This window comes from Delphinus delphis, chromosome 13, assembly GCF_949987515.2.
Source record: "Delphinus delphis chromosome 13, mDelDel1.2, whole genome shotgun sequence".
Lineage (NCBI taxonomy): Eukaryota > Metazoa > Chordata > Mammalia > Artiodactyla > Delphinidae > Delphinus > Delphinus delphis.
In genome coordinates this window covers 32,667,680-32,936,165 of record NC_082695.1, presented here as the reverse complement: position 1 = coordinate 32,936,165, position 268,486 = coordinate 32,667,680, and the positions used below count along the sequence as shown (strand labels likewise).

The following is a 268,486-nucleotide window of genomic DNA, read 5'->3' as shown; positions in this document are numbered from 1 at the left end:
AGTTCAGAACCATTGAAAATGGTAATATTGTAATACATTTTCTCAGTACACATTCAAAAAGTCATCTGAGAATGTTTCTTTTGGTATGACTAAATTTCATGACTATGTACTAAAAATGCTTATTTACCTTCTAAAGTATATTCCATGAACTGCATTGAAATACATGTCACAGCAGAGCTTTTAAAGCATTTTTCATATTTATGATCTTTTGTTAAATCTTTGTAAAATTTTGTAAGGCTTGGAAAAGTCATCGTTTAACTGCATTCTGGACCGTAAGCTCCATGAGGTTGAGAATGGTGTCAATCGCATTCACTGTCGCATCCCCAGCCATCCAGTCCAATGCCTGGCACACACAAGACATGCAGTAAGCATTTGTTGACTGATATACTTTAATCTTACGCCATAGAAAGTACTTTCATGTAAGATGGATGGAAATATCCTCCAAAAGAGAGCAAAGTGATTCAGTAAACTGGTATTCTGGAACTAAAGGAAGATCAGAATTCTTGTGCAGTAGATCCGGCCCCTTTGGGGAGAAGACAACAGATCATCTTGGAATTCATACAAACCAGAAAGGGAAAGGTCAGGTGTAGACTCAAATACACTCAATTTCTGAAAAGCAAATGTAAACATATCTCCCCAAATGCACGATTTCAGAGATGAAACTCAAAAGCCAGCTCTCAAAATTGCAATTCTGACTCTGCCATCACACATATTCCCAAAAGAACAGCAGGGAGCCACCCAGAACCCGGCGTTTACACTTGACTACACTCCCACGACCTACTTAAAGGATGGGGGATTACAGAACCAAAGACAACTCTAAGAGGAATACAGGAGTTTGTGAGGACAAAGCTGTGAACTGGTTGAAGATGACAGAAATGCTAAGATAAGCACAGCTTCTGTAGATATCACAGAATGAGGTCTAGGTCTACAGCTTGGAGCCAAAGATGGACAGATGTCAACGTCAAGAGAAATTCAATCTTGCTTCTGCTTCTGTATTGAGAATGCCCTTTAAGAAGCAGGGAACGTTTACAGTGCACCTCAAGAGTAGTAGGTGTGTACTGGTTACCACGCATCTTCACAGCAGGCCATGAAGTAGACATCCCCCTCACTATTTTAGAAATAATGAAATGAAGGGTCGGGGCAGCTAAGAATTTGCCTAAATTTATACGTTAATTGGAAAGCAGAACCAGGATCCAATTCAAGTTTGACTTCAAAATTCTTTCCACTAATCCACCCTCTCTCCTTGCTATCTTGAAAAGATTTATGTGAAGAAGGGTAATTGGGAGCATCTCTGGAAGATATCATGGAATCACACAACTGCTGAAATCTGTCGCAATCCAGAGAAATCACATCCAGGGCCCTTGAGAGACGATCAGTATGGCGACCTTTAAGGAATCAGGAGCAAACGCCACCTTCAGCCCAGGGCCTCACACACAACGCTTGAGACGTACTGAATTAAGGACACACTGTCTTCACGTATCTGAAGCTTTGTCAAGCAGGACTAAACATATTTTGAACAGTTCCAAGGGGGAGAAAGTTCCCAGTTACAAGGGGGTAGGCAAAAAACAGAGACAGAATGCAAGGCACAAGGAGCAGTTAGACGTTTCAGGATGGCAGTGGGCATTCATTACATAGGCAGGGAATCCCCATCCCTCACGTGCTTACAGCTTTCAGAGAAGTATTAGAAGGAAGCAGGATACATTTAGGCCCTGGTCTCTCACTGTGATGATTTTCAACGGTTACCTTGCCTCCAGCTGGACGTCTTATTAGTCTCCCATACATTTGGTAGGGGTGGTGTGCTGGGTGAAGGAGAAAGGCAGGCAGATGTTCAAGGTAAAGGGAAGACAGGAATGTGAGAGTTGTTCCCTCCCTTTCTCTTTAACTCCTAACTCGGAACTCCAGACTAGAACCCTCATCAGACTAGTTCAATTCCACTTACACAAAGGGCTTTCACATCTGCCCTGGAACTAATCACCACTAACAGCATTACTCCGGAAAATGAATTCCAGGCTCCCAATGACTCAAGTTACAGATAACCTTACAGGACACAATCCATTCAATTGGAAACTGCATCAACTTGCCTCACTCTCTCATCACAATTTTTTTCCCCAACACAATAGGAGGAATTTGTTAGTATGAGTCTCACTTGATGGTGACCTCTGTAATGTCTAAAAATTCTGTATTTGTGATCAAGTTAATTAGCAGGCAGATAACCTACATTTTAGACTTCCTAAAATTCCCATCCTCAATCACTGCCAATGCTGTGCTAGTTGGCATAAAAAGCTAAATCAAGTTTGTAGACATTCTCTTTGGACAAATAGAAAAAAGGTAGGTGGTTTTTGTATGATGAAAAAGTGGTGACGTCGACATTGGAATTTCCTTCCCTCTCACAAGGCAGATTCAGTGTAAGCATGTTTCAGAATTACCTCGCTGTGATGGGAGGTACCCTTGAACTGCTGGACATGAGGGCTTCATCATCCAGGGGACACGAAAGCCAGCTGGGTGGGGAGAGGCAGGCTTAATGACCAGGAGACAGGACAGCTGCCACGTCATGACTTTGCTGCTGCCCAGAACACAAGGAACACATGCACAGATGAACCCAGCACCGGTGCCAGAAATTAAAACACAAATATATTTCTCATGCAAAATAGGACAAATGACACATATTTACATGATGCAAATAAAGTGCTGAATATTAAGCTTTCTTTTTGGGGTACCACCATGCTTAGGTGGTTTCAATAAGGGTTAATGCCACATGGTGAACTTACAATTCTATAAAACCAGGACGAAGACAGTATAGAAAATGCACTTTAGTAGAAACCTGGGTATGTGACAGGTTGCTAAGAAAAAATGAAAACAGGAATGACAGAAGTATATTTTCTTTTATATACAAAAACGAAGGCCCCAAAAATGATTTGCTGAAGTAGGTATCCACAAGATGTTAAATTATTTTTCCTTTGCTTTGGTTAAAACAGTCTAGGAACAGCAATTGGTTCCCTTTCTACTAATAGTATATAAACACAGTGACAGGACCACTTTTAGGAGAAAATAATCAACTTTTAAGAAAAACAATTAAATTAGTTTTAAACTAAATTAAACATTTACCAATAAATAAGTTTCTTAAAAAGGTAGCATCTTCATCCTACAATCTTGGGCATAACATATACACCAATTTAAAAAATAAAATTTATCTCACAATTATAATTACAGGTGTTAATGCAACAAGCTAGGAAATGAAATTACTTTAATATATCTTTAAAAAAAAAACCCTAGCAACCAAAAATAAATTTTAAAAATTGATATTTTTCGAAAATGGTACATTCTAAAATAATTAATACTTTATTACAGAACATAATTCAAACTATTGATGGTATTTCAATATATTCCTAAAGAATGTTTAAAAAGAAGTTTCATACACCAGAATTGGAACAGCACTTATAATTCCATTTACAGCTATGAAAAGGCAGTCAACTTCCACTTAAAAGTGTAACCAGTGATGAAATATACTTCAAAAACAAAAACATTTGGTCTGACAATCTTTAATACTGGTTAAAAACAGACAGATGTTTGTTGCTGATGGAAGTAACTTTAATCCAATGTGCAAAAAAAGTGCAGCTGTCTACTTGTACTTGAGATACATAAGACCAACGCTTCTGTACTATTTACACACTTAAAAAATTTTAAACGTATTGATTTAAGGAAGGATACTGCAACTCCTTAATGGATAAATCACGTGCTACGGAGAGCCCAAAAGCTTGATGACACTCTTTTAAGTTACACGAATGTATCCGAAGAGGCATACCTGTTCTTGTCTTAATTTTGATCCTAAACAAAAATCCAATTTCAAAATCAATTAGGAATTTCTTTGATCTAGAAAAACTTGGAATTGTTGCAAATGTGCAAGCCTTGTCTCTGAGAGCCAGATTCCTATATTCCTTTTTCTAACCCTCTCATCACTGGTCCATCCCACAAACCCCGTCGGCTGCAGAGTGGCAATGCCCGAAGTAAGAGGAATGAAAAAACTCAGCCCTCAGACCACCAACATGCCTTCGGGACGTGTGATGAAACCTTTGCGGGGCAGGTATGGGCAGTCAAAAGGGATGAAGAAACACTTCAGCAAAGCAACCATTATTTGTCCACAAAAATCATGAAAAACAGTGATAGAAAATTAACAAACCAAGTATATAAATCTGAGACCATTTTGCATTCCCAGAACTTGTTTTCACATCTGCGCACGCAGGGTTCTTGGTCAACCACCCATCCGTATTTTCTGCGTCGACACAAGGTACTTTTACCAAAGTTCTTAAAAATGCTGTTGTAACCCTAAGTCACACAGAACGGTGATGATCAGGAAATCGATTCACTCATTTATCACTCTGTGCAGTGCACTCCCCGGTGCAGCAAGCAGAGAGAGGAATTTAAAAAAGGGACAGAAGTCTCTCACTTCTGAACTGGACACAAGAGTTCTCAAAATTAAAATCAGAAATCATAAAAAAGTGGGGCGGGGGGTGCGGGTGCTTACTGGCAACATTAATACTAGACACCAGACGGGACAGTGAAACTGTTTGGTCAGAACCAAGGAACAGTATTTCCTTGAAAAGTTTTCAAAACACCCAACCAAGCACTGCCTTAAGTCCAGCGCGTACAATGCTCCGTAAGTTTCCACCGAAATGCAGCGGCTGGCGTTCATGGGTCAGGATGCAGGATGCTGGCGGAGCATCCCTGCCCCGAGCATCCTGGTCCCCCTCCTCTAGCTGCAGGCGATGGTCTCCAGCTGCTGCTCGGCCTCCGCGGCCATGGCCGCCGCCTGCAGCTGCTCCGTCTCGCTCTGCATGGCGCTGGGCGTGACCTGCTTCCGCTCGCTGTGCATATTGTTCTCGTGCCGTTTCAGATCCGACGCCTTGGCGAAGGCCTTGGTGCAGGAGCCGCACACGAAGGGCTTCTCGCCCCGATGCCTGCGCTCGTGGTCCTTGAGGTGGGACTTGTGTTTGAAGGCCTTGTCGCACATGTGGCAGGCGAAGGGCCGCTCGTTGCTGTGGACCCGCTCGTGCTTCTTCAAGTCCGGGGCGCGGATGAACGACTTGCCGCACACCTCGCAGCTGTAGGGCTTGTAGCCCGTGTGGATCTTCAGGTGCTCCTTCAGGTGGGCCTGGGTGGTGAAGCCCTTGGTGCACATCTCGCAGACGAAGGGCCGGTCGGCCGTGTGCAGCTTCTCGTGCTTTCTCAGCCTGCCCTCGTCCGAAAACGTCTTCCCGCAGGCCTGGCAGGCGATCTGCTCCCGGTGGTGGCCGTACAGCAGGTACTCAAACTTCATGTCGCTGGCAGCTGTGGTCCAGCCTGGCGTCTGTTCGTCCTTCACTTCACTCATCCCATCGTTAAATGTTAAGGCTTGAGGGGTCTGGGATCCCAGATCCTTGGACTCGGGGGTCTCCATGGATTCGACTTCCTGGCCATAGCAATTGACCTTCCGCACCTCCTCACTCCCCAGCTCTTTCAGGATCGCTTCCTGGACCCTGAGCGTCGTCGTGGGCGACTTGCCGTCCTCCTGACTTGGGGGGGTGCCTTCTACCGTGTCATCCGAGGGACTGTCATCTTGGTCTCCGATTTCCTCCACGTCATCATCCTGAGTGTCAGCAGCATCTCCAATGGGGCGATTGATCTTGAGGCAGTACTTGCTTTTGGATTGGCCATTATTTTCGTCGGGACTGGACACGTCCCGCTTCTGAGAACAGAGTTTATCCAAAAATCGGATACCGAGAATCTGACCCGATGACATCATTAAGTTAACATCTTCTTTTTTCACAGAAATCTTTGCCGTGTACATGTAATTCAGGACCTCTTCAAATATATCAGAACGGAGAAAATCTATTTCTATTACTGAAGAGCTATCGACCTCAAGCTTCTTGAAAAGCTTTTTAAAGTAGGTGCTGCAGGCGGCAAGGACACACCTGTGCGCCCTGAACTTGACATCCTCCACCACAATCGCGATATCGCAAAATTCTCCTTCCAGGCGCTGCTCGTTTAGGGTTTTCAGAAACAGAGTTTTATGATCATCGTCATTGTATTTAATGGTTTCAGACATACTGATGAAAAACTCCTATAAAAAATGTTTAAAGAAATACTTTGGTAATTATGCACAATACTTTTCCATACAGAAAATACAGGGAGATTCTCATTTTCTGATCAATTTCCGGTCCCTAACAATTTCAGAAAGTCAATGCCAGGAGTGGTTCAAGAATATGAGGAGAAAAGACGGATCCCAACTTAGGGATTTCCATACTGTTCCTTCTACTTATCTTCACTGTACTCCGCATTGGCCTACTCATAATAACAGCAACTTCTACCGAGCACGTAATACCTGCCTGGCATTGCGCTACGTGCTTTTCTTTCCACGTCTTCACAAATGCAATGATCAGATGGCCTGGAGAGATAGGTATTACTACCCCCACTTTATAGATGAATTGAGGAACCTGCCCAATATTCTACCTATTTAGTGGAGTATCGGGGCTCAAATCCAGGCACTCTAGCCCCCAAAGGCATGCTTCCTGACAACTACGGGTAATAATGACAAATAACTCAGCTTCAAGGTTTAAGAAACAGGTCTCCGGCAAGCATCCACCAGTGCCATCTGCTGCGTCTACTCTAATTTCACGCAGAGGAAGATTCAGTAAAATTTCACACAGAGGAAGATTCAGTAAAATAACTAGCAGCTCTCAGTGTTCTGCTTCCTTGACGGAAGAGACAAATCGCTGCTGCAGAACCAGAGAGGGATATCATTGCCAGAACATTCCATTCAGTGTTGTCTTCTAGTTTTTCCACACCAGTTTCGGGCCACTTGTGAACAAGTGTCAAGGTTTAACAAGACCCTCAGAGAATCAGATGACATTTGGGAAGACAGTGACGAGAGGCTTCAGCCCCTCTGGATGCCGACCTATCTGCCATCCAAGCTGGATGCACTTGACAAGTGCTGCGAGTGTTTTACAAGCAAAAGAAACCTAGAGCTGGCATGGAAGACATCTGCCGTGTATCTTTTTAAAATGTGTCCTGTTGCGTTTCTTTTCAAAAACATTGTTTCTTTCTTTTATTCAACGAAGTATAAATATGAGGAAAATACATATGTCCCCTAAAGAATGCTAACACATAACCGAGAGAGAGACATCTTAAAGCTAACACCAAACAATATTTTCAGGACATAATATCCAAAGTCATAGTTACCATGAACAACTCAGGCTATTATCTTAATGCTTTAAACACCAAATTCTTCGGATCAGAATAACTCTGATCAGGGGCACGCCAGTCCTACAAGAGAAAAGGACATACAAGAGTAAGGTAGGCTCTTCCCCCATCCCAAATTCTAAACAAGAGTGTTTTCAAGAATTGATTTTTAAAAAGAAACTTTCCTTTTTTGTCTTGCCATTGGCACCTGTACCTATTTTCAGGTTGGGAACAGAGAGGAGGGTGGCTGGCAGCATCAGGTCCAGCTCTGAACAGAAACGAAGGAGAAAAGGTAAGGGCTGGAGCACTTGCAGCCTGGAGGGGGTGTGTGCCGGGAATGGGAAGGATGGGTTGGAGAACCACTGAGGGATTTCCCCTCACAAAGCCTGTGTCCGCATTTGTAAGGATGTTGATTGCGGCACAGATAGAATAAAAGCCAGTAAATGCCCTCTACCCCTACCGTTTCCTGCTGGATACACAGCCTTCACATTTTTCTCTAGGCTCATATAAACATAAGAGTATATACGCTTTTAATAAATATAGACAAAGTTAGAGAGGTACGTACACCCAACATTTAACGTCGGAGCAGAGGGAACAATAGCTGCTTTCTTCCATCCACACTTGTGTGTGATGTAACATACATTACTCAAGCTACTCTGGTCTTGAAGCTTGCATTTGAGAAATCCAGGTGTTTTTGCCTCTATCCCTACAGGGAAGCTCAAAGGATTCTAGATTTTTGCGAGTTTTAACGTTTACCAGAGGGACTCCATGCGGCAGCCTAACATCCTGAAAAACATAAAGTCTCCTCTACTGAATGGTGACCACACAAACTTGAGTGTGGTAGGACCAGAGTCCCGAAAATCCTCCAAAGTTCCCTCTACGGAAAAGTGAAAACACCGTTAAGCTGCCTGAAGTGGCAGGCTGTTTTCTTATCTGCCAAGTGTGAGGGTTGAGCAGAATTATTTCTAAGGATGCTTCCTACCCTGCCTGTTCCCTGGATGCACCCCAGCCTGTAGTCACCCCCAACGGAACGCAGTCGGCGAAACCTTCCTACCGGGTCACTTCCTACAGTTGCCAGTCGCTCTCCCTAGGGCTTGTGGGATAAAAGCTCAAGGACCAGGCCTAGGAGTGGTGTACAGTACCCATGGCAACATAGGAGTGTGTTGGATTTTTTTTTTTTCCTTTTCTCGTCAGTGTGTTATTTGGCCCCCACTCTCTCTCCAGATCTCTAAGGACCATTTTTTACTGTTGAGATGCTAAGTTCAGGTGAGTCAAACTGGAAGATACCCGTGGCCAGTATCCCTGTAGGTGGGGGGAAAGATGAAGGCCAACCACACCTCCAGAACGAAGCTGCCCCTTTATTACGCTTCTCCAAACCGCCGCGCAGGGCCGGAGCGAACTCCTGTAAAGCCAAACTTACATAAGCGGCGGCGGCGGCCGCCTCCCCGACCCCGGGGCCGCCGCGACAATGGCGGCGGCACCACTTCCCGGTCGAAAGCTGGCCACTTCGGGATGCGGAGGAAGCAGGGAACGGAGCGGAGGACCCAGGGAGCCTCCAGAGCCTCTCCAAGCCTCGCTCCCATCTCTTTCTGCCCAGGAGGTGGGGGACGGAATCAAGCCGTGTGCATTGCTTCCCGAACAAAAGCTCCCGCCCGGGTAGCCGGGAGGTGCCAGGGCCGCTTTCCCTTTTAGCATCCGGCTTTTCGGCGCGGGCTGGGGCCGCGGCTCCGAGCGCGGGAAGGAGGACCCACGGCGGCCCCGGCGGCGGGGAGCGGGAGCGGGCGTGCGGCCCGGCTCCGCAGCCCCGCGCCGCGCCGCGCCCCGCTCCGCCCGCGAGCCCGGAGCTCGCGCCCCGCGCACTCCCCGGCCGGCTCGCGCCGGGCCCTCCCCCGCCCTCCCGCGGCCGGGGGCGGGGGCGGCGCGCGGCCGGCTTCCCGAGCTCCGCGGGCGCTCCCGGGAGTGCGAGCGCCAGGGTCCCGGCCCCCTCCTCCGAGGGCGGCTGGGGGCGGCGCGGCGAAGCCCGCGGAGCGGAGGGGCGGCGCCCGGCGGGCCGCGCTCGGCGCCGGGTTCCGGGCCGTCCCCACCCCCACCGCGGTGCACTGCGGCGGTGCGAGCGGGGGCGGCCATGAACTCCGCCGCCGAGGCTCGGCGAGCGCGCGCGCGGGGCCGCCACTGCCGCCGCCCGGCCGCTGCCCGAGCCCGCTCGCCGGCCTGCGCGGCCCCCGGAGCGCCCAGGCCCCTCGCCCGGCCCCGCTCGCGCCGCGCCGCCGGGGCCGCCCGCACATCCTGGAGCTGACTGGTGCCCCAGAGCGCGGCGAGAACGCGCTTCTTCCGGGCAGCCCCGCCGCACCAGCCTCCGGCCTCCCCCGCGCCCCCGCGCCCGCCTCGCGGCCGGCCCGGGCCCCTTCCGCACCCCCGGCCCGCGCTTACCTGCAGCCTGGCACAGCCACAGACACTTGCCGTGGGTTCCCCGCGCTCACTGCACGCAGGCCGGGGACGGGATGGACGCGGGGCGCGGGGGCACGGTGGGTGGCAGTGTGTTTTGGTTTTTTTTTTTTTTTTTTTAGTTTGGGGAGGGGGCGGGGTGGGGAGTTGTGCACGTCCCTGATGGTAGGAGCCCTCCTCCTGCACGAGCACAGAATGTCTAGCCGGCCGTGAACACCCCCACCGGCACCCCCCCTTCCCGTGCATGCGCGGTGCGGGCGAGGGGGAAGGCGCGCCGCCGGCTTGCGCAGGCACGGAACCCGACTGGGCCTCTAAATGGGTGAGCAGGGAAAGGGTTAATCCGGGACCTTGCGACGCTTTCGTTGGAGTCTACGGGGCCGCCCCTGGAGGGCCCTGGCCTGCGCACGCGCGCGCACGCGCGCGACTTGGGGCGCGCGGAGCCCGCGCGCGGGAGAAGCGGGGGGCGGGGCGGGGGCGGGGCTTCGGGAGCGGTGGAGCGAATGCACGAGCGCCGCTCGCGGGCACCCGCCCCGCCTGCAGCTCCCGCCTCCCGCTCGGACTCTCGAGCTCCCGCCCGCGCCCGGCGCCGGCACAGCCCCGAGGACGCGGGAGCCCGGCGCTCCCGTGCGTGTGCATGTGCGTGGGCAGTGCCGCCTTCGGGCGCGCGCAGGCCGGGCGCTGCGTCTGCGGGGCTCTCCCGCGACTCCAGGGCGGGCGACCTGGGCACCCTCCCCTCCTTGCACACCGGAGACAGCGAGACGCGCGCTTGCGGGCGTTGAGTCTTAGCTGGTACTGCTGCCACATTTTTGTATATGGGGAAGTGGTAGGCGCTCAATAAACATTTGCAGAACAAATGCAAAAAATGACACGTTTCATCCCCCAGTCCCGCATGAGAAAGGGATCACCCCTAAAGCTCTGGATCGAGCCAGGGGCGCGCCCACGCTCCCGCACATCCCCGGAAACTCGCAAGGAAAAGTCAGGGGGGCTGGAAGCTGTAGCTTAACCCTGGCAGTGGAGCACCTGGGCTCGGTTTCATTTGCAGCTCCTCCCGAGAACTCGGATGACTCAGGACTGTTTCCTACATCCCTGTTCAGCAAAGTAAGATTCCACTACTGTGGAAGCATCGTCGCGTCCCCTCTAGCGCGGTGACGGACCTGGGAGGTCCCTCCTGCGCCCGCGTTTTCTGCTCACCTGAACACAAGAAGCTGGACGGCCCCCCAAGGCTCCGTAGAGTTGCTTGGGGGGCTTTATCACACTTGCTTTAACAGCGTTTCGCCAGAACATTCGTAATTTAATCTAAAAATTAGTGCAGGACCGTCCACGGGGGCTTGTATGATGATTACAGAAGATAATGCTTGTAACAGGTACATAAGGTACGTAAACGTTAAAGAAATTATATTGTGATTGTGTTAAATTCCAGAGAAATTCTGTACGGTCCGAGGTGATTTTGTAGTACTAATTGACGTTGGTTTCAATATTTCGAAAGGTGCTTTTTATACACATCCTTTTTGATGTTCACAAAAGCATGGGGGTTAGTGGGTCTATTGAATGAAGCAGGGTAGAATAGACCAGTTCTAGAGTCAGACATATCCAGCTCAAATACAGGGTACATTATTTAACTTCTCTAAACCTCACTCTTGTTCTCTGATAAGAGCAGGGAATTGTGAGGATTAAATGGAATAATGCTCAGTGAAGTGCTTAGCTCTAATACTAGCCTGATGGTGTTAAATGACCTGCCAGCTCTCTGTGGATAGCGGGTTTAAGTGGCAGGGGCAGAACCGGAACCACCAGAGTTCAGGGTCACACTTGACACCTAGGTGGCCATGTTCCCTCTGATACCATGCTGGGCCTGGTTATTCTTATATAGCTTTTAAGGTTACACGTCAATCCTGTCTGTGTTTTTAATAGGGGGATAGTAATAGTACTATATCATAGGATTATGTTCTCAAGCACTAAAGCTGTCACTTCATTTAGCAGTGTGTCTGAAGCATCCCCCTTCTCCCATACCACTTAATTGCGTAGGTTTATACACTCATTCTGCATATATTTATCTGTCTACTATGTAAAGACTGTCTTTTTGCATATGGCTAGGTAAAGTCTTCTCAGGATTTGACTACTTCGATCCAATTAAAATAGTTTCGAAGAGTTCTCAAGCACTAGAATGCATTTCTCAAGTGACAGGTTCCATGACATCTTGGTTTTGCATCAATTAATCCTCCTTTTCGTTTGCTTTATGTGCTAGTCACTTGGTCTCTGCCTGGCTGTCCCTTACTTCATGGGAATCATGGGATGAGTCTAAATGAAAGGGGACACTCTGTGGGATGGAAAACTACAAAGGAAGGGCCTTACCCAGACCTGGCACCTCACCTTAACCCAGCAGCCTTACCCGGGCACCGCCCAGCATTCATTAGGCCCTCAATAAATACGGGTGTACAGATAAGTGACAGCCCAGAACTCAATACCATGGGGAGTTATAAGGACACACTGTGGGATTGATGGGGGGGGGCGGATCAGGACCTTTCTGAAATACACAGACCTGAGGCTGTTGAAGGACGTCTTCTTGCCTCTCCTGCCAGGAATGCTGTCACTGTACGTGGGGCTCTCAGGCCGACAACTCTGCTGGGAACACCTGTTCCTCACCTGGGACGCCCACAGCCTCCTCTTGAGTGGAGCCTGCTTGTTAGGATTGTGAGGCCCGGAATGTGGGGCCTGTGGCAGGAGTCTGGGGTGCCAGGGTCTACAGTGGCTGTGAAGCAGCCCCCAAAGGACATTGGTAATGTTAGATCATTTGGGTGGAGCTGATTTCTCCATCACACTGATCTTGGGCCCTCTGACCAGTGGAAGATGGGCAGACAAGAGGGTGCATGAGTTCTGAACAAAGGCTTTGAGAAGCAGTCTGTGTTCCACTCTCCCACCAGGGCTTGTGCAGTCCACCGTGAGGGGACCGGGCCCTGGTTGCCACCGCCTCTTCTGTCTGGGCCCTCAAATGACAAGCAGGTCTCAGAGAATGAAGCTGACCTGAAACCCAAGCCCAGCCAAGCCCAGGCAGGCAACAGCTCATCCACAAACCCATGAATGAGAAGGAAATGCTTGCTTTGTTAGGCACTGGAAGACTGTGTTTTAGGCTTTGTTATTGCAGACAAACCTAAAACACCTGCACAAGGAAAAATATCCCACCAAATGCCAAGAGCACCCTCCCCTTGCTGCTCTGGAAACACTGGACACAGTAAATGAACAAGAAATAGATCAAATCCCTGATGACACAGAGGTATGGATACACACATTCAAATATAATCACATAAATAATTATACAGCTGCACAGTGTGATAATGCTACTAATGAAAAGTTACACATCCCAGAGCGTTATGGTAAAGAGGAACTCATACTGATTGAGAGCTCAGTGAAAGCTTCTCCAGAGATGTATATTTGAGACCAGAAGGATGAGGGAGGACAGGCATCTTTGGGGTTGCGGGTAGCATTCAGGCAGAGAGAGAACAGCATGAACGAAAGGGTGGGAGGGGCTTGGTAGCTTGAGGCTCTGTGGGAGGACAGAGTGACCGGAGCCCAGTGGGCATGAGATAGGTCAGTGGAACGGTGGAGCTCAGCACATCTGGGGCTCTGGTCCATAGTGAGGGCTGTGGATTTTATGCTATGCATAGTGAGACCCATCAGAGGGCTTTTCTTTTAAACTAACATTTACTTAGGTAAGCATGTTAGTCTCATAACTAGGGTAAATGCAGCCCTTGGAATGCAGATATGGTCTTTGAATTTCAAATACCTCCAATGGCACGACTGCGCATATAAAACTTTTCCCATAGTTCAGGTTATGGGGAATATTTTCGACACCATCAACTGAAATACTATCTTTCACTATCTAGAAATAAAAGTTAACAATTTACTCACGAAATTTACTTTTGAATAAAATACAGTTATCACACTATCCTACGAAGTATTATAATATGATTCTGGTCAGACTTCCACATGAGCAACTGTATGACAACTTAGCAGCTTTGAAATGAAATGAGGGAAAATGGTAAATTAGCAGAGAGACAAAATATTGCTCTGTTTCTGGGTCAAGAGAAGAAACTTGTTAAATGGTAACCATAAAAATACTATACACTATCCAGAAATGAAATTAAAAAAGCAAATTACTAATGAGATTCACATTTATGGAATATACATTTATGGAACATTACCCTAAGAATTATGATCCCATGAAGTTTTCACTGGAGTTACTGTATAATCACTTAAATAATAGCAATGAAACCAAAAGAGAAAAAGCTCAAACTTATTTTAGAAGAAAGATAAAAAACCATTATTGCTTTGTTTCTGAATGATTTTAGGGGTCTTGCTAAGAACAAAAATATTGTAATTATACTACCTACAAATAGAATAAAATGGAAGCAAATAACTGATGATTCACATTTAAATAATCTACAGTTATAAAACGTTATTCTAAGAGTTGCAATTATACCAAGCTTACATTTGAGCCATTGTATAATCTCTTAATTAATAGCAATAAAACTAAGAGACAAAAAAATCAAAGTTTCTTTAGTAGAAAAGGGGAAAAAGCACCTTGCTATAGTCCTGTATCTTCAGAAATAGGCTTATTGGAAGGTGGGTCTGCTCACCAGGTAATTCACTTCTGTTTTCTGGCTTTGTAGATACAAGATTGAATCGAGCCCTTGCTATGGATATTTCTTGTTGACCATTTTGGTTGTGCTGGGCCAGGGAAGTCCCTTGGTGGAGCAAATTTCTGAGGAGGAAGAGAAGAACACGGTGTCCTCAGGAACTGCCCCCCGGGACTTCTCTGTCACATCTGATCTCTGAAGAGAGAACCTGGGCTAGCAGCTCCCTTTCAGGAGGGAGGGTTGAATCAAAAAAGTTCTGAACATCTTCCAAGATAAGGAGCACCAGGACAAGCTTTGCCTTGCACTTGGGGAAGAACTGCTGCATAAGGATAGAGTTGGCTGAATGAAGGGATCCTTCCCCTGTGGGTTTGAACTTGGTGGGGCATCTGGTCTACCCTGGGCATCAGACCCTGGATCCGCATGCCAAGATAGCCTTTGCTCCTCCTCCTCTGGAAGCTGGTCATCCTGAGGATCCTCTCATGGTTCTCTTCGGTTAACAGTAGAGGGAGCTGGGTGAAGGGTTTAGAGGAAAACTGTTTCTTTTTTTTTTTTTGGCGGTCCGCGGGCCTCTCACTGTTGTGGCCTCTCCTGTTGCGGAGCACAGGCTCCGGATGCGCAGGCTCAGCGGCCATGGCTCACGGGCCCAGCCGCTCCGCAGCATGTGGGATCTTCCCGGACCGGGGCACGAACCCATGTCCCCTGCATCAGCAGGCGGACTCTCAACCACTGCGCCACCAGGGAAGCCCCAAACTGTATATTTTTGATAACTCTTCTGTATATGTATTATTTCAAAACAAAAAGGTTTACTGTATAGGTAATTATTTTTCTCTGGTTACTTTCAAGATTTTTTTCCTTGTTTTTAGTTTTCAGCATTTTAGTTATATTTCTGGGAATGCATTTTATTAAGATTATCCTATTTGGGATTTACTGAGCTTCTTGACTCTGTAGGTTTATATATTTCTCTAATTTGGGGAAATTTTCAGCCATTATTTCTTCACATTCTTTTTCAGCATCACATTCTTTCTCCTCTTCTTCTGAGACTCCAATGACATAGACAATGGATTTTTTAAAAATTTCTCTTAGGATTATAATATTTTTCATTTTAAAAATATTTGTTTCCCTCTTGTTCAGATTGAATAATTTCTGTTATCTATCATCAAGTTAACTGATTTGTCCTTTTGTCATCTCCAATCCGCTATTCAGCCCATTCAGTGAGATTTTTCATTTCAGTTGTCTATTTCAGTTCTAAAATTTCCATTTTCTTTTTCTTTTAGTTTTCTCTTTCTTTTCTGAGACTTTCTATTTTTTGATTTGTTTTAAGAATGTTCATAATTGCTTGTTGGAGAATTTTAATAAAAGCTGCCTCTAAGTTTTGTTATTTAATTCCAACATCTTTGTCATCTCACTGTTACTTTCTGTTGATTGTCTTTTCAAAAGTCAGTTGAGATTTCCTGGGTGTTTTCATATGGAGTAATTCTGGATTGAGTATGAGGTATTTTAAATATTACATTACAAGACTCTGGGCCATGTGAAATCCTATGGAAAAATATTGATTTCTTTTTCTTTAAATTTTAGCAGACAATCAGCTAGGTTAAGTTCTGGTCACAGGTTTTAACATACATTCTGTGGGCTCTTGCTTGGTATATTTGGATGCTATTTGGATGTGTCTCAAGTATTTTCAGGCACTGGCCAGTGTAGAACCTGGGCAGCAATCTGCTGGTTCAGTTCTCAAAGTCTTTAATGTGCTGATTAGGATCAGATCCACACATGTGCAGCTCAAACGTGAACCTAGGATTTGTAAACAGCTTTATGGCTGTTGCTTTCCTGGGCTTCTTCCTCTTTGTGACTCCCTGGCACCTTCTGCCTTACTGGGGCTCCCTTTTTCTTTCTTTCTTTTTTTTTTTTTTTTTGGTACGCGGGCCTCTCACTGCTGTGGCCTCTCCCGTTGCGGAGCACAGGCTCCGGACGCACAGGCTCAGCGGCCATGGCTCACGATACCAGCCGCTCCGCGGCATGTGGGATTTTCCCAGACCGGGGCACGAACCTGCGTCTGGGGCTCCCTTTTTCTATCCTCAACCAGAAGGTAGGGGAGCTTGCATGACTGCCCCTGCATCTAGAGCCAAGTGGTTGGAGAACCAGAAGGAAAAAAACTGGTAAACTTGTTGCTGGTTTGGTGATAAGCTTGCTTGTTTTCTGATACATTTATTTTAAAGAGCTATGCATTTCTTCCTCGGGACTGCTTTCCCCTTCCCCATGTATTCTTCCATGTAGTTTTATTTATATTCAGTTCTATGTATTTCTTAGGTTTCTTTATGCCTTTTTTTTTTTTTTTTTTTTTTTGCGGTACGCGGGCCTCTCAGTGTTGTGGCCTCTCCCGTTGCGGAGCACAGGCTCCGGACACGCAGGCTCAGCGGCCATGGCTCACGGGCCCAGCCGCTCCGCGGCATGTGGGATCTTCCTGGACCGGGGCACGAACCCGTGTCCCCTGCATCGGCAGGCGGACTCTCAACCACTGCGCCACCAGGGAAGCCCATGACTTCCTTTTTTAACCCATGTTATTTAATAATCCAAGTGTCATAAATGTTATTTTGTTTCTAATTATATGGGAATTTTTTGACCTATCTTTTTTTATTTTATAACTTCTTATTTTGAAAGAATATAGTAAGAATTCCTATATTCAGTTTACCTTTATCCAGATTTACCATTTGTTAACATTTTACCCCCATTTGTTTAATCATTTGCTCACTGGCTCCCTCTCTTACTCTTTCCCCTCTCTTTCCCCCTCTCAGTCTCTATGTACACACACACACACACACACACACACACACCCCACACTTTTTTTTCTGAACCATTTTTTAAGAGTAAGTTACAGATATTATGCCCCCTTTCCCTAAATCTGTCAGTGTGTGTTCTTAAAAATGAGGACAATCTCTTCCATAACCACAGTACTATGATGAAAATCAAGCATTTAACATTGATACACTATTATCTAATCCACAGCCCGTATCCAAGATTTCACCAATAAGGTCCATTACAGCCTATACCTTTTTTTTTTTTTTCCTGGTTCGGGATCCAGGGTTACCCATGGCATTTTTGAATTTAGCTCTTATGAAGCTGTACTTTCATCATTTATTTCCTAACCTTTTTTATATGCTTCAATACCAATACTGGTCCTTCTTCCAATTCTGTGATTTGTGTTATGCTAAAACATCTCTCTGAGGATGTTTTGTATCTTTTAAATTTTAGAATATCAGAGGCAAGACTCCTTCTCTTCCCTGCTGTCATCTTCCCCATTGTCAGAGAATGCTCTTATCTTCTTATAGGCCGGCATTCCTAAAGCCTCAGAAAAATTTTGGTTGCCATTTTTTCTTCTTCTCTTTACCTTGTGTCAGTTGCAAAGCTCAGCTACTTGATTTACAACAGAGTAGAGCATTGATCTACACTTGAGAGTTTTCTTCATTTCCGGAGAACAAACATTAAGATTTGACTTTTGTCCTTGAGCAAAGAATATTTCATCTCTTAAAGTGAAACACATATTCTTATATTACCATTAAAAATATTTTATTCTCCTTGAGCTAGCATGTTACTGAAGCTGAAATTGGTCTCCTCTGTGTTTTTTTTTTTTAAAAAAGGTGAACACTTTTGATGTGTGGTACAGCTCTTCATCCAACATATGGGCTGATGCTTGTCAATTACCCTTCTCCAGCTCGGTGACAGTGTCTGGACACGTGACACTCCAGGCTGTCTGAACTATTGCACTCCGAAAGAATGACACTTTTCTAATTTGGAACTGCAATTCACACAAAATCTCCTATTAATGATACTAGAAAGAAATATCTACCAAATTCTATTTATATCTAATTCCTTTCTCTGTGACCCAAACTGTTTATGATTATTTTCCCACTACTTTTTGAAACTGGTCTTCTACCATGTTGACATTATAAGCCTAAAATACGTAAACTATGTGTTATATTATTTTTGATGTTTAGTGAGCTGTCTAGTTTATGGATCACATATAGAATCATCATCAGTTTGCTTTAGAATTTAATGTTTTAATTTATCAAAATTATCATCATGATGCCAAATATTATTAAAACATTTCAAAAAAACTGCAAAGTATTTAACCTTAGTTCTGGTGAGCTAAAGTTATAGTTTCCTTTTAGGTACAAAAAGTATATTGGTAAATTGTTTTCTCAGTCATAAGGACTTCACATTCACCTTAGTAACTCAGTGAAAAACTGAAATAAAAATTTCTCCAACTGGAAGAGGGAGCCTCCTACACTGTTGGTGGGAGTGTACATTGGTGCAGCCACTATGGAGAACAGTATGGAGGTTCCTCAAGAAACTAAAATTCAAATTGCCATATTATCCAGCAATCCCATTCTTGGAAATATATCTGGACAAAACTATAATTCAAAAGATACATGCACCCCTATGTTCATAGTAGCACTATTCACAATAGCCAAGACATGGAAACAACCTAAATGTCCATCCACAGAGGAATGGATAAAGAAGATGTGATACACACACACACACACACACACACACACACACACAATGTAATACTACTCAGCCATAAAAAGGAATGAAATAATGTCATTTGCAGCAACACAGATGGAACTAGAGATTATCATACTAAGTGAAGTAAGTCAGAAAGAGAAAGACAAATACCATATGATATCACTTATATGTGGAATCTAAAATATGATACAAATGAACTTATTTACAAAACAGAGACAGACTCTCAAACAGAGAGAAAAACTTATGGTTACCAAAGGAGAAGGGAGGGGGGAGGGATAAATTAGGAGCTTGGGACTAGCAGATACAAACGACTACATATAAAATAGATAAACAACAAGGTCCTACTGTATAGCACAGGGAACTATATTCAATATCCTGTGATAAACCATAATGGAAAAGAATATGAAAAATAATTATATTTATTTTTTACTGGATCACTTTGCTGTACACCAGAAACTAACACAACATTGTAAATCAGCTATACTTCAATTAAAAAAAAAAAGAAAAGAGGCTCCTGCTTCAATTCATTCACTTCACAAGTGCACATGGAGCACCTTCTATGCATAAGGGGTGGAGGACATAGCCATGAGCAAGACAGACATAATCCTGCTCTCAAGGAAATTATAATTTAGTCACGGAGGGGGAGGAGAGTGGAGAATTTGGCGTGGTAGAGGTAAAACAGTCTCACGATACCAGAACAAAGGGGTCAGTTGCTGAAAAAAAAAAAGATGTAGCAAATTGTAGCTGCAAATAAAGTCACCCCCAGTAGTGACTGGGGGTGAACCCAGTCACTACTGGGGTAGTGAACCCCAATAAGTTCACAATTAAATACTAGGTAGGGTCCTGGTAATGTTTTAGAAGAGACAGTCATCATGACTGTGACAGTAGTAAGTACCGTACTAATGGCTAAGACACAATGTAAGTTTCACTTCGTTTCTAATATTCCTTAAAAAAAATCTTTTTGCCAAAGTTTGTTTCTCATATTTCAAAGGGAAAGGCCTTTATCACATCTGTATTTTAGGGGATGCAAACTGCAAAATGTTTGAAATCCATGAGGAGACACATTTGTTTCTGGCCCCAAACAATTCTCTATTCCCCAAAGACAAAAATTTCCAAATGTACCTTACAACGTCCTGGCAATCTCTGGAAGCTGAAAATATTCTAGTACCTGAGATTTCAGCTAAAAATAATTCTTTGATGTTTCTCTGCTGACAAGAGGGAGATTATGATATCTTCTTTAATAGATAAAGGTCCACGGAATGGGCGATATCTGATAACTTATCTTAAAAAATCTTCATGTGGAATTCTGGCTTTATTTTGAACTTCCAATCCAGCTCATGGGCATGCATGCATACTGTTCAGATTTCATTATTTATGATTCTGACCTAACTTTAAGAATAGGCAGTTAGACAGGAAATAGAAGCAATTATTTAGCCTCCTAGTCAGCATTTTTATTTATTGATGCTGACTCATAAATCCCTTGATATGGTCACGTCTAGCCAACTCTTCCTTAATTTGCACGCAGTCACAAGAAGGAATTACGAGCCTGAAATCACAGCCGGATATCTCTCTTTCAGCTTTCGTGACACAACAGGGCATCCATTGATAACTGGCTTGTCATGTGCTCATTTTTACCTTTGCTATTATTTTATCCCCACACAAATCGCTTGCCAAATGTTTCTGGAAGCAGCACAGTTGTTTTCACTTGAAACAACACCCTGCTGGATGCTTATATTTCTTCTGCTATCAAATTCAGTAACTTGGTCCGAATTGCTATAGCTCTAGTCACAAGTAAATCAGCGCTTCATGTGAAAGTTCTCATTTTTATTGTCGAGGTATTAAACGCAATCAAGACTCATAAAATGACTTATTCCCCTGTGGAGTAGAAAGGACAGTAATCAAGTATATCCAAAATCTTTATAGTCACCACAGCAGCCAGATTGAACTAGAATCCAAATGATCTCTAGACTCCGTCATGCATCCTAAGTCCTTTTTTCTCTTATATTTGCTGGTCTTAGAAAAACAAATATTCATCTCAGTAGCCTCTAGTTGAGGTGGTCATTATGATTTTTGTACAGTGCTATGAAATTAACACTCACATGTATATTTCATGTGGGTCCCCTGCATGTAAAAATGCTTTGGGGAGAGCACTGGATTGGGAGAGTCAATATTTCTTTTTTCTTTATTAATTTATTTATTTTTGGTTGCGTTGGGTCTTCATTGCTGCACGGGCTTTCTCTAGTTGTAGCAAGCACCACTCTTCGTTGCGGTACACAGGCTTCCCATTGTGGTGGCTTCTCTTGTTGCAGAGCACGGGCTCTAGGCGTGCGGGCTTCAGCAGCTGTGGCGCATAGACTTAGTTGCTCCGTGGCACGTGGGGTCTTCCAGGACCAGGACTTGAACCCATATCTCCTGCATTGGCAGGTGGATTCTTAACCACCGCGCCACCAGGGAAGCCCAAGTTAGTATTTTAGAAATGGAGAAAACAAGACTCGGAAGCTAAATGACTAGTCCAGGATGATACAGGTACCAAGTGGCCCTGCGGATGCTGGAATCCTCTGACTCCCTGACAAGGCTACCCTCTCTGTACTCCCCTCAACAAACCAAATGAAGTTAGAAAGTAGAGGTGATGTGTCTGGCAATTGACAAAAGGATCTCCTTGCTGGGATGGACAAGCAAATGTGACCTTTTGTTTGGTTCTGTTAAAAAACCATGATCCTCTGTCTTCCATTTGATGTCTGTAGTTCCTGGGGTTTCTTCCACGCCTTTAACCAATTCCATTTGATAGAGATGCCCTTTTGTCTAACGTTGCTTTTACTTTCAGACAGTGAAAATAGTATGGGGTTAGAAATTTTATCAATCTAGGTCTGAGGGTCAATTCTGCTACCATTTGTGTGACCTAAAGGCATGGAAAAAAATCTCTCCCAAGCAAAACAGTAGCTAAATGAAAATTTACCTCGTCATTGAATTGCTGTGACTTTTTAATGATAATTCCGTGTATGCATAGTGCCTGGCACAGCTAAGGTAATCCACAAATGCCTTTCCTTGGATATGATCACATTCTGCCTTCTGTGTGCATTTAGGTTATATACTTGCTTCATAGTTACAGTGCACTGCAACGATGGCCAAGAGAATAAGGGAATAACGAGGCTCAGATGGAGTCAATACACATCCTCTAAATATAATAGTTATCTGGGCTAACATCTGTATCAGCATGATGAATTTCAATTAAAGCGTCCAGAATCTCCTACTGGAGCAAAAAGCTCTTAGTAATCTGTAAGGCCAACTGGCCCGAGGCAGGGGAGCGCAATCAGACTCACAATCAGACCAAAACTTTCCGGACCACCCAGTTCCAGGAACTGACCTGGGGGCTTTCCACCCGGGCCAGCCTTCCCGCCTTTCGAGGGGCGGGACTAACGGTCCCAAGACTGTTGCGACTGGCACCAGATATTGCCACGATACCCGAAAAGACCACCAAATAAGGAATACCCTGCGCCCTACCGGATTCACCACACCCCTTTCCCTTCTTCCCCTATAAATTCTGCCCAAACCCTCGCCGAGAGCGCGACTTCTCTGGCCCCTTTCTCTCGGACCAGTGAACGTCTCCCGGGAGCGTTCCCAAATAAAGCTTGTTTAAGCTCTCCCCCGTTTCTTGGTGCCGTTCCTTACATAATCTATACGTGCAAATTATTTAAACCTTATATTTAGAATATGGTGAACAATACAGAGATTCTTTTAACCCAGTGCCATAGACTCAACGTGAAAGGATGCGTGAACCTAAGTGTACCTGGTTAGCTACCATTCCCTCATTTATTAAATAAACATTGATTGAGTTCCTTCCTGGAGCCTGTTAGTTTCCAGGTAGAGAAGCAACCAAAAGTTACCACGGCATTCTTGAATCCTAATGTGTCTCTAATGTGGGGAAAGATGGGTTTCAAGTAAACTTGGAATCCATATAGTTTCAAAATTCACCTGACACTAAGGATTCCCTGCAACGATCAAGCTATTTCGTGATGGCAGGTAACCGGAAGAGGGAGCTAGCCCCTTCTGTTCAGTGTCACCAGTGTTCTTTCTACCACACTAAAGGGGTTACCTATTGTGAAGTGCTGCCTTCCAGCCAGCTGTCTCCAGACTCCTGGACACACCTGGGAAAATGGGAACATGACATAAGAACGTTCCTTTCGATTTGGACTCTGATTTTAATCATGAATGTCAAAGGTAAAAGAAGCCTTAGATCATCTTATCCATGCCTCTATTTTACAGATGAGGAAACTGAGGCCCAGAGAGGCAGAGCCTTGACATATGTAAGTGTGCATATTTATACTAAATATTCGTTGTTTATCTGAAATTCAAATTTAACTGAGCACCCTGTATTGTTATTTGCTGAATGTGCAACGATGTCCAACAAAATAAAATGTTAATCCAATGTAAGCCTTTAAACAGTGTTATCAGCCCTGTTTCTATAGTCATTTTCTTATTTTTAAAGGTCTGTATAGTATTCCTAATTCATATTATTTGGGGATCTGTAACTTCAAGGATGCCTTTCATTTGTTGGAGTGGAAATGATTTTAGTAGTGATCTGAGATCATTTATATAATTGTAATTAAGCTTAAGTAAAGTACTTGAAATATGTATGCCCCGTATTTAAGAGTAATTCTAATTGGTAGTGGGTTCTTTTCTTTTTCAGATTTAGCCTGATAACCACTGAGAAAGGGAGAGACTGAGCCTACACTCAATTCATTACAAAAGCCATAATCCCAGTAACGACGATTTCTTCTTGTAACAAAGAAGACAGTAAAATCAAAGGGGAAATATTTAAAGTGGAATGAAAGGAATTGGCACTAGAAAAGACGATGTGGTGACTGGAGAAAAACAGGAAAAGATTTTAGGAGTTCTCCATTGTGGGGGCACTCTACAATCACTGGCTTTGTCTCTTATCCAGTTTCCTTCCCTATTGTACTGACCCTGTGCTTCCTGGATGTCTGCTCCAAACCAGCAGAAAGAGGAAAGGTTTCCACATGCTAATATGTAAATCCAAGCAGCCCGTGTCTGCGCGGAGCAACCAGTGACTCAGTAATGCTCAAAAGCAAGGTCAGAGGCAAAGCAAGCCTGCCTTCCCCCAGATGCTTGGTGACTGTGTCCTAATTATCCACCCTGAAAGTCAGTGCCCGAGGGCAAGTATGCAGCAGAGAACAGCCGGCACAGAAATACCTCAGTTCCTGCAGCGGAAAAGACAGAGGGTCAGAAGTTCTAAATCTTGGACACCACTCTACCAGCAACGAGCTCTCATTTTGGACAAGTTCTTCATCCTCTCCCTTTATAGAATGAAGACATTGGACAAGGCTAAGCTCCTTATCCAGTGAAGCTCCAAAGCACCTTAACTGAATTACCTTTTCCCCCAAACCCTCACTTCCCTTGCCCATCTTTCCCCCCAAATCTACCTAGCACAGCTCTAACCCTCAATCAGCCCAACTCTTCTAATCTTTGAGTCGCTGCCCCCAAGCAGCTGAGAAGCACGGGAGAAAGTGTCGCAACTGGGAAGGTGGGTGCCACCCCAGATCCAGAGCGAGCAGCCTCCCCCTTCATGCAGCAAAGGTCCTCCCTCAGTTTAGAGAGAATAGAGAACCGCTCGGGTCCCTGCCTTCTGCCTGCTCTGCAGACTCACTGCCGCCACAAGGGATCTCCTCTTCCCATCTCAGTAGAAGAGGGATCTTTCCCTGGACGACGCTCCACTGATTAGCATTTCTATGAGATATAACTTTCTTCCATTTTACTGAGGATTTCTTCAGCATAAAATGCTTATACAATCTATTATTTTTTAAAAGCCCTCCCTTGTGTGTTCTGAGGGCCGTTTGCTTTCTTGAGTTAAGCTCAAGAAAGGGTGGTCTGTGACAATCATGCCCACTTTCTTTCTTTCTTCCCCCCCCCCCTTTCTTTCTTCCCCCCCCCCGGTACGCGGGCCTCTCACTGTTGTGGCCTCTCCCGTTGTGGAGCACAGGCTCCGGACACTCAGGCTCAGCGGCCATGGCTCACGGGCCCAGCCGCTCCGCGGCATGTGGGATCTTCCCGGACCGGGGCACGAACCCGTGTCCCCTGCATCGGCAGGCGGACTCTCAACCACTGCGCCACCAGGGAAGCCCATGCCCACTTTATCTCAACTCCCTCCTTCATTCACTTTTACCCGGCTTCTGCCCCGGCCACCCCAAGTGAACACCCCTCTCCAAATTATCACCTGCCTTATTGCTAAAGCCAGAGGACAGGTTCTAGTCCTCATGCCTAATAGCACTTGCACTGAAACGTCCTTTCCCTTGGCTTTTATAATCCCCCCCTCTCTCTGTCTCTCTCGCTCTCTCCGACTTAAATGTCGATCTCCCCCATCGACAGTGTCTCAGGCTCTTCTTCCCTGATTGGATGGATTTACCAACTTTCTAGATTTCGTTTTTCCAAAACCGAACCAGTCATCGTGCTCTCTAAACCTTCTGTGTCCTTCTCAACTTGAGGTACCAGAAGTCACTTTATCACCAATATCAAAAACCTTAACCCCATTCTTGAATTCACCATTTCTTTCACCTTCATTATAGTTGGTCATTGAATCACATCAGTTCCACCTCTGTAATGTCACACTCGTTATCAGGCAGATCTGATCTTGTCGTCACCACCAACCACCTCTGAGACACCACACTGAAAATTTTTAGAGGTTCCAGAGCACTGACAAGATACAGTGCAGTTCTTTGCCATGGACCTCAAAGCCTTCTGAAAGCCGTCCCGTACGTACTGCACTGATCTCACGTCCAGCCACTCTGTGCTGTTGCACTCTGTATTTCTGTCAAAACAAGTGCCTGTGGTCTCCAGAATATCTCATGCCGGTACTCACCCAGGGGCTTTGCACATACTTCTCCTTCTGCTAATTTCTCTTCCTACTCCTCTGCTCCCCATGTCCGCTGACTCGAGTCTACCTACACATGCTTCAGACTCAGCTCCAGTGTCTTCTCCACAAAAAGTCTTTCTTGGTGGCCCAGTCTTTGTTGGTCTGGTCCACTATCTGGAATATAGCAAAACGTTTCAATGATCTGCTTCAATGATTTTCTCTTTTATTTTATTTTTAAAAATTTTATTTATTATTATTATTTGGGGGGCTGCATTGGGTCTTCGTTGCTGCACGTGGGCTCTTCTCTAGATGCAGCAAGCAGGGGCTTTAGGAGCGTGGGCTTCAGTAGTTGTGGCGCATGGGCTTAGTTGCTCCGTGGCATGTGGGATCTTCCCGGACCAGGGCTTGAACTCGTGTCCCCTGCATTGGCAGGTGGATTCTTAACCACTACTCCACCAGGGAAGTCCCGTGATTTTCTCTTTTAAACAATTCAATTTACCCTCGTTTCATACGCCTGATCTCTAAAGTACCTCAACTTTATTTGTGCTTCACTTACTCTTCTTTGGGTCTTTATCCCATTTTCAGTGTTATCACTTTTAATTCTGTCTTAAACAGTTCTTACAAAATATTTTCCGAATAAAAATGTTAAAGAGAAGCAGATGAAGGCATGGGATTAATAGAAAACTGTAAAATGAAAACGAGATGGGGTTGGGACCTAGTTTACCATGGAATATCTGGCCCTCCCGCTATTTCCCCCATGCGATATTTCCAGAGCTGCTTCAGTTACAATTCCTTAAATTTTAAATATTGTATAAAGCTTCTAGCTGCCTTGAGTGTAGGAGTTTTCAAAGAGGGCGTAAGTACTATCAGGGTGTGTTTAAATGTGAATATGAGTGTTAGTAAAGATACAGGCTAAGCTTCTGTGATGAAGAAACTCAAAAAAAAAACCAACCCCTGGCTCCAACAAGGTAGAAATTTATCTCTCATATAATAGCTGTAGCCAGACAGTCCAGGGAGGCTGGGCAGGTCTACACAAGAGACTCAACTTCCTTCTGCCCTCTCGTTCTGCCACGCTCTAGAACTGCTCTGTCCAATATGGCATCCACTACCCATGAGTTCCTGTTGAGCTCTTGGAGTGTGGCTGGTTCAAACTAGGACACGCTGCAATACATGTACAAACACAAACCAGTTTTCAAAGACTCCGTAAGAAAAAAGAATTCAAATATTTCATTAATAACTTTATATTGATTGCATGTTGAAATAATATTTTGGATGAATTGGGTTAAGTAACATGTTATTAAATCTCATTTTATCCATTTTTTTTGTTTGTTTAGAAAATCTTTAACCACACTTGTGGCTCACATTATATTTTGCTTGGACAGTGCTGTTCTAGAATGTAGTGTATTATCTTCATCTATATGGTAAAAGCTGGCTCACAGTACCACATATGTGGTCAGAAAAAAGCAGGAAAGAAAAATAGCAGAAGACAAATCTCTAAGGAGATGATGTGCGATCAGTTCACTCAGATTCCATTGGTGAGGGCTTAGTCACGTGACCCCATCAAGCTGCCCAGAATATAAGGAAACGTAGTGTGTGGCTGGGCAGCCATGTGCTGTACTGGAGAAAAAGGAGGGAGAATGGATTCCAGGGTAATGTATACTAACTACGTGGTCTCTGTCACGGGTATGTTTCTAGAAAGTGTTATCAGAGTTGACTTTGAGTAGAAGGGCATTGAAGACGTTCCCTTGGTTGAGGGGATGGGGAAAAGAGTAGAAGGACATTCAGACATCCAATGAAAAATAATCAAAGTAAGATATTTCAACACCTGGTTTGAGAAAGTAAAAGAAGGAAGAAGAGGTAAACAACGGCTCCAGGAAAATAGGGGGTTGGCCAAGTGGGAAGATGTCCTTATGTTCAAGGCAGTGCTTAATAGAAGAAGGTAGGAGGGTGAAGGTAGTCAGCTTTCTGCTTCTGTAAGTGGGGCGGAGGAAGGTGGGATATGACTTTGCTCCTACATGTTGGAGAATTAATATGGGAAATCAATAGTCAACTGAGATCCTAAGAGGCTCAAGAACTCAAGACAGAGGATGATGAAGACAGCATGTAATGGGCACAAATGCACATGGATGAATCTCCCAGACACAGTGTTGAACGACAGAATCAAGACACCAAAGAATATATACAGTATTGTTCAATTTATATAATGTTCCCAAAGTGGCAGATCTAATCTATGGTTATAGACAGCAAATGCTGATTGCCTTGGGGAAGGGTAATGCATGAGACAGGCTTCTGAGTTGCTGGTAATGCTCTGTATCTTGATCTGGGTGATGTTTATATGGATGTGTTGCTTGGTAGTAAGTCATTATTCATGTGTCAGTGCTTGTCTGTATTAATATTATATTCAATAAAAACTGTATAGAAACAAACAAGCAAACAAGGGGATGGGTGACTATGAGTGATAGAGTGCCTACGTTATAGACCAACCATGATTCATTCCTTGGGACTGGGGAGTGGCTGGCATTACCTGAGCACACTGCTGCTCACTTAATACCTGAATGAAATCAAGGTTCTGTTTACAGGGAAGCAGGGGAGAATGGCTGTTAAGTAGGCAGCAAATAGTGGCTGATAACATGCAGTTATTTTTCAGATGACTTCACTTCATAGCCATTGACCTGGGTGAATATCCACCATGAATTTTGAAATAAGAAAGATAAGATGCTAAGTAATATTCTCATTCTACTAAAATTATCCTTCCCATATTTGGAGAGAGACACACCAGGCTATCAAAACTGGGTCCCTGAGGACAGGTGGATGGGAAAAATGAGGGGCAGAGCTTGGAAGGGTTTTCTTGGTTTTGCATTGTTTCACTGACTATAGGAAGCATGTGCACTTTTATATTTTTTTGAAGCAGAATTTACTAGGAAGTTTAAAATGAAAAAAGGTTCAATAATCTGGTCAATTAGAAACGAAGGTACTAGTGTAACAGAAAAGAACAAACCTGACTCCATATTAGATCTATTTCCTTTAGCTTTAACTTTGTGCTCTATTGCCTGTGCTTAGTCTCGCTGGCTCTCCACCTTTTGTAAAACAATGTTGCCTATAGCCTGAAATATACGTGGTAGCCCATTCTCAAGGCCCTCTGACCCATAAACGTGTAACACTTTTCCATTCATATAGAGATAAAAAGTTGCAGAACAGAGAATACAATTGTCTTGTTGGAGGTTTATAGGCACATTGTGACCAGACCTATATGGACAGCTGTAAGAACGAATTGGAAGATAGTTCTTGGGACACTAGTCCGCCATCTTCTCGGTCTGCTGGCTTTCCAAATAAAGTCACTATTCCTGTCCCAACACCTTGTCCCTCCACTTACTGGCCTGTCGTGTGGTGAGCAGTACAAGCTTGGACTCAGTAATACTAGGAATGGGTGAATTTCATAAAGCAGAGTAAGGATAAGACTAGACTAGACTCGAAGGCCAGGTAGCAACCCTTTATCTTTTACTCTTATTATGTCATTAAAAGAAGCACTGTTTTAGCTGATTGCCCCCTTAAATAAGCCCCAGAACCAGATGGTACGGTGCTTTCTAAGTGCTTTTGTTCCTTAGAACGAGTTCTTGAGTAACGTTTGAAAACTATTAACATAGAACAGAATTCTCAGCAGGATTCAATTTCTTTCTGTGTCTTAAAATCTGTGGAGAAGGGGGAAGTGGGAAAAAGTCAATTTTGTCTGGCAACACCCACCTGTCAGAGGCATTTGTTTGCCGGGAGGAGAAAAGCTACCACCATTCTGAACAAAATCAGTTTTTCAGCAAATCTGATTCACAGATCTGAGGATTCAGGACATTCACACAAAGCTTTTTCATTAGTTATTTGGGCATCATTACCACTTCATCTAATAAATGCTAATTAATACTGACACTACAGTGTCAGATTCACCTTCAGGACTTTTCCTCATTTGTGGAGGTTGCCTTAACTTTTTCTCAGGTGTGAAGCAAACAGCAGTAAAAACGTTAAATTCTTCTGTCATTTGTTTAGTACTGAAATTACTCATTTTTGCCTTCCTTCTTGACTCAATTTCATATTCAGCTATGCGTAAAACATCTATGCAAATACAATTAAAAATTCACTGTCAAACTGGTATGCATAGACTTTTTTTTTTAAAAGAAACATTTCTAGAAATATTGGCTTTGGAGTCTTCAAATTAGAGTCAAGTCCTTTTAAACAATGTGACAATTTAAAAAATTATACATATATCATTTTGCACATACTGTGTGACTGTATCTATAGAATTACCAGAAGTGAACGTTTTTACCTTTTTCTTTTTTTTTGGTTTTATAGGATTTTTTTCTTGATTGTCAAAGTACATCCTTACTATCAAAATATCTATATCTATATATATGTAAGGTGAAAAGGAGCAGAAAATAGTCCATCACACAGATGGAACCACTGTTAATATTTTAGTCTATTATTTCCAATCATGTATCTTTGGAGTCAAATACTCCAAACTTTTGCTCTACTGATGATTAGCTGTGTGACCTTAAGCAAACTATTCATTAACTCTGAACCTTAGTTTCCTTATCTGTAAAATAGGGAGTATCTATCAATACTTATAATTGTTATGTGAGTGGACTGGAATATGGTATGGTAAAGTCACTGTCTCTTTTAAAAACTCAGGTTTACTAAGGATAATTTACATAGTATAAAATTTACATTTTGTAGTATTAATTTTTTTAAGTTTTGACAAACATATACAGTCATGGAATCACTACCATGATGAAGATATAGGGAGTTTCTGGCATGAGCAGTAACTAATCTAATTTCTGTCTCTATAGATTTGTCTATTCTTGACTTTCCATAGAAATAGAATCATACAATATATGGTCTTTCATGACTGATTTCTTTCACTTTGCATAATATTTTAAAGGTTCACCCATGTTGTAACATGTACCAGTAATTCATTCCTGTTTATCGCCAAATAATAGACTTCATTGTATAGATATACCATATTTTATTTACCCATCAGCTGATGGACATTTGGATTGTTTCCACCTTTTGGCTATTATGAATAGTGCTGCCGTGAGCATTTGTGTAGAAGGCTTTTTTGTGTGTATGGGGAACATATGATTTCAATGCTTTTGAGTGTATAGCTAGGGGTGAAATTCTGGGTCATTTGATAATTCTATATTTAGCGTTTTAAGGGACTGCCAAACTGTCTTTTAAGGCTGCTGAACCATTTACGTTCCTACAAGCAATGTGCGAGGGCTTCTCCCACAACGTAGTCCATATTTCCTTTGTCCTCAACAAGCACCTCGGTTGGTTGTGGCTTTTTGCCTGGTTGGGTAAAACAAACATTGTTTCCTGAAGGGTCTGGGCCGTTAGTATTCCTGCGTGTGTTGGGTTGCTGTAGTTTTCCATTGACTTTAATTCCAGGGCACAGTAGTAATAAGGGCTCACCAATACTCTAGGCGTACTCTTTCTTACTCCCTTGTGGAATAGCAGTCCACTTCCCCCTTGGGAGGTAGGCTCCATTGCCCCAGACAGCACAGTATCTCTTTACTGTGTCTATTGATTTAGAGGCAAGACTGGCTGGGTGGCAATCTTATCTTCCAGTTCAATGGAATCATTGTTGCATCTTCTGGTGGAAGCATTCCTCCCTTTAGAGTAAGACCTGCAGGCCAGCAGAGCATGAAGTCAATGGGAATAGGAAGCAAAAATGTTGCTACTATATCATTAGGGGTAATAGTAAGTGGTTCTACTCCCATTTCCACCCCTTGATGCCTGGACCTGTGAATCCTGGCTAGGACAGAAAGAACATCATCTATCGAACGCTGACTCAGGACAAGGTCAGCCTCCTGGAGAACCCTGCCCCAACCCTGCAAGGTATTGCCACCTAGCCAACATGATAACTGAGTCTTCAAAAGGCCATCCCGCTGTTCTATGGAGACAGCTGCTTCAGGCTGGTGAGAAACATCTTAAGACCAATGAATTCCCTGAGCATGGGCACACTGCTGCACTTCATTTGTGCTAGAGTTCCTTGGTCAGAGGCAATGACAGTGGGTAAGGCACTGTGGAAGCCCATAGAAGGGAGTTTTGGCAGAAGCACTGCGTGCAGGGAAAGCAAACCTGTATACCAAATAAGCATCTATTCCAGTAAGAACAAAACACTGCGCTTTCCATGATGGAAGTGGACCAATGTAATCAACCTGCCACCAGGCTGATCACCCCTGGGAATGGTACCATCCTGGGGGCTCAGTCTTGGTCTCTCTGCTGCTGGCGGACTCGGCACTCAGCATTGGCTGTAGCCAAGTTGGCCTTGGTGAGTATAAGTCCATTCTGCTGGCTGCTTATACAACCCCCGTCCCTGCCACCAGGGCCACTTTGTTGATGAGCCAATTGGTGGATGGCAGAAATGTCTGGGGGAAGAAACTTGACTGGTATCCACAGAAGGGGTCATCCTGTCCACTTGATTATTAAAATCCTCCTCTACTGAGGTCATCCTTTGATAAATGTTCACATAGGACATAAATATCTTCATGCTTTTCACTCATTCAGAGAGGTCTCCCCACATTCCTTTAAACCTCCTTGTCACCGATTTTCCAATCATGTTCCTTACAAGTCCCTGACCACCCAGTCAAACCACTGGCCACAGCCCATGAATACATAATATTCAGCTCAGAATGTACAATTGCACATCTAGCCGTTTCTCCTTCCAAGAAAAATGAACAACCAGGTGCACTGCTTAAAGTTCTGTCCGCCGGGCAGATTTCCCTTCAAAATTGTCCCTTAGGGATGTCCTAGAGAGGGCTTCCAGAGTGCAGCTGTCCACTTTTGGGTGGTTTCTGGGTATTGAGCAGAACCATCTATAAACCGGATCCAAGTTCTCTTTTGCTCTGTCAGCTGATTGTAGGGAACTCCTCACTCCTCATAGGCACAGGCTGGGAGAGCAGGAGTGGAGACCACGGGCATTTGGGCCACTGCTTCACGTAACTTACTTGTGCCGTCAGGGCCCACTTGAGCCAAATCTTGTATATTCCACCTCCACTTGATGGTGGGGTGCTTCTGTGAACCCCCGACTTTATGGCTTGGTGGGTCAGACAACACCCGCAGTACATGATGGGTAGCACAGGGTCACACAATAACTTGATGGCCCATGGTTAATTGTTCAGCCTTTACGAAGGCCCAGTAGCAAACCAAAAGCTATTTCTCAAAAGGAGAGTCATTGTCTGCAGAGGATGCCAGGGCTTTGCTCCAAAATCCTAAGGGTTTGGGGACTTCCTTGGTGGTCCAGGGGTTAAGACTTCACCTTCCAGGGCTTCCCTGGTGGTGCAGTGGTTAAGAATCCATCTGCCAATGCAGGGGACACGGGTTCGAGCCCTGGTCCAGGAAGATCCCACATGCCGCGGAGCAACTAAGCCCGTGCACCACAACTACTGAGCCTGTGCTCTAGAGCCCGTGAGCCACAGCTCCTGAAGCCTGCGCGCCTAGAACCCGTGCTCCACAACAAGAGAAGCCACCACAATGAGAAGCCCACACAACGCAACGAAGAGTAACCCCTGCTCACTGCAACTGGAGAAAACCCGCACACAGCAACGAAGACCCAATGCAGCCAAAAGTAAAATAAATAAATAAAATTTAAAAAAATTAGCCCTTCTGATGTATATGTGTGTAATGTACAGTGTATTGTTGTTGTAATTTGCATTTTCCTCTTTACTGATGGTGTTCAACACTTTCATGTGTCTTTTGGCCATTTGGGTAGCCTCTCTTATGGAGGGCCTATTCAAGTGCCCATCTCCGTTTTTCTTCTGGGCTGTTTTTTCTTTTTTTTGTAGAAGTTTAAAAAATATATTTTCTAAATTAAAGTCCATTGTTAGACATATGTTCCTACTTTCTGCTTTGTTTTTAAACTCACAGTGGTGAATTTGGTGAATAAAATTTCTTACTTTAAATGCAATTCCACTTATTCAACTTTTCCTTTATAAGTATTATGGTCCCTGTTGATGAAACCTTTCCTTATGTCATGCTATAAATTTGTATTATATTTTCCTTTCACATTTATATCTAAAATTCATCTAGAATTAATTTATGTGTATATTGTGATGTAGGGGTCAGGATTTATTTTGTATGTTTCGATGTTCAGTTGTCCCAAAACCTTTTATTGAACGGGTCATTTTCCCACCCTGCTCAGCTGTGTAACCTTTTCATAAATCAATCATCCATGTAAGTGTAGCACTGATTGTAGACTCCTTTCCTGATTGTAGATTCTGTCCTCTGGTGTATTTGGCTATCTTTGCAGAAAAACAATACTCCCTTAATTACTGTAGCTTTATAATAAATCTTTTTATCTGCTAGAGTAAGTCCTCCTGTTTTTTCCCTTCAACATTTTTTTCAATATTCTTGGCCCTTGGCGTTTTCAAATAAAATTAGAACTATTCTGTAAGTTTTTATACAAAAGAAACCTGCTAGCATTTTTAATGGGATTTTATTAAATCTATAACTCTATTTGGGGAGAACTGACTTCCTTAACTTTAACCCATTAATATGAGTTCCAAGTCTCAAATCAATTAATCCAAGTCTTTAACTCATTAATATGTTATGTCCCTTCCATTTATTTAGGTCTCAATAACTTTTTTTAGTTTTTGGTGCAATGGTTTTTACACAGTTTTCATTTGATTTATTCTTTAAAATTTCATATATTTGATGCTATTTTGAATTAAATCATTTAAAATTATATTTTCTAATTGTTTACTGCAGGTATGAAGGAATACACTTGGGTACCTGATGATATTGCTAAATTCTAACAGTTTTTGTCTTATTTTGGATTTGACGTGCATAATTATGTCATCTGCAAAGAACACTTAATTTTTTATTCCAATCATTATACCTCTTCTTTATTTCATTTATTTGTTTCTTTGCTTGTTTACTGCCTTACTGTGCTGGCTAGGACACATTACAGTGTTAAGTTTAAGTGGTAAGAGTGGTAAGACTGAGAACCTTGTCTGGTTCCCAACTCAGAGGGAAAGCTTTTGCTTTACCATGAAGTACAATGCTTACTATAGGGTTTTTCGTACTCTTTATTTAGATTAAGGAAATTCCCGTCTATTAATAGTTTGCAAAATGTATTGACCTTGGATGGTGAGTTTTATTGAATGCATTACTGTCTATCTTTTTTATGACCATATATGATTTTTTCTTAATTAAAATAAAGAAACGAATTGTAGTCATCACTTCTCGAATGTTAAAACAACCTGTGTCCTTAGAATAAACCCAACTTGTTAGTGATGAATTATTTTTATATAACTTGGACTTGATTTACTTCTTTTTTTGTTTAGGATTTTACATCTATGTTTATAAGAGGTATTGTCTGTATGCATTCTTTGATTTTATTTCAACTTCCCCATAATGACAACAACTTCTTCCCAACAAGATGTTCTTGGTACAAATGAAAATGTTCTCATTGGCTATGAACTGAATTGTGTCCCCCTCAAAATTCACGTAAGAACACTAACCCCCAGTGTGACTGTACTTGGAGACAGGGTCTTTAGGAGGTAATTAAAGTTAAGTGAGGTCCTAAGAGTGGGGCCCTAATCCAATAGGACTGGCAGCCTTAAAACAAGAGGAAGATCTCCCTCTATGCCCTGGTGCATGCACTGGGGAAAGGCCATGTGAGGACATAGTGAAAGGCAGCCACCTACAAACCAGGAGAGCACTCACCAGAAACCGAGTTTTCCTGCACCTTGAAAATGGGCTTCTAGCCTTCAGAGCTGTGAGAAAGTAACTATTTGTTGCTTAAACCACCCAGTCTGTGGTCTTTTGTTATGGCAACCTGAGCAGACTAAGACATCACCTGTATCCAAGAAAGAAAGGTATAAAATTCCACCAGTTACATATCTATCCACCTCTGGGTGTTTTTTTGTTTGCTTGTTTTTTTTGGCCACACAGCACATCATGCAGGATCTTAGTTCCCCGAACAGGATTGAACCTGTGCCCCTGCGGTGGAAGCTCCGAGTCTTAACCATCAGACCCCCAGGGAAGTCCCTCTGTGTGTTGTTAACTAACTGCTTTCCTAGCTCATTTACAAGCCCACCTGAGTATGCTATAATGCAAAGACTAAACTGCAAAGTCAACAACCATGAAATTTCTTTATACCAAGTAATATAGAAAAGGAGGATGATGGCAGAAATATTCAAAACATGCCAAGTCATAAAAACAAGCAAGAGAAATAGGCCTCACGGCCACAGTCTTCATTTCTATTGCTGACTGCAAGGCTGTAGTTGATAATAATAATTTCATTTTATTCTACTAACAATTCCATGGTTCCTGGGCCCTCAACCAGCACCTAAGCTAGTTGGGAATTTTTACTTGGTGAAGTAATCTGAAGTTTCATTTCTGAAGGGCTTGAGTTCTTAATGGTTCTGTCTTTGCTGGGTTGCAGTGGTTTTCTGTTAACTTTTATAAATGGACAGGGAAGTAGTAAGAAGTGCCCCCAGGGAAAGTCTTCTCAGGTCCACATTTTATCCGCTGATGCCATTTCATAATAGGAATCGACATGGCACTGACCTGGTTATCAGAATCAATTTCCCCAACTAGTTAGTTCAGGGACATAGGACCTGAAATGGCCAGATGGCAGACTCTACTTCCAATCCAACACATCCTTTTATTGTGTCTCCTGGTGGAAGCATTCCTCCCTTGGGAAGCAAACCTTGAAACCAGCAGAAGCCAGATGTGTAGGAATTAGAAGCAAAAATTCTGGGAGTGGGTTTTAGGTTTGATAGTGAGAGGAGCCACTCCCACATTCACCTCTTAATTTCCAGACCAATATATGCCAGGAGTTAGAGAAATGGCATCATATACTGGGTGCTGCCTCAAAGCATATTCTGTATGATAATGTCCAACATAAAATATGGGGGGGGGGTGGAGTAAAAGGATAGAGTTTTTATATGTGATCAAAGTTAAGTTGTAATCAGCATAAAACAGACTGTAAAGTCTATAGAATGCTTTATGTAAGCCTCATGGTAATGACAAAGAAGAAAACCTACAGAGACTTCCCTGGTGACACAGCGGCTAAGATTCCATACTCCCAATGCAGGGGGCCTGGGTTCCAACCCTGGTGGGGAAACTAGATCACACATGCATGCCACAACGAAGGAGCCCACGAGCCGCAACTAAGGAGCATGCCTGCTACAACTAAGACCTGGTGCAACCAAATAAATAAATAAATAAAATATTAAAAGAAAAAAACGTACAGTAGATAAACAAAAGACAAAAAGAAGAGAATCAAAGTATACCACTATGGAAAATCATCAATTCACAAAGGAAAATAGCAAGAGAGGAAGAAAGGAACAAGACAACTACAAAACATCCAGAAAACAATTACTAAGATGGGATTAGTAAGTCCTTACATATTAATAATTACTCTAAAGGCAAATATATTAAACTCTCCAATCAAAAGGCATAGAGTGGCTAAGTGGATTTTAAAAAAGGACTCAACTATATGTTGCCTACAACAGATTCACTTCAGTTTTAAGGATATACATAGGCTAAAATTGAGGGTTTGGAAAAGGATATTCCATGTAAATGGAAAACAAAGAGATTAGTGGTAGCTATAGTTATATCAGGCAAATAGACTTTAACTCAAAAACTGTAACAAAAGACAAAGAAGGTCATTATACAATAATAAAGGGGTCAATTCATCAAGAGGATATAATAATTGTAAATATATGTGAATCCACCATTGGAGCATCTAAATATATAAAGCAAATACTAAAAGATCTGAAGGAAGAAATAGAAAACAATGCAATAGTAGGGGACTAGAATACCTTACTTTCAACAACGGATAGATCACTCAGACAGAAAATCAACATGGAAATGCTGGATCTGAATTATACTTTATAGCAAATGAAGCTAACACACATACGCAGAGTATTCCACCAACAGCAGCAAAACACATTCTTCTCAAGTGCACACAGAACATTCTCAAGGATAGATCACAAAACAAGTCTTAAGAAATTTTTAAAAATTGAGATCATACCAAGTATTTTTTCTTACAATAATGGTATGAAACTAGAAATCAATAACAGGAGGAAAACTGGAAAATTCACAAATGTGGGGAAATTAAACAACACACTTCTTATCAATCAATGGATCAAAGAAGCAATCAAAAAAGAAATTTAAAAAATCTCAAAACAAATGAAAATGGAAACACAACACACCAAAACTTATGGGATTCAGCAAAAGCAGTTCTAGGAGGGAAGTCTATTGTGGTAAATGCCTACATTAAAGGAAAAAAGATCTCAAGTGAACAACCTAACTTTACATCTCAAGGAAGTAGGAAAAGAAGAATTAACTAAGTTTGTTAAAGTTAGCAGAAGGAAGCATATAACAAAATCAGAGCAGAAATAATGATATAGAGACCAGAAAGATAATAGAAAGATCAGTGAAACGAAGAGCTGGTTGTTTAAAAAGATAAACAAAATTGAGAAACCTTTAAGCTAGACTAAGAAAAAAGAGAGGACTTAAATAAATAACATCAGAAATGAAAGAGGAGACATTACATAGATACCACAGAAATACAAAGGATTGTAATAGATTACTATGAACACCAACAAATTGGAGAGCCTTGAAGGAATGGATAAATTCCGAAAAACATACAACCTACTAAGACTGAGTCATAAAGAAAGAGTAAACCTGGACAGACTAATAATGAGTAAGGAGATTGAATCCATAATCAAAAACTTCCCCAAAAAGAAAATCTAGGACTGGATGGTTTCACTGGTGAATTCTACCAAATATTTAAAGAATTAATACCAATCCTCCTAAAACTCTTCCAAAAAGTAGAAGAGGAGGGGACACTCCCAAACTCATTTTGCAAGGCCAGCATTACCCTGATAACAAAGCCAAAGACACTGCAAGAAAATAAAACTACAGGTCAATAAACTAATGAATATAAATACAAAAATTTTCAACAAAATATTAACAAAGAGAATCCAATGAACATTAAAAGGATCATACACAATGGTCAAGTGAGATTTATCCCTGGGATGCAAGGATGATTCCACATACACAAATCATTCAATGTGATACACCACATTAATAGAATGAAAGATAAAAACATATGATCACCTCAACAGATACAGAAAAAACATTTGACAAAATTCAACATTCCTTCATAAAAAAGTTCTTAACTAATTGGGTATAGAAGGAACATACCTCAACATAATAAAGGTCACATATGATAAGCCCACAGTGAACATCATACTCAGTGGTGAAAGGTTAAAAAAATTTCCTCTGAGATCAGGAATAAGACAACTATGCTCACTCTTACTACTCCTATTCAACATAGTACTAAAAGTCCTAACCCAAACAATTAGGTAAGAAAAGGAAATAAAAGGCAACCAAATTGGAAAGGAAGAAGTAAAATTGTCCCTGTTTGCAGATGCTATAATCTTATATGTAGAAAATCCTAAAAACTCCACCAAAAACTAGAAGAACTAATAAACCAATTCAGTAAATTTGCAGGATACAAAATCAACATACAAATATCAGTTGTGTTTCTATATACTAACAACAAATTAGCTCAAAAAGAAATAAAGAAAATCTCATTTACAATGTCATCAAAACCAATAAAAATACTTAGGGATAAATTTAATGAAGTAGGTGAATTATCTGTACACTGAAAACTGTAAGACTTTGATGAAAGAAATAAAAGAAGACACAAATAAATGGACAGATATTTCATGCTCATGGATCAGAAGAATGAATGTTGTTTAAATGTCCATACTACACAAAGCCAAGTATAGATTCAAGGCAATTCCTATTAAAATTTCAAGGATACTTTTCACAGAGATAGAAGAAAAAAATCCTAAAATTTGTATGGAACCACAAAAGATCCCGAATAGCCAAAGCAGTCTTGAACAAGAACAGTGGTGGTGACCTTACACTGTCTGACTTCAAACTACATTACAAAGCTCTAATAATTGAAACGGTATGGTACTAGCATTAAACAGACACATAGACTAATGGAACAGAATCAAAAACCCAGAAATAAACCCTTGCATATGCGGTCAAATAATATTTGACAAGAGAGCCAAGAATAATCAATGGGGAAAGGACAGTCTCTTCAATAAACGGTGCTCAGAAAATTAGATAATCACATGAAAAACAAAGAAACTGGATATCTATTTTACACCACTCATGTAAATTAACTTAAAATGGATAAAAAACTTAAACATTAGACATGATGTTGTAAAACTCCTGGAAGAAAACATACAGAAAAAGCTCTTTGACATGGATCTTGGCAATGATTTATTGGATATGACACCAAAAGCAAAGTGACAAAAGCAACAATTAGTGAGGGGGACTACATCAAACTAAAAACTTCTGCACCACAAAAGAAACAATCAAGAAAATGAAAAAGCAAACTATGGAATGGAAAATATCTGCAAACCATCTATCTGGTAAGGGGTTAGTATCCCAAATATATAGAGAACTCATACAATTCAATAGCAAAACTCCAAACAATCTGATTTAAAAAATGGGCAGAGGAACTGAGTAGACATTTTTCCAAAGAAGACATCCAAATGGCCAGAAGGCACATGAAAAGATGCTCAATATCACTAATCACTGGGAAATGCCAATCAAACCTACAATGAGATACCATCTCATGCCTGTTAGAATGGATATTTTATATATATATAAAAAGACAAGATGGTGGTGAGGATATGGAGAAAAGGATGCCCTTGTGCACTCTTGGTGGGAATGTAAATTGGTACAGTCACTATGGAAAACAGGATGGAGGTTTCTCAAAAAAATTAAAAATTGAACTATCATAAGATACAGCAATCTTGCTTCTGGATATACATCCGAAGGAAACAAAAATAGGATGTCACAGAGATAACTGCTCTCCCATGTTCACCGCAGCACTATTCACAATAGCCAAGAATGGAAACAACCCAAGTGTCCATTGACAGATGAATGGATAAAGAAAACGTGGCATGTATATATACAATGGAATATTATTCAGACAAAAAAGGAGGAAACCCTGCTACTTGTGACAACATGGATGAACCCTGAGAACATTATGCTAAATGAATTAAGTCAGACAGAGAAAGACAAATATCCTACAATTTCACTTATATGTGGAATCTAAAGAGTCGAACTCACAAAAACAGAGAGTAGAGTGGTGGTTACCAGGGACTGGAGGTGGAGGAAACGGGGAGGTGTTGGTCAAAGTGTACAAACTTCCAGTTATGAGTGAATTCTGGGGATGTAATATACAGCATGGTGCCCGTAGTTAACAATACTGTATTGTATTAAGAGAGTAGATCTTAAATGTTCTCCACACACACCCAAAAATGGTAACTATGTGAGGTGATAGAGGTACTAACTAACCTTGTTGTGGTCATCATTTCACAATGTGTATATATGTGTATCAAATCATCACACTGTACACTTTAAACTTACATATATGTCAATTATATCTCAACCAAATGTAAAATAGCTAGCTAGTGGGAAGCAGCCGCATAGCACAGGGAGATCAGCTCAGCGCTTTGTGACCACCTAGAGGGGTGGGATAGGGAGGGCGGGAGGGAGGCTCAAGAGGGAGGGGATATGGGGACATGTGTATGCATATGGCTGATTCACTTTGGTGTACAAGAGAAACTAACACAGTACTGTGAAGCAATTATACTCCAGTAAAGATCTATTAAAAAAAAATAAACAGAAGAAGAGAAGAAAGAGGCCTAGGATAAACCCTAGGGAGAGAAAAGGAAGCTTACAAAGAATTAGAAAAAGCAGCCAGAGAAACAGGGGAGAAACAAGAAGAGTAGGCGTTGTGGTAGCTAAGGAAACAAAATATCTCAAAGAGGGAGATTGCAGTGGTGTCAAATGGTGCAGAAAATGAGGAATGATTGGGGAGGTCTTTGATGACCTTGGCAAAAGCAGTTTGGGGGAATGGTGAGGGTGGAGACAAAAAGGGGAGCGGTGGGGGGGCTGAAGTCGGAGAGGAGGCGAGGTGGTGGGGCAGCTGTGGTCAGAGTGGGGCGTGTGAAAGCCAAGTCAGTTTCCTGAGTTGCCTTTGCAGTTCCTTCTCTGCCCACTGGCTCCCACCCCCGCCTCACGCCCACACACGTGCGTTCCTCTACAAATACTGCTGGTGGCAGGAGCCCCGTACATCCTGAAATTGGGTGGCAGTCTTCCTAGATGTCTTTCATCCTTCATCCCTCAGGTCCACCCCCTGCAACCGCAGGCGCAAATGGGTCATTATCCGTAGCTTCTCAGCTGGCTTCCCCAAAGCTAGTTTTGTTTGTTTCCAATTTCACACGCCACACTGCCATCAACTTTTGAAATGCAGATATGATTATCTTTTCCCTCTGATTAAATTAAATTACACTCCAGTGCGTGTAAGTTATGTGCAAATTGCTCATCATAACCTCATAGGCTTTCCAAATTCTGGTTCCTGCCCCTCCCTCTCCTCTTGGCCAATGAAGCTTACACTCTTGCAACTACAGCTCCTCAGACTTTTTTCAAACTAGCCCTGCTCTTGTGTCTTTTCCTTTTTCCAGGTGTTTGGAAGAGTTTCTACTCATCTTTCAAGATCAGCTTCAAGCACTTCTTCCATGGTAATCCCCTCCCTGTCCACCCCATGATCACTCCTGTCCTTCATTCTTTATTTCTGTTATTGTTTGCTACCTTTTATCCCATCCATCCTTTATTGTGTTGTATGTTTACCTTCCCCAGCAGACTATCACTTCCTGGATCACAAAAACTATGGTATTCATCTTTGTATTTCTAGGATTTATGACAGTGCCTGGCATGGTGAGTGAATCTTAAATTGCTGTATCAACTACAACTAGGGGAGCAGTACTGATATTTCTGATATCTCTGTTCCTGCTTTACCAATAACAGAGGTCTGTCTGCAGAGCAATGAAGGATGTGCGCCTCATAATCACATTAAGTCCCCAGGTGTCCCTGGGCTCCAATGAGCAAGCATCCTCTCCTCAGCAGACCTGGGTCTTTTGTTCAAGTCCACCTGAGATATCAAAGACCTTTCTTCCCATTGTCAGGACCCTGGAGCTCTTTTCTTGGCTTTTCAGTCCAATCGGCTTCCTAAGGATTCTGCCCCAGAGACCCAGAGGGAGCCCCATGGCTGGGTACGAATGGGATGCCAGATGGCTACTCCTTCTTGTGCCCTGACTGTGGACTCAGGGCTAAAGGCGATATCTGCTTCTGGGAAATATCAAAAGATGGAAATAACAAAAGCTACTGTGGTACCAATGAGGCCAGTCTAGGTAACACTGAAAAACAAGAAGTACTCCAAAGGCACCTATCTTTTACTCTTTCTTCCATCTGATTATACTTTTTCTGCTTTTATCCTGTTCATATCTGCTTTAGACCAGTTGACAGTGTGTACAAACAATTTTCTTCTTGGTCACTTCTTTAAGTAGATCACATTTTCACTTGGTCTGGGTTGCTTTAAAAGTTCCCCCATTACGCGCTATTACAGTTTAATTCTTGAATTCTGATAGCATAAAAAGAAAACGGCTCCACGCTTGTGTCCTGCTTGTGATCATTTAGGCGCGACTGAATTCCCATCCACTAAACTGATACCAATAGGAGTCATGGAAGATCGTTCTTAACAGGCCAGTCTGTAGTAACTGTTCCTGCTGTAAAGGGATTTCCACTTCATTTATATAGTACTTCATTTTTTAATGTGTTCTAAGGAATAATCCGACAGGGTCTAATTCAACCATTTCTATAGATCAGTTATTTCAAAGGTAATAACCTGCCTTATAAAGTGACTGAAATTATTGTCACCTCCACGTGGGTTTCCCAGAATGGTACTTTTTGAACGAAACAGGAACATCATTATGTACTTGGGTCACGTACTCCATGTTTCTGTGTCTTTCCTCCTTGGGCAGATAAGACTGTAAAGGTGGTAGGAAAACACAGGCAACCAGTAACGAGGGCCTGGGGCCATCATGTAAGGCCAGACTCTTTCTCCCCTAATAGCCCAAATGGGGTACACTTCGCTGCCCCACTGTGTCTAGCACGTGGGGTTCTCCCTCTCTCTGTGTGTGAGGATTATAGACTAGGGTAGGGTCATACTCCAATGATGTCATGAGGGTGGCAATCTGCTTGTTTACCTGGCCAATTTCACCCTTGTGTGGTGCAGGGCTCAGGGTGAATTGCTATTTACCTGTCTACAGGTCTACTTTGTTATTCTCTTGTTTCCTACATCCCAGGCTGATTTGGGCAAAGTTATGCTTCAAAGTAAAAGTTGTCATTTACTGAATTACTCAGTAGCTCCCAAATTACTTTAAGGAAAGAATTAGTCATACTCCTTCCTGAGGGGTAACAATGAATCTTGACATAAAAGATGTGACTTCCTAAAGCCAGTGCTGCTCAGGACTGCCCCTAAGAGTCCCTTCACCAGGGCCACAGGACCCAGGAGGCCTTCAGGACTGTGACACCCAGCAAAGACACTGGCCATCTGCAGAGGTGGCCAAATTGTCTCTCGGAAAAATATTGCTCTAGGGCCTCGGAGCTTTCAAGTTTACTTTCGAGAATTCTCATTTCAGACAAACTCAGACCTATTGACTTGTGAGATGTGAGGAAAACAAAGATAATGTAGCGGAGATTTGCAGAGGTACCTAAAGCAAGTTCAGCAAGTGTCTTATTACTTTAGAAAAAGAAATGCCACGTTCTTGGGAAATCTAATTTGTTCAATAACAAATCATCCCAGAAAAATGACAACTCATGCTTAAAATGTCACAAGACTTGTACAATATTCCGGTGCTGAATCATTTATTCAGTAATATTGACTGTCACCTAGAGGTTATAGCCCAAAGGAGAATATCAAATTATGCGAGATTTTATCTGTAGTGCATATGTCAAGCTCAAAAGGAAATCATATTAAAGTAAAACCAAAAGCCTTTGAATGTCTTTCTGGACACTTGGAAATGGCAAACTGCTTCTTATATTCAGATTATCATTCCCAGGTGATGTCTTTTAGGTTGATTTCCAGGTTAATGTCAGAGATGATACCACAATCCCTCCATTCAAAGACTTGCCTAGTCTTGGATTGGAAGAAGGATTTATAGTTTCCAATGCCAGGTGTGAATGAAAAATGTTATGTCATGTTAAAGTCTCTAGTCAAGTAGAAACTACAATTAAGTTTGACCCCTGCCGTGCACCAAAGGAATAAGAACTCTACTGATAGATAAAGAATCTGGCACAGGGAGTGAAAATAATTTAGTGGAGCCCAAACCCATATCAGAAATACTATTAAATAGTCATTTGTATGTAGCCCAAGGGTGAGATTAGACAGGCCCAGAGGTGCATTTTTATACCTCTGTCCTCATTTCTTCCAATGGCATAAAAGTCAAACATGAAATGAAGTGATAAGAGTTAACATTAACATTAATGTAATTAACATTAAATGTTAACATTTTCATGTTAAGAGTTTTTTCAATCATATACTCTCTTTAGGACATAGCAGGGCAGGAGGCATGGAGGTGGGAGTGGGGTGGAAGGGTGAACTAACCTATTGAATAAAATTCCTAAAAAAATTACAGGCAAATTGGCTTCATCTCTACACACTGACAACTAACAATGTGACCACCTAGAGGGGTGGGATAGGGAGGGTGGGAGGGAGGGAGACGCAAGAGGGAAGAGATATGGGAACATATGTATATGTATAACTGATTCACTTTGTTATAAAGCAGAAAGTAACACACCATTGTAAAGCAATTATACTCCAATAAAGATGTTAAAAAAAACAGTTCTATTTACAATAGCATTAAAAAAATACTTAGGAATGAACTTAACCAAGAAGTCAGAAGACTTGTACACTGAAAAATATAAAACATTGGCAAAAGAAATTAAAGAAGACACAAATAAATGGAAAGACATCCTGCATTCATGGATTGGAAAACTTAATATTTTTAAGATGTTAATACTACCCAAAGTGATCTACAGATTCAATGCAATCCCTATCAAAATCTCCCAATGATGTTTTTTTGCAGAAATGGAAAAATTCATCCTAAAATTTATATGAAACCTCAGGGGACTCTGAACAGGCCAATCTTGAACAAAGTTGGAATTCTCATACTTCCTAATTTCAAAACTTACTACAAAGCTACCATAATCAAAATAGTGTGGTCCTGGCATAAAGACAGACATATAGACCACTGAAATAGATTAGAGAGCCAAGAACTAAATCCCCACATATATGGTCAAATGATGTTCAACACAGGTGTCAAGAACATTCAATGGGGAAAAGAATCTTTTCAACAAATGTTGACAAAACTGGATATCCATATGTAAAGGAACAAAGTTGGACTCTTACCTTATACCACATGCAAAAATTAACTCAAAATGGATTAAAGACCTAAAAGTAAGAGCTGAAACTATAACACTCTTAGAATAAGACATAGGGGAAAGACACATGTCATTGGATTTGGCAATTAATTCTTGGATATGACATCAAAAGCACTGGCAGCAAAAAGAAAACTAGATAAATGGGATTTCATCAAAATTAAAAACTTTTGTGCATCAAAGGATACTATCAACAGAGGGAAAAAGCAACCCACAGAATGGGAGAAAATGTTTGCAAATCACATTTCTGATGAGGGGTTAATATCCACAATCTGTAAAGAACTCCAACTCGACAACAAAAAAAACAAACGACTTGATAACAGGGTAAGGACTTGAAAAGAAATTTCTCTAAAGGCATGCAAATAGCCAATAAGCACATGAGAAGATGTTTAATATCATTTATATTTAGGGAAATGCAAATCAAAACTACAAGATACCACTTCACACCTATTAGGATGACTGTTACTAAAACAACAACCACCCCTGAGCCAGAAAATAACAAGTATGGGTGAGGAATTGGTGAAACTGGAACCCTTGTGCACTGTTGGTGGGAATGTAAAATGGTATAGCCACTATGGAAAACAGCATCTGATCTAGCAATTCTACTTCTGGGTGTATACTCAAAAGAACTGAAAGCAGGCTCTCAAAGATATATTTGGATAACCATGTTCATAACAGCATTATTCACAACAGCCAAAAGGTGGAAATAACCCAAGTTTACAACAGATGAATGGATAAACAAAATGTGGTGTAATGGAATATTATTCAGTCTTTAAAAAGAAGCAGATTTTAACATCTGCTACAACATGGACAAACTTTAAAGTCATTATGCTAAGTGAAATAAACCAGTCACAAAAGGACAAATACTGTATGATTCCAGTTATATGAAGTACCTAGAATAGTCAAATTCATAGAGACAGAAAGTAGAATGGTGGTTGCCAGGGGCTGGGGGGAGGGAGGCTGGGGAATTATTGTTTCATGGGTACAGAGTTTCTGTTTGGGATGATAAAAAAGTTCCAGAGATGGATGGTGATGATGGTTGCATACTATGTGAATGTATTTAATGCCACTGAATTTCACACTTAAAAATGCTTAAAATGGTAAATTTTATGTTACATATATTTACCACACATACAAAAAAAACTGCAGGCAACCCTATAAGGAGGGTTTAGGGTATAATCAGTTAAAGATGATAACTTGTGCATTCTCTCTGATAAAGTAACACAAAAAGTCCTCTGTAAGTAAGTCATGTATCATATTTTCCTTGGAGGTAAAGGTATTATATTATCTAAATATGTTCTGATTTCTAAATTTTAACCAAAGGAATAATAGAAGGAAGTTAAAAATTATTGACTTATTGTTGATTCCCATACTTACGTTGCGAAAGCATTAGAAGCATGAATGCAAAACGTCAAGAATTAAACATATTTCCAGAACAATCGGTAGCTAAAAGAAAACGTAGCAACAGGAAGAAGTAGATTTGTTTCTGGAGAGAAGACTCAGATTTCCTAGCCTCAGGTTGTATTGAAATATCTCTGGGAATGTTGCCTTTAAATATTTATTCAGAGATGCTTCTGGGCCATTGAGGAAATGTGTTCAGGGACAGGAAAGACAGAAAAATAATTGATCAATAAAACTTTTAATTTTTTAATGTAACACAGAGTTCCTTCATAGCAATATTTACAATTTTTATGTTTTGTTTAGTCTCTCCTGTACCAGAATACAAGCTCCATGAAGATAGAGTTCTTATCTGCCTAAATCACAGGCGCCACTCTGTATACAACAAAATCTAGCATGTAGAGAACATTTATTATATACTTGCTGTGTGAAGGAATAAATGACTCTCTATTTCTAACACTACCTAACACAGTGCCTTATGCGTGAAAGATAATAGATAATAAATAGTCGTTGACCTGGTCATATATGCAAAAAGAAGACTGATGTGAGTTGAGTTACAAGTTGACGACGGCACACTAGGGCTTTTGCTAGGATCTCAAGGAATAGGTATTGTATTTTACTTAAGGCTCCATTGATTGAAAGATGAACGATTATTTTAGGAAAGTTTAAGAAAGAAAAAAATTTGCTGATTAAGCCATGACCAAACATCAATGGTAATTGTAAAATCTCTCCCATCTTGACTGCAGAGATTTTAAGAATACAAAGAATGCGCATCTTAGGATCTAAGAGATATAGTATATAACACAGAATTTCCCCTAAGACCTACTGTAATATGTCTCTCTTTTCATGGAAACCTTGGACTGAAAAGAACCCCGAAAAGGTCATTAGTCTAAATTTTCGTACAGTGCTAAGGCAAACATTTGTTCATAGAACGATGGGAAGGAAATGTAGGTCCATATAAGCTCAGTTATGTTTAAGCAGCATTTGAGATGTGGAAAAAGATGGAACTGAAATGCTTTTCCTCTTCAATCCTTACTCCTTTATCAGATTATTATTATTATTCACATTCTTATGAGAAGAAAGAAGGAAGCAGCAGCAGAAACAGGTATGAAGGGAGTCTGGCGGGAACCTTCTAAAGACCACCTTGTACCAATGACAGGTGAGAACCCAAAGAAGATGCAGGGAGACCAGCTAGGAGGCTCCCCAGTAAGTGATGCTGGTAGCTTGCACTAGGATGGTGGAAGTGGGGATGCAGATTCAGGAGACAGTGTAGAGGCAACATGGACAAGATTTGGTGATGCATTACATTGTTTTTCCTTCCCCACCCCAATCATGTTTTTTAATTGTTTGGCAAGGACTTGTAGTGATAAATGCCTTTGATTCTAAGTTTAATTTTATTTATTTATTTATTTTTGGCTGTGTTGGGTCTTCGTTTCTGTGCGAGGGCTTTCTCTAGTTGTGGCAAGCGGGGGCCACTCTTCATCGCGGTGCGCGGGCCTCTCACTATCGCGGTCTCTCTTGTTGCGGAGCACAGGCTCCAGACGCGCAGGCTCAGTAGTTGTGACTCACGGGCCTAGGTGCTCCGCGGCACGTGGGATCTTCCCAGACCAGGGCTCGAACCCTTGTCCCCTGCATTAGCAGGCAGATTCTCAATCACTGCGCCACCAGGGAAGCCCCCTGATTCTAAGTTTAAACAGCAGCACACACTAGGAAACATTCCATTATTTTAAAAAATGTATATTTGACTTAAAGTTTCTTTCAGTAGCAGAAATAACAAGATTCCCATATTTCTGAGGATATTTTTCATTTAATTAGTTTATTTTTATTTATTTATACTTTTAAATAAAATTTTTAAATTAATTATTTTTGGCTGCATTGGGTCTTTGTTGCTGTGCATGGGCTTTCTTTAGCTGCAGCAATCAGGGGCTACTCTTTGCTGTGGTGTGCAGGCTTCTCATTGTGGTGGCTTCTCTTGTTGAGGAGCACAGGCTCTAGGCATGTGGGCTTCAGTAGTTGTGGCATGCTGGCTTAGTAGTTGTGGCTCGCGGGCTCTAGAGCGCAGGCTCAGTAGTTGTGGTGCACAGGCTTAGTTGCTCCGCGGCATGTGGGATCTTCCCAGACCAGGGCTCGAACCCGTGTCCCCTGCATTGGCAGGTGGACTCTCAACTACTGTGCCACCAGGGAAGCTCCCAGTTTATTTTTAAATACTAAAATTTTAAAGACAGAAAGAGTTCCCAGGGTCCGACTGGCATAGAATGATAAAGGTGTGCTGTTTCTTAAAGGGCCTGGCTTCAGGGGGTATTTAGAAATTAGGGGCTTGTACCCCTAAAAACTGTTGTTGTGCTCACCGCACTGCTGTGGTCACGACCAAGTTGAAGTACCTTCTGTATGGACCCATGCAGTAAATTCTCATTGTACTCACTGTGAATTATCTATCCACCTACTGATAATCTCTAAAGTGCTAACAAAGAAGAAATAACATAAAATTCCAAGTCTAGGGGTTCTTTGCACAATTACTATAAAAGGTAGAGGTAACTGTAAGGTTGGGACCTCCATCGCCACCTGTGTCCACCTTTTTTCCTTTCCACACTCTATTGTATTCTGACCTAGATTATGAACAGACTGAAAGATCAACTGTAAGCTACAGTAAACAAAATTACATTTGTGTGTGTGTGAGATTTAAGAGTAAGATTTTCAAGAAGGAGAAGATTGAGTAGCATAGCTCCTACTGAATTAAAATGATATAGCAAGTTAAAAACAAGGGCAAATTTATATTTTTTAATAATTCTGTGTATACAATACAGCACTTACATAGGAAGTAGAAAATGCTGCAAGCCATTCATTCCACTCTATTTCCACGGCCTCTAACTTCAGTGACACCTGACAGGGTGGGGTGGACTTTTAAAGACACAGTAGAACCAAGATCTGTAACTGGACAGAGAAAAAGCTAGCATTGAATCCTCAGCTCTAGCTAGAGGCTTATGTATGAAAAGGCTTTATAGAGATCCATATCATTGGGACCATCAACAATTGGATTTTTTACTTTCTCCCTAATTATACTCTAGCTTTAAGATTTAGGATTCTGGCTTCTACCTCATTCCACCTTATTTTCCCTCCCTTAATGTTTAATCTTGACTTAAAAAGAAAGACTTTAAATATATGCAAACACTGAATTCTACTTGGGCTACAGCAGGTGTGTTATTTTGAAGAAGATGAAGCTCTTTGCTCTATAAACATCTGTTATGGAGTGAATTGTGTCCTAGGACGCTGAAGTCCTAACCACCAGTACCTGGGTAGGGGAAGTAAGGTCCTGCCAACACCTTAATTTCAGGCTTCTATTCTCCATAACTGTGAGATAATATTGATACATTTTTGTTGTTTGAAGTAACCCAGTTTGTGGTCCTTGTTAAGGCAGCCCTGGGAAACAGATAAACCCCTCATCTATCCATCTATTTATCCTTACGCCCATCTCCTCATTCATTCATCCATTCATTCAAATAATATTTATTTAGCACTTGCTGTGTACCAGGCAAAGTGCTAAATATTTCCAAGGAGGCAAAGAAGAGAAAGAAATGATCTCTGGCCCTAAGACCTTTTGATCTCAGGAGACAAGAGACTTTGGGACACAAGGAGGAGGGACTGACTCTTCCTGGCATGTGGAGACGGGGATGGGTGTTGATCGTGGAATATGTAACAGAAAAGAAACTTAAAGAGTGGCCTTAAGACGGTGATGGTGGAGAAAACTTGCATTTCAGATATAAGAATTTAAGATACAGTGAAGGGAATTTACAGTTTAATTTTTTTAGCTCTAAATAAAGGAGACAGATGCCCTTACAGCCTGTGACTGGCCCAGCATCACACAGCTAGTGGTGGAGCCAGGAGGAAAATTACTGAGAAGAAAAGCTTCTATGTGCTACCCACAGTGCAGGGGCTGTACCTGCACCATCTTCCTTAGCCCTCACCTCAGTCCTCCTTTTCAAAGAAGGAATCTTAAGGTCCAGAGAGGTGATGTGATTTGTCCAAGTAAACTGAATTGTCTATTAAATGGCAGAGTCCAGGTCAGAGCTGCCTTCGAACTCTTAGGGCCCTGCATTATACAACATACCCCAGGTTTTAGAAATTCCAGATCTACTTTTCTTTCCACTCTCCCACATCTCCTTACAACAATTTATAAAAGATCACATTAAAATGAGACAGTTCCTTGTAAAGTCAATTAAAACTCCTGGAAAGAAACTAGAATTAAACATGTAATTGTGCCTTTAGGCCTCACATTCTTTTAGCCTCAACGGAATGTACTATTCATAAATCATGTAAGTAATACAAGCATATTCATGTATTCATATAAATATTGAAATTAAATTACCATTCCTATTGTCATTGCAATCGTCACAGACAATAGATAAGATTTATTTCTCTTTCAAATTTCAGAGGGAGAAAAATATAATGAAAACTATTGTTCTACATTGATGTCCAGAGTGGTTCTGATACTAAGATGATTTAGTCCCAAGAATATTTCCAAACTGATTACAGATGCATACTGATGGTCTTAGAGTTCGTACATATGTACAATTTATATGGATAGAGAATAACTGAATTATTCAACAAATATTGTCATACTAGGGTAAGGGGGTATCCCTTGAAACTTGAAGAAGCAAACTGAGGACTAATAAAAGTAATTCAAACTTTACAGAGCAATAATCAATTTACAGATGCATTGTCCTAGGAGGTAAAGACAGTATAAACAAATTATAATGGTGTCATCATGTCCTGGGACTTTTCATGTTCTGGTCCATGGGGTCCAGGGGTAGGGCTGCCATGTTTACCAAAGGCTTGGGAAAATACATGGGAAGGAGCTACAGAGAACTTTTGATCCTTAAGTATCTGTCTCAGTGAATCTCTGTAAATCTTCCTCCTGCATCTTCAGGCGGTGGCTTAGTACTCAGACCCTCTCAGTTCTGTTAAATGAGGCCATCTTAGCATCTACCAAACATGGGTCACTTCAAGGACACCTACATTATTGGAATCTGTAGCCAAAGGAAGGAAACCTCAAAAAAAGAAAACGAGTTCCTTTTCTGACCTCCTTGAAGCCTCCCATTCGGAAGCCCCCAACCGCGGAGGTTTTGCTCCACCCAGAGCTCTCCACTGGGTTGACCGGGACTCTGTCACGTCTGCAGGGCGGCTGAGGCTCTTCCTGACTCTTTCCTTTCACAGGTGTCAGGCCTCTTCAGGGCCTGAAGGCTTCCTCCCTTTCATAGGCATTCGTTCCCCTTCCCCTTCCCCCTCCCCAAATTAACCTCTTGTGCTCCTAACTCTATCTCAGTGTCTGCTTTCCAAGGACTCACACTTACACCCAAGGTAAATTCCCCTCCCCTCGCCTCACCCTCTCCTTCTTCCCTTGGCTAGCCTTGGTCTTTTATTCTTCCATATACATATGATCAGTGTACTACAGAATTATTTCCATCAAAGTTTGGGGGCCTTCCCTGGTGGTGCAGTGGTTGAGAGTCCGCCTGCCGATGCAGGGGACACGGGTTTGCACCCCGGTCTGGGAGGATCCCACATGCCGCGGAGCTGCTGGGCCCATGAGCCATGGCGGCTGAGCCTGCACGTCCGAAGCCTGTGCTCCACGACGGAGAGGCCACAACGGTGAGAGGCCCGCGTACCGCAAAAAAAAAAAAAAAAAAAAAAAAAAAAGTTTGGGATTATAAATTGAATCACATTGAATTTAGGTGTTAATTTTGGGGAAACGGACACAATTTGTAATTATATATTTAACTGTGTATTTGCTTTATGTTTACATCTCCCACTAAACTGTAAACTCCATGAGAACAGGTATTTTGTTTATTTTGTTCACCGCTCTGTGCCTAACGCATATCCCAGTGCTGGTTCGTAACAGATACATGACAGATATTTGCTGAATAACTGAAATAACCAACATCCAAGGCTTATTACTTTAAAAGGTGAATAAAGACACTTAAAGCAGGGACTTCCCTGATGGTCCAGTGGTTAAGACTCTGTGCTCCCAACACGGGGGGGCTGGGTTCCGTCCCTGGGCAGGGAACTAGATCCCGCACGCCACAACTAAGACCCAGCACAGCCACATAAATGAATAAATATCTTTTAAAAAGACATTTAAGGCAGGCAATATATGGTGAGGAGAGTAGTTGTTACTAATAACATTCTTTGGTAATTGAGCAATATATGATGCTGTTTCTTTTCTCCATAACCAATTGCCCAATACGAATGGATTTTTTTTATTTAAAAAATTTCATTTTAGATATATTAGCCAAACTTGGAATACATTTACCTACGGAAACAAAATTTATAAGTAGAAGTTAGATTATTATCCTATTCCACAGTGTACGCAACTCAAAACTATATTTTGGCTTAAACAGGCTTCTGTGGCACTAATTGCTATTTGGAAAAGTACTATAATAAGAATAAAAGCATTAACCAGTTCAACTGGGAAGACAGGAGATATCAGTCTGCTCTCTCCTACCATCCCCACCACTTACAACAGGAAAGGAAGCATAGCACAGGGAAACAGCAGGTTCAAATTACATCCGCCTCACTCAGTGGCCAAATGACCTTGCAAAATTGACCGTTCAGTTTCTAAGCCTTATTTCTGTAGTATCTGTAGTGACGATGATGTTGTCTTTCAGCTCTTGTTCTTCATTAGGCGAGCACGCATCCAACTCACCTGGAGAGATCTTTTGAACCAACACACAAGGGCCCAGATCCCAAGCTGGGATGGGGCCCAGGTATGTGGATTTAAAAGTCTGCTCACGTGACTCTGATGGGAACTTGCTCTTATCAGCCGGGAAGGTCTAAGTTATGCTGTAGTAATAAGAAATACTGAATTTCCTGTGGCTTAACACAAAAATTTATTTCCTACGCATGTTACATGTCCCATGTGGGTTTTGGGGGGTGGACTGCTTCACGGTTATTCGGGGCTCAGAATCACAGAGGCTCTGCTGTCTGGCACATTCCCAGACAGGACAAAAGAGGAGTGTCATGCACAAGCAATTAAATGTCCTGAAAGTGACCTACGTCACCTGCTCACAGCATTTTGGCCAGAAGTGGTCACGTGACCCCGCCTCCCCACAAGAGGGCTGGGAAGTGCCTTCCTCTGGGTGCCCAGGAAATAAAGAAGAACCTGTCTGGTGAGCAGGAGTAATGTCTACACACAGACGTTGCTAAGAATGAGCGCATGCAATTTGCTAATTAAATGAGATACTAAAAGTATGGAATTACTTATCTATCCAATATGGTAATCACTGCACATACATGGCTGTTTAAGTTTGAACTAAAACTGAATACAATTTAAATGCAGTTCTTCAATCACAGTAGCCATGTTTCAAGTCCAAAATAGCCAGATGTGGTTTATGGCTCCTCCACGGGACAGCTGAGATGTGAAAGACTCCCACCACTGCAGAAAGTTCTGTTGGACAAGGCTGGTGTAGTCCACAGTCGGTCTCCTTCCCTGTGTGCCATCCTTTTATTCTACACCCGCACACGGCCACTAGTAGAAACTCTGACAACATGTTGCAACTGCTCAGGAGCTCTCCACATGAAGGGCATTTGCAAACTAGATGATCATAAGGTAGAGAATGTAGGCAGGGGCCGGGGGAGGGTGTGGGATACATTTTCAGGTTAGCAAAGCTAATGATAAAGGGCTAAAGAAGGATAGATATACGTAAAAAAGGGGTCAGGTGGAAGACGTGTGGGTCAAAAAGGGGATAAAAATGGTTGTCAAAGCAAATCTGTAAGGATTACGATTAAGCACATCGAGAAGGCAGGGAGAATTGATTTTCCACGTTTTTACAAATAGGAATCGTATGCAGAGTAAGTGGAATAACCAACCTTCATCTCTACTGAAAACAGAATCAAAGGTGATGGGATTAAATTTGATTTATGTATAGGGTAGGATGTATTGGGTGAAAAATAGCTGATTGCAAATACTTATCTATAGTATTGTAAAATGGAAGCCGTATTATATTTTTATAGTTTGGAGAAGACTGTACCCTTTGAAAATGCGGCACAATACGGTGTAAAATTTTGCTGAATGACCTCTCGATGCCTCTTCTAAAGCTGTGATTCTATTTGGGGGTCCCTCACATAGCCAGTGACCTATGATTCTGTAATTGTTTAGGACAGTGTCTCAAGTGTGGCCTGCAAGCTCCAGGAGGTCCCCAAGAACTTTCAGCTCAAACTGTTTTCCTAATAACACTGTTTTCCATTTTCAGTGTTGACACTTGCATTGAAGGTGCAAAAGCATTAGTGGGTAAAACTGCTGGCCCTTTAGTACAAATCCAGCCAGTGGGACAAATCTGTTCTAGCAGCCATTGTGTTCAACACAATGCACTTGCAGTAAAAAAATAAAAATTTTAAAATGCTAGTTTCACTGGGATGACCTTGAGGAAGCAGTAAAAACTACTAAGTTTATTTGATCTTGACCCTTAACATAGCTCTGAATGTTTTGGTGGTGAAATTGGAAGTATGTGAAAAGCACTTCGGCTGCTACAGGTGCACGATGGTTGCCTGGTGGCCATTTGAGTTTATCTTAGGGACTTCCCTGGTGGTCCGGTGGTTAAGACTCCGCACTTCTACTGCAGGGGACACGGGTTCAATCCCTGGTGGGGGAACTAAGATCCTGCATGTGATCCCACACGTGGTGAGGCCAAAAAAAAAAAAAAGTCAATGAGCTGCGAACCCAACTAATGGTTTATTTTATGCGACATGACTGACTGAGAGACAAACCATAGCTAGTCAGACTTAGGGATTTGGCAGGTATTTTCTCAAAAACAAAAAGAGGGGATGAGGGGAAGATGGCGGAAGAGTAAGACGCAGAGATCACCTTCCTGCCCACAGATACACCAGAAATACATCTACACGTGGAACAACTCCTACAGAACACCTACTGAACGCTGGCAGAAGACCTCAGACCTCCCAAAAGGCAAGAAACTCCCCACGTACCTGGGTAGGGCAAAAGAAAAAAAGAAAAAACAGAGACAAAAGGATAGGGACGGGACCTGCACCAGTGGAAGGGAGCTGTGAAGGAGGAAAAGTTTGCACACACTAGGAAGCCCCTTCGCGGGCAGAGACTGTGGGTGGCGGAGGTCGGGGGAGCTTCGGAGCCGCGGAGGAGAGCGCAGCAACAGGGGTGCGGAGGGCAAAGCGGAGACATTCCCGCACAGAGGATCGGTTCCGACCGGCACTCACCAGCACGAGAAGCTTGTCTGCTCACCCGCCTGGGTGGGCGGGGCTGGGAGTTGAGGCTCGGGCTTCGGTCTGAGCGCCGGGAGAGGACTGGGGTTGGCGGCGTGAACACAGCCTGAAGGGGTTAGTGCGCCACGGGTAGCCGGGAGGGAGTCCGGGGAAAAGTCTGAACCTGCCGAAGAGGCAAGAGACTTTTTCTTCCCCCTTTGTTTCCTGATGCACGAGGAGAGGGGATTAAGAACGCTGCTTAAAGGCGCTCCAGAGACGGGCACGAGCCGCGGCTAAAAGCGCGGACCCCAGAGACGGGCATGAGATGCTAAGGCTGCTGCTGCCGCCACCAAGAAGCCTGTGTGCGAGCACAGGTCACTATCCACATCCCGCTTCCGGGGAGCCTGTGCAGCCCATCACTGTCAGGGTACCGGGATCCAGGGTCAACTCCTCAGGGAGAATGCACGGCGCGCCTCAGGCTGGTGCAACGTCACGCCGTCCTCTGCCGCCGCAGGCCCGCCCCGCACTGGGTGGCCCACCGCCCCCCACCCCCCCGCCCCCGCCGCCCTGAGTGAGCCACAGCCCCCGAAGCAGCTGCTCCTTTACTCCCGTCCTGTCTGAGCGAAGAACAGACGCCCTCCAGCGACCTACACGCAGAGGCAGGGCCAAATCCAAAGCTGAGCCCCGGGAGCTGTGAGAACAAAGAAGAGAAAGAGAAAGGTCTCCCAGCAGCCTCAGAAGCAGCGGATTAAAGCTCCACAATCAACTTGATGTACCCGCTTCTGTGGAATAATGAATAGACAACGAATCATCCCAAATTGAGGAGGTGGACTTCGAGAGCAAGATTTAGGATTTTTTCCCCCTTTTCCTCTTTTTGTGAGTGTGTGTGTGTATGTGTATGCTTCTGTGTGAGATTTTGTCTGTATATCTTTGCTTCCACCATTTGTCCTAGGGTTCTATCTGTCCGTTCTTTTTGTTCTTGTTTCTTTTCTTCTTTAAAAAAATTTTTTTTCTTAATAATTATTTTTTATTTTAATAACTTTATTTTATTTTATCTTACTTTATTTTATCTTCTTTCTTTCTTTCCTCCCTCCCTCCTTTCTTCCTTCCTTCCTTTCTTTCTTTCCACTTTTTCTCCATTTTGTTCTGAGCCGTGTGGATGAAAGGCTCTTGGTGCTGCAGCCAGGAGTCAGTGCTGTGCCTCTGAGGTGGAAGAGCCAACTTCAGGTCCACAAGAGGCCTCCCAGATCCACGTAATAGCAAACGGCGAAAATCTCCCAGAGATCTCCATCTCAACACCAACACCCAGCTTCACTCAACGACCAGCAAGCTACAGTGCTGGACACCCTATGCCAAACAACTAGCAAGACAAGAACACAACCCCACCCATTAGCAGAGAGGCTGCCTAAAATCATAATAAGTCCACAGACACCCCCAAACACACCACCAGATGTTGACCTGCCCACCGGAAAGACAAAATCCAGCCTCATCCACCAGAACACAGGCACTAGTGCCCTCCACCAGGAAGCCTACACAACCCACTGAACCAACCTTAGCCACTGGGGACAGACACCGAAAACAACGGGAACTACGGACCTGCAGCCTGCAAAAAGGAGACCCCAAACACAGTAAGATAAGCAAAATGAGAAGACAGAAAAACACACAGCAGATGAAGGAGCAAGATAAAAACCCACCAGACCTAACAAATGAAGAGGAAATGGCAGTCTACCTGGAAAATAATTCAGAATAATAATAGTAAAGATGATCCAAAATCCTGGAAATAGAATAGACAAAGTGAAAGAAAGATTTAACAAGGACCTAGAAGAACTAAAGATGAAACAAACAACGATGAACAACACAATAAATGAAATTAAAAATAGTCTAGATAGGGGCTTCCCATGTGGCGCAGTGGTTGAGAGTCTGCCTGCCGATGCAGGGGACACGGGTTCGTGCCCTGGTCTGGGAAGATCCCACATGCCACGGAGCGGCTAGGCTCGTGAGCCATCCAGAGCCTGTGCTCCGCAACGGGAGAGGCCACAGCAGTGAGAAGCCCGCGTACTGCAAACAAACAAACAAACTCTAGATGGGATCAATAGCAGAATAACAGGCAGAAGAACGGATAAATGACCTGGAAGATAAAATAGTGGAAATACCTACTGCAGAGCAGAATAAAGTAAAAAGAATGAAAAGAACTGAGGACAGTCTCAGAGACCTCTGGGACAACATTAAATGCACCAACATTTGAATTATAGGGGTTCCAGAAGAAGAAGAGAAAAAGAAAGGGACTGAGAAAACATTTGAAGAGATTATAGTTGAAAAATTCCCTAATATGGGAAAAGAAATAGTTAATAAAGTCCAGGAAGCACAGAGAGTCCCATACAGGATAAATTCAATGAGAAATACGCCAAGACACATACTAATCAAACTGTCAAAAATTAAATACAAAGAAAGCATATTAAAAGCAGCAAGGGAAAAACAACAAATAACACACAAGGGAATCCCCATAAGGTTAACAGCTGATCTTTCAGCAGAAACTCTGCAAGCCAGAAGGGACTGGCAGGACATATTTAAAGTGAAGAAGGAGAAAAACCTGCAACCAAGATTACTCTACCCAGCAAGGATCTCATTCAGATTAGATGGAGAAATTAAAATCTTTACAGACAAGCAAAAGCTGAAAGAGTTCAGCATCACCAAACCAGCTTTACAACAAATGTTAAAGGAACTTCTCTAGGCAAGAAACACAAGAGAAGGAAAAGACCTACAATAACGAACCCAAAACAATTAAGAAAATGGGAATAGGAACATACATATCGATAATTACCTTAAATATAAATGGACTAAATGCTCCCACCAAAAGACACAGATTGGCTGAATGGATACAAAAACAAGACCCATATATATGCTGTCTACAAGAGACCCACTTCAGACCTAGAGACACATACAGACTGAAAGTGAGGGGATAGAAAAAGATATTCCATGCAAATGGAAACCAAAAGAAAGCTGGAGTAGCAATTCTCATATCAGACAAAATAGACTTTAAAATAAAGACTATTAGAAGAGACAAAGAAGGACACTACATAATGATCAAGGGATCGATCCAAGAAGAAGATATAACAATTGTAAATATTTATGCACCCAACATATAAGCACCTCAATACATAAGGCAAATACTAACAGCCATAAAAGGGGAAATCGACAGTAACACATTCATAGTAGGGGCCTTTAACACCCCACTTTCATCAATGGACATATCATCCAAAATGAAAATAAATAAGGAAACACAAGCTTTAAATGATACATTAAAAAAGATGGGCTTAATTGATATTTATAGGACATTCCGTCCAAAAACAACAGAATACACATTTTTCTCAAGTGCTCATGGAACATTCTCCAGGATAGATCATACCTTGGGTCACAAATCAAGCCTTGGTAAATTTACAAGATTGAAATTGTATCACGTATCTTTTCCAACCACAATGCTATGAGACTAGATATCAATTACAGGAAAAGATCTGTAAAAAATACAAACACATGGAGGCTAAACAATACACTACTTAATAACGAAGTGATCACTGAAGAAATCAAAGAGGAAATAAAAAAGTACCTAGAAACATATGACAATGGAGACACGAAGACCCAAAACCCATGGGAAGCAGCAAAAGCAGTTCTAAGAGGGACGTTTATAGCAATACAATCCTACCTTAAGAAACAGGAAACATCTTGAATAAACAACCTAAACTTGCACCTAAAGCAATTAGAGAAAGAAGAACAAAAACCCCCCAAAGTTAGCAGAAGGAAAGAAATCATAAAAATCAGATAAGAAATAAATGAAAAAGAAATGAAGGAAACGATAGCAAAGATCAATAAAACTAAAAGCTGGTTCTTTGAGTAGATAAACAAAATTGATAAACTATTAGACAGACTCATCAAGAAAAAAAGGAAGAAGACTCAAATCAATAGAATTAGAAATGAAAAAGGGGAAGTAACAACTGACACTGCAGAAATACAAAAGATCATGAGAGATTACTACAAGCAACTCTTTGCCAATGAAATGGACAACCTGGAAGAAATGGACAAATTCTTAGAAATGCACAACCTGCCAAGAGTAAATCAGGAAGAAATAGAAAATATGAACAGACCAATCACAAGCACTGAAATTGAAACTGTGATTAAAAATCTTCCAACAAACAAAAGCCCAGGACTAGATGGCTTCACAGGCGAATTCTATCAAACATTTAGAGAAGAGCTAACACCTATCCTTCTCAAACTCTTCCAAAATATAGCAGAGGGAGGAACACTCCCAAACTCATTCTACAAGGCCACCATCACCTTGATACCAAAACCAGACAAGGATGTCACAAAGAAAGAAAACTACAGGCCAATATCACTGATGAACATAGATGCAAAAATCCTCAACAAAATACTAGCAAACAGAATCCAACAGCACATTTAAAGGATCATACACCATGATCAAGTGGGGTTTATTCCAGGAATGCAAGGATTCTTCAATATATGCAAATCTATCAACATGATACACCATATTAACAAATTGAAGGAGAAAAACCATATGATCATCTCAATAGATGCAGAGAAAGCTTTTGACAAAATTCAACACCCATTTATGATAAAAATCCTGCAGAAAGTAGGCATAGAGGACACTTTCCTCAACATAATAAAGGCCATATATGACAAACCCACAGCCAACGTCGTCCTCAATGGTGAAAAACTGAAAGCATTTCCACTAAGCTCAGGAACAAGGCAAGTTTGCCCATTCTCACCACTCTTATTCAACATAGTTCTGGACGTTTTAGCCACCGCAATCAGAGAAGAAAAGGAAATAAAAGGAATCCAAATCGGAAAAGAAGAAGTAAAGCTGTCACTGTTTGCAGATGACATGATACTATACATAGAGAATCCTAAAGATGCTACCAGAAAACTACTAGAGCTAATCAATGAATTTGGCAAAGTAGCAGGATACAAAATTAATGCATAGAAATCTCTGGCATTCCTATACACTAATGATGAAAAATCTGAAAGTGAAATCAAGAAAACATTCCCATTTACCATTGCAACAAAAAGAATGAAATATCTCGGAATAAATCTACCTAAGGAGACAAAAGACCTGTATGCAGAAAATTATAAGACACTGATGAAAGAAATTAAAGATGATACAAATAGATGGAGAAATATACCATGTTCTTGGATTGGAAGAATCAACATTGTGAAAATGACTCTGTACCCAAGGCAATCTACAGATTCAACGCAATCCCTATCAAACTACCACTAGTATTTTCCACAGAACTAGAACAAGAAATATTACAATTTGTATGGAAACACAAAAGACCCCGAATAGCCAAGCAATCTTGAGAATGAAAAATGGAGCTGGAGGAATCAGGCTCCCTGACTTCAGGCTATACTACAAAGCTACAGTAACCAAGACAGTATGGTACTGGCAGAAAAACAGAAAGATAGATCAATGGAACAGGACAGAAAGCCCAGAGTTAAAGCCACGCACATATGGTCACCTTATCTTTGATAAAGGAGGCAGGAATGTACAGTGGAGAAAGGACAGCCTCTTCAATAAGTGGTGCTGGGAAAACTGGACAGGTACATATAAAAGTATGAAATTAGATAACTCCCTAACACCATACACAAAAATAAGCTCAAAATGGATTAAAGACCTAAATGTAAGGCCAGAAGCTATCAAACTGTTAGAGGAAAACATAGGCAGCACACTCTATGACATAAATCATAGCAAGATCCTTTTTGACCCACCTCCTAGAGAAATGGAAATAAAAACAAAAATAAACAAATGGGACCTAATGAAACTTCAAAGCTTTTGCACAGAAAAGAAAACCATAAACAAGACCAAAAGACAACCCTCAGAATGGGAGAAAATATTTGCAAATGAAGCAACTGACAAAGGATTAATCTCCAATATTTATAAGCAGCTCATGCAGCTCAATAACAAGAAAAAAACAATCCAATCCAAAAATGGGCAGAAGACCTAAATAGACATTTCTCCAAAGAAGATATACAGACTGCCAACAAACACATGAAAGAATGCTCAACATCATTAATCATTAGAGAAATGCAAATGAAAACTACAATGAGATATCATCTCACACCAGTCAGAATGGCCATCATCAAAAAATATAGAAACAGTAAGTGCTGGAGAGGGTGTGGAGCAAAGGGAACACTCTTGCACTGCTGGTGGGAATGTGAATTGGTACAGCCACTATGGAGAACAGTATGGAGGTTCCTTAAAAAACTACAAATAGGGGCTTCCCTGGTGGCGCAGTGGTTGAGAGTCCGCCTGCCGATGCAGGGGACGTGGGTTCGTGCCCCGGTCCGGGAAGATCCCACATGCCGCGGAGCGGCTGGGCTCGTGAGCCATGGCCACTGAGCCTGTGCGTCCGGAGCCTGTGCTCTGCAACGGGAGAGGCCACAACAGTGAGAGGCCCGCGTACTGCAAAAAAAACAAAAAAACAAATAAAAACTACAAATAGAACTACCATATGACCCAGCAATCCCACTACTGGGCATATACCCTGAGAAAACCATAATTCAAAAAGAGTCATGTACCAGAGTGTTCATTGCAGTTCTATTTACAATAGCCGGGAGATGGAAACAACCTAACTGTCCATCATCAGATGAATGGATAAAGAAGATGTGGCAATATATACAATGGAATATTATTTAGCCATAAAAAGAAATGAAATTGAGCTATTTGTAATGAGGTGGATGGACCTAGAGTCTGTCATACAGAGTGAAGTAAGTCAGAAAGAGAAAGACAAATACCGTATGCTAACGCATATATATGGAATTTAAGAAAAAAAAATATCATGAAGAACCTAGGGGTAAGACAGGAATAAAGACACAGACCTACTAGAGAATGGACTTGAGGATATGTGGAGGGGGAAGAGTAAGCTGTGACAAAGCAAGAGAGTGGCATGGACATATATACACTACCAAACGTAAAATAGATAGCTAGTTGGAAGCAGCCGCATAGCACAGGGAAATCAGCTTGGTGCTTTGTGACCACCTAGAGGGGTGGGAGGGAGGGAGACGCAAGAGGGAAGAGATATGGGAACATATGTATATGTATAACTGATTCACTTGGTTATAAAGCAGAAACTAACACACCATTGTAAAGCAATTATACTCCGATAAAGATGTTAAAAAAAAAAAAAAAGAGGTTCCCACTTCAAGGAAAAATACTTCAACTGAAATTATTTTTGCTAATAATGCAAGTCAAGATTTCAAGTGAAAATGAGAATGGAAAACTTGTCTTTGCCACTGTAGGCTCTTCAGCTCTCTAACCCTTGAAGATTTTAAATATTGTGACATTAGTGGTTATACAAATGAAGGAGATTTTTTGGTATTGTATAATGAAATATGTCAGTGCTTAAAAGATCTGCGTAACCCAGTGAACGGTATTTTCCGAATGACCAATGCATAATATTACAATCATCACTTAAATCATAAGTGCAAGATACAAGTCAATGTAAAATAATGTGATAGAGTGTGAGAAGTATGTTGATACGGGTTCAGAGTCCCCACATATCACATGTGCAGTTTTGGTGTCATATTAAAGAATGAAAAAAATTTTGTGAAAAATATTCTTTCCTTTTCCAAGTATTTCTGTATGAGACTTGATTTTCTTCATATACTTCAACCAAAATAATGTATTGTAACAGATTGAATGCAGAAGCAGATATTAAAACTCATCTACCTTTCTATTATTCCAGACATTAAAGAGATTTTTGAAAATGTAAAACAATGCCAGTGTTTTCATCTTTCGGTTTTGGAAAATAGACCTATTTTTAATAAAAATATGCTGTGTATGCTAACGTAAATTGGATTTATTATTTAAAAATAGATGCATATTTTTAACATTTCTCCCTTTAAATTTCTAACAACATAAATATTAGTAGATATACCTGACATAAAACACCTCTCTTTGGGTCCTCAATTATTTTTAAGAGTGTGAAGAGGTCCTGAAACCAAAACATTTGAGAAACACTGGCTTGGGACTTACTCTGCACTTTATAAAACAGAACACCATGGACAGCTCCTACAGCTGCTTCCACAGCACAGGAAATACCTAAGGTCTAGCACATAATAAAAAATGATAGAATTCCACGTGTTCACTCTATCAATCTTAAACATTGCAGGCCAGGACAAACTTTTCAGGGAGTTTTAGAAAAATATTTCAGAACTGAACTTAGGGAATATTTATTGCTACTGATCTTTCCTTAAGTGGACATTAAATTCATTTTTATTTAAAATATCTCACTAAATGATCTAAAACTGCCAGAATGACACGTTAGGTGATAGCATGCTATATTGTTCATAAATATGAATAAAACGTAAATCGTGTTTAAAAGGCATAGTCATCTGGAAGAATAGTTTTATTTTAAAAAATGTACTGGAATTATAGGAACAGATGCACTAACTGCTCTTTAGTTGCTATGCAAATGTTTTTAGGGTAAATTTTATTGTTATATAAACCTATCTACTACTTGTAGCAGGTGCTTATTTTTTTAAAATTTAAAGCCCGCATCACTGTGTAAGAATGTGGAATGAAACAACATGCACCGTGATTGGATAGGACAGTTGTTAGTTGTAAAGTCAGGCACACTAATAAAAGCATCTAAAAATAACTACCCCAGAGCGCTTCCTTCCAAACTCTTCAAGCTGCTAAGAGTTTGCTGTTATCTCTAGATTAGAAATGGCTGTGATCATTTTGGTTTTTTAAAATGGCAACAATATCCCATTTCAGTAAATTCACTATTAATATTTTATTTTAAGCATTTCCCCCATATCATTAGATAAGACATATATGAGAAATTTCCAAATGTTGTTAGATAATTACCTCCAAAAAATTGCATCTAGTTCACTTTTTTGAATTACTAAGCTGATCTTCTGTGACCAAAACAAGTGAGATAAAAAAAAGAAAATATGGATAATATTAAGCAATTTTATTATACATGACCTTTCCAAATGTTGATCTCTTTGTTGACTTCTGGGGGTTGTAATAACCATCAAATTATATTTACATGTGAGTGAATAGAATGATATTGACATGGAGTGTATAAATATCTAAATATTGGCTTTTATGACAGTTCTAACATTGAAGCTTCAAAGATACACAGGCTTTGGAAGAGAGGAACCAAATATACTGAGGTCATTTCCTTTTGGAATTACTCTGTTATCGCTGTGGGTTTCCCTTTAGTCACTGGAAAGACATTCATGTAATACTGAATAAAGATTTTCATAATGAGATCTCATGTTTTTAAACCATATTTCATCCAAAGAATCAAATCTAAATGTTCAAAATCGCTCCCTGAAGCAGAGAAACTTAACTCTTCTTACTTAATAGAAAGAAAACTAGAGATCATGAGACAACTGACAAGTACTTGCATTACGGTGTGTGCTCATTGCCATGCTAGGTAGGTATTGCTAGGTTAACCCCTATATTGAATATATTCAATATTCATATATTGAATACATGATCCCAACCTGCATGAAACTTACATCTAGTTGAGCAGTAGATGAAAAACATAGAATAGAGACAACTTCCATCCTAAATCTGATTAAGAACACAGACAAGGAGGCAATCAATTTGGATTACTTTACACAGCTGAATAAGCTTTACAGACAGGGAATCCGAGTTCTGCAAGCATGTATTAAGTGGGGCAGGACATGGGAATTTAGAAGTAGACGGGATATCCACTCTGACCACTGAAGCCTTAGAGTCTGGTGGGAAAGACAAAGCAATGCCTTCAATAGAATATTCTACAACTAACAGCAGACGAATGCAAAGGGGCCAGTTTGGGGTGTTGCCCATGATGCCTGGGTCGAGCCCTGAAGAATGAGTAAAAGTTAACCCATTAGAGAAAATGGGACAGAGGCTCCAGGCAGAGGGAGCAGCGTGGATAAAGTTGCAGAGGCGTGAGATGGGACTTAGTATGTAGAGAACAAGAAGTTATTTACTTTAGAATAAACGCAGGCAAAGGCTGATGCCACATCTACATCTGGCTGTGCAGGTAGTGGGCAGCGGGTCAATGAGGAATGGGGGTCAAGCTGGAGATGAATTTGGGTCAGGGCTGGGGGGACCAAGCCTTTGGAGGGTGACAGGGGACTCCTGGTGTCCTGAGCTCTCTTTGACCCAGTCACACCCTGCACTCACATCTACATAATATTCTAATTATTTCAGGATCTCGGTTGAGAAAACCTGAGACTAAATGTTCTTGCTGGTAGGAATGGGGGGACCACACAGAGGAGGACCCAGGAGCCACTTTTCCGGGTGGGACAAGTGCAAAGGCGGGGGGGCAGAGGTGGCTGCCTCAGTCTGAGCTTCCCTAGGGATGAGGATACAGCCTGATGCTGTCCCTTGTACGTGAGAATAAGCAGAGCGAGCTTATTCGTGAGATGCTGGGATGCAAGAAAAATCATCTCATTTCAATAATGTCGAAGCTCAAGAATCCTGGTGTGAGGGTTCAAACTTGGTGCTTTGATTCGCGGTCTCTGGACTCCCGGGAAATTAAAACCTGAAACAGTTAAGGTCCCTCTGGGCCTGCTTCGGCCTAGTCTCTGGGTGCTTCAGAGCAGAACTTCCTGACGGGTACATGGGAGCAGGTGTGGTGTGAAATGTTGATTCTCCAATAGTCTCTCGTCTTCGGCCTGGATTATTGTGAAGGCCTCCTAAGGCCTCTTTCTGCTGCAATCCATGCCCCTTTGTAATCTGTGATGGTTCATTTTCTGTCAGCTTCACGGGCCGAAGGGAGGCCCAGGTAGCTGGTAAAACATTTCTGGGTGAGGATGTTTCTGGAAGAGATTAGCATTTGATTCAGTGGGCTGGGTAAAGACATGTGCCCTCACCAGTGTGGTGGGCATCACCTAAGCCACGTGGGGCCTAAAGAGAAATCAAGGTGAAGGGAGAGCGAATTTTCTCTCTCTGGAGCTGGAACGTCCATCTTCTTTTGCCCTCGGACACCAGAGCTCCTGCTTCTAAGGCCTTTGGTTTCTGGGGCTTAATACCAGCAGCCCTCTGGTTCTCAGGTCTTTGACCTCAGACTGGGAGTTACACCACCAGCTCTGCTGGTTCTCTGGCCTTGGAACTTAGAGAATGACACGCTGGCTCTCCTGGTTCTCCAGTTTGCAGACGGCAGGATGTGGGGCTTCCTGGCCTCCGTAACTGCCTGAGCCGGTTCCTGTAGTAATAAATGTCCTCTTCCACATACCCCTGTATGTCCGTCGCTTCTGTTTTTCTGGAGAACCTTGAGTAATACATGCTCTATCTTCAACGAGCAGAGAAAGTCATCCTTTAAATATATATATGTTTTATCCCCCCTCCGCTAACGCCCCGCATCAGCTTCTCACCCAGTTTAGAGGAAGTCCTCACAGGGGCCTACAGAGCTCTCTGTGGTCCGACCTCCGTTATGTCTCAGGTTTCATGTCATACTACTGCCTGCCATGGTTATTCGGCTCAATCTATGACTGTCATCAGCGTGTTTCTGGACCAAGCTGGACACACTCTTGTCTCACACTTTGCATATGTTCCTTATGTCGGCCTGGAACGCTCCTCCCACACAGCCTCATCTTTCCTGGGTCTTTGTCCAAATATCACCTTCTTGGTGAGGTCTTCCTTGACCATCCTATTCAAAACTGGCCAGCACCACCATTGCTAAATATCCCCCATTTTTTTTTTCTCTGTATCATTTACTACCATATAAACATACTAAATATTTATTTTGTTTATTGTTTGTCTCCCCTGACTAGGATGTAAACTCCATGAGGGCAGGAATTTTTCATTATTGTTTTTGTTCAGCACTGACTCACTGGTATCTAGAACCTGACAAAGAATAAAAGATCAATAACTTTTTTTATATGAATAAGTAAATCTGACCTAATTGATATAAAAAGTTCAACTGGATTTTAAAATCCATTAACCTTATCACAAGAACTTAAAAATTACACTTGTCGGGCTTCCCTGGTGGCACAGTGGTTTAGAGTCTGCCTGACGATGCAGGGGACACGGGTTCGTGCCCCAGTCTGGGAGGATCCCACATGCTGTGGAGCGGCTGGGCCCGTGAGCCATGGCCGCTGAGCCTGCGCGTCCGGAGCCTGTGCTCCGCAACGGGAGAGGCCACAACAGCGAGAGGCCCGCGTACCGCAAGAAAAAAAAAAAAAATTTACACTTGTCAATAGGAGAGCTGTTGCAATATTTAAATATAATATCCTTATAATATAAATTACATAAATTTAAATATAATAGCCTTATAAATTAAAAAACAAATTTCACAGTGGCTTTATTTATTTTCAAAATTTATTTATTTTTTTGGGCCACATGGCTTGTGGGATCTCAGTTCCCCAACCAGGGATTGAAACCGCACCCTCGGCAGTCAAAGCACTGAGTCCCAACCACTGGACTGCCAGGGAATTCCCGCCTTATAAATTTTGAATGATTGTAAAACCAATGACTGATACATTTTTCTTACCTATTGATTTAAAAAAAGGTTCTCATCAAGGGAGACTATTAGAATTTGAAGAAATCATCAATAAAATTTCTTGTTCAGGAATAACACGGAAACATTTCAAGCATACAGATATTAAAAAATACATTCATAGAAATATGAAACCATGTAGTTTATCACTAACACTGAAAATATTTAAAAATATTATTTAAAAATCAGAATTATTTCCCCTAATATACTGTCTTTACATTTTATCATGATTCTGTAAATAAAAAATATTTTTTTCACAAAGCTCTACAGACATCCTCAAATCCTTCCATCTTACCCCATTTGCCATGCAAAATTATATGTGATGTGTGCTATTAAGTAAATAAGGTAGGGATGCACTAACATAAAGGGCTCACCATCAATGTCCTGATGTGTGAATACAGGCTTGAGAGATGGGGACCCAATGTGTCTACACTCTAGGTCATGGGGTGGGCTGGGAAGCCTGTGGTGTTGAAGCTGAGAAGGTGGGTAGGCTCTGACTGTGCGTGGCCTTGAAGGCCACGATGAACAGTTCGGACTTTATTTTATGGGGGTAGAGCAAGTGGTGGCAAATGATGTTCAGAAAATATTAGACCATGTCTACAGCATTCCAAAGGCCAAATGATCTATCGACATCCTCACAGTGGTCATTATTTGCATAGAACGTGATTTTCATTTCATTGAGACCATTTCATAGGTCTCACCCTTTCGGATTCAAGCTCAAATCCACTCCCTGCCCCTAGTCTATACCGTACCACCTCCTGCACGAAAATCAACCCGATAGAGACAGCTGTCTTCTACGTTTGTCAATTAGCCTTGACCACAGCCTGTTTAAACTTGGAGGGCCATGTACCCAGAAAGCCAAAGCTGCTTGTTCTTCTTGATAAAAGTATGAGAAGGTTCTCTTTGGGGAGGAAGGGGCTCCCATAAATTCTGCTGTGATTATCCAAGTATGGGAGATTTTGCTTCAGGAAAGAAGTGGCCCTTTCAAGTGGAGTCCAGGCCTCCACGATCAGGACATTCGCAGCTATTCCAAGAAAGGAGGCTAAAAGAGGGAGCTGCCAACCTCAGAAGCCCGGACGGCATCCTGCAGTTCCCTACACTGTAGCCGACCTGAGTTACCACCCCTGAAGGCAAGGAGTCTGTAAGCGTGGCCCTGTCAGGAATTAGAGGAAAGCGTTAGATTTCAGGTACTATAGAGGATGGCTAGGAATGCTGTCCCTTCCAAAAGACTGGAAAAGTTTCTAGGAAAAAGTAAGAGCTGGTGATGTCCAGGCTGAGCAGTCCTGATGAAAGACAAGGCACCTGGTGGAGGAGACGGGCCATCACGGGATTGAGCTGATTGATGACAAGCTGGCCAGCTGCAACCCTGAATCATCTAGGGTGGTCTCAGCGCATACATGAAATCAGAGTCAAAACCTCAATTAGACAAATAGCAAAGTGATGATCTCGACATTGGGCCTCAAGATTCAGGGGCTGGATCATGTTGAAAGACTTGGGAGAACGGTGACGGCCCCATGGGTCCCCCCCAGGTGTAAAGCTGCTTGGATTCTCTCCAGAATGCCTCCGTGCCCTTGATTCAACTCAGGTGGGCCGTCCTTCCTGTCCGGGAATCAGGATCAGATCTCATCAACTTCAGTGATCACTTCAATGGTTCAATAGACATACGTATGTCAGGCATTGCCTTTGCTGCTGTGAATGCAAAGCATAATGTCGTGTGTGTCCTCTCAACAATGGACCGCCTGGTGGGATTTTAGACTGCTGACCGAAGACCAGTGACCGACCCTGCTAGGGACACTGGAGCGGGAGGGGGGTGGTGAGCCCCGGGAGGGAATTGGCTCCATGTTCACTTTGAAGAGAGGTATTTTGAGCAGGGTCTTGGCCACCTCCACGTGGGTGAGCTTGCCAACTTGTCGGTTTGAGGCTTTCCTACGCCTGGGCAGCCGTGGTGACTGTACATAGTCCAGACTTAGGGTCTAAAGGTGAACCCTGGTGATTAGAAGCTTGAGGTTTGCTGATAAATAGCTCCTTTCCATTTATGCTTGGCAAAAAACCCTCAGAGTTGAGCCACACTTCTTGAGTAGCAGTTCAGAGCTAACTGTTAACACCTTATCAACCAGAGATGTACCCAAACGTTGGCCAGAGACATTTCAATATTCACTTACATAACACATCGTCAGCCGCAGGCGTTAGTTTCTGCAAAAATCCCCCAGTCGATGGTTAAGAATTTGCCTTCCAATGCAGGGGACGCAGGTTCGATCCCTGGTTGGGGAACTGAGATCCCACATGCCACAGAGCAACTAAGCCCACATGCTGCAAACTACAGAGCCCATGCACTCTGGAGCCCGCGCGCTGCAACTAGAGAGACGCCCTCGCGCCGCAACGAAGAGGCTGAGCATCGCAACTAAGACCTGATGCGGCCAAAAAAGTAAAAATAAAAATACAGCCCAATACCTGAGGCTAATGAAAAAAACACCCTGAAGTCATCACGCGTTACTAAGTCTGAGCTTTATGAAAGGCCAGACTCAGGGTAGCAGTTAGGCAGGATCCCCACGTTGAGTCAGGAGGCAGCCAGCTAAGGGTCCTTCTGGTCCCAAAATACCTTGTTATCATTTGGCTGCTCAATACTGGAGGACAGCTTTTCTGAAACCAAACTAGGTAGCATTCCCCAAATAAATTCAAGCCTCCTGACAAAACTGTTGAAAGCAGAGCAAAACGATCCCTGAAATATAGCAATGTCTTGCAACATTGCTGCAAATACCCTGGAAAGTGAAACGTTATATGAATCTGACAACATTTAAATTTAGAATGCATGTGACATGTGCGTGGGCTAAACCTCCATCAGGCCTAGGGAGACACTAAAATCTGGTACTGGTATTTTCTCTTCTTTGAGTTAGGAAAAGGAATTACACCACTGTTTGAATTACCTTGCATATGCAAAATTATATACTCTTAAAATACATGAGTACGCTAAGTTTGCATTTAAGATATCATTTGGAAATGCACACAAACTTTCTCTGTGTAAAAAGGAATCAAATATATAAATATACAATGACCTAACTGAATGCAAAATGAAAACGTTGATGGGGGGACGAATTTTCATAGGCAAAAAAGAAAAAAAAGGTAATTGGGTGAGTTGATTTATCAGGCCCTATCTCATTCCCAGAACCAGCTGGATAAGTCCATGAGTTATGTTTGTTGAATTCAGTCTGAATTATGTTTGCTGTTAACCTCTTCCTTCCACTCACCCTATACCCATAGTATAGGTGGGGTGGGTGGGTTTTCCATCTCTTAGCAACAGTGCAGAAAAAGTGTTTCCACTTTAAACTAATTAATATGCTCCATCAATCCTGGGCTTCTCTTGTTAGGAGTTCATCCCTAATGTATCAATATTTTGCTGATGTGAGAAGGAAGCCATTGATCCTTCCAATAGCGGGACCCCTGAAGGATGCCCAGCCTGCAGAGTGTACGTGGCTGGAAACTGTTTCTTTGACAACAGACTTAACAAAAGTAAGGGAAGGTTTGGCCTCATTAGTACCATTCTTTTGTTTTTTTTTAAAGGCAAATAAAAAAGGCACCATCTCCTTTGCCTCCTTTGTCCTTCAGCATATTATTTCAGAAGTTCAAAAGGGTATGGAGGTGTTTTACCTTTAACTTGTCTTAATTCTTCAAAGTTACAGGTCTGCTTCAGTTCTTTAATATTTCATTTTCATAAACATGTTCTCAATTTAATTCAAAGGTGAAGGGAACTAGAACCTGGCTGGGACCTAGTATTGAGGGGCAGCATTCAGAAAGTTTATGACAAACCTAGACAGTAAAGAGGGGCCTCAGAGAGGTTCTGATGGTATTTAGAAGTGACAGCTTACGTAGGAAGCACAGAGTTGGAAGAACTAAGCTGCAAAGAACTAGGACAGTCGGTGGAGGTACAGGTACACATGCATGATTTAACTTATCTGGAGTATTCCTATCCATGGAAAATTACCCCCCAACACACCCCTGGACAACTTAAGCTACGCGCTAGTTTTGTGTGGGTCACATTCAGTTCATCAGATAGCTCAACATCCCCACCCCTTAAGCCCTGCAGGTTACATTTAATTTGTAAGAAGTATGAAATACAGAACACAAGTTCCAAAAAACCAAAATGACGCAAAGGTTCTTGAACTTATAGGCCAGCGCACAGAACCCCACTTACGGGGGTAACTGCAGCGGAGTCAAGCATTAATGTTACTAAACCAGGTTCGTTTTGCCCAACGCCCAGCGAGCCAAACGCTGAGATGCTGAGCTTCGCAGCAGTGAGAGAGGGTTTATACACAAGTCAGCTGAGCACAGAGACGAGAAAAGAAAGCCTCATACCTGCCTCCCGGAAGTAAGGGCCTGGGGTGTTTACGGGATGAGCTGGCGTCTCGAGCGTGGGGGGCGTGGGGGGCGTGGGGAGAGCGGGGGGTGTGGGGGGCGTGGGGAGCGTGGGGAGCGTGGGGGGCGTGGGGGGCGTGGGGAGAGCGGGGAAAGGTGATGGGAAACAGGTGCGTCATCCTCGTTCTGCGCAGGCGCAGCTCAGCCACCGCCTCTGCTTGTTCAAATACCGAGGCGCTTGGCTCCATCTGAGGGTGGTTTTGAGCCCTCTGACGTCAAAAGGTCATCGAGCGGACATTCGCGCATGCCCAGATGGAGGGTCAGGGGTCCTCTTCAGTTTTAACCAACTCAGCTTCAACTAGACACAGCTGATCCAAGTCCCTGGAAGACAACTTGGGCAAACGTCTCGTTGTTTAAACTCCGTGCAGCTCGAGGACAAGCAGGTCTTTTCCAGCAACCATTAAAAGGACCTTGATTAGTGAAGGCAGGTTACAGATAAAATGGATTGAACTGGTGATTACCCACGATTTCATCACCGTGATGTAACCGTCAGGCAGAACATTTCTATGAAAACATTCTGTTGCGAGATGCCAGGAGCACACTGCCCGCCACAATGGGAGTGGGGGGGGGGGCCCTTGCACTAGACCAGCGGGTGGTGGGCATGGAAATCCCTGGAGGGCCAGGCCAGAAGAACAGGGCCATGGGGTTGAAAAGCAGTGCCTCTTCCCTTCCTAGGGTTTGAATTTGCCTCTGGGCTCGGTTGGAAAGCCCTGCAGTACCTGAGCGGTGTCTGCCTGGGATGGGGCAGGAGGCAGCATCACAGACGCGCTGCCGTTGGGCAGAGACATCATTGATAGCACCCGAGCATCATAACTAGAAAGGCGCTGCTTACAGCTTGCCGGGAACTATTTGAATCGTTTTACACTGAAGTCATTCTCACAGCATATGACACTGCCATTTCTGTAGGTCAGAGCGGGTCACACATTGTCATTTGACATTGTTCAGACGAGCACTTTACCGACTCCGCCTGAAGATGTGAAGGGAAGATCTTAAATAACTGCCCAGCATCACAGAGCTACTAGGTGGCTGCACAGATCAAGTGTTCTTGCAGGGACAAATGGCGCCCTCAGAAGAGCATGACGGAGACATTAAGGAAAGACTGCTTACAGATGGGGTTAAGTGAACTCAACACGAATGGGGAAGCTTCTGGAAAAGCCATCCTAGAGGGGTGTGGTGGGCACCAGCAGATGGCCGGAGCTGTAAGCAAAGGGCTGAGGGGTGTGTGTGTGTGTGTGTGTGTACGTGTGTACATACAGGAGGGGCGACTTATAAGTCACCTCTCATTGTGCATGGCCTTATAAATAGTGCTAACATTTTTCTTGTTTCATGTCAAAAAGGGCTGAAGTCAGGTGTTTATTCTTTATAACATATAGCACCTGTCAAAAAATTCTGTAGGAGCCACTCTGGGCACAGCAGGGCCATCTCATGGACCACGGCAAGGGAATGACAGCTAGATATTAGTCATGGGTTCTTAAATAACACCCACTTATCATCAACCCTTTATTAATGGGTACCCAACTGCCTGGCACACTCAGCTAGACTTCTGCCTCCCCTTGGTCTCCTGCTCCTGCCAGATCACGTGTAGGAGGAAGGGGGATGAAAAGCAAACACGCCAACACCAGAATTTTCAAAAGCCGTCTGCACGCAGAGCAGCCAGTCCTTGGTAAGTTTTTGGACTCTGCCCATAAAGCCCGACTTCCCTCTCAACCTTCCTACTTTACACCGTCTCTTGCCAACCCTCCTGCCGCTCTGACTTGCTGTGTTTGTGTGCTCTTACCTGTGACTTTCACCTGGCCCCGGGCTCGCAGCATCCTCTGATTCCTGCCAGGTAACTCCAAGCGCAGACCCAGGCTGTGCTGGCTGGTCCCTCTCGTCCCGGTACCCACCTTCCAACATGCTCCCTTCCTCCACCGACTCCTACCCACTAACCCTGATGGATGGAAAAAGTTCACTTTCTCAGAAATGACTAGAAGAAACCTGAGAAATGATTCCTCCACAAGGAAGCCAAGCTGCCCCACCCTGAATGTTTGAGGATGTCATCAATCCTAAGGGTAATTTCACCTGCTTTAGAATCTAACCGAACATCCCAGCCAATACCAATGAGACCCAAAGCTGGCTAGATTTCCCCAGATGCTCCTGGTAATAGAGTTCTCTCCAAACAGTAGGGGGAACGTCATGCTTCAAATGGATCACCCCTGTATCTTTTTGTAGGAAACTCCCCTTCACCTTAAATTCAAGTTTTTAAAAATTCAAAGTACCTAATGTTTGCACTTTTCAGAAAGTCACGTAACAAACAGGCTGTTACAAGGAATTTATTCCAAAAAGTAACTTTCAGACTCTGAGGTCAGTGACGGCCATCTCCTTCACCTCCTGTCTCCACGACACTGTGTAGTGAGCAGAAGTAATATATGAAGGCTCTGATACATGGAAAAATCCTTAAAGAGTGCTTTGAATTCTCAAAAGAGAAATTATTCACAGTATTATTGGCATTAAGTATGTTACACGGTATTGTCAGCCTTTAAACATTAAGTCACATATCAAAGATATGGCAAAAACTAAGCAGACTGTCTGTCCCACCTATTTCTGGTAATTGAGAGGTTTTATACAAAAACATTCCATTGAATTCTTAGTTCTCTCTTTTCAAAGAGTTCCGATACTTCTCCTTGTACTTGAAGAACATGCTCTTCTGTTTTTAAACTTTCCTTACATGGAAAGTTACCACTTCTATAGATCTAGAATTATAAAGCTGGAAGAACTACTGGATAAGAGATCCAATCCAGCTCCAAGCTTCTTGCAGGATATCCTAAGCCAGTCCCCAGAGCTGACATCTTCTGTATGTTTTGCTTTTCCTCACCATCTCTAGAGAGGAGATTCCCCACGACCTCCATCAACTGCTCTAGTTATAAAAACCCTTTCTTCGCCCCCACCTTTCTCTTTACAGCCCTGACTTTGGACTTCAGCTGTGGCTCCTTCTGGGGGTGGGCATTGCAATCAGTAGCCCTTTGGTGACTCTCGGTCACTTGTACTGGCATTGTCACTCCGGGGGCATTTCCCTTAGACCTCTGATGGTATCCCTTGTCATTTAGGTTAACGTTTCCGCAGTTACCAGAGCAGAGGACAGAACTGGTAACAGACGGCTATTTGGAATCATGAAATGCCAGCCCGAGGAACCATTCCTGCATGAGACGCTTCTAGCATTTCCTGTGTCCGGGTCCTCACCTTCCCACCACCTCCTTCGTCTGGTGTCCGGTGGACGCTCCACATCCTTTAAGGGTCGATCCCAATGTTGCATCTCCTATCCCACCCTGGAGAGGCTCCTTCTCCTTTGGGCTAATTGTCACTCACCACTGTTACCCCTCCCATCACATCTATTGCATACTGATTTTTCTGTCTGCTTGCTCACCTCTTTACGAGCATCCTTCTGAGTGGCCACGATTGGTTCTTCTCTAGTGTAGTTTATTTCAAGGCTTTCTGAGCCTACAGACCTGTCTTGGGTGATTATAACAATCTCATGCTGAAACACTTTGAGGTGGGGGGGCATCACTGCAATATTTTAAAAATCATTTTTGGTGCCTCTTTTGGAAACTTCCTACTTTTCTGTCACTTTGGTTATTCTTATCAATGTTTACAAGGCAATTCCTGATGCCCCTTAAACTTACAATTTCTTCGGCCGGACTCGTTATTTCCAGCCTAACTACAGGTGGTACTAGCGATGCCTTCATGACGTTACCATCGTGCTTCTCTTAGGGTTCCTGGGGGCCACCCCCTCTGTATCTCTCAAGCTCCCAATACGTGGGGGAGATAATAGTATTGCCTTAGGCTTATTCAGCACTAGAAACATTCCTTATGTGACTCTGAAAACACTGTCTCAATAAATCTTCACAGTAATTTGTATGTGGATAAGTTAATTTCCTTTTCTAGAAGATGAATCACAATAGGTCAAGAAACTTGCCACCCAGCTGTTCTCCTAAATCAGTGCTCTTTCTACCAGGCCAGTAGTTGTCAAAGTGCCATCTCCAGATCCCTGGCATCACCAGCACCTGAGAACTTTCTAGAAACGCTCATTCTCAGGACTTGCCCCAGACCTACTGAATCACTGAGGGGCGTCCGTGTATTCCGACGTATGCTTGGGTCTCAGGGCCCCTTCACGAGGCCAGTGAGTCCCCATGCTGGCCGTCCGTGGCATTTGTCTGCAATCTCTCACAAAGTAGTAATGCTGGGTCCCACCTCCAGACCAATGAACTCAGACTCTCCGGAAGCTCAGACTTCAGTATCTTAAAAAAAAATCCCCAAGTGATTCTAATGGGCATTTAGGCTTAAGACCCACTGCTCTGGAGGACGCAGAGCCTGTGCTGCCCGTGAATTCCTTCTTAGTCCTTGGGAAGCCTCCCCAGGAAAGGTGTCGGACGTGACCCAACTCAAGCACACAAATGTTCTGTTATCACTTATCAACTCTCTCTCTATTCATACAAAAAGGGCCCATGCAAATATACAATCCCTCTACAGAAAATTAATATAGTTAACCCACTAATATGTGCACGCCCTTACACACACACACCTTACCTGACAAGCCACGCAAGAATCTTACGAACGTGCACGTGTAGGTTTTGGATTCATGCTGAACGTTGCGAGGCATTGTGCTGGCTGCCTCGTGGGCATGGTTTCATTGACAATATCAGCTGAATTCTCACCATAGGAAAGCATGAGGTCATCATAAACACACGTTTCTTTGTTGCCCCTCTGAACAAAGTGAACATTGCCCTGGATACAGGGAAGGATCCTAGCTAGGGTCACTCCCATTGCTTGAATCCTAACAAGAAAAAGATTTTTGCAGCTTCTGAATTCTCCCCAAGCAGAGGGCTATTTTTTTCTCAGGCAGAGGCAATTTGCTTTTCCTGAGATAAACTAGTTTGGATTCTCACATACAGAATAAGGGATGCACAGCGTGGAGGGGAGAGGGGGACAAATCAAGTCATTACATCAAACTGCCGTCTTCTATTTTACAAAGAACTTGCTCGTGCGTTCCCATTTGGTAAGGTACTTAGTCAAAGAATCGGAGGGTTTTCACCATAACAACCCTGGTAGTTGGCTACTGTTCTCTTTTTGAGTCAACCGAGGCTCAAATGCTTAAGGCACTGCCTTAAGGTGACAACACTCATTACGTGGCAGCGACTGCTGAGTCCAGAGTTTATGGGTTTTGTTTTAGTTTTTGTTTTAGGCCATGCTTGCTTAAAGAAGACAGCGCTGGTGAGAGGTTTACGGAGAGAGAAGTAAAAGTTAAGCAAACCCAGAGAAGCGCTACCTTTCAATGATACTGTGGTAACACTTAAAGATTACTTGCATGGTATACTAAATTACTACCCTTAAAAAGCAAACGCACTGCTGAAACCAGTAATGTGCAAATCCAAGGCAAAGCTTATTCATTTGGAAAGATCTCACACAGAGTGTTACTATAAATAACTTTAATATCTGTAATAGAAACTCATCTATCACCATTCTAATTAGAATGTGACTAAAGAAATCAGTATTGAACAAAGCCGTTTGTAACATTTGGTGCGGGTAATAATGGCTTTGAAGTTCCAGGAAAAAGTCAGTTTTCCAAATTTCTCCTCATTTACATCTCACTCGGTTCCCAAATAAACTGCTTTTAAAAATATGTATAATGTGACAGACACTTGAAGAAACTGGAAAAGTAGAATCGCACAAAGAAGAAAACAAAAATCATGACATATTTTCCCCTCAGAGAGAGAAAATCACTGCTACCGTTTTGGTAGATGTCTCTGCATTTTCTGCGTCCAGATAAGCAATTTTGCCTACTTAGCACCATAATGTATAAACTGCTTTTCCCACTTTTACACTTATTAGGATTATTTCCTCTATCACGTCGGTATTCTACAATTTTGGGGGCTTGCACAGTATACCATCTTATGTAAATACCATTATTTATAAATTTTCCACTGCTCTGAATATTTAAACACTTTTCTATGAGCAACACTGCGTTCAACAGCCTTATACGTTAATTTCTGTAAAGCTCTGTGCCTTATTTAGGAAAAATTCCCAGAAGCGGATTTGCTAGGTCAAAAGGTTTGTGAAATATTTAAGAATATATGTCTTAACTGATTCTACCACAGACAAATTACCAACCTACAATCCTACCACAAGTGGCTTTTGCTTTACATCCTCCCAAAGCTTAGAATTACAATGATGTTTTGGCCAACTGATGGTTGGAAAATCATACTGCATTAAACTCTGCATTTCTTTATCACTGCTTGTCTTCGGGGATCATTTAGATTTCTTTTTTTTTTTTTTAACATCTTTATTAGAGTATAATTGCTTTACATTGTTGTCTTAGTTGCGGCTGTATAACAAAGTGAATCAGCTATAAGTATACATATATCCCCATATCCCCTACCTCTTGAGCCTCCCTCCCAGCCTCCCTATCCCACCCCTCTAGGTGGTCACAAAGCACCGAGCTGATCTCCCTGTGCTATGCGGCTGCTTCCCACTAGCTATCTATTTTACATTTGGTAGTGTATATATGTCCATGCTACTCTCTCACTTCATCCCAGCTTACCCTTCCCCCTCCCTGCGTCCTCAAGTCCATTCTCTACGTCTGCATCTTTATTCCTGTCCTGCCCCTATGTTCTTCAGAACCATTTTTTTTTTAAGGTTCCGTATATATGTGTTAGCATACGGTATTTGTTTTTCTCTTTCTGACTTACTTCACTCTGTATGACAGTCTCTAGGTCCATCCACCTCACTACAAATAACTCAATTTCATTTCTTTTTATGTCTGAGTAATATTCCATTGTATATATGTGCCACATCTTCTTTATCCATTCATCTGTTTACAGACACTTAGGTTGCTTCCATGTCCTGGCTATTGTAAATAGAGCTGCAGTGAACATTGTGGTACATGACTCTTTTTGAATTATGGCTTTCTCAGGGTATATGCCCAGTAGTGGGATTGCTGGGTCATACGGTAGTTCTATTTGTAGTTTTCTAAGGAACCTCCATACTGTTCTCTGTAGTGGCTGTATCAATTTACATTCCCACCAACAGTGCAAGAGGGTTCCCTTTTCTTCACACCCTCTCCAGAGTTTACTGTTTGTAGACTTTTTTGATGATGGCCATTCTGACTGGTGTGAGGCGATACCTCACTGTAGTTTTGATTTGCATTTTCTAATGATTAGTGATGTTCAGCATCCTTTCATGTGTTAGTTGGCAATCTGTACGTCTTCTTTGGAGAAATGTCTACTTAGGTCTTCTGCCCATTTTTGGATTGGGTTGTTTGCTTTTTTGATATTGAGCTGCCTGAGCTGCTTGTATATTTTGGAGATTAATCCTTTGTCAGCAAATATTTTCTCCCATTCTGAGGGTTGTTTTTTCCTCTTGTTTATGGCTTCCTTTACTGTGCAAAAGCTTTTACGTTTCATTAGGTACCATTTGTTAATTTTTGCTTTTATTTCCATTTCCCTAGGAGGTGGGTCAAAAAGGATCTTGCTGTGATTTATGTCACAGAGTATTCTGCCTATGTTTTCTTCTAAGAGTTTTATAGTGTCTGGCCTACATTTAGGTCTTTAATCCATTTTGAGTTTATTTTTGTGTATGGTGTTAGGGAGTGTTCTAATTTCATTTTTTTACATGTAGCTGTCCAGTTTTCCCAGTACCACTTACAGAAAAGGCTGTCTTTTCTCCATTGTATATTCTGGTCTCCTTTATCAAAGATAAGGTGACCATATGTGCGTGGGTTTACCTCTGGGCTTTCTGTCCTGTTCCATTGATCTATATTTCTGTTTTTGTGCCAGTACCATACTGTCCTGATTACCGTAGCTTTGTAGTATACTCTGAAGTCAGGGAGCTTGATTCCTTCTGCTCTGTTTTTCTCTCTCAAGCTTGCTTTGGCTATTGGGGGTCTTTTGTGTTTCCATACAAATTGTGAGCATTTTTGTTCTAGTTCTGTGAAAAATGCCATGGTAGTTTGATAGGGATTGCATTGTATCTGTAGATTGCTATGGGTAGTATAGTCATTTTCACAATGTTGATTCTTCCAATCCAAGAACATGGTATATCTCTCTATCTGTTTGTATCCTCTTTAATTTCTTTCATCAGTGTCTTACAGTTTTCTGCATACAGGTCTTTTGTTTCCTTAGGTAGGTTTATTCCTAGGTATTTTATTCTTTTTGTTGCCATGGTAATTGGGAGTGTTTCCTTCTCTTTCAGATTTTTCATCATTACTGTATAGGAATGCCAGAGATTTCTGTGCATCAATTTTGTACCCTGCTACTTTACCAAATTCACTGATTAGCTCTAGTAGTTTTTTCTGGTAGCATCTTTAGGATGGTCTATGTATAGTATCATGTCATCCGCAAACAATGACAGTTTTACTTCTTTTCCGATTTGGATTCCTTTTATTTTTCTTCTCCTACTGCTGTGGGTAAAACTTCCAAAACTATGTTGAATAATAGTGGCGAGAGTGGGCAAGACTGTCTTGTTGCTGATTTTAGTGGAAATGGTTTCAGTTTTTCACCATTGAGAATGATGTTGGCTGTGGGTTTGTCATATATGGCCTTTATTATGTTGACATACATTCTCTCTATGCCTACTTTCTGGAGAGTTTTTAATCATAAATGGGTGTTGAATTTTGTCAAAAGCTTTTTCTGCATCTATTGAGATTATCATATGGTTTCTATCCTTCAATTTGTTAATATGGTGTATCACATTGATTGATTCGTGTATATTGAAGAATCCTTGCATTCCTGAGATAAACCCCACTTGTTCATGGTGTATGATCCTTTAAATGTGCTGTTGGATTCTGTTTGCTAGTATTTTGTTGAGGATTTTTGCATCTATGTTCATCAGTGATATTGGCCTGTAGTTTTCTTTTTTTGTGACATCCTTGTCTGGTTTTGGTATCAGGGTGATGGTGGTCTCGTAGAATGAGTTTGGGAGTGTTCCTCCCTCTGCTATATTTTGGAAGAGTTTGAGAAGGATAGGTGTTAGCTCTTCTCTAAATGTTTGATAGAATTTGCCTGTGAAGCCATTTGGTACTGGACTTTTGTTTGTTGGAAGATTTTTCATCACAGTTTCAATTTCAGTGCTTGTGATTGGTCTGTTCATATTTTCTCTTTCTTCCTGGTTCAGTCTCAGAAGGTTGTGCATTTCTAAGAATTTGTCCATTTCTTCCAGGTTGTCCATTTCATTGGCATATAGTTGCTTGTAGTAATCTCTTGGGATCCTTTGTATTTCTGCAGTGTCAGTTGTTACTTCTCCTTTTTCATTTCTAATTCTGTTGATTTGTGTCTTCTTCTTTTTCTTGATGAGTCTTATCAATTTTGTTTATCTTCTCAAAGAACCAACGTTTAGTTTTATTGATCTTTGCTATCGTTTCCTTCATTTCTTTTCCATTTATTTCTGATCTGATCTTTATGATTTCTTTCCTTCTGCTAACTTTGGGTTTTTTTTTTTGTTGTTGTTGTTCTTTCTCTAATTGCTTTAGGTGTAAGGTTAGGTTGTTTGAGATTTTTCTTGTTTCTTGAGGTAGGATTGTATTGCTATAAACTTCCCTCTTAGAACTGCTTTTGTTGCACCCCATAGAATTTGGGTCATCGTGTTTTCATTGTCATTTGTTTCTAGGTGTTTTCTGATTTCCTCTTTGACTTCTTCAGTGACCTCTTGGTTATTTAGTAGTGTACTGTATATCCTCCAAGTGTTTCTATTGTTTACCATTTTTTTCCTATAATTGATATCTAGTCTCATAGTGTTGTGGTTGGAAAAGATACCTGATATGATTTCAATTTTCTTAAATTTACCAAGGCTTGATTTGTGACCCAAGATATGATCTATCAGGCTTCCCTGGTGGCGCAGTGGTTGAAAGTCCGCCTGCCGATGCAGGGGACACAGGTTCGTGCCCCAGTCTGGGAAGATCCCACATGCCACGGAGTGGCTGGGCCCGTGAGCCATGGCCGCTGAGCCTGCGCGTCTGGAGCCTGTGCTCCGCAACAGGAGAGGCCACAACAGTGAGAGGCCCGCATACAGAAAAAAAAAAAAAAGATATGATCTATCATGGAGAATGTTCTATGAGCACTTGAGAAGAAAGTGTATTCTGTTGTTTTTGGATGGAATGTCCTATAAATATCAATTAAATCCATCTTGTTTAATGTGTCATTTAAAGGTTGTGTTTCCTTATTTATTTTGACTTTGGATGATCTGTTCATTGGTGAAAGTGGGGTGTTAAAGTCCCCTACTATTATTCTGTTACTGACGATTTCCCCTTTTATGGCTGTTAGCATTTGCTTTATGTATTGGGGTGTACCTATGTTGGGTGCATAAATATTTACAATTGTTATACCTTCTTCTTGGATTGATCCCTTGATCATTATATAGTGTCCGTCTTTGTCTCTTGTAATACTCTTTATTTTAAAGTCTATTTTGTCTGACATGAGAATTGCTACTCCAGTTTGCTTTTGATTTCCATTTGCATGGAATATCTTTTTCCATCCCCTCACTTTCAGTCTTTACATGTCCCTATGTCTGAAGTGGGTCTCTTGTAGGCAGCATATATATGGGTCTTGTTTTTGTATCCATTCAGCCAGTGTACGTCTTTTGGTTGGAGCATTTAATCCATTTACATTTAAGGCAGTTATCGATATGTATGTTCGATACATATGTTTGGCATTGTAGGTCTTTTCCTTCTCTTGTGTTTCTTTTAGCATTTGTTGTAGAGCTTGTTTGGTGGTGCTGAATTCTCTTAGCTTTTGCTTATCTGTAAATGTTTTAATTTCTCCATCGCATCTGAATGAGATCTTTGCTGGATAGAGTAATCTGTGTTGTAGGTTTTTCCCTTTCATCACTTTAAATATGTCCTGCCACTCCCTTCTGGCTTGCAGAGTTTCTGCTGAAAGATCAGCTGTTAACCTTATGGGGTTCCCTTGTATGTTATTTTTTGCTTTTCCCTTGCTGCTTTTAATATTTTTTCTTTGTATTTAATTTTTGATAGTTTGATTAATATGTGTCTTGGCATTTCTCCTTGGATTTATCCTGTATGGGACTCTGCTCCTCCTGGAGTTGATTGACTATTTCCTTTCCCATATTAGAGAAGTTTTCAACTATAATCTCTTCAAATATCTTCTCAGTCCCTTTCTTTTTCTCTTCTTCTTCTGGGACCCCTATAATTCGAATGTTGTTGCATTTAATGTTGTCCCAGAGGTCTCTGAGACTGTCCTCAATTCTTTTCATTCATTTTTCTTTATTCTGCTCTGTGGTAATTATTTCCACCATTTTATCTTCCAGGTCTCTTATCCGTTTTTGCCTCAGTTATTCTGCTATTGATTCCTCCTAGAGAATTTTTAATTTCATTTATTGTGTTCATCATTGTTTGCTCTTTAGTTCTTCTAGGTTCTTGTTAAACGTTTCTTGTATTTTCTCCATTCTAGTTCCAGGATTTTGGATCATCTTTACTATCATTACCCTGAATCTTTTTCAGGTAGACTGCCTGTTTCCTCCTCATTTGTTTGGTCTGGTGGGTTTTTATATTGCTCCTTCAACTGCTGCGTATTTTTCTGTCTTCTCATTTTGCTTAACTTACTGTGTTTGGGGTCTCCTTTTCGCAGGCTGCAGGTTCATAGTTCGGTTGTTTTTGGCGTCTGCCCCCAGTGGGTAAGGTTGCTTCAGTGGGTTGTGTAGGCTTCCTGGTGGAGGGGACTGGTGCCTGTGTTCTGGTGGAGGAGGCTGGATCTTCTCTTTCTGGTGGGCAGGACCACATCTGGTGGTGTGTTTTGGGGTGTCTGTGAACTTATTATGATTTTAGGTAGCCTCTTTGCTAATGGGTGGGGTTGTGCTCCTGTCTTGCTAGCTGTTTGGTATGGGGTGTCCGGCACTGTAGCTTGCTCGTCTTTGAGTGGATCTGGGTCTTAGCATTGAGACGGAGACCTCTGGGAGAGCTCTCGCCAATTGATATATTTCGTGGGGCTTGGCAGTCTCTCATGATCCAACGTCCTGAACTCGGCTCTCCCACCTCAGAGGCTCAGGCCTGATACCCGGCCAGAGTACCAAGACCCTGTCCAAACGGCCAAACGGCTTTGGAGACTGGTATCATGAACACTTACTGCTTCATCCTTGTGTTCAATAGTCAAACAAGAGGTGACTTGACTTAGCAAATGTCTTCTCAACTTCATGTTTTCAGTGTTGCTTGAGACATGACATTCATAATTATCTATCTCCCAAGCCTCCAGTAAAGAGTCATAAGATGTATGGTAAATCCTTTTAATTAGTCAGTTTTCCTACCACATGCATGTCACGGTGAGGTGACTGAGATTTCAGTATTATTCAAAGAGAGTGTGTAAGCCGGAAATTCAGCCCCCAAATACTGTGGTTCCTCCCTGTTGCATGGGGTGCTGTGAAAATCCCCATGTTATCTTGGCTGATAAGCTCGCAATACAAGAACCTGTCCAATCCCTTAAAAGATTACATTTATCTCAAAGAAACGTGAGAGGCTGTTGTGAGTGTGCACGCGTGTGTGTAACCACACTCGTGGGGAAGCATTAACTCCGACACTCTTCCTCAGAGTTAATCAGCTCTGATAAGAAGTGATTTGTCAAAATGAAATGTCATTTCTGAGAATACAATTTTACATGCACCAATGGCCTGCCACAAAAATGTATTTATAAAAAAACGGAATAACCCAGTTTTACTTAATGAGTAAATGCTCATTCAAACATGAGGCCACCTCTGTGGCAAGTCACAGCAGACACTTCTGACACAGGTTAATTTACTGGAGTGAGAAAGATAAAAGAGCATTTGTGGAGGTACAGCTAACCCTCATTGGTAAGTTAGAGCAATTTTAGATCCCTGTTCTAGACTCCATGTTGATTTTTAAAAAATAGCTAGGATTGATCCTGACTTAGAAAATAACATAATAGATGTGCTAGAAGGAATGAAGGAAATGGATTAGAGTAATTGTTAAAAAGAAAATGGACTGAACAATTCTATAAGGTGCATGATCTAACGCACTGTGTCCAGCAGGAGGGACATGGTGGTTCTGGGAAATCTGAAAGGAACAGGGAAGAGAGAATGGGAAAATTCTTCTGGGAGAGTGAAACTGCATGAAATCTCCACATTACTAGCGCTGCCCTCATGTCTCTCGCCGGGGCAGTGATGTCTCAGCATCAGTGTAGCGCCATCCATTAATCGCAATACTGAGGAAGGAGCAGAAGTGTCCACACAGGCTGGGGCCTCACTACTGGGTTGAGCTCCATGCTGGCCGCAGTGGACAGAAAGCATGCAAGGAGGGCTATTCCCTCGACTTGATAATTCACTCTATGACTCCAGAGAAAACATCATGAAGATTTTGAGGGCCTGGCAACTCCACAACGAATGTTTCTGCAGATCCCTGTGTGATTATCATGGAACTGCAGGTTACCAGTAGGCTGGACCACAAAGCCTTTAGGTTTGTGCTTGTTTTTCTGCTCATTTGAGAGACCCACAAATTCCTGTTTTCTTATGACTCTAGACCTGAATCTTAGAGCAAACTAAGAAGCAAACATTTCTTTTCTGGGAGGCAAAGAGCTAACTGTAGTAGAAATCTTCAGTTTCTGCAAGTGTAGTAACTAGGGTATTTTATTCACCTCACACAATGCAACAGTTTTCTGTATTAGTAGTAATGGCTAAAAACAAATGTTCTGAGATTACCTAAGAGTTTAGCAATAAGCACAAGCCAGTTTTATACATTAGTGGGATCTAGCTTTAAAACTGTTGGATTAGGGAATGTGAGATAGTGACTGATTAATCTCCAAATCTGAATTTTAAATTTGTTGGTGCTGTGAGCAGAACCGGTGCCTTGCTTGTGATCAACGGACTATGGCAAAGGTAATGGGAAGCCCCTCCCTTGATTACGTTATATTGTATAATACTCTGTGTTTTGCTAGCAGACTCACTCTAGGGTGTCCTCCTCCATTTCTGGCTTCAAAGAAGCAAGTGTCCAAGGGTCCTACACAACCACAAGAAGATGAATTCTGCAAACAACCAAAGAGAACTTAGAAGTGGATTCTCTGGGGCTTCCCTGGTGGCACAGTGGTTGGGAGTCCGCCTGCCGATGCAGGGGACGCGGGTTCATGCCCCAGTCCGGGAGGATCCCACATGCCACGGAGCGGCTGGGCCGGTGGGCCGTGGCCGCTGGGCCTGCGCGTCCGGGGCCTGTGCTCTGCAGCGGGAGAGGCCACAACAGTGAGAGGCCCACATACTGCAAAAAAAAAAAAAAAAAAAGAAGTGGATTCTTGGGACTTCCCTGGTGGTGTGGTGGTTAAGAATCTGCCTGCCAATGCAGAGGACATGGGTTTGATCCCTGGTCCGGAAAGATCCCACATGCCGCAGAGCAACTAAGCCTGTGTGCCACAACTACTGAGCCTGCACTCTAGAGCCCGTGAGCCACAACTACTGAAGCCTGTGCGCCTAGAGCCTGTGCTCTGCAACAAGAGAACCCACCACAATGAGAAGCCTGTGCATCGCAATGAAGAGTAGCCCCCGTTCTCTGCAACTAAAGCCCACGCACAGCAACGAACACCCAACGCAGCCAAAATTAAATTAAAAAAAAAAAAAAAAAAAAGAAGTGGATTCTTCCCCAGTCAAGCCTCCAGATGATACCCCAGGCCCAGCTGACACCTTGAATGGTAGCCTTACAGTGAGGACCCAGTACAACCATGCCTGGACTCCTGACCCACAGAAACTGTGAGATAATATATGCATGCTGTTTTGTGCTGTTAATTTGTTACTAAAGCAGTGAAAAGAAGATACAGATTTTGGTTCTAGAAATAGGGCACTGCTGTCACAAACACCCAAGTATGTGGGAGTGGTTTGGAAAAATTCTGAGGAGCATAATAGAAGGAAAAGAAAGCTGAAAATGTGTAACTCCCTTGATAATGTAGAATTTTATAAAAATGAATGGGACTTCCCTGGTGGCACAGTGGTTAAGAATCCACCTGCCAATGCAAGGGACACGGGTTTCAGCCCTGGTCCAGGAAGATCTCACATGCCACGGAGCAACTAAGCCCGTGCGCCACAACTACTGAGTCTGCGCTCTAGAGCCTGTGAGCCACAAATACTGAGCCCACATGCCACAACTACTTAAGCTCACATGCCTAGAGCCCATGCTCTGCAACAAGAGAAGCCACCCCAATGAGAAGCCTGCGCACCACAACGAAGAGTAGCCCCTGCTCGCCACAACTAGAGAAAGCCCACGCGTGGCAACGAAGAGCCAATGCAGCCAAAAATAAATAAATTTTTAAAAAAATTGTAAAAAAAAAAAAAAAAAACCCAAGAAAGAATGAGCCCTCACTGCTGAGGACAGAGAAACCTGAAAACACTAGGTTTGGTAAACACGGCAAACATGGACAGCATGGTGACTATAATTAATAATAGAAATAAATATATAGTATTATATATTTAAAACTTGCTGAGAGTAAACCTTAGAAGTTCTCATCACAAGAAAAAAAACTGTGACTATGTATGGTGACCGTGGTACCCAGCTTTATTGTGGTGATCATTTCAGAATATATACACAATAGCAAATCATTATGTTGTACCGAGAAAATAATATATGTCAATTATACCTCAATAAAAATTTTAGAAAAATAAAAGAGTGAACTCTTTGGACACAAAGTAAGCATATCAGATGCAGGCATATCAATAAAGGGTTAATTTTCATATCAAAAAAGTGTTAATTTTTCTCAACACGTTTCTTTGGATTGGCTTTAAACACAGTGAAAATGATGCTTCAGTGCCTAAAATGAATGCTTAGTACTGACAGCAAGTACGAACTGAGAACTCCTTCAGAGATAAATGATAAGACTGACTCCCCTCAGTAAAACTAAGCTCTGTGGTCAAATCTAGTAATTTTCTGAGGAAGAATAAAACATTTTTTTTTAGAGATTTTGAGAAGTCCAGAAGTGAGGTAAGAAATGCCAGCGACTGCATTTAGGCGTTAGGTGGGCGGTTGGTAACAGAGAGGCTGATTCTCAGTCCCAGGCATGCGAGCAGCTGGATGTCAATGAGCTGCAGGAACACTCACCGCCCTGCAGACCCAGCTGCTAACCTGCTCGTCTCTGGAGAGGATGTGAGGCAGAGGTGTCCCTCTGGTAATTAAAAACCCCCAGAAACACTGGGATTAGAGCACAGCCTCTCTTCTAACAGAAAAACGAAAACTTTGAAAATGAGATTCTGTGATACTAGTTGTACTTTTCAAGGCCTGCACAGGCAACCAACCATTTATCTACACGTATTTTGTTCCCCATCTGTCTACACTTTTTATCCTGGAAAAAGACAGGCTTTCTCTACCCTGAAGATGAATGAGGCCTTTGATGTCATGCAAATGTTAGCTCTGGGCCAGACACGTACAATCCTGAAAGTAGTACACTTAGAGAATAAGAGGTTTAAATGCATTTACCATTTTTATTTTGCTATGCGGAAACATACATTCACCATGGCTGTGCGATGCGGTTGACAGTGAAATGGAGAATATAACTTTTTGAAGGCTATTTATAACTAAACACTAAATAGTTTTATTACAGTGGAAATTCTGTACAGTTTAAGGCTTGGCTCTGAACTAGACTGCAAATATGGACCAGATTTGGAAATAAAACACTTTTTTTCAAGTAAAAGAAGAAAAATCCATTAAAAAAAGATAAAAGGACGAAGAAATGAAGAAAGAAAACAAAGCAACAGGAGCCCAACGGGTTTTCCCGGAGTGAAATTTCATCATACGGTGAACTAACAAAAATACAGGTCTTCTTTCCAAAATAATGACAATTTACATATTTAGGACTTGTTAGGGAACTCTGGGAGGCTTTCCAGACTGAACGCAGACCAAAGCGGACGACGGGGAAGAGATCACACTGATACGCTAAAGTCAGTACTACTTTCTAACGGTTAAATCAGATGACACAAAGCAGGATTGTGAGCGCTAAATATTTCCAGAGGATCGGAGAGTCGTTACTGCTGACAGGTGAGAGTAATAAACCAGAGGAAACAAGTACAAGATTCAAGTTATTTAATGAATAAACTCGGTTATTGGCACATCTAATCTGGGAAAAACCTGACACACGGGACTAGACAGCTTCTAGCAGTTTAGGGTAATCTTTGTTGATCTGTAAACAAAAGATCTGTCACCTAAGAAACTGCAATTTTGTTTAGACTTTAATAATAATCAGCTATGAAAGGCATGGATTGCTCTATGTGTTACATGAGATCACGGTTTCTATTGTTGGTTATGAACGTGCAGGTGTAGCTGAGAACTCAGACACTGTGTGAAACGTAAAAATGCTGCTTGTTTTGTAATTGTATCGTTGCTTCATGCAATGTCAGTTTAGTGAGCCTGCCTCAGATTGCTTTATTATGGGAAGGTCTCTGCCAGCGTCTTTATTAAATGGTCAAGGTCAGTTCTTCTGGATTGAAATTGTCCATGGGCAGATGCAAATCAGTGGGTTAGAAGAGGAAACTCCACATAGACTCTGGGTTTTCTAATGGTTTGCGTGACTGGCTTCAGGTGCAGCCTAGGTTATTCCTGCAGAAGAGAGATTTGATCAGTTACTCGTCTGAAAACACCTGAGAGTTTCCCTCAGATCGAGGTCATGGGAGAAGTATCTTGTACGGTTATGAAATGCTCTTTTTGACAAGATACTGTAAAATACCAGTGTACGCCACTGACAGGCTTTCTCTGAAATAACCACATCGTCACCCAAGTGGCTCAACTCGCTGAAGAGAACCTTCTTTTGGTTTTTTTTTTTTGCTTTCTATCTTCCAAATTACCTTCTTAATTTGAATATAATGAGTGATGTTTATATTTTTTCCCTTTGAGAGAAGCCACTCATCAGTCAACATTAACCAACGTTAGAGAACGTACTTATTTCATTTATACATGTAAAGCATTTAAGAGACTTTTATCACATAACCAAGTGTGCAAGGAGCTGCATTCAGCATTCAAAGCCTTCCAGGGATGCTCAGGGCCCCTCGAGTTCTCGAGGGGCGGGTTAGTATGCATGACAAGTCTGTGCACACACAGAAGATGCTGTCTGCTCATGATGTCGGCCAAACAGTGGCTGGAAAGGCACGCGCTTTCTGGAGGAAAGCAGGACCACAAGACTGCATTTTTGCTTCCTCCTGAGACACGGTACTACACTCGGGAAAAAAATCATCCCAAAGAATACAGGAAATAGATGACATCCACAATGAGAGTGAGTGCTCTGGTCTCAAATTGTAAAACAAAGCAAAAACAAAAACATAAACAGGCTAGCACCAAACACGGTGGAAGAGAAAGCTTACAACGGGATAACGCAGCCAACAGAAGGAGAACAGGCTATATTTTATTTCCCTAGTATTTGGAACACGCGAATTGCACCTGTCAGAACAAAACCATCTTAGCTCTGATTAGGCTACATGGCAAGTGAAACCAGATCCGACCTTTCAAATGTGGATAATGGGAGGAGCACAGAGCATGCATTAAGAGGGAACATGCGCAGGACCAGGCAAGCGGACTCTGCTTCCTCCTTATCCTCTAACTGGCAGGGGAGGTAAAAAGTCCACAGTATGGAGCCTCCAAATATGAAAGAAAGCAGCAGCCGCAAACCAATTTTCCATCCTCTTGATACCCAGAGCCCTGCAAATGCCAGTGAGAGAAAAAGGAGAGGGAAGAGGCAGGGGGAGGGAGAGAGGGAAGCCCTGGGCCACATGCCAGCCGAGGCCAAGCCTAGAGAACCAGCGCCACCTCTTACCTGGGCTCAATCCTCTCCATCTTCAGGGGTGATCTCTGTCTCTTTATGGACCACTACTTTGGTCACTGACATGTCAGGGTGCTGCTCTTTGGCCTCTTTAATTGCCTGAGCCAGTGCCTATCCCCAGGAAATCACAGAAGGGCAAAGACAAAAAGGAGGCGGGACGTGCAAGATCAGAGCCGGGTGGAGACTCGTGAGCAAGACCTATATACACAAGTTACAAATGGGATACAATGACTGCAAAGGGGGTCATACGCTGCATACTGCAAAGTTAATTCAGAAAACTGTTTAGACTACAGGCTGGACTAGAAGGACAGCTCTGGGAAGAGTACGACCAGCTAGTGTTTCTCTGTCTCCCTGCCGGGGTATCTACCCTCTCTCACACGCTACCTGGTCATGGTCAATGTCCGCGTCTCCCGTGATGACGATTCGCTTCTCGATTCTCGTCTCTGAAATGCCTCCTTTCACAGTCTGAAAGCAACACATAAGCATTATGAATTTACCGTCGCTGTTGACCGGGGGCAACGGCGGAAAATGCCGACACAGCTTTAAGCTGCATCATTCATTCTTTAAGAACTGAAACAGAATCCTATGGCAGTTATTCACAATGGTTCACTTCAGAAGTGAAGCCAGAATAGAGTCCTTCGGGTTTTGGCTGGCTGGTGTTTCCGGAACATCTACCATATGCTATGCACTGGAGTTAAGGGTTATGCAAAGGGCATCAGAATGCATATTCTTAAACGGAACCTGGCATGTGAGGACAGAGGCACCACAAATACAGCAGCCGTGAGAGCTCCAGTGCAGCTGCCTGGCATCCTGGTATTCACCTATCCGCTGGTGCGGCCCAACCCAGAAGCTCTGAACGGATACCTTCCTGTATCCGTTCCCACTCCACTTACTTTGGTGATGTGGGTGGTGGTCGTGGTGCCAGTGGTTTCAGATGTGATCGTCTGTGCGCTCATGAGCACACCTGGCTCCAAATCGGCACCAAGATCAACCTAAGCAAGCAAAGGGGAGACGCCACTTGAATATCGATGTCACCTCTCCAGACGGCTGCTGTCTTGGGTCAGGGCACGGCGATGAGTTAATTCTCTGCACAATCACTGTGCTGCTCCATCAGCATCCGGGAGCTGCCACAGACTAGGGACCGAATCAAACTTGGCCACTGTTAACCCTCATTAAAAAGCTGGGACTTCAGAAATGTGAGCAGGGGCTGGCTGAGCTAGTGTTCTTCCTTATCTATGGCAGGGAGATAGATTTCTGAGCCTCTTTCTACATGTCAAGTTATGTGAAGACCTGCTTAAGTCACCTGCTCTTCCTTGATCGGTAATAAAATTACAATTACTGCACCGTTCTTGACAGAGAGAGTTGGGTCCTCTGAGTCTCACAAATTAAATATCATGTAGTGACACTTAAATGCATGAAGCCATTCAAGGGGTAAAACAGGTGCCAGGGCTCTGGCCTTCACAGACTGTCTTACCTGTGATGATTCATATGTTATGGTTTTTGTTTCTGTGTGAACTACAGGCACTTCCTTGGTGGAAATTTCTAGCTTTACTCCTCCTGGTGAAACACTGCCAAAGCTGACGGTTTCTGTCTTCACAGTAGATGACTATACCAATGGGAAGCAGGCAGAGTGGCTATTAAATTTTGCAAACACATACCTTTGTTTTTTTCCCTCCCCTCTTGGTGGATATATATAAGCACAGGTTGGTATGAAATAAATGTTTACATTTTACGTGGGGGGCAGTTGGGGAATGAGGCACACAACAGATACATGTCAGTCTCCCAGAATTCATACGGAATGTTTCAGGTACAAGAAAATATTTCGAAGGAAATGGAAAAAACCCACTTTTTTACATTCCCTCTCCTCTATCTCATAAACTAATTTTAATAGATTAAAAAATCATAAATTAGCCTTTTATTGAAAAACTTCTTAGACAGAAGGAACAAGTAATAAGACATTGAACCACCACCCCTCACCCCGCCCCCATGTACTTCAGGAATTTCAATAAAAGAGAATAAAGAATAAATTCTAGCACTTGGTGCCTGGGCAAGCCTGGTTTTGGTCCTTCTGGATAAGTACACTGATCAGAAATAAATTTATCCAGTTTTCTAATATCTCGGCAGGCTATGCATCGCCCAGATTTATTGCCAGTTACGGTAATTGCAAAGAGAGTGGAAACCATTTCCTGGAACTTTAGATTGTGAATAATCATTATATATGTTTGCATGGGACCCCAGACCAGCATGGAGACCCCATAATTGCCGTGCAAGAAGGCAACCAGAGGAGAAACAAACTGCTCTTGGAAAAGGAAGAAAATTAAACCTAGCCCTGCCTTTATGCTTAACTAAATTTCAGGGACTTACTTCAGCACTAAAAGTAACATTAACCGCTAGTTACCTCAAAATGAGGTTTTTCTTCCGAAGCTTCAGAAACGTGGATGGCTGCACTCTGCTCCTCCTCTGGCTCTTGGGAAGCAGCTGCCATCTCTCCCTGCTCGAGGACAGTTTTGTCGGCCACCTCCCCTTTTTCCTCCTTCGCTCCCTCAGTCAGAGCAGAGACCTCCTTCCCTTTCACATCAGATACATCAGCAGATGCTGCCTGGGTCACAGCATCCATGTCATCTCCAGCTGCGTAAGAAGCATCCCCACTTGCATGCGCATTCATCACCTGTCTTTCCTCCACCAATGCCGTTTCCTGCACAACCTTCTGGGTGCTAAGTGGCTGGGGGTGCTGGGTTGTTTCCGTCTCTATTTTGCCAGACTCCATCTTGGTTTCCATTTTCTGCATGGAAAAAAAATTGTGGTGTCAGTGTGACTTTCCACAAAGCAAAGGTCAGAAAGCAAAAAAAAAAAAAAAAAACCAACAAAAGCAGCCACTCACCAGGGTACCTAAAGCCAGTACCAGTGCTTATAACCAGCAACGCTTAGAGAAAATATAAATTAGCTTTCATTCCCCCCACCAGAGTCTTTGATGCCTGCCCTCTGCCTGACACATAGCCTCGAACCTGTGCTGCTTCTTCGGATGTTGCAAAAGAAACGAGAGTGCAGTACAAAACGCAATTAAAAAACCAAAACAAAATGAAAGCATTGGAGCACATGCATATTGGTTTTGGCTGCTTCCTTAGACCTAACAGGTGACATAAAATGCTTTAAGAAGTTAAATGCTGTTAAAACGTCTCAGCACGATTGCTTTCTGAACATCTGAAGTATGTTCTTGTAATGGAACTAAAGACATGTGATGCAAACGTGGGACAGGCACAGAGGGGTGTAAGTGGAGACCCCTCTCAGGTGTTTAAAGCAAAGCCACTTGGATGCAACACACACACACCCCAAAAAGGCACAAAGAAAAGGCAAAGAGGCAGAGACAGAGACACCGAGGATGGAAACAGATGGCCACCTGCACCCAGCTTTGAGAAGTGGAAGTAACCCCTCCTATGAATTCTGTCGGTTTTCTCGCAGACTCTAATAAGCTGAAGATTTCAGAGCCATCCATGAGCTTTTCTCCAGAAGACTGTTTAGTCTGAGTGAACAGAGAAATGGAGAGTCAAGCACAGAGGTCGGGACACAGGAGGGCATGTACTCATTCACAGCTGGTTAGACAGAACTGTAGGCGCGGGACCCAGGGCGAGGGATGGAGGGATCTACAGACAGATTTGGAAACACATAGGGATGGGAAATCAACAGCAAATCGGGGTGAGCAGGGGCTCTGGTTTGGTAAAGCGGAGAGAGTTCCTGGGGTTAGGGCGGTGCTGGGTGAAGCGGATCCTTTCACCCGGCACCGGCACCTCAAGCCCCGGCAGCACCACCCCACCTCGGGGACAAGAGCTGGAAATAAAACGGCAGGTATCTCAATGCTCACGTCAGACCGCGGTAGTGACTTAACCATGAAAACAACAAAAAAGCTTGGGTTGGCGGCTCTCAACATAAGCCAAACAGCAAGAGAAATGGAAAGGCTCGGGGTGGAAGGGCTGCCTTGGCAAACGTCATGCTGGAATCGGAAACGGCGGCCCAAAGGCAGCACCGGTTACCACGACTTGGGACGTGGCCGACTCTGTGACAACGTATTGGGTGGTGGCGACGGTGATGGCCGGTTCCTGGGAGTATCTCCACTGGGACAGGCTCTTCCTGCGGGGACTGAAGGGCCCCACCTTCCAGGTCTCGGCCTCGGCCTCGGCCTCGGGCTCCGCTCTGCCCAGCCGCTCGCCCTCCAGACTGGCATCCCTCCCGGGCACGTGGCTTTTCTCAAGAGCATCATCCTCGGGGCTCTGCAGCCGGGACTCGGCTTCCCTGATGGGGGCCAGCGACTCCGACAGCCTCCGCTTTGGAGTGTGGACCTCAGGCCCCCTCCTGGTCCTGTCCTCGGTGAGGACTCCCAGGACCTCGAACTCTGCCAGGACACGGGGGGTCTTCGTGAGCTCGGCTAGCCCTGGCTCAAGAGGGGAGGGGGACACCACCTTCTCCCCTTCTTTGACTTTTCCTGTCATAGTGACAATTTTTCCAGACACGGTATCGTAGGACTTTCCGAGTGTGTATACTTTCTGTTTGTTCTCTTCCTTCAAGTGCATTTCTCGGGCCAAGTCTTCAAAGCTCTGCACTTCAGTGGCGCTAGATCCTGACGAGTCGGCGGGGATGTCATCGGTTCTAGCGCTCACGGTCACCACCTTGTACGTCACAATCTTTTTCGAATCACCATCAACTACCTCAGTGGGTATTCTGTCTACAATAACCCAGTCCTCTGTGCCCTATATTTGGAATATAAAAGCTAAATTAGAAGTTCTGATGGTATCTCATTTCTAAAATAAGAATCCTTTAAGGCAATCAGGGTGAGAGCTACACTCAGGCCTGGGAGGTGACCGCACCGGGCTGGGGTTATTTTTATTAATTATGGCTACAATCTCTTCCCATCTGAAATTTATTAACTCTAACCTGCAACTTGGAATACGGTCTGCGTGTACACTCGCAATTTCAGATTTCTTGAAATACTTTGGTGGTAAATTTTGCAAAGACTATATCTGATCTTATGCTAAATGTCTGATCATTTTGTATGTCAAGATTAAACAACATTTTTGAAGCTGTTGTACAAGTTATTTAGCTTTACTTGTGTGGACATAGAAAAGACAGTTTTCCATGTGAAATAGAACTTCATATCTGTTGTTCTCACAAAGAACGTGCCAGCATTTCCACAAATTTCTGTGAAAACCATTTTCCATGTTTGTGAATTATACTTCCTTATATGGGAGACGGAATCCACTCTAGCACTTATTATCCAATAAGTATTCAGTGCACCTGTGTTCCAGGCATTGTAATAAACTATTTCCCACTGTTAGGACACTGTCGGAGCCTCTTAGAAACAGGTCACAGTGGTCTGTACATTGTTCCGATTTTATTTACAACCGAAGTTCATCGTCTCAGGAGTTTCTTTGCCAGTTTCCTTAGTGTTAGTTCCAATAAGGCAGAAGAAATGCAAGTTATGAAACTTCTGTATTTGGGGAGCCTACCAGGACGTTAGCAGGTAACTAGTCTAACAGGTTACAGAGGGAAGAGAAACCAAGCCAGGAGCAAGGGAGCACCTTGGTTTACATTTTAAACTTGGACGTTTGCTACTTTCGTATTTATCCTAGCCTGAATCTAGAAACAGGTGGGCCTTAAGAGAAAGGATTACAGATCCATCTATAGGCTGGTGCCGGATTAAACAAAATGAAGCGAAAAATAACCTCTAGGGTGGATGGGACAGTTTTCTGGAAAATGATTTGACGAGAGGTAACCACAGAGCCTCCTTCCTGAATTCTCTTTATCACACTCGGCTAGTGGGAAAACCAATAGAAGTTCAGAACTTTCAAAATCAGTCAAGGTCATCTAAATTAGCATCACTCTATGGGTGAAAGAGGTACTAAAAGGTCCAGTAATATCATTACAAAGTATAATCATAATGCTTCAATGACCACACACAGATATAATCACCTAGGAGCAAAAGCCACAAAGAAATGATAGCTAACGGATAACTAAATTAGTAACAAAATTCCCTACTTCCCTCCCCAGAATCTAAGCAAAAATGATATACCTACCTTAGTGGCAAACAAGGTAAATTTTAAAAAGAAAGGAAAAACTACAGACATTTTAATGACACTGAAATCTGAAGAGCAATTTCCTTCTGGAAAATTCCTTAATGTTTGTTTTTTACCTGAGACTCAAAGAATGGAGAGCTTCCTTGCTGCAAAAATAGAACCTTTTCAGAAATCTCTCTTTCTTCTTTGGTCTGTTTGAATAAAGGGGGTTGGGTTGGAGAAGAGGAAGCAGACAGTTTCCAAAAAGGCAAGTTAGGAAGAGAGTTCTTTTCTTGTGCTACACATATAATACTCATTCATTTTTTTTTTCTGAAGAAGTAAATTAATGCCTATTAATTTGGAAAATGGTCGGAAGCCATCTCAACATTTAACAATTATTTCCAAAGAGTAACAGATTATGTTTTGAATCTCCGGTGTTTTTAGGATTCAAACATTTCTCATTTCTACAAACACAGAATATGCAAGAGTGGCATAAAGAGCTTTCTGGCATTTCAGTAGTGTTCATATGTCAGTGATCTGCAATACTGTAAAAGTGAGTATTAAAATGAAAATGTTAAGATTTAAAAAAAATTAAGTGAGGAATAAATTCTCACTTCCATGTCTGACAAATTCTTGATCATATTCCCTACTGAAGTGCCGCCTGATACAGAGAAAGGAAACACACGTGGGTCACTGCATTAGCTACTAATCTCAACAACCCAGTTATGCCCAGATTGATGTCTTTATTCCACAAATAAGCATAAGGTTATAGCTTTATTTGAACTTTTATAACATGGCAAATAATCCTGAAAAGTCAACTTCAGAATATCTTGGTGAAGAATTAAGTATTTGAAGTCATGCTTGTCTTTAACATATAAAATTTAAAAGGACATTACGTATGTTATGTCAGAACAGTTTTTTTCCTTTCATCTTTTTATTGCTTCCTTTAGTATTACACAGGCATAATTCAAGGGGCAATACGTTAGCTACCGAGCCTGTCTCTGTGTACAGCACACGACTGCATAGAATACTGAACAAAAGGATATTTTGGTAAAGTCATCTAAAAATAATAATAGAAAAGTTCAAAGTTTCTAGACGAATGGAACTTTGAAAATAAACCCTCTTGTTGATGATAAGCAATATAATTTTATGAGAGGTATTTAAAATTCCTAGGTATGTATCTACAAAGCAATCAGTACTATATTTAATCGTTTGCCTGCAAGAGGTTATAGAGGAGCATCTGGAATGTTATCTGGAATGACCTGCTGACAGATTTTGATAGCATCGTCCTCATATGCTCCTTTTAAATGAGCAACAAATAAGACATTTCAAAGGGGGAAAAAAAAATCCCTGTCCTGTCCCATTTTGGAGAAAGATACTGCAAGAGACAAAATGTACCACGTGGAATCATTCAATGTGGATTTATTTTTTAAACTTTCAATCATAGCCTCTTTTATAAACAGAAATAAGAAACAGGAAGTCAAAATTATAGACACTTTTCAGAATACCACGGCTAGGCCTCTAATTATAATCACTGAACTAAATATTTTCCTACAATGAGAGCTTAAAAAAACAACAGCAGTGGTTTTCAGCATATCCTGTTATCTGACATCAACTAATTTTAAAAACGTCTGTGTCTGTAAGTAAAAATGTCCACACTGTCTGCATCCAGAACTGTGCATGTCCCATAATAACGGAAAAGGGTAACATAAGGGGATAGATGTTATCATTAAATCCTGTATACTGTCAACCCCAATCCAGTGAGTTCTGCTAAAGTTAAGAGGTACTGATAAAGAAAAGCTGATAATCGAAACATTTACTAGGGGTTAAGACAGAGTCAGATGCACACCCTGACTATTTCATTTAGTTCCTTAAACGTTCATGCCTGTGTCATAATTGGGACACAAGGCCCTACAGTGGCATGCAAAATTCACAGAGGTGTTACTTGCTCAGATGATTAAGGGTCTCTATGGAGCTGGGACTTTCATTTCTGCTCGGGCCAGGGGTTCTCAAATTGGGCTGTGAATTAGAATTATGTGGAGAGCTTTTAAAAAGAGTAATGTGTGGGGTGCACCTCTGACTAATTAAATCAGATTCTGAGGTAGAACCCAGGCATCGGTATTTTAAAAATCTTGTAGGTGACTGTAATACGCGGCTACAGTCGCACCCCAGGGTCTGAATGGAAAGTCACAGAAGTCAGATTCACAGAATGGAGATAATTCTCTCTATCCATGAATAGATGATCCACAGTGAATGTGTATTTTGCCCAATTTAAGGCCCATCCAAGACCTGAATAGCAAAAGTAAAGCTGGACAAGAAAGCAGAAAAATGCATAAAGAGAGTGGATTCTAGTTACTTATGGCAGTTGTGTTCTATAAAGTTGCTGTGAACACTGAATTACTGAGTACTGAACCAGAGCTCCTAGGGGAAAGACAGGGTCAGGTTCCTGGGAGCTTCTGGTCATGAAATTTTTGTCAACTGATCAATGCATAACCTTGTTTTATGTGTGTTTCTGTTTAAAGACCCCTTATTTAATATCTATTATTGATCCATTAACATCAAACTCACAGCCAGCAGCACTATAACTTATCCTGAACAAAGCGTATCTGACACACGTATTTTCCTATAAGGCACATCTCAGCCTTCTTGTACTTGGGAACACTAGACAGCACTTCAGCACTATGCCTGGAGATCGTTTTAAATAGCAAAATCACCAACAAAAAACACAAAAAAGCAAAAATGTGGCACTAAACAGGCTGTTGCCTGTTCACCTTACCTGGGAAGGTGTGCCTTGAGCAATTTTTTTTTTTTAGGCCGTGACAGTGAGAGTCCCGCGCACCACGATTTAGAGTGGCCCCCGCTTGCCACAATTAGAGAAAGCCCTCGCACACAAATGAAGACGCAACACAGCAAAAATAAATAAATTAATTAATAAACTCCTACCCCCAACATCTTCTTTAAAAAAAAAAAAAATCAGGAGTCATCACATTTTTTTCAAAACAACATTGTATCACTGAGATTCCCCCAAAAATCCAACTAAGTGTGGCGTCACTGAATCAGTTTCTTTACCCTTCTGACACAAGCAATATTACTTTGAGAAGTCACTTTAAAAAATTAAGTTACATATTTTCTTTTAGAAATAATTGGACCTCTTTCTAAACTGGCCAATTATTGTTTAATTAATTTAAAGTGGGTCATATTAAATAAAAGGATAACATCAAATGAGTAATTTACTTAGAAAAACACCTCCCCTTTAAAATGAAAATCTTTTGTTTAGGTGTTTTTAAACAAACATGCTTTGTGTATGCCTAGCTGGCTGGGAGGATAAAATTATCTTTTGTGCTTTTCACAAAACCAATAACAAAAGCCAATATTAAGTTTTAATATAGAAATGAACAAGAATTTGGAGCATAAGAACTTGCCGGGCTGTTTCCAGGGCCCTCAAATGGAGGATAAACTGGGTGTCACCAAGGGCTCCGGGAGAAGGGTCAGATGGGAGCCCCAAGGCGAGGGAAGCGCGCATAGCCCTGACCTCCCAGAAGGGACCTCTCTTCCTCTGGGACCTGAAGCTCCTTGGAGCTGCTTTTTCAGAGCCCCTCTGATAACCAGGGTTATTAGCCAGCCTTGTTTTTAAGAAGCTCTTCTTTACATCTAGCAAGTCTCCCAATAATTTCCTCCCTTGCCGGTGGCAGTGGAGTCCTAAGGTACAGCTTCTGCTCACCACTCAGCAGACACTTGAAAGCAGTTACTAAGCCAGCTGCTGGTCTCCAGTCTACGTAACCAAACCACTTTGTGCTTCTGCAGAGGACATCTTTCCTCCATCCTTTAATCCTTTTAAAACAATCCTTTCTTAGGTCTACTGCAGTCTCTCTGCACCAACAGGGATAAGGCATCCACATCGAGGGTAAGTTCAGCGTATTCAAAGCATCACCTCTTAAGTTATTAACATTCTTTGGGGTCATCACCGTTATTCTCTAAGAATCAGAGCATTTAATAAGTGAAAACAATTTCTTTTACTAGTCTAATGACCTAGACTTCGACAGTCCCTTGTTTATTATCACCACCTTTAAACTTCTCCAAGCAACTACCCGAACTTCCATTCAAAGGGCTGCTACCTCGCGTGTCCCTGAGTGACAGCAGGGGAGGAGAGGCCTGACTTTTTCAGTGGCTATTTATTTTGTGTTTTTGTAACGTAATCCAGTATCTGCCATCTTCAGAGCCAGCACGTCCTTCCTTATTTCCAGCCCTCGTAGAAATAGGGTAAACCAAACTTGACCAGTTACAATAAAACTTATCTGACCATAACTCATAAGTGGCAGTCTTACTAATGCAGGAACTACAATATTTAAATCAATCAGGAAAATCTGAAATTTTTGTGTCTTGAAACTCAAACACTCTGAATGCAACCGATGTTTAACGGTACAGGAATACTTTGGTCACAGGACTTTTCATTTATTCTGCATAAAAAGGCCCTTTACAAAGTAATTCAAATGGTGATATACCTTGTCATTTTTTTTTAAGTGGGATTGGAACTGTCATGAACATCATGATTGTGGTCACTTTAGATAAACAGCTTTCAAGGGAAGAAAGAAGTTAATATTATACTAGAAAGATGCCATTTTAAAAACTACTTCTTTTGAAAGACAGATAAAGTAAGATGATATGTAACAGCTGACAGTAAGATTAGTACCACTGCCACTGTGGGTCCCACACAATGGGAGCCTTGAAGTAACACCAGCTGAATGCACTATCTTGCTGTACATTTAAAGAGCGATTTCCTACATGGAAGACTTACTCAAAAAGACATTCTGGCCTTTACTTTCCCTATTAAAAACCAAATAAAAACTGATTATAAGTCATAATATAATATATATGTTTATATATATAAATCAGTTAAAATAAACAATTTTTAAAAATATATGTATATGCTATAAATAAAAATGAAATAAAAAACTGAGTATACCCGTAAAAACCTGGTGTAGTAGTCCCAGAGTAAAGTACGCCCTGAAATGTTATCAACTTCAGAACACTGTTTAGTCAAACATTAGACAATCTCAATAGGCATGCTCATCTTGCAACTGATGAGAAACAGTCATGAATTTTCAAGGCATTTCTTAAAGTAGCGGAAGTACATTCAGAAAAACTGTTGGTTCATTAATACAGTAGGTCAATGTCTCCCAGCTGTGAATCTAGAATAAGCAGATCTGAACCAGAGTTTCCTTGTTCGTTCCAAAGCACCACGGGATGAGATTACTCACTCCTTGGCCACCTAACATTGTACTGGCTATACACAGACAAGGGGTGAGATTCTCTACTCAGAATCCTGCCACATCCTTTCCCTGCAGACCCTGCAGAGGAGCGAGGCTAGCGGACAGAAGACAAGTGCAACCCAAAGCCTGAATACCGACCTCTTCAGGTACCAGCGGCTCGATCATGGGTGCCTCCTCCTGCCGGGCGGCTAGTCGCACGGGGGAGGTGGAAAGCCTCTTTTCCCATTCGTTCGTGATGGCAGTGTCTGTGGAGGTTTCTAAAAAGGTTCTTTTCAGCTCACTAATATTGGTCTGATGTTTCATCAGGTCATCTTGGGTTTTATCTAGCTCCTATATTCAGAACATAAAGAATCCAACAGTCAACGTTTTACGTTTGTTTTCCTTTCTGCGTGCTCTCTCTCGTTTTAAAAGTTAGGTCATTATCTCATTAGTAGTCAAAATAAAAGAATTCTGATCAGGGCTCATGACACTACCACAAACACTCTGGTGAAAATGTGATATTTCCGAGGGAAAACAAAATCTAGTTCACGCAAGCATAAAAATCAAAAGTTTCAAAGGTCGACTGTTAACAGTGTAATTCACATGTAACCAGAGAATTAAAATAAATACACACGGAGGAAAGGGGGTCTACGTCTAGGAGAGAGGAAGGAATCAGAGGAAGCTGAGAAGTCAACCGCACGTATTCACAGGTGAGGACACACCCTTCATGCATCATGGTACAAGCCCACAGGTTAAGCCACTAAAGGAAAACCAACACACACAAGCATGCACTGGTATATACCAATACCAACCTCTAACATAAGATTACTATGTTTGACATACACATTTTCACCCTTTATTCGCTTAATCAGACTATTCTGAAAAAAGTGGAGAAGAAAGGAAGGTAAGGGACATGATAGTCACATGAACAAGTGTCATCCTCCACACTGCACCAGCACACAGTCACCACCACGGAGCATGCTGCAAGATCTGGACACCACAGACAATGACTTATCACACGCTGGTTTCTGCTTTTGTGTTTGGTTTTGAATTTTCTACCTGTGCCTTGAGCTCTGCATCTTCCTCCTGGTCCGACTGCCAGCATCAAGAGAGAGTGGGAAATAAAGTCTTACCATGCCATCGACTCTAAGATGGAAGGATGGGTCTACATAAGCCAGCTACACGGGGGCGCTAGTTTGCTCTTATGTGAGAAGACATTTCTTTCTTATACATAAACCACAACGTTCTCACACACAAATTGTGAAGCTTAATAAGAAGACAGGAGCAAAAGATTCCTTGCCCCTTGGGTGTTTGACATTTTAACCCGGACACTTCCAAGCACGATGAGCCCACACGTGTGCTTGGGAGGACTTGGGAGGACAGCTAGGACTTGGCGGTCTGTCCTTAAAAGACGTTAGCAACAGTTCAGGAAGTGGGGGAAGCCGACATCGAAATTAAAATTCACAGAAACGGCTATGAATACCCAATGATGAGAGCTCCCTTGGAGTGTAGGAGTCCTCACAATAATCCTATGAGGTTAGCTATTATGATCCCCAGTTTGTAGACCAGAGAACTGAGGCACAAAGAACTTAACACAGAGGCTGGAGAACTGAGGCACAAAGAACTTAACACAGAGGTTCCCACATTAAAAAATTTCTTGGATCTTTGAATTTCTTGAACCCACCTACTTAAAAACAAATTTGGGAGAGGAGAGGGCTGATACGGATGGGGTAAGTGAGGAAATTAAATAGACTACCATCAACTACAAAAATCAACTATAAGACGTGGTCCAGAGTGAAATTATGGGTGACAAGTGGGTGATGCCAGAGCACATGGCCTTCAGCAAATGGATCACTTTGTCTGGGTCTCAATGGGGACCAGACTCTCTAACCTACACACCCCACCCTGCACTGCTGTTACACTGGCTCTGGAAAAAAGAGAAGGCGGAGCGTTTATAAGAAGCGTTAGAGGGCTGGAAGCATGCTGATTCTACAGAGGTGGTGGGTTCATAGCTCTTCATTTTATTTTTAAGCTTCATAACCTACCTATGTTATACGTCTTCGTTTGCATGCTTAAAATGTTGTATAACAAAGTTTAAAACTGCTAGAGAAATTTATAGTATTTTATTTTCTCATAGCTGAGTCATTTGTTTTTAACATCTTTATTGGAGTATAACTCCTTTACAATGCTGTGTTAGCTTCTGCTGTACAACAAAGTGAATCAGCTATATGTATACATATATACCCTCCCTCTTGAGCCTCCCTCTCCCGCCCCCGCCCCATCCCATCCCTCTAGGTCGTCACAGAGCACAAAGCACAAAGCTGACCTCCCTGTGCTATGCAGCAGCTTCCCATCAGCTACCTATTTTACACATGGTAGTGTATATATGTTAATGCTACTCCCTCCAATACCGTATATTAACACATACGGATGGAATCTAGAAAAATGGTACTGATGAACCTAGTGGTAGGGCAGGAATAGAGACGCAGAGAATGGACTTGTGGACACGGGGAGGGGGAGGGGAGGAGAGGCTGGGACGAATTAAGAGAAATTTAAAGTAGTAGTATTAAAATATTTTTCATTTACAGCATACCTTAGGATTACAATGAAATTTACTGAAAGTATCAGTGGTTACATATAACTAATTCTTACAAAATTAAGATGCAATTGTTATATTTGGTATAGAAAATGATTACCCTGTAATCAGTTTACATGTGACTGCTTAAAAGAACCAGTATGATAGTTTTACAGTATTATCTCTAAATTAAAAAATGATGACTTCCAAACTTTGAACTGAACTCTGGCATTTCCAAAGGACGAAACAATTAAACTCCATTTTGAAATGTTTTTCTGAACATAGTTTCAATGAAGTGATGTGTAGATACTACCTATAACATTTTTAGTTCTTCTTAAATACCCATCTAGAAAATATTGTTATGACTGGATAATGGAAAAAACAACCTAATGTTAAACACTATCACAAAGTAAAAAAAAAAATTCTGTTATTAGCACTTTAGGAAATGAACATCTTGACTTCCATTGCTATACATAAATATTGTTTTTACAGAAATTTTAATTAGTTACTGGTAGAGAAGATTTAGAAAACGTAAGCCATACACATATTTAATGAACCCTAAAGAATTAACAAAGGATAAATAATAGTATCACTGGTCAATGTGATAATTTTTTTTCCAATAAAGTACTGACAGTAATTTGTTCATTTTCTTTTCCTTGGAAAATTCATTTCTTTTGAGTGACCCAGACTACATCCAGGCTATGAAAAATGAGTTAAGAGAAGTAGTATAATTTTAACAAGCATTTTGACCATTTGGGATTTTAAAGTATATCTGTATCTAGTCAATAAGCTAATTACATAAATTGTACCACCCACCCCCAATTATGGCTATCATGTGTAAACATTTGGGATAAGGGAATACATTTAAAAAAATATACACACTACTGCATATAAAATAGATAACTAATAAGGACCTACTGTATAGCACAGGGAACTCTACTCAATACTCTGTAATGACCTATATGGGAAAAGAATCTAAAAAAGAGTGGATATATGTGTATGTATAACTGGTTCACTTTGCTGTACACCTGAAACTAACACAACATTGTAAATCAACTCTACTCCAATAAAAATTTTTTAAAAAGTATTACCAATTTAGCCAAGGGTTCTCAAAAAGTGACCCTGAAATGGATAGTCACCTGGGAACTTGTTAGAAACGCAAATTCTCCAGTCCTACCCCAGACCTTCTTCTGAATGTGAAACAGGAGGATGGGAACCTCCAGATGACTCTGATGCAGGCCAGAGTTTGAGAACCACTGGTCTAGGCAGCAGAATATATTTAACTCCTACTGTTAAAAGCAGAATTTCTCTCCACCCTAAAAGGCAACATGCAAAGTTCCTAAAGGCAGAACCAGCATTTTTGTTAGGCAACGGGCGGCACCCACAGCGACTGTACCAACCTCAGTGGCAGTGGTTTCCCCATCAGCCGCGGTGTCCGTGCGCTCACTGTCGGTCTGTGGATCACAGAGGTGATCAGGTTCCAGGAGGAAGGCAGGAAGAGAAAACAAACCATCTCGTCAAGCGGGCAAGCCTGGGGCCTACAGTTCAGTCCCTTTTTCTGTGATCTGTATCGCACTACCTTCCCAACAAGAATGCAGGTTCTAACAAAAGCCAAAGAAAGGCCAGAGCTAGGTTCCATCAGCAGAGACACTCAGAGGAAGACCAGAGGCACACGGCCTGCGTAACCACAGGACGTGTATTAGCCAAGCTGACATGTCTGCTGCCATGTCATTCTTTCCCCCATTTTTAACTGAAACCCCTAGAAAGAGCTCCTAGAAATGTTTAATGCAAATAAAATTGCTGTTCATATATTTTTAAAAAAATTCTAGGAATAGGTCACATTTGAAAAGTAACTTAACATGTCAATTTAAATAAAAAACTACTATTAACAGTCACTGGACTTTCAGCCCCTCATTTACACCATTTTGGTAATTTACATCCATCTGAGACCATCAGGCTGTCTGCATTACCTTTTAATTATAAAAAGCACATGCCAGTGACTCACAGGCATATGTTTTATGTATGAAAAATGTAACTCAATTCTCAAGTAGGATTGCTAACTAGATATTTTTTAAGACTATATGTTGTTTATTTCGTCCCACCCTCCAATAGAAAGAGGTATAGAGAAGTATGTAATTAAATATCTCGTTCCAAAATAAACATTCAAATGAAGCAAATAATAGTAATGAAAAATAAGGAGAGAAGGAGGGAGAGAGACATCTACTTGGACACAAATAAAACAAAGCACAGCATTTGACAGAGCCTAGGTTTTCAAGGGAGAATTACAATAGTAATTTCAAGACTGATTTTTAATCTGTTTTTATAGTGGTTTATGATTTACAACAAAAACTCTTTTTTTTTCTGGAGGAGAGATGAGCCACAGCCATTGAAATTGGGACATCTCAACGTCCTATATAATATTACCTGACTTTCCCTTCTCAACTCTCTAACTAGTCATTATTCAAAGTCCTTCGAGCAAAGTTGTGCGATCAGTAATTTGTCAACAAAAATCCATACTGGGGGCTCTAAGGTTGTGAATCTGTCTCTTAAAATAATCTCTCATTGCAAAGACCATGGATTACCAGCGGGAGGGCTGAGACAGTGCTCTTTATGTCTACATGACTCTGGCTGGGTTGAATTCTTGATCCTCTCCCAAACTTTCCTTTTCTATATTCCTAAAAGAAAAGGAGTTGGAACTCATGCTTGGCCTGTGCCCCTGAGGTCTCCATCCTGGCAGACCTGTGCCTAAGAGGGAAATCCTTTTCAGCAGGTTGGTAAAGAAAGCATGCTGAGAGCTTTCATGACCCGACCACCTTGGCAACACCTGGAAGGGGGTGGCTATTAATTTTCTTATCAGGGTGATCACTGCTAGGGCATTAGCATGGCTTCACCAACTGACAGTCTAGGGCAAGGCCAGTTTGATTTAGGAAGAGAAGCAGGTCACTGTTCAAGGGTATGGGATAACCCGAGGAAACCTCAGGCTTTCAAGAACCAATAAGAACGACTTGGGCTCAGGGCGCTGACTAGTTGTGTCAAAGGCCTCGAAAGTTCTTGAAAGTTTTTCTCCTCCTACTTTGATTATTTCCCTTATGGCTTTAGAATTCACTTCAGCAGCTTTCCAGGCATCTTGGCACTGGAATTACCGCCATGGTCAAGAGTGAGGGGGTCTCAGGACAGACTGACATCAGCTCAAATCCTTGCTATTTATTTAACTCTGTGGCACAGGGGGCAGGTTTCATATTTTAATCCCAATTTCCTTCTTGGAAAATGGGGAAAACCATAGCCCTAACTGTATCAGGTAACAGATACTAAGTCTTTATGCGATGCCTGACACATACACACAGCTAAAAATGCCTATAAAAATCATAAATATTGATAGCAAAACAGTATTTCCTAAGTATTGCTATTATTTTTCCTAGCTATACACAAATAAATCGCAGCTTAGGCCATATCTAAACCCCCTCAATCCCCTACTCAGCACCTAGTCAGTCAGTCATTCAACAAACATAGTGCCTGATCAATATACAGTTAATGACTGAAGTCTTAAAGGCTGAATAAAGCAGCTTTTACAGCAACTTTTATTTATATAATATCCTATGTCTAAGAAAAACTGCAAAATGTATGGCATGCCATGGATTATCATATAATGTGTTTACGCCATCTAAAATGTTAAATCAAGTGATCAATCTTTTCCTCTAGACTTCATCCACCTCGTTTCTTGGTATTATCAAAAAATTCTTCACAAGTTGACACATAATTACGGTGAGCTAAATTCATCTTACGTCTCTGGACAGATGTAGATGATTTAGCATTCGGCCCCTCCTTATCTGACCAAAATTCTAGAAGGACAAATGAAAAAAAAAAAAGCTAACAGCTCTGTAGTTTGAAATGATTACAGCTCTCTGCACTGGGTTTCACTCTTGAGAAGGGCTGGGACTAATTAAGCCACTACCACACGTGACAGATGTAAGCAGTGATGATAAAATATTTAAAAAGAATTAGAGTCATTAGTGATTTTGCAAAACCAGAGTGACGGAGCTGAACCGTATGTTACAGAGTCACCCGGTTTAGCTGCCAAAGCGCTTGAGGCCCAGGGACTAAAACAGGCCGTGTCAACAAATGGCGCGTGTTGTTTTTTTTTTTTTTTACCTGAATGACCTACATCTGAGTTCTCTAGCTCAGCTTGAACCAGAGCTCACAGCTCTTAACACTTGGGGTTGAGACGACATTGAACAGATGGCCAAATACAAAGTCATGTGGCAGGAGAGCCGTCATGGGTGACCGAGGCTGGAGCGGAGGACAAGAAAGGCTGCTTCGGCCAGAGCTGGTTCACGGTCTCAGAGGAGGGTTTACGTGTGGGGAACACCAGCCACGCGGCCTCCAGCTTGCGAGGAGTAACTGCTGTGATTTGTTTTGCTGATGTAATGCAGACATGCCCAAGTTGAACATTAATTTTCATGCACTGATTACAACAAGATGTACACCCTGGATTAGGCACAAGATCTGTGTGGTTTGCTACATAAAAGTTCAGTTATTTAAAATGCAGAAAAACATAAAATGGCGATCTTTTCGCCTTCTGTTAGCTTGATGCCTAGCTCCACTGCTAAAGGAACAAAGATGAGCAGGTTGGAAACCAGCTAATATTATAAACAGTTTTTGTAGATAATACTGCGTTCGTCAGAACTGTAGGTTTGGACCTACGTTATTTGATTATGTTGCTACTATGAGAAACGGTGATATTCAAACCTAGGATTTAGAGTGGTTTTTCTCTTAAAATATTTTCCATGTACGAAAATAGTTACACATAGATAGATTTGGAGCTAAGTCACAGAGGATCCAAGAACCTTGCAAAGGGCTCTTCGGCAACATCAAATTGAAAAGCCTAAACTTTTCTTGGGAACGTCTTGGAGACCATTCCCACTTCTTTCCTGCTGCTGCAAAGAAACAGTCATAATACCACTAAATATAGATACGTACCTCACAATGCTATCTACTCACAGGTGCAGCTCGGATTACCGTTTCTAGCTGAGCATAGGACTGAATAGACTTTCCTTTTTTAGTGCTGCTTTGACTTTGCGATTTTCTTTTTGAATGCTAGGTGTATTGGGTTTGGCTCCTGACACAAAACCCTCCAGAACTGCTGGAGGAGCGGGGGGCAGGCGTAGGCAGGAGGGTGGGTCTCAGCCAGGGGCCTGTTGGCACTTCTGTTCTTTTTCCCTGCGTTCTATTTAAAGGCTGCACAGAGGGAAACCGCTGGGCTCTTCACAGGGCAATGGAGTGGAGGGAAAGGGGAGCAATTAAGAGGAAACACTACCTGCTAGGATGTCACCTCCCCCAATGGCTCGGATGAGGGACGGGGGACTGACAGGCAGCCTGCTTTCACGGATGGAGGCTGAAGGCTCAAGTCCTTTCCTGGTCGCTAGCCGCAGAGGCCCATCCAGCTTCCCCAGCCTCACGCCGGAACTGAGAGAATGGGTGCCGCCCAACACATGCCTTGGCATTGCTCGTGTTCATGAAATCTCAGCCCATTTTTACAGCGTGTGGAAACCTAACAGGAGTCTTTCCTGATTGTGTTTGGAAACTGCTGTTTTCAACTGCCGCTCTTTCTGGTCCTGTTTCTGGCCCTGCCAATGACCAATGTCACGGAGCGTTTTAAACTGCTCAAGCCCCTCTTTCTGACCCAACACACCCACGGGATTGGGCTCCCCTCGTGGAGTAACAATGACGGTCTGGCAATGACAATCAAAGAGCAGCGGGGGCATTTCAGAATCTCCAGGGAGGAGAGGGAGGCATTTACAGTCTTGGAGAGCTGCCCCGAGGGTGGTGGTGCACCTCGACGGCGGTGCTGTCTCCCGCCGCGCCCTGAGCATCTTTACCTGGTGCGTATCACCACTGTGCGTCATTACAGCAGGGTACATTTTGGTAACTTGCCGCCAATCTAGTTGAAAGTTACTCATCCGTCTTCTGTGTCATTCCCTTTATTGAATGAGAACTGAACAGAGCCTTTAAGTCGACCCTGAGTTCTTACGTAGCTAACGGGTTATTTATTTACAATTGGCTCACGGCTGAGTCCTTCCCCACCCGCTGGAGTCGGTGGGTTGGCAGTGCGGTTCCGGGCCGGGCTCAGCCTGCTGCATCCACATGGTGTTGTGCCTAACCCCGGGGCCGGGTCGCACCCCCTGCACACAAAACCTCTGCACAGATTGGCACAGACGATAAATGAGGCTCTGAAAGTAGGACCACTATCGCAGCAGCCGTCTGAGACTGTTTCGGACCGCGGCCCCGAGCACGACAGGGACGTGTGTTCTATGCCGCGGTACACACCTCTTCCTCTGAACTGTCACTCGGGTCATTGTCTAGTGAGGCACTCAAGGAGGCCGCCTTGGGCTCCAGGCAGCAGAGGCACAGAGCCAGAGGGAAGGAGAGAGTGAGGGCGTATGGCACTGAGAAGGAGGCGGAGAGCAGGAAGAAGAAGATGAAGAGCACGCAGGGCACCAGAGAGGGCGAGCGGATGGGGAGGTAATGCCGCAAGCTCTGGGGCAGGAGGTGGCTCTCGGAAAGGTTGGGGAAGGACAGGTAGCCATCGTCATCCAGGAGAGAGGGGAAAGACTCGGGGAGTTGCAAGGAGAAGGAAAACAGCGTGGCCCCTCTGCCCCGCCGCTGTTTGCAGCTAAAAGCCACATCGTGGTCCCCCAGGCACGGCTTCCCTCGGCCATCAGAGTCCGAGGCGGGCTCCCCGTGCAGGTGCCCGGGGTCTCTGGCCGGCTCGACCCCCGGCGGGGGGTGCCCGTTCTCCTTACACCTCCTGCGGAGCCCTGTGGGAGATGCAGGGGGAGAGCGGGCTGATGGGGGGGAGGGGGGACATGAGTCAGTGCCAAGCCCGGGTGACTGATGTGAGAGAGACAGCGAGAGAGACAGAAAGCAGCGAACAGAGGTGCAAAAGGACAAAAAGAAAACTGCAATTAGTTAATTTTCTTATGGGTACCGAGAAAAAAATCGTCAAACAAGAATTTCAGCACTAGGGTTGTTGGTGAATTTTAAAGTATTCAAGCGGCATGCCAACGCTGCCACGAACGGCCATCGTCTTCCCATTAGACCTTCAAGTCAAACACAGGGTGGGCTTGAAAAAAAAATCAGAACTAAAGAGATCTGTGGGTAATCTCATGACTACGTTTCATACGATCCAAAACTTCTGTTTAGACCAACAACTCTAGAAATTTTTAGGATGCTGAGAGCAAATGTAACTCTCTGATAACTTAAAACCAAGACTTTCAATAACTTCTCCTAATCTCCAGCGACCAGATCTGTTACTAGGGTTCAGTTAGATTAAAATGACAATGAATCCAATTTTTGATGATTAAAAACAAAATCTCTAGCATTACTTTTCCTTGGTTAGTCAGTCATAGCCAAAGCAGGTGGGTTTCCAAATCACCAAGTTTCTGACCCCACTCCTACCCATAAGCAGCTCCAATTAGGGAATTCCACAGTGAACGCCGTAGGAACCTTACCTCTCCATAAAGCACCGAGGCTCTTCTGAAAACGACGATTTTGGCCCCTTACCCATAATGTACACGGGGGAGCTTAAAGAAGTGGTTTCGAACAAGCTAACTAGCGAAAAAGGACGTGTTTTCTTGTGATGTGGTTTATCTGCACTTACTTTGTATTACTTGTGGTCCGTAAATAATAGAAAGATACAATTTCCCCACCTTCCGGTTTTTCTTAGAGGAGCCGTAGGCTTAAGCCGCCTGGTTTGAGTCCTTAAGGGGAAGATCAAGGCAGGCAACCCCACAATAGTGCTCCTGGGGAGGGGCATGCAGGCTTGTGCAGGGCAAGTAAGGTTCTTTACACCCTTCCTGGTCCCCGCAGTCTCCGTGACCACAGCCAGCTTTCTCTGCAGGTGGTGGAGGGATGCTGAGCGAGAGGGGTGGGAGAGACAAGCAAATGCCAAACAGGACCCAGGGCCAGCGTGGAAGCTGCTATAGCCAAGTTCAAGACAAGGTCACCTGGAGCCTGAAGATGACTGAACTTCTGCTCGTGTGTGTGTGTGTGTGTGTGTGTGTGTGTGTGTACTCACATGCGTGTTTCTGCCTAGTGTCCTGAGAGCATGGACATTATCTGGTCTGCTTTGTGACGGTAATCCAACCCTGACTTGGTAAATATAGAGACAGAGGGTAAGAAAATGCACAAATAAAATTATATCATGGATCTAGTAGAATGTAGAAGTGTCTCTTTTTCGGTATCAGACAAGTATGTCTTTTCCTAATACTCACATCTGACATTAAACACTGTGTCTTAAATAAGACGCTGCACAAATCTCACTGAGCTGAGAATAATGTACAAGTTACAAGCCGCCTTCTGCCCGTGGAGGCTGCCCCGTCACCTGGGGTGATCGTTAGTGGGGAAACACACCTCCTCTCAAAGGAATCTAGGGACCAGTCACTTAAGAGCTATTTTCAGTAATACATTTTCATCTTGGTTAAAAAATAAGCGCCCTCTACGCTACTTTTTGAAGACAGAGAAGAATGAAATGACGGCTTAATCTTCCATGTTGCTGATCAGAGTGGTTTTTAGAGCGGCTTTTTTTAAAAAAATTAATTTTATTTATTTATTTTTTGGCTGTGTTGGGTCTTCGTTGTTACGCCAGGCTTTCTCTAGTAGTGGTGCGCGGGCTTCTCATCGCGGTGGCTTCCCTTGTCGCACAGCATGGGCTCTAGGCACGCGGGCTCCAGCAGTTGTGGCACGCGGGCTCAGTAGTTGTGGCTCATGGGCTCTAGAGCGCAGGCTCAGTAGTGGTAGCTCACGGGTTTAGTTGCTCCGCGGCATGTGGGATCTTCCCGGACCAGGGCTTGAACCTGCGTCCCCTGCATTGGCAGGCAGATTCTTAACCACTGTGCCACCAGGGAAGCCCTAGAGTGGTTTTTAAAGACAGCTTTGCAGCAGGGGAGATGTAGACAGCCCTTCAGCTCCTTCAGCACAAGGCCTCAGCCACGACCTCTCAGAAGGCATCAGGGTCACAGTGCTGGCTTCTCAGAGGCTCCGACTCTAAGAGAACAGTCTTCTTGGTCTTTCTAATCTCCCATGGCATAAAAGGCACCCAGTGATGCTGGCTTAGGGCTCCATCTCATGTAAACAAATTGCTGATCTTTTAAAATCAAACAAAGTGGGAGTGGAGCGTTTATGGAGCAAACGACAAGTCATTTACTTTTATGGGGCACTTAATCATATTTACACAGCCCTCAGAATGGAGTGTTGGCCTGGGCGACTTTCAGAAATCATGGGACACATTGGCTTTTCAAGTATATCATCTTCTGATCGTGACCTAGTTAGAACCCGCCTTAAACGAAAAGAGTGTAAAAACAAAATTCAGAACAAAGCGCATTTTAACAGCAAAAGTGATCCAAATATCCTTCCATTATGTCCTATCCTGTTTTTATTTTTGTGTTTGGCAAATAAATAATCTTACCCTAAAAAAGGATGATGGATTGGGTCATTGGGATAGTCTAACATAAACAGAATGATGATACGTTTGCCAATCTGCCCATTTAGAGGTCACTGTTAAATTCTTATCCAAAGGAGCATTTTTCTACAGAGCCCCAGCTGATTCTCTGCCCCGTACTCTGCATTTGAAGAGCCCACGTGCAAAAGAGCACTTCTGAATCAAATTTACCTAAGTTTTAGCATAACCTCTAAGTTATACGGCATTTTTATTCTGCTGTTTCCTTTCACTCTGTACTCTGTACATTCCAAGACCCACTCTTGTTTTTCCATTATTATTATGTATAAACCTCCCGGCATGTTCTTTGACTTTTAGGGAGCTGCTCTGCGACATACAAAATCCCGAACCAGAAGCAGGTTGTCTACATGTTTTTTGACTTTCATTTTCCTGGAAAGTTGCTTTATAGTGATGGACCTCCAGAAATAAACATAATATTTAAAAATAAATTGACTTTTGGATGAAATGAAGTGACCAAGTTCAATGAATAAAACACCCTGGAAAAATTACTGCCAAGTTCGCCCTCCGTCTTCCCTTGCAAACTTTGGCCTTAATATCCCTTTTCCAAAACACATCCACTGGCCACTCTGATGGTTAGGTTAAGATGATAAGACTGAGAGAGAGAAACAGTGGAAACAGTGTATAAGTATGCAGGCTGTGGTCACTCAGCTACCGGCGGTCAGAAGAAGGGCAAAGCAATTACTGTGCATCTAGACAAATACACAGCCCTGGGTAGGAGGATGGGGCCAGAAACAAAGAAAACAGCTTTAGTGACAGTTCTGAATTGTGAGCCCAAACAGAAAAGTGTAATTCACTACCAAATGTATTTCTAAGATCTACAGACAGGACAGCTGTCCTGAAAGTCTCACGTAGCACCTCAGTTGTTCAATAAGAATTTCCCGAAAGTTAGAAAGGGCTTTTGTAGAGGAAAAGTGTTGACAGAGGACATACTAATTTAAAAGTTGACAACATGAAGGTGACTAATGCTGAGATACGAATTAGCCTAAGTCTTATTCACATTCCTGGCTTACGTCCTCAGTCTTATTCAGGAGTTCTTTAGAGAGTGCACAGGTCGGGGAGACAGCGGGGAGATGTACCTTTCCCTCGGGCCGTACGGCAGCGACGGGTGTGGCTTCCTCGGCCTTTTGCCGTCTGTCGTCTTCCTCGCCCCGCTCCTCCTCTGCCTTTTTCTCCGGAGTCACAGTGGTGATCAAGTTGGTCTGAGAGATGCCCTTTGTTGTCATGTACTGGCCAGTACCAACCTCTGCAGCAGACACAGAATCCTTCATGTATATTTCATGGTTTTCATTCACTGATGCTAAAAGCAAATACAATTGGAGAAATAAAGACCAAAACAGTTAAGTCAGAAGACAGACGGACACCACCGATTGCTCCCGTTACAGCAAAAATCCCCCCATAAAATACCAGGTTTCTCTTCAAAAGACAGGTCAGCCCTGCAGGTACTCTCATCTAAGCAACGCCACAGATTCATCCTTCTGTTGTCACCCATAACTGCGTTTAAGTGTGATTTCAATGCTCGTCTCTCAAAGCCACCAGAATAATTTCCATCCACTTCTCAGGCTCTCTGGTGAGGATGTGTGTGAGGGTGGAGGTGAGAGGAAGGTTGGGGGGCTGAGTGCCACCGAGGCTGTTACCCACAGAGTAACTGGCGGGGCACCAGCACCAGACACTTGGGGCAAGTTCCACAACTAACAGTAGACAGACAACTGCCCTAGTGCACTTGACTTTAAACAGAGCTTTGCAAGTGCCACTCATTAAGGAGCACTGAAATGTTTTCTTTAATTATTATTACTATTACTACCACTATTAGTGCTTGGAAAGTCTATCACTTCTACAATATAAAAGCTACATAAGTAATAATGAAAAGTAACCAGTTACTGGGCAGAGATTATAGAATTCAGATGGTAACTCTGTTCAACTGAAGTGCAGAAATGTTTTAATTTCTACTGTGCTTTAAAAAGACTACCACGATATGCATACATTCATTCATCTCTAGTATTTTGGGAAAACAAGACAAACGCTGCTAATGAAATTCATGCAAGTGCAAAGCACGCAAACGTAAGAGAGAACACCCAGCCTTTCGTCCCAGCTAAAATGTCTCAGTGAAAGAGATGCTTAATTTAGTTAGACTTTTGAAATTTGGTACTCATTCTTTTAGGTTTTAGGTACCATAAAATTTACTGAAATTTAGAAAGGCTGCTTTTCAAATCGTAGGCAAAATTTAATCTGCTTTCATATTTTAGGAAGTTTAAAACATAAATGTAAGAAAAAGCTCTGAAATCCTTTGAATAGTGAACCGTTTTACTAAAATACCTTCACTAAGATATTTTACATCTCTTACTGATGATGAAAAAGCTCATATGAGACACAGTTTCCTAAAAGGCTTGTTAGGCTGTTCTAACAGACGATGCAACCTTGCAAAAAGCAGTTTCTATTCCAACATGCAGCCATGGCCCCCCCGAGCAGCAGCTCAGAAAACATACGAGAATTGGCAGGACCCCAAGGAGTGAGAGACAACACATACTAACATCACTTTGGGGCAGGGAGAAAGAGACAGCATGGAATTAGTACATTGATTTCACAATTGTCTTCTGTCTTCTCAGCAATCATTATCACACAGAAGGTCACAAGGAAAACAACATTCACAACAAGTGTGTCCCCTTGGGTTCACATCGCAGGACAGAGTGGATGACATCCGGGAAAAAAAGCTGTGATTCCACACAAGCTCCTCCAGCACTGACTTAGAGAACACACACCAGTTTACACAGACTCTTCAAGGAAGAAGAGATGAGGCGCCGCCAAAAGAAAGTCATTGTCAATGTGAATTTTCCAGTATCTTAATCTGACTCAAAATGGTCCTAATAAACAGTTTTCCCCAAAAGTTTGGCTCTCAGAGATTCTAAAAACGGGACATTGTTATAGAAGGTAGAGAATGGTAAGACTGACTTCCTAGGCCAGCTCACAAAAGCCTAAAGAATGATTATCAATATACCTACTGAGATCATTATGATTACATCTGTAACAAGACTGCTTTCACCTACGTCTTATTCACTCTTCGCAACAACCTGTCAGAGGTGGCCTCGATCCCACCTTACAGATGACGACTAAAGCTGGGACCTGCAGACAGTACTTCATCCACCCACCGCTGTACAGAGAGACGGTCTGGACATCGGTCTGAACTTATCTACCTACGCTAGGCGAACATTCTTCCCACTTCGCTAATATAATTTATAACAACGATACAGCACTAATAACACAATTTTTACTTCCTCTAAGTATCCCTTTGGGACAGTAAAGTCTTCTAAATCCGGCGATCCAGGGAGTTCGCTTCCCTACAAGCCACATCGGGGTTTGGCCAAATGGAAGGAAGAACTGAGACTCCATGGTGAGTGGGCAGCAAAAAAGGCCAGGAGGGAGGTGATACCAGGCACCTGTAACTTTTATTTGTTTCTATTTATGCTTTTGCTTATTATTAAAACTGTACACACATGCTAGAAACTTCTCTTTTTATGTGCCCAGGATAAGTCTCCTATAAAACATCTCACCCCCAAGGAGCTCTGGATTAGGAGGCAGAGGTCTGGCCACAGTCGTGCCCTGGTGTCTGGGGGGAATGGTTCTGGGGCCCCCGTGGATAACCAAAACCCACGGATGCTCAAGTCCCTTACACAAAACGGTGTACGTCGTACAATGAATACAGTTGGCCCTCGGTGTCTGTGGGTTTCACATCTACGGATATAGAGGTTCCGACTTTCCTACAGCTGCCATGTCTTGGAGCAGAAAGTACATCTGCATGTACCTCCGGACAGCCACAGAAGACTGCTCTACAAAACAAAAGCCTGCAAAAACCTCATTACTATGCCTTAAAAATGCTACTTAAGTGATGCAGTGACTCTCTCCCTGTGGTACTCACACATCTGACTTCACGGTACAAAATATTTACACAGCAACGCTCTCCCAGTCCAGCTGGTGTAGTAATTAATATTAACCAGGATAATTTCCTTAGAGCCCTTTGCTCTGTTATTTGAATGTCATCCTTTCTATCAGCTATTATTCACTGACTGATAAAAGTCACGTTCTATTCATAACATTTTTAAAGAAACAGAGATAAATCTAATGCACAGTTTTCTTTCGGAAACAAATCATCTAAAACCAACCTGATAATCATTTACCATCTGCTGAAAAGAGAAACAAATTACTTATAAGTATGTGATTGCTATATTTAGAATGAGAGCACCCTTCTCCAAATTCAGGGTGCCAGCTTATGAAAGCCACTTCATTCCCCAAGTACCATTCTTTTGTGTGATTTTATATAAACCCACCAAGAACAGACATAGGACTCCCACAGGCACCTTTTCTGGGGGGTTGGTTAAAATGTGCCACTCAGCTGAAGACCAACGAGTGCTCTTCCTTTCATGCGATCGCAGAGCACCTGTGTCCATCAAAGGCTCACGATGGTTTCTCGCTGCTCGGTAGCCACTAGCAATCATTAAGGGGAGCAGTGCCTACCTCCGTCCAAGCTGCGAGACATGGTATAACGTTTGCTGGACGAACGCTCGAAGTAAGGGGCCGGGCGGTCTATCAGTGCACTAGCTCTCCTGGTTTGGGCTTGTGTTCTGCCACTGTAACGAAACTTGGACCCCAAGGTAAGGAACTTCTTTGGAGGTGCTTCTGGTAACAACAGTCTGGAGATATTAAAGGAAAAACATCAGCAAGACTATTAAGCCACATACTAAGAAGGCTAACTTATCACTCTGTTCTGAAAGGTAAAGTGCTTTGTGTACTCAGGGTTGAACCCCCAACCTGCCATTCAGTGAACCTGGTTTTATAAGGAAAAAAAAAATCACTTCACACAGTGTATATCAACTAGGGATGTTGTAGAGAGGCTAGAAGCACAACAGGGGTGGAGCTGGACTAGGTGAATTTGAACATCCTATGGAACTGGAGAGTCTGTGGTTCTACAAACCCAGAGAGCAATTAAGTAGGGGATGTTAGTGAAGAACAGTGACCATTTATTACTTTGTAGACACAAATCTGAGGGCTTTAGTACTTACTGGATGTGGGCAAAGGGGTGCATGGTATTGGAAAGCTACTGAAAGAGTAAGGAAGGGATTGGACATCTGAAGTGGATGTTCTAGAAAAATAATGAAAAACCTCTCAAGATAATGAAGGGGAGATGAGACAGATAAGTATCCAACAAATTAAGGAAAATCCTTCAAATTTCGTCAGAAGTTCTTTTAGGATTTATCAAGAAATCTGGCGGCAACGAACTTGAAGGAATAGAAAGGATCTTGTGGTCACATTCTTCTTTCCAACAACCTCTTATCAGTGTAGGTGATTCCAACCATTCTACTTCTTCCTTAGGAAAGACCAAAGTGATCTCTACCCACCTGAAAAATGTATGGTGTTCCACACACACTTTCCACAAACGCTTGGCCGCTCTATGGTTGGGCAGCTTAAACCCAATGGTGCTTTCAAATTGTTCAAACTAAATTTAAAAGACATATTGAAGAGTAGAGTGAAGTTTGCAATCATAAATAACATGAAAGCAAATAATAGACAAAGTCAAAATACCACCCACAATTTTTTTCTTTACTCCCTAAATCAATTGCTATACACAGATTTCATGCTATACACATTCACTCGTTTAAAAAAATCTATCTATCTCCTTAAAATGCTGCAGGTACAGACAACCACATTATGCATGTAGTAAAAGTTTCATGTACAAGGATGAATCTTATGAAAACTAAATGCAAAAAAAGAAGAATATTTGTATTCCTTCCAGAGACCAGTTTGTCCTGATCTGATTTCTAAGCCTAATCGTCATAGTTTCTCTCTGACATCATGACTTCAGCTGGAACGCAAAGAAATGAATAAAACAGCATTCTCAGGATGACATTTTCTCCTTGTATCTGGTCTGGAAATATGCGCATATCCTAGGTATTTGATGACTTGGTATCAGATACTGCTGATTTTATTTGTGCATTCTAATATAGATTATCATGTTAAATGCTAACGTCTCTCAATATTATACAGTCATCCCTCAGTATCCAAAGGGGATTGGTTCCAGGACCCCTGTGGATACCAAAACCTGTGAATGCTCAAATCCCTTACATAAAATAGCATACTATACACGCATATAACTTATGCAGCCCTCCCATATACTTTAAATCATCTCTAGACTACTTATAATGCCTAACACGATGTAAATGCCAGGTAAACAGTTGAAATACAATGTGAATGCTACGGAAACAGCTGCCTGCATGCAGCAAATTCAAGGTTTGCTGTTTGGTACTCTCTAGAATTTTTTTCCCGAATATTTTCAATCCACAGTTGGTTGTATCCACAGATGCAGAACCCTGGGATACGGAGGGCCGACTGCATAAGGTCAGGGATTGGGAGAACACATTTTCATATTTTTCAGCATTTAGAGTTCAGATGATACTCCATCAGCCATCTGCTTTTTCAGGGTGAGGTAGCTAACTTCCTGAGTAATATATTTTCATATTACTATGGCAGATACGCAAGAAATATTTTTTATTTTCTGAATACATCAGGCCACCAGAGGGCAATCATCTTAAACAGTAAAGGCTTCCCCAAAGAGCTCAAACCCCCCAGACTACTGGTATAATCGATAGCAAAAGTAATTTATGCGGCAAAGAACCAAGGGGAGGGGTCCTGTGCGAGGTATGTGAACTTTAGCTATTCCGGACCTCTGTTTCTTGTTCACTGAGTGGGACTGGCCAGGGGGAGAAGGGGAAGTACATGACGGGTGGCTCTAAATGCAGTCGCCTTCCCCATTTTCTCCCTCTGTCTGACATTCCTGTCCAGGGACGGTCATGAAACTCACCCCCGTCCAATGGACCCAGTCAACCGACAAGCCAGAGGAAGGGACCTTGACTAAACCATCCACCATTTATTCATCCTGCATCTCACATGGACGACACGCCATGCTAAGGCCAGGGGTTTTACAGAAGAGTCAGCTAGCTCTTCCCGGAAGAAGCGGGAAGCCGGGAAGATTCTTACTGCTCTGTCCTACTCAGCACAAAGATGAGAGAGATCCCTGCACTTTTTGAACGTTTATCTCTCTCTCTCTGTGCTCTGTATCCACTTCTTCCAACCGCTTCAGAGCCTTCGTGCCACCAGTAATTCCTTCTCCTTCTCATTCTTCTCAGCCTATGAATATGGTTGTAAAAAAGGGGAGGAAAACGACTTTCTCTGAGCGTGTTCCTGCGGAACCAGAATCACTGCTAAGTGTCAGGAAGGGAAGCCGCTGCTACTTCACTCCTCACCTTGCTGCTACCCGCCGGGGGCTCTAGCTCTTTCCTGAACCCTTACTGCCACGACAAGACCTGATCGTCAAGTTCAACACACTTTCCTTAGTTCTCATCCGAGTGAACCAGGCTCCCTGAATCTCATCTTCCTTATTTATCATCCATGACTCTTTCTGGCCCTTCTTCTCCTCTCTGGTTGTTTTTCCTCATCTGCCTCTGGTCCTTTTCCGCCTACCCCTCCCTCAAAAAGTGGTATTATTCAGAGTTTCTGTTTTAAGAGTTTTTTCCCCTCTAACTTCCTTGTTCTTGGTAATTTCTTCAAGACCTAAGGCTTTGAATAAAATGTATTATACAGCTGATGACACTGTTTAAATCTTATATTTCTTACTATGCAAGGATCACCCCCCCGCCAAATTCTGTCCCAAAAGGAATTTCAATCTTTTTTCCTGAAATTCTCCCTTTTTCTCTCTAGTAATATTATCACCATTGACTTCGCTCATGCAAACCCAAAACCCTCTGATTATCCTGGACTCTCTCCTTTCCTCTTTTTTTTTTTTTTTTTTTTTTTTGCGGTACACGGGCCTCTCACTGTTGTGGCCTCTCCCGTTGCGGAGCACAGCCTCCGGATGCGCAGGCTCAGCAGCCATGGCTCACGGGCCCAGCCGCTCCGCGGCATGTGGGATCTTCCCGGACCGGGGCACGAACCCGCGTCCCCTGCATCGGCAGGCGGACTCTCAACCACTGTGCCACCAGGGAAGCCCTCTTCTTTCCTCTTTTGATCTTTGCCCCATCCTGTCTCCAGGACCTACTGGTTCTGCCTCTGAAACCTCTCTCTCAAATGTGCTTCTTCCATTCTATTCCCACAGCCTCTGCCCTAGTTTAGGTCCTATCACATCACATTACTAAGCTGCTGAATTTCATCCCAAAATATCCACCGAGTATGTCACATCCCAGTTTAAAGTTCCCATGGCTCACTGTGGTCTCATGATGCACTGCTCCAACTTCCCCTTCTGGCCCCTCACAACATCTACGCTCATTTCACGTCTACGGAATATTATCACACTTGCATCGTGATGCTGTAATTGCAAGTGTATGAGTCTTCTCTGCTGAACACAAACTCCCTATACGACAGGAATAAGGTCGTATTTATCTTTCTATTCTCAATGTCCAACACAGAGCTTGGCAATATATAGATGCTCACTTAATGTTTCATAAATCAAACATATCTTGGTTGTAAGACATGCAATCTTTAGGAAATATTAAAAAATGACTTCAATTTCAGATAGCTCGTAGAATATTTCAGTCTTCATAGACAAGTTTGATTTTATATTTACGTTAAACACGACTGCTTGCTTTATAGTCGTAGTCTTTAAACTTTTTTTGTACTGAGATACAACTGACATATAGCATTATATTAGTTTCGGATGTACAACATGATGCTTTGATATTTTGTGAAATGACCACCACAATGAGGCTAGTGAATATCTATGACCACGCAAAGTTACAAATTTTTTTCTTATGATGAGAACTTTTAAGATCCACTCTCTTAGCGACTTCAAATACACAATACAGTGTTATGAACTACAGTCACCATGCTGTACATTATATTCCATACAGTGATTTTTAAATTGTGTTTTCCACCAGTGGTGAGGTTAATTCTGAAGACAGGAGATAATTCTATATTGTACCAGAAAATGTTCAGAAACTAAACGAGCTGCAGTCTTAGAGCTTCAACTGCCTCCATTATATTAACTATACTAATTAGAACTTGGACATTATTTATTATCTATTATGAGAAAACAGCAGATATTTACTATATATTATGTCAAACCACTAAGGAGGACATAAGTTGACCATGGATGGATGCTTCTGCCTAAGGAGCAAGGATTAATTAACAATTTTGATTCTTTCATTAGCCTCTCTTGATTGAAAAACAAAGGGGAGAAATACATTAGGCTGCAGAACTTGCATAATTTATACCCGGTGTCACTTGTTCTAATCTTTCTTATACTTTGATGCATGCTACCTCTAAGCTCTTCCCTTTAGGGTACTATCAGATTTGGAGGACAAGAGAGGGGACACGGAGACAGATCAACAGGACCGATGGGAAGAAACCTATTCTCTATTCACAAAGAGGTTTAGCAACTAAGAGTTTCTTTGATAGCGCAGCTTGAAAAATACAAAACATTATTCATGAATCTTGATTTTCCGCTGAAATATGTAAAAAGGAAAGCCTTTCAATTAATGTATGCAGTGGGGAAAAACTAGAACACCACAATAAAAAAGAAGAGAATATCTTATTTATTACTGTTTATTGGACAAACCTACAATAAGTTCTCTTAGGCATTTAGCTATAACTCATTATGTCCTGCCATGTTCAGAACGTGTGAGCAGGTAATTTACGTTTTTGTTTGCTCTTGGGTAACTTTCTTCCCGACATACATGCAAATTGGGGTCTACTCACCTCTCCCGGCCGGATCTTAATGTAAAAGTTGCTCCGTTTGTATGAAATCTTTAGAACCTTTGGCCAGGCAAACCTGTTGATGCGTAGTCGGTCACGATATATCAACAGGCCACTTGCACACACTCCTAACATGATTTCAACTCCCTCAGAATCCTGGAAAATGGCAGCAAGAAATGCTGGATGAGCATCTCACCTATTTCCACTTGTGGCGGGTACACGATTTAAGCCTCCAGGTCAGAACCTATAATTAGCTACCTGCAGCTCTCATCTACATATGCAAAGTACTGTAGCACTGTAAAAAATATTCCCACTAAATAACAGCCTTTGAACGAAGATATTTATCACTATGGAGGTTTGTTAGTGTAAACTGTTCACCCACGTATCTTGGACTTACACAGCATGTCAACACTGCACACAGAGGTCACCCAGGTGAAGGTGTGTTAGTAACAGTAACGATCAGAGCCTCAGTTCTTATTACTGAGTGCCAGGCACGGCTCTGACCACTTTACGTACATTGTTCATCTTCACTAGGATAATTCTGAGATAGCTGCTATTATGATTCCCACTTTACAGGCAAGAAAACTGAGGCACAGAAAGGTTAAGTGTCCATCCCAGTTGAATATGGGCAGCCTGCTTCCAGGGGCAGGGCTTTTAACTAATACGTACACTAATAGAGAGACCCCCATCATTTCCGATGAGTGTTTTGGGGTTTGTTCCTTTAAAAAGTCTTGATTCTCTGGCGGCTTCCCTGGTGGCGCAGTGGTTGAGAGTCCGCCTGCCGATGCAGGGGACACGGGTTCGTGTCCCGGTCCGGGAAGATCCCACATGCCGCCGAGCGGCTGGGCCCGTGAGCCATGGCTGCTGAGCCTGCGCGTCTGGAGCCTGTGCTCCACGACGGGAGAGGCCACAACAGTGAGAGGTCTGCGTTTCTTTTTTTTAACTTAATTTTTATTATTTATTTAATTATTGGTTGTGTTGGGTCTTCGTTGCTGTGTGTGGGCTTTCTCTAGTTTCAGTGAGTGGGGGCTACTCTTCGATGTGGTGTGCAGGTTTCTCATTGTGGTGGCTTCTCTTGTTGTGGAGCACGGGCTCTAGGCGCGCGGGTTTCAGTACTTGTGGCTGGCGGGCTCTAGAGCGCAGGCTCAGTAGTTATGGCACATGGGCTTAGTCGCTCCGTGGCATGTGGGATCTTCCCAGACCAGGGCTCAAACCCGTGCCCCATGCGTTGGCAGGCGGATTCTTCACCACTGCGCCACCAGGGAAGCCCTTGATTCTCTTTTTGTATACCATTACTGGCAGAGTAAAATTTGAATATAAAATAGTCTTTTTAAAGTACAAGCGTACTCCCCAACAGGACCCCAACACACACTCACCGCCCAGTGGTGCTCACTTAACCACCTGGCTCACATACATAAATATAGATGCATTTAATATATGCATATAGATTTCTTTTCCAACAAAAGTGGGATCATGCTATATTTGCAACTTTCTTTTGCTGCTCGCACAGTCCATCTTTGGGTCATCTCCTAGGGATGTGCAATGAGGGGTCCCAGAGGTCACCAGAGATGTTATATAAAGCTCAGGAGATACCCCACGAGCAGTCTATGCCCCCTCAATATTGTGTCCCAGTGAAATTAGGGTAAAGTGAACATCTGTGGTGGTCGTGAGTGGGGTGAGAACAAAGGACAGAAGGCGGTGCTGTGTGTGATGTGCGGTCCCCACCCCCCGTGTCTCACTGGTTGTTGGAAGCAGGGTGTTGTGGAGGCGAAGCTGAGGTCTGAGACACAATCATCGGCGGGGCTGTCCCACTTTGAGTCACTGCAGCGCCAGCAAACGCGGGGAGGGAGACATGAAAGAATCCAAAAGGGGGCTTCTGACTCATCTGTACGGGAGTGGGAGGGACCGACTTCCTAAATCCCGCCAGTGCAAAGCACAAGACGAATATTTCCAGAATCAGAAATAAATATTTTGGTCCCTCTCTGGGAACTGTGAGGTTACACATACAATTTAACTGATTTAAAATGAAATATTTTTCCTTGGAAACGTATCACCCCACTAGACACGAAAATCACTCTATGGAAGTGGAAGGACTTGACGGCAGGATATTACAACATAATCAGACTTGAGGGGAATTCAAAGGCTCCGCCACCATTTATCAAGGGCTTTAACCTGAAAGAGCAATTTACAGAGCTATGACCTGATGCCGGAAGTAGGGCGGTGGGTGGGGGGCACGATGGACCCTGAGATCTAGCCGACCTGCTCCCAGGACCACACAGGCGACCCCCCAGGTCCTGAGCAGAAATGTCTGCGCGAGCAGGGCTGCTGGGGTAACGGCTCCTTGAGTCACTTTCTTTGTGATGAAGAACGTAAGTGTAGCAAGCACTCTGGGCATTCACAACCTCTTCCATTATTACCGACTTTAAATCACTCCTTGGTATCTTTGAATCACAAGAAGGTGGAATCCGTTTGTGGGGAAGATGGGAGGCTCCTGCAATGCATCCTCCCTTGCCGTCTCCCACACACACACTTCTCTGGGTCCCCACAGCATTAATGTCGTCAGCACAGCCCGAAGCCCGAGCCAGCGGTGCTGCCACTAACCCCATTCCTCTTCCTTCTCCAGACCCAGGCGGGTGGAGAGCAGCCTCTGTTTATCCTGCTGACCTGGCCACGTGGTCAGCACAGCGCCTGCCTAGCACGTGTTACGCCACTACTTGTTTGCCGGAAGAAAAGGCAAACGAAGAAAGAAAATGGCAGGAATAAGTGGAGCTTAAAATTGATGATCGCTTCCATTTCACTCATGGCACAGCAACCAAAAAAAGGATACTTTTGATATCAAGGTTACTGCCGCAGCCCATAGCATTGAGGTAGTAGCTTGATAAATCTTCTGTATCAAAAGCTATGACCAGGGCTTCCCTGGTGGCGCAGTGGTTGAGAGTCTGCCTGCCGATGCTGGGGACACGGGTTCGTGCCCCGGTCCGGGAAGATCCCACATGCCGCCGAGCGGCTGGGCCCGTGAGCCATGGCCACTGAGCAGCCCGTGCGTCCAGAGCCTGTGCTCCGTAGCGGGAGAGGCCACAGCAGTGAGAGGCCCGCGTACCGCAAAAAAAAAAAAAAAAAAAAAAAAAGCTATCATCGTGGTCTTTCTTGGGGACATGTGTTTCCCTATCAATAAACATATGTAATGCTCCCTTTAGCAGGGAGCATTGAAGGAAGCCCTGGACAGCCTCAGCCTATCCTAATTAAAATAAACGAAGGTACTATTCTCTTAACTTAAAATCGCTGTTCCAACTTTCCCATCCTTTATTATCCCCTGGTCCACGGGATACCCGATATGGATTTATAACTACATTTCAGAGTCTTATATGAAATAAATGACTCTGACAGAGCCTATTCAGAGTGACATTAAATGACAAACAAGCAGAGACCGTCTTCCTAAGACATTTAGAACAGGTTTTCCAAACCAAGGGACCTTCTTCACCTAACATGGATATTTATTCTTCATACGGAGCTGTGGAGTCCAAGATCACAGTTCCGAATTTCTAACTAGGTCCTAGAGCTCAGGGCCTTTCAATACTACCAACAGAAGAGAAGCATCTCACTTATTAACTGGAAATTAGCTCTAATTTAATTCAGTAAACTTCCTTCTTGAAACGATGGAGCGCGTCTGCATGAGAAAATGAAGTCCATAACCAAATCATTTGTTATGCTTAGTATTCACATGAAATCCTATCACAGGCTGCATTGGCACTTCCTTAATTCTCTCTCTTTTTTAATTGGTTTAATTGGCATAATTTCAAATCACATTATTGAATGACAAAGCAGCCATCTATTTTAATTCAGTCGCTGCAGCCATGTTAAGTGATTTCATTTTTCCTGATAGGAACACAGATACATGCTGAGTTGCCCTTCTCCTACATGGAGGCCCTCACCTTTTATTTATTTATTTATTTTCCCCTGGGCAGTAACTGAGTCGTCGTGTGTAATGTAACTCAAAAACAGCTTTCGAGTCACGCAAATTTCCAGGCTACCTTCATTTCTGTCTTGTTTCCTTATCTTTCAGCCACGTAGGGAAAAACTCTAAGAGAAACACAGTCTTAGTGCGTGTCCTTATTTTCTTTTTAAATCCTCATCCTACCTTATATCTGGCATAAACTATAAAATGCTATGTTATCCGAGCACAAAGTAAGTGAAAACATGTAATAATTAACTGGCAAGTAAACAGAGCTACACCTGCTGCTGTAATTACACACAAATGTCAACGAGCTTGGCTCTCCGGTGCCAGCATCCCTGGTGAGAGCCAATCCTCAGAGATTCTGCTCTTGTGGAGGCCTTCAGGCCTCAGAAGTGCTCACCCTGAGTGATGTACAAAATGATCCACAGACACAACCAATTCGACCTGCGTTCATGTGATCCTCACCATCGTCTTGTCCAAACTCACTTTCAATCTGCCAGGTCCCCAAATGCAGCAGCAACAGAACGTAGACATCACAGATTTTCCTCCTAGGGGTCCCCAGGGTTGTTGAGACGTTTGCCTAAACAAAGCTGGCTGAAACCCTCTTCATTTCTTGGCCCCAAACTTGACTGTGTAAGACACTCGCTCGGCTGGCAGCCTGTTAAGTGCATGTTCTTGTGAGCCCCGGACTGTGTGATCATGACCACTCTGTCCACCCGAAGTAAAGCCACATCCCCACCCAGGAGCGACATCCTCGTGTCAGCCCAAATCAGAAGCTGTCCCCGAACTTCAAGTACTGATCTTTTCAGTGCTGCTGAAGTACCAGAACCTATCCCTAAGAGCCTAACACACTTCCTATGTTTTGCTGATAGAAGTTTTTGGGAAACCTTGCCTCTGCTTCCATGGCACTTCTATTCACAGCTGTTCAGATAATAGACTAACAGTCCATACGCTCACTCTCTCACTGTTGAAAGATACAGAGATTCTGGAAGAAGTGTGACGTGGAGTTAAAGCTGCTGACACATCCTCCCAACCTTAATCCAGCCCAATCCTGACTTCTCTCTTCGCAAGACTCTGGAACCAAGATACAGCCTCAACAATTCACCCGTCGACTAGGCAATCTTTTTTTTTTTTTTTTTTTGGACAGGCGGAGAGGATTTATTTGTAGCAGAATTATTTATTACAGAGAATGTCCTGAAAATAAACTGACCAAACACTACAATGAATGTGCTGTATGTAAGGATGGAGAATCCGTTTGATTATACGCAGTGACTGAGAAAGTTCAAAACAAAACAAACCCAAAACTATAGTGCTTGTCCAGTTCTCTCTGCTCTCTTATCTCTTCCCTCTTTTTCTTTCTTTAAAAGACAAGTTAGGCAAAAAAATAAATAAAATAAAATGGTGACAGTGACGAGATGGAGAGCAGGGCTATTCTGGAACTCAGAGCTTTTATCAGCTCAGAAGATGGATCAAAGCTGTCCCCAGGAGAAGTCACAGAACCACGGCGATAGGCTAGGCAATCTTAGCCTGGCTGGTTAATGTTAACTGAACTTCAAAATAACCATCTTATTTCAAAGCACTGATGATTTGTCACAGTATCTAAACTTTATGGAGAGCTTTTAAAATTGAACATGAATTTTCTGAGTGCCTGGTGGGCGTCACACACAGTACTTGGCATACAACGTTTGTGACAACTGGGTCCTGGACACTGTTAAATAAAATTAGATAGAAGGCCTGGAGTTTAAAATATGCGTACCTTGGCATGATGCAAATCCACCCCATACATGGAGAGCTTTTTGGCATTTTCCAAGAAATACATCTCTGCTTCTGCGGGCGTCATGCCTCTGATAAGGAAAAATGAGAGGTATTACAATGCTGGTTTTTTTTTGTTTTTTTTAACCTGGTGGAACCATAATATTTTCCACTTAGCTCCCTTGCAAGTTCCCACAGAGGCACCAAAAGATTTGTACTCTGGGGGAGGCGGGGGGAGAATACCAGGAAAATGGCTTTTAGCAGAAACATCACAAGGACGACCCGAGTAGGAGTCTGACTACCCAGAACTGTACCAGGCCTAGAACCTCACTCTGCTGAGTCCCACCCTTAAGGCACTGACTTCAGTCCCAGGAGAAGCAGGTGGTGCAGGGGATGCCCACCCACCGAGCACAGCTTAAACGGACGCTCTTGGGGTTCCTGCCGCTAACCTGTGGCTCTTGTGCAGCTCGATGACTTTGTCTTCTAGTTCTTTTGTGTGGTTTGGCGCGAAGCGGAACTCGTTGATGTAGTCACTGCCACACTCATCTGGGTCGTAGTCTCCCAGTTCTGACTGGACGGTGTACGAGCCCAACGTGGCAAGGGTGACAGAGGAGCAGGGCAGCCTGCCAGACACGATGTCATCGCGCAGCTGTAAGCAGAGGTAGTACCTTCCAGGAGCCAGAGGACGGGCAGAAAGCCAGCGTTAGGAGACTGGAAAGGAGACTGCCCAGTACAAAGTGGGCGGCAAGCAAGCTCTCCCTGCAGAATAATCCACTAGGACACATTGTCTAGCATTTGTATCTGGATCTATATACCAGGGGAAGATACTTAGCTACAAAATACAATATCTAAGGGCATATAGAGGCAAGTTCATAATAATACAGGGATTCACTGATGAGACACAGAATAAAAGAAACCTACAGACTATCTCTCTAACATTAAGATAACGTTGAAAGTCAAACAAAATCTCTGGTGGGGGAAGTTATAATATAAAAATGGTGCTCTTAAATATAACGATTAGGCCCCAACTACCTAAAGGAAGTCTCATTTTGCTATCTAGACGAAAGGTCCTGCCACACGCCCAAGACAAACTGCAGGTAACTCAACGGCTGCGCCGTCATGAACACTACCTGCCACTTCCTGCGTTCCTGACGAGAGGAGCTTTCTCCTGGGTCAAGGTCTCATTTTCTTCTTTAGATAACTTCCTAGAACTCAACCGTTACGAAGACTAACTTTGAAGAATTATTACCTTAAAATCTCATCACTAAAAGCAAACAATTCTAAACTGGGGGACTGTGAAACGTTTTCCATAAAATTTTGCCAACATCATATGCAAATATCTCCATTAATAGCTGACTTTTACCTTCCCTGTTATTCTGCTTCTAAGAGTGACAGATATACTAACAGTAGAAGACTCCAAGGTAAGTGGGAACATTGGTGAATTTTATTAACAGTCTTCATGGCCCAGCATATGAGTATAAGAATAAAATATACCTTGTACCTTTCACACAAGAAACGAACCATTAATCTGTTGAAGCTGAGGACTATATGATAAAGCGTTAAGGTCCCCTCTAAATACGGTTTTAAGCTGATGATGTAAGTAAATGCCATGTAATCCAGATACAAAAATTCCTACACATTTCATAGGCCCTACACACATGACACAAATGGAAAGGAATCATGCACTAGATTCCAACTCAAAGTGTATATACGCTCTCTAACCATAATTAGCCACAATTAAATAGTCCCTCAACTAGTAAAAAGTATCTTTATATAAGAAATTACAAATTGTTTTTTGATTTAATGAAAATATAAAAGAAATCTTCTGGAACTAGTTTTTCCCCTTCTCCAAACATGTCTGCTGAAACGATTTTTCATCACAGCAAGTGGCTAAAGCTTTTTGAGCGATTTCTCTTTCCTGAAAAGCCTGCCAAGAAGGGTTGTAAGGCCACACTGCACAGCATTACTCTGACTGGCTATAAACTGACTACGAAACACAGTGAAAAAACCAAGGATTCCAAAGTAGAAAGCATTAGAAGAGGCCTAGAGGGACACACAGCAAACCCAGAATGGCTTCCTAAAGAGATTCTTCCTTATACTCAAAGCTCAGTCACCAGGCCAGACTGTTAGATTCCCTTCTTGATGCCTTTTCTCTAAAACGAATGAAACGTCTTCCTTGTATACAGAAGGTGTGGAAGGTACACTCTTAGGCGTGCACGTGTTTATGTGCATGTGTGTGTGTGTGTGCACGCCTGTGTGATTTTTGAAAACAGCCACCACGTGTCAGACTGGTTATACAAAAAGGCATAAGCATCCGAAGACACACTTTTGCTCTAAGTTTTGAAGGAGGAGCACTAGGAACTGTCGTATCATTTAAGGCTGAATCCCGTCGAATTTGACTGTGGTGGGTAGACGACAGCAACTCAATTCTGTGTGTTTTCCCACCAGGGTCAGGCAGAGGGAAGTACCAGCTTAGCACCAAAGATTCAACTGGGAACAGATACGATCTGGCAAATCTTCTCATCGGATGTTTGCTCTCATTCAGTTGCCTTCTGTTTGCCATTTCGGCATGGATGACTGTAAGGTCACCAGATGTAAGCCTGCCCTCCGCCCGAGAATTTAACAGGAGCACGACTCCCAACATGCCTGCCTTTTTCACTGCCAACTTTCAAATACCTGGTGATATCTTCAGAGAGCTGGGAAGGGTCTGGTGGGTAAAATTTCACATTAAATGAAAAGTGCCAAGCACCACCTGCGGAGAGAAGAAAAAATCAGAATAAAGTCTCAGACGATCCCTTTGTACTTATTATACTAAGCGGTGGCTAGAACGGCCCTAACCCCAGTCACTAGCACCCAGGCAACTTTTAATCATCAATGGAAAACAGGGAAGTCTCCTTTCAGTGAAATTCACAGGTAACTCTGAAACTTCCTCCAGTTTCTAATCTTCTGCCCCATCAAATCCTTTGCTGGGGTTTATAACTAGCAAGGAAATTGACTAAACTTCCTCCCTTTCTCAGGGACAAAGGCCTTGGGAAGAGGGAAAAAAAGTAAACGAGACAGATAAGCCTCAATCAGATGAGTCTAGGGCTCACCGGACCTATTCTCTGAAGTTCTGGAGAGCTCACATACCAACATTACAGACAGAATCCCATTTCCTTTGTCCTTTCTGCTTTGTTATGACAGGTCAGATCCCATAATAATACATGTCAAGGATGTATTTATTTTATGGGAAAGGTTTGCTGTCATATTAAGAGATGAGCTGCTCTGTGGGCCATTCGGAAAGTTCTTTTCTTACTTGGGGAAATTTCTGATGGAAGAGACAGTGGGGGTATGTACTGTGCATTACCAAACCCAGCCCTCCACCTCAGCCCCTGATCAGGACGGTCCTCACTGCACGCGGCCGCCGCTCCTCCTGTGGCATCTTCTATGGCCTCTCCAGAGGGGAAGGGGGTCACCCAGACGCCAGCTCACAGGCACCTGCTCCCCAGACCGTCCGTATGTAAACGTGAGACATTACAAGCCTTCCTGAGTGCTCCGTTTTATCCATGCATTCTCTAGTTGTGTATACCTAACCATGTTTATCACCGTAAATGAGAATAAAACCCACCTTTTCTTCTTTTCGACATTTACTCTCTCTGTGATCACCCCTGTCACTTATTTTCACCTTGGTCTCTCTGTCTGGCCTTTCAATAAATGCGGTCCATTACTGAAGCCTGGGGGCTCCTTCGCCGGGAACTGTTTCCATTTCTTACCCCCACCCAGTAAGCACACTCCAAGGGCCCAGGCCCTGCTCGCTCTGAACAGCGGCTTGGAGGACCCTCCTGGTCTCCCAGCTTCGGTGCTGGAGGCCTTTCCTCCGAGCCGTGGTCTTCCTTTTGCTCTGTGATTCGTGACCTCGTGGTCCAGCCCTCATGCTTCAGATGCCCTCCTAAGACTTCCAAACACCCCCTTCTCCCATTCAGTGACTCCTGGAAGCTCCATTCTCTCCCGAGTCCTTCCCAAACATTCACAAGAAAGGGACAACACCCTAAGTACCTCCCGGCTCCTTCCTTTGAACTGGTCTCTTGCTTGAGTAGCAAATACTTAGCTGCAGAGGTCACCTGTATTCCTGTCATCCATGGCACAGTCTGTTCGCTAATTCTGGTTTACTCTGCACACCACTACTCATATTACACTGAGAGGTCCACCTGGCAGGGACACCATTTGAGCTGCCTTATAAAGGACTTGGTATAGGGACCGGGTATTACTGGGTGTTTCGTGTCATTTCTAAACCACTAAGAAAATATTCCCCAAACGTGGGCTGTAAGAATTACGAGCCATAAAATATCTGGCAATCAAACCTATTTCTAGCGATTATTCTTCCCACTGTTCTCAAAAACGTCCTCTTGTTGTTCTAAAATTAACAAGTCTGATTTGGTTTTACTTTCCTATTGATTCCTATTCACCTCCTGCTAAAATGGAATGCTTGCCAGCCATGAGGTTCATAATGAGAGCTGGTCTCCCCGCAAGCAACTGGAATGAAAGCTAATGGATTCGTTATGGGAGATGGATTTATTGCTCTTTTATAATTTTTATCCACTTCAAAGTGAATCCAATGAATCGTTTAGCAATGCAATTAAACTCATAATAAATTCAGGGTAAACACTCGAAGTTGGAAACTAAGAGGGAATAAAAATAGAAGAAAGATATTTCAATGCAAAAATCCTCATTACAGTAAAGTGACTTTCAAATGATCGTGGGCCTAAGAAGCATCGGAGGGGCTTGTTAAAAACGCCAGTCCCTAGGCTCTACTCAGAGGTTTTTATTCCAGAGATGTGCATTATGGTCCAGGAACTTGTGATTTTAATAAACACCCTAATGGTTCTAATACACTTGACCGTACTTTGAAAATCACTAATCCCAAGGAAATCTACTTTCCTAAGGTTATAACCCAATCAAATATGAGGTTTTGCAGGACATTATTTTGAAACGGTGGGAAAGTTTATGGAAAACACAATCTACACCACAATCAAGGAAAAAAAAAAATCCAGTGAAATGAGGTGTAACATTTGAAATTAATGAGAGAGGCAGATTAAAGCGGAAATACGTATCCTCGTAAAGAATCTGGTGGAAACGCATCACTGGGCGGCTATGGTTATGCCATAAATAGGTCTGCGAGCCTGTGATCAGTGACGGCTCTGGTTAGGGACGGAAATGCAAGCGCTTGAGTGCATGAAAGTGACATCTACAATGCTGATACAGGATTTTAAATTCCAAATTTATGATAATCGGAAAACTGTGACACTGGAGAGAATTCATTCTTATGAAAAAGTTCTAATTTTAGTCTTCTATGTCTGCCAAATCTTAAAATTTCTAAATATACTACAGTTATAGCATAAATCACTATATATCATATATTCTATATCATGAAGTTACTATATCATAAATATACTCTATAGCAGAATATATTTAGAAATTTTAGATCTGCTAGGCGTAAAAGATGACTGGAATAAGAATTTTTTCATAAGAACAAACTCTTCAGGCTCAGGATTTTCTATTTCTCATAAATTCATAACTTAAAATCTTTTTCAGCTTGACTGCCATTTGCCATTCTCTTGAAGATCTCATTCTAGAGACCTACTGTGGACCTACAGCATAAAAATAATGGAAAGATCCTTTTATTGTTGATATTTATGTTCAGAAAGAGGAGGTAATTGTACAATAATTACATTAGCTCTGATAATACTTTTCTGCCTTGATAGAATGTCCCTTTTGTGGAAAGAAGGCATTTTGTGCATGGGAAACAATAAGGAATATAGATAAAAACACCAAATTCCATTCCTAAAAATTTCCAATTTTTTCTTGTCTCCTCCTTTATCTGCATGATTGTCACTTGGTTTTCTTTATGTTGCTGTCACAAACACTGCCTAAACTACATGAGGAAAATATCCTTTAAATCTCATGTTCCAGTTGTCCCCTAAACTTCATCTCTTAGAAAGGAAGGCCGGAGACAGCATAAATGGGAAATGAAGGAAAAAAAGAGTTCCATTAACAGCAGAAAAGAAAATTAACTGTTGTTACAGCCTTTCTTGTAACAGTATAATGACTTATTCTTGAACATGTAATATATTTTCAAAGTGCTCTGTAATTATAAAATCAACCAAGTACGAAAAAGCGTTTTATTAATTAGGTGAATACAGGGGACTTAAAGCACATGAAATGTTAAGATATTCAGCACATCTGCTTTTAATAACTCCATAAAAAGATCCTTAGAACATATTCATCATCTTAAAGTTTTTACTAGGACTCTGAAGTTTTCACCTTCTTATCACAACTGTAGCTGTCCCTGGTTTTAATCCCAATTTAGTTCTATCAAACTACTTCACTATCAAGTTTCTGATTAGTGACCACACCAAATTCCTCTCAAAAATATGGTAAAGATGTTTTCGTTGTACAAAGAATCATCAGACTCTCTAATATCTAGAAGCATAGTGAATTTTTTGCTTCTTTTGAGATATTATCTAGTATTAAGCCATTTCAAACTGCTCGCTACTAATTACTTTTTATTAGCATGTAGGGTATTTTGAGACCTCAGAGCATTCAAAGGCACTAGAAAGATTTGCTCTCTCTTTTAATAGTAACTTTGATGGGAATGCTGTTCTTATTAATAAATTGGTCTTAAGTTTAATCTTCAAATAGAATCAGTTGTTCTGGAAAATTAAACTAGATTTTATTGATAAAAAATGAATTGCTTGAAAAAAATTAACTAGTTAGTTGAAATTATAAAGTATATCCATGTTTTACCATTTATCCATAGTAAAAAGCAACAGCTACAGAAAAGGCTTAAAAATAAAAATGAAAAAATTCCTCTTTCTCAACCCCCTACCCTGCAGTGCCACTTCTGGAGGTACAGGTATTTCCACATACCTATATATGCATAACTCATTTTAAACAAATATGAATTATTTCTCTAAGGTCTCACTAATGAGAGCTAAAACATATTTATTCTACCTCATTCTGTTTAACAGCTACCTAGTATTTCAAGGTATGGCTATTTCATGATCGATTTTATCATTTCTTTATAAATGGATATTTAAGTTGCTCTGAGTCTTCTTCTATTGCCAATGGTATGATAATGAACTTTCCTACATGGACACATATGTACACACTCCTCTCTTAAGCAGACACTGGATATATTTCTACAAGTAAAATCAGGGGTCAAAGAATAAGCACATTTTAAATTTTAATAAAATCTGACACAAAGTGCCTTCTTAAAGGGTTATATTTCTACCAATTGTGTACAAAATTGCCAGTGTAGGGCATCGTTAAACTTTTAAAATCTTTGCTAATCTGAATAGGTGAAAAATGTCACATTTTAATTTGCATTTAATTATTACTAACACTTAGCACCTTTTCTAATACTTATTAGCTACCCGTATTTAAATTTTCTGAGTGGCTCATGTAATTGATTCGGGCGCTAGGAAATGTCCATTTCTTAAATTGCCTTTAGGGCTAAGAAAAGAAGATGTCATCAGACAGTAAACTGCAGTCTTACTGGTTACCCCATTTCTAAGCTATTAAATGACTATTACTTTTACTGCTTGCCTTGCATACTTTGGTGGCAGTTAGGCTTAATACAACATTAATAATTAAGTCTGAAACTTTTAGATGATTGTCAACGGGGGCATCACTTGATTAAATCATATCTCACATCTCTGAACAGGCAAGGAAATAGGTCAAGTGTCATGTCATTTTATTCCCGGGTCGCAGTAATTGCTAATGGGTATCTGAGCGAGACCAACCTGCCAAAGATAAAATTTGAGATCTTAATCTGTTTTTCAAAATACCGTATTCACACCAGCCATGTGGGTATGAGCTACCATTTCAGATAACCCCACTCTTTGAAAATCTTCCTATTTCTACACATAATAATCCAAAAGAACTTACTTCGAATCTGTTTTTTAATTTCCTTAGCAGGGTCCAACCAATTCTGAAAAAGAAGTGAAAGTCTGAATATGAATCAGAGAAGAATGGAGATGACTTAGTGTTGACTGGGTAGAGATGAACTAAACGTATTTGAGAAGGAGTGGCTGCCGGAAGGGTCCCCCAGCTGGGTCCTTCCCCTACATCTGGTGCCCCTTCGCTAGTCCTGCGAGGGCCCAGGCTCTGGTCTAATGAGAAGAAGTGTGTGCACACAACTCAGGCTTGACAAAGTTCTTTTCTTTTACAACAAGTGCCTTCAGGGATTCAAGCTAGCACAGAAACAGAGGAGAAAAAATGGTGGATTCTATGTTCAAACAAGTTACAAGCATGAGCTAAAGATACAGTCATCCTTTGGTAACCACAGGGGATTGGTTCCAGAACCCCAGGTAACACCAAAATCTGAGGATGCTCAAGTCCCTTATATAAAATGGCACGGTATTTGTATATAATCTATGCAGCGCCCCCATATACTTGAAATCATTTCTAGATTATTTATAATACCTAATTCGATGGACATGCTATGTAAATACTTGCTGGTGCACTGGCAAATTCAAATTTTGCTTTTTGGAACTTTCTGGAATTAAAAAAAATATTTTTGATCTGCTGTTGGTTGAACCTGCAGATGCAGGACCCAAGAACACAGAGAGCTGACTCTGCATGTAACTTGACCACTGATGTCCTAGCCGTTCAGTCCCATGCAGCGACTTCTGTGATTATAGATTTTAAGGCACCTTCTTAGAATGCTTTCCTAACAAACGAACACTTGCCACTTATGATTTTCCTCATTAGAACACTCAGGTGTTTAATAATGAAGTTAGACATCAACCATGGAATTCAGTAAAGATAAAGTATGATTCACTAACAAACGACAACAGAACAAGCGACATTTAATGAGCACAATTGCTGTGGCTCAGTTTCCAGCATTAAGGAAACAATTTCTTCCTCCTTATCTTTCAGGCAGTTGGGGGGATAAGTGAGATAAAGGCCTGAAGAGACTGCAGCAGGTATAAGAGTCTACAGAGGTTTTACATGTATCATTAAACGTGGACTGAATACATTAACTGCTTGCCTCGTACATCAGGTCTGTACATGATTCATCTCACATTGTGATTCAGCAAGAATATGAAAGTGTAATAAGATGAATTAATAAGATGGCATCCAGCGAACATGTTTTCTGTATAATTATCAATTTATGTGATTCCCATTGGCTCAAATCCATGGAAATGTATCATCCCCCCAAAGCACCATATAAAATGCTTTTCTGGAACCATCAAGAACTCAAGCATGAAAAGCAGAAACACTGACTGACTGACTGTTTCCAAAAGACTCAAGATTAAAGGAAGTTGTCAATAATTTCCTTCATGAAGAAATAAGGTGATTAACAGCATTTAGGGCCTTGGATAATAAATGTGAGGGCGTGGGAGCACGAGGGGAGGTGGAGAAAACGATTTACCAATTCAGTTTCAGTTCACTTTCTTGCAGTGAAGCGCAGTTGAAGCCGCAATACTTTGTACTGCTTTCAACCACTCACCTTCTGGCTTTCAGCATCTCGATATGTAAGCCCAAAATAGTCTTTTTCTAGCAAATTCAGATGTTCACATACTTTATCAAACAGCACTTGGCCTCTGGAGCGTTTCTGTGGAGAACAAAACAGAAAAACAAGTCAACACACACCAAAAACGTTCTGTCAATTGCCACGAACAAAAATGGGTAAAACTTAAAATATTGCTCATTGTAACTGTTCAGTAAACAACAAGCAGGTCTGATCACTTTACCAGCTCCTTTTTAACTAGAAAAAAGGCTCAATAAAGTGGACCTAATCCCGTAAGAGGCAGCTCCTACAGAACAAACAAATAAAAAAATAACTCCTGTCAGTGAGTGAGTACAGGCGACCTGCCGATGATTTCGAAACGGAAGTAGTTGGGGAAATGAAGTGGTGCTCGAAGCCTCAAATATATTGTGAAACACAAAAATCCTGCCGGTGAGAGCATTAAAGGGCCGACCACAGCTGTGCTTCAGAAGACCCACGCTCACTCCCCCCCGTGATCAGGTTCTGAGCCTGAGAAGAACTAACCCCATTCCTTGTCTCAGGCGGAAGTCCCCTGCAAACTTTCTACCCCAGTCCTTACTGAGAAAGTCTAGCTGTGGATCACTCTCTGAAGCCCGTTAAACTTCATTAGTTTTTGTTTACAGCCACAAATTTCAATTTTGTATCACAGAGTTCAACTTTCTCTGAATTTTTTTTTTAGAGAAAATCCTTCCTATTAAACATAACAAACATGTTCATTAAGTTTAAAGATTTAAATGATCATTTATAAATGTAAGATGTAGACATATGTGCTGTATTTTTGGCCATAAAGCAGTCGATTGGAGAAAGAAAAAAGGCAGTCATCTGGGGAAAAAAATCCATCAGCTTAATTTATGGTGATATGCAGTATCATATTTTCATCAAAGGTCTTTTAAACTTGGCCTTGGAGTCTGAGATGGATTAAGTGGAAGCAATTAAGCTAAAGTACATTTTGTTTGTGCAGTACCAACATTTCACATCTCGTACCTTAAGTGTATTTGTCTTTAAGATTTAATGTAGTAAGAGAAAAATAAGAAAATTGATAAACAATGGGCATACCAAAGAGTACATATCCAGAAGACGTGTAAGTGGTATGTATTACTATGCAACCGCAAATATACTGGAAATTACTTAGTCCCCTCAAGCATGACTATTTAGGAGAAAAGATAAATGTAGGATACAAAACTGAAGCCTGAATTGTAACCAGCTGAATAATCAATGTTGTATTTGAAAGAAGTTTAATAATGTATGAAAATAAATTACATGTTAGCTAAACTGTGTAACATTGTTCAATGGATATAAATAAATGGTATGACAATGAAATGCTGCTCGCTGGTTTAAATCCTTTATTTGTAAATAACAGCATATTGCTTCTGAATAACGCTTAACAAATTATAAAGTTTGCACCAAAAAAAACTGGTTCTTCTGATGCTTCCATTGGTATGATGTCCAGTTTAGAGATAAGAACACAGAGGTCCAGAGGAGTTACATGGGAGAGGCAGTCTTAGTGCTGCCTATGACGGTGGCTTTAACAGGTAAACCTGGCTTTGAGTCTTCCTTATGTCCCTTGCAGCTGTGCGGACCTCGAAGCTTTCCCTCTGTAAAACAGGTATGAAACCATCTACTTCTTTGTAATGGTTGACATTAAAATGAAACAAAGTATTCCAACTTGGTCCAGTGATAACACGTCAAGCATCCCACAAACGTCAGCCATTGATATTATCAGCCTACGTGATTGATAAATGGCAGAATACGTAATACAGAACTCACTAGGCATTTTTGTGGCAGGAGCACATATATAGCTCCTTGTGGTACCAATAAGCATCCTTAGTATTAATATGCCCTGCTCTTTCTTCAGATATCAATTATCTGCTTACTGTCTAACTGCTTTAACTACAACACAACACACACACAGACACACACAAATACATACCAGCGTCTGGCCAAGTACTTTCTCAATGAGTAAAAACAAACCAAACCAAAACAAATACAATAAACCTTCCTCTACAAAGCCTTCTACATCCTCTGAGCCAGCAGCAGACCCCAGCCAGGCCCTCAGTGGAGGAATTATTCTGGTCACGCTGCCGGCGGCCTTGGGCATTGTTTTATTAGCTGTCTTCTGGCTGCTGTCTTCTTCCTTTTGTCTAACAGGTGGAATGATTAGCTCAAGCACAGACCACTGTACTAACTGGTTCTTAATTTTCTGGCTTCTCACCATTTGATTACTATTAATGAACCACAGCTCTCTCTTGAACAGACCAGATTTTTTCTTACTATTTTAAACATATTTGAACACTATAAACAGTCCTTAAGACAATAACATAGTGGTCCATTCTTCTCTCTGAAGGGTTTTTGGGTTTGTTTCTGTTTGTTTGTTTTGGCCCTAAGAACTAAGACGGGTTGTCTAGAATCCGCTATAGATGGTTATATGTAAACAATGAAATTCCTATCTGCCAAACATCACCATGGCCGCCGGCCAGCTGGATGACACTGGAAAGGTCTCTCACGTTATGTGGGCCTTCACCTTCTCATCCTTGAGTGAGGATATATGACTCCATGGAGCCAGGTGATCACGGGCTTGAGGCTGTAACTGGGCACCTGTGCTCATGGCCAACATCACTAACGATCACAGCTCACTCCCCCGTGCAGCCCAAATGCGGCTTCAGAGCCCCACCGCACACGTGATGACAAAGACCCTGGCGATGGATGGAGTCGGTACAGGACACCAAATGGGACTATTCTGCAGCCCCAGACAGGATCCCCTCCGCAATCACTCCCAACTCCCCCAGATTCTTGATTCTTCTTACTCAGGTCATTTTTTTCTAGTGCATTATCTAACTTCTCAAGTCAATTATTTCTACATGTTGACACTGTGTGCATCTTTAGGTAGTAACATCTAAAATATGACTGAAGCTCAACCGTCACTGGGCCTTTTAGAGAATTTATGTTAAATATTCGGTTCCCAAAGATAGGATGTTCATTAAGTCATCAAATCTGGGCATCTTACTTTCATTGGGTATGTTTATAACAGCTATAATGAGTCAAGAATTCAGTAGAAGATAGTGGGAAGCAGTTGCATAGCACAGGGAGATCAGCTGGGTGCTTTGTGACCGCCTGGAGGGGTGGGATAGGGAGGGTGGGAGGGAGGGAGACGCAAGCGGGAAGAGATATGGGGACATATGTACATGTATAACTGATTCACTTTGTCATAAAGCAGAAACTAACATACCACTGGTAAAGCAATTATACTCCGATAAAGATGTTAAAAAAAAAACAGAATTCAGTAGATTAAAAAACATTTTTTGGACAGAGGTATTCTAAAATCAATGGGTAATTTACTTAACTGGAGACGATGAACAGCTTTTAGTCTCATTTGCTGTTTCCTGTGAGTTGTTAAGTCACGTCTCTGACTCAGATGCATTCGCAGTCTACATAACCATTGACTTTTAACACCTGGACGTTAAGGAAAGTGGACTTTGCTTTCCTGGAGTAACAAACCAATGGTGGACTACCCTCTCTCTACCCTCTTTTTCCACTTAAAATTGGGTTTCTCTTTGAAATAGAGAAGACGAGGATACGTCCATCATCACCACTCAAACACAGCAGATGAAATAAGCTTTTCTGCAGCATTAATGAAACTTCCTGCAAGTCCAAGATAATTCAAGATTTTTACAATGTTGGTAAAACACTGGTTTTCAAGGTCTTATCAACCGGCATCACCTGAAAGTTTACATTAAATTTTTTATTTGTACTTTTATTTGTCTAACAACTTAAAAAAACTAATTTCAGAATGTTTTAGGATGGGAGAATTTCCAACATTTCCCAAAGTAGAACAGCATCACGAAAGCCTGCATACTCATCACCCAGTTTTAACAAATGCCTCTGAAGACAATTTTGGTTCCTCTGGAGTTCTGCTCCACTCATCCTCCCCCTGGGTACTCTGAAGCATCTCAGCAAATAATTGTGTCTCTATTTATCTTAGTATGTAACTCTGCTCTTTTAAGAAATGTAATCTCAATAACTTCATCACATCTAAACAAAAGTAGCAATCAGTTCATAATATCACCAAATATCTAGTCAGGACTTTAATTTCCCCAATTATTTCAAAGATTTTTTTTTCTTTTTCATTTTCTTTGATTAGCCCATACACCGCAATCGGCTGACATATCTCTCTGGTCTCTCTTAATCTGCAAGTTCTCCATTTATGTTGGTTTTCCCCTTGAAATTAACTTGTCTAGGAGACCAGGTCATTTGCCTGTAGAGTTTGCTCAGTCTAGACTTGCTGTTTGCATCTCCATGGTGTAATTTAACATGTTCTTTTGTCTTCTGTATTTCCTGTAAACTGACAGTGAATCTAGAAGCTTGACCACATTCTTGTTCGACTGGTTTCCATAAATGACGCTGTGCAATTTCACCACGAGGCATAAAGTTAACTCTTGCCTTTTTGTGATATTAGCAGTCACTAACGATCGTTGCCCTAGACCCATTAATCTGAGGTGGCAAGATGGGGATATTCGAATCCGAACCTTGGTCCCCCATTTATTAGTTGGAGTATGTCTATGAAGAGACACTTCTCTTTGTCAGAATTATTTATCCAGTGACATAGTCTGATGACGGAAGCCAGGATCAATGCTCACACCTTTTCCTTTACCCAATTTCAAGATAACGAGTTGGCTTTCTAGCACCATCCAGGAGTCACCAATCAGGATTTTTGTCTTATATCATCGCTATGAACCCACGGGCTAAATCAGGCTTGACATGTTTCAGTCCATTACAGGTGTTACCCATATTGATGCTCTAAATGTCCCCAAGTGCTCTGCCTTACATTTTGCCTGTCAACTCTCATCCTTCACAATGCTTCTCCAGTCCCACTTCTTTACAGCATTTCCTGTCCTCCCAGCCAACTGTGACTTCTCTCACCCTTGGACATTAGAGCACTTTATGGTACCAAGAGGGCACCTTCTATATTCTGCCTTCTGTCACAGCTGTCTCTCTGTGCGCTCGCCTTATATCCCGACTGACTATATAAAGACACTCCTGGTGGCAACGTGCCTCCTATATTTATTTTTTATGGAGCCTCATTTTGGTCAAATGCCATTAAGAGAATAAAAAGGTAACGTGATGAAACTTAAAATTTTTCTCACTAGCATATCATAACCAATGTTGCCAAAGCAAAATTTTAAACTAGTGGTTTTTCAACCGTGGATCCTGGGAGCATCTAAAATATGCCAATATCCAGGAACCCACCTCAGGTCAAATAAGTCAGAATTTCTGAAGGCGGGCACCAGGCCTTTGTATGTTTTCAAGATCTCATTTGCAGGCATGGTCAAAAGGTACACTTAAGTTTACAACTTAAAAATTCTTAAATGGAGGACACTAAAGCAATTTTTCTTTTCTTTTCTTTTTTTTTGAGGAAATGTGTAACTTCTTCAGATTTAGATCCACACCAGTTTCTTTCAGGCCTTCTTGTACCAACACTGATAGCTGCATTATGATCAACTTTATTTACACACACACACAGTCTTAAAATCTTAAGACACCCTTTCCAACAAATTTTCTTAAGAAACGTTAATTTCTCAAGAAATGAAAAACGAGCCACATGCTGAAATAAAATGCTACAAATGAGCAATGATAAACCACCAACCTATAAAACCAACCAATAAACCAGCCAAACAATGAACCTGCATTTAAAGCTATGAACGAAATACACAAAATAGAAATGTTTTTGAGTTCGAATTTTTTTTTTTTTAGCTCTCCCTCGGTAGAGCTAAAACATACAGACTTTAACTCAAGAACCTGCTACCTTACTAAAAAATGACCCAGGTAGGTAAACAAATGTCTTGATTTCCTCTTTTGTGAACAAGTAAAAGAATTCACATCTTCCCCAGCAGGTTAGGGAGGTGATGGAGAGGAACAAACACTGGGCACTGAACCCAGGGGAGGATGGAGGGAGGAGCTGCTGTTGATTGACAGCTGACCAGGAGACGGCACACCTGTGGACGCGTCCTCTGAAAATGAGCGCCGCCTTGATCCTCAAGTCCCTGGAAATCGTGTCTTGGTCTGTGCTCAAGTCATGAGCGCACAAGCAGGTAGCACAAATTGTACTAAACCCCAGCACAAGACTTCAACAGAATCTGTCTTTTCTTTCAGTCTCACAAAGCTATGAATCAGCCTGGGGAAAGGCTAAAAGCTGAAATTAGAGAAATTTGTAAAGTCAAGTATAATCTTCTCGTCTTAGAAAGACGGGCTGCAGTTCTTATTTATCTGAAGCTGCACTATCACAAAGAAAATGAGGCAGAGCACGTCGTTCTGCCTGAGAACTGGAGCTAATCAATGGTCCCTACTTCTTGGGCGGGGGGAAATGCGGAGGGGCAGGGGAACCAAAGCCATCAGCACCAGGGCGTGTGGATATATCCTTGAGGCTCCGCGGGATCTATGTGCGCATTTCTTTAAACCGTCACTGAAAAAAAAGCCTCTTGTTACATTGGCTCAGGCTTATACCACGTGCGTTAATACAAGGAAACATATAATATTGAGACCCTTCAGGGAAACGGACACTTCCGTACCCTTATTTCAGCTGCTTTGAAATTTGAGGGAGCGCCAGCCTGTAAGCACTTTATTCTTTCCATCATATATCTTCTTCAACTGGACTGCTGATTTTCTTCTGAAATTATATCTTTCTGTGTATTGTTGCACTTTGTGAACTTGTATTTCTGCTCCCTGAGGACAGGAAACTGTGCAACCTTTTTAATGCCCCCGACAGAGTGTCCTAAACACAGAAGACATTCAACATATGCGCCTAATAAACACTCCGGGCATGAATCTGAAGGAGGAATTTCTCCTCACATTATCTTCGATTAATCTCGATGAAAAATGCCATCATTTTTTTTTCATGCTTCCTTCCCTAATTGCATATTTCCACACTGAATGCTTTTCCAGTCTCCTCACTTCTCAAGGTCAACTGGAATTCTCTTCATTTCTAAACGATGGCAACGCAATTTGCCTGGTGTTATAGGAGCACGTGGAGAGCTCAGCAAACTAGCTAAGCTTAAACTTGAGCCTAAATCGGACACCTGGACTCTGTGTAGGTTATTTTTTCCTGGGTCTTCTTTTTGCTCTGTCAGATAGAAAAACGTTCTAACACAGTCTGCCCTGAAATTTAGGTGGATTAAAAAAAAAAAAATCTACACTTAGAAAATACCAAGAGGAATAAAAGATGATGATGGTGTCTGGTCTGTGACAACAGTCCAAAAACACTTGAGATCTGAGGCCAGGAAGGTCTAAGAAGCAATATATGGCCCCAGCTGCCCTGTGCACATCTACTTCCATTTGGGGCTTTCTGTCTCAAGTGTACTTTCAATGCCAAGTTTAATAAGCACAGTAGGAAGTCCATTATCCCCGTCACTACTGCCAGGATCCATGCCCAGAGGGGCAGGACCTAGTCTATGTACTAAATCCCAAGCGTGATCCGGGCAGTGAATTCAGAGGGCTGATGTGAGAAGCAGAGATGACTTTTTTCTGCCTAGATGTTACATATCTTGCTAGCTCTTTCTTTAAATTCACAAGCAATCAGCTTTTTAGAAAACCATAATAGTTCTTTTCACATTATTAAGTCAATCAATGATTATTCTGTCACTTTCTTAAACTCAGTTCAGTTAGCAATAAAGATCTGAAGTGGCCTGTTAAAATATGAACCTGGGACCACTTCCTGGTCTTGCTAAGTTTTTAAACACAAGAGTGATTTATTTATTTATTTATTTTTTGCGGTACATGGGCCTCTCACTATTGTGGCCTCTCCCGTTGCGGAGCACAGGCTCCGGACGTGCAGGCTCAGCGGCCATGGCTCACGGGCCCAGCCGCTCCGCGGCATGTGGGATCTTCCCGGACCGGGGCACGAATCCGTGTCCCCCGCATCGGCAGGCGGACTCTCAACCACTGCGCCACCAGGGAAGTCCCACAACAGTGATTTATTTCCATGTCTCAACTGTCTAGAAACTGAGAATTCATCTAGCATTATTTAAATATCTTCAAAATGTAATTTTAAAGATATTATTCCTATCCAGTTCAAGTCGGTTTTCCCACCATTCTATTCTAAGTGAGGCACATCAGACAACCCCAATGCTGGACCCTGGCTCTACAACTAGCTGGCTGTGAGGTGAGACGGTCACTGAACCTTTCTGAACTTCACTGCCTTCATTAAAAAATGGAAATAATATTGGTCCTTACTCATAGGATTGTTGCATTAAATAAAACACAGGAAAGCATACGTATTGCCTAGCCCATGGGAAACGATAACCAATAAATGCTGGCGATTATTAGTAGGCCCTTTTCATAAGAAGCCCAATACATTTAGGTTTTCTAAGGCTGAAATTTGGTATAGAGATTGACATACCACTGATGCCTATTTCATCTGCAGTGAAATCATCCCATGTCTCTTGTGAAAAATAAATCTCACTGTACAGGGAAAAGGGAGAAACGGTTGAAAGAACTATTATTATCAGTCAACCAAGGGTACATTCAATTATCCTTTGCAAACACATACAAAATGGTTTTCAGCAGGCACTGGGTACACTGGCACATTTTAGTACATCCTAGGCCAAAACATGACAGTTACATATTATCATAGACATGGTGTGCAGCACAACCAAAACAAATGCAGTAGAGTCGACCTAGGTTTGACAGAGATTCTCTGAAAAAATACTTTTAGCACACACACGGCAAGAGTCCATTTGCGCACGTGAAGCCCCTCCGCCTTTTTTTAGAAAGATGCCTTTTTCTTTCAGCCACAATCTGTTCCTGTCTTCATTTGTTGTCACCATTTCAGCCTCTGTTTGAAATCAGACTTTTGTGCTCAGAGCCATGTACCGTGGTAGATGATAGCTTTTCAGTGAAGCGTGCTTCTTCCTGGCAAAAACATTGGGCTCGCTTTTTCACAAAGAGTTTCACATCACACATATGAGATGTTGGCAGCGAGCGGTCAGACAACATTTCCTGCTGTTAATCTGCTAAGGATTCAGGTCACTAAGCCAATGTGTGCCAAACGAATGCAGAAAAGGAAGCCCTCGGGAAGAGGGATGTTTGAAAGAGACAGACTTAAACCTGAATCTTGTAAAAGAACTACAGGGCCTAATTCAGAACGATGCGGGACTTCGTGAAATTCTTCCTGGGAGAGGAAGTACTTATGTCTCCTTTCCAAGACAATTCTCAAAAAAAAAAATCAAACAAAACCCAAATTGTGATTCATAACTCATGTGGTCAAATAAAGCACTGTAGGCAATGCAAATGTTGACAGTGAAAACACAACTTTTAATGATATACATTTAACGAGTAGGAATTTGTAGAACGGCCACTTTTCAGTCCTATAAGGCACTGAAGATCAAAACCATATAATAACAGTAAGTGCTTTAAACAAATAAGTCTTAAGTGAACCAGTGTCCATCAGCTATTTCCTCTTATTAACAGGACAAGGCTGTGAGTAAGCACACAGAGGAAGGATTTCAGGGTTATTATGCAAACCACTCACATAATTAAAAAATGTAATTATATCATTTCGCTAGTTAAAATAGAGGTTTTAAATTAAAATAATTGTAAAACCTATGAAAGACCTATAATGAAAACATAAATAAATAAAAAAAATAGGACAGCTGATGACACTTTCAATGACACTTAAGGTCGGTCTGGCCTTCACTGAAAGCATATCATATTTTGGATTAGTATTTAAAATCCAGTAGCTGGGGAGAAAAAGCCTTTGTAAGCATCTAACTTTTTGATTCTACTTACATGTTCTCCAGCTTTGTCGGACACGTGCAATAGCCAGTGTGGACCACCTGGGGTACCAGCAGGTCTACACGTCCAAGGCTGGGATTGCTTTTGGACCTCGCTGTCTCTATCGGGGGCATCCTGAGCTCCTGAGCTCGCAATCCTGAAGAGCCAGCATTAATCCTATCGGCCCAGCAGTTCCCACACCTGGGAGCGGGGGTGGGAGGAGCCTGCTCTGCCCTGTGAAGAAGCGAGGCCCAGGCCTCATTCTAGAACCAGATCAGACCCGTCCCCTCGGGTCAGCACAAGGTCCCCTCACCGCAGCCGTCCCAAGAGCTCATTTAACCACGAGGGAATGTTGGTCTCTGCTGACTCCTGAATCTCAGATGGTGATTTCTTTGAGCTTTGTGGTTATTTACTTTTAAAGCACGAATTGCATCAGCAAATGGCAGTAAATAACACTCACATAAAAAACTGAAATGGTTAGGCAAACTGAATCCAGAAGACAAAGGGCTTTCAAAGTAGGTACAGCCCTTTGCCCTAACAAACAGCTGTAACGTTCTTTCACTGACAGGAGAACTTCAAACCATTCTGTTCAAGCAAAAAGTAAAGTATGACACATTCAGATTATTCTGATTTTTCTTGGGCTCACAAGATTGCCGCTGTCTTTCCTGGACCTTATCGGTGTTCAGAGCTGAACTGGGAGGTTCGGGGCTGAGGGACTTTGGGAAGTTCTTCGGGACTTGAGTGATGCTCTCCCTTCTCTGAAGGCTGAGCCTCTAAGTCAGTCCTGCCAGCTCCCTCCTGGCTTAACAAGGACTGAGGGTAGCAAGACGCCTGCGATCTTGGGGGCTCAGGAGGATGTCAAGTGAAATTCAAAGGAGATGAGCCCGAGATTTTATCAAATGTACTTTCACTTCTGTCTTTACATTCAAAAACTCTTTGTGAGAATATACCCATGTGGGAAGACCAGAAGTTGGCTATCAGACTCAGCAGTGAGAGCACAGACAGCCAGACTGAGGATGCGGTCAGACCCCATCATCATGGTGGGGGAGGTCCCGCCTGCCTCTTTGGCTCCCCCCGCGGTGCCCCCTGGCCTCCCCTGACCCCCTACTCCATCACACAACCTTCCTCCAGCCCCTCTCCCTAGGCTTCCTCCTGCCAAAGTCTGCACAAGCCACCTTCACACCCTGGACCCTTCCACCCGTCCAGCCTTCAGATCTCTCCTCAAGCACCCCTTCCTCAGGACTCTACCCACCCCCCACCTCCAGGACCAGGTCTCAGAGAACGTGTTTTTATATCTTCTGCATCGCACTTGTCAGGGCGGCAATTTCACGCTGCTTTGTGTTGTAATTTGAGTAATGGTAATGCCAGCCGCTCAGGTAAGCAGTTTCTACCTGCAAATGGATTCCCAACACGTACCCCTGAGCCTGGCAGAGAGCAAAATTAGTATTTTTTGAAACAGGAAAGAAAATCAAGTGAAATAAGTGCATCTGGGGTTTATTTCCTGTTCAAAGCTCTTCAAAAAACTGCTACGTTCTTTGAAATTTATTCAGGATCAGTTTATTTATATTTTTCTACCACATGGGTATAATCTGCTCTGGCCAGATCTAGAGTGTTGGATTTTTTTCCTAATTTCTGCAAGAAGACAATATTTCATCCCTGCAGGTGGTAGACCTATTAGCTTTTTTTTTTTAACATCTTTATTGGAGTATAATTGCTTTACAATGTTTGTTAGTCTCTGCTGTATAACAAAGTGAATCAGCTATATGCGTACGTATATCCCCATATCCCCGCCCTCTTGCGTCTCCCTCCCACCCTCCTTATCCCACCCCTCTAGGTGGTCGCAAAGCATCGAGCTGATCTTCCTGTGCTATGCAGCTGCTTCCCACTAGCTATCTATTTTTCATCTGGTAGTGTATATATGTCAATGTTACTCTCTCACTTTGTCCCAGCTTACCCTTCCCCCTCCCCGTGTCCTCAAGTCCATTCTCTACGTCTGTGTCTTTATTCCTGTCCTGCCCCTAGGTTTATCAGAACCAGTTTTTTTTTGATTCCATATGTATGTGTTAGCATACGTATTTGTTTTTCTCTTTCTGACTTACTTCACTCTGTATGACAGACTCTAGGTCCATCCACCTCACTACAAATAACTTAATTTCGTTTCTTTTTATGTCTGAGTAATATTCCATTGTATATATGTGCCACATCTTCTTTATCCATTCATCTGTTGACAGACACTTAGGTTGCTTCCATGTCCTGGCTATTGTAAATAGTGCTGCAATGAATATTGGGGTACATGACTCTTTTTGAATTATGGTTTTCTCAGGGTATATGCCCAGTAGTGGGATTGCTGGGTCATATGGTAGTTCTATTTTTTTAAGGGATCTCCATACTGTTCTCCATAGTGGCTGTATCAATTTACATTCCCACCAACAGTGCAAGAGGGTTCCCTTCTCTCCACACCATATCCAGTGTTTATTATTTGTAGACTTTTTGATGATGGCCATTCTGACTGGTGTGAGGTGATACCTCATTGTAGTTTTGATTTGCATTTCTCTAATGATTAGTGATGTTGAGCATTCTTTCATGTGTTTGTTGGCAGTCTGTATATCTTCTTTGGAGAAATGTCTATTTAGGTCTTCTGCCCATTTTTGGATCGGGTTGTTTGTTTTTTTGATATTGAGCTGCATGAGCTGCTTGTATATTTTGGAGATTAATCCTTTGTCAGTTGCTTCATTTGCAAATATTTTCTCCCAGTCTGAGGGTTGTCTTTTCCTCTTGTTTATGGTTTCCTTTGCTGTGCAAAAGCTTTTAAGCTTCATTAGGTCCCATTTGTTTATTTTTGGTTTTATTTCCATTTCTCTAGGAGGTGGGTCAAAAAGGATCTTGCTTTATGTCTTGATTTATGTCGTAGAGTGTTCTGCCTATGTTTTCCTCTAAGAGTTTTATAGTGTCTGGCCTTACATTTAAGACCCATTAGCTTTTAAAATTCCACCTCAAATGTTGCAGGTTAACTTCCTGATAAATTTCTCAATTTCTCCTGAAGGGCGAATGGTCCTGAGCTGGGGCTTCACTCCATTACTTTCATTTGATACACGCTCTACCCCTCACGCTGAAATAGAAAAACCCAAGGTGGGTTATGGTTTCTAAGGACCTTCCGTGACTAAACTGCATGAGATCAGCCTGAACTCCCAGGTATCAGTAATCCTGCACCTGCTCAGTAAGTCTGTCTGATGAACGTGGAGAGCAGTTCCATGCATAGGACCGGGATGCGTCCTGGATTCTCCTTTAAAAATTCTTTTTAAAATGCCTGGTTAAGTAGCAGATTAGAGAGTTAACTACTAAGCGTGCAATTGGTCCTGCCACCTAAAAACTTTTCTCAAACTGAAGTCAATATTTTCGTAGGAGTCACAATATTTAACGGGCTTACAGTTAATAATCCTATAAGGGGAATGAACTCATTCACACACCTAGGCACAGATTTTCCTGTGAGGTTACCTTGAAGAGTACAGAGGAACTTATGCTGCTCAAGCTTTAAAGTTTTTCTGAGCTGAAATCATTGAAGTCCTGCTCTGTCCACAGTGTCAGGGCCCTGGGCATCCTTTGTGTCCACACTGGCCTAGATCCAAATGTTTGAGGTGTGTCTTAACCTCACCCTCAGGCATTTTTGTGGCCACGTCCTTGGAGAAGGTGGGTGACAGTCTTTCTGCGAACACGCTCTCATCAAGCCCTCACCTCTTCTGAGATGTCAGTAGCATCCCTAGCTCTCCTGTTAAAAAATATAGTTCTCCACTGAGCCGGCAACTTAGAAAGCTGCACATCTCGGATACTTAAAGAGAAGCATCATCTCAAACAAATCGTTACTTAGCGCTTCTTTTTTTAAATTTTATTTATTTATTTATTTTTGGCTGTGTTGGGTCTTCGTTTCTGTGCGTGGGCTTTCTCTAGTTGTGGCGAGCGGGGGCCACTCTTCATCGCGGTGCGCAGGCCTCTCACTGTCGTGGCCTCTCTTGTTGCGGAGCACAGGCTCCAGACGCGCAGGCTCAGTAGCTGTGGCTCACGGGCCTAGTTGCTCCGTGGCATGTGGGATCTTCCCGCACCAGGGCTCGAACCCGTGTCCCCTGAATTGGCAGGCGGATTCTCAACCGCTGCGCCACCAGGGAAGCCCAGTTAGCGCTTCTTAAAGGTCTGACTGAGAGAATCGACCACCACTGAGACTTTCCTGACGGCTATTCCTAATCTCCCAGAAGAAGCTGACAGAGAGCTTCTCTCAAACGGCGGGACCCGGAGTGAAAATTCTAGCCAGCAAGTGGAGTGCTTTTACTGTGTGGACGCTGTGAGGCGAGCGCTCTGAACACACGTTCTGTGGGTTCATCTCTTTCTGGCTTCTTCCTCTCATTTTCTCTTGGCCCCGCTTTCTGCCTATTTATCTTCTTCTCATTATATTATGTGTATTTCTGTAAAACACCTTAAATCCTCGTGAGAACATGGCTGGGTATACATCGTAGAAGCCCCAAGTTAAAATCAAATGTTATTTCTGAAACAAAGTACCTTTACAATTTGGACGGGGTTTTTTCCCCTATGACGACGACTTCTTGACTATTAAGGAAGCTCAGCAAAACCTGATATTCCCGATGGTGCTTTTTTTTTAAAAAAAGAATAACTGGAGATATGAACTGAAGCATTTTGCTTGGGGTAATCCTTGAAAACCATCCCGTGTGCTTTACAAGTTCAGTATAGGGGCATTTCCCTGAAGAACGTGGTGGCTCTTTCAGTGACTTTATTTGCCGTCACCATGGCATCCCATAAGAAATAACAAGTCTCTTTATTCCTTCCAGTTTCCCAAACACCATCCTAAGAACCAATTCTTGTGCTGGCTGTACGTCCGCATACCATCGCTCATGCTTACACGCAGCCGCGGGGCGAATGAGGTGCATTTCGAAGTGTAAATATGACTTCGAGATCAGAATTTCTTTCACCCGTATTAGAAAGTGACCCCAAATGTGCATACCAGCTAAACACAGCTGTCTGTCACGTGTCCGACACAGCCAAGATGTCTTGTTTGTCAACGAGAAGAAACCCCCACTGATCAAAGCCTTTCATGAATTAATGCCTAACCCGGCCATTTAAAATTGCCATTTGTAGAGACATCCTGGACCCAAACTGCAGGAAACAGTCACTAGGCAACACCAACAAAATAGATTGGTCTTGGCAGGAGAAACAAACGGAAGACCCAAATTCCATTTATCTAGAAATAAAATACCCACAATAGTCATCTGACAAGGGAAATCGCACCAGGTTATAGGAAGCTAATGTTCTTGATGGAAGTGTGATGTGTTCCAACAAAAAGATCCCATAACTTAGAATCTGTGACCTCTTCTAGAAGAAACAAAAACTTGAAAGTGTTCTGGCTGGTCAATACAACCCACAAAATTGAAGAGAAAAAGGGTCCTTGGCTTTTCGGCCGTCGAGAGAGGGAACCCGGGGCTCAGCACTAGATGCCCCTCGGCCCCGGACCCGAAGGAGGCGGAGGGTGGGGAAGGGGGTGGTATTTCCTGAATGAACAGCAGGGCGTGACCACAGCCCCCGAACTGGAAAACTGCGGGCGGCTACGTATGGGGGTGAGGGGGGCGCGTATTTTTTTCTAATCTGAGATTAAAACGTTCAAGAAAACTTTCCGAATACACCATCCCCTTCACAGTTACTTAAAGATCACGATGACACAGCACGCTAATGTAAAATTGGTCCTAACAGCCTTCTTACATTGTTCCAAGAAACAGGGATCAGTCGTTCCTTACAGGAAATATTAATGTTACAGTTCTTAACACTTTGTATAACTGAAATTCTAATGTACAAAAGACAGCAAAAAGCCCAACTAAAGAAATAAAAGGGTGGCGCGAGAATCCATCACAATGAACGACGCTAAATTATTTCTCGGTGGACAGCGCCTGCGGCAATCCCCGGCCGCCTGTTTTCTACGTTCAATAGTGCCACGCCTGGATGGCAGTTAGAAAGTGATACTGAGAACGCTGGCCTGTGTAGATTCTCTCTTGGATCTGTTTGAAGGAGACCCACTCGACCATAATCACTGCTGTAATGTCCCCATGGGGTCAGGCACGCCCGGTTCCTAAGCTGGGCTACACTCCCCACCCCAACTCTAAGCATGAGTGTTGCCCAGAGCTCTGCTGTTAATGCTCTTCGCACTCATTCACTGGCCCTCTGCACGATCTCATTCACTCGTGCATGTGAATTAGTGTGAGAGATACTGGCTCCCACAGAGCCTACCAGCCTGACTTCTCTTCCAAAGGCCAAACAATGTATCCAATTGCAAAAGCAGATTGCTACTTTCATATTCCAAGCACCCTAAGTTCAATAGGTTTAAATTAGATTCACTATCTTCCCCCACAAACTTTTCTCCTTATACTGTATTCTGTAAATGTGGACGCCATTATCAGTTACTGTCTCTTCCACTACCGGCATCCCTGCTCACCCATCCAATTAATCAAGTTTGCTCATTTTCAAGACAGTTCTTTAAAATCCATTCTCTTCCCTCTGTCCCACTTTAGTAGAAGTACGTTTTCAAAACACAAATGGCCAAATAGCTCCCCTCAGAAGCACCCCATCACCTATTGTGATTTCCCCTCTCCCTGGTGTACACGCCCCACGTGATCCCTGGGACTGCGGATAGAGTGGATCTTACTTTAATCTAATGATGAGGTTACATTAGCTGGCACAGCTGACCTTATGATAGGGACATTATCCAGGTAGTCCTGACCTAATCGGGCCTGAGCCCTTAGAAGCGGAGAGTTTTCTCCAGCTCATAGCAGAAGTGGGGTTGGCAGAGAGACCTGACGTAGAGGGCTCTAAGGTGAGTGAGGTTCTCTGTTGCCAAGATGGAGGGAGACTCACAGACCGGACAGCCAACTCAGGAGCCCCAAGTGGTCCCCAGCTGACAGCCACCAAGACAGTGGGGACCTCAGTCCTACAACCAGGAGGAAATACATTCTACCAACAGCATCAAAAAGCATGAAGATGCATCTTTCCCTAGACCAGCCTCCAGACGAAGATGTAACCAGTGCCCAACATGATTTCTGCTCTATAAGACCCTGGGCAGAGGACTAGCCAAAAACTGTGAGGTGATAAATACGTGTTGTTTTACGTCTCTAAGCTTATGGTAATTTGTCACACAGCAGTAGAAAACCAACATATACAAACGATACCCAACCTTGTTGGCAAGTCAAGCCCATCCTCCCTCATGCGCCCTTGGTCTTCCTTTCCAGCCTCAGCTGCTCCTGACATTTCAAATTCTCCCTGTGTGCTTTTCACATCTCCTTATCTGCCCAAATTCTAAAGAGAATTATGTAAATATCCTGAGTGTAATTAGAATTATTCTGGAAATATAAAAATAAGTAAATAAGGGAATGCCGCTTAACTTAAATATCACTGCAGGGAAAGTCAGCCAACATATTCTAATAATAAATATCTATCTGCCAACAAGTGATTGGACACGTGCTCACCATTTTTAACAGCATGAACCCCTGTTGAGGAATCTTTGCTTGTAAGGAAGTATTTACAGACAGCTAAAGCTCTGGAGTCATGCTTTTTATACATCAGCCCTATTTCAAAACCTAGATCCTAAAAAAGAAAGAAGAATCCAAGAAACGTGCCTCAAACAGCCACTCCCAATTTCTTCAGGCAAGAAAGCTCTCTACAATAGCAGAGGATCCGTCCCAGCATGAAATGGAAGTGAGCTGAGTAGATTTCCAACTCTTTCCTTTTTCTGAGTGGCTCCTATTGTGTCCCTAGTTATTTTATTAAAACCCAGCACATCACAAAACTCCTAATAGGGTAAGAGTCAAAGACTCCCCTATTCTCTACTTGCTACACAAGGGCAAATACAGGATGACCTGCACTTTATAAGACACTTAAAACCGAATAGTAAAGAAGCCTCTTCGAATACACTACTCAGAGTTGCTATGAAAGAAACCGGAAAATACAAAGAATCAAGGCTTAGTGGAACTAGAAAGACCATTAAGGGACTTCTGAAGGGAACGAGCGTGAAGGAAAAGCAGTGTGACCTCGTCAGACCCCTTCTCTAATACCTTCCTATACACCTTGAGGAGTTCATCACCGAAGCCAAGGACCACTGCCTCCTCACTCACCATGAAGTGGGAGTCCGCTCAGGAAAAGAAGCTAGCACTGAAAGCCAGAAAGGGGGTGTGTATAATTATTTTCAGTATATATTCAGGCTTGTTAAACACCTACTGCTTCTGACACAACAGCAACAGACCCTTAGCTGCATCTTCTGTCTGATCTCAGCAGGTGTAAGCCGGACAGTGTGAGAAAAGCAAATTTCCTGTTTTCTAGCTCAGTGTCTTAGTCCTAACAAGCTTCTAGGTAAATGGGTGTTAAATCTTAAAACACAAGCACAGTTACCTCCTGTTCCTATTTAATACGATCATTCAGCATTTCCTGAACTGTCAGATGAATGATTAGCTGATATGGAAGCACTGATAATATTCTTTCCAGGTTGGGGAAAAAACCCTAGAAAGGGAGAGTCAAGATGAAATTCACTTTCTTGCACTTAAGAAATACTTTCCAGTGTCTAATATACTATTAGGTGATAAGAGTTACTCTCTAAACAGTGTGGAGGCTAGGATCCTGTGGTTTTGTTGTTGTTGTTGAAAAGACTTAACATTTTTAGAGCAGTTTTATTAGGTTTGCAGCAAAACTGAGGGGAAGGTACAGCGATTTCCCACATACCCCCGGCTCACATATATACCTGTGCCCAGCCTCCCCCATCATCAACGTCCCCCACCAGGTACATTTATTACCATTAATGAACTTACACTGACACGTAACACACCCTAAGCTCCTAGTCTGCATTACAGTTCACCCTTGGTGGTGTACATTCTATGGGCATGGACAAATGTATAATAACATCATTGTATCGACAGTATCCTACAGAGAATCTGCACTGCCCGAAACATCCTCTGTGCTCAACCAATCCATCCCTCCCACCTCCGACCCAACCCCTGGCAACCACTCATCTTTTTCCTGTCTCCATAGTTTTGCCTTTTCCAGAATGTCCCAGAGTAGATGGCATCATACAGTATGTAGCCTTTTTCAGATTGGCTTCTTTCACTTAGCAACATGCATTTAAGGTTCCTCCGCATCTTTTTATGGCTTCATAGCTCATTTCTTTATAGCGATGAATACTATTCCATTGTCTGGGTTCTAACACAGTTTATTTTTCCATTTACCTATTGAAGGATAAAAGCAAGCCTTTAAAATGTATGAAGCTATGACTCTGTTTCTATGTTAAAAACCTACCACTCTCTATACAGAGTCTTTTATATTTATATTCTTAGAGACAAGGCCCAGAAGGATCGGCCTTAATGCTTTATAGCATGAAAGGTCCATAAGGTTAGCGAGCCTTTCAAATTAGCCAGTCACTGTAGGTCCAGCAGGGACCTACATTACAAACAAATGGCAAACCAAGACGCCACCCAGGCTGGCGCTACTGTCACATACCGCCTCCCACAGTTTAATATTCTTAGGCTCAAAATTCAATTCTTGGGCGCAATTCTGGTGGCACAGTGCTTAAGAACCTGCCTGCCAATGCAGGAGACACGGGTTCGAGCCCTGGTCCGGGAGGATCCCACATGCCGCAGAGCAGCTAAGCCTGTGCGCCACGACTACTGAGCCTGCACTCTAGAGCCCACAAGCCACAACTACTGAGCCCACGTGACACAACTACTGAAGCCCGCGCGCCTAGAGCCCATGCTCCGCGACGAGAAGCCACCACAGGAAGAAGCCTGTGCACCTCAATGAAGAGTAGGCCCCGCTCGCTGCAACTAGAGAAAGCCCACGCGCAGCAACGAAGACCCAACACAGCCAAAAATAAATAAATAAAAGAAATAAATTAAAAAAAAATTTTTTTTTAATTCACTTTTTTAGAGAGTCAACTGAGAAAACGTATTCTACTGTACAACAACTCTCTGGTCTGCTTTGATTCGTGATACCTTGATATATATTCAATTATTAAGACACCTGTACATTATGAGTTTCATAAACACATTTGTAAAAGCCTGGGTGTGAGTGATCCTTTTTACTAAAACACTACATGCCGGTTCCACTGCTGGATGAAGGGATTACAACTAAAATTAGAGTTCAACATTTCCACTATTCTTTCATGGACATATTTCGAGCAGTGCAGCATATTTCGAGCACTGCAGGATAAAAACTGACAGGGCAAGGACCTACTGTATAGCACAGCGAGCTACATTCAATATGTTGTAATAATCTATAATGGAAAAGAATCTAAAAAAGAATATATATACATATATATCAATATATGTATAAGTGAATCACTTTGTTGTATGCCTGAAACTAACACATTATAAAGCAACAATATTTCAATAAAAATTTAAAAAGAAACTGACAGAACAAGTGTCTTAGCACAAGTCCCCAGTTATTTAAGAAAGTTAAAAATTTGACACAGCTGTATCCAATTTTAAATTAATTTTGAATTTTTAAATGGCCCTCTGTTTACTGGAGCAACTATAGATGATCTGAGCATGTCTGTCTGGTACAGAAACCTTGAGAGAATCAGTAAATAGAAGGAAAATATAAAACCTTGGCAAGAATGATTAATAATACCTTTTCCATGTATCGATATCCCCAAAGGAAGCTTGCATTTAAAGCTAATACACTATTAGCCTCGAAATAAGTGCCCAGACTAGCCAAGGTAATTTATTAGTTTATGGCCAATAAATGTCAGGCATGGCATATGTGTTACTAACAAAAAAGCAGGGAAGGAAGCTCTTCAGTTTCACTAGGTAACATTTTAGCAGAGCTTTTCCCTCTCCGTATTTCCTCATTGACTTCCCCATCTCCTATTATTTATTTGCCATATCCAAACAGCAGGACGACTGGGCTGAAATATCACTAGGATGGATTTTCCCTTCTTCCTTTGCTATAGACATTAACATGATCATAGGAATACCACAAAAGGTATTCATGAGTGCAGTTGAATATCTCCTTTTAAGTTACAACATTTTTCAAACTAAGAAGTCCGTATTCACCACCTTTCTTGTGCCAATGAGACGCTGGACCATAAGGCGTCGGTGGCAGCTAAATCCTGACGCTAACTGCTGCCTGTGTGCGCTTCCCTTTTAGACCAGATCAGCTGGTGCATGGATGCCAGTAAGTGTGTGCAAGCTGGTTCTCTGTAGCTATTTCACCGTGTCCCTATAACAGGGCCTCAACATCACACTGTCCTCCAGGCTTCCTGAAACTACCTCTGTATTTTGTTGGAATGTGTGTGTACACACACACCATGTACATATTTTGCAAGACTGAACTAGAGTTCACGCCCTCCTCCGACCCTAAGAACCTGTGATTCTACAAGACTTCAGCTCTGTAGTCAAAGAGGTCATGGGCGCTGTTCGTAGGCGGTGGAATTTTGAGACAAGGTCAAAGACACCCGCCTCTGAAACTGAAGGTAACAACGATAAAAAAGGTAATATCAAATTCAAGAGATGATCCACCATGTAGAGATCTTCTCAGGTTATTAACTAACTTTGAAATGATTTTCCCATCTTGTAGCCGATACCAGTGGTCTTCTTCCTAAACTTCCTGCAGAGCCAAGACGACGTCTGTGAAAAGAAAGGCATCTATTTAAATGCTAACTAAAGGGAGATGCTATTATCTTGAAAATTACAACCTGTCTTTCACGGGGGAAATGCTGTAATTATGAAATGAAGTGGCAATTGATCAGGAAAACTAGAAAAAAAACATCACTGGTGAAAACTGCTTCTCTCCAGAAGGCATGGAGACTATGGGCCCAGTTCAGACTCTGAGCAGGATGGTGTAACAGCCGTACAACTTGCTGCAAGTCATCCTGTGTCAAGGCAGCGAGGGGAGTCGAGCCTGGAACTCTGCTCCCTTCCCCACTTTGAAGAGCTTCTGCATCATACCTCCCCAGCTGTCTTCCCCTTCTTACTCAAAATATTATTGTTTTTCTACTCTTCATAGAGTATCTTTTTTATTTTTTTAATTGAAGTATAGCTGATTTACATACAGTGTTGTGTTAATTTCTAGTGTACAGCAAAGTGATTCAGTTACGTGTATACACACACACACACACACGCACACACACACACACACACATATAAACATATATATTCTTTTCCAGGTTCTTTTCCATTATAGATTATTACAAGATATTGAATATAGTTCACCGTGCTAAACAGTAGGTCCTTGTTGGTTATCTATTTTATATACAGCAGTGTGTATATTTTAATCCCAAACTCCTAATTTATCCCTCCCCTCTTTCCCCTTTGGTAACCATAAGTTTGTTTTCTATGTCTGTGATTCTCTCTCTGCTTTGTAAATGTTCATTTGTATCATTTTTTTTTTAGATTCCACAAATAAGTGATATTATACGAATTTGTCTTCGTCTGACTTGCTTCACTTAGTATGATCATCTCTAGGTCCATCCATGTTGCTGCAAATGGCATCATTTCATTTTTTTTTTATGGCTGAGTAAGTATTCCTTTGTATATAAATACCACATCTTCTTTATCCACTCATCTGTCAGTGGACACTTAGGTTGTTTCCATGTCTCGGCTGTTGTAAACAGCACTTCTATGAACATAAGGGTGCATGTACCTCAGAGTATCTTATTTCATGATAGCACAGCTGAAAGCAAAGCCTTGGCAATCTTTTTGCGAAACTAGGTTTAAGAAGTCTTGAGAAGGTAACATCCTTTCCACTGACTCAATCTGTCTCCTGGATAAGATCTGCCTGTAACCTCAGGGCCCTTTTGTTTCCAGGGAGGAGGCCTAATTACACCACTTCAGGCCAGAGTCAAGTTGCCCCATTTATTAAAAGGAGAGCCCCTTTAGCGTGTCTGCTTCCGGCTGCCAGCAGAGGGGAGGGGAGGAGAGAGAAGGATGTAGGGGTGAAGGGGGGGAGAAGGAAAGGAGATGAGAAAGTGAACAGAGGAGGAAGCCCAGTGTGGCCTCACTTCCTTCTCCTTACCCCCAAACTACATGCATAACTAATATAAAAACATAAAGTAGAACTTGAAAGTTTCATCACAAAATTTAGAAAAACTGGTCCATTTGATGTCAAATGCTCACAGAATTAAAACTAAAGTAGATAGTTAAATACGTTATTAAATAATTTGAAAAGCAGATCTTTCTCCTTCTATTTCTCTTTGTGTCCTACTATTTCACAAGTCCACGCTGGCAGTAAATACTGTATTTCGGTTTGTTCTGTCTGCTGCTACAGACTTTGGATGTTGTGATGCCCCCAGTAAAGAGCGTTCTGGAGCAGAGGGTAGCAGATATGGGTTCTAGCCCTTCTCGGCCCTTTCTGGGCTGTGTGTCCTCTGGCACACCATGAACTGCTCTGGGCCTATTTCTTCTTCAGTGAAATGAGGTAGGAGACAAAGTTATCTCCAATGTCCCTTCCAGACCTAAGACTGTGGACCCTATGAGGAAGACAATGCCCTATCTAAGCTTGAAGTCTTTGTCTCTCTTGGTTTTCAGTGCCTGGAACGTAACAGGCCCTCAAGAAATACTTTATATCAAAGCCTCTGCAAAATTGGTAAAACTCCTTGGCATCTTTTGCACACTGTGTGATGTCAGTTCTAGGGACCGGAACTGTTGTAAACAAGAAAAAAGAAGGTTCGTTAAGACAAATCATAATTAAAACTTGAATGATGCGCTCCCTTGTTAAAAACTATTTTGGTGCCTGCCACATACAAATTGATCAACGTCCTCAAGAAAATACAGAGATCTGAATGAGGTGCCTGGTGGAGACAACACCTTAAGAGATTTTTGGAAGCTGTAATAAAGGTCCAGTTCTAGGAAGGAGGCTGAAGAAGCTCACTGGTGGCAGAGACTCCTGTCCGGCTTGGCCCTGTGTGAATGCGAGGCTGCGGTCGCTATATGAGGGATCGGCTGCCGTCCAACAAGCTGGGGAATGAGAAATGCCTTGGACTAAAGCAGGGAAGAACTTCCCTTGCTTCTGGGGCTATGGCTGAGTTAGAGTGGACACGAGCTGGCACCTGGCATGTGAAGCAGAATGGTGCCAGGCAGGATGACGCTGATTAGGAACTCAGGAGCAGGGTTTCGGTCCTTCGCACCTAAGAATAGCACTTGGAGTAACACGTATTCTTTTTTTCTCCCCCAAAGATCAGGAACAAAACAAGGATGCCTACTCTTGCCACGTTTATTCAGCATAGTTTTGGAAGTCCTAGCCACAGCAATGAGAGAAGAAAAAGAAATAAAAGGAATCCAAATAGGAAAAGAAGAAATAAAACTGTCACTGAGTGCAGATGACATGATGCTACAGACAGAAAATCCTAAAGACGCCACCAGACAACTACTAAAGCTCATCAGTGAATTTGGTCAAGTTGCTGGACACAAAACTAATATACGGAAATCTGTCACATTTCCACACACTAACAGGTAATTCTGTCTTTTATATGCTCTTTCCCCAAACCTCAAGTTAAGCCTGAACCCAGGTGTGCTAAGGGGACGTATTTCTGGAGAAGCAGCCACGAGAGCGCGGGACCCTCCTCCGCTGAGCCCAGGGGAAGGTGTCAGTGGCTGATCCATCATCGCCTAAGGCCACAGAGTAAAGGAAGTTAAAAGATTTTTTTCTAGAGCACATGTGAAAACTCTCAGAGGGGGAAGATGCTGAAGGAGGCAAATTTTAAGCAAGTCAACTAGATATAAAAATACCAAGTAAAACCTCAAAGTTCAATCACACGATGGTGAGAACTAGAAGACTTGGATTATTCTTAAACCTGGAAGATTGCTTTCTTCACCAAATAGGTAATGAATACCTACTATGTGAAAGTCAACCACCATGTTATACGAAGGACAAAGATAAATAAGACACTGCACACTGGAACAGGTAAAACTATGCACGCACATTTCGCTTACGAAGCCCCTCTGCCTGAATGCAGAGCACGGAAGTTCATTTCATCAAATCAGCAACACAAAGTAGTTGGAAAATACAACGAGAAAGTCAAGAGTTAAGGGAACAGCGGAGTGAAAAAGCAAACCTGGGGTTTCGGCACTGCATGTCAGAAATATTAACACCTGGAAAACAAATCTCCCATCGGGCCTTCACTCCATTTGACAACTGAGAGTGAAGTCAAAAAGAACCCCCCAGGGATTATTACCTTTGATAAACAATCACCCCAGTGCGCACTCAGGTTCAAATTCACTCAGCTTCCAAAACATAACCCACGGTATGTGATATGCCTCAGGGTTTTACTAGTTTTATTTCTCGACAAATATACTTGTGGTTTTTTTGCGGCACGTGGGCCTCTCACTGTTGTGGCCTCTCCTGTTGTGGAGCACAGGCTCCGGACGCACAGGCTCAGCGGCCATGGCTCACGGGCCCAGCCGCTCCGCGGCACATGGGATCCTCCCGGACCAGGGCACGAACCCGTGTCCCCTGCATCGGCAGGCGGACTCTCAACCACTGCGCCACCAGGGAAGCCCCTTATACTTGTTTTTAACCTTCATACTATGTAGGGTGTTTACTAGACCATGCCTGCACTCATGAGGGATTATCAGTCTGTTACTTTTTGGAAATGAAAACCAGGAGAAAAGTTTTAACAATTTTAGTAAAAGGGTTTGTTTTTCTTAATCAAACCTTCACGAGGTCATATCTGAACACCTTGGGAAGGCTGAACATTGACTATGTCAGGTAAATAAGCAGGTGCCTGTTAACTGTCCTTGTGTGTAACTGTTCCTATGGTTGCACCAAAGAGTCATCACACAAGGGAACCGAGTTAATCAAAGCCCTGCCATGGTCGGGCGTCCCCGGGGGCCCTGATCTTCGCAGGAAAGCTGCTGCTGCAGGACCGGGCCACTCGGTTACAGCACGTGGCAGACGGTCTGATGTCGTAAAGACATAACGTTGAGCACAGACCCACTGAGAGGTTAAATCGTAATTTATACAATTACACAGAATCAAAACCTCTGACTTATGTAGTTGTTGAAAGAACAATACTTGCAATAACAACAAAAATTCTTATTTTGAATTTTTTACAATTACTATTTCTTATAATCCATGAAAGGCAATAGGTGTTCTAGTCAACTTTCTGGATTATGGCAATTCTATTTGCTGTCTAGTCAAGAACTTCTGAAGGGATCATAAGGCATTTTAATCATGTAACCTAGAGAAGCTGGAAAACTCAGACACTGATTTTGTTTTTCCAACCAAATCCCAGTTAGTGGAATACATGAAACAGAAGTATGACTTGAAACGCCAATTGCATCACGGGCAAGGCACAGCATTTAGAGATTTTTTAAACAGTCCCTCCCTGACCAGTAGTCAAAAGGTGACACAAGCACATTTAGGGGACGGAGTGCCATAAACTCCCTTCTCTCTGGCCCCTTGGGAGCATCTCTGGGTGGCATCCAGAAGTGCTTTTTGGAGTGAACGCCACCGTTTCTCCGATTCCGGCAGGATCTGAATGGTACTCAGTCATGGAGCCCATCAACCAGCAGGCCTCTGGACACAGCCAAACCTGAGGGAGGGGGTGGGACAGGCTTTTAAGGTTTTACTGCTGCACTTGAGTAGCTTTCAGATTTGCCCCAATCTGGATGCAAGGGTCTCTCCAGCGTGGCTGAGTCACTGGCATTTCCCTGGAGTTCCAGGCCCACGTGGGGTCGCCTGGGGTTCAGAAGCACTGAGTCTCGCTCACTACTACAACGGCAACGTGCGGGGCTCAGGAGAGAGCGCCCAGGTCCCCGCACACAGAGAAACAGGGTGGAACCTTGTGAGAAACACCCGGTCCACCTTCCGTCTCTTTTGCAGTTATGCTCAAGCCTCCTCCACCGGTGAGGTTTCGTACGGAGAACCAACCAAACTACGCCCAAAAATGGCTTAAGATGTTCCTATGTGCAGCTGCACACCTATATTGGGAAATATGGACTCGAACTTCAAATCCTGACTTATTTTCCTAAAACCATATCAGACTAGATATGAATGAAACATTTCTAACTGGATGGTCATCAGGAAATTCATCATACTCTAATCAGACTCAGATGAGTCCAGGAACCCAGAAGTAATGGGATTGAAATAAACGTGAAATAAACATGGTAAGCACTGCTTCCACTGCTGCTGTGAAGGGGGTACTTTTATTTTCTCTTTTAAAATTCATGTTCAAGAAATAAACAGCAACGATGATGACAAACTGGCCATAGGAAGTAGCCTGCATTTTCTAATGGTCCAGTAAAAATGACAAGAAAGGAACAGCAGTATTAGCGATTATGCTGGCGTATGTGACAATCCGGTAGCTGCAAACGTTGCCCAAACGTGTATATCAAATTACTTATTGTTAAGACCCTTTCTTGTATTTTACTCATAGTTAGATCTTTTTTCTTTTTTTAATTAATTAATTAATTTTATTTATTTTTGGCTGCGTTGGGTCTTCATTGCCGTGCGCGGGCTTTCTCTAAGTTGAGGCGAGTAGGGGCTACTCTTTGTTGTGGTGTGCGGGCTTCTCTCATTGCGGGGGCTTCTCTCATTGCGGTGGCTTCTCTTGTTGCGGTGTACGGGCTCTAGGCTCAAGGGCTTCAGTAGTTGTGGCACGCGGGTTTCAGTAGTTGTGGCTCGTGGGATCTAGGGCGCAGGCTCAGTAGTTGTGGCACACGGGCTTAGTTGCTCCGTGGCATGTGGGATCTTCCCGGACCAGGGCTTGAACCCGTGTCCCCTGCATTGGCAGGCGGATTCTTAACCACTGTGCCACCAGGAAAGTCCTGCAAGATCTTTTTATATTTTAGATAATCAAGACTAAGAGTTTGAAAAAAAATTACTGAGGAAAAACATCTCTCAAATGGAAAAACACCGAATGCCGCAATGATCTAAGCCTATTGCTAGAGGGAAATTCGAAAACTCCAGGACAATCGGTAAGGTCCTCCCATCAGAACACCGGGGGCGGGAATTGCAGACTTAATCAGTGTCCAGTCACTGCTCTCAGAAAGCAACTGCTTGTGTCTTGCTTTTCAGGGTCCTGGCTTTCTACCGCTGTAGCACTGCTGGGCAAGGGGAAATGCTACCTTGTGCTTTCAAAAGAAAAGAGAACTATAATGAAGGCATAAAATAAGCCACAGGGGAATAACAGCTAGGCATAGAGAGTTCATTAAAATAAAATGCCTTTTTTGATGCCTTATTCAATGCAACAAACGTTATGCCTGTTATTGTCTCCTGCATCCTGTTCGTAATTCACAACCCCACGTGTTGGGGGCAGGGGTCGTGGAGGCCATCCTGCTTCTTCCTTCAGAGCTTGGTGCCTCTTCTCTCCGGGATCTTAGAGCAGGAAGGGGTATGAGAAGCCACTGGGTCTGAGATTACACCCAGGAGCTGCTGGTTACCAGAGATGCACCTGTGCTTTCTGCTGGAATCCCAACAGCAGAGCACACATCATCACGAGGTTGACAATGACCACTTTAAAACATTCTTTTTCTGCTTATTTAAAATCTGACTTCCTGTAACTTCTTCCTAAGTTTTACTTCCTATACGTTAAAAAATGTTATGACGTTCAATGACAACCCTTCCAAGTAACTGGAAGTAGCTATCCTGTCTCCTCCTAACCTTTTTTCCATCTTCAACACATTCTTTCTCGAATCATTTCGCATGGGAAGGTTTCAAACTACTCACCATCCTGTAATTCTCTGCTGAATAAGCTTAAGTCGGAGTTCACTACTATTATCGTTGTTAAACTGGTACCATTTATCAAGAATCTGCTACATCCCAGAGAGTGTACATCAGTTATCTGCTTTCATCTTCCCAACAATGCCTTATTTCACCCCTATTTTCCTGGTGAGGAAAATGAGGTTCAGAAGATTCAAGAAGTTCCTTGAAATCACTCCCCAGTCTGGCGGCTCTGGAGCATGTGTACCACGTGTGAATTACACAAATGGGACCTCCCAGCAGTGGAACGGGGACTACTCACTGCCTTCCACAAACTAGACACTACACTCCCTGGAAGCAGCCTGTGATTTCCAGAACATTCCTGACAGCCACACTGCACTGCTGGTTCCTGCTGGGTTTGTAATCACCTGAAACCCAAAGTTGAGTTTCACCCGAACTGTTACTAAGTCTGCCTGGCCCTTCCTCCAAACCTATTTCTGTCTTGCACTTGATCTTTAAAAACAGAGAGAAGTTTTACCTCCCCTCCTGCTAAATGTTATCTTGCTACTTTGCTTCAGTGTCCACACCATCCATTTAAGAAACCTGGGTTCTGACACATGGGCTGTTCCTTGCTTCTAAAGCCCTTATCACTTAAAAAAGTTGTCGAGCTGTTTTTGCGTGTGTGCTGTGCCTTCACCCAAGATTCAGTTAACAGCTCAGTTTTGAGGAGAGTAAAGGCTGAAGGACACCTTCTCTAGGACAATGTTTTTCAAGCTCTGTTTACCTGCTAGACCCCGTGTGCCTCGCCAGCAAAGCTTTACTTTTCATAGTTTGTATCTAAAAGCAGAGGCATTTTGTTTTTGTTTTGTTTTGGTTTTTTTTTGGTGCGTTGGGTCTTCATTGCTGCGTGCGGGTTTTCTCTAGTTGCAGCAAGCAGGGGCTACTCTTCGTTGCGGTGTGCGGGCTTCTCATTGCAGTGGCTTCTCTGGTTGTGGAGCACGGGCCCTAGGCGCACGGGCTTCAGTAGTTGCGGCACGCGGGCTCAACAGTTGTGGCTCGTGGGCTCTAGAGCGCAGGCTCAGTAGTTGTGGCGCACGGGCTTAGTTGCTCCACGGCATGTGGGATCTTCCCGGCCCAGGGATTGAACCCGTGTCCCCTGCATTGGCAGGCGGATTCTTAACCACTGCGCCACCAGGGAAGTCCAGCATTTTGAATCTGCTTTTTCAACTAGCATCTCATTGCCACCTTGAGAACCACGTCACCGATTCACGACCCATTTTTCTTATCCAGCTAGTAGGTGACAGACAAACCCATTTCACTTTAGCATCTCCATGTTTCTCCATCTTCTCCATGGCTGTCAGGATGTCAGTAGCGGCCACACCTTCTTCTGCTGTGACACTGAGAATATTCTGCTGACAAGGATTTGTGTGTCCCAGAAAAAAAGTTACTCTTAAGAATCTGTCCAATTCATAAAAATACCTTATTATAAAAGAAAATAGCTGACCAACATTGCCATGCCACTCACAGTCTTCACAGTGACGTTAAAAGTAACACTGAATGGTACCCAGAGTTAATTACAAACCAAAAATGCTGTACTGAAAAACACAGATTAGCTGGAATGAATCTGCAGCACGGGATATAAAATAAATTTAGCAAAAGGATCAGCATGACGTGCACTGGGGTCAGCCCTGAGGCATTTATTCTCCCTACAGGGAACACTATCAACTTTCTTCTAGACTGTTCTTTAGAAAACTCTGGTAGTCGTGACCAGAGGACTGCCAGGGAACCCTATTTATCCCATTACATAAATACAATTGGTAGAAAGACTTGCCTCCAAGTTAAGGAAAAAAGCTCCTCTTGACTTCGATGAATTTTTCCGGAAGGGAGATCCACACTGGAAAAATGCAACCTCGCTAAAGGTTACAGAAGTGCTTTAAGCTTCACAGTAAAACCCAGGTGAAAGTAGATTATTGGATCTTCTCATTTCCAGAATAAACATCTAAATCAATAATTGAACACCTTGGGCTAAGAAATTAGCCAAAATCAGAGCCAGTGAAATGCAAGAAATGGACCTGTGCACTGCAAACCTTAGAACGCATATTTTATTCCCTGTAGTAACCCACTAATATTTGTCAGGTTATAGGAGAACAAAAATTCTCTAAATTAATATATGGTAGACTGAATCTCTTTTGATCTAAGAGTTTATCTAAAACTTTTTTTCTACGTCCCTGCAATCTGTAATCATTTGATAACCCACCCCCACCCTAAATGACGTTATCAACGTGAAATGGATTTGAATCTTCTGTTCCAAGAAAAGCACTGGTGCATGAGTGCATTATGCAAACTATAAGGAATGAAACGGGGGCTGTAGGCAGAGAAAGAGGAGACAAATGAACGTGCACCATGCGGGATCAGGCTGCTGGCTTGCTGCTGGCTGTGTCTTGAGAAAAGAGAAACGGAAATGCATGACCACACACAGATGTACGCTGGCTGCGGAGCCAGCAGACTCTCAGCACCCTGGGCAGAAGAGGGGACCATTGGAGGCATGTGGTGGGCGGGGCTGGCACAGAGGGATGTGCGATGCCCATGCAGGACCAAGGGCAAGGGGATGGAGGTGGGAGAGTAGCTCTCTGAATGAAAATATTCAATCTGAAATGGAATCAACTTGCAGAAAGAGCAAGCTGCTTGCTCCCTCCCAGCTGGGGGAAAAAGACGCGGCCGGTGGTGGACAGGGCAGACCTGGTTTTCCCACCAGAGTTCACGCCCGGCCTGTGTCCCCGTGATACCTGGGAGCTCAACAACCATCCATTGCCGCCACTCTCAACAGCCTGTGTCACTCTCACTTGTTAACTTGGTCTGGCCAAACATCTCTGACAAGAGTCACTCACCTGCCCCTTCTCTCAGAAGAATTTTTGTTTTCTTTACAAAGAAACACAGAGGAGCACACCCCTTTACACTCGAGCTGCAATGCCCACCACCACGTGCATTTTAAAAACTACCCATTCTCCAAGCAAGAAAAGGACATTCACAGTTCAAATCATCCTACCGCTCCTGTATACAGAAATCTCCAAGTTTCTACCAATTAACAACTTGGCCGTAAGTTACGCAAACAGAAAAGGTAAAATTCATTTCAATGTTAGCTCATAGTCAGGATATTAAAGGACACTAGATTTTTAAGGCCTCCAAAATGTCTTTCCTACCATGGAAAGTATTAGAGATTTCTTCTTCTTCTTCTTTTTTTTTTTTTTATTTAAAGACCACATTTTTCTCTCGATTGTAACATTTTGGGGACTTTATAAGTATTTTCAGTAATTTGATCCTCTGTGAGAGACTTCGGAAATAATTTTGTCTGAGTAATTTTCCAGAGTTCTGGAAAAACAAAGAGGCATCTTGTATGCTTTACAGCAATATTTCCCAGCTCTCAATATCTGGGACCAAAAAAAGTTTTAAAATATACATTTACCTCTACATCGCAGGTATATTCTGATCCATCCAGAAGTATCACTTTGCACTGCATGCTTTTTGGCTTTTTGACAATCTTTAATGGAGATCGAGAGAGTTTGCTGCTAGATGATTTCTGGGAAAGTTTATCGTCTTCAAATTGCTGATATTCGGGCTGTTTGGCAGGTCCGGCGCCAAACTCCTGGTCCTTGTCAGTGACCTGCGAAGAGCAAACAATGGACAGTTTTCACTGCAAGACAGGAAATAAATATTGCATTGCTCAGGCAATAACAGCGCACTTTAGAAACAGGCTTTCCTATTTCCTAAAGGATGAGGGATGTCTGAATTAGGATATTAGGAATGGATATACATATACAAATACTTAGAACGCTAACAGTTACACTTAAGTAACTCCTGCAGTTTAAAAGTACCCACAGGGCCTTATTTCAGTTTGACTCAAGGATTTACATCAGCAGTGCTAAGCTCTTAGCAAATGCCACCAAGGTTCCACTAAGCAAAGGAGGGTACAAAAGTGGGCTCCTGACTTTCTAAAAGGCATCGGCTTCCACAGACACAGTGAGAGGACTTCTGGTTACTGGAGGGGAAAGGGTGGTAGAAGGACAGATTAGGAGTTTGGGATTAACGAAGATACACTACTATACATAAAACAGATAAACAAGGACCTACTGCACGGCACAGGGAACTATATTATCTATAGCAACCTATAATGGAAAAGAATCGGAAAAGGAATATGTATATATATGTATAAGTGAATCACTTTGCTGTACACCTGAAACTAACACAGCATTTATACTTCAATTGGGGGAAAAAAAAGGCACTGGGTAGTATAAGCCTTAAAAACAAATAAAGCATCTAAGATTTAACCTAATGTATTCTGCTTCTTTCATTCACTGGATCCTCCTTTATTCCATGACCCATAACTGTCCCATAAACACACCAGGTATCTTATAAATTGTAAGGCGTGCATAGATTCAAGTATTAATCTTCTCAGTAATTTCACAACTGTTAAAATATTTGATTTAGCTCTAACTCAATTCAATGAAGCCAGCAGCACTGAAATTCACTACAAAGTAATCCCTTAAGTCTGCTTCCCCCTTCACTGTAATGAGCTAGTATAAGAACAGATCAAACCTGTCCAAAAGCTTTAATCTGCTTTCAAATCACAACAGTCCAGTCCAAGCTAGACTCAGAACTGCAGAGGACATCCTATGAACAATAAAGTCCTCCCCTCAGTCAGTCCCCTTGGCAGTCTCCCTGTGCACTCCCCTCCAACAACTCTTTTTCTGCCCTTTTTCTATGTATTAAATGACCGTCAACGCACATTCAACCCAAGGGCCAGACCACAGCTTCCATGCTTCCATGGTCTGCAAATACACTCTGAAAGTCCAAAGGAAGATATGTTTTGAAACTCAGTTTGGGCCCCTTACATAAGCACGAAATTTCCTCTCTCATGAATATACCACCAGCCTGGTGGCTAAAGTTCATGGGCTGGAGAGTAAGACCATATCGAGAGTTGCAGCTTTCTCAAGGTCACCAAACTAGTCAACTGGAATTCAGATCCAGCCAAAGCCCACACTTTAATCATCACGAGATACCAAAGCACACTTCATTCTACCTCGAACATAACTGGGCACCCGGCGTGAATGAGAGAATCTGAGAGTGGAAGAATCTTAGAAAATTATCTTTTCTGATCTCTTCGTTCTGTAAATGAGTCAGCTGAGGTCCAGAGGACTCGGAAGAGTTCTGAGACAACTGAGATAACCAGGGGGGAGGCAGGGCTAAAGTCTCGTGACTCTGCCGCCAGTCACCTTTCCCTCCAGTGGCTTCGAGTCACTCCTCTTTAGTTTCAAACGTCTGACTACAGAAAGTCAATCCATTTATTAAATACACATGTCTAATCGTGCCTGGGTATGGAAACTCTTTCTTCTCTCCGATTTCCCCCACTTTCACGTTTATTTCATTTCAGAGTTAGGAAAGAAGAGAGAAAAATCCAGTCTAGTAACTTTAAATTTCTGAAGATCTGAAAATTAACAAACAAAACACTACCACCATCACGTCTCCACAAAAAGAAAAGATAAAGGAAAACCATGATGACAGCACCTGTTCCTTTGATTCTGTTTGACAGGTTGAAGGATAACCCCCAGCTCCCTGCACAAAATGTCTGAGATCAGACAGAGCATCTATTTACAGAGCATGAAAATAAACATTACTCTTTATACCATTTAAAAGCGGAACTTAAATACCATGGGAAAAGAAATAAAATAATCAGGCTGTAAACACACAGTAGTTTAAGGCTATACCAATGTGTTGTGTTTTCCAAAGACATGCCACTTCCTTCATGTCTCTTAACATCTTCTAGAATTTCTGGCTTGACACAAATACTTCCAACCTGTAAGAGGTCAACCATGTGTAGGGACTCCCAGATTTCCTTAACCCATGAGTCGGGACCCTAAAACATGCTGATTCCTGGTTTGAAGTTTCAAGCCAAAGAAATTTAAACACGGATTCATTCAAGGCCCAGGTATAAATCGTGCTTTATATTTTGTAGGAAAGCTTTTAAAAGGAATAATCACATATCCATGACAACTTAAACATGTTTAGGTAACAGAGTTGAAAATAGACATGTCCACGGGAGATGGAAAGAGGCACGAACACCCACTGTAAGTAGCTGGCAACTTTAGGGTCAGAGTGGCCCCAGGGAAAAATCACAAGAGCTCTGAACCCAAGGCTTAAATAAACAACCGGGCGCATAATTAGAGCCGCCAGAGCAGTGTCTAGCCTCCCCGTAAACCCAGACAAAAACCACTGACCTGCAGTCCAGATTTCAGTGTGAGTTCAAATGCTTTCATCAAAGGAAGGCGTCACCAAGCAAGGCTGTGGAATGTCATTCACTGAAAGCCTTAAAATAGCCTAACTTTCCATCTGCCCAGGACCAGAAGGGGCCAAGCAGATGACCCCTGGTGGTTCCCTCTAGTGCTAAGAGGCCAAGGTCAGAGCAGAGCCTGGAAAAGCTCAGCAAACATTCTTTCATGGGTTTTGGGGGGGGATGCTCGCAAGTGCGGGGTGGTCCAGGCTCACCTCCTTCCTCACGGGTGTGCTGTGCGCTGCCGCCTCCTCCAACTGCTCCAGTGCCTGGGGCTGCTCTTCACTGCCTGGCTCAGCTCCTGGCTGCGCCCCCAGCTGTGCCCCCGCGTGACCCTCCTGGGGCTCGGCCTCCGGCTCCGGCTTCGATTCCAAGTCTGATCCCGATTCGGTTGTCATGGTCGATTGTTCTGCAAGCAGAAAACGGGAAGGGCCCATCACTTGGTGCCGTGACCTCCCCCAGGCAGGCAAGAAAGGCGGGAGGTTACAGTGAACGGCTGACAGAAACCAGCACAGGAAAGATGGAGAAACGCTAAGAACTAAAACACGATCCCACCACACATACCTAACAACAGCCTTGTCCAATTCACCACAAGGACGGGTGCCCGTCGACGTCTCAAAAGGAACATTTAGTAGTAAATGCTAATTTGGAACGATCACAGGCTTTATCCCTATTAGATTTTTGCCACAGATGACCGTGAAATGACATTACCGTCATAATAATTACCTAACTTAGATACGTTTAATTTCAGAAAAATGAATTTTCTGAATCAGCTGGAGATACATTTTAATCTCTGGCAACGATGATCTAGTAATGGAAGCGGATGCTCTTTCTCATTCCCTTTCCCCTTCCCAGGGGCCCTGCTCTGCCCTTCCACACCCGTGAATCCATCCATTCTTCTGCGAACAAACACCCTCCCCCTCTGTGATTTTCCTGTAAATGTTATTCCCTTTTCTTCTTAAATTTATTTATTTTTGGCTGCATTGGGTCTTCGTTGCTGCACGCGGCTTTCTCTACTTGCAGCGAGCGGGGGCTATTCTTCGCCGCGGTGCGCAGGCTTCTCATTGCGGTGGCTTCTCTTGTTGCGGAGCATGGACTCTAGGCGTGTGGGTTTCAGTAGCTGTGGCTCGCAGGCTCTAGAGCACAGGCTCAGTAGTTGTGGCGCACGGGCTTAGTTGCTCTGCGGCACGTGGGATCTTCCCTGACCAGGGCTTGAACCCGTGTCCCCTGCATTGGCAGGTGGATTCTTAACCACGGCGCCACCAGGGAAGTCCCTGTTATTCCCTTTTGAACGAGTAACCACAGTACATCAGCGGCTTCTTTGGTGTTGAGGAACCTGTCCCGCACCGGACCACCCCTGGCCACGGCGGAGGGAAGCTGGGTAGCATCACCTCTCCCGTTCATCACAAGTTCACTCTCAAAGGCTTCTTCCTGGTTCCCTCCTATTTCCCGTGAGTGTTGAAGAAGTTTGTCCATCTCATATCCCATCAGGAACTCGAACAACAGATCCTGACATAGAATAATCTGCTCTTACATCCTAAAAAGGGTGCCCTAAAATATAACTGCCATCTCCTTATAACTTACTTGTCAAGACATAAGCATTTTGTGCCTCAGTTTCCACATCTGCCAAATGACATGTGATCTCATGTGAACATCATCACATCTAAAGAACCTATTTCTTTCTTTTTTTTTTTTTTTTTTTTTGCGGTACGCGGGCCTCTCACTGTTGTGGCCTCTCCCGTTGCGGAGCACAGGCTCCGGACGCGCAGGCTCAGCGGCCACGGCTCATGGGCCCAGCCGCTCCGCGGCATGTGGGATCCTCCCGGACCAGGGCACGAACCCGCGTCCCCTGCATCGGCAGGCGGACTCCCAACCACTGCGCCACCAGGGAAGCCCAAGAACCTATTTCTTGCTGTTACCTCTTCCTACTACTAATAGACATACCGCTATAATTAAAGCCATTTTTTGCTCTAAGCAGCAAGAGAGCTGCTATACCAGTGGTCACCATGTCATTTTAAGTAATTTCTCATCTTAGCTATGTGGTAAATATCTCAAAAATGAATATCTCAGATAATCGCATAATTTCCCTTCCTAATTCTAATTTTATGGTAAAAATACCATGAGCAAAGGGCTAGTGTAATACTTTAAGCAAATGATACACCCGTTAGTATGAGTAGAATTTTTATGAAAAATAAAACTCCATAGTAAAATTACCAGTTAGTTCCTATTTTCACAATACACATTGGAAGATGCTTAATAATTTGAAGAGGGAAACATTACAAATACCAATCTATCTTATAAACTAAATGTGGTATCTGTGCTTTCTGTTTAAGGTTACTTTTTACAATCGCCAGCTATTCTGTCTGTTGAATAAAAGACCTGTCAACCTGGCATGTGCTCAGTTACCCAATGTAAATGTAAATATCAAGTCCAAATGCAAAGCCAGATAGGGATCTACATAAAACTAAAACATTTTCTCTTTCCTTCTTACATTTTACATTTTCAAGCAAATCTTGAAGGCAAATATGATATTTGCATTTTTATGCTTATACCGCGAAGTGTCAAGTCTACAGAAAAAACAGTGGAGGGGGAGGCAGAGGTGGTGATTGTGTAATTCAGAGCCTATGGTTGAATTTTACCATTTAGGAGGGGGAGGATTAATTTTAATAATCAGTTCAACTCACCCAACCCTTACTGAGTACCAAATATAAGTCAAGCACTGCTCCTGGTTTAGAGGCAGAGATAAATATGTTGTAACTCCCTACACCCTTCCTACCTTCAAGGAGCCCAGAGTCTGTGGCTGAAATAGACTCTCTCCAGAATCTATTTTTTCCATCTTTCCTTTAGTAATCAAATTTTCCGTTTCAGCTGGCACGCCTCCACCCAGGTGGAGACCACAGTGAGTTGGGGCCGTGTGATTAAGTCTGGACCCATGATACAATGGAGAAAATGTATTCAATATTTAGGTCATCTTCATAAAAAGAAAGCCACTTGCCCTAGATTTCCCTTTCCCATTGTCTGGAAAATACTGACTGATGTCATCACTACAGACCTGATCATGGAAGCCCCAAGTTGAGGAAGATGCCAGAGCCGCCCCCCTCAGCCGGGGTCCCGGGATGACCTCATGGAGGGCAGCCCACCTGCTCTGGATGGTCACACAAGGCAGAATCCTTCTGTCTTGTTTGCACCTCAGTAAACCAGCCAACACCGAATCTAATACACATTCCACAGATTAAAATTCTACCCAAACCCAGACTTGAGTGGCTCCCATCTTACTAAAACAAAGTAGCCTTCTCTTGATCTCACATCCTCTCGCAGCTACCACCATATTTCCCTGCTCTCTACCCATAACTTCTCAAAAGTCTTGTCGACCCTGTCTCAGTTCCTCACTTCTTCTTTCTCTGCCACCACTCCAGCCTGATTCCATCGGGGCTGCTCTTGTGGCCACTACAGAGGATAATCCACTCTTGCCTGTCCTTGTCTCACCTGACCTCATAGCAGCCCCAACTCAGGTGATGAGACTTTACTTGTCAACATGATTCAGAACACCCCACACTCTCCTGCTTTCCTCCTATCTCTCTGGCGACTCCTCTGCATTCACTGTTACAGGTTACTCCTTGTCCAACCTCTAAATGTGGGAATGTCCCAGAAAACTCACTCCTAGGCCCTCTTCTCTTCTCTATATTTTTTTTTCCCAGAGCTTTAAATACTTCCCACATGCCAACGGCTCGCATATTCACATCTCTGGTCCAAACCTCTGTCCTGAGCTTTCAGACTAGTGTCCAGCTGTGCACTGGACGCTCCTCACTGACACCTCACAGGCACCTGCTGATTTCTCTCCCCTCCTCAATTTCCCCACCTCAGTAAGTGGCAATGCCACTCCTTCCAGCCAGAATTGCAGAACTCACCCCTGACATTTTCCTTTCCCTTGTCTTCCTTATTAATATACAACAGAAAGTTCTGCATCCTTCAATAACTCCCTTTTCACTGCCTCGATTCCTATCCACCTCTATCCTGTTGACCTTCATAAAACATAAATCCAGCCACGTCACTCACCACAGAAAATCCTTTAATAACTTCCCAATGTGCTTGAAGTTAACACCAAAACTCTTAATTCCCATGGCCTTCATGGCTAAGCCGAGGCCTCAACACCCTGTCGACACCCAGCGGCATGCCCATCCGGCCATCCACCTGAGATCCAGCCACGTGGTCTCCTTCCAGTGTGTAAACCACATCAGGGCTTTGTTCTGCTTCAGGGTTTTCCGGACACGCTGTTCTGTTTGCTGAGAACATTTTTTCCTCTGCGCCTGACTCCTCATTCCTGAAGTGTTGGCTGAGAGAGGCTTTCCCTCGTTGCACAGTTATCCTAATTGTGCCTCACTGTTTCCTTCCCATAATGCATCAAATTTTATTATTACTCAGCCATCTCTCAACCTCCTCCCCATATACTCAAGGGGGGAAATCATGTTTGTTTATATCTGAAAACTAGAACATAGTGGGTATTTCAATAATAATTTAATGAATGACTAAATAAAATCAACCCCATTTATTACATAACTATGCATTTAAAAGTGTAATAACTCTTCCTCATAGTTTTTAACCACTGTAAGATCTCTCTTAAGTGGGTGGGTAAAGAGTAGATATTTCTACTCTTTAGAAATAGAAAACGGAACTCAGTTACAACTTTCAAAATCAAATCTCTCAAGGTAATAGACACTATTGTTCTGTTCACAGTCTAATGCTTTTATCAGTAGTTGTAAAGGGCTTCCAGAAACACAAAAAAGAAAATGTTCAGGTGGTTTAGAGAATCTCTATAAAAGAGTAACCTAAAAGCCACTAGGTCATGAATTTACAAAGTAAAACATAAATGACTATTAGAAAAAGCAAATTTTAAGAAGATGCTTAGTTTTTCCTAGACAGGACAGTTCTAGCATATAAATCATATTATTGAAGAAATTTGAATACCTTCAATATTTTCTATCTTCTATAAATATCCTACTTAGGGTTCTATGTTGTTATTATCTGTGTTTCAGCAGATAATGGCTATAACTTAGTAATTAGATGTCAAAAGTGTCACAGAAGCAGAAAACCAGAATCATATCTCAAAATTAAAAAATTACTTTAGTAGTGTATATATGTCCATGCCTCTTTATCGCTTTGTCACCGTTTACCCTTCCCCCTCCCCATAGCCTCAAGTCCATTCTCTAGTAAGTCTGTGTCTTTATTCCTGTTTCACCCCTAGGTTTTTCATGACATTTTTTTTTTCTTAAATTCCATATATATGTGTTAGCATACGGTATTTGTCTCTCTCTTTCTGACTTACTTCACTCTGTATGACAGACTCTAGGTAAACGTAAGGTAGATAGCTAGTGGGAAGCAGCCGCATAGCACAGGGAGATCAGCTCGGTGCTTTGTGACCGCCTGGAGGGGTGGGATAGGGAGGGTGGGAGGGAGGGAGACGCAAGCGGGAAGAGATATGGGAACATATGTGTATATATAACTGATTCATTTTGTTGTGAAGCTGAAACTAACATACCATTGTAAAGCAATTATACTCCAATAAAGATGTTTAAAAAAAAAAAATTACTTTAAAATCTATGTATAATCTTTATAGATACAATACAAGAAAATAAGCAGCAGCAAGTAAGTTGCCATGTATGGTCTTGGGTGACTAATTTTTTTTTACTCTCCCACTTCCCCTTCCATAAAACAAGGGGTTCGGACTAGAAATCAGTGATGACTAAGTGAGGTGGGGGTAGGGGACGGGCTGGGGTTGGTGCAGGGGGCAGTGAAAGGCCGGAAACTTGAGATCTTCTTTCTGGTTAAGCTGACAAACCTGTTGCCTCTTTCACCATCTTCTCCCAATTTCCTTACTACTTTTTAAACCTAAGGACTTTTTACACAAAAGTCGTTGTGGTATTATACATCTCACATCAGTGCACTCTAAACTTGAAAATGTGGTTAAATACGTGTTAAAATAAAAATCTTTCTAAACATGACATTAGCCCCAGGATTCACTATATATGAAATAGAAGAGCAAAATCAGTAAAGGAATAATCCCAGTTTTGACTTTCACTATGAAACCATTCAGTACCTGGCTTTTGTCTTTAATTCTATAAATCGTCCCGAAGGCAGGGAGCCAGCTCTACAAACGCTGAATAAAAATGCAAAATGGACGTAGCCCAGGAACCACCTATCAACTACTTAAACAGTAAAATAACCTACCATTATTTTCTACCTATGAATACACCGTATAAAACCTTACCTGTCACACATCACATAAATCACAGAACCTCAAACCTCAAATAAAATCCTATGCCCTTGTCAAATATTTCCCAGGTATATCATTTCCCCCAGCACTATATGCATAATACAAGGAATAAAAATCATTGCTGTTTTTTTGACTAATTGTAATAAAATAAAACTTCCCTTGATGTTGAGAGAGAGTAAAGTAAGAAACCTTAAAAATGTAAGGCTTTTAAATTCTGGAATCTCACTAGAATCAATATTTAATTCCACATATCTGAAAGGACATACGTTTACCTATGAGTAAACAGTATCGACAGCCTCAATCGGTAAATTCAATTTCAAAACATTTTTTTTTAATAATCTTCCTCCTTACCCACAGGCCAATATAAGCAAGCAATAAACTGATTTTTCAATGGCACACAATGAAGATCATAAGCATCTAAATACAGTCCTTACTTTAACTCATTACTTTAATAATTCTATAGTGTACACCTCCAATCTTATACCCAAATGCCAAAACATTTTTTAAAATGAGATTTTCATATTTACATTGTTTTGGGTTTTTTTTTTTTTTCCTAAGATACTCATTCCCTGCTTTCTTGGATGACCCTTGCCACTTGAAATTGCATATTTTCCTTTCCGACTCACTACAGATAACTATTTTCCAATGTTCCCTTCTCTTCTGATAGATTCACTCTGGACTACCTATAACTGTCAGTCATTTGTTACTGGAAGTAACACCATCACCTGCAATCACAAACGGAAAGTGAAACAAAATGCTTATGCTTAGCTTTGGCTTAAACTGTGCCCTTTCTTTATATTAAACTTACCTTGTTAATTGTGTTTTGCTTCAGCTTAGGAAGGTCTGGAATCCCAGGAACTCCAAACCCTAAAAGCTGGCGTAAGGACATTTACTACGTGTACTGGGATAATGGCGAGAGGAGTCCTTTATCTTTTCAAGAAACATAAATTGTATTTCATTATGCCTCTCCTCAGGGATGTATTTATTAAATGACTACCAAAAGAAATGGTAGTCAGCTTAAAAGGCGGCATTGTGCAGGTGTGAATGAAATCATTCCCAATTCCCAATTCATTTCACCTATAAAAAATGGTCATTGGCATGCGTTTCAGGCTTTGTTCCTTTTCAGCTCTAACTTTTTACTCTGCAGAAGAAAAAAGTCAGTTTATTCTCATCTTTTCCACTTTTAGAAGTAGCATCTCTAAATTTAACATCTCCTAAAAAAATGACTGCTAAATTAGCTTCTGCATTCAAATTTACGTATCTACCTCTCTTGCAGATAAGAAAATTCAGTGACACAGGAAAATTCTATTAAAAGACACAGACCTAGGACTTTAGTGCAGGAAAATGCTCCATAAAAATCTCTGTCCTCTACATATAAAACAGGATTCCTACAGAATAACAAAGCACTTCATAAAGAAAAACCCTTCACACCAGTCACCTGCCTAGAGGACTGTAAGACTAACAGACGATTCTTTTTTTAAAAAAAACACAAGCTGTTTTCCCCCCTTTTGTATTTCAAACATAAATGTACAGAAGAGAGGCTAGTAGACCTTTATATACTCAGCGTAAGTGTTTGTGACTCCTGGATACCATCCACTGATGCACCCAAACCACCAACATCAAGCAAGTAAAAAGACAGTAATACCCCCTGACCCCTCTACCGGATTCTATCTGCATTAAAAAAAAGCCCCAGTATCACCCATTAAACACACACACACACACACACACACACACACACACACACACCCCCCAAACAACTGCTCCTGACCTTGCCTTCTACCCTCCTACAACGCCCACTTCCACCCCTCCAGGATGGCCCTACTTCTCTCCTCTTCCTCACAGCCATACTTCTGGAAGGAATTTCCTCCCTGTGCTGTCACCACGCCCTCCCTCCCACTCACCGTTCAGAGTATTCCCCATTATTCTAGTAAATCTTACTAAGGTTACCGGCCACCTCCCTATACGGCAAAAAATCCATGTGACGTCGCTTCCCATCTCTGAATTCTCCGTGTTTCTGACACACTCTTGATGTTCCTCCTCCTTCTGCCTCACTTCCATTTGCTCTTCACACCCACCTTCTCATCCTGTTTCTAAACTCTGCAGGTCTTTAGAATCAGAGCTCCTTCACTCAGTTTCAAATACAACGGCACATCCAAGATACAGGTTCCTCACTCTGACCTCTCTGAGCTTCAGATCCACAGATATGACTCCACTGCTCTCCTCGCTTCCTTGGGTGTTTCAGAGGCACCTGACACTGAACACTTCTCCATCCAAAGCACTGACCCCCACCCCCGCCCCCACCCTCCCAGCCCCCCATCTGCTCCACTTCTGTCTTCTCCATGTCAGTAGGTGTCCATCTGTCCAAGCACAGGCCAACAATTAAATCTGAGTTTCTGCCTCTGATAACAGAGCTCTTTCTTCCACGCAAGTTCTGCGCTTCGGTAATAGCAATAAAACCTACTCTTAACCTCCTGTTCTTATTTCAGAAGTAGACAGCTTTTCAAAATCACTGTCTTATGTGATCATCTATAATTCACGATGCTGATACGCTACCTTATTCTTTTATTCAATGTAAATCAAACATGAGTAAATTTAAACTTCTGTAACATTATATTGTTTTACACACTATTTTCACTACTACTTACTTTTCTTTATGCACTTATCTTTACTACTTAATCTATCTATATCTATATATAAATATAAAACATCACAATTCTAGTTTCTAATCTAGTGCAAGCCCTTGAGATTCTATAGCAGGCTGCCAGCTAGTTTCTGGAAAACAAACAAAATGATCATTGTTGCTTCTAGAGAAAATACGAATGGTACCTACCCTGCTTCTAGAGTCTCAACAATTATTAACTTTCCACTGATGGTAGCTTTAAGCCTCAAATGGATGTCTAGATTTTTACCAGCTCCGACTTTAAAAGCGTTGTTTGTGGAGGGCCTCAAATAGACAAGACGCCATCAACATACGTTTCAAGTTATAACTGTCCGACTCCATTGTTTAAAATTTTCAAGAATTCAATGGCTAAAATTAAAAGAGGAGAGAAAAGGAGATGATGTGTTTCTTCTGTACTGCTGGCCAATTCTATCTCTGGCGAAGAACTTATTAGCAAAAATATATCTTTGGCACCTTAATGCAGGAGCATATTTCTCTATTACCCAGCATCTGACTCTGCATCTGTGAGAAATGAGGTGTGAACCAGAGAGAGTGAATAAATTAAAACAGAGTCAGACCCTGTGTCGTCGTCCACCACCGACAAGAGCTGCCTGGCTCTTTCTGAAATGGGTCTCTCTCCCCCAGAACCATTCATTTTCAAAATAGGGGCAAGGTTATGGCCAAAACCCCCAACCTTTGCACCTTAGTGAGGGGCAGCATCCCCTCTGGTATCTGGGGGTACCTGGTTGAGAAGCCAGGGTTCAGGCTTCTCTAGAGGCTAGGGTTGAGGACAGCTGGGACAAAAAGGGCTTGTCTCAAACAACCCGAGAACAAAACCTGTGCTCTGATCGCCTGTTTATCCAGGAAAATGCTTACAACCAGATGTTGAAAAAATGAACGAACGAACGAACGAACAGTATGTGTTTCTGGGCCTCGTGAATACAAGGCTGGTCTTCCTTTCACCTAAGTGCCCCGAACATTCAGATGAGCAACAGAATGCGGATCTGGCGGATTCATTTTCTCAAACTGCACGCATGTCTCAAGGCTTTTATCTCTGTGGTTAGCTCCTAATGGCAAGCTTCATGCAGGCACCAGAGGGAATAGTCACCAGAGGGACACGTGGTGAGAATGAGAAGGGAAACCAAGGGGAAAGTAGACGCTGTTAAGGACCCGGAAGGTAAGCTGCCTGTAAATATTTGTATCTTGCCTTTTAAAGGAGCCTGGGTGGTAGGGATTTGAAGACTCACAGGGCACAGATAATGTTTGATCGAATCAATAAAGACATAAGGAGAAAAAAAGGCATTTCCAGTGCTGAGAAAAGGAAATCAAACATATGGGAAAATTCCCGGCAAGCCACTGTTGTTTCCATTTAATACTTACAAGATCATACAAAGTAACCATTACTGTCAGCCCCGTGGTCATTAAATACAGGCAGACCTCACTGTATTGCTTCACTTTGTTGGGCTTTGTAGAAAATGTGTTTTTTTACAAATTGAATGTTTGTGGCAACCGCGCATCAAGCAAGTCTGTCGGCACCATTTTTCCAACAGCAACTGTTCACTTCGTGTCTCTGTGTCACATTTTGGTAATTCTCACCGTATTTCAGACTTTTCCATCATTATTATATTTGTAGGGTGATCTGCTGAAAGCAGCCCTTTACCCCGTTTCCTGTTTGCCCATTTCTATTCCCTTCTAACCTTGAAAGAACCTAATTAACCTGTTGATTCTTTTCCTAGATAAAAAGATGAATGAACAACTCAGGAGTTCAAGAATGACTAGCGCTCTTCCCCCAACAGCCCACTAAGCAATCTGAAGGTAGATCACATGGCTAAGACAACATCTGAAGAGAGGGTCAGCCAGCCTGCGCGCAATGGAGAATGATGCAGACCCCAACCTCTTGCCTGGATGATTCACTGAGATTCTTCCACTCCCCGCCCCACCATTTTTCCGTTTAAAAACTGTCATGGCTGAGCAGAATCTTGGGAGTTGGTCTCTGGACACGAGACTACCTTCTCCCCAGAGGGCCGGCTTTTCTGATTAAAGCACGTTTCCTTTCTATTGACACTTGCCTCTTGAATTATTGACTTTCGAGCAGCGAACAGCCCAGCCTCAGTTCAGTAACGCTGTGATCTGTGATCTTTAATGTTACTATTATGACTCACTGATGGCTCAGGTGATGGTTAGCACTTATTAACAATAAAGTATTTTTAATTAAGTTTTATACATATTTTTGTTTATTTTTTATTTATTTATTTATTTTTTTTGCAGTACGCGGGCCTCTCACTGTTGTGGCCTCTCCCGTTGCGGAGCACAGGCTCCGGACGCGCAGGCTCAGCGGCCATGGCTCACGGGCCCAGCCGCTCCGCGGCATGTGGGATCTTCCCGGACCGGGGCACGAACCCGTGTGCCCTGCATCGGCAGGCGGACTCTCAACCACTGCGCCACCAGGGAAGCCCTATACATATTTTTAAAGACATAATACCACTGCACACTTAACAGACTACAGTACAGTATAAACATAACTTTTATCGGCACTGGGAAACCAAAACACTTGTGTGATGGTGCTCTACTGCGGTGGTCTGGAACCAAACCGGCAATATCTCCGAGGAATGCCTGTATATGAATGAATGACTGAATACATCAGCCTCATTTAACATAAATGTCCCCTAAGTCACGGGTCCACAAATAATGTCTTGGGAACTCAGATCCAATTGAGTCCGACTCCTAAACCCCTGGGCTCTTTTGTGGTTTACTGCAATGTACAGGAACAAATACAGGTTAAAAGCTCTCAACTCTTCCCCGCATAGAATATGCTAAATTCGATCAGTTTCCCTTTTAATGCTCACATTTTCTGGGACATATATGTATTCCAAAGCCAAATTAATAGAATTCGGTTTTCACCACAGCTCCATATCATGGAGTCTCTGCCACCGCACAATTAACTAAATGTTCCCAACTCTTACAGGGAGGAGGAAATGGGCGCTCCTCTGGCATTCTGCATCCTTCTGCACTTTGGGATCTGATAGGCTGTTGAGTTTTTTCATCCTTCAATACAAATGTGAGGCCAGGTATTTAATTATTCTGTTTTTACCGTAAAGGCATCAGCTTTTATCTCCATGCTAGCAATGGATGAAGATTACAAAGAACGTTCTTAAAAGAGCTCCCTGGCACACAAATGAGCTGCTTGGAGACAGTGCCTGGTCCAGTTTTCTGAAGGCGCTGATAAAGAGGATTCTCTTTACTCCAGGGCTGTTCCCTGGGTGCCTGTAGCACTGAAAGGGTTCTCCATCTGCACCACAAATCCTGTGTAATTAAAGCTTTAGGAGACTGGCTCAGCCACCGCCTTCCCCTCCTGCACACATCCCCCACCTCCCCGCTCCAGGTGACTCAGTAGATAAAAACGCAGCCTGCTGGAGCCGCCTTCCAATCAGATATTCCGACTGGGGGGTTGAATTTCCCACCCAATGTACTAAAAATGACAGGGGTGAAGTTCCATTCAGATTCTTTTTCTCTAACGGGGAAGTAAGCCAACAAATAGCTCTTTCAATTTTTAAATCCACACATTTCCAGTTCAGTGGGGATTAACTTAAAACCTTACAGACAAAAATAAATTTGAAGAAAAACAGAAAGGCTGAAATGAAGTTCATCTTTAAAAATTTTCGTACATTCTTTATGGTCTAGGTTTTCAGAAAAGGTTTAATCACGGCAGAACCTGCTTCACTTCAAACACTGATAATTTTTTAAAATGACTGCACTTTTCACAATGAAATTACTTTTAAATCCTTTAACCTGTCTGTTTAAAATGAAAGCAAAATAAATCTCTCTAGCTGGCAGCTTTATATGCAGTTAAAGAAGCCACAGGAAGTCCTTACTTTAAAACTCAAGTAGGCTGGGAAAGGGTGTTTTCTCCCTCAAAGTAGACTCTGCCAGGGTCCGGCTGTGAAGATGATAAAGGTCTCAAGCCAGGGTACAAAAGCAAAATGGACCAATAAGAAGAGAGGATGACGTGGGTTCTAACACGTTTACCAGGAAGCGCTATCTTTACTGGAAAGAGTCACACAAGTTCGGGACGGAATGAGAGCTTTCCTGCCTCCCAGTGATGTTTCTGATCTACAGTAGGAAAAATGAAGGGACAGAGGAAGATAAAGTATTCTCTGAGGTCGGGGAGGTAACAACGCTTTCTGATGGAAGGAGTGGGCGAGCCGTGGAACCCAGACAGCTGGGGAGGGTAGTGGTAATGACTAGCCCGGTAAGGCTACGGATTAAGCCTGGGGTTTTCAACATCCAGACTCACCAAGACAAGACATATTTGAGTGATAAACCAAAATGTTAGGAGAGATCATTTCTACATGGGTGACTCTGTCTTTTTCCGTTTTTGTACAACAGTATTATTTTTATAACCAGAAGAAAACAAATCAACAAAATATTGCTTCTTAAAGAGATGTTTATGACATCTTTAAAATACTCTTTTATCTAGGTGACTATCCTAATATTTTTAGTTTTTTTATTTAAAAAAAAATGGATTCGTTCTAATATAATTTTGTTTCAACACTTCGGAAATATGCCTATTTATCCGTCACTAACATAACTTGGTACCACCATTCAGCGGCGAGAGCAAACCAGTGAAGGCTTAAGGTTTGCACAGGCTGGTACTCAGACCACTTGGATCAGCATCGCCTGGGGCTCTGGTAAACTTCCACAGTCCTCAGAATTCACCACAGGTACAGAGAATCTTCCTCACACAGATGCCTGGGTTCTACCCCCACAGTTCAACCAGAATCCCTGATGGCAGGTCTTAAAACCTCGTTCATTTTTAAAAACTACCCTGGGATTCTAAAATGCAGACTGGATTGAGAAGAGTGAGATTAGCATTTCTGCACTTTTAATAAGCACCCAGGTGATTCTTGCACTGAAGTTTGCTAATCAATGGCCCATCAGGAAATTCACAGCCAGAAAGTCATTGAGCGACTGCATTTGGAGACAGAAATGACCAGTAGATCACAATAGCTCCTTGGCCCTGGTCAAGGTCATCAGCTTCTGCTTACTTTGATTACGGTCACAGAATCGGCCCAGCAACCTTACTGTGTTTTGCGCCTCACGTATGTATATGCCATTTTGGTTTTGCTAGTTTACTCAAAAGGTATATGCAGACTATATGCTTTTGAATGTTAAGATCTCCACTTCGATAAGAAAGCAAGGCTCATTCCAAGCTCTATTTCACAACAGTTATGTTCTTCTGTCTCAGTCACGGGCAGTCTTCTTCCTAACAGACTATTAAGCAGTAACTGATGGAACGAGTATTATCCACCTGTATTAGCGATGACGATTACTGAAACAAGGTTGAGAACATCTGACTTGCTTAACGTTGAGTAAATCTTATTTCCTCTTCTTTCCAAAGAAGCACCTCCCTTAACTTGAAATGGGCTCCCAGTGAGGAAAGGATGAACGAGGAGTGGACAGAAAAGGGAGGAAGGAAAACCCTGCTCATTAAAATTCAGAGGCCTCCTTCAGTTTCCGCCGTAGTGAAATCTGGACACCTACCAGCCTTTAGCCCGTGTTTTCAATTCAATTCCACATAAACTGCTGAGCGCTTACCCCTGAGTCAGGGTCTTGGTTATCTAATAGAAGAGGTAACAGATACATCAGGGTCTTTTTTTAAAAAAAAGCCCCCACAACCAAAAACCTTTTATTTACCCAAGCCTGAATGTCAAGAAAACCAGACATGGGCTGGGATTATAGCTCGAGGCCCTGTGAACTGTGTGTGCTTGGGCTGCATGACCGCCCGAATCTCAGGTTCTTCATCTTTAAATGAGCAGACATCCACCTTATGAGGTTGTGCAACACCTGGCGTGCAGCCAATCCTCCGTACATTATAGCTATTGTTGTTGTTTCTCTTACTAATTTCTCAGAATGTTCTTAGGAAATTACCCACTGTGGACTACTCCTTAATAGAACAGGGCGCGGGACAAAAGTCTGGATTTAAAAGAAGCTTTGGTCCAGTGTGAGAGAAAAATATATCTGGGTCCTTAGCCAGAGAAAGCACGGTCACTGTTATCTCTAGTGGCGACACCTTGGAAATTGGAGGAGCGGAGCCGGTTCCTCCAGACATGTCGCAGAATCACAGACGTTTCCTCGATTGGCATGGGTTCCTTCTTTAGGGCCCCTCTGGACCAGGCCTGAGAGACAGCATGAGGGTCTCCAGAACTGAGACACTCATGCTCCTCAATTCCATCTCTGAGGATGGTCCCCAAATGCCTGGAGGCTGCAGGGCAGGCTGGATGCGTTGAAGGAGGCCAGGCCACTGGACAACCCAGGGAGTAGCTGGAATTAAAAGCACAGTTGACCCCTGAACAACGTGGGTTGAACAACAACCCCACACATAACCACAGTCAGCCCTCCGTATACCTGGTTCCCCGTGCATCCACAGTCCTGCATCCCTGGATTCAGCAAACCTCGGCTGAAAGAGTAGTATGTACCACTCAGAAAAGTCTGCGTGTAAGTGGACTCCGCGTACTTCCAACCCACGCTGTTCAGGGTCGAAGTGTCCTTGTACACTAACCATGACCCCTATCTCATGCAGAACGTACCACCTGCTCCACATTTATCTAAAGAGGAATACTCCTTTCTTTGTAAAATCAAGAAGGCAAAAATGTCTATGATATCCAGAAAAATGCTATAAAGAGTGACCCATCCATCCCAGGTCCTGACCCAGTTTCGGTTATGACACAGGCAGATCACTCCTGGTCCAAACTCATAAAGAACCACAGAGCAAACAAAGGACACGGAGAATATCGATGTGAGGTCCAAGAGGCAGAATATAACCCACGCTGCCCATATTCAGCATTAACAGTTTGAGAGAAGCCTCCTCTCTTTCAAGGGGATTAACAATAAAAGGCAAAAGGACATTATTATTTAAGGTATTTTGAGAGATATTAATAAGCACAATTAATCACTCTGGCCAATTGGGATCCGTCACCGATCTCCTACAAGGTGTTCAAACCTAACAGATTATGTTAAATTTGAGCTTTGTCACTTACCAGCTCCGTGAACTGGAGTAAGTTACTCAAATTCTCTAACAATCCATTTTTATCAATTGTAAAATGTAGGTAAAATACCTCTCATGCTTGCTGAGAATTAAGTAAAATAATGCATATAGAGTAGCATTTAATACAGTCCCACACACACAGAGAGCATTCAATAAATGGACCATCATTTTGAAACCAGTCGAGCAATTCCTGTTGTTACTATCTCCTGGTTAGAATTTATTCCAATATTAGTGAGGGAAAAAAATGAACATTTTGTTAAACTCCAACGATGATTTGGGCAAAGTTCCTTAAAACTTATGAAATGTTATCTCCTCCTTTACAGTTTCATAGGATCGCTAGTGCTAATATATTCATAATTAATACACCAAATGAAGGGACAGGTTCAATTCTCTCCTGGCTACTCTGTCAGAAGAATCACAGCCGCATCTATCACTTCTGTGCACTTGTCATTTCCAGTAATGTGCTTACATGAGCTCCGCTGCAAATCTGAGCTTGGGAGATAATTATCCACCCCAGGACTCTCTCAGGAGGGAGATAAGGAAAAGGAGTTCAGACAAAGGTTACACAGAACAATGATGCCCTCGGTCAGCCAGGAAGACGATGAAAATAAATGTTCTGGGTATCCAGGAACCACAACTATGAAATCGTAATTACTAGAGTCTAATCCTTATCTGGTCCTAAAAATATTTTGTCTTTTTCATTCAGCTTCCAAAAGCCATGATAAAACAAAAAGAAAACATACTCCACTTTCCAAGCTATGTTCTCCCCCTGGTGATGGGGAAAAAGAGAACAATTCACTGCAGTATAGTTTTTTATTAACACTGTCCACAGCAGAAGATACACCTCCCACTAAAATCTCTTCCGTTTGCTCTAAAATTTTTGCAAAGTATTCCTGTCTTCCACCTTTCTGTTTTCCCCATACATTCACTCATTCCCCATCACCATGTCTCTGCTTCTTCTGCAGAACCGTATCTCAGAAGAACCACAGCTATTTGATGTGTCCATTTCTTAAGTCTGATAGCAACACACAGACTAGTGAAGCAAAGATCACACGTAAACATGAAAAAGCACACGGCGCTCAATCGCGAGAACAATGATGATATTTATTCTAATCAGCGCCATCAGCCCTGGAGAGCTAAAAGGTGGCCCATGGAAGGATCACAAAGACCAACCTAGAAGAGGCCAGATTTCAGAGTCTGGTCAGGCAGTACCTCAAGGTAATAAAAGCAATAAATTTCATAATCAGAGACCAGCCGTGCTGAGAAATTCTTCACAAACATTCGAACTGCCCGAGAGGACGCTTTAACTGTGAGAAGAGCAAATAAACCAGAGGACACGTGAGGCTGTTCCAGTGGTGGAGGAGGGCTCAGGTCCTCACCGGGCCCAGCAGCCCCCCTCCCGACCTCCTCCTGAGCATTCACTGCCTCGGACGGAGGACTGGGTCCTGAGGGTCCGCAGCAAGGCGTCCCCTCCTGGTGACACTTGGTCCGTCAGAGCCATGGCAGTTGCCTAGGACAGCAGAGATCTGAGGGAAGAGAGTTAAATGTGGCAGGAAGAAAGGAACAGTTGGAGATGTAAACGGGAGTGGAGACATTCATCTTCCTACTGCACGGTTTGCTACTCTGGAATCACGCTAATCTGAAAGGAGTCGAAGGAGATCAGCAAGTTAAGTCAGCAGGCCCCCAACCGGATGTGCTTAGACCAGGGGCAGCACTCACACAGAGAAACCGCGGAACAGCCTCAGATGGCTCTGCTCACCTGCTTTTCCAGAGCACTTTGGGCAAATTTCGACTAATAGGATTTTTGTTGTTTTGCTATTATTCTGCTCTGTTTCGGTTTGTAAAATAATGATTCTAATCATTCTCTTTAGAGTCACCCTTCATTCTGAACCATTCATGCCTTCAGTCTATCATTCAGCAACATTTATACGCTATACGCTGGGTCCTGAAAATATGAGACTGATATCTTATTTTTGATTTGGCTATTTTTTTTTCTTTTCCATTATGGTTTATTACAGGATAGTGAATATAGTTCCCTGTGCTATACAGTAGGACATTGTTCATCCATTCTATACATAACAGTTTGCATCTGCTAATCCCAAACTCCCAATCCTTCCCTCCCCCACCCCCTCCCCTTTGGCAACCACAAGTCTGTTCTCTATGTCTGTGAGTCTGTTTCTGTTTCATTGTAAGTTCATCTTGTCACATTTTAGATTCCACACATAAGTGATATCATATGGTAATTGTCTTTCTCTTTCTGACTTACTTCACTTAGTATGATAATCTAAGTCCACCTATGTAACTGCAAATGGTATGATTCCATTCTTTTTTATGGCTGAGTAATATTCCAGTGTGTATATATACTACACCTTCTTTACCCATTCATCTGTCAATGGACATTTAAGGTTGCTTCCATGTCTTGGCTATTGTATACAGTGCTGCTATGAACACGGTACCTCTTCAAATTATAGTTTTGTCTGGATATGTGCCCAGGAGTGGGACTGCAGGATCATATGGCAACTCTATTTTTAGTTTTCTGAGGAACCTCCATACTGTTCTCCACAGTGGCTGCACCAATTTACATTCCCACTAACAGTGTGGTTGGGTTCCCTTTTCTCACAACCTCTCCAGCATTTGTTATTTGTAGACTTTTTAACAATGGCCAATCTGACCAGTGTCAGGTGGTACCTCATTGCAGTTTTGATTTGCATTTCTTTAGTAATTAGCAATGTTGAACATCTTTTCATATTGATTTGGCCTATTGTTTATATTTACCACTAAACAACATGTTATACATACACGGTAATCGTTAAAACAGCTAAATACATCAAACAAGTTACTTACAGCTAACCATCATCAACCTAGACCTAGGTCAGGAGGTACCTGTACTCCTAGAACACACATACTTACCCCTTAATACAGAGGCAGTACTTTAATATGGAAATCAGGGAAAGCTGGTATTGTAGTATCGGTTTTAAAATAATATTTGAGGGCTTGTACTTCTGCAAAAGAACTCTTTTTCACATCAGGAAAGGTGTTAACGTGATGTGACTACATATGAACTATATGATTTTGTTACGAAACTAGTATTGAGGACCTAGGGGACGCTTGCATCTCTAGGTTATCTGGTCTACCTACAGGCCCCATGTCATGTAGTCCAAGGAGGGTTAAGATCTGACACACTGTGCTCAGGAACAGTGATAAGAGGGCCCAGAGGTCCCAACTTCCTTCCTTAAGGACCCAGGTGAAGCATCAGCCCTTACATAAAACCAAGCCCAACTCCCAGGCAGCTGGGGAGCCCCTCCCCTGTGCTCAGGAGCGGCGCCCACATACTTACAACAACTGCTCTGCCCTTACCTAGTGCCCACCCTGACCACAGCCTCTTCTTCAGCAGGAACAAGCAGCTTTACCTTTTTATTCCAGTGCTTCGTACCCAGATCACGTATTTGTTCAGTAAATGTATAATGAAAATTATTCTAGTAGTTGATTGATTGATTGATTGATTTTTGCGGTATGCGGGCCTCTCACTGCTGTGGCCTCTCCCGTTGCAGAGCACAGGCTCCGGACGCGCAGGCTCAGCGGCCATGGCTCATGGGCCCAGCCGCTCCGCGGCATGTGAGATCCTCCCAAACCGGGGCACAAACCCGTGTCCCCTGCATCGGCAGGCGGACTCTCAACCACTGCGCCACCAGGGAAGCCCCAGTTGTTTTATTTTAAAGTAGACTTACCCTCAAATTTTATCTGATAAAATGTATTAAATATATATCAATATTTTTTTCTTAAATGTTAACTCCATTCACCTATTCATTTAGGAGAGGAATGAAACATTCATTGCAGGAATCAATCTCCTAAAAAAGGAGTGTCTGATGGGACAATACTTGTGTGTTGTCCCTTTATGCAAGTGGGCAATAATTTGGGTCCACAACCAGTCAGCATTCCACAAGTCCTGAGATACGTGTTACACAGTGAAAGTACAAAGAACTGACAAATCTATTTTGACCAGAGACCTTCACTCCTAATAAACCCAGGGGCAGACAGTGGATTGTCACCCACGTGCCTCCTCCAGTGCTTGCCTGCTGTGGACCTTTTGTTGAGTTTGATGTGTACTAGCACTTCCATTATAAGGGAGGGGGGAAAAAACAGGAAGTGTGTGAAAATCAAGTGAATTAATCTGACTTTTCTCCAATATCTCCTCAGAAAAACTGAGTTGAAGAGACAGTAAGAGACAAAGGAACTGAGTCCCACCTTTTTCTTTTTTTTGTCCGCCTTTTATTTTTATTTTTTTTTAATTTATGTTTTTTTGGCTGCACTGCAAGGCATGTGGGATCTTAGTTCCCCAACCAGGGATTGAACCCGTGCCCCCTCCAGCGGAAGCATGGAGTCTTAACCACTGGACAACCAGAGAAGTCCTCACCTTTTCTTTCAATGGCTTTTTTCCCTATGTATTCCCAACGTTCCCTTATCTGCAGACATAATCAGAGGATCCAATTCTGGTTTTTCCCGTCTTTGAAGAGAGGAGACTTGGCTCTGGCTGAGATTTCTGAGTTTTTTTTTTTTTCCCACAAAGATTCTAACAAAATCAAGATACGTTTCAGTCAAATATGTAATCTGTATTTCACAATACTACACTGAAGCTTTTCTCAGGTTTCTTTTTCACATTTACCATCTGAAACACTGACTAATTTTCAAAGTGGTGACTTTTTAAGGGTCCTCAACATCCCAGCCTTCCAGACCACACAGGATGCCCCCCGGGTAGAAATGTATGCCAGGAACAGGGCTGAAAAATCAGGAAGGGCCACCTGGCTAGAGATGAAGAATGTATGGAAACTAATCTGTACCCACATCATTTCAAAAGGTTTTCTGAATAAAGTAATATCTGAGAATAGCTTTTAGTAAAACAAGGAGATCCTGGAGGAGTTAGAACTTTCTTTCGGTCAAATTCTGCAATACAGGAAAAGAGGCACAGCTTTGGAAGAAGAACGAGGCGGCCAGCCGACTGGATTCCACTGCCTGCTCAGAGCTCCTTCAACCACCTCTGCACAATGTGCTAACGCGTGGGGGACAAACGATACACACAAAAGACATGGATATAAATGCCCCCGCCCCAAAGATCTCATAGTCCAGAGAGAACACAGACAAGCAAATAGTTCTAAAACAGAGCTGAGAAATGCCTCGCGGTGGGGACGTCCCAGATGCTGGGAGACGTGGGGAAGGGGCACCCAGCTTGATGAGAGACCAGGAATTCCTTTCCAGGGAGAGTGAAATCTGACACCCGAAGAAGAGAGCAAGGCCAGGAAAAGAGTGTCTGGGTTTGGGTAGGGGGTTGAGGGTGAGGAAACCCAGGAGGCTAAGGAGGCCCCAGGAGCAGATCACAAAGGGGGCTGACTCAGCGCGCATCAGGATCAAAGGAGGACAAGTTCGAGGTTTGAAGGCTTGGAGTAGACAGGCCAGACTGGTGTGTTAGACACATCACACAGGCTAGAAGGTGCAGAATGGATTAGGGAGTAGACCTGGGGTTTAGCCCAGTGAGGAACGTGTTAACGGCGATCCAGGCAAAAGAGGAGGGCCTGGATAATAGCATCGTGGAAGTGGAGAAGGGTCTGGGGTGGGGAGAGCAGGAAGGACGGGGAGCTTTAGCTTGCCCCCTCATCCCCATCATTTACAAATCCCCCCACAAGCCACCTCCCTCCACACCCTCCCCCCAATAATCTAAGTGAAAAAGGGCTGGCTATGCAAATGCAGGTACAAGACAAATCTTCTAGTTCCCCACTTCCAAAGAGCGTACCTGGTTACACCACCCCAATATAAAAATGCTGGAGCCGCCAGTCAGGGGACAGGAGTGTATTCTGCAGAGAAGGGATCCACAGATACAGCGGGACAAGGGAAACGGCAACAGGCAAGGTGCCCGGGCCTCAGTGGATGGTGTGTGTGGAGCTCCTGTTTGGGAACTTGGTTGTGCAGTTAGCAGAGCTCTCTCCCAACTAACTCTCGTTCACCTCTTTCCAGACGCATAGTAAGACTGCATATCCTTGTGAATCTGGGTCCCTCAGTTACTGCCTTGAGTAAAGACCTCTTGCCAAACCACAATGCACGTATAGCTCAAGCAAGAAGTGAACCTTTGCTCCGTTAAGGTGCAGAGATCTGGGGTTGTTATAGCAGCATCACCTTACCTACCCTAACTGTCTGAGCATGAAGGCCACACGTCTGGTGTAATGAGGGAAGAGAAAGCCAGGTATGTTTGCGCTGGGTTTCAAGGACCCAGGAAGATGGAAGGGTGGCATGACCAGATAAAACTGAAGGTGGCAGCCTAGCAAATGGAAAGACTTTTCCCTCATTCAAATACTTACGGAGCACCTCCTCTGCAACTGCAGCAGGGAACTGCTCACACCATTTATTGGTCTCTATGCGTTATGAAGACACAATACAACAGAGAGGGTATAAAACCCTAAAGTCAGACCACCTGGGTTCAACTAGCTCCATGATTAATCAGCTGTGTAACTTTGGGGAAGCTGCTTAACCTCCCTGAGTCTTAGTTTAGTAAATAGGAATATTAGTCAGATCTGCCTATCTCACCAGCTCACGAGAATTAACTGAGATAATTTATACAGTCTGGCACATGTAAGTACACATTAGGTACTCAAACGTTAGCCATTGTCTGTCATTTATATTTCAGATTTCTAAACCCAATATGTACAGAATACAGTATCTACAGTTATAACAGCTGATCCCAAGTAGAAAACAAGATAATTTTCATGTATGGCCTAACAGAAATCGGATGATAGAAAAGACACGGCAACACTAAAGCTGCATTTTTAAACTCGAAACTTCCTTCAATCAAAAAGTAATAATGACTTTGGTTTGGTTAATGCAGAGGCAAAAGCATAATTACAAGGTTGCAAAAGTGGAAGAAAATGAGCATTTCCCTCAGTGCGTCTTGTGTATTAAATTACAGCGACATTGCTGACACCGACACTTATGCGCTGATTATTTCAGTATGAGGCACTCTTCCTTCCTGCCCCAACCTAACCGAAACAGAACGCCAGAGCAGCTGCTGGCACAGTACAATCCTCACCACTGATTACACTGCGAGGTTCATTTTCCCTTTACAGGAGAAAGCAACAAGAGAAGTGGCGTTGATGTGCATTTTGATATCTGAGGCCAATCACAAATGGCGTAAGTGTTCTTGCACTTTTTACAAGAGTAATTTGACAACATAACCAAAGTAAGACATCACTTCACGTAAACGGTAAAAATACACATTATAGGAAAAGATCACTCTTGAAATACATCTTCTCCCTCCATTTATGCATAAGCACTACAGTCCACCTGCAAATAATTATTCCTTTTATTTCCAAAGTAGTTTTCTCCTCTTTAAAAGACAAACCTAGCCTTACTTGCACCGCACATCATTAATGTACACATCCACTTTACTTTTATCAAGGAATGTCAACACATTAAGGAAAGTTACAAAGAAACAATATATTTTCAAATGAACCTCCTATGAAAAATGCTAATAAGCCCAAGAAATGTATTCCTTCCGAAGACTCATTAGCACTTTCTTGGTATGACTTTGGTGCTGGTGGGTTGTTTTTAAAAAAAACAGAGGGACTATTTCTCGCACCATATGTTTCTGACAAGAAGGTGGGATTTCCTCGGTCCTAGAATCCATTAGTGCAGCAGGGCGCAGCTGCACCCAGAAGATTCTGATATTCCACATCACAGGTCTAGAATGTTGACTTCCTCCGCTATCTTTAAACCAACAGACACAGAAAAGTGTCTCAAACACACAATTCTGGACACTCAAAGGAAGGGACATGTTCTCTTGCCCACAGGGTTTGAGGCAAAACTACTACAGTGATGGACCACCGATGTATTATCACTAAGGAGGGTAATTTTCACATGTCTAAGGCCAACATCTGCTGGACAGGACACTTTATTTTTACTCTCTCTGCACTGTGGCTCCCCGGTGCCCAAGGCAAACAGCTGTCATCTACATGCAGGCCTTCTGCTAATACTTTCTGTAATTCCTCAGGGGCTTCCCAGCCTATAATTAGACTTTCCAGCTGCTGCCCTCAAGGCTGCTTGAGGGGAGCTCAGAGAGCTGTGCCATACAGAAGTCCCTAAAATGTCCCCTTCAAGACGGTGCTGTTGGAAGAACACGGATTGGAATTCGGTCTGGAGAGCAAGTAAGCATTCTTCCACCGCTTGCTATGGGACAGATCTGTGCTACGAGCGGGGTCTGCTTTAAAATGCACTGAGCCAGCCATGTGGGTAGGGACTTGAGACTAGGCATGAAAAATGGGTAAGTGCGGAACCATACGAGAAACTTCCTGATTCAAAGCTGCAGAGCGCACCGGCACTGAACCCACTGCGACAGCTTCCTTGGCCTTTTACGTAATTCTCCTTTCCAGGCACCATCATCAAGGTTAACCAAAACAGCACGGCGAGGAGGAACTAAGAGAAAGCAGGCAAAAATCCCACCCTGTCTCAAAATCCTCAAGGCCAACAGCATTAGAAACGAGAATAGTAAGTCAAAAAGTAAAGGAAGGCAGCAAGCTTTAAGCTGGAGTAAGTCTTTCAAACAAAAAGCGGCCTGAGTTTTAAGAAAATGAGAACATTTTCAAAACACAGAGCACCATCCACCACCACCCCTCTGATCTACTCCAATATTCCTAGGAAACAGGGACAGAAGTAGATTTTCCCAACAGAGAAGGACCTGCTGTCCTTGCAGAGGGAGACCTGTGCCCAGGGTCAGCCTCAAACTCACGGAATCACTGTTTCCCTGACGAGAAAAATGACTATTACAATGGACCGAAACTCAAATGCCCATAAAAAGTCAGATACCCCAAGAGCTGATGACTGATACAGGCAGGGTCCTCTGGGCAGTGAGATGCTCTGCACTCACAAACATTTCGGATGCTACAGATGCCTCTGGTCTGTGGACCACCCTCAGAGCCCCAGGCCCAGGGGTGGATTTCACACAATCTATGGATGCTATCCTCCTGGGCGACTGACACCCGGGCACAACTGGGAACGCACCTCACTACCGGCTTCTTCAACTTGAAAGCACAAGAAGACAACAACTAAGACCAAGGGCTCATCCATGTTGTGGGCTTTTGAAATGCCAAAGACAAAATTAAGAGGATACTTTAAGGACGTACTGAAAGAATGGATGTGAGGACCAGCCCTCCCACCCAACCAAGGACCCCGCTACTGACCTCTGTTCTAGGAAGAAGGCATCTGGAAATTCTTGTTCCACTCACTTTACTGACCGGAAGTCACATGGTCAAGGAAACACTAGAATGTCCATGCTGGTTCCTGACACTATCAGCTGTTTCCCATGTGAATGTTTCCATAAACTGAGGTTTTTTTCCTTCCAGTCCCAAAAAAGGGCTTTAAAACCATCTTTGATGTTAAGAACTCTCAGTGTTCCTTATAATCCATGACTCCCTAAACCAGAAATGTTCAACACTGAACTGCCGGGACCCCCTTTCCACAGCATGTGGCTAGACTACTGTCCTGGGTATCGGATCGTGTGAATCTGGGGAATGTAAGCACAGCTTAAGATTTACCTAACTAATGAGAACCTACTGTACAGCACAGGGAACTCTACTCAGTGCTCTGTGGGGACCTAAATGGGAAGGAAATCTAAAAAAGAGTGGATATATGTATAACGGATTCACTTTGCTGTACGGAAGAAACTAACACAACATTGTAAGGCAACTCTACTCCAATAAAAATTTTTAAAAAAAGATTTGCCTAAGCAAAACAATTGAGACAGATTTTATTTTTTTAAACTCCAGCGGTCAAAATTCATGCATTTACACTACTACGTACGCCTATAAGCAGAGATAACCAAGAGTGGATTGTTTTACAAAATCTGCTGAATAGATTAGTTAAAACTCGAGTACGGGCATTTCCCAATGGCCAGTTAGTTATAGTCCAAAATGTAACCTGTAAAGTGGTGGTTTCAGTGGTTGCCGAAAGCCCCAAATCCTGTTTTCTACACAGATTACTAGTGTCTTAAATTACAGTTAGGCTTCAAGGACTGCCTATAAAAGTCTGAAGCCAGAACACGCAAGAGAACTGTATTTTGGTGGAATCCCAAAGACCCGTGGGACTCCTTAAACCCAATGGGGATGAGTCATGGGGGAGGAGGGCTGGGTATTGCTCTTAAGAAATGTCGCTGTGCCTCTGGCTTACGGCTACATCACCAAACATTTCAAGCAGTCCTCGGCACATACCAGGCACACAGTATTTGTGGCAGGGTGAACGAATGAATGAGTGAATGAATGAACTGCACCCGCGAGTCTGACAGGGTGAGGGTCTGGCATGATCCCCCAAGAAGAATACCTCAAAGCAGAGCCAAGGAAAGAAAAGAGGAGAGAAAGCCAAGGGTTGCCGTCAACTCCCACGTTCTTATAATGGAAATGGCTTAAAAGCTATGACTTTTAAACTGAAAAAGTCTCTCTCCCCTCACTGGAGCCCCAGTAGGCCTCCACAGGGGACACAATGTCAAGTTTTTTGGGTATTTCCCCAGAAATGTTCTAGGCATAATGGAGCACCAATATGGATACAAACCCCTCCCCTTTAAACAAAACAGAAGCATCTTGTACACAAGACTCTGCACCATGCTTTATCCATCACCCGCAAGGGGCACAGTCATCACCCCCCTGCCCTCCAGACACTTGTTCCTTTAGGATTCCTGGCCCCAGGCTCCCGGTTTGCCCTTCCTCTCTGACTGCTCTATGGTCTGCAGACAATGGAGAGCTGCAGGGCTCAGTCCTTAGAAATATGCTCTTCTCCACCTACATTCAGTCTGTGAAGAGCTCAACCATCCTGCGATGCTACCCTGGGATGCTTTTCCCTCCACACCCACGGGCCTCCCTGTGTCCCCTTCAGGCTTTGTTCAAATGCAACCTCTTTCCCTGAAGCCTTCCCTGAGTACTGCACTCTCTCAAAAATGCCAACCCGCCCTTCCTGTCTCCTCTCGCCTGCTGTGTTTTGTCCGTAACACTAAACAGACCTCGAATACCCTTTATTGTTTGTTTTCTAGAGTATAACTTGCAGGACAGCAAGAATTTTTATTTGCTTGTTCCCATTTCTGTCTTGGGTTCCCAGAATAATGCCTGGCACTCGGTAAATCTTTTCTGAATGAATTAATGAATAAGCAACATGTTTTGAATACTATTTCTTAACAGTTTTCTTATTAGCTGGAGAAAATGATCTCCATGTATTTAACATTTAACACTGCCTCGTTCTCCCACCCCAGGGATGGTGAGCATTTATGCAATCGGTCCCCTCTGGATGGACCTTTAGGGTGTCTTATTCTTTCGCTACTTAGAAATAATATAAACTTCCTTCTATGTGGACACATTTGCAGATAAAAAGGAAGATTAGAATGAAAAGAGTTGAGCTTTTTCTTTGGGTACAAATATCTCAAAAGGTAACACGAATAAGCAGAGGCTCGCTCAAGCGTCTGAACCCACTTGTTGGGCAAACGAGCAGGCAATGTTTTTGCTCGGCCAACACGGCAGCTCAGATGTGGGTCAAGTGACAGCCCACAGAGAATTATTACAATAAAATTATAGGGTTGATCAGAGAGAAAAATTGCAGGGAAGATGACTCACGCTAGGCTTTGAGAGAGGAAAACAGGACTGAAACAACAACAGACCCTCAACAGTTGTTTTCTGGTGAAAGCGCACAGCATGTTCCTAGCAAAGCCAGTCCATGTGGCAGCGCGGCGCAGCCCGTCCGCAGGTCCAGATGCAGACGGCACGTGTATGTCCTTGGGAAGATGGTAACACAGCCCAGAACTTCCAGTAAAGAGGGGACTGATGATGACGAAACCCTTTCCTCTTCAGCCCTGTTCTCCTCTCCATCTTACATCTCAGTAACTCCTGATATGTCGTTTCCCCTTGTTTTCCTTTTCAAACATTCTCGGGGAAAACAGTCACTTATAACCAAGAACTGCAATAGAACAAATCTAGCGCCACATACATTTAAGAGCAGAGGGTGGTGCCTCTGAATGGCTGACCGCCTTTGTCAAGAGAAAGTGCCGAAGCCACCAGCTGTGTCCTGCCCAACTCGGGGTCCCTAAGGAGGCTCTGCAGAGCACCACGGGGACATCCCCCTTCGGAGGATGCCTCTGCAGGTGTCTCCTCGCTGAGTTACTGCTGGACCTCTGCTGCACGTGACTGTGGGATCATCTTACTTTCAACCTCGAGGTCCATCTGACACACAGGATGGTCTTTGTTCTTCCTTAGAAAGGATTTACCCTCCTTTCCCTGCACTGAGGTGGATTCAGCTGAGCATCCCTGATTCCCTTCCTCCCGTGGTTAGTTTTCCCCCAGCTTCGCTCTTCCGTCTTCAGGGGAACACTGGGAGGGCGAGTATCATCCCTGCACCACGCTCCGCAAATGTTACAAACGAGCACAACCCAACCTAACGTGTCTTCAGGGATCAAAGCCGCAAAGGCGGCTCAGTAATGGGATTGTTTTGCCTTTTGAGGCAAGTCAAGGGTCCTGTCCGTGATCCCTGGCTGCAATTCCTACTTCCCGGCTGGGCATCATGAGATGCTAATAATACTATCTAGTAATCGACAATGTTTCAAAGGTGTCAAACCAGAGATGCCCCCAAAAGAAATATGCTTTAACTCAAGGAGAGAGTAGCAAGGCCAAATAAACTAGGTCAGTAGATTTATTCCTGAGTTGAAAAAGTTGGACGTGTTACCGAGTCACAGAGTATTAATCAAGGAGAGACAGTCAAGCTGCTTGCCTCCTAAAAGAGAGGACGGATCCAGGTCAGGGTGGTTAAGCACTTCCCTGGGAGTTAAATTCTGCTGGTTAGAAAATGCCCAGGTATAATAATAGGTTTTCCATCAGAATACTGTTTTGTTATTAAGTTTACTGCCCATCAAATAAAAAAAGATAAGTAATAAAGTGTTCTTCCACTTAAAATATCTTCCAGGAATTTAAACCCGATGTTTCCATGATCAAAATGCTATTTAAAAAAAAATATCTAAAAACTGGTAATGTGAAATCCGATTAATAATAAAATAGGTCAAAACACTTTAAACTAGCTCCTCCCCAACTATGTTACACAGGATGATGTTCTTCTTGACATATATTATTGGGGGGAACAAAATCAGAAAATGCTGCACTAAATAACTTTGATTTTATTTCTCTTCCACGTAACATCACTCATGCACCCCTCCCCCACCCAGGGTAAAAAAGTATAAAGCTGGAACTTCCACTCCAGACTTACAGACAGGGGGTAATACCTGACCAAGAAAGGTATTGCAGGCTTAGAGATAACAGAAGATTAGACTAGACTATAAGCTCCATGTAGGCAGAGATTTTCTGGGTTTGTTTTTTTGTTTGTTTGCTATGTTTTTTGTTTGTGTTGTTCACTGCTAAGTTGAAAAGTGTCTGGCAAATAATAGGTACTCAAGAAATGTTCCATGAATGGGTGAATGAATGTAGATGACTGACACAGCTGGCACTCAAAATATTACTGGGATTAACTTAGTCATAAAATATTGAAATACTGGCAACTATTCTCACATTAGCCATAAAAAACCCCCTTAATCATAATATACAATGTTAACAGTTAAAAAATTAACTTGTAGCAAGAATGCAATTAAACAAACAGGGGACCTCAGGAGGTTGTTTACAAGTAAAAGAGTTATCTTTGTAGAGCAGAAACATACTCCTTTCAATGCCAAACAGATGTTTATAGTTACAGTATAATAAAATAATCAATGTGTATCTCTAGATATAAATGGTGATCCAGATGAAAGAAGGTATCGGTCATGCAAAGTATACTCAACAGACTACCTTTCAGAGACTGTATACATTTTGTCGTTTTGCACTCTGCTTAGCTTCAAAAGTCATCAACCCTCTCATCACACAGTTTCCCTAGAGTTCAAAGCCTTCCGAGCACACACCTATTCCTTTAGTTTTCGACCCGGGCCTAATTTCAGTGATCTGAAAACATGAATAACTAAAATTGCTCTTAAAAGTCATCCCAACTGGGGCCAAATCTTAAACAATGAAACATAACAAAGCAAAGCGACAGATACAAAATAACAGGCAAGTTTTCTATTTGACTACATGCATCATAAATCACGTTATATTTCAATATTGAAAGATAAGTAATAGTAAGGACCTAGCATCAAAAACATCATAGGTTTAGCAAACAGGGACATACAAAATGAGTAATTCCCATTAAAATCTTTGATAAGGACAGACACAGATACCATACGCATCACACAAGGGCCACAAATGTCATGAAAGCAGTGGTTTCCATACTTTGATTTCACAAACCGGAAACTGACATTATTGAACATGAAACGGTGTCAGATGTAGCTGCTGAACCAAAAGTCACCTGTAATGGTTTCCGAATACAAGCTGCTCAGAAGTGGGTCCCTTCAAGTTCTCCCGTGCCCTCCTCATCCTCCTCTGATTCGGGGCTACCACGCCTCCTCCTTGTGAATTCTCCTCTTTTATTCCTCAAACTATATAAATTGGGCTTTTGTCAACTGAAACAATAAACCAGCACTCCAAATCGGAAAAGGATTAATACTATAAAACTGATATAGATAAATTATGTATAATCTTGCTGCAAAATAATGTAATTTTTCTGTTTGAATTTTTAAAATATATCCAGCTTTTAAAAATTTTAATACCTGTTGGTATAAGCTTGATAACCTAACATTTGGAAGAAGGATTGTCCAAGATCATGTCCTTACTACTTTTTTAATTTTAAAACCTTTTGTTAAAAAAAAATTTTTTTTAAGTATGCACGCATCTTTAGAATGCCCCCCAAATATTTAAATACATATTTTAAATGTGCTTTATATGAAATATGTATATACATATATATGTGTGTGTACACACACGCAACACACACACATATTGCCCTAAAAATGTTAACTCACTTAATTCTCACAACAAACCTATGATGTGGGTACCATTATTTCCAATTAAGGAACGTGAAGCACAGAGAGGTTAACTTTCCTCTGGTCATGCAGATAGAAACTGGCTGGGCTCTATATTATATATACTATATATATGTAGAGTGTGTGTGTGTGTGTGTGTGTGTATATATATATATATATAGTATATATACTCTACATGTATACAGTGTATATATACTATATAGTTAATATTATATATTATGATTATATATAGTATACTATATTATACTCTTAGCAGCTGTTTTCCTACTATCCTTAGCAGATATTAACAAAAAAAGTTTTGGCCATTTCCACTGGTCATTTCCAGGAAACAGAGCAGTTCACCAAACACCTCGGGGATTCTACTTTGCTAATAACACATAATCTCACCTCTCTTGTTGACATCACGCTCTCTTGGCCAAGCAATAATGTCACTTTCTTCGATCTCAACCACTCAGAAAGTTAAAGCCACCTTCCTCTAGCCAAATGGAAGATCCCAGGGGAACATCACATACCCAGGAAAGAAGGAGCCCAATGCCAAGGCCTGGGTCACCTGCCTCTCATTTAGCCAGGGAGCAGGAGGCCAGTACTGACAGCCCCAAATTATCCCAAGAAAGGAGTGAGGAGCAGTTCTCCAAAGCCATGGGGAGGAGGCGTCGGTCAGAAAGAAAGATGCCCACCATGAACGTCGACGGTGTGAGATCAACCGTCCAGCTTTTTTCACTTCTTTACCTTTAAATCATTCATTGTATGAAACCCAGTTTTAACCCAGATATGCCATATTTCATTTCATTCCATGTACAGTGATACACACACATGAGAGCAGCCAAGCAACAGAAGTCCCCCCATTCTGTGCCCTTTCCTACATTTGCTCCTTGCTGGGCCCAAGAAGGCCTGACGGCCCTGGGGCCACCTGCTCTGAGCGGTCAGCAGAAGGCCCAGTCAACCACAGCCACGGGGAGTGTACCCGAGAGGGGCACCATGGCCTAGGAAAGCTTTCACATGGACCAGCACAGTCCTGGGGACTGGCATTGTGAAACCAACTCTGCAAAGTATTAGGAATATTAATAACAATCCTCACAGTAACACAGTGAGGTCAACTTCACCACGATTCCCATGTTGGATCTGCACTTTGCAGCACATAAACTTCACATGCACCCAGCAAGGCTAGTATTACCAGCCACACTTCATAGGCGAAGAAACTGAGATGAAGAGACATTAAGGAACTTGCCTATGACTGCACTGTGAGTAAAAAGTGACTGAGCTGGGATCATCATATAACATATAAAGGTAATTTACTGCATATCACAATTCTGAGCTAAAACTTCCACACTGATTATAACACCTAATTATAATCGTAACACATATATGCAAAATACAAGTGATTAGTATATATTCTTACATATGTAAGAGATAAGAAAAATATATGAAATAAAGATTGACAAATATCTTCTCAGAACTTAAAGACGTGAGGAGAATGGTTTTAGAAGGCATACAGGCCTCCTAACTCTTCTGCTATTAGAGAACACCCAAATTGATATTTACTTTACCATGCAATCCTCCCTTTATCAGACGTCTGGATTAAAATCATCGCACTGTCCTCGGTACATCCTCCAAGAAGACACCTTGTATAGGAGAAAGAGTCAGTGCACATTTAATGCTTACGAGGACTGTAATGATGCTGGTATTTCTACTGAAACGGTTTTCCACCTCATCCTCTTTCCAGTATCAGATAAAGAATGCCAAGAAACAAGACTGCTCTGTCAGGTAATCCATTTCACTAGAAAGCCATAAAAACAATTATCTCCGTCATTACAGACTCTTTAAAAGGAGTTTCAGAACGTCAAAGTTGCTGATCTGGGCCTGAGACAGAAACCTGACTGCCCACGCTCAGGAATAATGGCTTCAAATTGAGTCCTGGCTGTCATTAGACCTCCTAAAGTCAGAGATGCCAAAGACAGACGGATCCCAAGAGGTGGGGCACCTGTGCATATTGCTCCGAACTAGCCTGTGGGTCGTGCACTGAAGCAGGTCACGAGGAAGGATGATGGCGGGGGAGGGGGGGCGGGCGGCGGGGGTACAGGCGTCCAACATCCTCAGTTATTAGAGAATATCTAAGTTGCTATCATCTTTACCACTCAATCAACTCCCCTTTATCAACCGACACGTTCAACTCATCTCGCAGATCGCAAAGGCTCATCCAAGAACAAGTCACCATTGACATTGAGAAGAAAGGAACATAAGTGAAAACGAATTTAACAACGATGAGAAACCATTCCATGTCACCTGGAGGTACATAAACGCTTCCTGAGTACCTGGAGGTAGATAAAGGGAAACTGCAGATCTCTACCCTCGTGAAGTCTAGACAGAATACTCAGATTTAGAGAAAATTTTCATTTTTTACAAAAAAGTAGAAAAAAGGCAGTCATGAAAACTTTCTTTTAGATAAGAAATTCTTCAAAACCAAGTTATAAATGATTTTGCCAATAGGACAACACGACTATCCATCCTTATATGTCAGAGTCATTATCTACAGCGGTCCAAGTGGACGTTTATCATTCATTTTTCTTTAATTAGGATGCACACCTAATCAAAACCTCTCTTATCTACTTCATGTTTAAAGAGCTCAGAAAACCAACCATGCTTTGATTTTTCCCAGCACTGAATACAAAGAGTGAAAATGAGAGGTGTGCAAATTATCTTCCAAATTACAAGAAAATGCAATATTCATTGGTAAGGAAGGGAAAAAAACCTGTTTACCTTTGACTGTGCAAAAAATGGAAGGGAACGAAGGGGGCAGGCCAGATGGCATGTCTGGGAAGATACTGATGATGCCTAAGTGTTAATTCCTGGGGAGGGGAAAAATTACTATACTCTAACGAGCATAAAGAATTGCAAGTCCAAACTAACTGAAAATGACTGGAACCCAACTGTCACTCTGGGAGGCATGGCCGAATTCACCACTGATCAGAGCAGGAAGGTCTTGATCTGGTGCACACACCAATTCTCTCACATCCCAGAAAGATCCTTCAAGCCACACAAGTGACCTCTTCTCATCAGGGAGTCTCACTTGTTAAGGTTATATTTACAACTCGACATTAAATCATTTTTCACAAAATCATATCCACTAAATGAAAGTTAAAAGTGGATTGAGAATTCTCCTTCATAAGGTCACATCACATTTTAAATGACTCCTTCATTTACTATTTACTGAGCACCTACAACGTGTCCAGCACTGTTCTCGGAGCTGGGGTCCACGGTGAACAAAACAGATTAAGTCCTGTCCCCATGAAGCTGATATTCTGGTTGGGGAACGCACACAATAAACATAAATAAGTAAAATAGGTAGTGCTATGAGGAAACAGCAGCAGGGAAGGGGAACAGTGCTGGGCGGGGTGAGAGGCGGTGGGTGCGTGTGTGCAGAGCAAGCTTTGCAAACCTGCTGCGGAGGATGTCCAGGCTGAGGGGCAGCAAGGACGGTCGTCCCTTGGTGTCTTGGGGCGGTTGGTTCCAGGACCCCTTCGGATACCAAAATCCACGGTAGCAAGTCCACGATGCTCAAGTCCCATAGGTAAAATGGCGTAGTATTTGCTTCACCCCCTGCACACCCTCCCATATACTCTAAAACAGCAGTCCCCAACCTTTTTCACACGAGGGACCGGTTTTGTGGAAGACAATTTTTCCACGGACCGGGGTGGGGGGTGGTTTTGGGATGATCCAAGTGCATTATATTTACTGTTCACTTTATTTCTATTATTATTACATTATAATATATAATGAAATAATGGTACAACTCACCATAATGCTGACAGGAGGCGAAGCTCAGGCAGTAATGTGACTGATGGGGAGCGGCTATAAATACAGATGCAGCTTTGCTCGCTCACTCGCCCGCCACCTACCTCCTGCTGTGCTGCCTAGTTTCTAACTGGCCTGCTACCGTGGCCCGGGGTGTTGGCGACCCCTGCTTTAAATCCATCTCTAGATTACTCACAATACCCAATACAATGCAAACGCTATGTAAATAGTTGTAAATACAATGCAAATGCTATGTAAATAGTTGATGGGGTAAATTCAAGTTTTGCTATTTGGAACTTTCTGGAGCATTCTAAAAAAATATTTTTCAATCCATGGTTGGTTGAATCCAGAGATGCAGAATGGGAGGATACAGGGCAGCCGGCTGCACCACGTTCTGAGGTGGGAAGCACAACCTTGTTCAAGGCCTGGGGAGGAAGCCACGAACCATGGTTAAAGCATCGGTTTTCACACATAAGAACTACACTGTGGGCTCCTGGAGGTGTCAGCAGACAGGAGACTCCAGCATGTGCTGCATGAACAAAGCAAGCTGCAGAAGGACAGGTACAGGACACCGTTTAAAGTTGCGTAAACGTGAAAAACAACACCACAAATAATTTAGTGATGCTATAAAGAGTGAGTGGGAAAGGAATAAAGAAATTTTATGGTTACGATAAACACCAAATCAGAAGAATGGCCGATTCTAGGAGGGAGGGAGGTACAACTGTGGAGAACTTGGGGAGATAAGCAATTTGGGGTAACATTTTATTTCTTAAACTGGATGTTGGATACATAGGTGGTCATTATACTACCTTTCAACCTTTCGTGTATCAGAAATACTTTGCACTATTTTTTAAGAGGAATCTTCAACCCTATCTCAGCATCCTCTGGTCTCTTAGTTAACCATCCGTGGGTCATCCTGACATGGACCTCTGCATAACGGACAAGGCGGCACCAGTATTTCTGTTCCGCTATGATTAAGAATACTGTACCACCGGTGGAATCATTTCTGGTACGAGGAAAAAGGGAAGAAATTAACGGAATGAAAAAGCTGTCATCACTTTTCTAGCACTCTGAAACTACACATTAGAACCGTTTAGGGTCTACAGAAAAGGCTGCATAAAAGAAAAAAATGGCAAATCTATGTTTAGTGCTTTAAACTGAGCTGCCTGTCACCATTTTAGACACAGCCCCTTATCTACATAGGAGGGAGGTATTTTTAGCAATGTCACCTTTGCTTCTCAATATACTTCTTTAAAAAAATAAAATGCCACGGATAAAAGGACATCATATATCATAAACACGTGTATTTCGCAGCTCACCGGCGTGTGGAAAAGCAGCTGTGTATCCAGGGCTTTTCCCTGAGGGATCCCTGGGGGCACTGGCTCCCCTACTTCCTGCAGTCTGCTCCATCCTAAGGACCACAGGAAAGTGAGCAAGCAGAAGCAGCAGGTGCTCCCTGGGGAAATGGGTCCCGCACTCTAAGCCCCTCGCCGTGAGACCACCAACATCATAGCAGCTGAACCAAAGGTGTTTCAGGCACAGAGAGGGCCTGGGTGCCCAGGAGCCCTGGGCACTCACTGCTCCTTCCAAAACACGTTTCCAGGTGTGATGTCACACTTGCAGAGGAGGGGTACAATCGAGAAGGAAGGACTTAATAAAATGTTAAACATCCCCAAATGACAGTATCTGAAGTAGCCCTCTACACCCATTGACACCGTGACCTAGTCCTGCTTCAGAGCATTCATCCTGATCTGAAATCATATTTGTTTATTTGTTTATTGCTGGTCCCCCAGCTTAAAATACAGGGTCCAGGAGAGCCGAGGCTTGGTTAAGTCCTGTTCTTTGCTATAACCCTAGCACCGAGCAAGGTGCCAGGTACCTAAGAAGCATTCTGTAAGTATTTGTGGAATAAACAGATAGATGGCTAATGAAAAAAGGAAGAAAACTTTACAAAGGTTCAAGATGTCACATCATCAGTCTTTCCAGTTTAGAACTGGATTTTGGTATATGTTAGTGACTCTTTTAAAATAAATTATTGCTATCGGCAAATGAATATCATGCCTGGAAAAAAAATCATAATTTCAACGAAGTCTCTCGCTCATGGTCAAGCAGTAGATAAGAAACACTGGCAGTAAGCTTTGGGGGGAAGCTGCGTTAAAAGATGGGTTGGTTTGGGGGCTTCCTTGGTGGCGCAGTGGTTGAGAGTCCGCCTGCCGATGCAGGGGATACAGGTTCGTGCCCCGGTCCGGGAAGATCCCACATGCCGCGGAGCGGCTGCGCCCGTGAGCCATGGCCGCTGAGCCTGCGCGTCCGGAGCCTGTGCTCCACAACGGGAGAGGCCACAATGGTGAGAGGCCCGCGTATCGCAAAAACAAAAACAAAAAAAGATGGGTTGGTTTGTTTTGTTTTGCTTATTTTGTTAGGCTGAGAGACACTGGAACTGGATTCATTTGGAAAAGAGAGAATTCGGACAGAAGCTGGTCTGAATGGAGAAGATGTGGATCCATCCTGGGGGCCAGTGAAACAGTCACTGAGGCAGGGAGGGTGGGGGGACGTCCTTCATCTGACCAGCAACACAAGCTCTTCAGGACTAAAATGGCAAGGTCAAGGGCGTTTACAATTCTAGCCAGGAGAAGGGCGAAGGCAGGGAGATCACCAACTTGCAATCCAACCCTTAAATAGGAGCATTTAGAAATAACAGGTATGACGGTAAACCGCTAAAGCTGATAACTGTTTCAGAGGAACATTCCGCCGGTTACGAAATTTAGTTTCCTAATATTTGTATATTACATCCTTTACCTTTTACATACATTTTCCTAATGTTAAAACACTCTGAGAGGTGACTCCAAGATGTGTGTCTGACGGTGACTGGAGAAGGTGCAGTGAGAGGGAGGAAGGCAATGTCTGATGGGGTTTTGATAATTCATCTGACTTACTGGCTCTCTACCGAGACAGCGCCATGCTCTCAGGAAAGCTTCTGAAGACTCTTAAGCTGCAATGCAACTGGAGCTCCAAAGACTGCAAGCTCCCTCTTGAATTGGTCTTTGGGTCCTAAGAAATCGATGCAATTTAACGGTTTTGTTTTGTAGCCCCTATATGAAAGTTAAGAACTTCATAATACCTTGAAAATATCTGTAAGATCCAAAGTACTCAGTATGATTTTGATCAGCAGAATCACATTCACTCATAGATGCATCTCTTCTTCACTGATTTCACTCCAGTTTTCTATTATCAATCATAAGGAAAGAAAACCAACCCCAACTGAAGATGTATTAGAGAGCCACATATTTTCACTTAAGATACTCATTTCATACTCCCAACCTTTATGCTAAATAATTACTATCATCCCTATTTAACAGATAAGAAAACTAACCTTTAATCCTACTTCCTTAACCTTTTAAATTTTACATAATTTCCTGGGGCCACAAAAGTGGTAAGTGGGGACTTCCCTGGTAGTGCCATGGTTAAGAATCCGCCTGCCAGTGCAGGGGACACAGGTTCGATCCCTGGTCCAGGAAGATCCCACATGCCACGGAGCAACTAAGCCTGTGCACCACAACTACTGAGCCTGTGCTCTAGAGCCCGTGAGCCACAACAACTGAGCCTGCAAGCTGCAACTACTGAAGCATGCGCACCTAGAGCCCGTGCTCTGCAACAAGAGAAGCCGCTGCCGTGAGAAGCCCATGCACCACAACGAGGAGTAGCCCCCGCTCGCCACAACTAGACAGAGTCCGCACCCAGCAATGAAGACCCAATGCAGCCAAAAATAAATAAGTAAATAAATAAAAACAAAAATAAATTTAAAAAAAAAGTGGTAAGTGATGGACCAACCATAGCAAAACCCAGGCAAGGCTCTTTCCTCTATGCTAAGCATTCTCTTGACCATTAGTACCATTTATTTGCAGTGTATTATCTTTCCAGATGTTTACCAGACACTAGCCAGTAAGCTGGAAAGTCACTGAGATGATTCCTTAAGACAGTGATCTCAGGATGCGGTCCAGGGACCACTGCATCAAAACCCACTGAACTTGCTGGACATACAGGTGCCTGGACCCAACTCCAGATCTACTGAGTGAGAACTGTGGATGGGTCCTTGGACACTGCTTTTTAACAAATTCCCCAGGTGACACTGTTTCACATGAAAATTTGAAAACCGCTTGTGGCTAATTCTCTGAAAACTTCAACTATTGCTATTTGCAGTTTCAAATTTGACAAAATTTTGTGTTCTCATTGAGGGTCATCTTTTGGATGATGGAGCTTGCGGTGGAATGTTACAAAATCCCATATTCCCCTTGAGGATTTATCTTTAGAGCCTCACAATTAACGTAGGTCCCTAGGAACTTGCAAAGCAGGTAAACATTATGAGCTGAAATGGCAGAACATTTATGACATGCCTACTCGGACTCCACACTGCTCTAGATGTCTCCCAACACAGAAGTTTCCTTTCAACCTTGAGGTTGCACCAGCATCACCACTTCATTGCCCAGAGAAATGGAGTAACCTGTCCAAAGTTACACACCTGAAGGTTGACAGACGTTTCAATGTATCTCTTCTAAATCGCTGTATTTCCTTTGTTCTACAACACAGCTCCTCCCCATGAATGACTGCTACCCAGGGTTTAAGAATGAAGGGGAGAAACTTTCCAAATGTCCTGAGCAGACAAATCAGTCAACCTCTATTTTTCCAACTTTATACGCATTCCACTAAGAGTATTCCTCTTAAACTCAAGTCAATAAAAGTCAAAATCTAATAGCACAAAAGAATGGTATCAAGTGGGGGGAAAAAAAACAGGAATTCTCTGTAAGGATATTACCAAAACCTCTCTATATCTCTATGATGTAATTCTCCATATGAAAACTGCATAAAAGCCGGCCACTCCCAAGCCCGTGCTGAACCTCAGAGTCCACAACGGCAGGGGCTAGGAGAATTCCAGGTACCATGCCCCACAGCGTCACCTTCGGTTCATAAAGCTGTCTTCCTCAACTGCATGAACGTGGGGGAAAACAAGACTGGATTTCAGGTAAATCTAAGGTCCATCCAAACCATGTGCTTTTCAAGAATGTGACAGAGCAGCTCATGCGCCTGGAGATTCTGCATGGAATCTGTGAGGTGAGCCTGACCTCTGCTAACCCCCTGCCGCAGAGGAGAAGGGGAGGCTTTGGAACTCAGAACAAGGCCAAAGGAAGCTTAGTATTTTCTATCTCTGGGCCAGCGCCCCCATAACTCCTAGTATATCCCAGCCTCTGAAGCGTCTTGACTCTTGAGTTCAGGCTGGTTTGGGTTCAGGCTGCGGTGTCTGCTGCCCCTTGGGACGTGCAGGAGGCACGTGGGAAACGGTGGGCACCAGCCCCCCATGAAGAGCCTCTACACAACAGTTCCAGTTAAGAAACTGGGAAATAGATGGCTAAAGGCTGGTTGTTTCAGTTAAGACTAAATATTTACGCACAACACTGAGATGTACACAATCATCGTCAGGGACTTTAATTTTGCTTGAATGTCCTGTTTCACCACAGCTCTCTGATGGCTGTGCTGCAGGACAATGATGAAAAGTGTAGGCAGTACATAGCGGGAGGGGGAGGGACTGGATGACAAGGCTTCCCATCGTCATCGTCAAGGTAGTGATGCTTTACCAGTATTGCACAGGACCCAAAGAAAGTATTTATCTCCCATTAAAAATAATGATGCAGATAAAGATTGGTATAGATGAAAAAGCTCCCCAGAACATACTGTTGCATAAAAAAGAAAAAGGTTACATATTAGTATTTAAGTCAGAAGTCTCCTCATGCCAAGTATGTAACTGTCTACAAATCTGTACTTGTGTCGAACAAAGCTATTGCTATTAACTAGGTACTTGTGATGTACCAGGTACTATGCCCAGTGCTGTGCGTGTATTATATATGTAATCCTCATGTCCTTGAGGTTTAGGCACTGCAGCCATTTTGTAAGTGATTAGACTCAAGAAGTCAAGAGAGGGCTTCCCTGGTGGCGCAGTGGTTGAGAGTCCGCCTGCCGATGCAGGGGACGCGGGTTCGTGCCCCGGTCCGGGAGGATCCCACATGCCGTGGAGCGGCTGGACCCGTGAGCCATGGCCGCTGAGCCTGCGCGTCCAGAGCCTGTGCTCCGCAACGGGAGAGGCCACAAGAGTGAGAGGCCCGCGTACCGCAAAAAAAAAAATAATAATAAAATAAGTCAAGAGACTTGACCCATGACACAAAGCAACCACATAGGAAGACTGGGAGCCCAACCCAGGTCTGTCTGATTCCAAGACCCACTAGAGTCTATTACACACTCAAAGAGGCAGCTTTGGGAGGATTTTTGCCAACATACCTTCAGTAGCTATCTCTAGACAACAAGATTTCTTCTTCTTGTTTTTCGATATTAGAAAATGTTTTACAGCGAGTATGGATTATTCTTAACACCTGAAATAACAAAGATGTTTTAACTGGAAGGATAAACAGGATTGAAAACCATTCTATCTTCTGAACATCTCCTTTTCCACCCTAAATGGTCCAAAAGTAATATTTAATCTTCAACTAAATATGAAGTATTTAGTAATATTTAAGTAATATTTAACCTTCAACTAAATATGACCACAAAAAATATATGTAGTGAATTGCCAAAATATCCATCATTGAGAGGAGTTAGCGTTACAGTCAATTTCTGAAACTTTCTGGATTACTCCATTAACAAAAGACCATCTGTCTCCAGACTCCTGTTCTTCCAATACACCCTACATTTATCACCAAGCATCTTCTTTCCGACTCCACTACTTTCAATGGCTCCCCAGTACCTAGCAAAGTCCAAAATATTCCTTAGCTTCATATCCACGATCAAGCCCCACGCTCCTTAGACTCATCTCCTAGTACTCCCCAGGATAAAGGCTATATTCCAGTTAAATGTAGGCCTCTTGACTTCTGGAGTGTTCTATCTGGAATGTCTGCTCAATGACTAGTCAAAGTCCAACCATCTTCCAGGGACCAAATTGGAAAAGCCAAAACAGAAAATGAAGACCGCTCAATCGATTTTTCCTACAAAGGGATGCGCATAAGAAACATAGTTACCAATACATAGAAGGGGCCATGTGAATAAGCACTGAACATTATAAAACATTTCTTAAATTTGCATAGCCAAGTGACAAACCATATTTCATAAAATTCATGATACCGTTAATTGTAAGAAATAACAAGATATGTAGCACTCTGCGAATTAAGAGGTAACTCAAATGTTGCAATTTTAATTTTCTATTTAGAGAACTCTTTTAGATTTATTTAGATATTCTGTGCATGCAAAAGAAAAGAGGAACAAAACATACTGGCCAAGATATTCAAAATAATTCTTTACCAGGTCAGAATCCAACTCTTTTGAATTGCATGCCGACTCAGTTACTGTGCTCTATGTTTTTACACAATACCATCTATATTTATTTCTTCATGGGTGATGCACTATTTCTTACGAGTGCTCCATTACTGTCTCCAAGATTTTCTTCCAACCAACTGACACCCAATCTCCAATTTTTGATGCGTGTGCCCCATCAACGAATTCTGTTGCCAGCTTTCTCTCTGCCATATGGCTGAGAGCAACTGTAAGACATTTCCCAATTTCAGAGATGTACAAATGTGAAAAAAAATAGGTTTGTTTTAGAAAGGATGAAATGTGGGGCTTGACTAAAACACACAGAAAGTCACTGTTGGAGAATGTAAACACTACATAGAAAATGACCAAAGAAGAGAGATCTACAGAGAAAATAGTTTTTCTCTTTTTAGTTCAACGTCAAGATCAATATCACGGCCCAGCCCTAATTCAGCTTTTGTCACTCCCCAATCTGATCCCTTTCCTCCTCTTCTGAGTATTTCCCCTCTACTGATGTCTTCCGTGACACCAATTAGAGCTGGCAGGAAGGGAAGCAGCCCGCCTGCACATCTTCTCTCAAAGATCCCATTCTTTCTTCTCAGGGAACCTGCAGTATTCTCTTCTCGGATCAGACAAAACCTCTAGAATCTGTCTAGTCTGAGCTATGGACAGAGCAGCAAACTTGTTATGAAGAGGATGGTGCCCTTAAAAATAACAACTGCATACCTGAGTCCGATAACGCTCAGTTTTAAATAAGGGGCCGTGCTTTTTAAGCCTTTTCAAATATTTTTTGTAGTGAAGTGTAAGTCACACATGGCCTCATTTTTTAATTCAATTCCATAAATATTTACTCAATACCCTAAGTGTTGAGACCCATACTGGTCTGGGGATCAAACTCCAAGGGAAATAATTTCCTCCAAACAACAAGCACTCGCTCAATGTAAGTGGAGAGCAAACCAAGCACACACGGCAGAGTAAACATCACATCTGTTTTCTAGATTTAATAGAAACCTTTCTGCTTTCTCTTTCTTTCTCTTTTTTAAGTTTATAAGGAAGGGTTAAAAGAACAGTGTATCAAAATGTCAACCACCTAAAAATTAAGTTGTCGGCTTTTTCTCTGTACTGCAAATTACCAAAGAATTAGGGGTTTGGTGCTAATGGAAGCTTACAACTCTAAAGTGTGCAATTTAACCAATCACTGTAAAGTCTAAAAACGCAGTACCGAAGACATTTCAACCAAGCAAGCTGCAGGTCTGGTCTAATTTCAACTTCTCTATTTGTGCCATTCCTCCCTTTTTCTTTTTTCCTTCCCTTTGCTTTGGAAATGTGTTTTGGGACAGTGACATGGTTAAGTGAGAAGTGCCCAGAGGTCCCACATTCATAATACACTCATGTGAAAAAAGGACAGTCATCCAACCAAGGAGGGGGAGAGAAGACCTCGGGCTGCGGCCGTTCTCGGGTCTTCTTTATGCTCACGTCACATTCAATTCTGGACTCAAAACACGAAATTTGCTTTACAGCTTCCGAATTTCAGACTTCCTTTTGCAACTGACTCATCACTAATTGGGGTGCAACGTGTCTGTGATCATCTCTGCACTAGAATTCTCACTTCAGAAAATTCTAAAATGCTAAATTATAAAATAATTTGCAAATAAAGCAAAAACTTAAACAGAAATCAATTACCCCAAATCACTGCAGATATCTTCTACATTTGTGAAACCTCTCGCTTCCCCCCCCCCATTTTTTCTAATTGCCAACTGCAAACACATCACTTAAAAATAAATCGGAAAGAACACTGCCTACCCAGAAGAGACTGTATCTTGACAGACAACACATACTTTTGAAAGACAACACCAATAACCTAAACCGAGAATATAGCAAGATATTTGGGTACAAAGGAGAGTAAGAAATATACTGATGCTTTGCATCAATATAGACTCGTTACTTAAATACAATTTTTAAGTAGCCCTTTAAACAATATTTTCCTCAATAAGAAGAATATTCAATGATTTCTACTACTGCACACACAAAAAAACCTCCTCTTCCCTGATCTATGAAATGCACTTTCCCATGCAGGCTTGCATCCACGTCTAATTCTCCAAACAATAACTTACTGCGCAGTCCAACTTGAGAAATGAGAGTCTCATTCATTTACCAGGCAAAGTTAAAGCCAGCAAGATGCTTCAGATGGTCTGGTTTTGCCTGCCCCACCCTTGTTTCCTTGGAGCCATTGTGATGTCACAACACCAGGCAGGGTAGTGACTTCACTGCTCCAGCCCCTGCTTCTGAGCACACAATTCTCTGAAGCCCCAGCAAAACAAACGACAGCAGAGCCCTCCAGGAGTGCCTGATGAATTCCCAAGAAACTAGTAGCTACGGAGCCTTTCAAAAGAGAGAGATGTTGCAGTGGCACCATCAAAGATCTCTCTCCAAATGAAGTCGTGCCAAAGAGAAATCTGAGTCATGGTTTTCAATAGTAAGTCTATATTCCATAATAAAGCTGACATTTAGAGGAAGACTGTGGTTGGACACTTGGAAGAGGCGGGGGAGGAAAGATGACCAGGGTACTCGAGGACTTAAGAAATCTCTCTCCATTACAGTCAAATTCTCATGGAAAAGAAACATGTATTTATTTTTCAGCCTACTCTTGGAGTTCTATTTTACTGGAGAGGACTTGAATTCTAATTCGTGAATTTTAGGGCTTTTTAAAAAAATCACTAACTTAAAAGATAAATATGTTTTACAACATGGAAGACAATACACTGGACAGCATATGCCTGTCCTAAACCAACAAACAGTAAGTCCAGAAAGGATTCACAAAGTACTGACAATATCACATCTCCTGGGACATGAAGGGCTGCCCCTCTTCTACTTGAGTGGCCCCTGGATGCATCTGACCAACCGATGTTTCAAGACCAATGTCTAGATAAAATAGCATCTGATCAAGTAAAAAAAATCCCAGATCTATTTGAACACAATTCAAAGTTGGCCCAAGTCCAAGCACCGTGCAAGAAATGACACAAACTACTTTTAACCTAAGTTGCATTCGTGCAGAGGAAATGACTTAAAAATTAAATGTAGGGCTTCCCTGGTGGCGCAGTGGTTGAGAGTCCGCCTGCCGATGCAGGGGACACGAGTTCGTGCCCCGGTCCAGGAAGATCCCACATGCCGCGGAGCGGCTGGGCCCGTGAGCCATGGCCACTGAGCCTGAGCGTCCAGAGCCTGTGCTCCACGACGGGAGAGGCCACAGCAGTGAGAGGCCAGCGTACAGCAAAAAAAGGAAAAAAAAAAAAAAATTAAACGTAAACAGTTCCCTGTGACAGACCTTTGACCTCTTATCTTCTCAATCCTTCACCTCAAAGGGGCTTACAAATTAAATTAAGTGGCTTCTCTTCTGCTTCTTGATAAATCATTCACAAAACATGTTCTGTGTTGCCAAAATTATTTGCCTAAAGTGTATTAGCTCCATAAACTGTACGCAGTAACTGGTGCATCTGGTATTTTGCTTTTCTAAACCACCAGAAAATCATAATGCAAATGAGACTATTTACTATTCAGCTATTTTATTTTCATCAATGCCTTCTGAAGTTAATAAAGTCAGCCTTCTCAATGTAGAATTTATTTCCTCTCACAAGGACTTTGTTACTCCAATTAAAATTTTAAAAGTCTGCTACCAAAATTAACATGCATTTTTTAAAAACACTGTTTGAGCCACGATGCAAATCACCTCCCATTCCCCAGAGTTCACGCAAGCTTTGATGTGCTCTTTTTTCTTAATAGGGCTTTTCTGCTTAATTTTCTGTAATTGGTGCTGCGTTCAGGGCTCCCAGATCATAAATGGATGACCATAAATTATCATTTTTGTTTCCTTGAGACATTAAAAATCAGTGTAAAACTCAAAAAGAACGTTTTCAGCACTGGATTTGTTGACTCTACTGCTAGGAAAGTTAATGCTGCCAGGAGAAACTCCAACGCACACCTGGCCGCCCCAGAGAGCCTAAAATGGGCCAAAAAAAAAAAAAGGACGGGCAGGATATCTGCAAAAGCAATTCCGCAAGCCTAATGTAAAAAATCTGAAACCCCAACTTAAACACGTAATGCAAGCGCCGCATCAGCAGGAGTGACTGACCCTCTCAGGATTTCTCAGGCCGGCCTCCACGCGTAATTAAAACCACATGTTCTCTTTATCTTTCTATTTGTTCTGCAACAATCTCTCCCTAACTTTAACCCTAGGCTGGAACTGGAGAAGAAACCCCTAGACAACTTTGTATCCGGAAATCTGAAAACCGAAAAGGAGAGAACGCTCCGGCGGCAAAGGACCACAGTGTCAATTTACTAGGTAACCACACCCACCGCATTGCAGAAGCCGTGAACTTGGCGGTTGCGGGGGGGGGCGGCGGTGAGATGGCGGGGCGAGTTGGATAGAGGACGGAAAAGGGGGAGGGAAAGGAGGGCGAGAGACGAGGGGAGACCCCAGAAAGCCGGCCCCCGCGGCAAGGAGCCGGGAAGCACCCGCCAGGAACTGGCTGAGACCCCGACTCCCGCGATTCCGAGCCCCGGCCCCCACCCCCCGGGCTCCCCGCCCCCAGCCGCCGCAGAGTCGCCCGCGCACACGCCTCCCGAGGCAGCGGAGCCTCGTGGGCGCCAGGTGAGCAGCGCCGCCCCTGGCCCCTCGGCCCCGCAGGTGCCCCAGCCCCGAACCAACCCTTTGAGACGCTGCCCCCTCCTCCCCGGCCGCAGCCCCCGCCGCCGTCCGGGGTCGCCGCCCCACTTCGGGGAAGCGGACAAGTTACATAAAAGCGGCCAGCCGCTCCCGAGCGGGGATGCTTTGTGCGAGCACACCTTACCGGCCCCGCGCCGCGCCCGGCCGCGCCGAGCCTGCAGCCGCCGCGCCCAGGCCCCTCCGCCGGCCGGCCCCCGCCCCGGGCGGCGCCGCAATGTCGCCCCCGCGCCCCTCCCCCACCCTACCCCGAGGGGTAACTCAAAACATGGCGCCCGGGACGGTGGGGGGGGTGGGGGGCGAGGAAACTGACAGAGCCGGGGCGTGGGGAGCCAGCCGCCCCTCTCGGCCATGGCTCGGAGGGAGGACCCCAGGCCGGAGGCCAGGGCTCAGGCTGCGCGCCGGCCCCGCGATGCTGCAGCGCGGCCGGCGGAGCGGGCACGTCCCCGGGCGCGATACGCGGCGCTCGGGCTCGGCCCGGTGGGGGTCCCCGCGGGGGTCCGGGCGGGGCGGGCGCCAGGCTCCCGCGGTTCGGGCGGACGAGCGGCGCCGGAGCCACGCGTCCGCCGGGCCGCCCCGCGCCCGCCCACGGCCCGCCCTGCGCACCTCGCGACCCCAAGCCCCCCTCGGATCCCCTAGCTCCGCAGGCAGAAAAGTTACCTGGCCTGGGCCAGGGGCCCGGGCGCGCCGCGGCGTAGGGACCGGGCTCGGGCGCGCGTCCTCTGGGAGCTGCGCGGAGGCTCGGGCGTGGGGAGGAAGCCGCAGACTCGGGCCGCTCGCCGCGCTCCCCGCCCCCTTTTGCAGGAGCCACGGAGGCTCCGCGGGCTGCGGCGGGGCACACGCCCAGGGACGGCGCCCGGCCAGGCTCGGCCGCGGGGGAGGGGGCGCCGCGGGACTTCAGGACCGTCGCGCCGCGGCTGCCTTCCCCATCGTGGCGCAGGGTCGCGCTCGGGGACGACGCCTCCAGACCGTTGCCAATCGCGTTAGCCTTTGGATTTCCACTGCGATTTCTGCCCGGCTCTCTATCCCTCCCAGGCACCCCCGGGAGAGTGGGGGGAGGGTTTTCTGACCTTCAGGTGAGTTATTTATTGGCTTAGGGACTGCAGGGTTTTTCCCCCCGCTTTTTGAAAGAAAAAAAGAAACCAAATTGGCGGCGTTTTGCACAGGGTGGGTGCCCCAGAAATACTAAATTAATGGAGAAGATCTGAATTGAAGGTTGAGGGAGGAGGTTTCCTGTCTTTGGGCAGCCCCCGCCTCCCCACTGTCTCCCCCTTCCCCACCCTAAACCTGCAGTTACAGGTGGTCTCCTGGGCTTCCCAGCCTAAAGAGAAGTCATTATTGATAACGCTTCCCACTGAAATGGAGGGCGGGGTGGTGCACAACGACTTGCGGGCAAAAGAAATTATTCCTGGTCTCTCACAGAATCTAAGCTCTAACCAAGTAACCAAGGCACCTTTATGAAAATGTTAAGGGCCTCTCCATTTACTCCTAGTCACCCTTCCAGGAGCTCCCGACTCATTTAGGGAGGGAAAAAAATGGATTTACAGAAGTATTGCATTTGCAATCCAGTGCCAAAGATGTGGTGCAGAGTTAAATGGCTGTGGCAGAGCTTCTGGACCTGCTCTGTCGGTGAGGCCCTGGGAGGTGGGAAGACTTGGCCTGTGTTTCCAGGACAGGGAAGATGGCAATAGGGGGTGGGGGGGCTTATAGCACAAGGAACTCTATACTCTATTCAATATCCTTTAATAAACCATAAAATGGAAATGAAAAAAAAAGAAAGGGGAGGGGGTATTGTTCACATTTTTCAGGTTGTATAAGAGAGAAGTTTGGAAAATTGTGGTTCCTATGTTTCTGTGGAGTTTATGGATCTGTATTCTGTAGATAGGCAGCTTTGAAAAATTTTTGAGGAAGAATATGTGACTTAAGTCATGTTATAGGAAAACTATTCTGATAACACTGCAAAGACTAGAAAGGATGGGCAAATACCAGAAGCTGACAGGAGGTGACTATGGCATTGTTCCAAGTACCAGAGATAACACGGACCTAAACTGTCTTTCAAGTGACAGATAAAGGGTCAGTTCAAATAATGGATGCATTTGTGGGTGATGACCTGTGTTAATTTCCTATCGGGGGCCACAAGTGTTAGATATATATATATATATGTATCACATCTGTACATATATGCTGGTGTGTGTTGCATATAAGATCTGTGAATAAAGAAAGGATTTATTTTCCTTTTTTGATATGCACACTAAAGCACTTTCCTTTTTTAAATTTATGTAGGTTGTTTATTATAAAGGATCCATTGTTTTTATTAACTGCATAATGTTAGGAAGAAAATGCAAGGAATACTAGGATTAGGGACAGAAGTAAACCTGTAATACCAAGCTAAGCCTGATATCACATAAATCCAAAGTAATTCTCAAAATTGTTTTCATATCAATTTATAATTCTCTTTTACATGAAGCAATGTTTCTCTTTTATTTTTTAAATTTATCTATTTTTTTTCATTTTTTAACATCTTTATTGGAGTATAATTGCTTTACAATGTTGTGTTAGTTTCTGCTGTATAACAAAGTGAATCAGCTATATGTGTACATATATCCCCATATCCCCTCCCTCTTGCATCTCCCTCCCACCCTCCCTATCCCACCCCTCTAGGTGGTCACAAAGCACTGAGCTGATCTCCCCGTAAAGCACTTTCCTTTAAAAGTGGAGTTGAACTGTTGTATTGTATTGTATTGTTTACAGTATACACCACATTGGCATTATCATTCGAGACAGAGATGGTTTCATATTCTCATTCATTTTATTGCTGTATTTTTTTTTAACTGAAAGCAAACTGTTTTCTCCCTGACTCATGAATCTTAATCTTTCTAGTGATGGAAAAAATCAGTAATAGTGTATGAATGTCTATTTTCTTGGGAGAAAATGTTCAAATACTAAATATTATTTTTTTAAAGTTAGAAGTACCTAGCTATTTATCCTAATACTGCATAAATTCAAAATTTGGAGTAAAAACCATACTGCTTCACAGTTTAACAGTAGATGTGGGAAGCAGTTACTATGAAACCTTTTGGGTTTGACCAAGGCTCTCCGCTATTCTTTTTTTTGTTTTTCCTAGCACACATATGGAGAAAAAGAAATGCCAAATGAAAATTCATGAGCAGCACAAAGCTAGCTCGTCAGTAACTTGCCTGCATCTCTGTAATAAACTCTCTTCCTTCTACCTTGTGAATATCGTGCCAAAGCCGCTGCTAGTCATCTGTCTCCCCACAGTGCCTCACTGGGTACATTGCAAGCAAGCATTGAACACTTTTGCTAAATGAATGAATGGACGTTGAATAATGAACTAAGTTGTCACTTGACTTTGAGGGTTCCGTTTCCTCACATATAAAATAAAGGACTATTTCCAAAATTCCTTATGTTTCAAAAATACTAGGGTTCCATAAAATAAAAAGACATTAACACATATTAATACCTGCTGAGTAAAAGCAATAAGGGAAAACCTACACTTTAACGCTCATCAGGAAATAAAATAACGAGCTCTTCCACATGGAAAAGAGAAGGAAAGTAACAAAGGAGAAGACAAGGTGATGATACCATTATAGTTGGATCTGCTTTGTTTCATAAAAGACCAACGTCACCCTGCATCCCTCTCACTATCAAAAATAAAGCCACTGTACCCCCAGAGAACTTTTTATTCTTGTCAGCGTCAGACCCCTCATGGTGCTGTTTCAGTGGGTTACAGAAAAGTAGTTCTGGGATCAAAGGAATGCCTTTCAGACAGTCCCAGAGCGAGTGCAGATTTGGCCTGAGAACTCAATCAGATTCTAAATTTTCTGTGTTCACACAGGAAGTACCGAAATACTCCATGAAATGTGGGGAATGAGTCCATGACTCCAAGCCCAGGTCTCAGGATGCCCATTCTGGTCTCTGCCACCATAACTAAGGCTTACCCTACAATAGGCTTCCTGAAATTGGTCTATTGTAGGGAAGATACATCACTGAAGGCCAACAAGCCATCCAGAGAAAAGGGACACAGCTAACTTTAGGTAAGATAAATGTGTAACTTCATCCCAAGCCGTAGAGACAGGATTCCCCACGAACCTCCATCCAACCACAAGCATCCACAGCATACCGACTCCTTGGTACTCACTGGTACCCTGCTACCTGATGAGCAACGATAACTCCAGGGCATTCCCTAGCTGTCCAATGATTAGGACTCCAGGTTTCCACCGCAGGGGGCACCGGTTTGATCCCTCGTTGGGGAACTAAGATGCCGCAAGCCGCATGGTGTGGCCAAAAAAGAAAAAGCAGAAGAAAAAAAAATGGTAACTGTGGCCTGACAGCCAAGGCAAGGGCAGCATTTGCCGGTTGTATTAGAGCCTCATCAACAAGATGTCAGGGTGTATTGTCAACCTCATCAACAAGACCCCAGGAAGAGATGATGGAGAATCTATCAAGTGATCCCATCAGAACGTTGCCCTCCAACACGAGGACTGGGAGAACACTGAGGCTTGACCAAACCCTACAGATGCGGCAGATCGAACAGGCATGCAGTCCTGTCGACAGTCTCAGACTACCCTTCATTAAAGCATGTGGTATTTAAAAAAATCTCCGTATTCTTCAGTCCTTTAAGTTGACTGTTTCTCATAGTCAGTTGCCTTAGTAAAATGTTAACAACAGGGCTTCCCTGGTGGCACAGTGGTTGAGAGTCCGCCTGCTGATGCAGGGGACATGGGTTCATGCCCCGGTCCGGGAAGATCCCACATGCCGCGGAGCGGCTGGGCCCGTGAGCCATGGCTGCTGAGCCTGCGTGTCCGGAGCCTGTGCTCCGCAACGGGAGAGGCCACAACAATGAGAGGCCTGTGTACAGCAAAAAAAAAAAAAAAAAAAAAAAATGTTAACAACACTTGCAGTAGCTAGTTGAGACTTATTCTATGCTCAGGATAATGTCAGGCACCTGAATTGCATATCAAGTCCTTGAAATGAGGACACACAGTCTTTAGCCACAGCATTACCAGGGACCATAAATACGGGAAATACAGGGATGAATGCATAATTCAAAAGCAACAAGCTTATTCTTCTGAAATAAAAATTCATTTGAGAGTTTCCAGGTTCTAAGAATAGTGTCAAGTTAACAGCTCATCAAAGCTTCCAGATGCTTCCTTCATTCCAAGTTTGTATACATCATTTCAGGGGTCTGCATACATGCAGAGCACAGATGCAAAATGAAATTTTAAAATGCCAATAAGTACAAATGCACCACAAAATATACAAAAACATGTACATATGAGAGGAAGTACATATGATGTACTTCCCCCTGCTAGTACATCATTAAAAAATCGTTCCCCACAAGATTCAGAGCTCTTTTCTACCTTTTTTGTTAAGATATGGAACAGATTCAATGCCTTCAAAAAATCAAAACATAATCTTAATGGAAAATAAAATGATTTATATGCAAATCAAAACTACAGTGAGGTATCACCTCACACTGGTCAGAACAGCCATCATCAAAAAGTGTACAAGCAATAAATGCTGGAGAGGGTGTGGAGAAAAGGGAACCCTCCTAAAGTGTTGGCGGGAGTGTACAACCACTATGGAGAACAGTATGGAGGTTCCCTAAAAAACTAAAAATAGAACTACCATGTGATCCAGCAGTCCCACTCCTGAGCATATATCCAGAGAAAACCGTAATCTGAAAGGATGCATGCACCCCAGTGTTCACTGCACTGTTTACAATAGCCAAGACAGGGAAGCAACCTAAATGTCCATCAACAGAGGAATGGATAAAGAAGATGTGGTGTGTGTGTATATATATATATATATATATATAAAATGGAATATTACTCAGCCATAAAAAAGAATGAAATAATGCCATTTGAAGCAACATGGATGGACCTAGAGATTATCATACTAAGTGAAGTAAGTCAGAGAAAGACAAATATCATATGATATCACATATATGGAATCTAAAAAAAAATGATACAAATGAACTTATTTACAAAGCAGAAACAGACCCGTGCACACAGAAAACAAATGTATGGTTATCACAGAGGAAATGACAGGGGGAGGGATAAATTAGGAGTTTGGGATTAACATATACACACTACTTTATATAAAATAGATGATCAAGAAGGACTTACTGTACAGTGCAGGGAACTCTACTCAATATTCTGTAATAACCTATAGGGGAAAAGAATCTGAAAAAGAATGGATATATGTATATGTATAACTGAATCACTTAGCTGCACATCTGAAACTAACACAACATTGTAAATCAACTATACTCCAATATAAAATTAAATTAGAAAAATAAAAAATCATTCCTATTCATCAAAATTCCATATTTGCCTCCTTCCTGTCTTTGTACTCTTGTAAAAATATTAGTCAAAAAGATGGGACTAATATATATCATGTAAGTTTCATTGCATTAAAATATACCCTTATGAAATAATTTTTTACTTTCTCCATTTCTAGTAAATTTTAGAAATCTCAGCCCTTTTAAATAGAATAATTTCTGGGGAATTCCCTAGTGGTGCAGTGGTTAGGACTTCTTGCTCTCACTGCCAAGGGCCTAGGTTCGATCCCTGGTCAGGGAACTAAGATCCCTCCTGCCGCGCAGCGCGGCCAAAAAATAAAAATAAATAAATAGAATAATTTCTAACAATAAAATTTTAAGGGTTATTCTAATCCTCAGTCCTTTATAAAGTTTAAATGCTGAATAACTATCCTCTTCCCCTTAAGTAAAAATAAAGAATATTTTATATTTGGGCATTTTGTATATAGTGGCAAAATATAAGTAATGGAAGTTGGTAACCTGTAATATTAGGAAATTCAACTCCCAAGCGATTCACCATCTGAGACCATATTGATACTCCACACAGATGCTCACTACTGAATGATGCCAAGACAGTTAACATTTTAATCACTTCCCCCGAAAAGACATAAAATGAATGGCAGCGAGCCCCTCAGTCTCCTGTAAAGTTGTAAAGAATCCTAACTAGCTATTGCATCCGAACAGCAATCAGCAAGCATGAACCGAGGAAGAAAAAAATGGTCTTAAGACACATGCAGATGTCTGGTTTATTAACTTGTTGACTCTGTCTCCAGATTTATGTTCTCCTCTTTAGGCAAACATGCCATAGTTAACTTTGTAAACTGAAGAAACATGCAGCTATGACTACTCCAAGAAAAACGTCAGCTTTGCTGCTCACTTTGATTCCTGTTGTCCAGGACTTTTATTTGCTATGTCCAGTGTCTCCCTGTGCATGCATACTTAACAGTGTGGGTACAACCTGAAAATAGTCCACAGCTTCCAGAATGTTCCGGGAATCAATGAAAACATCATTAGACTATCTTTGCCCCTTGAAATAAATTTGGTGCTTAATAGGTCAAAGCCATCTTAAAGAAAGCTTCTGCTATTGACTCTCTCCTGTTCAAAATGTTTATCAGAACATCAAAAAAGGGCTTATTTGCAAATGATAGAAATCTGAGAAGGGCGCCAGAGTTTCTCAATCCAGGTGGTTTGTGAAGAGTTTAAGTTTTATACTTGGGTGTCAACAATAATCTTGGAAAGCAGTAAAAGTACCACTTATATCAGAATCCCTCGGAGTACTTGTTAATAATGTTGATTCCTGGGTCCAGCCCCTGGAATAAGCAAACCAGAACCTCTGGGGTGGGATCCAGAGAGCAGGCACTTTTAACAAGCTCCCCAGGTGATTCAAAATCACACTTGGTTTTGAGAACCACTGATCTAGATGAGCAGGGTACAGCAATAATGACGCAGGTCAAAAAGTTGGTGTATTGTTCACACCAATGTTTCACAAAAGGTGGGACAGAGAAAAGTGAGAGGACAGCCTCATTCAGCCACGTAGGTGCGCGGAACAGTAGGAAGCCTACACTATGGCAGTCAGCACACGTTTTGCCAGAAGAGTTATTGTTTGGATCCTGTCGTCGTATGCATCAATTTGCAACAGCAGTTCATTTGCAGTAAGTACAGTAATAAATAACAATGAAAGATTGTTCTGTACCCAGTTCCAGCAATAATTGGATTTGACGCCCATTTATCCAAGGTTGCAATAACACTACAACTCTGACCTTAATTTCCAAGTACACAAAACTTCTTGAAAAAGTTGCCAAGAGATGTCTCATTAAAATGGTAAATGGAAAACTAACTGTTGGCAGTTTGAGTTAAGTTTGAGATTTGACTTTCCCAAACCCAGCAAATGGAAACCTTAAGTTATTCATACCTTTTGCTATAACATACATATACAGACAGGCATACCCTGTGCTGATTAGTGAAAGCTAGTGAACCAAATTAAAGAAATCGACCAGAGGCTACATCTTTCTACCCTTAAGCACAACGTGAGGGATTTTATTTGGGAAAAGCAAGATCATTAATCCCATTAGTATGTTGTTACTTTATAAATCTTGTATTTTTCATATCATTTGTAAGGTTAGTTTGGTTTTATAGTTGATGAGAACTACAGCATGATGAATTTAAATCTAGTTTTACATCTGTATATATTTAAGTAACAAAATAATATAAGGTAATATGGGAGGCATCAGAAATCTTTTCTTTCATTAAAGCGATGTTAAAGAATGAGATTCCAGCTCAATAAAAGATAATACTAATATGGACCAGCTGTCTTATGAGCAGTGGGCTTTCCAGCTAGAAGGATCAAGGAGATACCACGTGACATCTGTCAATAATGCCCCAGAAGAGATTCCTCTTACAGATGGGCAACTGGGCAAGAGCATATTTAAAGTCCTGTCCATCCCTGAGATCAAATTGTTTTCCAAGTGTTTGCCACCCAGGAACCAGGGCTTGCCCACTATTTTTCATTGTTTAGGTAGCAACTCAATAAGATACACTGAGATGTATATAAACACATACGTGCGTGCGTGTATACATATTATGGAATAGCCTACAAAACTTCTCCATTATAGGTTGAGATTAATCTGCCATTGGTTCATTACTTTTTCTCCATGAATCTGAAGATAATTTCCATGACCAGTTCCCTTCCTACATGACCTCCACTTGTCCCATCCTTGCTCATCAGACTTTTATCTCTGAGTTAGGTTTTATTGCGTTGCATCCAGCGAGTGGGCACAATATTGTTTGAGTCAAGGTCTAAAGATTCTAAACAGGAAACCATTATATTTCTAAGCCCTTTTCTGAAATGTTCCCAGGTGTTCCAACGCCCATTCCCAAACTATTCCACTCTTTAACAAAATCAAGCAGGCACACACTTGCCATACCACATACGTGTTCAAGAATGCCATTATGGCTTGATGAACAGAGGACTGAATGATGTCTTAAAACTGTTGTGTGGCCTTGAACAAATTTCAGCTTCTCTTTTTATTTTTTTTGGCTGTATCATGGGGCATGTGGGATCTTAGTTCACTGAACAGGGATCGAACCCGTGACCCCTGCAGTGGGAGTGTTGAGTCCTAACCACTGAGCTGCCAGGGAATCCCCAAATTTAAGCTTCTCTTGATATCAATATACATTGAAATATTCCTTCCATTTTCTGTCTTATTAGAATAGAGCCGTGGTTCTCAACCATGGCGGTGCATCAGAAGAATCACGTAGGGGAGATTTTAAAAAATAGCAACTGAAGTTCATTATCATGATGGCGTGATGAATACATGTGGGCTTATTATTCTAATTCTCTGTACTCTGTGTACATTTGAAATATTTCATAATAAAAAGTTTAAATTTAAAAATATTAAAAAAAATAACTGATGCTTGAGATCTACCCGAAACCAATTAGATCAGAACCTCTGAAGAATGAAGGGCAGGCATCAATATTAACATTCCCCAAGTGGTTTTTAAGGGTAGGCAGAGTTGAGAAACAAGAGCAAGAGAAGACTGAAGCATAAAATTAAGTTGAATATTAAGAATTCCTCAAAAGAAGGACGCCATAAAAATAGAAATTCATAGAAGTTTATATCTGTTTATACCTTCGAGCAGAAGCCACTGGATTAAACATGCATGTACCTATCTGTCCTCTGTGAAGCTAGTTGCTTTTTGAACACATCTTCAGTTTCCTTAGCAGTGCCTGCCATCAGATTTGTTGATACTCACACTCTTTAGGGGAAACTTACTACTGTAGCTGGCTGCCCGTTTCATAGTAACGTGTCAATAAAATGCTGGCATATTTAACAACAGGCATAAAGAACTCATAACAGTAAATACCAGGACTAGAATTTCAACAACTCTTCAAACACCCCAAAGGAAAAGAAACATCATTCAGTTTTATTCCAAGTTCCTCTGTGAAGTAGAGAAAATACACTTACACACTCATGAGTATCTTAGGTGGTGGATGATAGGAGATTCCAGCATGTAATCAGAGGGGTCTAGTAGGGAATCATGTCTAAATAAATATAATCTTAACATTTTATGAATTGGAGCTAGTGATTTCCCCCAGGGGTGTTCAGGCATTGGGCTTCAACATCATGGTGCCTAGCCCAGGGATCACTATTTTTACTAAGAGCCAAAATTTATGGAGCATTTCCTTGTGCAAGGAACTGTTTTACGAGCTAGTCTATGAGAATACCTTGTTTCACCATCATGAGAAGCTTATGAGATAGATCCTATGATTGCCCTTATTTGACAGAAGGGGGAAATGGGGCAGAATCAGGTTCAACAATATGTCCAAGGACACGGCCATGACCAGTAGAGCCAGGATACAAACTTGGGTGGTCTGACTCCCAAGCTAGACCCAAAAGGCTTCTACCTCTACAGTCAAATGTACATATACGCACACATACACACATTTGGTTAAATCTCATGAAATCGGCAATCTTCAATTGTTTTTCGACTTTCAAAAACAGTAACGTTACAGTAATGTACGCAATGAGAAGACACTGCATTAGCTATGAAGGCAGAGAAGCATGGGGTTAAGGAATGACTATTTCTACTACCATGGACATATTAGAGAACAGGAAAAGTCCGCTGAAAGTCTCTAAGAACGTGAATATAGAAAGAATACTCTGGTTGTTTTCAGTCTAAGACAATTCTAAAAGAACTTAAGGCAAACGCTAGTAAAATAATTATTACTAACTTTTCTTTAATACCTACCATGTGCCCACACTGTTTTAAGTGCTTTATATCTCTATTCCTCACAGTTCTGTGAGGCAGGAACTCTTATGATCCACATTCTAGAGATGATAAAACCAAGGCCACTGAGCAGCTAAGACACTTGTCCTGGTCACACTTTGGGAAGTCGTGGACCTGGCAATTTTATTTTGGAGACTGTGCTCTTAACCACAATGCTCAGTTGTTCCTACAGAATTCCATCAGTTCAGCTGAAATCTCCTCTACATAAAGGAAAATATCAAATTAAAAAAGCTATACCCCACATGGAATCCATGTATACAGATGGATCTATTTTACTAAGAAGTGCATTCTACTGCTATTTCGAGTCTGAGAAAAAGGCCAAAGGGGAATGCTCTAATCCATGAGTGAATTTTAGGGGCTCTACCCTCAAAATCTATCCAGAATCCCACCACACCCACCGCTAGCACTCTGGGGCAAGCCATCACCATCCCTCTCTGGGTTCCTGCAAGAGTGTCATCACATCTCCCTCTTCTGCCTCCCTGGGACCTTTGTTGTCATTCTCCAAACAGAAGATACTGTGATCTTAGTGAAACAAGCCAGATCACGTCACTCACATCCAAAGCCCCAAAGGCCTCCCGACTGTACCCTCTGCCCTCACTGTTCTGGCCTCTTCTACCAACCACACTCCCAGTGCCTCGCTCACTCTCACCTCCTTGTAGATCCTCAAACAAGCCAGGCACAGCCCACCCTCGCCTGCTCTCTCTGCTATGCTGACATCTCATCTCCTTCAAGTCTGATCACGTGCCACCTCCTCAAAGAGCCCCTGCAGACCTGATTATAAACTGACCCAGCTAACCCAGCACTCCCACCCTACGCTACTTAAAAAACAAAATCCTAACATACCCAGCACTTCCTTACTGATTATGTTTACTGTCTGTCCCCTGACATTCTCAATGTGAGTCCCACAAAGGCAGGGGTTCTGGGGTCCCATTCACTGGGTGTCCCAGCCACAGAGAACAATGCCTGGCAGTGGGGAGGCTTTCAATATGTGTTTACTGAATGAAAGAATGAAGAAAGGAGCAGGGATTATAAAAGATGGGACTCTGGGGAGAAGAGTGATTAGAGGGGCAGAATCACAGAGTCAGGTTGCCCAGGACTGGGATTGAACACCAGAAGGAAGAGATCCAGAAGGAAAAAACTAACTATAAGGAGGAATGGATATATGGTCCAAACGTGTGCAGAGTTATATGCAGCATACCTCCTCCAGATCCACTAGTGGAGCTGATTTGGGCAGAGTCTCCCCACCACCCTAAAAGATTCCCCATCCTTACCCCAGACCAACACAGAGGACACCAGCAGGATGCATCTCTCGCCACATCCTCAGAGAAGAAAATAAAGAATGGTGTAGCCACCTCCCCAAATGCCACTTAACATCAGGGGGCATTTAATGGGCACTTGTCTTCTCAGGACAAAGGAAAATATCACAAGGCCCAGGTAGGACCCTCCTCACTCATCTCCGCAAACAATGGAAATGACCACTGCAGTGGGAGTTGTCACATCAGCTGGAGCAGAAGTGTCCAGGCTAGTACCGTTTTTCATATCAGTGGTTGCCATGGTGATATTAATAAAGATGTAGCAGTGATCAGGCAGTGGATACTTTTAAGAGGCTGCTGGAGGGAAAGAAGTTGCAGTCCACCCTCCGTCTTCACAAATCACTCTCATCCCACTTGCCCCCAGTAAATGGCTCAATTCTTTTGATTGCACTTGGCATGCCCATGAAAGATGAGTCTTAGATTCTGTAATTTCAGGCTGGAAGCCTGTACCGTGTTTTTCCACTTGGCCTGCATTATGGTCTTATTCAGTGATTCACAGCACCTTTTGACCTTTTCAAAATGATCACCAGATCATCCCTTTACCTGCCAGTAATGTCTCCTAATCCCCAGCCTCTTCCTCCCCCAGGGCACCCAAGTTCTAAGACCTCCCAACCCCTTTGGAAGAAGCATCTTTGTGTATTACCATTGCCAAGTTTATGCCACAGCCATACTTTAAACAAATCTTAGGAGACAGAATAGCTTCAACACTCCCTCCCCCGCTCCGTGATTAGATTGCAAGCTCTGTGAATGAAGCAGGTATCTCTTTCTCATAGCTGTACTTTCCAGGATGGGTATCATGGCACATTAACCCTAAATAAAAGCCCTGAAATAACTCCTAGCACCAGGTACTAGAGGGCTCAGTGAATGACCCCACTGTCTCCAGTCGTGCAAGTCAGAAACCCTGGTGTCTTCCTGGCACCTTACTCCATCAGCTCCTTTACCAGCTCTGTCACCCAGTTCTTTGCATTTTACCTTAATCTCCTGGATCTGTGCACATCTCCCCTCCCCACCCTCCATCCTGTAATAGTCCCTTCTCGGGTCTCCAATTCCGCCCCCCCCCCCCACCCGACAACAGTGAGCTCTCAGAGACATAAGTGGGATGCTCAGAACATCTGCATCTCAATGTTCTGAGAGCAGGGACAACCCCCTCTAACGCAGCCTCAATGCCCTGAGTTCTCGCCGGGCTCCTGAACCACGCCCCCTTCCTCTGCTTGGTCAGACTGGCCCCTTTCCATTCCTCTTTTCCAACTGCCATAACTGGGTCATACACCCTCGTTCCGGGCTCCGGAAGTACCACCATGGCAACTACGCATTGTGGTGTGTTTGATGAACCACCATCTCCCGTCACTAGAATCAAACCCCAGGGCTGCTGCTCACCACTGTGTCCCCACCGTGCACACTGCCTGGCACGTCAGAGATGCTCAGTGAACATTTATGACAAATGAACGTCACGAGACTGTCGTCATTGGAGACGGTGCGGCCCATGATGGTTAGGTGTCTGTCTGCACAGGTGGTACTGAGGGGCTCACTACTTCTGGATGCAAAGGAAAAGCAAATGCATAGACCCAGACTCAACGAGGACACTTAAGTAAGGCTCACAGCAGGCACTCAAATATTTATCCATATCATTTGCAGACAGGGACTGAGCAGGAACTAAAACCTTGCCATTTCTCCCAGCGGTGTGGCGGGAGTAGGAACATGTGGCGCCCGAAACGCTGTCCCTACGGTGGGGAGAATGACGCAATTCTTCCTCCGCCCAAAGCATCAGCCTCTGAGCTTCGCCACTGATTCACATTCACTGTCTGCATTTCAGTGATCAATCCAGTTAAAAGAATTAAAGGGCAGGCAAAGAGGAGCCATCGGTACGGCCATCGGGGATGGACTGCGGGGAAGCCTGGCAGACACCGAGTCTCTCCATCTGTCCCTGGCCCTGTGTGCTGGACAGAGCATCGGGCCTGGAGTCAGTCCACTGGCTCCTCCATGCGCCTGCGCCCCTGACCTTGGCCTGGGCCGTGTTGCTTCATCTCCTTGTATCTGGTTTCTCATTTCTAAACTGAGTGACTAACCTGCCTCAAGGACCGTCGAGAGGACTGAATGAAATAATGTAGAAAGCACTTAGCTCTAAGTTCATATAATGGTGGTGGCATTATATGCAGTTATGAGGGTAGCTCACAATAATACCTGTTGGCCACCCTGCCTCGGCCAGTGCAGCCAGGAGGCCCCTGAGGTCTCCCCACCTCTGTCTCACCTCAGTGGGCTCCAAGATGCAGAGCAGGGTGCCCCTGGAGAGCCTGCCTGCTTGACAAGGTGAAGAAGGATGGCTCTCGACCTACGGAACGTGTGTTGAACTCATAAATCCAGTTCACAGAGGAGCTGGGAAGAAGCAGCCAGGAGCCCTTAACAGCTAATCTGACTTGGTTATGTTGCCCGATGGAGAGGGGTAAGTGCAGTTAATCACACCTGCTTCGAGCTAAGCTTATATATTAACATGTGTGCTGCTCCTAATAAGACTTTTTTTCCCCAGTCTTGTCGCCATTGCTGAAAGCATTTTTTTTTTTTTTTTTTTTTTTTTGCAGTATGCGGGCCTCTCACCGCTGTGGCCCCTCCCACTGCGGAGCACAGGCTCTGGACGCGCAGGCTCAGCGGCCTTGGCTCACGGGCCCAGCCGCTCCGCGGCATGTGGGATCTTCCCGGACCGGAGCACGAACCCGCGTCCCCTGCATCGGCAGGCGGACTCTCAACCACTGCGCCACCAGGGAAGCCCTGCTGAAAGCATTTTTAAAGCACTTATCTGAGAAGTTCTCAAGCGCACCTGTCTCAGTGTTTGGGAGCCCCATCAAAAACTGCAAATACTCATGTTGTTGAAGATGGATTTTTTTTTTTAAGGAGGCAAAATGATTTAGCACCAGGCTAATGAATAAAGGGGTCAACTGGGATCAGAACCATTGGCCATCAAAAAAAGAAAAAAGACACAAAACCCTGAGTTTTAACTATAAACACTTTCAACTGAGTTCTTAGAAGAGGTTAATGCGCTAGTTTGGAAGGAAGTTCAAAAAGCAGTTGCAAAAAGACTTTGATCCACAGAACCACTCACGAAAAGAACTCTCATTTATTGAGAACTAGCTATCTGCCAGGCACTTGGTAAGTATTCTGCAATACACTCTATTACTTAAGATTCAGAAAACCCCTAAATCTATATTATACCATTTTTCTTTTAAAGCTTTTTATTCTATATTGGAGTATAGCCGATTAGCAATGTTGTGATAGTTTCAGGTGCACAGCAGAGCGACTCAGCCATACATATACATGTATCCATTCTCCCCCAAACTACCCTCCCGTCCAGGCTGCCATATAACATTGAGCAGAGTTCCCTGTGCTATACAGTAGGTCCTTGTTGGTTATCCGTTTTAAATATAGCAGTGTGTACATACCATCTTACAGTTGAGAGGTTCAGCACCTGCCCAAGGTCACAACCAGGTAAATGGTAGGACTGCACTTGTCTGCAGAGAGGTGTTTACTCAAATCCCTCTCTCCTCTCCAAGAAGAGAGCATTCCTTTGAATGAATGCACTCTGATATATTTGTAAAAAAAAATTTTTTAATCATATAGTGGTCAAGCTTTTTTAATCCATGCCAAAACAGAACCCTGCAATAAACATGCAGGATTAATGGAACCTGGGGCCTAAACCACTTGGAGCAGGGCTTTGCAAGTGGACAGAAATCCTCTGAGACCCTTTCAAATGGGAAGAAGAAATGAACCTAAGAAAAACCCGGAAATGGGTAACAACAGGGAATGGCATGTGTATCCAGGTACCATTATGCTTACGTGGAGCATTTAAGCTGGTAGTATGGAGAATCATTATGTATTAGATTTAATTATATAGAAGCTGCACAGTCTAGGTGTTAAGAGCTGAGTTTAAACCTGGCTCTGGAATCTCCAGGCTGTGCACTAAATTATCCAAGGCCTCAGTGTCTTTGATGCAGAGTGGGGATGACCATGTCACCCTCTTCCTGAGATTGCTTGAGAATCAATATGTCAAGTGTACCTAGCACAGAGGAAGCCCACTGTAAATGTTAGCTATGATTATTCACATTGATGTAAAAATACATTCATTTTCCCCAAGGGTCATAACCTGGCAGAGGGTACCAGAGGACAGACATTTATATTCTACAAGTGTACTTAGTTTTTGACAGTGGTGCTTTAATTCAATTAGACTACATCAAGTCTGAGTTTTTTGAACTTTAGGAGAATTTTCCTTGCCAACATTACACAGTGTCTGAAATTAATTAAATGATAGTTGCTAAAGTGAAAAGTTTCCAGGACCCGTTTCTGTAGAATACCTCAAAAAAGAAAAATTTGGCATGCACTCCTTACGAAGATGAATATACATTTCTTGTTTCCTGCGGAGGACTTTGTGATCTTCAAAATATTTGGCTACAGTTTTGGTTTTATGAAGTTGAGGCAGCCACAGTTACTCCAAAGTTGGAGATCAATAGAACAGACGATGATGTTTTCTACCATGAAATGTTCTCATATTATTAAGTCTGAACTTTTAACAGCCCTGTTTTCAAATGAATGGAGAAGAAAAATTTCCCTGGGTTCCTCAAAGAGAGGAACCCAGGGAAATTTTATGCAAGGAGAGAGAGAGACAAAGTTATGGGTACCTGGAGTATCTACCTCGACTAGAGGAAGTCCCTGCTTTCATCAGAGTCCTGCTGCTTCCCCCATCTTAGGACACCAGGAAAATATTATATTGGGGCCACCTGTGAACTCCTAGCTAACTCAACCTCCACCAGAGATAGGACCCCAAAAGCAAAGCTTCGTAGCAGCCATGCGAAAAACATCAATTCAGTGGAAGTGAAATACTACCGTTTATCCATTCTTCAAATGCATCGTGGATGAAACAGACTTCCGCCCAGTTACCTGGGAAGCCAACCACTACAACAATCTTTCTATGGGAGATTGTCTTCTGAGTTACAAATAATCAATCTACAAATGAACTTATGGCTGTCAGTGTTTATAAATTCACGGTTCTTTGGTTTAATTTGAAACCTTCTTGCAGTTCATATCAATCATGCAATATTTACTTGGTTGCTTCTCTAGAAAAAACAAGGAACACTAAACACAATTACTGACAGTTTAGTTACTATCTCAGATTCTTGGTATGTGATCTAAATGAAATATTTTTCACCTACCACATAATTAACAGTTTTTCTAGTAATACGAGAGAAAATTCATTATACTGCACCTATATTATGACATCAGTTATTATACTCAAAATTTCGCCTTTATGCATGCTAAAACACGAACATGTTATTTAGCCTACCTCTACAGATAGGCTAGTTTTCTTTTCCATCTTATTTTGATCTTTGTCTCAAACACTATGATACCATCCAGACATGAAAATATATGCACCTCCACGGACTGTCCCCAAGATGCTCCTGTCCCTACAAATCCTCTCAAAATCTTGTGTTCTCCTGCAACTCTGAGTTACAGAAATGTTGAAAGTAATCTAAGGTGTTTGTATAAAAGGGTAATATAAAAATGGAGGTAGCACAAGAGCCGATTAAAGCTGAACCTAAAATTAGGTGGGTTCCCGTGATTAATTGCATAGCAAGAGTCTGATGAGTGATGGATGGGGGACAGCCACAGTCGACATTAGCCTAGATTCAGTAACTTTAAGAATGAAGAACTGTCGTCCGTAGCTTAAAATTAATTTGTAAGTAACAGCTCCTCAGGGAAGCATTTAGGAGGACGAAACAATTCGGGCAGCACAATCTGCCTGATAAGAGCAACTTTTTAATTTTAACTTTTTCAAACTTAATTCAAGAGACAACGGGTCACTGAACTAAGTCAAAGCCTCAGGTAAAGTACAAGTTCATCTAAATACGGGAATTAGAAGTTCCTAAAAGCGGATCCTAAAAGTTCTAGACAACACTGCAGGATACCCCACTGCACCCTTCAGAAAATCTACATTTGTTTGGGTACATTGATCAGGAAGGAGAACGTCTGCACGTTTATTGAAAGGAAATTGAATGGTAGCCCTTGTTATGTGACTTGAATGTTACATTCCATACTTTACAGAGTAATTTCCATGACTTTATATTGGGGGAAAAGAACAAAGAACGTAGTATCTTCTGTGGCTTTCTTATGGCCGCAGGAGGTAAATCCTTCATAAGAGGCTATCATTGGACTTAATGAGGTGTCCAATGAGAAATTTTAATTTTCAAGTAGGATACATAGTTGTAATTAACGTAAAAAATGTGCTTCATTTGCTGAGCCTGGAGCATCCTTAGGGCTTTAAGGTATGAAAGTGCTAAAAAATAAAGTTGGGGGTCATATGGAAGGGACACAGGAGCTCCTAATGGCCAAGGCTGGAACAATCTGAGCAAAAAAAAAAAAAAAATAATAAGAATAGTATTGGATTATAACCCAAAGAATCAAGTAAATATGCACGAGTCTGTACTATTATAAAAAAATGACCAAATAAATACATGAAAGTAGAAGGAACAACTCTTACAGAAGAATTCCAACTAATAATTGCAGGCTGAATGAAGGGAATAGAAAAATCACCATTAGAAAACCACAGGAATAATGGCTCCAGGCAGGATCAATTGATGAATGCTAAAATTAGGGGGTAAAAATGTAAGTTGCCTAGTTTCAAAGTATCTCTCCACATATATTTCTTAACTACAAAAGGATACGTGTTATCCTCACAGTCAGAACCACCTTGACCAACTGATGAAAGTTAACATCATCAATAATAAGATGTTAACACAGAGGTCACGGGCCCCCTGACATGATGCCCTGAGAGGTCACGTCACCTATACAGGTTTTTCTCCTAAATGCATAACCTCAGTCTAATCATGGGAACACGTGAGACAAAGCCAAATGGAAGGACGTTCTACAAAATATCTAGAGTTAGTCTTTCAATGTACCAAGGCCATGACAGACAAGATTAGAGGAGATGAAGGAGGTCGCATTAAGTCAACTAATGTGCAAGGTGGGATCCAGAATGGATCCTGGAACAGAAAAAGGACATCAGTGGAAAACTGTGAAATCTGAACAGTCTGTAGTTTATAGTATTGTACCCATGTCTCAGTTTCGATTATTGTACTATTTTTATGTAAGTTGTTATCATCAGGGGTAGCTGGCTGTGGGATACACAGGAACTTTCTTATTATTTTTACAGCTCCTCTGTTATGTCTAAAATTATTTCAAAATAAGAGTTAACAAAAGAGTTAAAAATTTTGCTTAGCTGCTCTGTTTACAAACTGAATTGTTTCTTGAAGGCCGAACAGGAGTTAAACAGTGAAAACGGGGATCGTCACTAGCTTAGATAAAAGAAGAATTAGTCATATAACCCACTTCCGTTCCTCCCTCAACCAGTTATGAGCTGTGTGACCTTGGGCAAGTCACTCAATCTCTCTAAGGCTCAGTTTCTTCATCAATAGACAGGGGACAACTCAGGGTACCTACCTCACAGAGCTAGAAAGATGATTAAATGAAACAAGCCGTGTCTGGTACATCGCAGGGACCCAATCAATGTTGACTGTAGTGATGGTGATGACAGAGACAACACTGACAATGACGATGATGAACAGCCTGTCTCTGACTGGCCACCCTGTGATATCCCATCCCCATCACTCAGCCACAGAAGTCCCCAAAGCTCTTGTCTGCACGCCACCGCTTCCGGGCCTGTCAGAGCCCCCTGGCACCTTCCCAGCCCTGTCTCTATGCAGTTTTCTTCTGATGTTTTTATTGAGCATTTACTATGTGACTTAGTACTACTTAGTACTTAGCAAGGACAAAGAGAGCTGGTCTTTGGTGGGAGAAATAGACTTGTTACTTGTCCAGTGGGAGAACAGACATGTGAACAAGTCCTTTCACTTCACTTGGGGATGCTCGGCTGGAGATAACCCAAGGTGCTGTGAGAACACCCAGCCCAGCCTGAGCTGAGTGTTACTGGATGAACAGGGGTTTAGACAGAAGAAGGATGGGATGAGGATGGGGAATGGCGTTCCAGGCAGAAGGAACAATTGACTTAGAAAAGACACAGGATCTTTGAAACAGTCAGGAGTATGGGGAACTCTGTGAGCAGGGAGGATGGGAAAAAAAATTGAACAGAGGCAGGTAAGGCTGAGATGATTGATGATTCTGTATATTAAGGTAAGTCCTTGAATTTTACCTTTGGGTGATGGGTGGTAGTCAGGGGAGCAACGGGATTAGATGCGTATTTCAGAGCTATCATTCTGAAGGCATTTGGGAGAAAGGATTGTTGAGATTAAGACTGGTTAGTGACAGGGGCCCCAAATAGAAGAGCTCTGCTATCCTTTCAGCAAGAAATAATAACTCATAATGTTAATAAATGAGTTATCATCATGGTTATATTAAGTAATTATTAGGGCACTAATAGTAGGGATGGGAAAAATGAGATGGATTGAGAAATATACAGAAGACAAAACCGACAGGACTTGATGTCCCATTTCTTGACACAGTTTCCACCCAAGGCCCAGGTTTTGACTGAATTAACTGTGTGACTATGAGAGGAGGGGTCTGTGATGAATCTAGGTGTCTAGCTTAGGGGACTATGGTTGGTGGTGGTGCCATTTATTGATAAAGAAATGGGGCGGGGCTTCCCTGGTGGCGCAGTGGTTGAGAGTCCGCCTGCCGATGCAGGGGACACGGGTTTGTGCCCCGGTCCGAGAAGATCCCACATGCCGCGGAGCGGCTGGGCCCGTGAGCCATGGCCGCTGAGCCTGCGCGTCTGGAGCCCGTGCTCCGCAACGGGAGAGGCCATGACGGTGAGAGGCCCGCGCACCGCGATGAAGAGTGGTCCCCCGCTTGCCACAACTAGAGAAAGCCCTTGCACAGAAACGAAGACCCAACACAGCAAAAATAAATAAATTAATTAATAAACTCCTACCCCCAACATCTTCAAAAACAAAAAAAGAAAAGAAAAACCACATCTTTAAAAAAAAAAAAAATGGGGTGAAGAAATACGTTGTTGGGGGAGGTGGGAAAGAATGTGAGATGAATGATCAATTATGTTGTGTCCGTGTTGAATCTGAGTTGTGTGCGAGGTATTGAGCTCATATTTCTGACAGTCAATAAAATATTTGCTTGAAGATCAGGGGATATTAGGATCACAGAGGCAACATGGATAAAAATAAGGATCTGGGCCAAAGATAGAACCCTTGGGGTCACTTACTGTCAGGGGCTGGGTATGAGAGAGGATGGCTGTGAGGAAACCCAGGAGGAAACTGTCCGGGAGAGACTACGTAGGGCTAGTGATGTCATCCACAAAAATAGGGATTGAGAAGAGTCCACTGGATTTAAAATACAAGTGTCACAAGTGGCCTTGCCAGGGCAATTTCTCCTGACCTTTGGGGATAAATAATTCAGTGGATTGAAAAGAAAGAAAGAAATGCAGACATTTAAATATCCATAAACTTGGCTAATAAGAATTGCTAACCCGTTGACGTCTTACAGGGGAAGACAGGGCTCTGGATCTTCTGCACGTATTAGTTCATATAATTCTCTCAGTAACTCTATCATGTAGCTACTATTATTACTGCCATTTTAGAGATGAGGAAGTAGATAAGGTAAGGAGAGAGACAGTTGCTAGTAAGAAATGGATCAAGGAAAGGGGTTGATGAGGATGAGATAGCCTTGAACGTGATCGTACCTCAAGGGGAGAGAACCACAGAAGAGAGGGTGGAATAATGGAGCAGGTGGTGGGTCCCCGGGCAACATTCTGGAGGAGATGGATGGAGGACAGGTGGAAGCAACGTCCTTGAGCTGAGAACGACCCCTCATCCTCAGAAATGAGAGGAAGATGGGCTTAGGTGTAATATATATATAAGTTTATAAGTAATGGGTCAGGAAGTCGAGGAAGCTCAACTTTGTCACCTCACTTTTTCATCTAAGTTTCCAAGGGAACAAAAATTCTCATTTCCTTTCCCAACTCCTCCACTCCTACTAAATTCCTTTGTACCAGTGGAACCCCGATTCCCTGAGCCTTTCACATCCTCTATCAAGTTTGTGTATTGAATAAGAGGAGCGGGGAGACATCGGACAATGTGGGGTGGGACACAGACATCAGAATTCTACCTAATAGGGCTTTGTTTTTCAAATAATGGTGACATTGATAGGACAACTAAACACATCATCAGAACTTTTCCCTCAAACAAACTACCGCACAGCAAAATATTTATCATCTACAATAATGCTCTTCAAACTGGAATACGGATGCCTCCAGCAGCACACAAAATTATTTTGAAGGAAGATGCTGCCACAGTTGTAAGGGACTCAGTTTCTGGATTCTTAACCTCCAGACCCTAAAACGGATCTGCCTGAGAAAGCGTCTGCATTCTGAGGTTCTCCTTTCTCACCTCCTACTTCATAAGTCCCTTCCTCCCACTGGACAAGGCAAAGGCAAACCAGCTCCCATGCCTAAGCTGTGTAGCATGTCATCCCAGGATGGTGACCCTCTGGAGGGCAAGAAAGGGGACTAGCCACCGACTGCCAAAGTCAAGTTCTTCACTGATTGGAAATACTTAGGTGACTGATTAACGAATCTTTCACAACTCAGGTAAATTCTCATCTTTTCCACTCAACCAAACTGAGGAAGGGCAAAATGAAGTAGCTCACATCATATCATATCATATATTATATATATTATATTCAAAGAATTGGGGAACATTTGCTGTAGTATGGTTCTTCTTCCATTTACATCTACTTTTGTACCTCAACAATTTTGATTGTGTTTAGCTACGAAATGGAGAAAGAAAAAGAAGAAAAAAGGAAGGAGGGAGGGAAGAAGGAAGGATTTTGCTGAACCTTGTCTCATCTTAGCACTATGTAATATTTACCCACAAATATATAAACTAACAGAAAAAAATGCTCTGTCTTATAAAGAGATTAATTTCCAATAACATTTTACTTTTTATGCTTGTTTATCATAGTATGTAGTATATTGGTGTTGTTTAGATCAAAGCATCTACTGCTAATAATTAATCACTTAATCCAGAAAATATTTTTCAAACTTAGAACGTTATGGTCACATAAAACGAAAGTTCAAATTTCAATTTATATACCCATTTTTTGCAGACAATTATGATAGGTAATCAATAAAATACTTTCAAGCATAAAAATATCACGTGAGGGTTATATTCTGTAGAGGAAGTAGAAAGAAATAAAAGTTTAAGGAGAAAAAGAAATGATGCAAAATACCTGTAAGAGAAAAGTTTGTTCCTGTCATAAAATAGATGATGACAGATAGCAAATTGCTATGATATTGAAAGATACATATAAAAGAGTGATGTACTTTTTTGATTATGAAAAGTATAATATATGCATGATAGCTGAAACCACATGCTGTATAACCATTTAAATTTAACATTAAAAAATTTAACATAAAAGCATTTAGGTGTGAGCCTAAAAATGTTCAAGGGGTACATAGTTTTTCAAACTTTTTTAAGGTGAGACAGAAGCAAAAAAATGTGAAGACTGCTGGTCCTCAATGGAGTACCATCCCATCCATACTCAAAAGCTTCCCATCTCCTTCCACTATGGTTTATACCAATTCTTCTAGACGGTTAAAAAGAAAAAAAAAAAAAGTCAGGTATGAGAGAAAGCAAAGGCTTTGTTGAAATATCAAAGAAAGTTTTTGAAACACTCAGTGTGAAAATATGGATCTAGATTTCCCAGAGGTATCTCCGTGTTTGCTAGGAGGCTCCCCAGGGAGCCCTGATTAAATGCAAAACATCTGTGGGTGATACCGATTATTTGTCAACAAGAGGAGAGACTAACGAAGTTCCAGTAACCTTCCCCAAGGCATCTTCCTAGCAGTATATATACAGATTATTCCCAGGTTCTCTTCCCTAGGTTCTCTAATGGAGGAACCAAGTGAAATATTTTGCTCTTCAAGTCCGTATTTTCAGACCCCTGAATTTCCAAATTAAGAAGTTGTGATTGAATACATTGTTGTGTGTTAACCACTTATTCAAAGAGCCCTGGCATAGCCCCGACATACTTTGAACTTACAGAATTCTTTAAGAAACTCAAGCTGAAAAATTAGAAAAAGAAAACCAAGACTTTCGGTTATAAAAACTTGAGGAACTGCTTAAAAGACTGAGCTTAGTGCTGGTTACGCCATCTCCTAAGGAACTTTTCCATAAATACAATTTTATAAAATGTATCTTTTTTTTTTTTTTTTGGCTGCACGACTCTGCATGTGGGATTTTAGTTCCCACAGCCCCTTCATTGGAAGTGCGAACTCTTAACCACTGGACCACCAGGGAAGTCCCTATAAAATGCATCCTGATTATAATCTGCAGATTTGATTGGGTAATGTTTCCTTTCAACAGGACTGCACAGCTTTTTAGGACAATTTTCAGTAATCTGGAATAGGAATACTCAAAATTAGCCCTTCAGATCTAGAGGCAAACTAAAGGAAAAAATAAGGAGACAAAATAACTGCAGAATCTGTTTTGGTGAGCAGAACATTTTTAGTTGGATGGCTGCATTTTAAACAGGGTAGTCGGCTCCCTCCAAATATTTTTACCAAGTATTGGTACTTATTGTATGAAGTTAATCAAATGTTTCAATCACTCACTTTTTGTCAATCACTCACTTTCTAATTTGGAATCACTGTCACTGCTGTGTGCAGGACCAAAACAGCAATTAAGAGTCAGCAAGGCTTGTGAACAATTAGATTAAAATGTTGCTGAGCTGTAATATACAAAGCAGTCCTCAAACCCGGGATACCCCCATTGTGAATGAGTAGCCCACCTGAGGGATGAGAGGGAGGGATGAGAGAGGAGCATATTCTTGGCCTCTTAAGGGGTAAATGTATTTTACTACACAGTTCATAACACTAGGTTTGGTGACTAACCCAGAGATGTGTATTTCTCTTCTGCAGAAGTGAAAATCTTGCTTCTTTTCCTCTGTGTATGTCCCAAGAGGAGACAGCTTTCCATAGCTAACTTTCAGTGCATCTGAGTGGAGGATGTTTATCTGGTATCCCTAGTTGGAATTCTTAATATATTGATATTTTCCCATGGCAATATACTGGTATAATTCATACCACATCATTGGTATAATTAAATTGTGGTACTTCTATAGCAAAGTCCAGCTATACAGCTAGATGAACTTGGCTTACGGCTGAAGACACACCCCTTCACAACTTGTAGTCAGTGCTGTTTTATATATTTACTATTTATGATTCAAACTTTCTAAAATGTACACTGAGTCTTTTTTTGTGCTCAAAACATTGGAATTTATTTACTATGATCAATTTTTTTGATAATTCACTCTTTTTAAATTGAAGTATAGTTAATTTACAACGTTGTGTTAGTTCCGAGTGTACACAAAGTGATTCAGTTATAGATACTTATATATATATTTTCAAATTATTTTCCATTATAGGTTATTACAAGATATTGAGTATAGTTCCCTGTGCTATACAGTAGGTCCTTGTTTATCTATTTTATATTGATATATAGAAGTGTGTACATGTTAATCCCAAACTCCTAATTTATCACCCCCACTATCCCCTCTGGTAACCATAAGTTTGTTTTCTATGGCTGTGAATCTATTTCTGTCTTGTAAATAAGTTCATTTGTATCATACTTTTAGATTCCACATATCATCATATGTGATGTCATATGATATTTGTGTTTCTCTTACTAATGAGTCTTTAAAAAGAGTATTATTTGTTAGTTATGGTACAGTTGTTATAATTCTCATAAGGAGGATGCTTAGAGGTAGAGGGGTTTACTACCCATCCTATTCACTCTGGCTAGGAAAGGTGCTACTTTTCAATCCTTCAAGAGCATCGGGAATTGAACAGACTTACAGTGGCTGGCTTGGGTGCTGAATGGCCACTGAGAATATTTTTAACATGAAAAACAGTATTTAAAATTCTAAATGGGCAGTTCACCCGCTTAAAGAATACAACCCATTCTTACATAGGAAACTTTCCTTACTCACACAGGTTTTATTTCTCTGCTGTTGCCTGGCAACAGAGATGTGGTAAGAGATGTCAGGTTAGGGAGCAGACTGAAGTCATTATGGAAAGCAAGCTTATCAGCATTTTCCATCGAACTTCGTCATACTTGAAATAAAATAGGTTTCGTTGTATTGAATAGTCTGTATTTCTTTCTTATCAAACACCAAGTTTTTAGAGACTTTCTTTCTTTCTGAATATAAGTGCAGTACACATGGAGAATTTAAATTATGTGCGTTTCTTTGAAATGGACTTCTCCATTACACTAGCACACTTTGAAGGGTAAAGTGGAAAACTTCTGGCATTCTGAAGTCAGGTACTCTGAGAAGAGTGGTTGTGAACACGTCTGAAAGCATTCCAAGAGGTATTAGAAATACATATGGGCTCTAAATTTCCTCACCATTGAACCATTAGTTTATGTCAAATAAAATTCCATTTTCAAATACACTGACCTGCTTATTAAAAAATTATTCTTTAGAGGAAGGAATGCAAACGTTCTATAGGTTGGTTGCCTGTATTTTGAAATGAGCAGGAATGTGATCCAAATTTAAGCATCATGTCTGGGAGTTTATTTTTGCAGCCTGTTCTGTACCAAATGCTAGCCCCTGAGGATTCGTTCCTCATGGGTAGTTCATTGCATTTCAGTATGATGCATTTTAAGACTTCCTTTCCAGTGGGCATAACATACTGTGCTTTTAATGACATTTCATTTCTGAGCAATGTGGTTGTTCCATGATTCCTAGCCCAAATTTTTAACTTTTCCAAATAACTGCTATAAAGGTAAGACAACCTGAGATAGAATCATGTTCTCTGTTGGTTTGAAGTGGATCCAGGACTATTTTTGGAGGAAGATGTTTATCTCTGCTATGGGTCCTCCCTTGTTTCATCCCTGAGTGAAGCCACAGTGACCATCCATTTAGAGATGTGTTCTTAAATTTTGCTATAGAAAATTAACTGTGTCCTTCTGTAGCCGAGTAGGACCCTATGGGGCCTTCCTGGAACAGAGCTCCCCCCCCCACCCCATGTCCTCCACCTGCCTCTTGACTGTAGAAACACTAGCCTCCTAGGCCTTCCCCGAGTTCCAAAGAGTAAATTTAATCAGAGAAGTGAGAAAATGCAGAAAGAAAGGTAAACAGTCAAGCAAGACAAATAATAATAATTGTTTAGCCATTAAACAAAGTCAGGGACCTTTACTTCCTTCTCAAGGGCTATAGATAATATTCTGAGCCATGTTCTTTGAGCAGTTTTGCAGATACTCAAACACCCACCAGGTGGAAGAAGCTAACTGCATGCTGCCCACAAGTGTGCAGACCCCAGACCACTTGGAACCAGAAGGTTGATGATGTTGATTCCCGATTATCTCACTACCAACCAAGCAGAAGACTGTCCACAAGCTGATCACACACCCCACAACCCCCCTCCCCTCCCCTGTCTTTAAAAAATTTGCCCTGAAAGCTTTGGGGAGTTCAGGCCTTTTGAGCACGAGCTACCTGGACTCCTTGCTTGGTGCCTGCAATATAATGCTGCACTTTCCTTCACCACAACCGGTGTCAACAGATCGGCTTCACTCAGGCGAGCGGACCCAAGTTGGGTTCAGCAACACTTCTTCCATTGACCCCCAGATACTCTGGCAACACTGCCACTCCTGGTTTTAGTCAGAGATAATAAACCAATATTCTGTGCTGAGTAATTCTTATTAAAATCCCAGTTGGGAGAAATACATCCATGGATATAATCACCCAAAGGATACAGGGCTGCCTATTCCTCTGAATTTCCTTAATTTTGCTTTGGGGCAGGACTGTGTACTGGGAATCGGTGGTCTTTTTAGAACTGCTTCTGCTCAAGTAGGTTTGTGCAGCATATAAATAAGCATATATTGATGCCATCCTGGCCAACAGCCATATGAGTCTCACTATCTGTTACAGGGTGCTGGTGAATTACTGTCCTTTACATGACCCTTAAAGAGCATCTACAGAAGAATCTCCTCTTGGGTTTTAGGATTTGGAAAACTTGGGTTTTTATCTTACAGATATTTCAAATCTGTCACTGATCATGTTTTCCTCTTCACTTTCCCTGCTAGGAAACTGAGAGCCAAACCTGCAACCTACCTCATCCACAAGGCATGAAGGTATACACTTCTCAGACTCATCTAGTCCTGGCTTTGCTTTTTCATTCCCATATTGTCTTTTAACTCTGACTTCCTCAACCATTTATTCTATTTGAACAATTGGTGTGCCTAATTCAAGTACTTAAGAGCAACACAGGATGTGAGTTTTAAAAATTCACAGCAAACAAAACAGTCTCGTGGAAGATAAAGAAGATAATCTTCTTCCTGTTTTTACACCTCCACTTTGTGAATCCAAGTAGAATGAAGGATGCCCCATCCCACCCCCCACTTACGGGAGTCCTGACATTTAAAGCAGATGGCAAGAGTTCTGAGGAACAGGAGTAGGTGGGGCGGGGAGGGCTCGCCAGAAGGAAAGAGAAAAATCTCACTCTTGAGCAGCAAGGAACTGAAAGTAAGTTTCCATAGCTACATGGTCACTTCTAAGGAAAGTCGAGAAAATGCCAGTCAGGAATTTCTTACATTAAATCCGAAGGTGACATTTAAAATCATGACACATCCAATTTGTATAACATAAGAATGTCGTCTCCACAATACATATTTAGGAAGTAGTTTTGCCCAACTCCTGCATCACATGTGTCCCCCACACATGCAAGTCTAAAAATTATCCCAAACCTGTTACTATACTTTCTGCGCCCACAAGTGAGAGAGAACCTTCATTAAAAAAAAAAAAAAAACACATGTAGAATGAAGAAATGTTGTTTTGGCTAAGTGAAATGATTATTTTTCTGATCAAAAGCAGTTATATTATAATCAATAAATAGGACTTGGATATTTAATGTATTAACTATGGGGAGGAAATATAACTGTGGACTCTCAGAAGCCATGTGGCTGGAGATACGGCACAGAAACCTCTAGGGGATTGCTCACAGGCTACTTCTTTCTTACTTGCAAACACATAAGAAAACATGAGCTATTTATGTTTTTAAAAAAATCAAGATGAGATTACACAGCTCAGGTAAAGCGTTCCAACTGTCAATGAGTGGTAAGGAGAATAAAAGTTGCCGAAAATAAATACTTTTAAATGACGTGAATACTATTTCTAGGGTAAAATTATGTCTGTTAACAGTGTCTCCTTCACTGCTACTACAAGTCAAATTTTCCTCTCAACACTAATCATTTTATTATGCGATTTACTCTACTTGTCTAATCATGACACAAGAATATACTATGGACGTGAATTTCATGCTAGAATCAGTTTTTTTAATAATTTACCAATATCTTGAATGTATTTCATTGGTGGTAAAATATGCCTATTTTATAATATATACAATAAATATACATATACTTTACTTTATAATATATAATATACATATTATAATATAAATATATATTCTAAACATAATATATAATATATATGAATTATATATTAAATCAATATATCCAGAATTTAGAATGTTTCCCTTCCCATTGAGTGGCTCTACCTAAGTAATCCTCTTCTGCCAGAAAAAAACCTATCAGGTATTTCGTTTCCCAGACTTGAAAACATTTTCCTATTCCCTCCTTCCTTATCTCCAGGCCATTTATTCTCCTGGCCAACTATCTCTCACATCTATCCCTCCTCTTTTTATTCTCACACTGATAGCTGAGATTTGGACTGGATTATTTCCAATCTCCCGGCTCCAGTCTCTCACCAACTACTCCACTCTGGTCTCCACTCCACTCCAATGGAATCTTTTGAACCATGGTTTTCAAGGTCACCGTAGCTTTCAATAACCTACAACAGCTCCTGTGCACAGCAGGGCTGAGATGCTATCCTTAGAAAGCCCTGCTCGCAAGGGTGGCCCTTGGCTGGTGCTTGGGAAAGAGTTCCCTTTGCTCCCAGCTGATCAGGTGACTTGCTGGGCCCAAACTGTTGGCACAAACGATGTGGCTTATGCCGAACGCCCGCTTTCCTTCTGGGAGCCTGGAGTTCTGACGGGTACTCGGCAGAGGATGTCCACGGGACCAGCCCCCAATAAAACTCCTGCGCGTGGAGTCTCTAGTAAGCTCCCAGGTGGACAACATTTTCCATGTGTTGTCAGTTTGTTGCTGGAGTAATTAGGCATGTCCTGTGTGACTACATGGGCAGAGGACCTTTGGAAGCTCAGGGCTGGTTTCCCCAAGGCATCACCCACGCACCCTTTCCCTTTGCTGCTTTTGCTCTGCAACGTTTTGCTGTAATTAATCTCAGCTGTGAGCACAAATGGATGCTGAATCTTATGGGTCCTCCTAGCAAGTAACTGAATTTGGGAACCCCCTGACACAACTTTTCTCATTTCTAGCCTCTTCCATCCAACTTGTAAAGCCCTTCATAACCTGACTTTATCATAACTTCTCCAAGTGTGCCCACCAGATTCCAGTGCATGCCTACTACTTCAGTTAGACCACACTGGTACCATAGGGCTGGCAGCTGGTGCCATAGGGATGGCTACTGGTGGGGAGAAAGTTCTCAACCTGGAGGGAAGAGACTGCTTTCTGTTCTTAGGTCCCTCTGTTTGTTCCACTATTTCCTGTTTAATTCTGAGTCATGCAAACCTGTCTGGTTCTTATTCTCCTTACACATAAAGTGTGAATAGGGACTTCCCTGGTGGCGTGGTAGTTAATAATCTGCCTGCCAATGCAGGGGATGTGGGTTCGAGCCCTGGTCCGGAAAGATCCCACATGCCACGGAGCAACTAAGCCCGTACACCACAACTACTGAGCCTGCGCTCTAGAGCCCCCGAGCCACAACTACTGAGACTGTGTGCCACAACTACTGAGCCAGCACGCCTAGAGCCTATGCTCTGCAACAAGAAGCCACCGCAATGAGAAGCCTGCACACCACAACAAAGAGTAGCCCCCGCTCGTGGCAACTACAGAAAGCCTGCACGCAGCAACGAAGACCCAACACAGCCAAAAATTAAGAAATAAATAAAAAATAAATAAATAAAACCAAACTTTTTTTTTTTTTTTTTTTTTTTTTTTGCGGTACATGGGCCTCTCTCATTGCCGTGGCCTCTCCCGTTGCGGAGCACAGGCTCCGGACGCGCAGGCCCAGCGGCCATGGCTCACGGGCCCAGCCGCTCCGCAGCATGTGGGATCTTCCCAGACCGGGGCACGAACCCCTGTCCCCTGCATCGGCAGGCGGACTCTCAACCACTGCGCCACCAGGGAAGCCCAAAACTGATCTTTTAATAAAGAAATACATAAATAAAGTGTGACTAAAACTACAGGTACCAATAACAACGAGGGGCAAGATTTGGATTTTCTGTACAAATAATTTCTCACCAATTTGAAACTAAAAGGTACATTCTATCAAAGTTCATTTGAAGCAAAACAGCTCTATTAAGAGAGGCCTATTTTCTCTGTAACTTCCATAAGAGAAAGTTAACTTTGGAAAGTTTTGCAAAAATTTCTGGATTCACTGAAAAATTAATGTAAGAAATATTTCAGAAGCAGACAATCAAAGGAAAATATAATGTGGTACAATATAAGGATAATACTCAAAATATCACACCAAAATCTCCCAGCTAATAATAATGTTTTTGAAAGTTACTATCAGAAAAGGAAAGAATTAAGAGAAATTAGCAACTCAGTAGTTGGCAGGAAAGGGGTTACGTTCCTGTTCATCCAAAGCCCCGTGTCTCTCAGGATGAGGAAGATGACAGATACGAAGCAGCCCCTTTGGAAAGATTAAGAAGCCTCTTGATTAAATACATGTCAAGATCAATACATTTCAACAGGAGAAGAGCCCACTGAAAACCCTCTCTGAGTTTCTGTATACATACCTTGCTAATTAGTCACTTCTAACACCAATTATTGTTAAAATTCATTTTCCTAATGATCAACAAAAGACCGACAAAAGCCACCGAGGGAGCCAGACATGAGATTCTCCAGCCTGAGATAGGTTCCTGGCTTGACTGACAGCTTCATCCCTTTGAGGTATATGTATCATCCATGTTTTAATGAAGTTGTTTTTACAATTACTTACGAAATAAGTTAAGTTATATTTGACTCTTCGTCTGTGTAATTCTTGGCACAAAGGAAAGTGAATTACAACTTGGGAACCGCAAAACCTGGGCATAAGCCCGTGGCATTCTTGTCTTTGGAGAGCATTCAAACTTTTCTCTTAACCATTTCTTCAGCTGAAGTTGCCATCACAACTAAAAGCTGTTTCCAAACTCTCTAAGATGTATCCTTAGAGCAAAGAGTTTCTGATGAATCAGACTGGCGGAGACTAAGAAGGACAAAGGGAAAGGTGAGATGACATTGTGGCTAAACCTCGTCTGTTCCGATTTCCAGATTTTCCTACTAAAAACTGAAAAGCAAAGCTTTTAAACCAGAGGAAATCTAGAGAACAATCAACATAGCAAAGTCATGAATGAACCAACATTTTCAGAGGCATCGGGCACTAAAGAAGAATTTCCACATTTCCCTGGTTGAATTTACATGTGGACTTGCTTAAATATTTATCCAATTAAGAGTAAATCCCTAAAAACGGTCATCTCTCATAAGTACTATTCATGTTAGGAAGACGAAAACGTTACCTCCAAATCCTAAGAGGGACTTTGAGCACAGATAGAGGCAGATGAAGGACGGCATACTGCAGTGCAGCGATTTCAAAGTGACCGGAGCGCTGGCATCCTGGCTTCTATTCCTCCAAGAATAGACTCAATGATACACAAACAGAACCACGGTAAAGCAATTGTTTTCCTACCACATCCAGCTACTCTCCTTGAATTCAGCGCTCGAAAAACAAGCCAGGAGCAGGCAGAAATCACTGCACAATATCTTACAGTGTCTTTCAGATCTGTCTCCTAATGGTCTTGCTGGTTCCCTCTGTAGCTTCTCTGCATGACTGCAGCACTCGGAAAAGTGCTGTGGAAGGAGCTTCAGCAGCAGCAAACAGAACACCTCAAGTCACATAGGGCTTCCTATGACCTCCGGCTCCCAAGCAGCACCGCAGAATCTTTTGCTTAGTATCGAATTTTCAGTTTAACTATGTAGATGAGCATTTAAAAACTCCTTAGTTTCCCCCATTGCCATACGAATACACACTTCAAACATCTACAGACAGGGCTATTGAGAGCAAAATGGAATAGTGACACTGATTTTTTTTCTCCTTCATTTTTCCAAGGACTCCACTTAAGTTCTGCCCTTCCACTTTCTTTCCCTGTATTTCTTCCAAGGGAGTCTGAGTTCATTGAACTGCTTTATTCCCTAAAGTATAAAAATATTAGGAGGACTACACTGCCCAGGCCAATAAGCAGAGATTCTCCAACTAAGCAAATGGGGCAAATTCCAACAAAGCCAGTCTACCAAATGGAGGGTCCAAAGTTAGTTTTTGCTCACTAAAGCAGAGAGCAAGAACTAACTTTCTTTTTTGATCATCTGTTGTGCTCTATGTCAGTATTTACGGTACCATATGTAAACATGAATCCGAAAATCAACCTTCTGAACACCGAATTATCATCCCCATTTTTTAAAAAAATAAATCTATTTATTTTTGGCTGTGTTGGGTCTTCATTGTTGCGCGCGGGCTTTCTCTAGTTGCGGCGAGCGGGGGCTACTCTTCGTTGCGGTGCGCGGGCTTCTCATTGCGGTGGCTTCTCTTGTTGCGCAGCACAGGCTCTAGGCACGCGGACTTCAGTAGTTGTGGCATGCAGGCTCAGTAGTTGTGGCTTGTGGGCTCTAGAGCTCAGGCTCAGTAGTTGTGGTGCACAAGCTTAGTTGCTCCGTGGCATGTGGGATCTTCCCAGAGCAGGGCTCGAACCCATGTCCCCTGCCTTGGCAGGCAGACTCCCAACCACTGCACCACCAAGGAAGTCCCATCCTCATCTTTGCAGATGCAGAAATTATCTCAAAAACGATTAAGTAACTTGCCCAACATCTCCTACAGACCGGTAAGAAAATGACAACCCAAGAGAAAAGTGATCAAAATATATGAAGAGACACTTCATGGCAGAACAAAGACATACGGCCAATAGCATGAGAAGAAGTATTCATCATCATTAATTGTCAGAGAAACGTAAATTAAAACCCCAATGAGATAACCATCTTATACCCATTCAATTAGCAAAAATGAAAAAGTCTAACAATTCCAAGTGTTAAAGGACTGTGGATCCATATTCCAAGTAGAGTGACAATTGGGGCAACCAACTTTGAAAAACAATTTGGTAATATATCCTGAAGTTAAACATTCATCCACCCTATGATCCAGCAATTCCACTCCTGTCCAAGAGAAATTCTTGGACATGTGCATGAAGAGTTATGTTCAACAATGTCAAAACAGCTCTCTCCACAACAGTAAAATCCTGAAGATACACAAATGCCCCATTAACATGTGAGTGTATAAATAAACTATGGAATGTCTTATACATTTGAATATTAAACAATAGAACAAAGTAAATGTAGTACAGCATATCAGAATGGAGCTGAATCTCCCCAATAAAAGGCTAATCTCAAAGGATTACATGCAACATTATGTCCTCTTCAGAAAGTAAAAAACAATCATGATTAAAAGTGTCTTTTTCAGAATACTTATGAATGCAATAAGATTGCATGTACAGGAAAATAAAGGAGTAATAAACGTGAGATTCAGGATGAGGTCAATGCAGGCGGAGCTGGGATGAAATGAGGGAACAGCCCAATGGTTAGATGGTTTACTGGGTTACTGTCAAATCCTAGCTTTTGTTCAGGAACGTGGTCTCATTGCATTTAAAAAATAACCAAATAAATAAAGAGGGAACACAGATGAGAGTGTATCATTAACCAAGGATTACTAGAAGTCCAATTTGTACATCTGAGGTCCTAAAAACACCCAAAGAAGCAAGAAAAAAGCAACAAATAAACAAAAGTTGGGCCCAGGTCATACAGTGCTACATTAAGGACTCAAATTCAGGTCTGGTGGACTCCAAAGCCCACACTGCCCAGGACAGGGACCATTGCCCTGTTCTCAACTAGAGACGTACAAACAGTGCAAGGGACTCCCATTCACCCATGGTGATGGAGCAACCTTGTCTACAGCTCATAACCAGAGCCATCAACTTGTTTTTTCCAGATCGTGTAGAAAGGCAGCAAAGATATCACAATCTAACAGATACTTCTGGGCAATACACAGACCAACCGGGGCTAGCATCCTGGACCTACAATGTACCGCCTGCGTCACTGGAAGGGGGTATCTCACTCTCACAGCCTCAGCGTCCTCAGGACACGAGGACTAGAGATGGCGATGAAGGTGACGATCGTGATGACTAATGCTTTTAGCTGCTTATAAGCCAGAGCATTACCAACATCTTTCGATATGCCCCTCACTACAACCTATGAGGCATGAATGATTATTATGTCCAATTTAAAGATAAAGTGATTGAAAGGAAAAGAGGTCAAGAAATTTCTCCAAGGTCGCACAATTATGATGGAAGAGTCTTAAACCCAGTTCTGTCCTGTTCTATTGCCCAAGCTCTTAATGGCAAAGATACACATATATATATATGCACAGATACATACATAATACAGATACAAATATCCATACATGAATAGACACACAGCCATAGAAATGCCTAGATACACACGTGTAGACACACTCGTACACACGTGTATGGACACTATATGTATAGATACACACTCATACGTATGTACAGACATACATACATGTGCATAAACACACGTGCACAATTTGTATTCAGACATACATATATACACGTATAGGCACATATGTATATAAACTCAACAACAGATACATACTCATGAACAGATAATACTCATATGTATATGCTTAGACATGTGTGTAGACACATACCATATACACATGTATAGACACATACATGTACAGGCACACACTCATGCACTCATACGTACAGACACAAACACACAAAATGTTGCCGAGCTTTTCCAGCACTGCTCAAGACTCATTAATTATTATCAAAAACTACTGTGTTCCTTCCCTCCTCCAGTATATGTCATTGAGTTGTCCAAATGAGAAGCAACTTGGCTTACATTGAACACGATTCCTTTGGAGCACCTGGCCCATGACTTTCCTCCTGGGGCTCCTGGTTATAATCCTTGTTTGCATTTTCACATATGCCTCCCAGCATGCCTGTCCTCCACATCCTCGAGCCTTGGAGCCTCTGGTCGTACCTCACTTTCTGCTTCTTCAGAGGGTCAGGCCCACACTTGCCAGTGGCCTCACAGAGCGACTGAGTGCAAGCGTATCTGTCACTATTTGTAACCAGATCTCTTTAAATTGAAAACAATCCGTTAAGCCTTTTTGGTATGACGCAAGCAAACAAAAAAACATTGCGCTTTATTGTTACTGATATATAGCAGATGGAGTCTGGAATGTAACCAGCACGTAATGAATAGTACCAATTATTATTATAAAAATACGACTCACTATTAGCATCACTTATAGAGGGTCTAGCCTTCCTAAATTTGGTTTCTGAGATCCTATTTTTGGAGGCTTTTAGTTTGGGGCATTTACCCTTACAGCGTCTAAATATGAAGTTCTCCCTTGAGTTTAAGTTCAGTTATAAGAATATTCTCTCAAATTGGATTTTAAGAGCTAGGCGTTCTAGAGAATAATGAAAGAGTAAACAGGTTACAATTTTCAATACTTTCTGTTGATGTAAATAAGTAAGATGGGTATGAGAGTTGGAAGTGGGATGCAGAAACACACACAAAAAACAAACACCAAAAAACAAAAAAAAGCCGAAAACAACAACAAAAAACCTCTACAAACTTTGAATCTTTAAGATAGGTGAGAACCAGATATATTTACTACTAGGGGAAAAAGTGCATGGGACCCACTTTCACCCATTTACACACACATGCGCACACACACACACATACACACACACTCTTCATGATTTAGCTCCGTGACATTCCGTCAAACGTCACCCAGATCTTCAAAACACAGAAATTTAACCTTCTAAAAAACTTAGATGTTGTAGTTTCACTTTGTTTAAAAAAAGAGACAACAGGCCCAAAATGGAGTCCCCTGTACTAAGCCTCAGGTAAGCAAACCGAGACTTCATTCCCAACCTAACTGCAGTTTCAACTTCTCCCAGGACTGTAAGCTTAAACCAGTCAATCTGGACTTGCCTGGTCAGCAGTAGCAGGTAATCCACTGATTACGGTCCCACCCTCCATCCCCCAAAGGAAGTGAGGGAATCTGCTCTTTCCTCGGCCCTGCCCCCTTCTACTTTTAAAGATCTCCCATTATGTTCAGCTCCTCGGAACATTTTTTCTCTTTGCCAGATGGGATGCCTCCTGATTCATGAATCATTGAATAAAGCCAATTAGATCTTCAAATGGACTCCACTGAATTTTGTTTTTTTAACAACCTACACCTTTCATAGAAAAGGCAGAAAAGGAAAAGCAAAAGAGAATAAAGATTTGGAATGTTGAGTTTTTACATCAAACTAGAACATTTTGCTTCATGGCATCTCAGTAGAAAGCCCCCCCGCCGCAGTGATTTCAAATCCAAAGACCATCAGGGTTTGCTCTCCAATCGAATCCCGAGGCCACGGGTGTCTGCAGCCACTATGTTTTGCTCTTACATCAGAGAGGAAGTGCAGTGGGAGGCTGGAAAATGATCCCAGGCTAGAAAAAGTGCTAAACACAGGAGGAAAGAAGACACCTGAGCCAGAAAAATTCCCCAAATCTTCATCCCACAAAGACCAGAAAACAGGTAAAGGAACACAGAAACCTTGGCAGCCGCCTCCAGACTTGGTTAGAGATCTAGGCTTTAAATAGATGTTTCCACAGACAACAGGATCACATCTGCAGCCTACAATTTGATTTCCCCCAACATCAAACAGATGCTTACTTTTAAAATGCGAAACAGCATACGTTTAAGGAGATTCTAAAACTGTTTTCTAAATATGACAAATGTGACTTCGTATTTTCTTACACCAGCCAAAATGGTTTTAACTCAGAGAATGTTAGTGCTGGAAAGGACCAAAGAAATAAGCTCTTCCAGCCCTCATTTTAGGAAGGAAGAACTGAGACCCAGAGAGTTAAGTGACTTATTGATTGTATACAAGTAGTTTGTGACTGAGCTGGAAGTGATGATTTTCACTTGTTTTAACCTCTCATAAAAACTTAAGTGTCCCCCTGGAATTACAGGAGCTGTCATGAAAGTGTGAATGCCAACTAAAAGCAGTCCCCCGGGGATCCCTGAGGGACGTGAAATTTGACAGCACTGATGCTGGAGTTTCAGCAAGGCCAGCGAAGGGTCCCCAGAGAAGTCGCTGGCCTCTGCCAGGAACTGAGAGCCACTGCTGACGTCATGGCAGGGACCCAGAGCAGCAGAGGGGAAGGTGGCAGATGCCACAAGGTAACTAAGGACCCCAAGCCCATGAGATGTACCTTACATACTCCGGAAGAATGATGGTGACTAGAAAGAAGAATCTGGACAGGGTTCTGGAATTCCTGAGATTCAGGCAAAGAGATGAGTCAGGGAAATAATGTCTTCTGACTCTTTTAGTTACTGTTTGACTCCCAGGCAGGGTGGCTGAGACCAACAGGTCATAAAACCATCATAGAAAATGTACAGCAACAGTTGTGACCACCTGGCAGGGTACCCCACCCAGGCGAGCTCTTCTAAATGTCCATCAGCCTTACAAGCTAGGCCTTCATCTGCCTGCTGTATTCATGAAGCCTGGGCAAGTTCACAGGCATTGTGGCTGAGCCTTGATTTTAATCCAGATCTCGGGAGCCAGCCCAGGAGAGCCCGGTGCCCCAGGCATGACCCATTTACCCATTAGAATCACGGTCTAAGTGGGTCATCCAGAACAAATTCAAAATCAAGAGGACTTTTCCTTCCTCTTTTTTTGTCTTTTTCAGAATATCATCTGGATACAGCCGACCACAAGGAACAAAGTTTACTTCCAGAGAATGATGTCACAAGAACTCTTTATTTCCTCATTTCTACCACGTGCTTTTCTCTGAACATTTCAATATCTCTGAAATTGGGATGTGAAACTAATTCGTATATATAACGTGATAGTGTTTTCTTCCCCCAGAGCTGTTATTAAATCAATGGGCTAACCACAGAGCATCTGAGAATTGAAGAGACATGGTATGTTTTTAGAGGATAAACGCCTCTGAAAATTTCAGATTAACCATTTTAAGGGACATGGTCCTAGAAAATAATTCTTACATGCTTACATAATGTGTTTCTGACCTGGACCATGCCTTGTCTATAGGTCTCTATCCATAAACCACTGGAAATGAGGGTATGGTATAAACTGGTGAAAAGCTGGGGTCTTTATTTCCTAGATGCAATCACTATGGATCAGCTAAGGCCTGTCTGTGGCAGATCCCAAATTCCTTGAATGAATCTGTTGCAGTAGAATGTCATCCCATTAAAACAGGTGTGACCAGAAAGACTTTGATGCGTGGGTGAGGCATATTTTGTCGTTGTCCTGGTACTGAGTTAGTTTAACATTAGCAGATCATCTCATTTTTATTGGAGAGACAGCAAGGTTTAACTTAGATATTTGCTTCATTTCATAGTTTTACAATGTCACTTGAGTTCTCTCGATCTTTTTTACTCATCTGTAAAGTGAAATTAATCACGCTTACAGCATAGAGCCATGGTAAAGATCCTGACCTGTTAACAAAATTATTCTAAGCTTCTTTGTGAAATAAAATGAAGGATACAGAACAAAGAGAGAGATGAAAAGATTGTGGAACGTAATAGGTGTTCAGTAAATGTTAGTTACCTTCCCGGAGTAATATTTTATGCTTCTTCCCATCAGAAAAGGGAGAATTTCAGCACTCTAATCAATAAATATACAAAAATAACTCCCAACCACCAATGGCAAGACACCCCAAAGTATCAAAGTATTTCATCTCCTTCAACGTGAAAGTCTATAGCAAATTAAAACCGAAGGCAAACAGCTTCAAAGAGAAGGCTGACTTGAATTTAAAAAGTGAATATAATGCTAAGTCCAGCATGAGAGGATGACTCAGAAAATTGGACCGCGGTATGTGTGACTCTTACTGTATAGTCAATGGCTGCCTTGTGTAGGGGAGGGTGTAATCCCCCCAGATTAATAGAAGGACCCTTTTATTCCTTTAGGAATTGTGTGAAACTTTTCAAGAAAGACAACGTGCAAACTGAAATTTAAAAGAAAGGGGAAAATACATAAACATGCTAGTTGCAGTCTGCATTTCAGTTTTTGCTCTTTTTTGAGTTCTGGTAAGTTCACTTAATTGGCTTCTGCAGTTGTAAGTTACAAGAAGTGGATGCCGTTGCCAATAAATGATCACCTCTCTACTTGTCCTGCTACTCAAATAATATAGAAAGATCTTAAATATGTATCTTTGAAACAAGTAATGCAAGTACAGAGCTATTTAAAAGATACATGATTCTATTGCGTACTGCTCTTCTAAACATGTTTACCAATAAATTTCCTCAAAGGGAACCTCAAAATTCTATCATGCTAATTATTCTAGGGACCCAGATCCATTTTCTACTTTGCTTTGCTTGGTACCAGGGCGTTGGGGGTTGGGGGTTGGGGGAGGGTCCACTCCTAGGACCTGCATCACTCAGGCTGCTGGACCCTCTGCTTGGGTTGGCTTTGACATTGGGAGGATGGGAGATGGTGTCAGGACTCAAGCAGAGGAGAGCGAGGCTGGGGTACTTAACCCCGGCTTCCTCCCTGCTTTGGTGCCATGTGCCCCCCAGGGGCAGCATCCGTCTCCACGGACCATTCTTGTTGGACGGCTTCTCTCCTACCCTTCAGCTCATGGAGGGCTCTGTGAACAGCCTCCTCCCCTCACCATTTCAGCCAGGGGTGGTAACTACTGGCTACTCTTCTGGTCCTGGTGCCTCAACACCCCTTGTTGGCTTCTGTAAAATTTCCTGTGTTACCTTCTCCAAAATTCACAGTTGAGTGTGCCTCCTGCTTCCTGGGATGGTCTTGATTGATGAATCCATGAATCAAGCTAATAGATAACTAAAAGGTGTTCCCTACTTCAATCATTCAGTTAGAGCAAAATTCTGTATTTTGGCATATGGCGTTTTTTTTTAAAGTCATTTATTTGACCAAGCCACATCAGACAGAGAAGCTGAAAGATTCAAGGATCATATGTTATGAATCGGTAGTCTAAATATTCTTAAAATATCAACGAACTGTATTGCGTTGTGTTTTTCTGTGTGGGGTACTGTTTATGATAAACAGGCTTTCCTCGTGGTCATTTAAATGATTTCCGAAGATAATTATTTGGCAGCCTGGTTATTCGGTGGGTCCATGAAGCCTGACAACGTGACACACCTGGTATTCGAACCCTCAGTGTCCCAGGTAATTATAGTCATTTTTTAATCTCTTCAGAACCTTCACGGTTCTTTAGCCCTTTACCTGCACAAGAAGCAGCAGCAAGACCTCAACTTGTTCAAATGTCCTGAGCAAATGTAAACAAATTACAGATTTTGCTTCATAACATTTAAAAAATTCATTAGAACAGGTTTTAACAGACATCTTGGAAATGAAATGTAAGCCATATCGGTCACCATCCATGTCAGAAATCATTTAGTAAGGAGAATAATTTTATGCAACTTTGAGAAGCAGGGATCATCAGGAAGCAGGTAACGGTAGAAATTAATCAAATGACGATGGGCCTTATAACCGGAAAAAGACCATCCCGGGGTAAGTGCCCCAGCAGCTCAGACCACGCACAGCCTTAATGGTCCTTCTTCCCTTCCTGATTCTGTTTCCTCACGTGACATCCATGAAATTTCCATATGATGTAAAGGCAACCAATGAAAGCTTAAAAGCCTGAGAGAGAGACCGGAAAGGGGGAGTGAGCGAGATAGGGAATTTTAATTCTGGAGAGCAGCTAGAGTTTGTTTGACTCTTGTTTTTGTTTTTAATTAATTTATTTTATTTTATTTATTTTTGTTTGCTTGGGTCTTTGTTGCTGCACGCGGGTTTTCTCTAGTCGTGGCGAGCGGCGGCTACTCTTCGTTGCAGTGTGTGGGCTTCTCATTGTGGTGGCTTCTTTTGTTGCAGAGCCCGGCTCTAGGCGCGCGGGCTTCAGTAGTTGTGGCTCGCGAGCTCCACAGCATAGGCCCAGCAGCTGTGGCACGAGGGCCTAGCTGTTCCGTGGCACGTGGGATCTTCTGGGACCAGGGCTCCAAACCGTGTCCCCCACATTGGCAGGCGGACTCCCAACCACTGTGCCACCAGGGAAGCCCCTATTTGACTCTTATAATATTATTGGCTTTAACTTAATGAAATAAAATAATTCTGTAGGACATGAAAATGAGAACTAAGATGAAAATAAAAACAGATGCAATGATCCAATAAATTTCTCCATATTATGAATGTAAGCCTCTTAGAAATACCTACTTAAATCCTTTAAGATAATATCTAATCTCAGCTTAACAAGAGTAAAATGCAGCTCACACCCAGAGGCACTAAAATAACACACTTTGAAATGATATTCAGCTGCGCAGACAACGAAGGCAACACACATTTAAATAAAGTACCATCTCACACTTACTGAGCTGGGAGATGCAAATTAAAATAATAAATATAATGTTGGCAGAAGTTGCTAGGAGTCCTATAAATTCCTGTAAAGAGTGCAATAGGGACTTCCCTGGTGGCACAGTGGTTAGGAATCTGCCTGCCAATGCAGGGGACATGGGTTCAAGCCCTGGTCGCGGAAGATCCCACATGCCGCAGAGCAACTAAGCCCGTGTGCCACAACTACTGAGCCCGTGCTCTAGAGCCCAAGAGCCACAACTACCGAGCCCACACACCACAACTACTAAAGCCCGTGCGCAGCAACGAAGACCCAATGCAGCAATAAATAAATAAATATTTTTTTAAAAAAGAGTGCAATAAACTTGGGAAACAACCGTGCAATCTTCAATAAGAGTCAGGATGTTGATCACAGGCTGGGACCCAGTAATTCCAACTTTAGAATTGGTACCCTCTAGATGCAACGGAAAGGGAAAAAAATTGTATGTGTAAAGATGTTTTTAATATGCCTTCAGTAATGTGGAAATGGCTGTTTTCCAACTATAAGTAACCTAAGAATGATATATTGTGATAAAATAAAATAATTTGAAATTTGAAATACATGAGCTATGTACATCCTGGAAAAGTATTTATGAAGTCATTTTGAGTGAAAAAGAAAAATTTAAATGGTAGATCCATTCACTTATTCAATAAAAATTTGTTAAATGCTTACTACTTGCTCATACCCCGGGGATTTAATTACATATCCCATCCTCATTTGCCATGAATATTTCCACGTTAAGCCCATAGACCAAGGTCACAAAGGTTTTGGTGGTGTGCAAACATGAGGAATCATTTGCTTGGGAGAAAAAAGTGGAAGAAATATTAGGAAAGTAAAATTTCAAATGGCATGTGCAATGATTGGTAAAAGTTTGAATATGTCATTTTTCTTTTGTAAAAACTTGTGTGAGAATCTCACCTTTATTTGACTACTAAGTATAGGGTAAAAAGAAATGTCAGGAGTGAAAGAAAAATGGAATCGAACAAAAACTTTCAAAAGGTTTCAATATGTTGTTTTCCGGAAAGGGAGAACACCACAAAATAGATGCGTGATGTAATCTTTTACAGCCACTCCCCTTCCTAGAAAAATGAAAGAATTGCCTATGAAAGAATGCTAAGCTAAGCAGGGACTAGACTTAAATAAAAATGTTTTTGTTTTTTTTTTTGCAGTATGCGGGCCTCTCACTGCCGTGGCCTCTCCCGTTGCGGAGCACAGGCTCCGGACGCGCAGGCTCAGCGGCCATGGCTCACGGGCCCAGCCGCTCCGCGGCATGTGGGATCTTCTCGGACCGGGGCACGAACCCGCGTCCCCTGCACCGGCAGGCGGACTCTCAACCACTGCGCCACAGGGAAGCCCAAATAAAAATGTTTTAAGCAACAGTGAACTTCCTCATTGTCTCTCATTTTTGAAAAACAAAGAAAAATGAGCTAATTAACTATATAAATAATTTACCTAAAAAGTTATGCCACCAAAAAACTCTAGAAAAATCATTCTCATCTTTAAAAGAGAAGCTAGATAGACTGCCAACCAGCCATTGCAAGAATGGCCCTCAGATGTCTGGGGATCCTGGCGGGACTGGCGAGGGAGGCCCTCAATGGTTCCTCCGTCTAACCTTGCAGCACATACCCAGGAATGTGTTGGAGGAGGGAAGGTTGCACCTGCAGCAAACAGGTAGCCAGGCCCCCCCAGAACAGAGGGGGAGGGGCATAGGGATGGGAAAGCAGGAACACAGAACTCACGGAACAGTGATGCTCCCTGCGCCCGGAGACACTCACTCCACATGGGCGTCATCAACCCCAGCTGTCCATCACTACCGGGAACTTTGGGGGCCTGGAAAGTCATACCTCTGGCAACACGCCACATTATCTCCTGCTTTATGTAGTAGTCTCTGGATGTTTTCGAATCAATTGCCGTTAAAGAAAAAACATATTTTCTAGTTGTAGCTGTTGGCATCTTTCTATCACATCACCACCCAAATGTGACAACCACGGCAGGTCTCAGGAAAACAGTACATCTCAGCAATAATTGCACTTGAGAATCACCTGGGAGCCTTTATAAACCAACAACAGGGCCCAGGCTTTGGAGATATGGACTTAATTGATGGGACCCAGGCAGCAATATTTCTAACTCGCGGGTTGATTGTAATGATGAGAACCACTCACAACACCATAGACCATATACGGTTTGATATTTTAGCATCCTATAGACATGGTTCCAATCCATAACTTATCCCTACTACACTCTAAACATCTGTTACCCACTTTTCCTATGTTGGTGCTAATACTTCATTAGGTAAGACCTTGGGATTACTTTTAACTCACGCAAGTAAGGTTACTGGACTTCCTATTCTGTTTGACCTAGTATTAACAGGTGGAAAGAAAAACACTTTTTATTTTAAAACCTTGGACTGTAATAAAATGTACCAAAAGACATAATTTGTATCTTCCATAAGAGTTCATTTAATTGGTGATTTTAACACAGGCTATTTAGCTTTTAATTATGTCATCCTGAATTCTGATCTTCCACCTTCAGACAAGGCAATAGCATCATTTTCCTTCACTCAACTTTTAGGAAGAAGACTCAAAAACAGCCCTTTAAATTGTTGTTCCCCTTGCAGGGAATTTAAGCAGTCTCTGTCAGTAATGAAGTCCTAATATAGGCTGGCAGTGAATACTAAGGATGAAGATTCAATCAAATCAGAAGACGCTTTTGCACTGCCCTATTTCTTCTGAAATTAAACAACCAAGAAATGATGGGCTACATGAGGTCATCAAGACAAAACTGCTGTCATTAGAACTGAAAAGGTCTAAGAAATGAGTAGAAAATTATCTTTCTTGCAAGCATTAATTAAAATCGTGTTAAAAGACTAAAAGGCAATGCCTTATGAGCACCTGCTAAGTACACAGAATTAATCAATTCACACGAGGCACACTGAGAGTAAGCAAATGATTAATGACCCAACTTTTAGCTTCTTGAAAGTTGAAGTGAAAATAGAGCTCAAAAGTTCAAGAAATGTGTTGTGGGCAAATGGTTATAACTTGCTCTTTCAGGAGAGCAGCCCAGTTTAAGATCCAATATCCTCAGTTGCAAGACATTGTTTCCAAGAGAATCCTTGGCGCCAAAGCAGAGAAGTGACAACTGTGCATGTCAACATGAGTGAA

General features: G+C 42.6%; 3 protein-coding genes across 18 annotated transcripts; all 3 read right to left on the bottom strand.

Moving 5' to 3' along the window:
* Window positions 1–2,617: 2,617 nt before the first annotated feature.
* ZBTB14 (zinc finger and BTB domain containing 14) lies at window positions 2,618–9,780 on the bottom strand. 2 transcript variants are annotated; one of them, XM_060028709.1, is made up of 3 exons: window positions 9,646–9,780; window positions 7,216–7,299; window positions 2,618–6,097 (listed from the first exon to the last, which is right to left on the bottom strand). In XM_060028709.1, the coding sequence occupies exons 2-3, from the start codon at window positions 7,216–7,218 to the stop codon at window positions 4,751–4,753; spliced, it is 1,350 nt and encodes a 449-aa protein (XP_059884692.1). In that variant the 5' UTR covers window positions 7,219–7,299; window positions 9,646–9,780; the 3' UTR covers window positions 2,618–4,750. The 2 variants fall into 2 exon arrangements, with proteins under 2 accessions (XP_059884692.1, XP_059884691.1); XM_060028708.2 differs by lacking the exon at window positions 9,646–9,780 and adding an exon at window positions 8,636–9,069.
* An 80,066-nt stretch (window positions 9,781–89,846) lies between these two features.
* On the bottom strand, window positions 89,847–223,138 carry EPB41L3 (erythrocyte membrane protein band 4.1 like 3). Of its 15 annotated transcripts, none has more exons than XM_060028691.1 (23): window positions 222,913–223,138; window positions 175,669–175,862; window positions 172,592–172,789; window positions 140,659–140,763; window positions 139,092–139,134; window positions 133,842–133,917; window positions 131,615–131,833; window positions 131,170–131,257; window positions 125,462–125,614; window positions 121,114–121,211; window positions 120,233–120,408; window positions 116,803–117,023; window positions 112,537–113,100; window positions 107,613–107,666; window positions 104,697–104,732; window positions 103,797–103,988; window positions 95,742–95,864; window positions 94,743–95,126; window positions 93,819–93,950; window positions 93,238–93,336; window positions 92,729–92,809; window positions 92,339–92,455; window positions 89,849–91,131 (listed from the first exon to the last, which is right to left on the bottom strand). In XM_060028691.1, the coding sequence occupies exons 2-22, from the start codon at window positions 175,849–175,851 to the stop codon at window positions 92,345–92,347; spliced, it is 3,336 nt and encodes a 1,111-aa protein (XP_059884674.1). In that variant the 5' UTR covers window positions 175,852–175,862; window positions 222,913–223,138; the 3' UTR covers window positions 89,849–91,131; window positions 92,339–92,344. The 15 variants fall into 15 exon arrangements, with proteins under 15 accessions (XP_059884677.1, XP_059884679.1, XP_059884674.1 ...); XM_060028693.1 differs by having other exon boundaries at window positions 116,803–116,969; XM_060028694.1 differs by lacking the exon at window positions 92,339–92,455 and having other exon boundaries at window positions 89,847–91,131.
* On the bottom strand, window positions 96,023–99,029 carry LOC138414250 (uncharacterized). Its single transcript, XM_069541339.1, has 2 exons — window positions 99,003–99,029; window positions 96,023–97,086 (listed from the first exon to the last, which is right to left on the bottom strand). Exons 1-2 carry the CDS (start codon window positions 99,027–99,029, stop codon window positions 96,328–96,330), a joined length of 786 nt encoding a protein of 261 aa, XP_069397440.1. The 3' UTR covers window positions 96,023–96,327.
* Window positions 223,139–268,486: the final 45,348 nt, after the last annotated feature.

Coding starts and splice junctions, on each gene's coding strand:
- LOC138414250 (XM_069541339.1), bottom strand. CDS start 99,029: ATGATCAAGAATTTGTCAGACATGGAA. Junction 97,087..99,002: donor AGAATTTGTCAGACATGGAA/GTGAGAATTTAT, acceptor TTCCAAATATAG/GGCACAGAGGACTGGGTTAT.
- EPB41L3 (XM_060028691.1), bottom strand. CDS start 175,851: ATGACAACCGAATCGGGATCAGACTTGGAATCGAAGCCGGAGCCGGAG. Junction 107,667..112,536: donor GTGACAGTTCAGAGGAAGAG/GTGTGTACCGCG, acceptor TGTGATCCACAG/ACCGACAGTGAGCGCACGGA. Junction 95,865..103,796: donor AGCCGCTGGTACCTGAAGAG/GTCGGTATTCAG, acceptor CTGTTCACTCAG/ACTAAACAGTCTTCTGGAGA.